At 33.4% G+C, this 288,358-nt stretch overlaps 4 protein-coding genes and 2 long non-coding RNA genes across 8 annotated transcripts; 3 read left to right on the top strand and 3 right to left on the bottom strand.

Moving 5' to 3' along the window:
• The first annotated feature begins 37,577 nt into the window (after window positions 1-37,577).
• Window positions 37,578-42,396, top strand: LOC130893214 (uncharacterized). Its single transcript, XM_057799140.1, has 4 exons — window positions 37,578-38,044; window positions 38,492-38,761; window positions 39,263-39,585; window positions 40,556-42,396. Exons 2-4 carry the CDS (start codon window positions 38,499-38,501, stop codon window positions 40,750-40,752), a joined length of 783 nt encoding a protein of 260 aa, XP_057655123.1. The 5' UTR covers window positions 37,578-38,044; window positions 38,492-38,498; the 3' UTR covers window positions 40,753-42,396.
• A 775-nt stretch (window positions 42,397-43,171) lies between these two features.
• On the bottom strand, window positions 43,172-44,792 carry LOC130893225 (uncharacterized). Of its 2 annotated transcripts, XR_009059166.1 has the most exons (3): window positions 44,693-44,792; window positions 44,373-44,641; window positions 43,172-43,393 (listed from the first exon to the last, which is right to left on the bottom strand). It is a non-coding gene; the product is annotated as an uncharacterized LOC130893225 (long non-coding RNA). The 2 variants fall into 2 exon arrangements; XR_009059165.1 differs by having other exon boundaries at window positions 44,373-44,785.
• Window positions 44,793-47,230: 2,438 nt separating this feature from the next.
• LOC130893213 (uncharacterized) lies at window positions 47,231-60,662 on the bottom strand. The gene is made up of 8 exons (XM_057799139.1): window positions 60,398-60,662; window positions 54,574-54,691; window positions 53,157-53,301; window positions 52,599-52,701; window positions 51,078-51,107; window positions 49,287-49,468; window positions 48,713-48,826; window positions 47,231-47,665 (listed from the first exon to the last, which is right to left on the bottom strand). Exons 1-8 carry the CDS (start codon window positions 60,486-60,488, stop codon window positions 47,381-47,383), a joined length of 1,068 nt encoding a protein of 355 aa, XP_057655122.1. The 5' UTR covers window positions 60,489-60,662; the 3' UTR covers window positions 47,231-47,380.
• A 4,816-nt stretch (window positions 60,663-65,478) lies between these two features.
• On the top strand, window positions 65,479-78,813 carry LOC130893210 (uncharacterized). 2 transcript variants are annotated; one of them, XM_057799137.1, is made up of 9 exons: window positions 65,479-65,673; window positions 69,198-69,379; window positions 71,927-72,171; window positions 72,231-72,472; window positions 72,843-73,176; window positions 73,230-73,484; window positions 74,728-74,933; window positions 75,493-75,688; window positions 75,761-78,813. In XM_057799137.1, exons 1-9 carry the CDS (start codon window positions 65,544-65,546, stop codon window positions 76,056-76,058), a joined length of 2,088 nt encoding a protein of 695 aa, XP_057655120.1. In that variant the 5' UTR covers window positions 65,479-65,543; the 3' UTR covers window positions 76,059-78,813. The 2 variants fall into 2 exon arrangements, with proteins under 2 accessions (XP_057655120.1, XP_057655119.1); XM_057799136.1 differs by having other exon boundaries at window positions 69,198-69,391.
• A 14,178-nt stretch (window positions 78,814-92,991) lies between these two features.
• Window positions 92,992-288,067, top strand: LOC130893204 (cadherin-related tumor suppressor). Its single transcript, XM_057799117.1, has 9 exons — window positions 92,992-98,750; window positions 253,805-254,113; window positions 257,706-257,939; window positions 269,930-270,131; window positions 271,514-271,701; window positions 271,761-272,183; window positions 273,529-274,042; window positions 277,432-282,772; window positions 285,264-288,067. The coding sequence occupies exons 1-9, from the start codon at window positions 93,546-93,548 to the stop codon at window positions 287,821-287,823; spliced, it is 14,976 nt and encodes a 4,991-aa protein (XP_057655100.1). The 5' UTR covers window positions 92,992-93,545; the 3' UTR covers window positions 287,824-288,067.
• Window positions 244,380-245,491, bottom strand: LOC130893227 (uncharacterized). Its single transcript, XR_009059168.1, has 2 exons — window positions 245,020-245,491; window positions 244,380-244,957 (listed from the first exon to the last, which is right to left on the bottom strand). It is a non-coding gene; the product is annotated as an uncharacterized LOC130893227 (long non-coding RNA).
• Window positions 288,068-288,358: the final 291 nt, after the last annotated feature.

Here is a 288,358-nt window from a genome sequence, read left to right as displayed (position 1 = left end):
CTGCATTAAACACCTGATTGCTTTTTCGCCATTTTTGGTGAAACCAATCTCTGGAATCTGAAAATATGCAAAGAGTATGGAAGTTATAGCTCACTTTGAAAACAGACAAATTTACTTTCATCAGAATGTAGACCAAGTGATGTCATTCAAATATCTAGGAGTATGTTCGCTCCTAGATATAGTACAAGTAATAGTAATCTAAAAAATGGAGTGAAGCTCAAACGACAAAGGCGTCATTAATTTTTCAAGAACTACTGAAATTCGAACGCTGAGATCAATAGCGGGACACACTCCAAGATGTGGTGAGATGGGCGAGAAATCAGCGAAGGGAATGGAGAGACCACGTGGACAGAATATCAGATGACAAGTTGGCAAAGATTGTAAAGGAAGAAAAACTGAATACATCCCGACCACCACAAGATCGTATGAACGCTGGTCTTCATCTTCCCAGCTGCAACTAGGCAATCATACAAACACAGGAATAAGTCCTAACGTACGATGAAGAAGTTAAGTACAATATGTACAGGTACGATAATGGCTGTTGTTGGCGGCAGCTAACAACACGTGCTTATTTACATGAGAGTAAAAACTGTCTTTTCAGTTATTAATTAATTGTGAATAAACAATTATTGCACAGAAAAATCAAAATGACAGTTACAGCTACGATTTATACATAAATAAAACTAAAATAAATGACTTAAAACTGTATAGTGAGTCAGACAAGAGACCGGCTGGATGAAAGGTGAGAAGGTAGACACCTGCCGGGGATAAATGAAGATGAAATATCAAATTAAATTAAGAAAAAAACATAGAAGAATTTGAAAATATAAATTCTGAGTAAGAGTTTATCATAATACTGCTATCTTGCACCCTTTTGTGGATCTGTGGATGGAATAAAAAAAATCGCGATGGAAAAAGGGGTGAAGGGTGAAAAATTGAGAGTAATATGATTTTTTTATTATATGGTCATGACAGAATAAAAAATTAAAATTTACAAGTAACAAATGAAAAATAAGGTTTGATCGTAGAAGGGTAAAAATTTTGGGTTGTATGTATTTTCGAATGCTGTATCATAAAAAAATATATACGAAAAATTTTATATATAAAATTAAAAAAAAGGGTGACCCACCCTTAACATTTAGGGATATGAAAAATAGATGTTGACCTACTGAATATGCATATAAAATTTCATATAAATTAGTCAAAACGTTTCGGAGTAGTATGTAACACTAGATTTTTCCCATTTTTCAATGATGCTTCGCTCCTATTGGGCGCAGCATGATGTTATATAGTCTAAAGCCTTTCTCAATAAATGGATTATCTAACACAAAAAGAATTTTTCAATTCGAACCAGTAGCGCCTTTTAAACTAACACACAAACTAACTTCTCAGCTTTATTATATTGGTACGGATAAGAAACAACGCCCTCTATCATTCACGTTGCTAATCAAATTGTTAAAAATTTATATTTTTTGTATAGTTAGACAAAAGCTCTTTTGCATAACATCAAGATTTTAAAAATCGACTGAGCAGGACCGGACTTACAGGTATTTTTTTCATAACAAGGCTCCCACTCTCCCCCACCTCTTATTTGAAAAGATTGTGAAATGAAAAATGTGCAGAATTTGTTGAAGAATTACCACTTAATTGGGTATATTTCAAAAAAATTCGCCTAAAATTGAAAATAATTTCTGGGGGCCAAGATATAGCCGACGGCCTTTTTACTTGCCCATCTGGTATACTTGGACATTCTGTATACATAATATTATAAATTATGTATCCATTTGCATTTTATATTCCGTTTTATTCGATCAGAAGTTGAAATGGCGAATCTATTTTCGCTAAAATAAATCATTCCGTTGTGACACAATATTATCTGCTTTAATGTCGTACCAATGACATCCACGCCGCCAAAATTCTCATCTTAACCTTCGTTTTTTTTTTGTTTTCAAGCTATTCTAATCGGTTACATTCCGATGCAATTATCGAAAACTCGACTAAGTGTTATGGTGATTTTAAATTTTTTATTTCATATTGTTAAAAGTCAACAAAGGAAATAAGATAAGCTAATACGTTTTTAATGGTACTACTCAAGCGTAACCGAACTGGAATTTCTAAGTAATTTTGTTTGTATCTGAATAAAGAATTCCTTGAATCAGTATTTTGTTTATTGTTTTTGATTTATGAATCATTCACATGCTTATTTCATTGTTTAAATATTTGATTAAGTTATATAATATTATGTTGTTATATGAAGAAAGAGCGTAAACCACATTTTTGGAAAAGCAGTGATAAAATTTGACATGACCGTTTTCATTTTTCAAAAATTACAGCAATTGTCGCCTGGAGTTTATAGTTGAGAATTATTTAATGATTAGATTTAATTTTTCAACTTTAGAAATGGTAGACATGATTTGAAGAAGACATAGCAAAAATAGTCTTAACTGAAAAAAATGAAATGAAAGTAGTACTGCTAATAGTCCCAGAGCTGGCTAAAAAAAAACAGCTTGTAAACTAGCGGCCCCAACTTAGTTCATCACCAAACGCCACTTCTTAAGGTCAGCACAGATCGGATATGAAAACGCCAGCCGGTTTTTCCGAACGGAAAATTTATCTGAAAACCCTCATAACGTGCGTGCGCGAAACCTTTTGTAATGTGAGGTCTAAACCTCAAATAAGAGCGGTGTAAAAGCGCGAGAAGTTTTGCAGACCGGAAAACCCGCGTAAGGAGTGATCTAAAGTGCCGGAAAACTTTTCAGAAAAACCTCATAACGTGCGCGCGCGAAACCTTTTGTAACGTGAGGTTTAAACCTCAAATAAGAGCGGTATGGTAGCGCAAGAAGTTATGCAGAATGGAAAACTCGCGTAAGGAGTGATCTAAAGTGCCGGAAAACTTTTCAGAAAAACCTGATAACGTGCGCGCGCGAAACCTTTTGTAACGTGAGGTTTAAACCTCAAATAGGAGCGGTGTAACAGCGCGAGAAGTTTTGCAGACCGGAAAGCCCGCGTAAGGAGTGATCGAAAGTGTCGGAAAACTTTTCAGAAAAACCGCTTAACTTGCGCGCGCGAAACCTTTTGTAATGTGAGGTTTAAACCTCAAATAAGAGAGGTGTAACAGCGCGAGAAGTTTTGCAGGCCGGAAATCCCGCGTAAGAAATGTTCGAAAGTACCGGAAAACTTATCTGAAAAATCTCAAAACTTTTTTATTAGGTGTTTGAAGTCTCAACTAACAGCGGTGTGATAATGCAAGAAGTTTCGCAGGCCGGAAAACCTCTGAATAAAATTGAAGAAAATCGGCGTATATTTGAAATGAAAATTTTTCGTATTCGGCTTAATGGAAAATTATTTTTGATGTCTTCATTAAAAATATCTGTTTAAACCACACAAAATTGAAAAAAATCATCAGGATACGATGAAAACTCGCTGAAATTTAATTATTTTTTATCGCGCGCGTGATTTTATAGAGCAAAAAACAGGCATCTAATTTTTCTTAAAATTATTTTTCTGCGCCGATTATCGATTGATTTTGATAAAATTTTTTCTTTTTACGAGGGTTTTCCGACCTGCAAAACTTCTTGTGCTATTACCCCGCTTTTATTTAAGGTTTAAACCCCACGTTGCAAAAGGTTTCACGCGCGTACGTTATGAGGTTTTTCAGCCAATTTTTCCGTTCAGGAAAAACGTCTGGGATTTTCATATCCGACCTATGCTGACCTTAAGAAGTGGCATTTGGTAATGTACTAAGTTGGGGCCGCCCTTTTACAATCTGAAATGGCGCGCACCTTATCGACCCTGTTTTTTGTAGCCAGTCTAATGATTTTTCCACAACAGCAAGATATTAGTCATGTCACAGTTTGTAGAATCTAAAACAAAAACAAAATATTTCGACTGAAAAGTTCGTGGACTGACACATAGATGGCTCTACTAGTATTTGGTTAGTCATAACCTGCAAAAGATACGTATATAAATTTGACAGCTGTCATACTATTACTCATAGCATTTTAAGTGATGAAAAGCGCATCCAAAGCGTGTAAATACACAAAAGACAGCTGGTAAGGTGATAGCATCAGCATTATAGGATGCGCATGGTATAATATCCAAAAAAAAAGAAGAAACTAAGATGTTGATTAGAGTATTTGAAGGAATAAATCGCGAAGAAGAAGAAAGTGCTTTTCCATCTAAACAAAGCGCCATGACATAAATCGATAGCAAAATTGGGCTTCGAATTGCTCCCTCATCCACCGTATTCTCCAGATCTGACACAACAGATCCAAATTTATCAGGATGTTTAAAGATTTACTACAATTTACTAATTTTCGCTTTTATAACTTTCCAATCCTATCAATTGTTTCCATTCTACCTTTTAACAAAATTTACATACTTATTCTTATCCGTTACCGAAGGGAATTTGTATAAAATCCAAGTAGATTAGTGCCTGTTATAGAAAGTATTTTTTACGATCTCCACCAATCAACACGCTTTTTACTGAAATAGTACCGGTAGCGTTTATTTACGATAACGAAGGCACAAGCTATCAAACACAAACTAGAAGACGAGCACGATAAAGTAGTTGCGGTGTCTTTTGAGTTTTGTCGGCACTGAGACCGACTTGAATAACAATTTCTTACGCAAACAATCATTTTGTGTTTTCAGTGAATATAATACTTCATGAAATTAAAAGATAATAACTAAGTTACCGTTCAGTCAGTCAGAAGAAGTTAATTGTTACGCATTTTATTTGTGGAAGACAATTTTTATCTCTTAATTACCTTTTTATGAATTTAATACTGAAATAGTCACTGTTAATTGTTTTGCTTACCTTCCACTGTTAAAAACGTTTATTTCGATAAAATCTAATAAACTATAACCGAAACAAATACTCAAAATTTGACTTTTAATAAGTAGTACTTCAATGAAAGATATAGTATGAGATCTAAAACGGCTACGGAACGAATATTGTACATAACACGATACAAAATTGACTTTACGCGAATTGCAGGATTGCAGAACTACCTCGTCAATCACCATTTTATTAAAATTTATTAAATATGACACATTTAAATTATACGTCTTACGTCCTTGGATCCAAGCGCCTCTCTTCTTAGCAGGATTTATATTGTAGTGATTTTCTTATTTCCTGATTTATTTAAACTATTTTTCAACCGTGGTGTACATTTTTTCACAATAAACGAGCCGGCGTATTCGCTAAACTTTAGACTTCCAGTATAACCGAACAGGATCGGCTTCACGATCCATGACATGGACGAGTTCGTAACAAAAATAATTTCTATCCATAAAATTCTCTGGTATACATCATTATGTTGTAAATTAGAGGTTGAAATAAAATGTAATCATGAGTTAAAAGCAGAAAGAATTTGTTTTGGTTAGTGAAAGCTAGTACAGCCAATACTGCTTGTATATGGCCATAATAATTGCAACTATACTATGACAAAAGAACTGTAAATATTAAAATGATGTGATGAAATCGTACAAAATGGATACAGTACACGTTAAAGTATTAACCAAGGTATACACTAGAACATGAGACAAAAAAGCTCATAATTCACTTTTATGACAATTAAAACGCGCCGCTCTTCGAGCAAAATATTTTGATAAAGACTAAAGGAAGTCGAAACGTCAAACTTTCATCTATCTTCAAAAAATTATAGAAGAAACTAATTTTAAATCAGTAGAGACCTAAAATCAAGAACGGTTGGCAAAAATTAGAGCCTCAACTGTTTTATTCCCTCTTGCCAATCTCTTGTCGATTTCTTTAGCTCCGTCCCCTTTACTTGTTACCGTCACTCCTAGGTATTCAAACTCTTGTATTCTATCGAACCGGAACTTCTTTTTTTGCTCTGTTGTGATTTTTATTTGGTGAAAAGTCGTTACCCATTTCCATGTACTTGATATTATGTTCGTTGACACGTAGACTTTTCGCTGTCTTTACCAATAATGGAAACATTTTCTGTAGTTCCTGCTTTGTTCTGATTTAGATGGTTGATTCTTCTCCAGATCTCTGGGTTTTCGTTTCCAGTCTTGGTAAGCTATACACCCAGGTATGTGAAATGTGTTACTCTTTCCAGATTATCGTCTCCTATATTGTCTTCAACCATTGGTAGTGATTCGCCCTGGGATCTAACCAACTCCATTTAATACCGAAGTTCCACGTCACAACCCAATGCCTTTCTGCCCTGATGATTTCACTTAAAATGTATCTTGAAAAATAAGTTAATTAATTCTGTGAGATTGTTAAGCTTGAATTTGAACAAAAATAATTGTTATGAAATTTATTTTCACTCAAATTTTTCGTCTAAAAATTAGAATAAATATTTAGTATCATTAAAACTTCCTTAAAACTTTACAACACTTCCTTTATCAAGTATTTAAATGAAGTCGCAAGCATTTGAAAATATTAATAAAGGAAAAGATGAAAAAATAGATTAAGATCATTTAAAAGGACAGAGAATCGATCAGGTTTTGCAAAAGGAGCTGGCTAAAGAGACCGTTGGCGCCAAAACAGGTATGCTAAATTTATTGTGGTGCACACCTGAGTTTGCAAGTGCGTACGATGGGAAATGTACGAGATAGAGATTGCTGCAGGGCAGCATTAGCTCATCTAAACCACAATATATCCTACTAATACACTATAATTAAATGAATCGCAGATCATAACAGAAGCGATAATTGACAAAAAAGAATAACAAGAAACAAGAATTGAAGAAACAAAACATTTAGTTTAGTATCTGAATATATCCTAACAGAAGACCTCACCATACCTAAGGAACCAAAGCGTAGCTTAAGATAAAATAGTGATTCAGGTTATGAGCTTCAAGTACATCGGAATAGAGGACTCTAAAGAAATAAGGTAAAATGAGTACTTAGAGAAAAAACGACTATGGAAGGAGATGTCTTAAAGAAATATCACTCTAAACTCTAGATACAAACTTTAACGCACCTAATTGGTAATAACCTCACTGAAAAATTCAAGGTCCGAAGATTGGTACGAATGGAAAGCCATGACATGAAATTAACTCTTGAAAGAGTACTTTTTCAACATTGATTTGAATTGTTTCAATTTATGTTTATATTTCTCTTTTTATTGAATTTTACTGTTGTATGTATTATCGTATTTATAATAATTTTACAACAGAGAATGATCCAAGTACCTTGACATTACCAGTTATGGAGACGTAGAAGACGAGGACAAGTACCTAGAGCAAATAAGTAAAAACCCAAGACAAGACACGAAGGCACAATATACATCAGAAACAAGACCAGAAACTTCAAAAACGAAACAATTCTTGGAGACCACAGAAATGAAAATTCTAAGGCGGATTTCGGGAAATTATTAGACCAAGAAAGAAGTGAAAATATCAGACGATCATTTCCAATCTCCAAATGGAACACGGAGTAGAGGTCGACCACGAAAGTGGTGGAGAGGTTGAGGAAAGATATCGATAGAAGAAATAAGAAGAAGAAACAAATTATGTCATAATTCGTAAACCTGTAATGTCTGGAATGAAGCATAATTTGTGGACAGTATACCTGAATAATGAGCAAAGAACTGATAAAAGATCTAATTCAGGATAAGCTAAAATGATCAGTAACTTTCCTATTATGATTTGGGTGATGGATGATAACAGAATTGAGACTATTTTTGAGGACAACTGAATGAGATAGAAGCAGAAAAAAACATAAAAAAGCATGAATAGATGATAAAATGAAATAATGATAAGAATGAACCAACAAAGAATGACCAAGAAAATAAATAAAACGAGGAAAAGGCAAAGAGGAAAGTCAAGGAGATAATAGACTGACTTGAAATATTAAATAGGACGAAATGAAAGAAAAACTTTGCAGGAAAGTATTTGCCAAGAACTGAAAAGTATGAAAAATAGAGAGAGAAGTATTTCAGTATATTGCTGGTAATTTTTTTTAATAATTAACATATTGTTGTTTAATTATATAAATTGTAATTTACATTGAGCTGTATTATCATTTATAAATCGCAGTTTTACGAAACCGGCCCTGAAAAAAGTCCATTATGATTCTAGTTGTTGTCGAGGAGTGATATTACGGTACTTCTATCATTACGAGCAAACGGATGCTCACGAACAATGGATAATGAAATCTCATACAGAATAGAGAGAAGAAAGACGATAGAGTTGAATTACCTCGTCTAACCACATCATTTCTCTTACGAAAGTATTTTAAACAAAGCTCAAAAAATTCATAGAAAATTTTTGATAGTCTTGAACTAATAAAGAAATATATCTGTAACGGCGAAATAATCCAATGAAAGGATCGAATTAACATTCAAAAGATATACAATTCGAAAAATTATAATAAAAAATGTTAAGTTCACTTTATTTTTATCATATTCTATATTTAATTTCTTGACATATACGAAGTATGGCTATTAAATAACGAGACTGGTTACGAAAAAGGGGTTTTATTATAAAAATTATTCTACTCCCCTTCAATTTACTCCCATCCCTCACCACACACTTTTCCATACGTTTTTTCCATTGATCGAAGCAGTGCTGGAAGTCTTCTTTGGTGAGGAACTCTTCCGTTTTTTTGCTTTACCGCTTCCATCGACTCAAATCGAGTCCCTTTCAAAGCAGATCTTTTTCTAACCTTCCAAGGAAATCTGAGCAAACCCGTTGACGCAAGAGCTTTTGGTCAGGAGTCAGATTTTTTGACCCCAACTTCGCACAGACTTTTGTCGTGTGGAATTTGTCGTGTAAAATTTTTCTATTCGTTTCTATATTGGCGTTTACAGCATCGGCAATCATCTGGATGCTCATTCGACGATCTGCATGCACAATTTGGTTGATTTTGATCACTGTTTCCGGAGTTGAAACAATCATAGGGCGACCTGGACGCTGGTCATCTTCAGGCACTTACTAAAGCACTTACAACACTCAAAAACACGGGCACGAGATTGAGAATTGTTCCCACAGGCCTCTTGTAACAATTTATAGCACCAAGTCGGAGTTTTTTTCATTTTTTTGAGAAATTTGAGATTGATACGTTACTCCTGGTTTTCGGCACAAGAAAAAAACACGTTCGTTTTAAACCGCTACTGCACAAATACTATAATAGTGACGGAAACGTGGTTTGTGTCGTGCATAGACAAGATATCTAGATACCCAACGCACTACTCGGATGCCCTCTAGGCACGCAGTCTCGTTATTTAATAGCCAGACCTCGTATGTTCATAATTTTGTTAGTGTTGAACAAAATCAAATTTCTCTGTTTTATAAGAGTGTTTCTAGATTCACGCAACAAAATTCAGAAAGTGATGTATCGTATAAACATAAGATGGGTTTTTCTTATGAAAAAAATTTCCGTAGATCCGTAGAACCAATCAAATATATTTTTGATCGCCACCAATTTAGATAACTCACGAAATATACTAAATTCAAAAATTCTATGACTGTGTTGGAAGTTGGAACTAAAGGCTTAGACAGCTTTCGACTTTGTGATACAGAATTTTCTCGGAAATGTAAAATCGGGAAATCACATTGAATTTGTACAAAACTTTTTGCTACAATTGAAAAAATTTGGGGTGCAATTTGAGCATAAAACTTCTACTACTGTCACCAGAATCTGAAACTGAAAAACAAGAGCTGATATTTTTCAAAATAGCATATCCTATGTCGTTAGCATCAGCTGAAATTTCTTCGCCAATAGATGTACTGTAAACTGTGTTATTTAAATCATTATTTAAGTACCAATTGGTCAAAAATTTCATTTTTTAGAACAAATTAGATGAAATGTATTTTTTGATATACTTTAGAAGCTTTATTTTAAGAAAAAAAATGACTTTTTATTCAGGTTTCTCTAATGAGATTCGATCTACCAACAAATGAATTGTAAGCTACGCACACGAACCATTTAACAATCGCAGCTATTTTACATTTAAAACCTTGAGTAACTAGAGTGCGATATGAATGATTATTTCACAAAAAATGATCTTGAAGTTGGTAAAATCTAATCAATAGATTATTTACTGATTAGAATTTGATTATTCAACTAACAGTTTGATGAAGGGGCATTAAAATAAATAGAATATTTAAAATAGAAACAGATAAACGTCTATTTACGTTTTGAGCCAAAAAATGCTACCAAACTTAATTATTTTCAGACCTTATTGGAATTAAATGTTTCGGACGCAATGATTATTCCTATATAATTTTGTGAATAAAGAAATTTTTAACCATGAAACTAAAAATTTTCAAATCAACTGACATATAAAAAACTTTTGTGAATTTTTAAAATTAGTCACCCTTAATTAACCCTCCATAATGATTCAGTCACCTTCTACTTACCATTACTTCATGCCATTAACAGTCTTATACCGTGACTCAAATTTGGTATTTTCAAGTTGAAAGGTAGCAAAGAAATTAATTTGTTTCGAATTTTTGGGCTCTAATCACAAATGGGCAGTCGAGCCAACTGCGTTTTGTGGTGGTGGCATTTAAATTTTTTGGAAAAAAATTTATTTATTTTTTAATCTAATCTTCTTTTAGCTCCATACACTTTCCCAAGCAATGTTCAATAAGTTCGATACTCTTTTTATAATTAGAATCGTCAAGCTCCTCAAAATAGCCGACATCACCTCTTCATTGTTGGAAAATCTTTGACCACCGAGCCATTTCTTCAAGTCTGAGAAAAGAAAATAATCCGAGGGAGCTAAATCTGTCGAATAGGGAGCATTAGGTAGCAATTCAAACTTTAATTAATTAAATTTAGCAATTGCAATAACGGATTTATGAACTGGTGCATTGTCTTGATGAAACAACATTTTCTTTTTATCCAAATGCGGCAGTTTTTTATTGATTTTTTTGTTTCAAACGTTGCAATAATACTCGCCGTTGATAGTTTTTCCTTTTTTAAGGTAATCAATGAAAATTATCCCACGCGCATCTCGAAAATCCGACACCTTGCCTTCTTTGGAACCGGTCCTCCCGTTTCAGTCTATTGTTTTGACTGTTCTTTTGTTTCGAGTGTGAAGTGATAGACCCACGTGTCATCCATGGTTATGGAACATTTCTGTCGTTACCTTATTTGATCGCCCATATCGATGCTGGTCTTCGCAGGACCTCGTTTAAACTCCGCTACCCAATATTTTACTGTTTATAACGAAAGAACAATCTCATCCGGAGTAGAATCTAATTCAGCTCTTATATTATGTAAACAAATTCACTAAAAACGGTTGCTATTGATAGCTGCCAAACAAATACTAAACGTGGCATCTTCTAAATTGAAACGCTGTACAGATTGGGGTATTTTTCAAGCAACCACCGCCATCTCTAGATCAGTCCGGGTATCTCTGGGACCATCCTCGTATAATAACGTAGTAGAAAACGTGTTTTGTTGAAAAATATTATGAAGGACCAATAATACTATTTTTTAATTGAAGCGATAATAAGAAACGCGTATTGTCTATTGTATTAAGTTGTTTTAGCATGTCATAATCCAATTATGCCACTTTTCGATTAATATTTCCATACTGTGAAGTCATTTATAAACAGTAAAAGATTTTAGCTAAATAAATAATCAAGAACGAAAAACGTACATGGCATTAATAACAGCTCTTATAACTTTTTTGATTAATGACACTATGTCTGAGTTGAACTTAAATAGATGATGATATTAGGATGCACATTAAGCCAAGAACTTTAAGGACAGTAATCACTGCTGAAATGTCATTAGCAAAATCATAATTTATTCAGCCTGCTATAAAATGTAATATATTAAAAGTGACGATGTAATTTCATGTGTTTTATACAGGATGTTCAATTTTATTAGAATTTATTAGTACCTATAAAAACTAGTTTAGTAAGAATGGACAAAAATAACATTCAGAATATCCTAAAAATGTGGATTTCTAGAAAGAAACTATTTTATCAATGAAAATTTTATAGAGAACAGGAATTATTGAATTCCTGTCAACTGGGAGCGACAACAAGAACAAAAAAACTTTGTTTTGTTGTTTGTTTGTTTATAAGTGAATCCAAAATCGCGCGACAACATTTTAATTTAAATTTTGGGGTACTAGAAGAGGTCAAATCCTTTTTAACCGTTATCAGGATGCATTTAGGCAGAATCTTCCATTGATTAGCAATGCCAAGTTTTATTTTTCGCGTGGTGTAGTCAGTGTCTCTTGATTATTATTATACATTCCAATATAAATACTGATTTGAAATTTCCAACAAATTTTCGCCATGAAGTGGTAAATCAATCGAAAGAAAAAACAGTGTTATGGGCTGACACTAAATGAAAAATGTTTTCATTGAATGTTCTGCCGAAACATTTGAAAAGCCGACTATTTATTCAACAATTCCATTCGTGATATTCAAATAAAACCAATTCACTGGATCTTCTAGAAGTTTCTCTGGTGGAAGGCACATCTTAGGTGATTGACTTCTTAATAAATTACAGGCTTTTGAGGGATCAGAGGGATGCGCTCCATCTTTACCAGTACAAGTAAAAACTGATGTTCCATTAGTCGCATTTTCAATTTCGTCATTGTTGTCATTTTGAATATCAGATTCTTCGCTTACTACAGATACTTTATCATTCTCTGATTCAGTATTCTCATCGACATCAGATAAATAGTCAATAATTTAGCCAACTAATTGTCATTAAATATCCAACGAAAACACTTAACAAATGTTCAAAATATTCACATAAACACTGTGGACTGTATGACTTACCAGATGATGATAAACGAAAGAACAATTTACAAAAAATGGGGAGAATAAAGTTTTGAACACAGATTCAATTTAAAATCGATTAGTAAGAGACATACCTCGAATTTTTGGGATATAGAGTCTACTAGACTTACCTTGGCAAGATTAGGGGTAAAATTGATAGACATGGTGGTTATTTCCTATTGAGCTACAGTTACTTAAAAACTAGGAACAAAACTAGTTTTGACAGGTTAAAAGAATTCAAAATTACGTATGTTTGGATGCCTTTAAAGGCTATTACTACAGTTTTCGCTTAACTTTTTTATTTTTTTCAACCGAGTTAATATTAGGCACAAATCAAGGAGCATCGGTGATTAATCTTAGAGTTTTTGCTTGAAACCATTCGGTAATTTCTATATTTGATGCAGAGCCCCAGAGTTGCACTGCGTATGACCAGATTGGTTTGAGAATAACTTTGTATATCAAGACCTTGTTTTCAAGAGCTAGCTTGGAATTTCGTCTAATAATCCAGAGTTAATGCAGCTTGAGGCCAAGTTGTTTCCTTTTGGTGAAGATTTTTTTACGTTAGCCTTTGGTCCAAGTGAATTCCGAGGTATTTTACATCTTCCCGTTGTGGTATTTCCTTGCCGTTTAGACTGACGGGTGGGCAATTTCCTCTTATATTTGTGAATGTCCAACATGTATAGTAGGTAAAGAAGAGGACTCAGTCCACTTTCCTGTGGAACTCCAGCTTTAACGGGATGGAACTTGGAGTGTTTGGTGGTCAGTTAAACAGGATTTAAAAATGATGAAGAGGTTAAAAGGAAAGAGCTTCTTAATCTTATACAACAGAGTCCAGGGTGTAAAACTTTGTCCAAAGCCTGGCTCAAATCCAAGAACTCAACAGAGCAATACTTTTTATTATCATTACATTATTTTTTTAGTGACTGGTTGTACCTGTCCAAGATGATTGTTTCTAATTTAGTTTTTAGAATTTTTAAAAGTTTCTTGGCTTATAAGAAGTTACATCTTCGGTTGGTTTACCAGATTTGGGGATTAAGATGATGTGGACCCTTTTCCATTGGATTGGATAATATCCCATCCTCAAAATTGTATTATAACTAGCTGTTATCAACTTTAAAGCACACTGGGGTAGTTCCAGGAGGTCTTTGGCATTTATCAATTCTAGAATTGTTTTTCTGAGATAGCTCACCTTGACTCACAATAAACACCTGTAATAATCCCTGAGATATACTTGCTATATCTAGAATTAGAGATGGAAAACTAATATAAAATGTTGCAGTACAAGCCCCTGAAGAATTCTATAGCTGCGATTCTAAACGATAAATATAAAATAATAAATAATGGAGAGCTTTCTTTACTTTCCTTTCTCAACATTCAACAATACAAGGAATCGAAATTATCAAAGATGGTTCTTAAACTACTTCAAACCCATTTATAATTATATTAATTCCACAACGACCTCTTTGTTTGACATCGTTTTGACCCGTTAATTATATAAAGAGTGTTAAGCTGTTGTATGAATTTACTGGCCCAAAAAGAATTCGCAAAAAACTTGATCCTTTCTTATCACGTTAAAAAAACTAACTAAAAATGAATTTCACTTTGAATAAATGTCAAATGGGGTAACAATACTGATTCAAACATCAAAAACTAGTTGACAATGGACCTAAGGTGAACAATTCGAACAAAAAGGAATAATAGAATGTCAAATAGAGCGTACGACTATTTTCTTGTCCCTACTTATTTTCTTACCCTAGGCTATTAGAGGTAATAATTTCTTGTCTAGTTGTTCGTAGTTAACAAGGGAGAATCGGTCTTTACTTACCTTAAACGGTATAGTGCAAACAAAACAGTGGTGGGTCCGGTCGCTTTCAAATAAGGACAATCCTTTCCAACTCATACCGGATTTATTGTTTTAAACGTCCGTATAGAATTTTTTTATCAAGATAGATGTCGATTCTAATATTTTAAGACAAGCTTGTGAACTATTTTAGCTCGTTATGATATTTATAAGATTTTTACTCACAATTGACAGCATTTGTTATTCAAACTATTCATAAGGAACAATAAGAAAACAGTCGGGATTAATAAAATTAAGTGATTGATAAATATATGTACCGGATGGGCAACTTAGAACGGCCGTCGGCTATAGCTCAGAAGCGGATTATATAACAGCTTAAGGGAAAAAGAATTTTAACAAAAGTGGCCCCGAAAGAATTTTGGTTTCATTAATAGGGGGCGTAATTGATAATATAAGATTAAAAAAGTATTTTATTTTGAAATTTTCACAATTAAGTGGTATCAGTAGATGATAATCGAATTCCTCAACAAAATTAGCGCAATTTCGTTTCAAAAGTCTATCTCTTTAAGTAAGAAGTGGGGGAAAGTGGTAAAAAATGCTTGATATAGATTCTAAACAATTTAATTACAATGTGTTTGCTGGAAGGCGTTGTTTCATATATTTAATATATTGTAATTTTTCATGGTAAATTTAAATAGAAGCGAAAAAGTTTAAGTGAATTAAATTAACATTAAAACAGTGAAAACTGCATGACGATATCTTTTTTCTGTCCCGAAATATCTGTAAAAAAATGTCTAAACGGCGAGAATTTTTCTTTAAACGTTAACTAGGCCGGTTCGCCTAAAAGGTAATTAAAAATTTATTCTGGATGGACAGCTGTTACATTGGCACACCTGCAGTAATTTAAACTTCTCATAATAATCTTATTATTACCGCTAGATGGCGTTATTTAACTGTAAAGCTAATATTATTAATAATGATATCAAATCATTAAACAAACCATGTATCAAATCTAACAATTAACAACTAGATAACTAACTACGAATGGTGTTGCAGGCTGAGGACTCAAAATAAAACTGTTCAAAAAGTTTTCAAAATGCCAACGTTTCGATTTTTGATTTAATCTTCATCCGATTGAGGTACCTCCTAAACATGTGATTCGAACGCATCAATCGCTTCTTCAGATGTAAAAAAATGTCGCAACTTATTTTTGATCTGCGTGAATAAGAAGAAACCATTGGATGTCAAACTTCTTGGTGGGAATGTCAGATTTGACATATTCACATCAGTGTTGTCATATCACAAAACTTAAGTAGCAGCTCCCGTACATAAAATCTTCTTTCAATTATATAATCTCTTGTCGTGGGTCTATTGATGTAAACGAGATATATCTAAGCTAGGTCTGGAGATTTGGGTGGATGAATAAATAAACTTCCACATCCACATCAAGGTATGTTTGATCTAAAAGTTAGTATAGTGGAAATACTTATAATTTCAACTCAATAAATAAGTTAATCAAATCTAGTCGCACTTCAGTTCAAATAGTGTCATAAGTCCAAAAAAAAAACTATCGAGTAGTCTAATTTTTTGAGTTATGACAGTATTTGAGCGTAGATACGAAGTCTCTTTCCTACCGGTATACAAGTTATAGATTGAAAGGATCTAAACTTTAACAAGGATGTCAAAATGACATATAAACATAGATCGATATCAACGGTGTATCAATCGATTCTCTATCGAATGACATTCAAAAATCAAAAAGGTATTTTTTGGACTTACGTGGTGTTAGAACTTAAACGACGATATGTAATCCGGTCAATATAGATAAATAATATAACAAAAATTCCCAGAAAGCCAAATATTGGTGAAGAGCTGGGGTTTACCATTACAATTAAAGTTTTAAAAATCCCCATCGATCTTATGTGTGCTACAAAAGTTATTTGGGGTCAAAGGTTAAAATTTGAGTTTTTTTAGATTTTTTTCGAAAACGGTAAGTTTTATCGAAAAAAACTTCCAACCAAAGTTGTAGATCTTAAAATTCTCTACAAAAATAATCTGGGTAATTTTTTTCTAAGAGTTATCATACCTGAGATATCGCGATTCTAAGTGTCACATTATATATGATATCACAAATTTCCAAGCCATCTGTGAGGTGCGTTTTTTTTTACCGTGGTTTCCCCTGTAGGTCTACTCCACAAACTTTCATGACAATTTGAGGATAATTTAAAGAAGCAATACCCAATAAGCTCTAGATTTTAATCTATTAATGCTATTGATTATTTTGGTTAACTATTGCTTTGATTTCTTTAGATATTTGAATCAGATTCATACTCTACTTCAACAGTAATGTCTTCTTCGATTTCTTCTTCTTCCTAAACCTTTTGCTGGATGTTCACCAATTGTTAAAATGTGGTGGGGTCATTGGTCTCTTCAATAAAATCGCAGGAGTCTTCCTCTATTGTACTCAACTGGACATTTGAGCAAGACTGACTTTGGTATCCACCGGACCTTTTCTACAGCCACATTTGGCACTACAACCTTTTTTGGAATTGAAAAAAATGGTGTTGAGGAGTTTTTCTGAAGCAGTCGATTGCCTACCCATGTTTGAACTTGATACAATACATATTTTTTTAATAAATGTTGTAACAAAGTGCATGATATGTATCAGTGGCTTCTATGTACATATCGTGTCTAATGTGACTCTTAGAACCACGATATCTCAGGAATGGTAACTTTTACGAAAAAAGTCATAAGAACCATTTTTGTAGAGAATTTTAAGATCTACAATTTTGGTCGGAGGTTTTTTTTTGATAAAACTCACCGGTTTACGCAAAAAATCCAAGAAACCTTATATTTGGACTTTTGACTCCGAATAACTTTTGTAGCACACTTAGGATCGAAGGGACTTTTTAAAACTTTATTAATATCATGAATAAATACGATGAATTATTCAACTGGCTAAGACAAAGCTTTCTATTAGAATAAAAGAGTTTTTCGTTCACCATTATTCGAGTTTCGTAAAAAGGATAAATTTACTTTTCATTTAACGGACTATATTATTTTCGAATTAAAATTTAGTTCCCATCGTATATATATACCGGTTGGGGTAATATTCAAACTAGTACTATTAACTCGACCACAAAGCCAATTTCACACGTATCTATTGTGAGCATCTCCGTAAATAAATGTGCGAAAATAAGGGGAATGTAGTAGAAGACTTGTATATCAAGAAATGCGATATCAAAACAACAGTTTATCCGGCGATTTGGCGACAAACTAGGGTGACAAACTTAGTCCCTCTTCGATATATCCCGTGGTCTTTTTCTTTGTGCATATAGGTGTTAAAATTGCACCTGAATCCACTCCAAATAGATTAAGGTGTTTTCTAGAGTAGCTTGTTGTTGTGTTGTAGGTACAACGTTTATAAGACGTTTATTTTCTGTTGGGTGTTTCGAAAGTAGGGGAAACGCGAGTGTTTCAACAAAGACGTATCTCAACTTATCAAAGGTTATACAGGTCGTTTCAAAAAAAGGTATCCCAAGAAAAACTATCATAATTTATAGCTCAGTCCTGCTAAATTTTTAAAAATTTAGAAAAAATAAAAAATGCAAAATTTTCCTTTTAAAAACATAATTGTGAGGTGGATTTCAGTTCAAAGAAACTATCAAAATTTATAACTCAGTCGTGCGAAATTTTTAAAAATTTGGAAAAAATAAAAAAAAATTTTTCTACTAAAAAAAGTGATTTTGGAATAGTTTTTAATACCTCAAGAAAAACTATCAAAATTTATAGCTCAGCCTTTCAAAATATCAAAAAATTTATGAAAAATTAGAAAATACGTAATTTTCCTCTCAAACTCTCAAATACTTAATTTTTAAATTTTAAAAAATGTAGAAAAAATCAAAAAATGCCAAATTCCATATTAAAAAAAGTGATTTTGAAGTAGTTTTTAATTCCTCACGAATAACTATCAATATTTGTAGCTCAGCCTTTCAGAATATTAAAAAATTTATCAAAAATGCGAAATTTTCCACTCAAAAACATAATTTTGGAATGGTTTTCAGTTCCTTAAAGAAACTATCAAAGTTTATAGCTCAGATGTGCGAAATTTAAAAAAAAACTGGAAAAATTCAAGAAATGTGAATTTTTCTACTAAAAAAAGTGATTTTGGAATAGTTTTTGATAACTCAAGAAAAACTATCAAAATTAATAGCCCAGCCTTTTGGAATATTAAAAAATTTATAAAAAAATTCTAAAATTCGTTACAGCTCAGATGTGCGAAATTTCAAAAAATCTAGATAAAATCAAAATATGCCAATTGCTCTACTCAAAAAAGTGATTCTGGAATAGTTTTTAATTCTTCAAGAATTACTATCAAAATTTTTAGTTCAGCCTTTCGGAATATTGAAAAATATATAAAAAATGCCAAATTTTTCTCTCAAAAACATATGGGGGCGGGGTGGTTTCCAGTTCCTCAAAGAAACTATCAAAATTTACAGCTCAGATGTGCGAAATTTCAAAAAATGTAGATAAAATCAAAATATGCCAATTTCTCTACTCAAAAAAAGTTATTTTGGGGTAGTTTTTAATTCTTAAAAAAAAGTATAAATTCCTAACTATCGTGCGAAATTTTAAAAAATTTTGAAAAAATAAAAAAAGTGCTAATTTTTCTACTCAAAAAAGTGATTTTGGAGTAGTTTCCAATTACTCAAGAAAAACTATCAAAATTTATAGCTCAGCCTTTCAGAATATCAAAAAATTTATGAAAAATTAGAAAACACGGAATTTTCCTCTCAAATACTTAATTTTTAAATTTTATCAAATGCAAAAAAAATCAAAAAATGGTAATTTTCCTACTCAAGAAAGTGATTCTGGAGTAGTTTTCAATTCCTCAAGAATTACTATCTAAATTTGTATTTCAACCTTTCGAAATATTGAAAAATTTATAAAAAATGCAAAATTTTTCTCTCAAAAACATATGGGGTGGTTTCCAGTTCCTCAAAGAAACTATCAAAATTTACAGCTCAGATGTGCGAAATTTGAAAAAATTTAGATAAAATCAAAATATGCCAATTTCTCTACTCAAAAAAAGTTATTTTAGGGTAGTTTTTAATTCTTAAAAAAAAGTATAAATACTTAGCTCAGTCGTGCGAAATTTTAAAAAATTTTGAAAAAAAAAAAAAAATAGCTAATTTTTCTGCTCAAAAAAGTGATTATGGAATAGTTTTTAATACCTCAAGAAAAATTATCAGAATTCATAGCTCAGCCTTTCGAAATATTAACAAATTTATGAAAAATTGAAAAATACGGAATTTTCCTCTCCAAAACTTAATTTTTAAATTTTAAAAAATGTAAAAAACTCAAAAAATGCGAATGTTTCTACTCAAAAAAGTGATTTTGGAATAGTTTTTAATACCTCAAGAAAAATTATCAGAATTCATAGCTCAGCCTTTCGAAATATTAACAAATTTATGAAAAATTGAAAAATACGGAATTTTCCTCTCAAAAAAGTTATTTTGGTGCAGTTTTTAATTCTTAAATAAAAGTATTGAAATTCATAGCCAATCAGCTGAATTTCATCTGCTGATGCTTTTCAATAAAAAATATTGCACCTTGCATTGTATTGCATCATGTTCAGTTTGTCAAGCAAACTGTTAAAACGTAATCCAATTCATACCAATTCCAAATGAAAATTATAAAACATAAGTTAAGTTCGAAGGGCTATAGACAATGAATAATGCTTTTTATAATTTTTCCCACAATCTTGAGACACTCGAGACCAAAAACCCCGTAACGACAAGAAATCTTGTCTATCGCGCAAAGAGGCTTGAGAACGTCAATCTTAGATCACTCAAAACACTCGAAATATTTCCGTTACGTTAGTCTCGTGTTTTTTTTTCTGACACTTCTTGTATATATAACAGCAATAAAGATAAGAATTTTGAAATACGAACCACTCTTTACGTGTCTGATTTAATTAGTACCGGTGCTTTTGTTTTTAACTCTTAAGAAAGTACAAAATTTATTTAGAAATTGTTGATAAACAATTTCAGAAATATTTGATTGGTTGGTAAAAACTGTGTAAGAGACTTTTTGATATAATAAAATAAACTAAGAATTGAAGTTATTTTACATTTAATTAAAAATTGATATTCACCCTTTTGCGTTTCTAAATATTTTAGTCACAAAACATTACACATTCTTTTTTTAACCTTGCTTCGTTATTTGTTTTTTAATTTTGAGGTACTTAATTAATCCTAAACCTTTCTACTCTTGCAGTGTTCGTGGACTCAAGCTACGATGTAGTATCACTTCCTCATTATTTTCTATCCATAACTTTCCGCTTTATTCCATTCCATTCAATGTTTTTTTTATCCTAACTCCCTCATTTCATGTTTTTCTTGGTCTTTCCTTTTTGTTCTTGCTTCTTAAACTCTTTTCGCTATTTTCCTTTTCACCATTCTTGTATTATGTCCAAATCATCTTAGCTATTTTACCTTTTATCTCCCTTAGATATTTCACCTCTATGCTCTGTATTTTATTACTTTATCTTTGTGTTGTGGTCCATCTTTCAGTCCTGAAGGAGTGAATATTATTTTACCCATTTGTGTTTTTAATCCTTTGGGTATCTCTTTCTTAGCCAGGAAAGAATTTGGGATACTTCCAAAAAGTCTTCCTACTGCTCTGTTCTCAACTTTTTCTGAATGTTGACGAAAGTTTTCATTCTACATCTACAAGTTTTTGGTAATAATCTGAATGAAGTTTTTTTTCCTACCTGAGAACTTTCCTAACTTTCAAATGAACCAGTCTTTGGTCCCGTTATAAGAGCTGTAGCCTTCCTTTTCAGATTATTTGCTTCAGTTTGCTCCATTGTTTGATTAAGAGTGAATCCTCAATATACGGACACAATTTTGATTTGAATCTAATACCTCACATCTTTTTCAAACTTTAAACACTTAAAATAAATGAATTTTTTATTCCTAATAGTTAAAAGGACTGCAAAAAATTGGTGAAATGATCACAAAAACAGACTTCAAAGACAGGATAAAATTAAACATTTCTAAAAGAAAAGAATGGGATGAAAATCTTTCATAAACGATAATAAAATTGCAATCTACTCAACTAGGATTGATTTGGAAAAAGCTAAACCTCCAAAAGTCATACAGACTAAAAACTGAGTGTAAAATCCTTAGCCTAGAAAACAAAAGCATCAAAATTGACAAAATTGAAAAGTGGTAAGCACGAAACACTTTTGTAAGCCTCTGCTGGATACCTGGACACTATGAAGTGTTGACTAGGTAGAGAACTAATTTGTATGCTGAACATTCCGTAGCAATTAAGAAGGGTTAATGCGAGAAATATTTTTTCTAAGAAGTTGCCTAATGCGACGAACGGATTCAATCAGGAGAGCTGAAGAATGCGTGGGACTCCCATAGCCTATCCACTAAACCGCCATCTTCTGCCGTCTCCGTTCAACTAGGAACTATTGTAATATTACTTCTGGATCGTGGGCCTTTCCGTTGGTGTTGTTTCTTTGTACGTAGCAACCAGTTGCCACCACTCTACTTTGTGTGACATTAGCTGGAGGGTATTATCAGGGTTTATGCTGCCGACAGTCTTCTCTACGTCCTTTCTCAAACCTCTCCAGTGTTTACACACGAAGAACGTGGGTCCGGCATCATCTGAGTCGTGTTCACAACAACACTCAGGTGTTTGTACTTTCTTTATTTTGTGGAGAAGCTGGGTAGTGTAGAAATCCAAATCTTTTCTTAGTCGTCGCGTCCATTAACTCCTGATTTCTCTTCTGTACATCGTTGTTGCCACGTTTGTATTGTTCCAGTGCGTTCGATGGTTGCCGCATCCTGTCGTGCTATATCTGAGACCCCTGCGGTCACCTAGTCACCTGTTCTTGTGTCTTCTCGTAAATTATTGTCAGATAATTCTCCACCACTTGTGTCAAATAGTCTGGGATCCTGAAACGGTCTTTAAGTGCCTCTAGGATATCCGCCCACCTGGCCGAGTTGAAGACGTTTCTTATGTCTAATATTGCTAACATCACGATTGGTCGCTCCGCGTGCCAGTTTCTGTCCAGGTCCAAAAAGGTGTCAAAAGTTTCAAATAAAATTGGTAAGAAATGTTAAATCGTTTCAGAAAAAAAAGTCCTCAAAATCTTCGAGAAAATGGGGACGTTGAAATTGATATAGAGTGGTGGGTATAGAATTTTTAGATTTAAGTTACATTAAATTTGCTCCAGTTAGCTTGGTAGATGTTGAAAGGAACGTTTCGAGTTATAAAAATATATTTTGAGATAAAAGGCAAATTTTCCGGATAGATAACTTGAAAAAACGCCGTGGCATAAATTATAACAAAAGATTTTCTTGAATTTCGTTAGAAAAATATACAAATTCTCTATTTGTAGGTATCTGCGGCTCTCTAAATATACAAAATCTACTTATTTTGAGCATATTTCGTATATAAATCTGCATTCAATAATAATGTACTTGAATATCATAACTCTTAGTAACTATAAATTTGATTCAAAATTTTCAAATAACCTTATAATAATACGTTGATAATAACGACAAATAGATTTCAGTTGGTAAAAATATCCGATTTGACCATTTCCTTTATTAATAATTCATTTAAAACGATTTTTGTATTCATAGGTAAGATCTCCAGATCAAACTAGTTCACAGCGGAAGTAACTAACGGAGTCTTTCATTGTATCGAAACTATTTTAGTTCGTGTGAAGCAAAGGATGCTGGAGATTGTGTTCTCTCGTTAATAACCTTTTAACCTTTGTGTTGACCATTGGTCAGTGTGACATAGAAAGAGTATTTCTCTTTCCTGCAACACTTATTATTATTTTTCTTTTTTATTTATTGTTGAAAAGTAACATTGTTAGAAGGTTAGAAGAATCGTTTGCACCATAATAATTGTCATAGACTGTAAACGCAAGAGGGTGAACCCTACTACACTCGAGTGGTGTCTGTTGTGTGAATATGCCTTTGGATATTGATTTTTGGTAGGTGTTTCCACCGGCCTTGCACTTCTCCAAATAAAAGAATCCCGATATATTGACGTTTTGGGCATCTGCAGGCGAACTTCGTGAGCCACGTCTGCCTGTCGAGAATGTTTTGCAAAAACTGATTTAGGTAAAACAAAGTCAGGTCAGTAACCTTTCTTCTATGCTCTGAGCTGTACAAGTTTCTGGTAAACTCTGGGTCGAATTGCTATCTCCAGCATTAAGTCGAATATCCTCAGGGATACCGAGCTCCAAATGCACGAGCAAGACTCCAAAAATGGCGGATTTGGACTTTTTAGAGGATTAGAAGCTGTTGCGGTTCCAAGTTTTTAAGAATCTGACTTAATTCAATCTGCTTCAATTATGCCAGGACATATTGCTTTCAACCTCAACACCCAACAAGCGAATTTGCGGTGATGATGATATTTTATGTCCAGGCAGAAGCTGAAGTGTCAGACTTCTTTGTAAAAGCAATAATCTGGGTCTTTGCTGCATTGAAATCAATCAAATTGCGTCCCTGGGTAACACCGGCGTAGACATCAAAACTTTCTGTGTGTCCATCGATAGCGACTTGGATAGATCGATCTTTAAGAAAGCTACTAAGATAGTAGATGAGCGAGGACGAGAAAACATACGATCCTTATTTATTTAGAAGATTGGCATACCCAACCCTGTCAAAAGCGTTCGATATGATCAGTGCCATTGCTCTGGATGCCTCTTATTTTCTCTATAACTTCAGTCCATACCTTGGTGACATATGTTAACGAAAGCCGTATTGATGATGTTAGCAGAGTCAAGATATCTCAAGATTCTCTGGTAAACGACTTTCTCCATAACCTTGGTAATGGCTGGAGCTAAAGCAATCGGTAGTTGTTAGGAACTCCCATGTAGGAGCCCCCAGACTTGAACGACAAGGCTTAGCTTGAGCTAACCCGGTCTTGGCAAACTAATAATGGCCCAAGCCTGATTGAAGTCTGGGTAACTTAGCCCAGGCCATTCTATAATCAGCCAAGCCTGCCAGAAGTCTCTGTATCTTTACATAGGCCATCCCATCCCATTACAAGCAACCAGCCTGGCCTACGATTGCAGATCAGTCTTGGGTTTAACCAGGTCTAGGCTTGCAAACTAAGCGAGAAACATTGTTATCATCCCAGAGTCCCACCAAGTCTGGGCCAATAATGGCTTCCAAGCTAGGGCAAGAGTTGTATATACTTGGTCCAAGTCTGGGCGTATACTGAGCCCATCGTAAAATCCTATATGGGCCGTTTTTCCCCTTTTTTCATATGAGATATCTTTTATATGGTTAGCTCAACTGCGCATTTCTCCTATTGAATATTAAATATGTTGCTTATGGAATGAAAAAATAAATTTTTCAAAAAAGTTGAGGAAACATTTGTGTTTTCTTAAACATTGTCTTCTATCGATTATTAACTGTACAATGACATATAAGAAATGAAGTTCTCGAAGAATTCAGTTATAATTTAAAAAAAAAATTACTAAAATCCGCTTTAGAGTTTAAGAGTAAACTTCTATGAAATTATAAAGTATTGAACCAAATGACTTTAATTTATTATACGTACATTTGGTGGGATGGTTTTTTCCCAAGAGTTCGTTCTAGCTCTTCAAACACAATCATTGTGTCACTAGAATAGAAATTATAGAGGGAAAAACATAAAAAAACTAATTGCGACAATAGATAATTACGATTGTTGGATTCGTTGACAGACGTTGAGATTAATATATCAAATTTTTTATCACTTTATTATGAGTTTTGAAAATTTTGAAAAGTATCTAATTGATTAATAAAATTATTCTTTATCTTTTTGGTTTTTTGACTTTGGAATTGGGTTCATTTCGTTCTAGTTTCAAAATTCATTATTTCTCTGCATAATACAGGGTCGTGAAAAATGGACAAAACACCGAATTTGTGGCAGATTTCCTAGTTATTCTCATAATGATTCTGATTTAACTGATGAAGTCTTAACACGTTCAATGCTCTGCAACTTTTACTATTATCCGTTTTCTGAAATAGTTGTCGTAGATTCAGAAAAACTCACATCATATTTCAACGCATGTAATAAAATTTGATATTTATTATTGGGTATTCTTCTTGAATTCATATCGATAGAATTAATCTTAAAATTGTGTGTCGACCGCCATAAAAATTCTATAAAATCCATTTTAATGGTCCATCCCGAGCTGTCTGGAAGATATTCAAAAGACATTCGAGATACATCTCAGACTTGAAAACATTAAAAACATCCGTGTATAATTTATTTTTAATTATAGTTTGGGCGCTATAAAAGGCCTTGCTTGGCTGGTTAACTGTATGAAGTTAAGGGGAACAAACGGGGAGAGGAGACAAATATGAAGAACCCTGAATTAAGGATTAGTTTCAGGTCTCGGCGGCTACCTGTCTTACCCGCACACCTGTTTGAATATGGTCCACGTATTTATTTTCTTGTACACTTTTTTCTTTTTTGATATTTTAGTCTAGGGGCCATAAAATTTCTCATATATAAAAAAAACTGGAAATAAGTATTAAAAAATCTATTTATACTTTACTAGTTTATAGTCTGTGCTGTTAGACTCCCAATCTTTCAGTGTATCTAGTAGTTTTAGTAAAAAATAATGTACTATCATTAATTTTTAAATAGTTTCCTTTAAAATAAAATTTTAAGCTTCACTCTATATATAATTTAAAATCGAAATGTTACAAGGTAACTAACGAAATTGATTAAAAATAACACAAAAAAAATAAACGGTTAAACGCGATGTTTTCAAATTGAACTCAACTTCGTGAAATATTGGAAATAAATATTTAAAACGAAATTTTCATTATAAGTTTTTGTTTGGTTCTACCAATATCAATTGCAGTTATGCGAGTATCAATCAATATTTCATAAATACGCACAGCATTCATACCAAATTAAAAAATGAAAAATAATGTTCACTCCCCGTATGAAATTCGGTAAACTAACTAACTAACTAACCGTCAGTCCACGTGGACTCATCATCTCCACTGTTTACCAATGAAAACATCGAATCGTAATTTCTATTGGCCGAAGCTGTCGGAAGGCGTTTGTACACAATTTCTGCCACAGACAGTTTACTATAAGCAGTAGCTTGGTTTGGTGTGATTCATTTAAACATAGATTTCTTTAAATAAATAGAAATATGACGTTTTGTAGACAATGAAATTGCATAGTTTAGTAAGAATAAAGACAGGTATGAATTCAATGATAAATATTTAGATATACAAGCACAGCAACTTATTTTAAATATATTCGAATGTTTAAATAAGGAAAATATTCAGCTATTTGATAATGCAATCAAAATAAGAATTGCTGCATTAATTAGAGTAAATAAATTTTCAATTTATCGAGTTGTCACGAAAGGGGTTGCTGCTGATCATTCTCAGAACCGAAAAGAATGTAAAGAAAAACTGAAATTAGTTGACAAAGCCACTCAAGATTTTATACAAAGGACAATTTAGGTAAGCTACAAAAGGTAACAGATTATCCAAAATATTGCTGCAAATTTTATCGGTGGTTTTAAACACCAAAAACTGAATAAACGAATGGCTATATCCGAATCGTCAAGGATAGTTGATGGCGACAAGATTATTTGCGTCAGATAAAAAAATATAGAAGTTCTAATACACGAATGAGGTACAAAAGTGGCTCAGTTCACGTCCAGTACCCTGTTTAAACCAAACTCCCTTACATTTTACTCGTCTATTTACGTTTTATAATTTATTATTCAGTTGTAGCAAGTTAACGAGGTATAGAAATGATTTTTTTCCAAGTAAATAATAAGATATACATATTTTTAAAAGTATTTAAAAAAATAAGAAATTTATAAAATGAGGTAGCCTATGGTAGATCAAACAAAATTGTCGACAAGGGTTTTTATATAAGTTTTTATAATCTGCAACTTGTACGTACAAAAATTGAAATATACACAGCAAGGGTGTACCCAAGATCAAAACTAAGGGGGGACAAACCGTGGGTTAAGGTTGTAACATTTTATCACGGAAAAGGTGGATGGAACAGAAATTTTATGAACTACAACTATTTGCTTGTATTTTTCATTCTAGTTACATTTCTTTCGCATTTTCGTTGGGTTTGTAAAAACTTGTTGAAATTTCTCTTTCAATCCAGTCCTGATTTCCCCTAATAATTTTCTATGGACGCCCATCTAGTACAACCCAGACAATGTGTCCTCTTCCATTGTAATTCTCGGCCAGGTCTTTACCCTTCGAAGGATACTAAAAGATCGTTCAACACTAGTGGATAGGAAAGCACTTAAAATGAGGAATGTATTGCTTATTGTATTAGCCTCCTCCAAAACTACGACTACTTCAATATCTTGTAATTTGCCCCCTTCAAAATCTTCCTTTTCCACAGATTATACCACAAATATAATTCTGTAGCGAAATCAACCAACTCACAAAATTCCATGCAACATTTTGATTTTTTCCAAATCTTTTGATTCAATTTTAGCATGTATGAAGGATAAAGATGGGATAAGGATGTCGAAGCGTATTAAAAAAAATTGTTTTCTCTTGTACCATCAACGTTAATTACTATAACTAAAATTGTCTAGAAATTCAAATTTGTATAAATTGGCCCTCGTACTATAAAACTAACTCGAAATTATATAAAACATGATTTATGTGCCGGAGTATACCGAGTTAAGGGACATCCATATATAACCAAAAGATAAATATTGTCAGGTAAAAAGTTGGTAGCTAATGAAAGTGAAAAAAAAACTTCATGTTATCTTTTACAATTACGATGAGTTTACTCAATACATGGAATAATTACCGTGAGATTTTCTACATTACAGTGTTTTTACTTCTACAATTATTTTTATAAATAAAACACAACTGTTCGCACATATTTATTTGTTTTATTGTTTAACACATACTTTGATTATTTCCATAATTTATGAATAGAAAAAACCATTTAAAGAATTACGAGATACACCAATAGTAGTTAACAAATAGGTGTCTAAACTTGCGTGCATAGAAATCGGCCCGTTGTAAAATTTTGACTTTAACTATATATTTTTTTAAATTATCCGTTTTGTATGTAATTAAAAGGAGTGTAGTATTATTATTAGTGATGGAAAGTAATAGCAAAGAAACTTTTAACTGGACACCAGAAGATGTTGTAGAATCGTCAACCGCAGTGACTATGAATCTTCTTCCTGAGAATTCTATGGAATGGTATTTAAAGGAATATAATTCTTTTATGGAATGGAGTACTAAAAAATGCATAAACAGCTTCACAGAAAGAGTTACTTTGAAACTAAATCCAAAATGTGGAAGTCTTCAACACTTTGGTCGACTTATTCAAAACTGAAAAGCCCCCTAACGGTAAATACTCGAAACTTATTGCATATTTGAAAAATAAATCAGTTGGCTATAGACCCAAAAAATCTAAAACATTTACCCGTGAAGAAATTAATAAATTTCTGTTGCAAGCTCCAGACGATCATTATCTCATGCATAAGGTATGACAGCAAAAAATTTTAATGAAAGCTTAGATATTATTTGAAACATCTTTCAGGTTGTTATAAAAGAGTTAACAATAGAGCAACAAAGAATTACTACTTTCTCATCAATGCGAATATAGTCATAGTCTCTTAACCTAACCTAACCTAACCTAACCTCTCCTAACATAACCTAGCCTAACCTAACCTTATCTAACCTAACCTGACCCAACCTTACCTAACCATTCTTAAAAGACTTTTTTTAATTATTTTGAACCTAATACCAAAAATGCACTGATTCTTTGGAAAAACAATTTTTTCTATCAATTTTTGGCAAATCGGCAATTTTTGGCAAATGCACGTGCGCTACTCGCACCCTACCAAAAAAACTGTTCAAATTTCAATAAATAATTTACTAATTACTGTGAAAACTGACAACTAACTCATTATTTTAATTAAATAGTATTTTAAGATTAATAAACATTGAAAAATCTAGTAAATCCATTTTTTGGGTGAATATTCTCGTGAAATTCTTGTCTAATGTTAATTTCAATTGAATCTGTGATATCTACATACATATATGCCAAAAGCTTGACTCAAAATTTTTTCTGGTATTTTTCTCTTATTTTCTAATAAACTCTCAACAAAGCCTTCGACTACACTGTTGGATTCCCATCCTCCGTGTTGCTTTATTTGCAGAATATCAACAGCGTCTGAAACAATGTCCTGTGTATCCTTTAACATTAGGTAGACCCAGGTACTGAGCAATCTTTGCGGGTAATTTTCTAAAGGTATTTATACTTTTTGAGAAGGTCAGCAAGACTTTCTGGAATTATAGTAGAAACGTCGGTTAAGCCTTCCTGCAAACTCCCGCAATACCTATTATTTTGACTTGGGAAACAGATTTATTTAATAATAAATTATAAACATATCATACTTTTGCGAATAAAAATATTTCTTCTTCAGCCTCTTTTATAAATCTACATTTTCCTTCGACAAAATCTCCGATGTTTTGCATGGTATATTGCTGACCGTCTCTTCAGCCAAGTAAAAAACATAATGTACTTCTTGACAGCGCAAGGTGAAGACTTGAAGTAGATTATTTTTCCTGTGTAGCAACCATTCCACACTTTCACTAAAACCGATTAAATCGATGGACATTTGACAAAGAATACACATAGCAGAACACTTAGTTTCTCACCACGAGTCGCCACTGATTTCGATTTAATATAACTACAGAAAAATGGGGTATGCGGAGAGTGAGGTTGGAATTCAGTGGAATCTGCTTTTTTTTTCATTGCTCTTCTTAATTTCCCTATAAATTTTCATGTTGAAATCTTGGTCTGTCAGATGGCCACCATAACTTTTCTTATCAAATCTCCTCTCAGCCAACTATAATTATTGCTATCCAATTATAAATATGGAATTATAAATAATACATTATTAAGTTTTCTCGCTGGATACGAATGATTTAAACTCGGGGCGTCTCATAAATCAGCGTTAATTTTTTTTGTTCTGCCTCTGGATGTTCAGCAAATAAATTACTCGGCAGCTTCTTTTCTTAATTTGTTTTCTTTTTGTAATTGCACGGTAGCCGAAACGTTGGTAATAAATTACTCGGTGACGAGTGTATGCTTAGTTTCTTTTCTTTAAAGGTAAGCTGATGCAACCATCGAAAGATATAAAAACGAAAACCAATTATTCTGTAGAATGTTCAAAACCGAATAATGTACAGACTCATTTATTATAAATATAAACAAAAGTTGGAACAGAAATTTATCATAATGTTTTTCAATACTAATACCTTGAAACAATAGATTTAATTTCTAATATTTCGATTTCACTGTCTTTCAACTTCAACATAAAATACCAGATTTGATTTTATGAAAATTGAGGATTCTTATGGCCCAAATTTATGGCCAAATAAATTTAACTTTAACTAATATCGGGCTGACTGCAAACGTTTGGAATAAGCATTTTGATCGATAAAATTAACTAAAATGTGCCAATCATAACTAATGAACAACTAGACGAAGATGTCAAGAAACTAATGATAAATATACAGGGTATCCCACGACGAATTAAAACTATTTGTATGTGACAAAATACTTATAGTTAAATCATGAAAATTTCTACGTTTCGGAAGTCGACTGTAACTTTGTTATTTTAAATGGAACACCCTGTATATTAATAAATTTTTGAAATCTACGTAAAATTTTAGTATTCTTTTGTCTGAAAACTTATCGAAAAATGCATATTTTTTGACTTATTAATTTGTTTGTAAAAAATTTGACCGTTGCAGACCCTTATAAATAATTTTTTTACGAGGATACCCTCAAAGATATAAAAATGGTTTCTGTTCGGTTGCTTTTAGCAAGATAATATGTATTTGAATCTATGTTGAAAAATTTTTCATTTTATACAGGGTGTGTATAAAAAGTGTTCAAAGTTAAACTAAATAAATATCAAATTTCTTTATTTTTTTGAATAGAACCATCCGGTTTTAACCATTTTAATGCATTCAGGGGTAAAAAATAAGGCAAATTCATGTATACTTTCCTATAACTAAACCTTACCGTAATCCAAAAATTAAATGTTTTCTGTAAGATAAAGAAAACAGCAACCGAACAAAAACCATTTTCGAAAAAAGTGTTTAGACAAAAGTATACTAAAATTTTACGTAGATTTCAAAAATGTATTAATATACAGGGTGTTTCATTTAAAATAACAAAGTTACAGGCGACTTTCGGTAGAACCCAAACGTAGAAATTTTCATGATTTTACTGTAATTATTTTGCCATATACAGACAGTTTCAACTCGTCGTGAGACATCCTGTATAGCAAGTAGCATGGAACAATACCAAACTAATTAAAAGAAAAATGAACAACTACCATGAAGAATCCAGAGAACTAGTTCAAAGGAAAAGGAAAGCCAGAAAAACGTAACCGAAAACCAGAATTGCAGGAAATTAATACCAAACAACATCAAGCAGCTAATAAGAAAAGAAATGAACAAAATCTATGTGAACTAACAGATGTTCACTGACTATTCCCTGTGGAAATGTACGCAAAGATTAAACAGACCAATTCATCAGATGACGCCCTTTCGAATGGATGGATCTTGGGCACGCGATGTACAACAAAAGGCAAATTCATTTCCCTTATACGTTGAGGTGAAAGCCCAGAAAAATAAGAGCTTCCTACACCTAAAAAGGTAATGAATATTATTGAAAATAGCGGGCCATTGTGGAACTCAAAAACTGCTGAAATTATTTGAGAAGTTACTCCATCTCACCGTCAAAATCGAGAAAAAGGAAGAACTATTGAAACAACTATCAAAGGTCATTTATAACAGAGAAAAGACAGAAGATTGTATTCAAGCAGTGAAGAAAAATCCTCGTCTTTGGGATTGTACTATAGAAGACTACTATAGAAGAGAATCGCGAATGGATCAGCGTTGAAAAGACGTTCGTCGACGACTTCAATGACGTATTAAGCTAGGTGACGTGGCTTGCCATCGTAGTGTAACAGGGTCCTTAGAAAAGAAAGCGAATATTGAGAGCTACGATTGATTAAAGCAGGGATTCTTCAAGGCAGTGTTTTGGGATCAACGTAACACCCCTGTTACCAAAAAAACTGACTAAACATTTACCAACAACACTGCAATACTACATGTTGGAGAATCGATTAGAGAGGTGGTCAAGAATCTTCCAAATTCAATAAACAGAATAGATATTTCGACTAGGGAAACTCTACCTATATCAATGTTACCTATAAAAAGATAAAAAATCTCCCATTCAAATATTTAAGACTACATCTGAAACTAAAGCGGCAGGAATGTATCAATTATAAAACAAATAAACTTAAGCTCAAATATACTATGTACATGTACCAGTGGAAATAATTATGTCCGCACACATAAAATACCCAATAAGAAGGTCGACCTGCATCTAAATATAAACAACACAAATTTAGTTCTTTCACGTACCAATGCGTCATTACTGTCAATTGTCAAGATTATTAATCATGTGTCTAAATTTGTGTCTCACTTCTAAGATGTTTTTATCGTGAATTCAGGAAACTGCGAAATCGGAACTGGATGGAAATGGATTACATAAAGTAAAGTAGATATTCTTTGTAGTGAATTTAAATGAACCGCGAAAATAAATTAGTTCTGCCACCCACCATCGATGGCACTGGCATCTAACATCCGCCATTTTGATTCCACTGAATAACAACTAAGTTTGCATTTCTTTTTAGGATAGGTTCTGTAGGTCCGCAATACGGATCTATACCGGTAACTCCATATAAAAACAGTCAAAGAATAAATGAAGAAAATTGCTGAAGGTCACGAAGAACGACTTCATAAGCGCATCAACAACGAACTGGAACTTCTGGTAATCAAGACACAGTCCACAGACTAAAACGCACGCAGAAGATTAAGTTAACTGAGAGGAATATCAGTTAATCGTGAGACAAGGTGCATGGTTTCTCTCAAAAAAAAAAAAAAGAAATTAGCACGGGATTGATTCACTAATCTTTTTGATCTTTTCTAAACGAAATCCCAGAATCGTATAGATCTTGAAGCCGCCCCTGTTTAATACATTCAACAATGTTCTGTTAGACAGAACTATACGAAAGCTGATATTCGCCTACACTGTGTTTGTATATATAAATCTTTATTATCGAATTCAACCTTGTCTTTATTTTCACTACACTGTGCAATTTCATTGTCTTCATTCGCCTATGGTCTAAAGAACGTCATATTTCTATTTATTTAAAGGAATTTATGAATTGAATAAACCTCACCTAGCCACGCCACTGCTTATCGCAGACTTTCTAGCACGAATGTTTCGAAGAAATTGTGTACATACGGCTTCGGCCAATAGAAATGCAGGTTTACGATTCGATTTATTTCATTTGTAAACAGTGGAAATAATAAGTCCACGTGGACTGACGGTTTGTTAGATGTTAACCGAATTTTATAGGTGTAGTAAACATTATTTCTCCTTTCTTAATTTGGTATGAGTGCCTTGTGTATTTATGAAATAATGATTGTTTTTCGAATAACTGTCTTCTGCAATTGATATTGCAACTATATGAAATACAAAGGTACAAAATATTAGATAAAATTATATTGGTATTGCTAAGGTCTTTCAAATAAAAGTATTGAATCACAATTTTCTTCATGATTACAAATTTACTGGAAACGTTCACTATTGATGGCTGCCAAACAAAGAATAAACAACGTGGCGTCTTCAAACTTGAATTATATGCTGTATAGTGGTAATACAGTGGTATTTTCAAGCAACTACCGCCATCTCTAGGTCAGACCAGGTACTTCTGGGACCATCTTCGTATAATTTTCTTGGGTTAAGTTTCTTCTAAACTCTTTAATTGACACTTGTGACTGCCTAATAACTTATTTGGCAAATAACTCGAATTATCCGAAGGTTTAATTCATTAGATGGTGAAGAAATGGAGTTTTTGTTTATTTGGTAAATAGCAAGTAATAGAGACGTTATTGGGAGTTCTAAAAGAGTTGTTTTTTTTTTGTTTAACTTTTTCCAACATTGTTGTTCAAACTGTTTTTGATAAAATTCCAAAAGAGACATTCGGTACAGAATCCAGTCGAATTACAATATTCAATCCCATTAGTAAGATAATTTTTTCATTATTACTAAACTAAAAAGGTACTTTATTATGGTAATTTTATCATTATGCGTTCACGACTGCAATACATAAAATAATATCATCGTATTGCAAATTTTAAACGATTCCGAAACGTATACAAGGTTCAGCTAGTGGGCAACTGTCTTACAATTAAAAAACTAATTATCTTAAAATCATTTTGGGTGGAACGATGAACAAATTCCATATTTTATCACTGCAATAAATTCCAGTGTCATCTGCAAAGCTGCCTTTAGTTAAAATACTTAATACATTATTCTATTTTATGTAAATACCATTTTTTTGTTGACATTGTTGAATTTGTTTCTTTATAATTTATTATAATAAGGACGTCTGGTTTCATAATGATGCCGCGCCTCCTCATTTCGCAAATCCTGTTCGTGCATATCTCGATGCTGTATTTCCAGACAGATGGATAAAGATGAAGGAAACATATAAAATAACCATCGAGATTACAGATTTCAATTCTTATGACTAATTCTTAAGGCCGCTTGACATGATGCAATACAACGTACAATGCAATGCAATACGCAATATTTCTTGATCAAAAGCATGCGCAGATGAAATTCATCTGATTGATTCAATCAATATCGTGACATTATCGGATTTGTACCATTTTTATTGCATGCAAGTTGCAATTTAGTTATTAAGCTCAACAGTCAGCCGACTTTCGTAAAACTTAGCTTCGGTATTTTCATTGTTAAACTAGGTACAAAATATTAGATAAAATTATATTGGTAATTGCTAAGGTCTTTCAAATAAAAGTATTGTATCACAATTTTCTTCATGATTACAAATTTACCTGAAACGTTCACTATGGATGGCTGCCAAAAAACGTGGCGTCTTCAACTTGAAACATGCTGTATAGTGGTGATACAGTGGTATTTTCAAGCAACTACTGCCATCTCTAGGTCAGACCATCTACTTCTGGGACCATCTTCGTATAATTTTTTTGGGTTAAGTTTCTTCTAAACTCTTTAATTGACACTTGTGACTGCCTTATAAGTTATTTGGCAAATAACTCGAATTATCCGAAGGTTTAATTCATTAGATGGTGAAGAAATAGAATTTTTGTTTATTTGGTAAATAGCAACGAATAGGGACGTTATTAGGAATTCTAAAATATTCGAATTTTATGTCTACAATACATAAAATTCCTGACAATCGAAAAGAAATAAAAAAAGATAACCTACAATTATCGCAAATATGAGTAGAAGTGCATGTTTATAATATAGAAATTATACGTCCACAATAACTCCTAAGGAGTTTAAAACCATCTGTCATTTGTTGAGCTATTAAATTCCCTTTTATAGCTCGTAAAAATTTATTATTTACGATACTCCAACCAATATAATAAGCTACAAGCTATAGCCATTCAAATTATGATAATGATATACCCGATAACTTATTATGCGGTTTCCATTTTATAATAATTGTCGTACTTTAATTGCCTCTAGTCTAAAAAACTAAAAATAAAATTAGTAAGCTACATGATCGCTATATAAAAACATTCGAAACGTACTGCTTTATCTAATATTTATTGATATTTTAATATTTCTTTGTATAAAGTTGTTTTAAGATCAAATATTATTCGGATCAGGTTTTTCCTTTATAATCCACTATATTGACTGGTGTTTCGTTTCAAAAACGTGCTGGTGGTTTAAGGTTTCATCTGTAGTTATGATTTGACGCAAAAAATCCAACTGATTTTGCTTAAACCGCGTCAATAAGACCTGACAAATATTAAATAACAAATAAGTGAGCAAACCTGGCACCCAACACTCGTAAGTGCTGGCTCCAATCCCTCAGTCGTCCTCGAGGACACGTCAAGAGACGCCGCGTTAAAAGTTGTTGATGCTGATCGCAGAAACGAAGGAGTTAGACAGTGGTTTAGGAAATCATCCGAAAGTCGAACAAATATCCATCGCTAAAGTTGTCAAATTTAATAGACCAAGCTAGCAAAATGAATCCGGAGATACTTTACACCGTATTTCCTGACTGAAATTGTGATCGCGATCTAGGATAAACAAAACTGTGTGCTTTGTGTCCCAAAAATTGAGCTAAAGCCATCAAATTAAGCGTGATTCTGCTCTATAACAATGCACGGCCGTATAGTATACATCCGCACTCAAAATACGTGATTGGGTAGACGTTTCATTAACAACAAAGAGCCTCAAGACGTATCTGAACTCAATGGCGAAGGTTTACAAACTATATGCAAGTTGAAAGTTGTAATAAACTCGAATGTATTTATGTACCGATAATATAGCTGATTAATTTCCTTTTTAGTTTGTTAGATGTTAATTATTTTGTGTTGCTATACAGCTATTAATAATATAAATTAAAAAGTATATAAATATTATCACTTCTCTCTAATTATTTTCTCTGCTAAAAATAATAAGCAACAAAGTATAATTTATAAGAAAGATAAATATTCATTCCGTTTCTTAATCAGCGCACCGTTTGAGAACGGCTGGTTTGCCTAGCACTAAGATTGGAGAGAACCGAAGAGACATTGCCTTGAACTTAGGGATGGGAGTCAGTGACTTTAGATCATTATAATCATTGCCTACTTCAACCCCGATTGCAAGTACATAGTACGCGAATAAGATGAGAGAATAAAAACTATGTAGATACGTGACTACGTTATCATTTGTTTTCATAGCCTGAAGGCTCGATATTAACTATGACGTTCTTCGTTTCAAGTAATTACGTTTTGAAGTAATAAATATATGGACTTCCATTATTATGTCATTTTATTATGAAAATTATTACAGAAATTACGCGAGGATTTATTCCCTAAAATTACTCATATTATTTTTTTTGTTTCTGTTAAATTAAAGTTTGTTGTACTGCCATCTCTGTGTAAGTACTTGAAGCTATGAGAGGTGGCGTGGATGAAGCTTGTCGACGCCATTTTGAATTTCGAAGGTCGTTTGTCGCTTTAAATATTAAAGCTTACCATAACCAACAAAATAAACGAAATTAGGTCTTTCCTTGTTTTCTTTGTTATAAACAAAGTTTTGTAGTGTTTTAGAGACGGAGTGACATAAACAAATAGACTAATTTAAATACATCAACGTTAATTGTCAATCATAGTGAGAAAAATGATATTTGTGTTCGCAGTTATAAATAATAAAAAAGCGACAAATTCTAATTTTGAGTGCGATTTAAATTACGAGCAATGGATTAGTGTTATTGTGTGTGAAAGTTAATCAGTATCAAAGTAGAAAATATTGAACTACGATTTTGTTGTCAACATTAATCAAGAAACTAATTGTATGCTCCTAACATAAGGTAACTATATGTTATAAATACTTCTTTGTGTCTAGAAATTTCAACAACGTATATTTTCGTAAACTCTTCATTAAAATAATAAAACACTCAAAAAATTGTTTAAAAGAATATATACTTTTACGTATTTAAGAAAAAATCAGTACATGAATAAAAAATTTTCAAACAAGATATTTGATTAAACAACAATTCAAATTTTATTAAGTACAGATCTATTTATACTCAATTTATAGTTTTATTCTGTTTGTATCGTCAGGGTTTTAAGTTTGAATAATATATTGCTCTAATTATATTCTCTGAAGATTTTTAAATATTTAGCTACATACTCAGTTAAGGTATCACTAATTTGTCTTATAAGATACATGTATAGCAATTAATGTTAAGCTTGATTTTTAAATATCTCTGTAGATGTGACTCTACACTAAAATTGTTGATATAAATAATTTTTAGTTAAATTATGGCTTTCTCTGACTGTGAAAAAGAACAAGCAAAGAACTTTGTGGATTTCTATATTGATAAAATTGAAAACCAGAGAAATTACTTCAGGTATTATTTATCTGAAGATGTTATATTGGATTGGTTTGGGCAAACAGTGAAAGGTGAAAAAAATGTCAACGCTTTCTTGAACAAAACTATAACTTCTGTAAATCATATACTTTCTGAGACGGTACCAGCTACAAAAATTGGTTCTAGAGAATCACACGTTATCAAGCCTTTAAAGTGAGTAATTATTCTGTAATTAACAATATTATTAGACTTTATTAGCCAACAGTTGACAATATCAGGAGGAAATTAGTTGTAGCTATATTTTAGTTGAAGTTATTTGAAAATCATATTACTAATTTCAACAGTTTAAATGAAACAATTAAGATAAGATCACCAAAGGTTGACATGTTTAGATTTTTAGATTTCTTTTTTTGAAAATCCCGATTTGTTCGAAAACAATAAGTGATGAGGAATCAAAATAATGAGGAATATGCTTCTAAAAGTCTATTAAAAAAATTATTATACTAATATAGTATTTGGAAGTTAGAAATAAGATGGAGTAGGTTTCCCTAGATCAGTTAAAAAGATTTCTGCAACTCACATAACTCTTATTTATTCAGACTGTCAACTGATGCTTTTATCTTATATTATTTCTTCACAGACTTCGTTATTGTAATTTTTTAAATCATATAACAAAATGTATGTATGTTGTAAATTGGGTTGTATTTGTTGAAGGACCCAAAAATCCATACCACTTGGTCTGCTCAGCCCTCCTAGAACAATTCAACCAAGAACTGAAACTAAAACCCCTAAGAAACAACCGATAGCTTCAACTAGCCATTTTAATAACAATAATAATAGAGAGCTTCGAAGTAAGCATTCCAGAGACCATGGACAAGGTGACGGGTATCATAAAGATACAGAAATTCTTTCATCACCAGTGAAAAAATTGAAAACCCTCGATGTAACAGATGTAGTAGTGGAGAATTTAGAAATGTTAGAAAGTGAATCAGATTCGACACAAAGCAGTCAGAAAATTAAATATGTGGTTTCTGAAGGTTAGTAACAAAATTTTTTTCATGTTGTACTATAGACACAAGTGAGTAAATCTAAAAACTTGTCAATTTAGAATCGTTTATGTAGTGCCCAACTTATTAAAAATCGATTTTTAAATTGTCCCTTAAGTGAAGCTAGAAGCGATTCAATTTAGAATAGATTTCGAATCAGTTGATACACAATTTAGGATCACTGTATGCTTGAGTGTGAACCTATTCAGGATGTTGATTTAGCTTGAACAGGATTTGTGTGACTCGCGACTAGATTGTTACTAAAGATTCCAAATTGAGCGACAGGTGAATGATAATTTTGAAAGTGCGCATGTGATTGGTCCATAAACTGATTCGCAACATAAATTCTATGGTCATAGAGAAACAATCTGCAGTTTTATGTTGTCTATGGTTACTTCATATCAATCAGACAATCTAAGAAAAACAAATGATCTACGTCAAAATAGTAGCCGTGGGGTAAACAATTGTTTCTATCGTTATGTACCCGCTTCTTTTGTTTTTTTCGATACTTCGGTAGTTTTGTGTTGTTTTTTGGTGTTAAAAGGACTTCTGTGGAACTAACATTGCAGACATTGAATATTTTTTAGTCCATATAAACAAATTTGATTGCAGTCGTAGGTTAACTCTACATAAAGATGGTTTTTCATTGTACCTTTCAGCTACCACTGGATTGCAGTCTGAAAAGTATTCACTCATATTTCATAAACTTGAATTTACACACAAAACAGACATAAGTGTTTTAAATTTTGTATATTACTTGAAAACTTGCAGATAGAATAAAAAATATTCAGTTTAAGCTACAATGAAATAGATCTTAACATCATAAAACGAAAAAGCATTACAAAACAACTTTCACGTTCGCATTTTGGATGTAGATTAGCTTGCCTAATAAACTTTTTGCAAATAATGTATTATTAAGTGGAAAAGTATTTGTATTTTGATTTTTTAAAACTTTTTCCAGGTTGTGTTGAATTTCATAAACCGAGTTTGAAAAAATATCAAAGTGAAACGAGGTGGCGTAGGCCTTGTAAGTTAAGTATCGCGTATACGTCTACGAACTGTAACGATTATACTATATATTTAATTATATACGAAGGTAATGTTAAGTGTCGTAGGAATTTAATGAAAGATTTCGAAGCAGCAGAATCCGAACGTTAATGGAAGAATACTGGATATAATCTTATTGTGATTATTCTTTATTAACATTGTTGTTATTATTGTTGTTTTTATTTGTATTTTTATAAATAATACGTGATTTTGAACATTAGAAAAGAGTGTTTGACGAGACATTTTAAAGTAAGCCTAAAAATTTTACAGATTATTTCAATTTTTATATGTAAGGTCTATTCCCTTTTCAGGGGGTAGCCTTTCTAATAAGAAAAGGTGTTTATTTTCTATTTATAGAAAAATTTTTGGTATTAATTAATAATTGACCGATTATCTTCAGTAGTAGTGTTTTTCCAAGAAGAAAATGTATAAAATTTTTATAAATTCAATTTTTAATTCTACCGACACGATTTTATCAAAAAAATTTGATTTATTTTGATATCTTTGGGTCTTATCACAGCCCTTTTTACATATTTAATTGTTAGTGTGACCCTATTTTAATTTTTTTCCACATATCCGATAATACATGTAAGATTTGTTCCCTTTTCATTTTTTTCTGCACCCCTCACAATTTTTTTGAATTATACAATATTTTTTTTCTATTCATTCTGTATTAGTCTAAATTCTGTTGATTTTCATCCCAACAGTTTTGTTTGATTTGCAAATTAATATTGAAAAGATTTTATTTTTATACATTCATACATTTCATGGTATTTACAGTCCATCAATATCTACTGGTATCTCAAAGTGTCTTGTATTTTTAGCTGGCTAAAATTTTTCGAGACATCTCACACATATATCTGTAGGAAAAGGCTTGGTTCAAAATCTTCATACTTACCTTGAGCTATTTATTTTTATTTTGCTTTATATCTTCAATCTAATTGAGATTGAAAGAATTTAAATGTGGGGATATTATTATTTCTGTGGTCCTTAAATTTAATCTAGGTAACCATCCCTGGGAGTATGGCAAACGTAAAAAAAATCAGCACCCCTATGCTTTGAGATATCGAAAGTCGAAACTTCAAGAATGAGTATATTCTTGAGTTTTCAATATTATAAATGGAAGTGTATTGAAAAAATCATTTGTGTTTAAACATGATGATTATTCTTGCCTTGAAGAAACCGAATTTGGAATCTTCATTTTGGTGGATGAAGATACCTAGATGTAGTGAGGGTTAGAATTGAGGTTTTTTCACTAAATTTTTTTCCACATTTTTAAGGGTTGACGAGGCCTCTTTAAATTATAATATTAGTTCTGTAAATCACAATAATAAGCATTGAAATTTTCTTAATTGTTTTGAATTGAGACAACTAAGAATCTTCACAAGGACATATATGAGAAGGGTTGAAAAAATAAGGTGAATTTATCAATAACAAAGTAAAAAGTAAAATTTGAAATCAGTCTCCCTCAAAGTATTGATGTTGATTAGCGATGCACTGATGTCGAAACTCATCCAGGTCTGGAAGCATTTCTGGTAGACTTGTTACTAAGTAGTTTTCATCTGCTCTATTTTGGCATTTTCTGTCCTTGACTGATTCTTTTCAATCACCAGTACCACTTTAAATAGTTTTTAAAGTTATTAAATGATCACCATAAATAAATTTCCACATTTCTTAATCTTCTTTTATATTTTCATTTCGCAACAACAGATACTGCAAAAACTGAATTAGCTGATTAACTGGAATAAAGAGAAACTTTTTGTCTCAAAATGGATATAGCCGATATAAAAATTTATACACCGTATTTTTCAATCCTACTGTATTATATCCTATTTTTTAAAATATGAAAGATTATAATTTTCCCAGAGTTATTTCCCATTTAAAATGCTGCCAAAATTCCTCTTTTGGGACATCCTGTATATAAAGTATATATGCGTGTGACAATAAATTGTAAATTGTGATTTATCGTTGTGCCACACATAAACAGGTACATGAAATTTTAAGTATTGTTTATATTTTTTATAATGTAAAGTTTAATAAAAATATATATATTATTTGTTGTTTAATTTCAAATAATACACTATTTAGATCAACACTCAAAATCACACTCTCCGACGCGTTTTCGATCATCAAGCTTTAATCTTCAGAGACTGAAGGTGAACTTCCAACAATGATACGAAACTAACGATAGTACTATCGATATTTTGAATTATGGATGTTTTGTTATGCTATCGTTTACTATCGACCAGTTAACATTGACTGTCAACCTAATCTAGCATTCTACCTCAACCTAACCTAACAACAGACAAATCAGACGTCAAGACTTTTCTTTGTTGCAATTACAAAATTGCAGGGAAACAAAGGTATCCTGCATAGTCACAAATAATGTGTAGTAGTCACTCACCCCAATTTTTTTATGTGATTCCCTTCAAAATGCCCTACTGATGATATAAATGCATGTTGCAATAAGGCAACCCCGTGCCATATAATTTAAACCGAAATAGGGTACTTGCATCGTTTGAGGAAAAAATTGTTTTGGATAGTGTATATACAACTTTCATTATATTTTTTTTCAATTCTTTGATTAATATTTACAGAGAAAAAAAATATTAAAATTTTTGCAGGTAGTTTTCAGTAAGTACTACTTGTTATGAAAGTACTACTACCTTTAACATCCAGACGGCTAGAGCAAATGAAAATATCAAGATTCAGATTTGGCCATATCCAAAGAAGACATCGAACATATTGTGGACTGTCCATAATTCCATGAAAAGAGAAAAAAGAACAATCTTCAGTGTAGTGAACAAAAATCTAATAACTCTAAATCAGATACAAAAAATAATACAATACCTGAAAGATGATAATAGTAATTTATAGTAGAATTAAGTAAAGTTAAGTACTAATAACACTTAGGGGTTGAAGGACAAATAAAAAGAACGACAGCTTGATTCTATTTAGTGAATGTGACGAAAAATTAGATAAATGTACACCCAACCGATAATAAAATAATAAGAAATAAGTGTCAGGAAGTTCTACAAAATATTTTTAAATTTTTCTTAAAAGCTCAATTCAAAATCCTTCAATTATTTTCACTTAAATCTTTTCTTTTCTGACATTATTTCTTACAAGTGCATTAGTTGCATACAGTATTTTTTCGACGTTCATGAAAAAATAATTTTTTACTGATATTTCTAGAGCTGCAGAGTTGAATTATCCAAATAATTTTAGAAAAGAGTGCATTTTCTAGAAATGACGTAATCCAGTACATAATAAATATGTTTGATAATAAAATAAAATTCGCAATTATTTGAATCAAAATCTCACAGAAAAAGGACTAAATATTTCCCTTATTAGAATGTTTACATCTGTACTATAATGACACACTTTTTCCACTAAAAATAGTTCAATAAAGTTGTGTTTATTGCATGAACACAGAAAAAATACTTTTTAAAAAAAGCAAGTACCCTATTGCAAGGAATTATTTTTCAACCAGACAAATTTTTGTAATATCTATTATTGAAATACAAATGAAAAAGTACTTTTCACGATAAAGTTAATATTTTTAGATATATGAATTTTTAAAGGTTCGAAAAATCTCGTATTTAGGTACGTTTGACCCATGAAAAATATAAAAATAAATCAAAATACAAATAATATTTCTTTTTCCAATTCTTCATGCAATAGTTAATAATATTCTTAATAGAGATTTAAAAAAATTTGATTGTTTATACCTGTTTTTTAATTGTTAATTTCGGGTGCTAACAAGTATAGTTGCTTACTTCTTCTGTGGTATCAGCTACAGAACAATGGAAAAAGCGCTGGAAAAGAGGTAGATAGGAACAAAACCAATTATTGGGACAACCTACAGGGACTGAGACAGGCAAAGACTCTTCTGGAAAACTATAACCAGTGAAGATCCTTTGAATGTACCAACCTGAATAAGAATAATCAACGAATACTAACGAGAGTCATATCGGGGCACTGTCATCTCAACAAACACCTGAAGACATTAGATTTAGCAGGTAATTCGGCGTGCAGATTCTGTTATTACTTATTGGTTAGTGATTTGCGTCAGAAATGAGTTTCTTTTGAATGTATCCTAATGAATTTTGACCTAATTGTTGAAAAATAAACTGTCAGCTGATTGTCTGTACACATTAGAGTAGAAAGAATATGCAATGATCGGTTCACTTCGCTTAGTTTCGGAACTCCTGTAAATAACATTCATCATTATACTAGCTGTCATACAACAGTGTGTATTGAGTTGCCTATATATACTGTTTACACTGGTCGATAAAAAAAATTGTGATAAAAATGTGATAAAATGGACCTATAGAAATACGAAAATATGAAAAAAATAATTGTAACATTTCAGGTTTTTATGTTACATTTATAGAACCATATTTATTGGTAAAATATTTAATATTTAATGCACCAACAGTAATCACCCGTCATGGTCGAATAACATCGTCCTTGAAACCGAATTTTTATTGTTCTAATATCTTGGCGGAACTTTTCACCCTGCTCATCACTGACAGCTCATGGAGGAAATGAATTTTCAATGACATCCGAGCACCAAGAGATTTGTACGCGTCTAGAAGTTCATCAACTAACTGTTGGTAGTATGGATCCATATTGTATCCCAAGAATCCCCTCAATACACTAACAATTGCCCCCCATCTCTAAGTTCCTGCCTGATGAGTTTTTTTGCAAATTTGTCATCGCTCAGCAATTTTCTTATTTGTGGCCCAATAAAACAAGACATCACTCAACTCATCATCCTCTTTATCCTATTTATTTCGCGAAACTTGTAGTGCCTTATGGTGAAACACCTCCCCAGCCTATGATTCCAAAACTTAAATGTGTTTCCACTAAACTCTGATAAACTATAATTCTCTTTTTTATATTCATAAACTCCACATTTTTTTTAAATATATAGAATGTTCTTTAATTTTCTTTTTAAGTAGTCCACATGAGTATTCCATCGAAAAGTACGATCTAACATTACGAGGTCTGGCTATTAAACAACGAGACTGGTTACGAAAAAGGCTTTGATTATAAAAATTATTCTACATTCGAATGCTCCCTTTTAATATACTCCCCTTCCATCGTCACACACCTTTCCATACGTTTTTCCATTGATCGAAGCAGTGCTGGAAGTCTTCTTTGGTGAGGGCCTTTAGGAGCTCTGACGTTTTTTGTTTTACCGCTTCCATCGACTCAAATCGGGTCCCTTTTGAAAGTAGATCTTCTATCCTTCCAAGGAAATCTGAGCAGACCCGTTGACGCAAGAGCTTTTGGTCAGGAGTTAGATTTTTTGGTACCAACTTCGCACAGACTTTTGTCATGTGTAATTCCTCGTGTAAAATTTTTCTAACCGTTTTTTAATCGGCGTTTACAGCCTCGGAAATCACTCGGATGCTCATTCAACGATCTACACACACAATTTGGTTGATTTTGGTCACTGTTTCCGGGAGTTGAAACAGTCACAGGGCGTCCTGGACGCTGGTCAACTTCAGTACCCTCTCGACTCTCACTAAAGTGTTTACACCACTCAAAAACACGTGCACGAGATAGATAATTATCCGCATAGACCTCTTGCAACAATTTGAAGGTTTTTTTTTTAAATTTAACGAAAAATTTGAGATTGTTACGTTGCTCCTGTTTTTAGGGCGCCCTCTAGGCGCGCAGTCTCGCTATTTAATAGCCTGACCCTCTCAAATATTTAATTGTTCAATATTATACTATTTCGATTTTAGCAAGAGATATTTAAACAATATTAACTAATTGGATATAATTTGGTAGGATAAAGAAAATATTAATAGGAGTGTTTGTTGGAGTAGGCCCTGATGTAGGAATTGCTCCTCTGCAGGGCTAGAGTTGTACTGGTCGTGTGGGATTGTGTTTGCTAACTTTTCTGGAAAAGGTAAAGTGGAGTTTAGGATTTTTGGCTAGAAGAAAACGAAAAGAGAGCTTGCAAATAAAAACGGTTCTTCTCGATGCCGTTTTGTTTAGATTTTTTGGAAAATTTTATCCATTTTTTGTTGATTTTTTGAAAAAAAAAGGTTCACCATGTTGCAGGGAGACCGCAGAAAACCTGCAACACCGACGATCGATAAAGAGTGTGTGAGGTGGGGGTCTTATGAATATGGGAGAATTATCAAGGAAGTTGAAGTGGATTTCAGGGAGGTCACCGTACGCTGTTGCTAGCAACCGAAGATGTGGATAAGAGAGCTTCCTTTTGGGTTTTGAGCCGAGGAGCCGCAGCGGAGTTATTTGATTCGATGGTACAAATTATATAGCGGGCTTGAAGGTCATTTAGGCGGCTAGAGAGGGGGGTTATGTCTGTATTGATATAGACAGTGTTGCTGGGGCTGAATCTACTATTTTATTGGCAGTACCTGAGAATGGACTGCTCCTCTTTTGAGGAGATATTCGGGTAAAGTGCTGAAGACGTTTGCTCCGAAATTTCCTTCGAGCGCTTTGATGAGACAGACTCGTTTCCGTACTCTGTTCAGGTTAACAGAGTATCATTTGAGTATATATTAGTAGAGGAGCACAATCTTATGATGAAAAAAAAAACTAGTGATTATTAAAAATAATTTATTTCAATCAAAACCAATAAAGACACAACGTGATAATAACAACTTAACAATTTTATATATTTGGTTTTTTTAGTCACATAATTCATACTAAATACCTTTCAGTACATTTGAAAAACTAGTTTTCGTATGATCCCTTACAACAGTGATACTAATTTTCTTCGTAATTGTGAATTTTCTCTACTATACTCGCGATTTTCCAATTTGACGTTTCTTCTTTGTGGAGCATCTTTACAAATGCATTCATTTTGGTCGTAAATAGATCCTGTAAAACAGTCCGTATATTCTAAACATTTACAAGAACAACTAACAGGATCCCAATATTTCTTTTTACTATCTTCAATACATTTCAATTCTTCGTCAGTATTGGTGCAAGCACATTCGCAGTTCGCTTCAACGTACTTTTGATATGGAAGACAATCCTGAAAATTTGAAAAGAATAAGACCATCGAACTCTTAAGTTCAAAGACATTACATGTTTTATTGATAAATTGTAGGCTTTGGAACATAATTCACACCACCAGCCAATATTGGCTGATCTCTCTCATAATCGAGGCCATCAGCTCCCGTTGACAGTGAACTGTGACATATGACAGAGGCGAAATAGATTAGGCGCCAATTATATTATTTTAATCGTAACATTCACTTTTACTTTCGTATATTAAGTTAATATATATTCAATTTTGGATAAAGTGCAATATCATCATTAAGCTTACCCCTCAGAATCCACAATAATTAGTCCCTCGACTTCTTAGCGCCTTATTGATCGATTCAGCGCCGATCTACAAGACGTCTATTTCATAGCCTACTTGTATGACTTAATCATTATCTCTTCTTCTTTTTAAACTCACTTACAAGACATTGAAAAGATTTTTCGTCGTCTTAAAGTATTCAAGCTTTGCTTAAATCACTCCAAGTTCACTTTCTGCTGAGATTCCGTAAGATATCTGGGTTATATCATCACTCCATAGGGAATCAAGCCGGATTCTGACCTGGTGTCCTCTATTTTGGATAGAGCATCCTCGATAAATGTAAAACAGTTGACTTCTTTTCTCCTAGACTGTTCATGGTTCAGACGCTTCATTGAAAAGTTTTCTAAAATCAGCAAACCTCTTTCAATACTCCTGCAAAAGCTCGAACAGACTTTTCCTTTATCCTTCGCACAGACGCTAGTTCCTATGCGCTCGGAGCTTGTTTACTGCTGAGGGAGTACTCTGAGGAAAGACCCATCGAGTACGCGAGTCGTTTATATTTACCCCAGAAGAACAAAATTACTATACAAGCGAACTCGAGGTTTTAGCGGTTGTATAGACACTAGAAAAATTCCGTGGCTACATTGAGGAATAACCTATAATAGTTCAGGGTGATCACGTTGTTAATCTAACCTAACTTTTCGTCGTCTTTTCATAGTTTGACATGCGATATGTTGTGCTAAATAGAGTTAATATTAATAATATATGATATTTTACCTCTGGTCTAGTTTTGCATTCGCAGCTGCACTGAATGTGTCTTTCTATTGGTATTACTTCTTTCGAGACGTAATTGAACTTCTTATTCATCACTTTCCATTTGAGTTTATATACCTAAAGAAAATATACTTTGAAATAGAAAATAGAGTGTAATAATTAAAGATGAAGAAGAGAGCGAGGTATGGGAACTTGTTCAAATGAAGAGATAGAAAGAACATCGGTGTTCCACTCTCTATTTCTTTCTACTATATTTTGATTCCATTGAAATAACGTCGAAGTTTCTAGTGGTAGGAAGGGTAGAAGAGAAGAATAACAAGTTTTGATTTTATTGGCCAGAAAAGGGAAATAGAGAATGGTAAACCGGTGCTCTTTCTTTTTCGTCTAATAGTACAATTTCCCTCATATCCGCTGTCTCTATCTTTAATATTTTCTCTATGGACAAGATAAATGATGATAATGTAGATATATGTCATATCTGTCATATTCATTCAGCACGTTTTGTATACTATACTTTTTCGACGACCTTAACATTTGTAGAATAAACCAGTTTGTAGTCGAAAAAAATTATACATGCCTCTACCAATATATCTTCCGATTCTATTGCTCGACAAGCTAATTTTTTGTGAGAACAACATCCACTACATCGTTCTATTTTGGTACATTTTGGCATGTAGAACACTGTCGGGTCATCTGAATTTGCTACTTCAATCGTAGTATTTTCAACTGAGCATTTAGCTTTTGCTGGAATTGCTGCACCTGTTAAATAACTTGAGTTAGTTGATTATATATTAAAAAAATAAGGTTATTTATTTGTTTAAAGTAATGTGTTGCATATATTAAAGGCGTTATATGCTTGAAGCATACTTAAGCAAGGAGGATTAATAGAAAAATGAGTTTGCTAACACGAATTCAGGAATAAACTCCATAGATTATTTTCTATTAGTGTAATGGCGAATTGAGGAAGAGAAGTTTGAAAAAACACTTACAGAATAAGAATTAAAGGCGGATTACGAGAGTCTTCAAAGCGGAGCGAGCGCGCAACGATCACGCCGCGCACGTGCAGCGAATTCGTTTCGAATAGTAGCTTGGACGCCATTTTGTACTGATGCGTACAAACGCCAACCCAATAACATAGCATACCTTATAGTAAATACGAGCCTAATATTAAATTTGTGTCTTCATGTCTTAAATCAGTTTGTATCAGATGCAACAATTCATAAAATGTAAGTCTTGACATTTTTTTTTTGGATTATTTTTTATTCGTTTGCAAAACAACACAAAGTAGTCGCTCCCTTCATCCATTCGATTAATTGATAATGGATCCTCCGAAATTCGTCGATGCTTTCGTTTTCGTCGACGAAAACGTTGCATTTCTGCCACGAACCCGCGGTGTGTTCGCGGCGTGTTCGCGACGCACTCGTTGAGTGCCCGATCCGCTTCGCATCCGCTCGCAAATCGCTAGTATGAAAGTAGACTGTGAGATCACTCGATTCATAAAGTAATTTGATTGGTATGTACCTAGTGGTTTTTAAAGTTTCGTCCAGTAATAATTGATGCTTTGTATTTTGTGCTCTCTCTCTCGAGAAGAGAAATAAGGGCCATTTTTCTTTCGGTAAAGTGGATAGTTTGAAATATTTTGATTTCTTTTGGTCAAGACTTGCTTGGTTAAAGTATAATTTCTAATACAATTTTAGTTGTGAAACATTGAGTATTTGAAAATTAAAAACTTAAGCTTCAGCTGAATGAAACTGATGTTGGTATTTTGCTTCAAATTCAATAGATCCCAATATGTCACTCAGACACATCGAAGCGTAAATACGTAAGTAAGAAGACAATCTTACAAGATAGTGAATGTTTGGTGTGCCATATGAACTAGAAATTATTGAAAGAACGTTCAATCAGCAACTTATTTATAAATTCTGCTAGATTTAGTGACGAACTTCCTTCAACTATTCGACAAACTCATTTCTTTAACATGACGACTGAGTAATCAGTTTGGTGAAAGATGATTTGGTAGAATGTTGGCCTGCTAGATCCCCAGACCTTACAATAATAGATTTTTTTGTATGGGAAAGGGTAAAACAGATGAGGAAAAAACAGAGTAGCTTGTCTAGTTGGATCAAGTACTAGGGACCAAGTAAAGGAAGGTTTTGGAGCATTCCGAAATCGTATTGAAAAATGCGCAATATTGACAACTGATTTCGAAATTTGACCTAGATGTTGATTCTAAAGGGATTTTTAGACAAATTTTTTCAACGAAGTTTTTTTTCAACAATCCAATTTATACTTCTGCTGTAAATGTAAAATATGTAAGTTTTTTCTTATCAAGAATCTATTTTATTTTCTAGATTTGTTTGGTACTTACTTCGTTCGCGTTCGTCACCTCCAAATCTAACTGAAAAGAAAATGTGTTTTTAAATTTTCAAAATCAAACATTATAAATAATTCAAATCATTATTGTTTTATCTCGTGAATTAATTTAGTGGCAGAACTTTGGAAAGCTCCCAATAATTTCCACTAGAACGTAAACGGAAAGCCCTGTTTCGAACTCTATAGTCTATAGACAAATAAAGAGCTTGAATAATTGCTTTTAAAATTGAGCAACCTCTGTGTAAATATTTGAAAGACGTTTCCACTTATTGAAAAAATACTATTTTCAGTAGTAATATCCCATTGATAATAGTTCGAAAACATTTTATAACAGATTTCGAAAGCTTTTCGCTTGGAAATAGATCGACGCCATGGGCAGGAAACAAGCTTCAGAATATTGTTATAAAATTTTTGTGCATTTATCAATGTTCGAGGGTTATTTGAATAGAAAATTATAGAGAAAAAACAGAGCAAAAACAATTTATTAACAGATGCAATTAACAAAAGAACAATTAGAAAAGTTAAGTGAAGATCCAGACTGACGAAGATGTATTTTTAATACGCATGCTGTTAATAATATTGAATATGATGTTTGGTATGTTTGATTCTATAATTTCATCAATATTTTCGTCAGTATTGCAAGCAAATCGTCGAAATATTAATATTGGAAACGTCAAAATCAAAATAAATCAACATGTATCCATCCAATAAAGATTGAAAGAAAAACTTTTTGAAACGTTCATATACTAACTTTTTTTTCAAAATATACTGTATGAATATTTAACATTATGGAAATATTTTGTTATTTATGTATAAACTATTATCATTCCTTAGGGTTTCCTCATTCATATTTTATAATATACGAGGTCTGGCTATTAAATAACGAGATTGGTTTCGAAAAAGGGTTTGATTATAAAAATTATTCTACATTTCAATGCTCCCGTTCAATATACTCCCCATCCCTCGCCATACACCTTTCCATACGTTTTTTCCATTGATCGAAGCAGTGCTCTAAGTCTTCTTTGGTGAGGGCCTTTAGGAGCTCTGCCGTTTTTTGCTTTACCGCTTTCAAAGCAGATTTTATCTTTACAAAATAAAGTGGCGCGGTGCCAAATCTGGAGAATACGGCGGTCAAGAGTCAGATTTTTTGGCACCAACTTCGCACAGACTTTTGTCATGTATAATTACTCGTGTAGAATTTTTCTAACCGTTTCTTTATCGGCGTTAACAGCTTCGGCAATCATCCGAATGCTCAATCGACGATGTACATGCACAATTTGTTTGATTTTGGTCACTGTTTCCGGAGTTGAAGTAGTCACAGGGCGACCTGGGCGCTGGTCATGTTCGGTGCTCTCTCGGTCCTCACTAAAGCGCTCGTTATTTAATAGCCAGACCTCGTATTTTATTCGATGACTTTCTAGTGAAAATTCAGATAAGAAAGTATCACTATTTATTTTTTTCTGTTCTATAATATTTGTTATAAGAGCTGTGCTGTTATGCATTTTCAAACACATACCCGAAAAAGAAGGAGTTTGATCATCTTCAAATCCGTCGACATAATTAGCTAGAAACTCATTAATACCGAGGGTATCAATTTGTTTCGCAATTTCCAATGGTATCTAGAAAAAAAATAGTTGTATAAATATATTAACACAAAAATATTGATAGTTTAAATCCATAGGACATATTTGTCGACTTTATTAGTACTAATGTAAAAATGTGAGAAGTGTGGAAAACTTTGAAAGTGTATTTAAAAATTTTTATATTATTTTCACAAATTAGGATCAAATTTAGTAAACTAATATGACGAATGAATCATTAAAATGATATTAATTGTAGCGTAATCAAAGTTGTGGATTTATTTGGTTTGGCCAAGTCTTATTTTAGATAATTGACCGGTTTAGCTCTTCGTGGACACCTTCAGTAGAATATATAATTCTCTCACGAAGTGAAATTTGTCCTGCATAATTAATTTTCACTTAAACACGTAATTTAATAAAAATAAATGTCAAACGTGTAGCACGTAGCATTTTAGTTTCTAACTACATAATAAAATAAAAATTTTATTATATACCTCACTACTATCAGACTCATTGACATTTGGTGCATTTTCATCGAGTAATTCCTGAGGATAGGATACAGTTTTCAAAATATTTGATGATCCTCGTTGATCGATATCGTGGCTACGACTCTGGAGTTGATGTTCTGGTGGTAAATACCTTAAATGGAATTAAAAAACACTTTTAATAAATTTTCATACCAATAACTAATATACTTCACGCGTCTAGATCACGAATATTGAATAACGTTTATATATATGGGTGATTCCGTTCTAACTGTGATATTCAATGTCCTGTATTGTTTTTTTGTACTAGTCATTAATTAATAAACAATTAATAAAAATTTTGTGTTAATTGAATAATTCTTAAGATATTTAAACATTATTTTTATACAATATAACTTGCCACTTAAAGAAAACTTATACTACATCACTTGAATGTCAGTACCGTGTCATGTCCATTCCTAGAATTTACCGATAAATTATTAATTTTTTTTGTCGTAACAAATGATTTAAACTAATTACCTTATAAATTCTAATGTTTATGATCAAACTGAGGAAAATTGATGCACTTGTTGTTTAATATCTTAAGTTACCATGTCAGTACCGTGGATAAATGAGTCAGTACCGTGGAACTCAAAATCCGACATTTGTGTCTTGCTCGTGATACTTTGAAGTTGTAGTAAATTCCTCTTAGAGTTTTATTTTTACAGTAAAATAGATGAATAATATGCATAAAAAAGTTAGAAAAGTTAAATTTTAAAATCTTGAAATTTTGAATACAAAAAATCACAGTTAGAACGGAATCACCCATATCTGTCTATGGTGATAATTAGGACTGTGTTTTAAATGCGGAGAAGAGTCAGTTAAGATTGAGGAACGGTAGAGACATTCTACGTCTCATAAACGGATGAAAATTCTCAAAACTAGAGATTAGGTACGTTAAAAAATTTTATATATTGGGCCGGGTACTTTTGGGACCATCCTCGTATATTAGATTCAGCACTATGCGAACTTTGGACTCTTTCCAAAATTAAAAGAATGTCATTTGCCATGCACGAGTAGGTGGAAGAGTTTATATATATACAGAATGGCACCGTAAGACTTCTATTTTTATATATAAATAACGATTTTTAAGCACAATAATTTAATAAATTGTATAAATATCGTTACAAGGTACACCAGCATAACAAGTAACGGAATCTTTGGACTCGACTTTTATCCACTTTCGTACAACCTTTTTTGTTACGAAAAACTTGTCTGCCGATATTGGTGATCTAAAAAAAGTTGAACAACGAATTTGCTTGAAATTTTGTGTTTCTAATTGTTGAAAATATTGCGGAATTGTTCTGGGGAATCTACTCTATCGCGAGTAATGATTTGAGTAACCCAAAGCATTTAGGAGAGGTCAATAACACTGGACAGTACTCACCATTCATGATTGTGATGAGATGGTTCATAAAATAACGGGTAAACATCTCGTGCTCCTCTTACAGGATGCCTGTAAGGATTGTAGGAATCTGAATCCCTCTCATTAAGCAGGGACTCATCTGAAAAAAACTGAAATGAGAAGTTTCATTTCACAAAGAAATCAAGATACATTTCTTGTATGAATTTATTTTTCAGTAACAATGTTTTGAAAAAAAGGATCTGGATTTTTGTTATTGTGTAATTATTGTATTGAATTAACTTGCAATGTTCATTAATTGTAATGGGATATTCCAAGGGAAAATTTGCAACGACGTCAGTGCTTGTAGATAGTTGATATAATGTATTAAATTATCATTTTAATCAACTATATTTCCAACAAAATTCGATTGAGAATATTAAAAATAGGTTATAAAATGTCATACAGATTTCTCTAAGGTCCTTTTCGATTTATGGAAGTAAACTTTTAAAATCGTTTTTATTTATCAATGTAATCATCTTCATGAACAATACCAGCACTTCCAATGCTTTACTAACTTATCGATGCCGTGCTTGTACAAAGATTTGCCTTTTCCTCAAAATAGACTTCAGTTTCAGCAATTGCTTCTTCATTTGATGTGAATTTATTACCGTCCAGCATTTTTTTGTGACCACCGAAAAGCCAGTAGTCACTGGGGGCCATATCTGAACGATACGGTGGATGAGGAAGCAATTTGTTCAATTTAACCATCGTTGCCATCGATTTGTGAATCGGTACGTTGTCTTGGTGACAAAGAGGTTTTCTCTTCGAATACGAGGTCGTTTTTTGTATACAAACGATCCAACAACTCTATTGATTGACTCTCCCTTTTGGAGGTAGTCTGGAGAAGTAGTTTTTGTGCCTTTGAAGGCTTCGGACGTGGTCCACCAGCTGCAGTCCACTCAGATGATGATCGTTTTCATTCCGGAGTGAAGTGATGGATTCATGTTTCATCAATTGTCACACAGCTGTCACTTTTTTCCGACTAATTGAAATTTGTCTTTTGAAAGTTGGTTCTTCATAAACGTCATATGGATTTGGCAGGGCTATCTTTGTGTCAGTTACAAGACTTATTGAGGATGTAGTATACAGTCTAATTGTTGAGAGTAAAAAAAATAATTAGACGTCATGTTTCTGTAGTATGAACGGATAGTTTCTAGGGGGCTGCGCTTAAGAGGAAGTCGTATGTATAGTTGCCTACGCAATAGATTTAATACGAACTAGTTAATTCCATGACGGCTATTGGAAACATTCGTAGTTTCCTTTTTTACTAATAAAGTGTCCACCAAATTTCCATTAACGGTGTATATTAATCTATATGAAGGAAGTAAGATTGTTGATTTTCAAGTTTTTATTATTGTTTTATCATAATCATAAAATATATTTGAATACGTACAACAAAAAGACAATAAATAATTAGTCAACTTATAATAACATCATGTCAAATATGATAAACACGATTGTTTCACCATGGAAACGAGTAATTTTTCTAGATACGACCAGTAGTTTAACAAAAACCAATGTTTAAATTGCGGTTTGAGGTATTTTTTGGGTAATAATCATTTTCTTTCATTACGTAATCGGTGAATAGAAGTTGATAACGATTCTGGATATTATCAGGAAACAGGAACTGTTTCAACCATACTTTGACCAAATTTTAGTTTCATAATAGTCATTGATGATTTTACAATAAATTGTATCGAAATTTGACCATAAAAATGAAGAGTACCCCAAGTAAATTTCTAAAAGTTAAAAAAACTATTTATATTCATGTTTTGATTAAAAAATATTGTTAAATCTCTAGAATAAAGTAGATTCAAAAGATAAATAGGAAAGAAATGATAAGAAATGAAAGATTTTGAAAATAAATAAATATTAAAAACAATAATCAAAGAAATTTTATCGTAATTAGGTCCAATTTTACAGCTTAGGGTAAAACTGAAGATTAAACTAGAGTTTAAACTATGGTTTAAACTAATATTAAACAAGATTGTTCTACTTATACAGGTCACAGTTGAACAGACATTTTTCTGCCAAATGTCACTGACGCGGAAATATTGTTCGGATATTTGTTTCAAAGTTGAATCGTTCAAGAAAGTGGTGCTTTTAGATAAGCTTGTGAAGACAAACAAATAAATGACGAATAACTTTTTGTTTATTTGTTTTGTTGATAATTTCTTCAACATCATCGTCGAATTCATCAAATATAAACTGTAAATCTTCAATAATTTTGACAAAACCCTTTATAAACATATAAAAATTTTGTTGGATTAGGATCCCTTCGTTTCATGTTGAACTAAAGTTTAAATTTCCCCAAACCGCCGGTGACGTTTAAGCCGTAGTTTGTCGATAAACGCCATATATGAAACGTTAAATCTATAGCGAAACCGACATCCGATTACTTTCTACTTCTTTTCTCAAATATAACAGGAAGTGTGAACTTTTAAAGTTGTTGATGGCGGGATTAGTCAAATACAGATCCGAGAAACTACTACGAAATCTATTCCAGAGAATAAAAATTAGAAAAAACCTACAGGAAGAATCATAAAACGGAGAACTCAAACTACAGGTATGTGAGAACTATCTCGGGATTTAATTCGTGCCTATAATGAAAAGATTATACAAGAGGATACATGAAAACAGGATTTGAGAAAATATACTAAAAAAAAAATAGCGAAGTAGACAACTCCTAGAAAAGAAAAAGGACAAAACCAATTAGCATTTATTGACCTAAATAAGGCTTATTACAGTTTCAAGGAATAGAATATAGGGAGCTATGGTACAAAATGAAGTCAGTATAAAATATGGATACAGCACCACCAACAGTTTTGTAACAACTAAAGAACTCCGATGAGATATTCCACATCACCTGCTGTGTTCAAAAGTTCCATGGAAACATTGAAAAAAAAATGCGAGGGAATGAAAATTTCTGTCAGAAATGAACTTCTATAATAATTAAATTTTGCGGACAACCATGTAGTCATGGCATAGGATGAGGAAGTTCTGGGTTATACAAGGAGAAAGTCAAAGGAGGAGTATGAGAAAGTAGGACTTGAAATAAACAGAATATCTGGCAATGACCGAGAAAAGGGTAAATAATCTAGAAGTAAATGAAAACCGCGAAATTTTAATTTATTATCAAGGACGCAATAACGGAAAAAGGAATCAAAAATAGAATGGGACAGTAACGAATATGCTTTAAACAACTAAACCCGTTTAATGGGATACATAGACGGATGAACATGAGTAAGAGTACTATTGAATTCATCGACCAAAAGGGATTTTTATGGTATGGCAACGTAAAAAGATCGGAAAATACCAAATGAATAAAAAGAAATACGTACCGTGGTCTCATGGCGATTGGGAGGACAGAGAACGTATACATGAGCACACGGCATTGGAATTTTGAAAATTCTCGACGTTTCGGCTCGGCTTTAGAATCATTATCAAGAGGAGGGTGGGTATAGGGTGGTTATTCATTCATTAGTAAGAAGTGATCCGATTTCGTGACCTCAATCTGCTTACATCATGCAACGAATCACTCCTTTTTCTTGGTTATTTCCAAGGCCTCAATCTGCCTACTTGAGATAGTTAGCTCAAGACCAGCAGTTTGTCAAGGAAGCAAATGCTGAAAATGCAATAATTTCATGCATCCAAGTACAAGGAATGGTTTTACCACGGTTTAAAAGAGCTTGTTGAGTGTTGGCTTAAAACCATAGAATAATTGGAATATCAAGGTTGTCTTTTTTATGAGGCACTCTTTATATTATGTTAGAATTCATATAATTTAATTAATTAATTTAATTTAACGGTTAAAAATAAGTTAAAAAGTCACATCGTTGAAACAAAAATAAAGTAAATTATGTATTTAGTTTTATGATTATAAAAAGTTACATTTTTTGCTGCTTTTTTATTAGAAGTGTGGGAAAGAAGTTATTCAATTATTTATATAACTATTAATTTTTATGATAGTATCTTCAAATTAATTTTTTGGGGAGAATACGATTTAACAGCGGATTTGGCTTAATTAGGCCAAAATAAATCGAAAATGAAGAATGAAAATGAAGTTATAATCGAACGTTTGTTCAAAATTCGCTTTGCTGAACAGATGGCGTTCAATACTTCGTTTCAAATGAATATTTTATCACCTCAAATTCAATATGAATCTTGTAATTCAATAAACAAAAGATTTTTTATTTAATTTTTATATTATTTACCCTGATACTTCAAAAATTATATTGAAAAAAACAGATTTTTATAGCAAAATGACCCATTTTTGATAACTTTCATCACTATGTGTTGATTATAATTTAACATACGATAAATACATGAATAATTTGATGTTTTTCATAAAGAATTGTTGGTCGTTTTTCATTATTTATAAAATAAAAAAAAATATGTAATGATAGTTTCAAGATTTAATTAGTAATTTAATGTAAAAATATCCGCTTTCGAGCAAAAAGTACGTTCTGAATGCTTTCAAAAGTTATTTATTTAGGCTAGGTTAGGTTAGGTTAGGTTAGGTTAGATTAGGTTAGGTTATGTTAGGTTATGTTAGGTTAGGTTAGGTTAGGTTAGGTTAGATTAGGTTAGGTTATGTTAGGTTAGGTTAGGTTAGGTTAGGTAGTTTGTTAATGAATAATAAATAAATAAAAAAATTGTGTTTAAATATACATATAAATATACATACATAACGTAGGTGCAGCTGGACCGTATATAAATAGACTAGACCTTTAACAAACTGACTAGACAGTTCATTAAAAGACAAGCTTTTTACACATATAGACTAATATCCTCAGTCCTTTTATATATATTTTTCATAAACATATTTTATATATTAAAAAAATTGATGATTTCCATTCCGAGTCCGTTCAGGCGTTCTACCCAACCGATTTGCTTCATTTTTTTTTTCAATGAAAGGTATTGATGCACAGATCAGCCATCAACCATCGGATTTCATCTAATTTTCACCATTCTCAAGTTATACTCAAATGCGATTTCCCCCTGTACATTAATTATCGGAGTTTTTCACATACACACGTTCTATCCTCAATATCTCAGGTTCTATTCAAGATAGAGACTTCGTTTTGATTTAAGAACACTCGCTGAAACACCTTATTTCTTTTGAGTTTTTGAACACTTAAATCGGTTGAGTTGGAGAGGAGCTAGGCGCGGACATTCAATGCGGAGTTATGGATTTTTGTAGGTTTTTGGCAATTTTTCTACATTCAAAGATCTATATCTCAGGTTCTAATATAGCTACAGAGTTCGTTCTTTTCTATTATAATGATTTCTGATACTTATTTAATGGATTCGATGCGAGTGAAGCCGCAGGTAAAAGCTAGTACAAATATTAAATAAAAATAAATTTTTCCAAATTCAAGTATCGATATCTCGAAAACAAAGCGAGATATCGAAAAATTTTATTCTTCATTTTCGACTTATTTTGGGTCGATTTACAAAATAGGGCGCCACGGAAATCGTATTCTTGCCAGTTTTTTGTATATTTATTGATGGATATTTCCTCTTTTAATAAAATATAGATAAATATAGAAAAATTGTTGAAAATTGTACCTATATTATGTTAGAATATTAGAAAAACTTCTTCCCAATTATCAATTTTTCCCTTAAAAATTAAAACTAAAAATTTGGTACATTAAAATGTTGTTGAAAATTACTATAATAAATAATCTTAACATTGGCATCAAAACAATCCGTCATAGAAACTGCAAATGAAGGTTACATTGATGCTAAACAATATGTTAAATAGTGTTAATATTATTAACTATTATTGATATCAGTAAATTACCTCTTAAATCACCATATTTCTCACAACCCGCATAAACAACTAAAAAACAAAGTCCCGTTGCTACAATTTCGATAAATTTGGTCTTTAACATTTTGGGTCATTTGCAATCAGCGAATATCGCGAGAAACGAGTCGACCTTTTCTTCGGTTTTTACCGTGACCGTCACATAAGAAACTTCGACACCGACTGAGTAAATTTCATTGATATAAGTCACATTAAAACGAGTTAAGGTAATCCCCACACTATCGATAAATTTCATTTAAATGACAATGTAATACTAACCAACACTTCTTTTTCCCACTACTTTTACTTGAAATTACTTGATTGAATAATTAAAATTGTATCTGTTGAATATAAAAAAACAAATATAAACGTTCAAAAAAAAAAAGTATGTCGACTGATTTTTCAAAATAACTGGCCATCAGAACAACGTAGAATGTTCTGAATTCTGAATAGTAAATCAGCATTTTTTTACTCGAAAAAATCACGAAAACCAGAAGACAATACAAGCTCTCACCCATCAGTTCAAACAATAACATAAATACAAAAAAACGCGACAAGAAACATATAGTTTAATTTGATTTCCACAAAAATTTCAGCGAAATGCTAAATTTGATGTATAAGCTCTTACGTTCGCGCTCGCGCGGACGCTCTCGTTCGCGTTACGATCAAATTCGTGCTGGAAACTTTTAAATTTTCCTTTGTTCGTGTGGATTTTATTGGCTGGTCCTATTTGGACCAATCAGAAATGTAATTAAATAAAAAGTCCCATCTATTGACTTATATTCAATATATTTGTCTCTGATTACCAAAAGCTATCCAGCAATGTCTTCCGGGCTCTTCTCACATTGTGTATTTTCCAATACAAATTGCTCCGACATACCAATAATTTTTCAGTTCTGATTAAAGAAATTTGCGACCACAATTAACACCAAAGTATGCAAAAATGGAAAATGGTTGAATTTGTTTCTGTATACCTGTTTTAATTGTCTAGACGCTAGAGCACGAGCCATCTTTCAGCGCGAACTAGGCACGATCCTGAACACGAGCGTGGGTCTATTTGAACGCTACGAGGGTCTCAATGCGGCCGCGAGTGTATAAATTAACTTTTAAATTGAATTTTGCGTCTTATCAGATTTTGTTCGACACAGATCGATAGTACCTAGTTTGTGTTTTATAGGGCATTTTTACATTAATATTGACTATGGAAATTGCCGGAATAATAGCCCTTTAATTTTAATTTCCTTTTATTTTTATTATTTCGGTGCACAATGTTGGCATTCCCAACGAAAATAGAAAGATACAACAATCTTACTGTATAGATACATATTATCTATGATGATTTATAAAATTTTTTGTTGGGATAAAAAATATTAATGATAGCTAGAATTATATAACAATAATGTGTCGTTTATTCCACGAAAAGTTTTTTTTTCTGTTAACTATAAAGTGTATCTGGTGTGATGAAATAATTTACTTCACATTTTTCTAAAACAACGTGATAACTTTTGAGAAATTTGAGAATTTTGAGAAACATTGGGCAAACTCAATTAAATACAAACGGATACAATAAAAATATATTTAGATTTCTATAAGGTGAATCAGCTCGTAACGTGCATCTTAATAATGTGACACTTCTTGGAAAAATAAATAAAAATACGTGACTCAAGGCTGTATGAAGGTGATACAAACACAATGAACTCTCATAATTGATGTAATACCGTTTGATTATAAACAAAAGAATTTTGACTTGTATATTATGAATTATTATTTTCTATAATTGAAATAACTGAAATTTAATCTCTTTTCTAATGACAGACTAATCTGAAATTTTATCAAAATTTTATATATTCATTACCATGACGAATTCCAGAAGGACGATGCTACAAAATAGCTTCAAAAGTTTATAGAGCTTAAATATATCTATGGATTAATAGTCAAAAATTGCATGGAGATAAATTTTCATTTTATCTTTGTAAACGACTTTATGTTGTGAATTTTCATATACATGAATAATTTGATGTTTTTCATAAAGAATTGTCGGTTGTGTTTCATTATTTATAAAATAAAAAAAAATATTTAATGATAGTTTGAAGATTTAATTAATAATTTAATGTAAAAATATCCGCTTTCGAGCAAAAAGTACGTTCTGAATGCTTTCAAAAGTTATTTATTTAAGCTAGGTTAGGTTAGGTTAGGTTAGGTTAGATTAGGTTAGGTTATGTTAGGTTAGGTTAGGTTAGATTAGGTTAGGTTATGTTAGGTTAGGTTAGGTTAGGTAGTTTGTTAATGAATAATAAATAAATAAAAAAATTGTGTTTAAATATCTTAGAAACTCACTAGACAGTTCATTAAAAGACAAGCTTTTTACACATATAGACTAATATCCTCAGTCCTTTTCTATACGGACTAGTGCTTTTATATATATTTTTCATAAACATATCTTATATATTAAAAAAAATGTCAAAATGCTTTATTGAAAGACATTACCTCCCGCTACAAGGTAATAAAATTTCCAAAAAAAATTTAACAAGAAATTGGTTCAAAATGTTAGTTTACGTAACAAGTCCCGAAAGGGGTCTTTTATTGGACGAGTGGGCAAATGTGGTGCACGCCTCCGAGTCCAGTAAAACACCACTTTCGGGACGTATTACGTACAATATTTTTTTTAAAACGGGCATTGTTGTACCATAAACTTCACATTATTCAGTTTACATATATAACAAAAACTCTTTATTAACTAATTTTAACAATTTTTTTAACAATTATTAATTTTTGGTTTACAAATATAAACATTTTATAAAAAAATGTCACATTTTCAGCTAAACGTCAAAATATGAGTTCGGTAAAAGCTTTTACCGGAATATCACAATAATTTTCTGGCTCGGTCCGACAAAATGAGATTTTCTGACCTAAAAATAAACCGGAAAGTACTAATTTCTAGCCGGCTTAAAAAAACAATATAAAAAAATCGCAGCTATGATAAAATATGTGAAAAAACAAATATTATCGACCGGCTTCAAGGTCCATATCGTGGACGAGTTCGTAACAATGAGATAATAATAAATAAAATATATAAAATAAATAAAATAAGTAAAACGATTTTATTGAAATTTAATCATAACGTTTACTTACGCACTAAGAAAATACGTAAACAAGATGGAAATATAAAAAGAAGCATATTCCAAGGTCAAAAGTTCAAGCACCTCTTAATTAAAGTGGAAAATTAAATAGAAATTCATTGAAATAGTAAGTGTTTGAACAAATTGTTAAATCATCCAATAAAACACTTTTTGACAATCAATATACTTGAAAAGCGTAAATAAAATAAAAGGCTATAGTTGGCTAAACTGCTTTTTCATAAACAAAAACCTCATTTGGATTCTATGACTACAATTCCGCAAGTTCCTAGCAAGTTCTTCCCTGAAAAGTTCAATGGGATTGAGATCCGGGCTCTGAGGAGGCCAAACCATGTTTGTTAATACCCCATGTGACTCTTTTTCTCCCAAATATCCTCTCCATAATTTGAAACTATGCTTGGGATCATTGTCCTGTTGGCAAATGATTCAATTTTCAATTGATCGCAAATTCGAATGAACGGCTTTTGTTCTAAAATTTTTGTTCTGTTCCTTTTCCGTTATGTTGTCAATTTTGATCAAATCCTTAGAAAAACAACTCCAAACCATAATTGAGCAACATTATGAGGTTTCATTATTATTAATAGACAATTTTCTTTAATTTCTTATTTCTTAGACTTTTTGATATGTTTATGTTTCTAAATGTTCTTGATTTTTGGTCTCTTCTGTTTCAAAATTAGTTTTTTTAAAAGTCTTTATCAAAATATTTTGATAAATAAAATTGACGCTTCGACTTTTCAAAAATATTTTGAAAACGACTTAAAGAAAAGTCGAAACGTGAATTTTATTTATCTTGAAAAAATTAATTTTGAAACAGAAGAGACCTAGAATCAAGAAGATTTAGAGTTTTACCGCGAGAACAAAATGATGACTCCACATCCAAAAAGATTCCATGGAATGGCATCGGAAAGGATAACCTGTATTAAAAAAAGCAATGAAAGCCAAAAAGTAATGCCTACAATACTGCGAGGGTAGAGGGTATCTTCTTGATTGATTACTCTGACTTACTAAAACAGCTGCATCAAAAAATTATTGACAAAAGGCCCAGCAAAATCAAATGATGTATACGCTTTCTTCATGACGACGCCCCAATCCACACTGCTAAGTTTTCCAAGGTTGCTGTACACGAATGTGGCTTCGCAAAGATTGAACATCCACCGTATAGCTCTGATCTAGTCCCGCCCGATAATTTTTTGTTTGCAATACAGATTTAAGAGTTAAAAGATTTAATTGCGACGATGTGATATAGACTGTGACGAACATTTTGATTCTAAAGAAGCATCATGTTTTTATAGTTGCATAGAAGCTTCAATCTTTAATGTTCTGTTCTGTAAAGTGTGTGGAACAGAAAGTTATCTTCATAATCCATGATTTTGATGTCATTTCCATCAACACTGATATTTCTCACCTTAGGTAAAAAAAATAGTTTTACCATTCAACCTGCTTATCTAAAGATAGTTTACATTTTACACGTTTAAAGATAGTTCAAATAAATTGACTTAGAGCACTAGTTCTGTTGGTGTATGGTGTACTACATAGTTATTAAATCATATTCTTGCACATCCATCTTTCCTTCAGTACCTTTCATTTCTCGTAAAGTACCGAAGTAAAAAAAATAAAAAATCATGTTCTTTCCAATATTTCTAACAATCTCCTTCCAATTGTTTTCCATTTTTTCAAATCGTTTACTTTTAAAAGTTAAACTACCCTGTATATCTATTCAAAAATGACAAATAAACAAATATAACATACTTGTCCATCCGTTATAAAAGGAATAGACAATTATTATACATTATACCCACATATATATGATTGTTGTCATTGTTGGTCATCGACAATAGCAACCAGACAAAATATCAAACATACGCATGCGCATTATCAACTCGTTTGATCAATCACTGAAACAACCGAGAAACAACCATCCGGACCATGAAGAAAATCATCAGAATATGTAAAAACATTACCGGAGTTGGTTTAGGGTGTCCCTTTCGAAGGTCGATCGCATAGGAATGTTGTGGAGATGGCTCGTGATAGGACTAGTTATAGTGTGGGGTAGTGGAGGGCAAGTGATTGATACAAACAATGTTGATTTATCTACGGTGGACGTCAAAAAGTTGTCAACTAGAACTTACGGAACAGGTGTATTTTTTTTATTTTAAACCAAAGTTTTTATCTACACATTGCACACAAGTTAATCACGGAATATATATTTTTTCGTAGCCTCAGAGGGTATAAAACGTTTAATTTTCCTATTAAATAATTGTTGATGTTCTTCTCTTACTGTTTTTTACTGCGGAAGGGGCCCAAACCAAATTATTTGTAAAAATTATAAACAATATCCAAATACAGACAAGCTTTATTTAAAAAAATATATTTAAGATCCTCAAAACTGAATACATTTTGTGGGGAGTGTAATTATTATAAGATGATTTGTAAATAATCTTTTGTTTATTTTCGTTACCAATTTTATTTATATAGAGCCACATATACATCAGTAATTATTTGTTAGATAATTCATTCCAGCAGTAACAACTAGAATAAGTTGTGAATTTGAAGTACCACCCCGTATATTTCGGTCTAAATATACAGGATCTCCTGTATAAGAACCTGTAACATGTCATTCGGCTCGTTGCGTTTTTCTTCAAATACTCATTTCTTCACGTATTGTGGCAGTTGAGTTTTTGGAAGAAATTAATTCTCATTAACATCTACGCTTCATTTTTCCACTGCTCTTCATTTTATCTATCTATCTATCTTTTATATTTATAAATTTACTGTTGTAAAATGTAGACGGATAGAGGACGATTCAGAATAAATACCGAGATTTTATTGAATAGAAAATAGAAGTGACTACTGAGCAACAACACGTGAAACATGGAATGGCAAGTTGCAAACAGACACAAAGCAGAGGCGTATAAAGCTCAAAATATGATGGCTACAGGCTTACTTTAACTATATTAGGCAGTTAAAAGTAGAAGGCAATAGGACTAAATTAACCATAACAAATTTTAGGTTATGTAATTAACCTCCCAGAATGGTTCCATCGTCTTTTACTTACCATTATTTAAGAGTTCTCATATAAAGTACCAAATTTGGTATTTTCAAGTTAAAGGGAAGCAAATATATTAATTTTCGGCTGTACGTTGAGGCTCAGGGATGCAACTTGGTATAGAGGTGAGTTGCCCGGTCTCAAACTGCATATTTTGGGCTTCCTTGTATGCCTCTGCTCTGCTTCTAATGCGGGACACCCTTTAAATAGTTATATTTACAAATTGGGTCTCGAAATTATTTCTAGATCATTATCATCACTGTATTTGATTTTTTTCCTCAATTCTATCCAGGTAAGATAGTCGCCTTTCCCTGCTTCTTCTAGCCCTATTATACCTTTATGTTTCCTCCTATTTCTCAACGTATTAGTAATTTTATGCTTTTTTTTGTCTTTCATCTAAATATTACCTTTTGCATTCAAAAATTCACATATCCAGGTCACATTCATTTTGAAAGTTTGGTCCAGGCCAACCGCATGTCTTTTCTTCTCTCTAAACCTGTGTTTTATGAAAAAAATCGATCTTAGGTGACCCCCTAGAAAGAAATCTAGAAGTTCCTTTTCGACCAATCCATCTGCTAAAAGATCTTTCATTTAGCCACTATCTAGAAGAAAATAAGCAAATGCTGATGCCATATTGGAATATGTGATCAGTGACGAAAATTATTCATTTAGTGTTTTCTTTTGCACAGTTTTTATAAGTTTTTCTTCTAAAATCTCCAGCATTCCATTGGTGTACACGATATACATGCATAAACAAATTTAGAAAACGGGTTGTTTATTGGGTATCAGAGCAAAATTATCAGCAATCAACTAGGCTTCACAATATTATCATCAGGTTTTGTATTGTGCAATAAAAATGGTGTTATTTTCTTTAATAAAACCATCAACATGTTTCCTTGTTATTTCTTCGTCACTGGTTTCTAAATTTATATTGTCATATTCTTATATGTTTAATTTTTGTTATTTCTCACTTATCTAAAGGTTCCAATTTAATTTTTTTTTACCTCAACTCTAACAGAAAAAAACGATTAACTGGGTGTTGTTACAGTTTATACAACGACGATTAAGTTTCTTGTGGTAATTCTCACAAATAATTTTGAAAACGTCAAAATTTTCATTTTGAAATTAAACATTTTCAAACTAAATTTGTTTTAATTGAATATAACTTTAAACTATTCAAACTTAAGTGAAAAAGTTGATGATTTTTTTCTTCGTCTGTCGCTTTTTTAGCCGCGAAATCCAATAGAAGCAAAATCTGGGTTTTATGGGACTATATTTTTTCCACCTACTCTGTATATTTTAAAGTAGTTTCTAAAGCTGAGTGTCTTTCATGGTGTTTAATTTCTTCCACCACACTCACATCATTTTCTCTTTACCTGGTTACAAATATTGACTAATTCATCGATTATGAAGATAATAAGTTTCTATGAAGTTGCTACCTGAGCTTGAAGTTGAGAACATGAAAGCCTGGATGCTCAAGTGCAATGTATTTCCAATTCTCTTGTGTTATGTACAAGATTGGACCCTGGACGCAAATTGCGAGCAAAAACTAGAAGAGTTTGAAAGAAAAACATTGGAAAGAGATTAATGTCTTGGTCTAGGAATTTGTGGAAATGGTTTAACGTCGTAGCATCTGACTTATTCAGCCTCGCAGCTTCCAAAGTCAAAAGAGATGTGAGGAAAATCAACTTTCGGAACAGAGGAATCTATAGTTACTACGGAAATAATAAAATGGAATGGGTATAAAATCTTTGAAGTAGAACCTGTTGGATCTATAGATCTGTAGATGTACGTGTCTTTTTTACATTGGAGGATCCGAGTAGAATATTTTATATATACTAACAAATAAAACAAATAGAATATGATTTGAATAATTACTAAATTATGTTAACAGTCTACAAATAACCGTCAATATCAAATTTCAATTCCAAAGGTAAACGATACCGTTAATGAAGTTAATGAATCGATAAAAAAACAAAAGGAAAGGAATCCAAAGGACATGATGGCATGTTTTAAATGAATCTGAACAAAGATATGCGACAGGGAATTCCTGAATTCGATCATATCCGTACAAGGCACTACGAACTCTATTCAACATGAAATAAACTGAAGAAAATCGATTTAACTTGATTGAATTTTCCTAGCAACTCTACTTTTATTTTAAGTTTCATATTGAAATTAATGCTTCGGTAATTTATTGCATAATTTTTTTCATTAAACGAGTTTTCAATTAGCATTAGCATAATAATTCTCTATCTTTTTTATCAAATATCTTTGATTGAGCTCGTTTGGGAAATTTCAAAATTGGATAACTTTGAAACTAATCGATTTCTGAACGTTTTCGAAGCGTTCTTCTTCACATTTAAGCATATATAAGTGCTCCACTGACCTATTTTTTGGATGAACAAACAAAGTGTGTACTCTTTTGTGTGTTTTTGATGCAATAATTATTTCGCTAGTTATACAAACTCGCAATGTTTTTCATTAACAATTTATCTGTGCATCGAATACTTTTTGTTAGATACACAGTTTTCTTCTCCAGCATTTTTTATAAACCAAGGTCAATAATTATCCAATTATTTAAACAATAAGTATTTCTAAAATATTTTTTCAGATCTTCTATTGTTAGAAAATACGTATAGGGACCAAAGTACGTATAAATTCGAAGATTTCTTTTGGACTGGCTCCGGCGATGGTCCCGAGGACGAATCAAATTGGGATTTTGAAGAAAATCAATCGACGATTTACAAGACAAAAACTGTTGTCACAACCGTGTTCATTGAATCATCAAATTCGGTAAATAATGAGGTTAGGTCGGAAAATAACTATACTGCCGATGAAAAGTTTGTGCCCACCCTATAGTTTGCGTGAAACATAACAAATGAAAACAATATGATCGATTTTGATACTGATATTTTAAAGAATATAAATAAGACAGTGGGATTGTGGCAAAATTAAACACCAAAGTGTACTAACTATAATATATTTCCGAACTTTCGAATACTTATGTATTTATCGTCTAGGATTGAAATTATGGTCAAATTTAATGAAAAAATATATATAAAAGTAAAACAATAATAAATATTTCGTTGTTTCTTTTAAAACAAATGAAATTCATCCATTTCACAAAGCAATATTCAAATTGATGCTTGATGCTTAAATTATGAATGACATTGAATTTCAATAAGTTAGATTGTTATTAATGGCGTTAAATTTCTTTTATACAATAAATATATTAGCCAGTACTAGCAAGTTTTAACTTGTCGCATTCACCGACAAAATATAAACATGTGCTCGATTGTAAGACATCGTTTTGACCTTCGAAATTTGTTAAAATGTATTATTTTGAAATTTAATGAATGTATTATGAGAGAGGGGGCAAAAACTTTTGACCGATAGTGTATATGGAAGAACTATATAGAAAAAAAATAAAAATGCTTATATGTTTTTGATATTTGAAAATCAATCGACTATTATGAATAATTTTAATTGAATTATTCAGGGTACACTGACAATCACACAAACACACGCGTTGTTAGTACAAAAATACCAATAAAAATGATTTATATGCCGAAAAGTCCAAGGTACTTTGAAAATAAGAAAAGTAAATAATAGATTGTGTTTCTTCTCTTTGACAATGTTGATTATATTGTAAACCTTAGACGGAAACACTAGAAATGAAGAATTCAAACAAAATATATATTTAAACAAATAAATAGTCTTCGGAAATAGTACGTAGTTTTAACTCTTTAACGCACAAAATTGTGAAACAACTTATTCAAAATTTTATCTAAACTTTCTGAAATAATAAACCAAAATATACTGTCAAATTAATTGACTACTTAATCGCTACTATATTATATCAAATTGTCAACGTATGTCTTGATAGTTTTGCCATAATTAACGGCATAGCAACGAACAAAGTTAATAACTAAATGGAGGGACCCGTAATTACCTGTGAGCATCTCTAATTAGGTCTAAGAAGACTTGAATATCTAATCGTATTTCTCTAAAAATTCTCCGTCTTAATTGTTTCCTTACTTTCGGCTTGTCGATCTCCATCATGAACTTGGCTACATAAAATTAATCAAAAATCTTAAATTGGACAGGCTTTTGGTATATTCAATTTTGAGTTGTCCTTTCATAATGGCAGGACGCTAAGTCCGGCCAAAACATTATCCCATTCCAACTTGATGGTAACGTACAAAATCAAATAATTTAATGAAGCAGTTGTTGATATTCCTTTCAGAATTTGCCTCTGTTACTTTGGATATCCCTTTTGACGAAATTTTTATTGTGCGTATAAAAAACATCGTTTCCTTTTTGCTTTCCAATTTGGCAATGACTCTTAGAATATATTCAGATTTCCGTCGTTTTCGGTATTTTTGACCATTTCTCGCTAAATCCCCCGATACCTACTCTTTCAAGCACTAATTTTTTAACGAAAATCCCGACTCTGTCTTCCTGATCTTTCTAGGATAAAAGTTTTCCTTCTTCACATTCGGCTTCTGCGTGAAATATTTTGGTTCTAAAAAAAGTGAACTATGTCATGTTTAGAGATCTGTCCAACTGAATTATAAATGCTTTTTCTTATTTCTAACTAATATATATATATAGAACAGCACAGCAAGCCTGAAAGGCCTATGGCTTGAAGTCTCTTTAATACTTTACTACAACTCCTTTTGTTCACGGCTGCATTGCAGTCTTCCTTACATGCTTCTAGCCGTTTTCAACGTGGACGCCTTCTTCTTCTTTATGCACCTTCTCAACTTGTGTAGGCTTTTTTCCCCCACATATATGTCCCAACCAACGTAGTCATTTTGCACTTACTGAAAGTGTAACCGATCTGGGTGACCCAGCATTCGCTACCATATAACACCATAGGTTGCATAACTGCCCAAAGCTTCGCTACCCTTTGAGATATCTTTGGATCTTAATAAGTTTGCCCCTTGTCAATCTTTTGTCGATTTCGCTAATTTCGTCTCCTGGACCTCTTAACGTCACTCCCAGATATTCAAACTCCTGTATTCTATCGAACCGGAACTCCTTGTTTTGCTTTGTTACGATTTTTAATCGGATGCAGCTTAAAAATTTGGTTTTTCAAATAGTAAAAACATTTTTTGTAGTTTCTGTTTTGTTCTGGTTATGAGTACTAAGTCAGTAGAAAATCAAACAACTCTGTTTCAAGCCTTTGTTGGTTTCGAATTTTACGGATAAGCTTCCTTGTATGGTTACAAAGTTTTCGGCATTTCTAGCATTTTAATGTTAACCGATGTCACGACAACAACCTATTTTTAAACTCAAAAATTATGTGGGATATACATTATATTAAAATAATTTTAGAGTTCCAAAACAAACACCACAAAATGTTCAATTGATTGTACCACATCTTCACGTGTACCTGAAAGTGAAATAAAGCCTACTCCAACATATACAAATTATAGCGACATTGATAGCAGCGAAGAAGATTTTTTCGATGCCGATAGACAATTCTGGTTATTAACAGTATTAAAAAGTGATGGAAAAGACCCTGTGATTGTAGAGCTCAAAAATAGCTTAGCTAAACTATACAAAACCGCCTTTCAAAGGTTAGTTATGTCTTTTAATCCATCTAGAATATAAAAAACAAGAATATTTCGTACTGTAGACAGCAAGAGAAGCACTTAGGCATAAGAAACGGAAGAGCTAAACGTCAAACAAATGGAAAATTGGTTAATGTTTATATTCATCAAGTGAATAGAACTGATTTGAATACAATAGAGGTTCTTTACCATGTGTCTCTGGATGGTAAACCTGTGTCTGCTGTTATAGCCGCTAACGATATGCATTTGTTAACAGACGAAGAGGTTAGGAAGGAATTGGGTTATCCATTTCTAATCAAAGCAGAGCGTACGTAGCATTCATTCTATTTTTATAGGTTGTATACGTTTACAAAGTACTACTAATGTTTTATAATTTGTGTTAAGCCAATTTCTTCAAACTACAAATTGCAGTAGACCCGGCTCCATAAAAAAATGCTCTTTAACTTCCTTTACGTCATTCAAAAAACTAGAATACAACAATAGGGGCTCTATTCTACTGTTGTATCCTAGTTCTCAAAAGATTTCCTCGAAAGTAGCTATGTTATGATAGGCTCGACGTCCTAGTGATTATCACGAAAAGCACCTTAACCCCAACTAAAGCTGATGGTTAAACTTTATTTTACTTTGTTCTTTGATCTCCATAAATTATGAAAAATATAAATTAAGAGCTATTTCAGCGTATCTTAAGCCCAGTGAGCCACAAGGTCTTTCCGGCGCCAAAAACACTTGGATGGTAATTGGAATCTCGATAGCGGTTTTTCTGGTGTTCCTCTTGACATTAGCTTTTATTTTGGGCTGCTCGAAGAAAAAGAAGAGAGTAGGTACACCGACTAGTATTGGAGTGGAAAATAGACAGCATATTTTCGAAAGAGGAGTTAGCCGTGATAATAAAGGATTCGTTGGAGATGTGAAGAAACAATCGCCTACTTATATCAGATACAGCAACGATACTACAAGAAATGTGACGACCGGAAGCAGACCAGGAAGTTCAATCAGTTCCGTTTCAACAAGGTAATCAATAAAATGTACCATGATTAATGATCAGAATGAAAGTATTTTTGTAGTTCGGGAAGTTTGGATATTTCTCCTTTAATGGCCATTAAAAAACAGCGTCGAACTCCGCCGAAAAAACCACCAAGACCGAAAGCTGCTCTTAACAGAACTGCACCAATGGGTATCAGAAAATTTCCTATGGAAGTTTTCGATTCCGATAGTAGTAGAAAAGATTCACCGGATACCGATTTCGGAGGAAATTTCGAACCAGGTGTAGTCAGTCCAAAATCATATTTATCCATGCCGTCAGTAAAATCTTTTCCGAGGTAAACAGTGAAGTAACACTCAAAACTATCTTATTAGAATATAATATTACTATCAAATACAATTTGTTGAAAAACTCGTTAGTTGAGTGAGAGCAAATAATATATATAACAAGGAGAGTGCAATAATAAGCGGTATTATTTGAAAAAAAAATCTTTCCATTACAACCAATATATATGTCCCATTGGCTCTGTTCGAAACAGTTCTTGTGATCATCTTTAGAAACGTCCGCTCCTTCATCGTTGTTTCTTGGCCTCTTCATTGCTGTGGAATTAGAGTCCCATTGGCTCTGTTTGAAACAGTTCTTGTGATCATCTTTAGAAACAACTGCTGCTTAATTGCTTTTTTTTTCGACCCCATCAATATTGTGGAATTAGAGTGCTTTCATGCCTTTTTTCGATGCGTGAAAATGGAAAGATATCACACAATACTAGGTGAAGCAAATTAACTACGAGGAGCAGCCTAGTAAACCAAAAACTGTTGAACGGAGACGAATGCTTTTGTAGGGGAATTATCAAGGAGAAACAACCAGTCCCTTGTTTGCCATAAATCGAGTATTTTTTAAATAACACGATTGCATAATCACTTCCAAATAAATGGTTAGATTGTAACTTTGCCCTGGGGGAGCAAACTCTTCAAGCAATGCGCCTTTAGCATAAAAAATTGGATTAGTTTTAAGTTGTTATCTCGAAACACGACATGTTCCAACTGAATATTCCCTTGGATTGTCAGTCAGAGCCCGAGAAAGCAACTATTTTCATTCCAATTCTTTGGACGGAACTCCATGATAATCCACCACTTACTGATAGCTGCTAAATTTTTTCGATTCTGACTGTTAATTCTCGTCATCTATCCCATTGCCATTTTCAAATCATACACTCAAGTTTGACCCATAGAGTCATCTTTTTGCAGCTTCAAATTGGTCACTTAAATTTTGGAATAATAAAAAACGGAACAAAAACAAAGCAGCCTAAAAAATCACTGTAGACCAGCCCCACTCTGGACAATGATCATTATTGGGTAATATATCAATTTAAAAAGTATCTTTTAACATGGTTCATCATCTTAAATTGATATTTAATGGATACCAAGTCTTTGTAAAGATTCTGGAGATTTTAAATGTTTGCTTCTTTTTACTATTAAAGAACGTCGTCCTGGCAATTCTGTCATTTGTCTTTTTGTAATACCAGCCAGCTGAAAGCCGTTTTTTAATTTTTGTACAATTAAAAATATTCTATATTTCAGAGGTAGTATCCCGGAACCTCTCAATAAAGTTTTGGAACCAGTCAGTATACATCATTTAGATATACCTGATGACGATTTTAAAGATCAGGACGACGAAATTTATAAAAAATTCGGTTTGACGAGACATGGAAGTCTCGGAGCCGTTGAAGACCCCGGTGTTATTGGACCTATTGTTTGGACCATGCACAAAGAAAAAATGAATCACGGTAAGTTGTTTTCATAAGTTTGGTGGTTATCTGGTATGATTATTTCCTTTATTCTCCTTTATTTCTTTTCAAAAAATCGTTGACACATTTTCTAACATATCTTTCTAGATCTCTTTTCACTTTATTTCATCTACCAGTTACCATGTTTCTCTTCTATTTATATTGTAATAATTGGAAGACAGTTGAATGGGGGGGGGGTCGTACAAGTTCATGCCGCTTGCTTAGTTTAGCACTTCGTAAGGCGGCAGTCATGAAGGACTCAAATCATTTAGCAGCCTGTCTCAGTCACTACTATGCTCAGCAGTGATTTCGTCTCTTAACCTAGACCATTTTGATCGGTCTTGGACATCTTGGATCCTTGTCAAATCGTCCGTAGATGGTCGTCCTCTGTTTCTGTAGGCGTCATCCCTGGGACGCCATTCTGTGCAGTTCTTTGCTTTGGATTTTATCTCCTAATGTCAGTTCTAACATGGACCTCCATTCGAATCTGATATACCAGATATTAGTGAAATGTTTTTGAATATTTTACATGTCGCGTATTTTTCTCTCTCAAATTTAGGTGTAAGTGTGGACGAAGGAATAAACGATATTAACACTTCCACTAACTTAACTAAAATGAGGAAGAGATTTCACGACCTCCTCGACGATACTTTCAGTTTATTCGGCAGTAGAAGAACAAGTCCAGTTGAACAGAAGAGATTTGACGTTACCTCTAGAGCTACCACGGAGATAAAGAGTCGTTCGGCAGTTGATAGGTAAAATTTTTTTTAACAGTGTGCAGATGTAAATATAGAACATGAAAGTACAAGAAATTTATTGGTTTTTAGATCAACAGATGATTTGAAAGCGCCTCCTCCTAAACCGCGCCCTAGAACGACCGATCCTAGGAAAGTTGATCAGCCTCCAACGGGCCCTAAAGGAGCTTGGTCTAGTACAGCGCCATCTCCTTTAGTCAGACCATTAAGTGCTGGAATAATTAATCCATATCCAAGGGTTAACGTTGATCATGTATTAGCAGAAGGGAAATTCAGTCCCAACGATCCCGCATTATCTCTAATAGCAACTCTCAAATCAGAAATAGAGAGAATTTCTCTTCCTGGTAGTACCACTGATTTAAATCGATGAGAATACCATGAGAATATTTCATCATTAACTTGATTCGACGTTTCTTGCTATCTACTATGTGTACGAGGGCGGTTTGATGGAAGAGTGACTTTTAAATATGGCTACTTTTGAAACCTTCAGGATAATGTTCACATAACTTTTTCTCGGTTTCTTTTATTGGTTTTTGCGAAAGAAAAGAAACAATCGTCTTCGTATTTCATAAATATGTAAATATTGGGGGGCATTGGTCATCAGAAACATAGTCATTTTTCTATTAAATTGTTTCCATTTCTGGAAAAGTTGTGGAAAATAATGACCTTTGAAATATTACTTTGGAAACAAAATACAGTGTTTAGATATATGATTTACCTGTCCAGATTTTTATTATTCACATAGGTTTTTGCATAGTGAAGAGAAAATCTAAAATCTTATTAATAATATGAATAAAAAATATATTATGATAGTTTCGAAATATCTTTGTCAAAACCAATCGCCCGTCACTGACTCGGTATATTAGGTGGGCTGAATATTTCACAAGTTTACACAAATATGGTACTATTGGAAGTGAAACTATGTTATTTTCAGTTAGTCTTAACCTTCGAAAGGCATAAGCATAATTTTGACAGTTGTCGTACTAATACTTTGTGAGTTATACCATTTTGAGTGAAGCAACTTTTATCACTTTGAAAAAAAGGAATTTCGTATGCTAATGAAACATTGCTTTTTGACAAACAAAACTATTAAAGCCAAGGATTGGTTTTACTCGGACTTTCTTTCGGGATAATCAACCGTTGAGAAGTGGTTTGATTAGTTTAAACCAGGCGAAATGAGAACCAAAGACGAAGCATGCAGAGAACGTCACCGACTACCGAGACCTTAAAGATGTCGCCAAAGGAACTTGTTGGACATATAATGAGTGATTATTTGGGTATGCAAAAGTAGGTGCAGCGCGAACTCACAATCACATCAATTAGGTTTCGAATTGCATCCACCTCTTCTCCAGATATGGTCTCTAGCGACTTTTCCTTATAAAATCTCAAGAGAACACTCACTGGCGCCGATGAAGATGTTTTACCCGAAATTGAAGCATATTTTGAGGGTGGAGACAAATCATACTACTAAGTCTATCAAAATAAAAGATTTTTTCTATGTCCATCTGTTATTTACTCTACAATATTACTTCTACAAGTCATTTTTTGATCTAAAATTGAGTTTTTTCGAAGTAGACGTATTCAGGAACATCGGGAATGTGCGAAATAAAACTTCCAGAATAGTTACGCGGTCTAAAAGTATAGAAAAATTAAGAACAGTGGTTTTTCAGTCTTTGAACGACTATGAATTATTTGTGGGAATTGAATATTCATCTAAACAAATTAACAAAGTTGTAAAAACTTATATTACGTGAAAAAATTTCTATGAACCCTTCTAACAGCGATATTGGAGCCTGAAAGACCTTCCTGAGTAATCTATACATTTTTTGGTGTGCAATATATGGAATTGGTAGATATTATCATTCCTTGCTTTTTTAAAGAGAACAAATAGGTAATTATAGTCAATACAAAGGATATATGAGTTGAATAGGATAACGAAGAAAGTCAATTCTCTTACAATTTATATGAAGTTAATTTGCCAGTTTAAAAATACAAGAAGTTTATACTTCTTGTACAAAATATCTTAACTGGCGCAGTCACTGAAATATTTTACCAAACGTGAGTCTAGCTCCTTGAGGACAAGCTATACCATTCAGGGGAAAGAATCGTATCAAACTGTGACAAGAGACACAACCTTTTAATTGAACAAAGTACCACAAGATTTAAAATTAGTACCGATAATATTATACCAATAAAACTTAGAGCAGTAAATAGTCTGATATTTTCTAAATTTAAATGGGGGTTCACTGGGGCAGGACAATTGACAATTCATATAACAGCCCATTAAACTACAAGCAATAGATCTTCAATCATCAAACACTTAAGTTAAATAAAAACATCGAACATTTCACTCTTACTTTGGAATATTCTCGAATTTCTATTATTCCTAAAATGAACTATAATACAGTTTAAAATGAAGAAAATGAAAGAAGAAAGCTTTTGACGATGTCGTACACTGATTATTTTATGGTAATATTGTCAAAAATCATGTACTTCACATCTATATAAAATTTAATTATGTTCTTTATTGTTAGGAATCACATATATGAGATTTTCTGTTTTCCATCTTATGATACTTCTTAAAGTCGCCACCGTTCTAAAAATAATTAGATCTGATTTTAAATTGAAGTTAAATAATGAAGGTAAAGTATCCCGAACCTATCATAAATTCAGATTATATCAATAGAATTTCAACGCAAGAATATGAAACGCTGGCTTCGGACAAATTCATCTTAAGGGGGCCTTCAATTTAACTCCTATAGATTTCTATCTGTGGGTTTTTCTCGAATCTAAAATACTTGGATTTGAGACACTAGTTCTTTGCATTCCCAATAATTGTCCTATAATAATCGATACAATTTGTTGTAAAACTAATTAAAAGCTAAAAATAATTAACTGTTTTTTATAAAAAACCATATGAAATTTTCACTCTATTGTAGTTGTTAAAATAATAAAAAATTGTTTTTATATCATTTTTAATCATAATTTTTATATTGTACACATATTTACATTATTTTATATTATCTGATAAGTTTTGATTGTTTTTTTACGATTTAATTTAAAGTTGAGAACAAAAAAATAATGCTATCAACATTATTGTTGTTTAAAATAAACATTTCTTTAAATATAATTTTTTTTTGTAGATTTAATGTACAATACCTTCTCTTTTCCTTATAATTCTTCAAGTGTTGGATGAGGCTTGAGATTACTGCCACTATCTTCATCGATTCCTCCAAAGTTTATCCCCAGCTCATTTAACTGGTCTATCCACATCTTCTTAGCTCTTCTTCTTCGTTTCTTATCTTATTTTTCTCGGTGAAAGAATTCGGTATTTTTTTTTAATTAGCCATACCCCTTTTTGTACTTTTTCAATATCTTACTTGCTTTTTCCCGCTATTCTTAGTTATGTCGTTTCCGTGTTTCTCCTTCTCCTAATCGTCCAATTTTCTACTTTCTTCCACAATTATATTTATATTTTCGTGTCTCAGTGTTGTTTTATCGTTTTATCTTTTTCATCTAATGCAAATCCACCAAAGGATATTTGCGATAACATTTTCCATTACGTTGTGCATCAATAAATGTATATCAGTCCACAGCTTAATTTGCAGTCAGGACATTTTCTTCCATCCTAATCCTCTCCGACGTTCAATTAACCGTTTTCCTTTTTTTAATTGTTTTATTCATATATGTATTTGATTTCTTGATCCTATCAATTAGTCCTCTTTTGTCAAATCATTGAATACTCTAGTTGCTTCATGGACTTCGAAAATCCTCTTTGGTTGACGTTAGTTTGACCTCTTTTGTCAAATCATTGAATACTCTAGTTGCTTCATGGACTTCGAAAACCCTCTTTGGTTGACGTTAGTTTGACCTCTTTTGTCAAATCATTGAATACTCTAGTTGCTTCATGGACTTCGAAAACCCTCTTTGGTTGACGTTAGTTTGACCTCTTTTGTTAAATCATTGAATACTCTAGTTGCTTCATGGACTTCGAAAATCCTCTTTGGTTGACGTTAGTTTGACCTCTTTTGTCAAATCATTGAATACTCTAGTTGCTTCATGGACTTCGAAAACACTCTTTGGTTGACGTTAGTTTGACCTCTTTTGTCAAATCATTGAATACTCTAGTTGCTTCATGGACTTCGAAAATCCTCTTTGGTTGACGTTAGTTTGATCTCTTTTGTCAAATTATTGAATACTCTAGTTTTTTCATGGACTTCGAAAACACTCTTTGGTTGACGTTAGTTTGACCTCTTTTGTCAAATCATTGAATACTCTAGTTGATTCATGGACTTCGAAAATCCTCTTTGGTTATGGTTAGTTTGACCTCTTTTGTCAAATCATTGAATACTCTAGTTGCTTCATGGACTTCGAAAATCCTCTTTGGTTGACGTTAGTTTGACCTCTTTTGTCAAATCATTGAATACTCTAGTTGCTTCATGGAGTTCGAAAATCCTCTTTGGTTGACGTTAGTCCTAATAGATTGTTTGCCACTTTTCTTTCGCTGGGGACAGAGGAGAATAGCAATCCATGCAGCTTTATGGTCCGACTACCTACCCAATAAATCTGCAGGAGCTCGGGATATTATTTTCTTGATATTGGAAAACATAATTTATTTTTTCCCTCCTCTTCCCAAAACTTCTGGGGCTTCTTCCTACCACCATGGTCTAGACCAGTTGGATACAATAAGCCTAAAACTACTTTCATTTCTATTTTAGATGTTGGCATAGCGTATCTGTCTCTGTAGCTGGTTGCAATTTTACGTGTATACGAATTTGTATATTGTTCTGAGATCTAACCAAGAGTCAATTGGAGTTACTGCATTCTTGGCTTCTCTGGATATTGTGGAGTGGAACCAATTTTGCCCAATTTTGTGCCTGAAATATTTTAATCACGAGTCACTAGATGGCGCTGATACTTGGCTTCTATAACGGTGAACAACAATACAATCTGTAAGGACGTTTGATGTTGTTTAGTTGTTTTTTTATATATTTATAATTGAAATAATCTTTTTTAAAATTACGGAATATATTGAAGTCAGAAGCAGACCAATAAAAGGAGGTGAGGCGGTTTTGAAAGCGAGATTTATAGTATTATGTGGCCTAGAAGGATTCAAAAACCATTAAAAGTTTGTGTCTATAGACGTAAATTTTAACTTCTAAACCTCATGAGATAACAATTAATCTGAAAGGCTTCTTTTTGTATTCATGTAGATGTCAGCAACTGCAGTTCAATTCTGTTGATATCCAAACGAAATAATCTGCCGCCGCTCTCTGGTGGTCAGGGTATCTACTATATAATTCAGGATATACTGAAATCATACTTATGAATGTGAATTTGTTCGAAGGAGAAGTTCCACGTGTATTACATAGATGTCTATAGGTGTACGTCGTTATATATGCATATTTTTTTGAATATATAATTTTGATTTATAGAGAAATATTATATATAAATATAAATTATCAATAATTGTAACCGTAAAATTCAACCTTTAACTTTGCAAGTCTGGACTTAGCTAATCTAGAAAAGATTTGCGTGTGTGTCGCTATCTGGTGAGTATTTGAAGAACCACGCTGAAATTAGTAGAGCAGTGAATCAAAAAGTATTCCAAGCATTACATAGATGGCTGTAGGTGTATGTCGTTTTCTATAAAATAATGTTTTTAAACATAAAATTAGATATTATAATCTTGTTTGATCTAAATATGTTTCATATACAGATACAAACAATCAATATGCATACATTTCCCAAAATTTGATTATCAACTTTACGTCGGGACTAAACATGGCTGATCTAGTATAGTTTTGATGTTTCGCTATCTGCCGTGTGACGTGGAGTGGAGCGTAGAACAAAATTTTAATTATAGCAGTGAATGAAAAAGTAGGGCTGTAGGGATTTCATGCTTTATATAAAATTATTTCTTTGATTCCAAATACACGCAGCCTTTTTAAGCCCATAGTATGGAAGGGATCCCCTTCCACTTTTACCTGTTTTTTGCTTTCGTTTTCCAGTTCTGAATTCCTCTATCTCTCTTGGAACCAAAATGAAGCTAAATCGTATGTCTATTTTGTTCCAATAATAGCGGTAGAGATCGATCCTGAAAATTTTGTCTCATCAGACACTAACCTACGTATTTCTTTACTTGTCAGAAGTTCCGAAACTTTTTTTCGTTGTAAACCACTTTCAAAAAACTTATTACTTATTATAATTGATATATTTCCATCATAGTACCAACGCGTCAAAAAAATCAGATTTAACTATGAGAATTCTACTACACTCCTATTATAGAGCTTCCCGCGGACCCTTGGGGTGCACCTGGAATTACTGGACTACTTGAAGGTAAAGAGACGTCGTTAATTGACTCTGTACTCACAATATAACGAATAAATTTTCGTCTATCTCGTTGTTTAGTTAATATTATATAAGATGATGGTCCCAGAAGTACCTAGCCCAACAAAGAAAATACAAAAATAATGGAAAAAAAAATATATTCATTTTTTAACCAAATCTCTTTTTAGCCTCATACACTTTTCCTAGCGAATTAGCTTATAGTCACATTAATAATGAATAATTGAAGACGATACTTTAATGGGGTTGAAGTGGAATCTATAAAAATGACACAGAGAGACTAAACACAGACTAATTTATAGCAACGATAACTTAACGAGGTTAGAGTTCATAATAACAAATAAGTAATTGATGATGATGCGCCGCTGTGAACAGGGTTGTTTTGGATTACTTAACTTGCTAGTGTTCCTCATAAGAATAATGCTACAATTCATTAAATTAATGTGTTTAAAAATCGATACTCACATATACAAATAGAAATCGTGGTGCCATTTTGTCGAAGAGAATAAAAAGAGGAGATTTCTTCACAATACTCTTGCACCTACTCGTGCTTGGCGAATGACGTTTTTTTAATTTTGGAAAGAGTCGCATAGTGCTAAATCTAGTGTACGAGGATGGTCACTGAGCCATAAACAATCTGGGGGGCTAAATGTGGAGAATAGGGTGCATGAGGTAGCAATTCAAGCTTTAATTCGATAATTTTGGCTAATGAAATACGGATGAGGGAGCTGGTGCATTGTCTTGATGAAACAATACTTTCTTCTCAGCCAAATGCGGTCATTTTTGCTTGATTTCTTCGCTCAAACATTGCAATGAGTTCGCATAATACTTGCCGTTGATAGTTTTTCCTTTTTTAAGATAGTCAATGAAAATTATCCCATGCGTATCATAAAAAACCGACGCTATGCGTCTGCTTGTTTGCAGATGGTATGGTCTTTGCCTTCTCGTTTTTACTTTTCAGTAAATTATTTTAATTGTCTTTCTGTTTCGGGTGATGAAAGCCGCAAAAATCGGCTTTATTCTTATGACATTGACACAACGCGGCACCCATCTTGCGCACAGCTGTCTCATGTCCAAATTTTCAGTTAATATGCGATGTACCGCACGTTTTTAACTGCCTACTATGTTTGTTAACTCGCGCACTTTCAATCGACGATCATCCAGTGAATTTTCTTCAACATTTCTGGAGCTATGTATAACCTTATTTGGTCGACCACTGCCATGCTGCTAACCAATATCTAGTTGATATTTTATATTGGCTGGGCTAATGCCTTTCAAATGAAAGTATTGCATCACATAACGATGACCAATTTTTTTCATGTTTACAAATTCACTGTAAACCCTGTACCAAACAACGTGGCGTATTCAAACTTGAAATATATGCTGTATACTTTCTAATATAGTGTTTTTTTTTCAAGCAACTACCGCCATCTCTGAGTCTGGCCAGGTACATTTGGAACCATCTACCTACATTTTATACTCTTGCTAGTTTTGATTCCAAATTGCAATTTTAGATATCTGATCACTTTAAATCCAGTGAAATGAATGGTAGAGAGAAGGAGAAGTATCTCAAATGGGAAAAAACTTGAAAAAGTATCCAAATTTTTTGTGATAAATAACAGTTAGAAAGCTTCCATTATAGAGTTGATGTATACAAAGGGTACGGTGTGAATGCAGCAATTGTGGATGAAGTATACCAATTTGAAAAACTTAATTTTATAGTTTATTATTGGAAATTTCAAGAACGAACACTGTTTAAAAGTATGAAAAGTTATATAGGGCGTGAATAATATTTGGCGCTTCCTTTGAAATTTACCCTGATGCTAATGATGCATTCTTATTTAACATATTTCGACAAATACTTTTTCATACACACATAGATCACTCTCCTCCTCTCTACCCTTCATAAAACGTTAGAAGATATTCAGTATTTATTCGGAATGTGTGTGTGTGTGAAAGCTAATAACAATTTTTCTCAGTGTACATTTGTAATTTTGTTTTTTATTGAAAATAAAATAGCAGTAACGGATTTATAAATACTCTTAGTTCTAACACTAATTTATATAAATATTAACCAGTATTTGTACCCGTTTTTTTTTGGACGCATCATTTTGTCTTCAGATTTTAATCGTTCATACACACACCTGTAAATGTTATCAAAAATCCGCCTATGTTTATGTCCGAACAGGTATACCTGCCTTTCACGAAATATTATTCAGAGTTTTTTTTATACGCGCAGGCCGGTCAAGGTAGATTTTATAAAGTGACAGCTTTGACTAGGAAACAAACGTCGCCATTTGTTCAGACCCTTACGAATTGACCGGAATTGTTCTGTGCAACACCACAGATAATCATCATACAGAGTGGGATTGAAAATATTTGCATATATTTAAGATGAAAAGGTGAAGGTCGAATTATTTATTATGTAAAACTCGACTACATTGTTATTTATACTTCTATTTTCATTTTAATTGGGATGTGCTTCGACAGAAGTTAAAAACTGAAAAATAACAAAATTTTGAAAATTAAAAAATCACAATCTTCCCTTTCCCCTCTTCCTCGTTCCTATCTTTCTATCCATTCTTCGCTTCCTATCTCTCCGTGTCCTTTTTCACGTCGTTTCCTCTCCCTTCTTCCATCTTTCTCGTTTCTTCCTTTTCTCCCTTCTCCCTTCCCGATTTTCTCTCTTTCATTTTCTTATTTTCTCCCCTCCTCTCTCTATCCCACTCTTTTATCAATGACAATTTGAAATTCATGAAATTTCAAAACTAAAATCTCCTTCCCACTGTTCCTATCTCCAATCCACGCCCTTTTTTGCTCTTCCTCTCACCGTACTTCTTTCTCCCTTCTCTTCCTTTTTTTTCTCTCGTCTCTCCCGTTTCTTTCTTGCCCGTCTCTTTCTTTTCCTCGTTTTTTTGTTGTCCTTATTTTTTCTTCTCTCTCTGCCACTCTTCTATCAATGACATTTTGAAATTTGACACATTTAAAACTAAAATCTTTCTCTCCTATCCCCTATTTCCTTCTCTAACCCTGGTTCTTCTTTCTGCTCTTCACCTTGCACCCTTCTTCGTATCGTTTCTTTCCTTTTGTTCTCTTTTTCCTTTCCTCAGTTTCTTTCCTCCTCTTTCTTGGGACAAAGATAATTATTGTTTACGTTTTTATTTATTCAAATTTTATTTACATTCCAATTGGTTTATGCTTATGTTCCTTACGCGTATTTAACAATAAACTATGTGCCTCCATTATTCTTTTTTACAATGAAATTTGTGTCTCACGTGTGGATTTGATGAATGGAATAGTGACTTCATCATCGAAAAATAAATCTGAGTTCTAAGACAAACATTTTCGCCTTGCAACTTCGTCACCAAAACATTTCATGATATGCATTTTAATATTTTATTATGAAAATGATTTGCTCGAGGAAAAAATTTTGTACCTAGCATATGCGGAAAGTGCGTTTATTTTCCTTAATAGTAATTAGTTTCTGATTATTAATGTTTGTGTATACTGTATTCTGTTGTACTTAAGTTGTACTTAAGCTTGCTGTTGTTTCAAAATGATTTTTCCACTGCAAAAGTTGTTCCATCAACGTCATGTTCAATAAGACAAATAGCTGCTAATCAAACTACGTCCAAGCAAGGATACAAAGGATGTGACTATTAAAAATGAGACCGGCTAAATTGTATAATAATATAATTGCTAGTCTAGAAATGATAATCTCCGGAAATTCTATATTCGGTATTTTAGCAACGATGGTTAGTACTGAATACACTGTCTCTGAAGACGATAACTTGGTTATCGAAACGCGCGTCAGACAGTGTGTGTTGGTGTAGTGGTATTCATATTAATATCGCCAACGGTTTCATAAATTCCACCTTAACTATGGTTAGTCTAACATCGACAGTATATACGAGAAGTTTCCGTCTTAACAAAGAAACAAGATTTCTTATTCTACAATCATTTTTCAACGTCTTATTCTTTCTTTCATAATTGGTCTATGGCCTATTCCTTCTTCAACATCTTTCTTTAATCTGGCTCTAGATTGTCACTTCTCTTTCGTGGTCGACCTCTACACCGTGTTCCAATTAAAAGTTTATCCCTTGCTATTTTTACCAGTCTATAATCGTTTGATGTTTTCCTTCCGTTGTCGGTCTAGTGGTGTTTTTCTCGAGAACCGTTTGAGAATTATCTTTTCTGCGGAGTTATTTCGTTGTAAACGTCATTGTATATCTGTTCGTTGGTTTGTAGTAAAGTTTTTTGTCTTAGGCGTTTGTTTCAGTATACTACGTCTGAAGACATCTGGCTACTTATGCTTTTAGTTCGACTTCTTCGACTCCATAACTGATTATGTCAATCCCAAGGTACTTGAAATTCATTCCAGTTCTAATTTGCGGCTTTGTTGCTTATGGTTTTTTCACTCTAAATATACTGTTTTCCTGTAATAATCTTTGAAGATCACCTTCATTTTCGGCACATATCATGATATTATCGTCATGATAAGGACTTTGATTTCCCTGTCACTCGATTCGTATCCGTTGCTTAGCCGCATCTTTTGCGTGAGTACCTTTGTCTAATACTGCGGTTGGTTGGTTTGGGTTTTATTTTTCCACCATTGCAAAGAAATGCTGGTTGGTTGTATTGTCTGGATTTATACTAAGGATTTATCAACAAGATGTCGTAGTATAGACACTACATCTATGGTGGATCTTCCTAATCTGACTCCTTGCTGCTCGTGTTCTAGTGTTGTTTTTTTTTTATACGAGTTTCATTATTATTTCCATCGGATTTCCCTTTTAGTTAACCGGTTCTTATTCATCTTCTCCTTCATTCCCTTTTCAACTTAGTCTCCTTTTAAGTTTATACACTTTATCGATACTCCAAACATTTTCTTAAAACCCTGATCAGACGCATAATTCAAGGAAATAACAAACAATGTTTTTTTAGAAATCTGAAACGGTAGGTACCGAAAAATGTATGTACAACAATCAACGTTGATAATCCAGTCGAATTATTAATAATAAATTCATGTTATACAAATTTTGTTAATCAAAATATATATAAGTACGTCTCTGGACGAAAGGTTCGTTCTTTTTGAGATTCAACAACTCCTTCGTGATTAAATTTCTATGGAAACCAATTAAAATTCATGTATCTAAATGATGAGCCATTCAAAACAAAAATCTAACTTATTCTTCAATCGTTACTCGTGGATTTTAATTTTCGTGCGGCTATTGTTATATAGGAAGAGTTTATTTCTGTTTCCGAGATGCAGATAGAATGTACAGAGCGTTCAAAGTGAAATGAACAGTCCAAATATCTTTAGTTATGTTCAGATTTGGAAAAACTGTTTATCCTTGCTTGAGCTCAATTTCATTCTAGTTTTAATATTTATCTATGGAATCCTGGTGCTTTTTTTATGTATTGTACCCAAATCCAACTTTTTTGGTGTAATTCAGCTGCACTGTCTCATTCACTGCTGCTAAAATTTTTTGTTTCTTGGTTTATTTTAGTTTTTATCCGTTTCATATTTAATTATTTGGATTTCTATTTCTTGCTTCGTTAATCACTAATTCTTCATGCGGGTTTTGACCACTTTCTGATTCCCGGTTACCGTATGGCACTAGACTATTGGATTTTTTTTAACTGACTGTCAAAATCACGACTTCTAAATTGCTTTCTTTGCTAGTAGACTGAATGCTTTCTTTCTTTCTCCGTCAAAGTCAAAAACTTTCCATTACAAGCATCTAGAAATTTTTTGTAGTACTCAATGAGGGTTTTATCTGTTTGGTGTTGATGGTCTCATACAACTGATTGACAAACATCTGATTTGGTTTCTTCCGTTAATACGTTGTTGATTTTCGTATGAAATCGTTAAAGAGTTAAAACCGAAAACATCTTGAGGAACTTATAAAGATTTATTATACATCGAAAGTTCATCAAGTTTTGTGATATTTCTTTTAAAGGGTGTAGTTCTTGTAGTTATCAGTTAAAATATTTGGACGGTTTTGAATTAAATTGAGTGCAAGTATGTGAAAGTTGATTGTTTCGAACCTCACTTTGATGCAAACATGCCAACGAAATATGAAAGAAAGGGAAATACCAGAAGAGGTAACTAGACACTAGAACAGTTATCTGAGGATATTCCTGCAGTTAACAACGAAGATATGAGTTTCAGCGAAGCAGGTCGCCATTTTGGTATTACAGAGGGCACAATTCACCGGAAGACCTTCACAGTAGTAGCTTGCGACCTTCTTCAACATTAGGAATTCAGAATGAGTTTAAAATAGTGGTTCATATAAAAACATGGGTTTCCACCAACGCAATTCTCGTTGGTTAGATTGTTTCTGGATAGGAGTTTCTGCTGGACGGTCGTTAGGTATGACGAAACAGAATGGTTCTTCTTTCTTCTCAATTTTGGAACGTCCATTGATTGAAAAAGACTTATTGAACAAGGCTGGGCACGTTTTTAATATCGACGAAACGAGTTGCAATCAAATAACCACATCGAACATGTTGTGGTCATCAAAGACTCAAAAAATATCGCGTCAGTTACTTCATCAAGATTTCGCTTATCGTGTGTTGTATCGCAGAGGATTCTTCATTCCGCTGACGTGCATTTCAAAAGGGAAAAATAGAAAAGCCGAATACGAAGATAAAATATACAGGATCTACAGTGTACATGTCGGAAAAATCTGTATATGTTAATAAAGAAATCTTCAAGCGGATTAAAAAAATTGTGCCTGGAAAACCCGCAGGAAAAGTCCTTTTACTTTTGGATGGACATTCATCTCATTGTAGTAACGTGGAAATGCCAGAATATGCGTCTGAAAATCAAATTATGTTATCCTGTTTACCGAGCCACACCACTTAATTCTTGCAGCTATTAGACAGATGTTTCTTCAAGGAATTCTATGATGAAGCCTGAACTAGGAATTACCAGGTAACAATTCGGACATTTACTGGCTACTGGTTGGATCCCTTAGTCATTTCTGACTATTCCTATCTAACAGAAGAAAAATCACAACAGCTTTTGATACGTGCACAAATCTCTGCAAAGACTGCAATTGATTTTAATACTAGAGAACGGTCGATAACGCCTCAGCCAAGTTGTTTCTAAGCACCCGTTTCACCTCTACAAGATCCCACCCTAGGAAAAATGGATCAAATATCTCCAGTGCCGGTGACATCTTCAAGAAAACGCAATAAGCGGCTTCCTGCTGTTTTAACAGACCCTGAAAATATTTCAATGAAGATAGAAGATAAAAAGCAATTGATAGTTACGAGCTAATAATTTGCTAACACCTATGAATTATAATATGGAACTTATCTTTATGTTAACTGTTAAACATTTTATTTTCAGTTTCTATCCATTCTTGTAGTAAAAACACCTTATTTGCAATTAAAATATGAAGTTTCTTTTTAAAAACGAATTTAAATTTTTCAAATATTTATCTGGCGCAGTCAGTAGGATTCTCGAAATCAAGAAAATACTGTAAATTCGCTTTCGGGACTTTGATGTTTCAACGTTTTATGGCGAATCTAAAGAACTTACCGTTTGTGAACTATTCCTTGGAAAAACTGAAGCTGAGAATAACATCTTCAACAGAAAACATAAAGATACAATTATAAGTAAGGTGTCATATTGATTTTAAAACTTAACTAACACTTCCATTTCTCATTAAAGGTAGTAAATCAATGAGGCTGGTCAATATTGCATTTCAATTATTCCAGTTATTTCTAATAACCTGTATATTTCATACTAACGTAATAAAATGTGCCCCAACTGTCCTCGATTTATCCAAACTTATAAAAATTCCTTACTAACAAGTTTATAGTAGAAATAATTGAAAAAAATGACAAAAAGTCTTTTTAATAATCATTATCACTAACACATAATTACTTTAATCGATATTTGCGATTTAGCAACAACAGGAAAGGTGGTTAATGTTTTGGGTAAAATCCAAGTTTCTATTGATAGAAGCGGTTTAAGCAACTAAATCTTCAATGGGGCTTAAGTCGATTTGGCTTGAACGCGTCGATGTGGTTGTACAGAATGCTCAAACATTCTATTTTTGAGGTTTTTTGTTTATAAACTGCTCTGGAAATGTGTGGGTTATCAAATAACTACAAATTGGCTTCATTCAAATGTTTTTTTTGGTTCAATTTTTGTATTCATGTGGCTGTACATTATACATTACAATAATTAGCATTTTGTTAATATTATTTTGAGGTTGAGGGCGAAGTCAGATCTCGTAAACACTTTTTAGAATTTCTTGAATGAGCTCCTTGATTTCTCTATCCGGCACTTGATTTCTACGTCTGATGACCGGTCTTTACATAACTCATCTAGTTTTCTGGTGATTACTAGGAATGTTTCTGATCCGAAAGATCGTTCGACGAAAGCACAAGAAAATTTGATCTGCCGAAGAAAGATCTAGAGATGGACAAACATATTTTACATAATTATTATCATTACAACAAAACGAAAAACCATCAGCAACATCTAAGATTTTCCAAAATGAGCTAGTGTTCAATATTATATAAAATATTGCATAAAACATATTATATTTTCTAAGAATGAATGCATTTTTGATATTAGGTTCAAAATAATTAAAAAATTGCGTATTTTCCACAAAAAAGCATTCTAATTTAAGAATGGTTAGGTTAGGTTAGCTTAGTTTAGGTTAGGTTAGGTTAGGTTAGGTTAGGTTGGGTTCTAAGGCCTAATATTACCACGAATGCGGCACGAATCAGTCTTACTGAAGTTGATGTGAAAAATCAATTAGATATCTTTCGATTATATGTAAACCCCAAACATCAGTGCAGTTATTTAATTATTTGGCATACCTTTTACGAAATGATTTCAATAATATTATTTATAGACATGAAATTAATTGTGTAAGAAATATAAGTTATAATATTTCTGTGATACACCTACGATCATAGAGAGATTAATGATGGATTCGAATAGAAACTCTATTGGTAAATTGTTGGAGGCCGAAGTGTCCTATATTATCATTAAAATTATGGAAATGCTTTATACACGAAACGTATCTTATTTTTAAACATAATCTCCTTGATATTTCCGAAACTTAATCTAATGATATTTCAATTCATTCACACTAATTTATCAACTTCTTTTAGGTATCAGAGGAGGACTCCAGTTGTTTTTGAAATCCATCATTTCCCCTTTTCGTGCTAATCTTTTCATTGAAATTTCTCTTATATTATCTTCGGTATTTGGTCTCTCACTTTACCTTAATTTCCTAAGATCCTATCACGAAATTTTCCCAAATCGGTGGATAGGCAAGCGCAGATCGATAGAATGCCAGCTCTATCTCCTGATCTAACGCCATTAGACTTTTTTTTGTGGGGATATTATTGAATACAAATGTAAATCATTATCATAATATTATTTATTTTTCTTTACTTTGTTAACAAATAACCAGTATTACTTATTAGGTCATGATATACATATACATGTATCCCAAAAATTAATAATACACAAGGGGTTGCAAATAAAATAAGAAAGTTGATATTGGCCACAGTATAACTTTTTGCCTGTAAAAAAATTAGGATATAGATTTGTCCAAGCGTTTTTCCCAACACGCCTTCATTTATACAGGGTGTTTCGGGACTTGATGCACAAAATACGGGGGTGATTAGATGACGTGAAAATAATGCTATTCATCCCCGTATTTTGTGCTTCAAGTCCCGTATAATAACGAATTTATGTTCCACATCGTATATTTAATAATTATTTAGGTTGCATACGCCCGATTAACTTGAAATTTTAGTATGTTGTGGAGAAAATTATGCTGATTAATTTAATGTATATGTAGGGCGCGGAAATTATTCTTTCACATAATTTTTCGAGGTTGAAATTTTATATAGGTTAGATTAGGTTATGTTTAGGTTAGGTTAAGTTAGGTTAGGTTAGGTTAGGTTAGGTTAGGCTTATACTCAAAATATTGAGCGAGATATTCGTGATAACATACCTCGTTATGGAAAAACTAGATTTAATTATCGTCAGTATTTTGGGGAATTTCTATTTAAAAGACATTATTCATAGTCAAATAAAATTTAATCATTTATTGAAGAAATATTACGAATGCATCCAATAGAAATTGATTATTTGTACGTGTAAATGAATGATTATTGTTAGATATTGATTTGTGTCATTACATTAGTCGTAACTAATTATAATTAATGTTGGCGAGGATTGGGGGTGGGTAGGGGGGGTGTTAAGAGGTAGTCCAAATGTTCAATAGACCCCTCCCCCCGCCCCTAATCCTCTTTAAAATCAAGAATTTGCAAAATACCAACTATCCAGGACAGGTTACATTTTACAATGTTCAAACCTTAAAAACTATGTGAAGGAATGTTTTCCGCGCCCAATATATACATAAATGCATCTAAATGTTCTTGATTTTAGGTCTTAGACTTAAAGAAAAGTCTTTCAGCGTAACAAACCGTATACAAAAATTTCAAGAAAATCGGGTGCATGCAACCTAAACTAAATAATTACCGAAAATAATATTTAACAATTTATTTTTATGAGGTTTTTTATACAAGTCGATGTTTAATAGAAATTTTCTTTGTGGATGTAAATAGTTGTATAAGAAAATAAATTTCGGCCGTTTATTAGTAATCAAAAACAAAACAATAATTTATCATGAAAATGGGTCCGAACATTAATTTAGTTCTGTACGCATATGCATTAGATACCTCATGAGAACACGAAGATGAAAAAGAAATAGGCACCTACAATAGATTTACGACTCGAACCTGGCCCGTCTGACACTCTCATAAATATTGTTTATGTTTTAAGTTGAACGTCTGAGTTACCTGTACAGGTGATATGGCAACGCCGACAGGTTACTATTGGATCTTATTACTCCTCCCCTGGTAAACTCGAGAGAATCGAGAATCTGTTTCTTCAGTTCTTCAGTTCGAGATATAAACGCGTACGGGTTGGAATTGGTACCGCGAACGTTTTGGAAAGTATATAAATGATATAAAAATGTACACATGTGAGGTCATAAACCGCGACGTGATTGTCAAATCGTCTTTACACCGGTTCCTACATAGTGATAGATAATACCTTTCATTGTCACCGATTGTGAGAAAATTAATTTCAATAAACTTGTGCGTGGAATATAAATACAAAAAAAAGTTGTTACAATTATTTATCAATCGATAATAGTGTCAGTGCTAAGTGTGAGAAAAATCATTTTGTTTTCGATTGGAAGTTTTCAAAGTGGCCCGTCTGTAAACGGCCATATTGCATACCACACCGACAAAGACGGCGGTTATTCGGTTATGCGAGGGCAAGAGAGAAACGCGACTTCTCCAGAGGCTGAACGACTTGTTGTGGTGCGGGGAGCGGATCTGTGGAATGTTAGAGTTCTTCATCTAACACACGTGTATTAACGAAATGTTATAAATATTTCGTATCAATTATCGTAAGATGCAGTAGTGGGATAATTTCGGAAATTGAAAAAAAATAATGTGGGAAACTTTGTTAATTTTTTGCGCGGTTTCTACGGCGGGTGCGCGCACTCCCGGACCGGGACCGGGAAGAACGGTTTATAAAGAACCTTTTTACGGGTATTCGACGCAAATGCAATCTCGCGCCGTGGATACGCGAGTAACTTTAGAAATATTAGAAGAACAACCTAAAGGAACCGTAGTCGGAAAGATTCCCATCAAACCCGGATTTACTTATAGATTCAACGAACCACCTAAAGAATTTATTCTCGATGCTAATACGGGAGAGATTAAAACAAACGCCGTTATCGATAGGGAGAATATGAAAAATGATAGAATCGATTTGGTGATTTTATCTAGTCAGCCGACGTATCCTATAGAAGTTAGAATCGTTGTTCTGGATATAAACGACAATTCTCCGGAATTTCCTGAATCTAGTATCGAGGTATCGTTTTCGGAAAGCGCAGCAGCTGGTACACGTCTTTTATTATATTCCGCATTTGATAAAGACGCCGGAATAAACGGCATTACTAACGATTATTCAATAATAGCTGGTAATAAAGATGAGAAATTCAAGTTAATTCTAACACCGAATCCAACAGGTGAAACGTCATATTTACATTTGGAAACTACTGGAAAATTAGACAGGGAAACGCAAGGTTTTTACGTATTGAATATATCAGTTAAAGACGGCGGAAAATCACCTAGATACGGTTATTTACAAGTGAATGTAACGATATTAGACGTTAACGATAATCCTCCTATATTCGATCACAGCGATTATATAGTTTCTTTGAATGAAAGCGTTCCACCTGGTACGTCTGTATTACAAGTAATGGCTACCGATAACGATATGGGTGATAATGCGAAAATAACATATTACCTAGCCGATTCCGAACATCAATTTTCAGTAGATCCGGAAACCGGAGAAATATCCACAACGGAAAATTTAGAATGTCCCCAACAGAATTGCAACAATCCTTCTAAACCGGGAGGAGCTTGTCCGAAAAGTTGTGTGTTTACAGTATTCGCAAGAGATCACGGAACTCCCAGACAAAACGGTAGAACTTACGTAACCGTTAATTTAGTTGATGCTAACGATCACGATCCGGTGATAAAATTTAGATATTTTCCTTCGACTTCCAGTTTCGCTACGGTCGACGAAAACGCTGTTAATGGAACTGTAGTAGCAGCAGTTTCGGTTGTCGATCAAGACGAAGGCCTAAACGGAGAAACTACGGTAATGATATTATCAGGTAACGAAATGAATCATTTTAGATTAGATTATACCCCTAGTTTTGATATAGTTAGAGTAAACGGCGTTTTAGATCGAGAAGATATATCAAAATATAACATAACCGTCGTGGCGACCGATAAAGGTACTCCACCGCGTACGGCGACGGCTTTTTTGATAATTCACGTAAACGATGTAAACGATCATGAGCCTGTGTTCGAGAAAAGCGAATATTCCGCCATTCTCAGCGAATTAGCACCTCCCGGTACTTACGTAGCTGGTATAACAGCTACCGACGAAGATACAGGAGTCAACGCTCAAATATATTACGCTTTCGTTTCCGGTAATGAAAATCAATGGTTTACTATCAATACAGATTCGGGATTGATAACGACACGCGCTACATTAGATAGAGAAATTCAAGGTACAGTCGAATTGAATATATCGGCAAGAGATGGTGGACCGAATCCGAAATGGGCGCATACTCAATTGAAAATAACAATTTTAGACGAAAACGACGAGGCTCCCGAATTTTCGCAATCTCGTATCAACGTTAGTTTATCAGAAAGCGTACCACCCGGTACTCTCGTTGCGATGTTAACCGCTTCGGATCACGATCAAGGTACAAACGGCAGCGTAGCGTACACCTTACATCCAGCTGTTTTTCAAAGATACCAAGACACTTTCTCTCTTGATTCCCTTACCGGTCAACTTGTTACTAAAACCGATTTAGATAGAGAAAAAATTAGTTTTTACGAAATCAACGTTATAGCCAAAGACCAAGGTATACCTTCACAATCTTCGACGGCTACTGTTTATTTATCTATTTTAGATATTAACGATAATAATCCGGAATTTTATCCGCAAAAATATTTATTAACAATTTCCGAAGATACGAAAATCGGTAGTTCCTTATTAAAAGTTACCGCTACCGATAAAGACGAAGGAGAAAATGCGATGGTAACTTTTAAGCTTGAAAACGGCGGTGAAGGTATATTCACAGTCGATGAATGGACCGGCGTTATATCTATAAAAGAAAATTTCAAATTAGCCTCGAAACCTATATATCGCTTAAAAATTTCAGCGATCGATCAAGGCGATAAAAAAGCTACAGAAGATGCCATTGTGGAAGTTATAAAAGACGCTTATTTAGAAGAATTACATTTCGAAAATTACGCTGGATATGATTTTCAAATTACGGAAGATTCAAGCGGCGATAAAATTTTCGTAAAAAGAGACGTAGGTATCGTACACGTCAGAAATAACGATGTCAAATACTACATTTTTCAAGGAGATCCAAATCGCAATTTCCAAATTAACGAAAATACAGGAAAAATATCAACAGCTAAAAACATCGATAGAGAACAACAAATGTCTTATAGCTTAACAATTGTAGCTAAAACGGGGCTAGCATATGGTAAAACTACCGCAAATATTATAGTGCAAGATTTAAACGACAACAAACCCGTATTTTTACGCGACAAAGAAGAAATAAAGTTACCAGAAAACGCCGCTGTAGGTCAAGAAGTTTATCTAGCACGGGCGCGAGATTCGGACGCCGGAATCAACAGCAAAATAACTTACACTTTAAGCAACAACGAACACGATCAATTCCGAATATCCGAAACAACGGGAGTAATTTATTTGAAACGACCAATAAGATCCGAACCGGGAAGTGTTTTGAACATAGAAGTAACCGCAACTGACGGCGGAGACGAACCTTTATCGTCGAAACATTCCGTTATGATAACAATAGAAGACGTTAATGATCATACACCTATTTTCGATCATACGTCTTATGAAACTTCTTTATTAGAATCAACTCCTGTTAACGATCGATTTTTCGCTTTGGCAGCTACCGACGCCGATTTAGGATCGAACGGTAAAATAACTTATTTTATATCGGAAGGAAATAACGAAGATAAATTCGGAGTGTTTCCCGATGGATATTTGTACGTTAAAAAATCTCTAGATCGCGAAGATAAAGATTATTATTCGTTAACGGTTACGGCGCGAGATTCGGGAAATCCCTCAAGATCTTCCTTCGTTCCTGTTGTTATACATGTCATCGACGAAAACGATAACAGTCCGCAATTTACTAATCAAACGTTTATATTTAATATAAGAGAAAACGAACCGCCGGATTCTTTTGTGGGGAAATTAACAGCTACGGATAAAGATATAGGAAGAAACGCCGAATTAATATTTTCTTTATCGATGTCCCAAAGCGATTTCGCCGTAGATCCTAAAAACGGTTTCATTAGAACCTTACATATATTCGATAGAGAAGAATTAGTAATGAATACCGGCCAAAATGTTATCACTTTAGAAGCTTCTGTAGCCGATAACGGTATTATTAAATTACGAGATAAAGTTAAAGTTTATATCCACGTTTTAGACGTCAACGATAATCCGCCGAAATTTCTACGAACTCCTTATAAAGTACAAATATCCGAAGGGTCTACAACCGGCGCTCAAGTGACTAGATTATATACTACTGACGCCGATGAAGGATTAAACGGCGACGTATTTTATAAAATAATCGGCGGAAATGACGACGGACATTTCGAAATCGACGAATCCACCGGACAAATAACTCTACTTCGTCCTTTAGATAGAGAAACTACTTCTAAATACGTTTTAAAAGTGATAGCGCACGACGCCGGACTAATGAAACAACTTACTTCCACGACAACCGTGTCTATCGACGTTTTAGACGAAAACGATAACGCTCCCGAATTTACCCAAAGCGAATCGAGGATATCGGTAAACGAAATGACACTAGTAAACACCGAACTTATAAAATTCAAAGCTACCGACGCGGATCTAGGCGTTAACAGCGAAATTGTTTATTCTATAACGGCAGGTAATAGAAAAGATACCTTCCATATCGACGCTACGACCGGAGTCTTGTATTTACATAAACCGTTAGATTTCGAAGAATTGACTGCCTATCAACTTAACGTTACAGCATCCGATAATGGCAATCCGAGATTATCTACTAATATTTTGTTCGTTATTGCCGTAGAAGATTCCAACGATAATCCTCCGTCGTTTCCCAGTACGGCTATAGTTAGACAGATTCGTGAAGGTATCCCGATTCACACCCCCATAGTAACTGTCACCGCCGACGATCCGGATTCCGGATTAAACGGTAAAGTTTCGTATTCGATTTCGTATCAAGATCCGGATGATAATAGACGACATTTCGGTATAAATCCTCTTACGGGGGTTATTCATACTTTACTACCTATCGATAGGGAGACTATAGATACGTTCCGATTAACTGTCGTCGCTACCGATCAAGCTATTCCCGATTCTTCAAGACTTTCCGCCGATAAATTAGTTACGGTTATCGTGGAAGATGTTAACGATAACGCGCCGATTTTCGTATCGATGAATGCTGCCATTTTACCGAAAATAAATAATTTCAACGGAGGTGATGTATTGATAACGAACGTTTTCGCTCGAGATTTGGACTCGGCTACGAACGGTTTGGTTACTTACGAATTAGCTAGCGGTAACAGCGATTTATTTAAATTAGATCAAAGTACTGGAGCGTTGAAACTTCGACGTTCAATATACAATCCCGAACCGACTTATAGATTATCGGTAAAAGCGACAGACGAAGCCGTACAAAACGAAAGAAAATCCACCGAAGCTTATTTGACTATAATCGCAACTAACGATATAAAGAACGGTCCCGAATTCGAGAGTGATCTATTTACGGGTAGTGTGTACGAAAACGAACCGACGGGGACGAGTATCTTGACCGTTTGGGCTAAATATCATAGTAGTGAAGTTGAATATTATGTAACGAACGTGACTGGTGCGGGCGTACAAGTAGACAGACTCTTTGATATCGATACTAAATTAGGTGTTTTATCGACTGCTACCGAATTGGATAGAGAAATGGGAGTGGATACTTACGAAATTGAAGTTTACGCTATTGTAAATGGAGCCGAACAACTAGGAACTTCTAAAACAAAGGTTTGTACAAGAAATTTATTAAGCTTCAGCTTCTTATTTCTTTTTTATTATCTATGTTTTTGAAAATTAGTTTCTATATGTAAAAATGCGACAATATTCAGGAGGTGATTGCTCAAAGGAAATTATGATGGGTCTTTCCTATAAAAGCCCAACTCTTTCCGACATATCACCCTTAAAAGGTGGTGATTTTACATGGAGAGTAATCCACGTGGGCTACTTTCATGTATTATGGCTAAAGGTGGTGTGCATGTATGTATAGATTTGGGGTTTCGTATATACTACGAAAAAAATTACTAGTTATATAGGATTAAGGTCTCAAACTTTGATTTTTTAACAATTTTTAATATAAAAACTAGAGATACTTCTTATAAATCCAATTTAGAATCGGAATGAGTGGATCGAGTATTTTTCATTACTAATATTGTCCATATTTTCTCTTCTCTTCAATCGTACGATTAACTCCAAAAAATTTCAATTCAAAAGAATTATTTTTTCTAGAAACTTCTCTCTTTATCTGTGGGCATACCAGTTCAATCGAGTTTTTTACTCGATGTGGTGGAGGTGGAGTTCGAGATCAACGATTTTTACAAAAAAAATTGATTATGACTTTGATAAAACAGTTTCTACGTAACATTATTCAACGCATTGTCTACCAAACTTTTCGTTTCATCGACCACTTTCATACCACTGCAGCTACATTACTACCAATTTCCAAATTTCTAAAAACAGTGTAGTTCTATACAGAGTCAGTTTTATGTATGGAACGCCTCAATTATCTCGTATTTCGGTTAGGATATAAATTATTAAAGATTTTCCACGTTTCTTGTTGACTTCTACGCCTATCACCATATTCCAATTCGTTCTTTTTCAGATATAAACGATCCATTGGGACTTTCAATAAACTTCTAAAATAATAATTCATTGAAACGTCAAATTTGTTATTGTAGCAGTCATAGCCACCTAAATTTATTATTTTACTTTCGGCGGAGATAACGATAAGCGAAAAATATACAGAGTGATCTATTTGAAATAACAAAGTTCATTATTTTTCCGAAACAAGGAAAGATCTGACAACAATGTAAATACCACTGTAATACCGGCTGTTTCCGAGATAATTGAGGCGTTCCATACATAAAACTCACTCTGTATACGGACACTTACGTTGTGGTTGAGCTTCAACGACGAATTAACAGCTTTTGAAAATAAAAAGTTTAGAATGGATTGTTTGATAGGGTTAATTATTTGAACTCAACATTGGTATTTATATTGGTGAAGAACTACACAAGTTCATGTGAGATTTCAAGCACTCACACCACGAGTTTTTTTAATTTTCTCGTCTGAAAAATCGTTGCGAACGGGATGACGGCCCGCGCGGCAACGTCAACTCTTGACGCGTTGTACTGGATATAGAATAAGCAAGTTTTTACACGTAACAGTCGCTGAGAGTCTTGAAATATTATCTGTTTATATTGAGCGAAGCCAACATTTTAGTTCGAAATCCAATAAATTTTCAGGGACCCCCGCTTACGATTGTGAACCCCCATTTTTTGTCACGCCCCACGTAGAATCTCCCGTGGATTCCTGGTGATACATCTGGACCACTTTCGAGGTCACGGATTCAATGTATTTCAGAGCGTTATCTTAAGTAGTTGTTACTTACTCAGGGTTCATTACCCGATGTTTATTATAGTCTGATCTAAACATAAATGAGCTTATGCGCGAACATCTTCATAAACTCAACATTTATTCTTTCCAAATAAATCGGGAATATAAATATTAAGATCAACGTGTAGTGACTCGGAGTTTAAGACCACAAAGGCTCGAACATAATATACAATTATGTCATTATGAATGTGGTAGTGATCGAGATTTTTAATGAGGGGATTATTGTTGGAAACCAGGCATTATTATAATCAACTTTGAAAAATAATTGATTGTTTACGGTTTGTTGAGTTTATGATTATATACAGGGTATGTGAGTAATAGATTTAAAACTTTTCACACTAAGTTTATGGGATTTTGATGGAGGCTAATAAATTACAAAAACATGAACGCCATTTCAGCAAAACAACATTTTTTATTAAATAATATGTAGTTTATTTATATGGAAATCGAGTATATGTGAACAGCCATTTTATAAATGGAGTGTTGTGAATGAAAAAGTTTATGACGAATTATTTTTTTTTTGTAAAAATTACGTTAAAAGTGACATTTTTAATTCAAGCTGACATAATCAACAAAAATAAGAAATACAAGAATAACAAGTGTGTAAATTACCCTTTTTTCGACGAATGTGGATATTATCGACAATTACATAAGTCGAAAGAAGGTTTTTATCTACGAATTACACACAATATTTTTTCTACAAGGTGTTCAAAAAGAGTATCGGGTATTTGTTTTCGCGCCACATTCGAAACGGAGCGACGAAAGGGAGCGGGGAGGGGTTCGTGGCGTCCGCCATTTTGTGGAGTCTTAGTCAAGATGGAACAGTACTCGGGGACGTATCGCGCATTTTGCGTACGAGCGTATTATCGTAACGGTGATTCAATAGTGACTTCCCAAAGTCTATATCGCGTGGAATATCGTACACGCCACGTGACCATAGCATTAGGAAATGGATCAGGATGTTCGAAAATACAAGTGCGACAGTTAAAATTCAAAACTCTGTACGCCCTTGTTCAGTTCACGATGAAGAAACAATTGAAGAAGTTGAGGCGTCGGTTCGTCGAAATCCATCTTTATCCATCCGAAACCGAAGACAAGCGTTAAACATAAAAAAATCGTCGTTACATTTGATTTTAAAGGAAGATTTGCATTTAGAAGCCTATAAAATTGAATTGGTTCAAGAATTGAAGGATACGGACTATGCTAATCAACTGAATTTTGCGAACGAAATGATGCAGCGATTTAACATCATAATTTTCACATGAATGATCATGTTAATAAGCAGAATTGTCGGTACTGGGCAGTCGAGAATCCGAGACGAAAGCATGAACGACCCCTGCACAGCCCAAAGGTCGTTGTTTGGGCCGCTATGTCTGCTAAAGGAATTATTGGTCCTTATTTTCATGAAGATCAACGAGGCCGAGCAATCAATGTGAATAGTGACCGTTACTGCGATATGTTGCGAAATTTTTTGGTCCCAGAGCTGCAGGAGTTTGCAGGTTTGAACTCAAGAACGTGGTTCCAGCAAGATAGGGCCACTTGCTACACCTCGAATGACTCGATGGAAGTTGTGAATGAATTATTCCCTAATAAAATCATTTCGCGAAGGGGTAATATCAACTGGCCTCCCAGAAGCCCCGACCTTAGCCCGCTTGACTATTTTGTATGGGGATACCTTACAAGTAAGGTTTATCAAAATAATCCAACGAACCTAAGCCAATTGAAGGAAAACATCAGATCAGAAATGGCAGCAATATCAAGAGCTTTGTGTCGACGTGTTATCGCCAATCTTCGTTCCCGTTTAGAAGAGTGCCAGCAACGTAAGGGTCATCATTTGGATAACATCATCTTTACCAAATAACTTTCCAATTCATATGGTATCAAAAAACAATAAAAGTTTTTATTTCAAGATGTTGCAGCTGCTGATACAACAGGAAACTCATTACACAGATAGGAAACAGGAAGAATGCTGCCGGCAATTTTATAATTTCCAATGGAGTCCTCACTGCACTCCTTATGGACTGTTGAGGATCATCCCCAGCGTCGTTTGATCGTCGTCAGATTCGCATTTAAAGACGCCGACAATCATTGAAAGCAGTGACATATAAAGAACTCTGAATCGGATAATTTTAAAAACCTAGTATGGCAATGTCGGATTCATCATACTAAACGTGTTTATTCCAATTGAATAGTGTATTTATTGTTAACGTACTTTACAAAAAATGATAGGTAATGCAGCATATTTGAAGTAACTACTGACGTAGATTGAGGGATTCAAAAACTGGAAAAAAATGCATAAAAAAGGCTGAGGGGTATTTGTCAAACGGGTTAAACATCCTATTACAAAGATTATGCTAATTTATAGGGTGGATTTAAGAGAGATATTAAGAAAAAAGAACCAAAGACACGAGTATGTCTGGAAATAAAATATTTTCCTTAAAAACTGTGTTTCTCTTAAAATTACATGATCCAAACTAGTACGATTGTTTAAGTATATTTGGGTGATTCCGTTCTAACTGTGATATTCAATGTCCTGTATTGTTTTTTTGTACTAGTCATTAATTAATAATCAATTAATAAAAATTTTGTGTTAATTGAATAATTCTTAAGATATTTAAACATTATTTTTATACAATATAACTTGCCACTTAAAGAAAACTTATACTACATCACTTGAATGTCAGTACCGTGTCATGTCCATTCCTAGAATTTACCGATAAATTATTAATTTTTTTTGTCGTAACAAATGATTTAAACTAATTACCTTATAAATTCTAATGTTTATGATCAAACTGAGGAAAATTGATGCACTTGTTGTTTAATATCTTAAGTTACCATGTCAGTACCGTGGATAAATGAGTCAGTACCGTGGAACTCAAAATCCGACATTTGTGTCTTGCTCGTGATACTTTGAAGTTGTAGTAAATTCCTCTTAGAGTTTTATTTTTACAGTAAAATAGATGAATAATATGCATAAAAAAGTTAGAAAAGTTAAATTTTAAAATCTTGAAATTTTGAATACAAAAAATCACAGTTAGAACGGAATCACCCATTTGCAGTTTTTTCTTTTATTCCTTCCAAACTTTCAGAAAATCTTGTATTTACAAATCTATTCTAGAGAACAATTGAATCGGTTTTTTTAAACGGGTGTAAGTCTTTTTTTGTTCGATCTTTTGTTTTGGTGGTTTTGTAGTCTAATAATTTTGTTAATATTGCGATTTTATCACGAGTGGAAATGGGCAAAATAAGCATTTTGCTCTTTTCTTAATGGAAACCTAAAATCAGTTCCAAGCCAATACATTGAGCTTCGTCTTTTCAGGCCAAGCGATTATAAGGTTCTGCTTATACCTGACAGATTCAGGTCGTTTCCAGAAGGTAACATTTTCCTGTTCGCGGCCACGAATTTCCTCCCGTGTGACAGGGATTTCGGAATAATATCTAAGGCTTTGAAGAAACATTTTTGATGTTCATGAAATAACTGACATAATTTTGCAAAACTCATCACGGTTAAATAAGTTCACTGTTCATGAGGTTACATCGTCTGACATAGTTTTAGATTTCAAGATATGGCAAAATTGGTTTAACAAAAATCGTGTGTATCACAAGAAACAAAAGGAAAAAATACACAAGAAGGATAAAATGTACTTTCATATTACTTCTTTAACTTCGTTTATATATCTAAGTTAAAAGGATGTGTTAAAGCCTACCTTACAATAAATGATATTATTCATCACAATTTTTTACTGGCTGAAACAAAAGCAGATATTCTTTCCCCACCTTAGGTTAAGGCTTACCAAGTCAAGTGCCAATAAAAACTACAAAGATGGAAGATATTAAAAAAACTGAGAGCCTACCTTCCAGATGAGCATCGGGGATTTTTCGAAGAAAGTTGTGACTGGCCAACTGATGACAGATCTCAAGAGATTACCATCGAGGCTGAAGAAACCAACGATGACCCATAACAAAGAAATAACTCATTTAAGTAATTTTACTATGTTTTTAGTAAACTGTAAACATTTTTACTTGGAATTTAATGGTTTTTTTACCTCCTTGCAACTTAATTTTTTTTAAAAGGGCCGAAGTTTCATATTTTTAAAGCTATATATAACTAAATTATGGATAAATATACGAGTGTAAAATTTTTAATCCTGTTGTAAATTGAATTTCTTTACATGTTGACATTTTTTGAAAAATATTTTATGTGAAATATTTTGATTTAAACAGTTTTTTTAGTTTTACTTTCTTGGACTTACGCCCGTTTAAAAAAACCGATTCAATTACAGCAATTGTTTTTTTTTGTTATTGTTGTAAAGTTAATAATACGTTTTGTTATATCAACACATGGCTAAAATAACTATTCATATAGGCATCGTGTGAATTTGATATACAATTCATGTCCAAGCGAACAACTTGAAATTATAAATTTTCATATATTGACCTGGAGTGTTTCCAGAACTTATAGTCACGAGTTTCGAATAGCTATACTCGATGTTTTCTTGGAAATACGACAATTGACGAGCCTTAACAAGCCGAAACAGATGTCCGACGTTGACCCGGAAAAGATAAATTTTCAACAAATAACAGTCTTTATCTAAATTTGATTTTACGCCCCCACGTACACCCATGAAATAATTTAACCACTTAAATAAGTTCATGAATTTACGCTTCAGTTTACTATACATTTATACGGAGTGAAACTACAATTGAGTGTAGATAAAAAAAGATACAGGTTGTCTCTGATACATTTGTTTTTTACCTTGTTAGTTTGTGAGATGCAGGGTGCTTTTATTGTATATATTCTCAGGGCATATAAAGAGACATTTATAGGCTATAGCCTTTGTAAAAACAGTATTTAGTCAAGTTGTAATAGTCCAGTGAAGTAGTTACATACGAAAAAAATATTTTACGGTATCTATTTGGGAATAATTTTTAAAATTATCAAGGAACTAAGCGATACTATTATTAGGTTCGAATACGTTGATAAAAACTGCAGGATAATATTTAGGGAAGTTTTTGAATTACACTTTGTACGAGCTCAAAAAAAATACATAAATTGAAATGACAACTAAGGTAGCCATTCTAAAATCTTTCGATCTTTATCCAATCAATCCAACCCATATTTTTACATAAAGTAATCGATATCTCAACGAGGGCTGCTACTTAAGTTTTGAACGCATCAACCTCTTCTTCAGGTGTATAAAAACGTTGACATCGTAATTTATTTTTGATCTACGGAAATGAAAAGAAATAATTAGATGCTAAACGAAGACTGTACGGCGGATAACTAACATAAATTTGATGTTTTGACCGTTCAAAAATGTATTTGTTTGAACTGATGTCTAAGAGCTCATGTTGTCCTATTGGTTTCCCTGATTTTTTCGAACAATTTTGGCAAACAAATGCTGGTGTACCATTCAGAATTGACAGTTCTACGTTGCTTTAATGGAACGGTGTCACAATTTCTGTCTAGGGAGTATCTCTTGTTATCTGAAAACGGGAAAAAGTCGCTGGAGTCATATCTGCAGAATAAGGGTATAAGTTGTCTTCTAAGAGTTTGGTTTTTTGGATACCGTGACTTTTTGAAATTATCTATCTAACTATATCCCACTGACTGCGCCAATTAAAATATTTGGTTTACGCAATATATTTTTAGAAACAACGATTATAGCGGTTGTACAATTTTTCGATACCCTTATTCTTATTAGGTTTTTTCTTCAGCCTCAATGTAGGCTTCATCGGAGTATCTTTGAATCTGACCATCTTGAATAGATCTCTCATATACCCAAATAATCATTCACGATCTATACAACACCTTACATCCTTAGGGTACCTTAATCAGCTTCATTTTACTGTTGTCCGAAATTATTTTGTTAACATATATGATCTTTTCGTCGGTATGATTTTCTTTGAGGCGTCCACTGCGTGCATCGTCCTCGGTGCTCATTTTGCATCGTTTAATCTTGGAAAAAACTTCTCAACGGCTGATTTACCTGTGGCAAAGTCTGAATAATTTTTAGCGATGTTCATAAACTAATAGCTCGATAGCAGTCAAATGTATACACGTGTCTTTTGAAGGTTAGAACTAACTGTAAATCAAATGCATTCAATACTACGAGGGCCGTTTTTTTTCCAACCTTCTATCGCTCTGTGCAGAAACTACGCTGGCAGAAGAAAGTGGACATGCGCTGTAGGCGACTACGAAGCTTTCGTACTACACACTTCGCCACTGTTGACATTCAGGCGTCAGTCGGCGTCGTGCTACAGCCACGTAAACATGTCCACAATTGTTTTATCCTCCCGCCAAGTGTGAATTGCGAAGTGTGATTCGTTTTCTACAGGATGAAGGCGATAGTGCTGCAGAAATCCATCGGAGAATGAGTCGTGTGTATGATGAAAGCTTGAGTGATGGTGTTGTGCGTGGCTGGTGTCGAAAGTTTAAAGGATGTGCATGATGAAGGACGCAAATCGTTCGTTTTAGATAACCTGGTTCAATGAGTTTCAGGGTCTGTTTTGGACTCTATTATTATTGAAGGCTTAGGCTATATTGGCGGCAACTTTCTTGAAGAGAGTATTGAACAGCTTTTCCTCCACAGATGCGACAAATATCTCAATCCCTTCGGTGATTATGTACAAAAGTAACCGTAAGTTGATAAAAAACGACCCTCGTAGAAGCGCCATTTATGTGTCAGCCGACTTAATAGTTTTTCTATTATTTTATAACGAACCAGCACACGATTTCTCTATTTATATTGATTTCTGGTGAGTCTAAATATGTTTACATTTGCTAAGAAAAAAAAAAATTGAATTTATGCGTGACTTTATGGCACCGTGTATATTTTATAGGAACCTATAAAGTTAGAGATCATTTATCGACTTTAATTTCTACTTTCAGTTTCGTATCGAACTTGTCTTGTGCAACATAATATGATAATGGTGTTACGTTTCTCCAATAAACGTCCTTTTTTGTCTTGTAGTTTGCTGTTTTGATAAAGATAAATAAATGATTTGCCGGCTATACTTATTTATGTTTAATTGCGACAGCCTGGCGTTTGTTCACTTATTTTTTCCTTTTTATTACACGCCATATTAATGATTACGTGGACGAAAGGATTTTCTTAATATGGTATTTTTTTTCTACATTCAACTTATTTAATAATTAAAACATATTATAATATTTTCTAATTGTAAAGCTTTGTTGAATATAAATACAAAAGAATCATAAATATTTATGATCAACACAATCTCACGCTTTATTCCATTCACATAAGCATGAAAATCAGTAACAGAGCTGCAATCTAATACGTAAAGATGTCACATGACGTTTGTCTGACTTATTTTTCAAATTTTATTATTCCACTATTTTAAAAAAGCATCACCTTTTTTGAAATAGTTTATCCTCGATTATTAGGTCTTCATTTTTATATATAACAAGTTTAAAATCATGCTTTCAATATAAACACGTGAAAATTGAATGAAATATAGTTCACAATAGTTGTTGAGTACAAAAATACAATCAGAAACAATAAATCTAAATTGTACATATTCCTAGTAGGCAAGAGGAAAATTGATTAATGAAATAGAAATACTATTTTTTGTGTCAAAACATTACCAACTGTATTTTCAATATCAAATATTTCTAAAACCTAATTCTATTGAATAAAATTTATTAAAATCGTTTGCACTTTTTGGGTCTCTGACGTTTACGCTTACACTCCCAAGCGAGCCTTTGGATGTGAAGCTGCTGCTCTTCAGGTTCCATAAACAAATATTATTGATTTTATAAAAAAAAATTTTTTAAATCGTTCTGAATCTATTAACGAGGACTCGGCATCGATTACATCTCTCAACTTCTCCCCTGTAACATACTTTAAGGATTGCTTCATACGTTCATCTGAAGAACTGTTTTGAAAAACAAACCAGAAATCTTGAAGATAAAAACTTTTCCATCATCCGCTAAAACAGTACAAGATAGACCAGCTAAAATGTCTTCAAATGTCATATATTTGCAGATGCAGAATATATTCAACTTTCTTATGCCTTAACATTTAACACTACCGATGAGTGATGCGACATGAAACATACTGCACAAGCCGCTCTTTTTTGTCAGATATGTCTTCCCCAGAGCACAAAAGAAAAAATTCTAGGATTGTTACCACTCTCGGGACAAACTAGAGAAGGTATAGCGAATGCCTTGCAAAAATACCTTGAAGACAATGTATGGAGTATGACAGGAAAAAATAAAAGGACAAAAATGATTCTTCAGAGCAAAATAAACCACTTCATATTACACCAAGAAGCGCTTTGTTGAGGTTATGAATTTGGTAATCAAAATTGTTAGTAGCATCTTGTCAAAAGTACTCTACTATCACCAGTTTAAATAATTGCTAAAATAAATGGAGAATCAATATTCCGAGCTTCTTCTTCATAATAAAGTGAGATGGCTTTCTAAATGTGTTGATACGTAGAAAGGCGCTAATCATTCTGAATTAGAGAGCGAAATTAAATGAACTAAATACAAAATTACAAGGAATGGGAATCCCAGTCTATGTTTTGATAGAAGATTTGGTTTGTTTCGAAGAAAAATTAATAATGGCCTCTAGAATACAAAAAATATATGGAATTCGTTATTGAAATTTATACTTTTTTAACTATTCTAAATAGATATAGCATTATTAACTTTTTTAGTTAAATTAAAGGATCAAATTTGCTCAGACCAAGTACATATGAGTGATTAGTGCCATCCAATATTTTACAAAAAAGATTCCTTTATAGAGGGTTTGTTTTGGTTACAGAGTTACTTTTGTTCATGCTTCGAGAGGCATCAATAAGTAAGCAGACTGATAATTTTTATATAGAACAAGCTGACCCGTACTACCTCAATCGATAAATAAAAGACTTTTGTATGGAATAAACTTGAAACAAACAAATAAAAAAAATAGTTTTAGTATTATTTTCGATTAATTACACATGTTGCTGTTTGCTTACAAAACATAGTTTTCCTGAATAACTGGCTGTTTATATGGTTCCAATTTGATATTGACAGATACACACAGTTATGATATTGTCTAAGTATGCGTTCACATTGGCGACGCTCAAGCAGTGAGCGACGCACGATGCCGTTTTTGCGGTGTCATCACGTGCGTTGTCCTGTTCAAATTGGTTAAGCGTTCCATCCCATAATTTTGCTATCCTTTTCCTGTCTTTGTAGGAACGGTGTCTATCAATCCAAAGGGCTGGCTTGGATTCAATTTCCGATATTAACGATCAATAATTTCATTTTGAGACGTCATTTTATTAAAACTAGAACGCATATATTGGTTGCACTTCGACTCCATACTGAATAAAAATATAAACATGAGCGCACCACAAACGCGATGCCGCTCAAAAAAACGAAGCTCGAGCAGCTCGATGCGTTTCATCGCGCGACGTTGAGCGGTGGTATTTTGCAATGTGAACACATTCATTAAAGTCTATAGTCAGAAAGATTTTTTAACATCGTTGGAGCGGCATCGCTCGACGCTCAACGCTTGAGCGTTGCCAATGTGAACGCACACTAACACGCTATGTATATTTCTTTATGCGCGAAACGGGGAAGCTCCAAGTTGATTCCGCTCATTTCCAACGACTGGCCTTGCGATTTATTTATGGTCGACGCAAGGAGCAGGCATACCGGATATTGTAAACGTTTAAAATCGAATGGTAAATCCGTTGGAATTATCGATAGAACAAGACAGCCTTTTCTTAGTGCTTTCCTTTTATGACTGTTGCCTCGATGACATCATTCACAGCGAGTCTTATTGGGATAGTTGACCGCGTCATCCTGGTTAATAACGGTGTCGACTGATTTGAAGGAAACTAACTGTCCCGGAGGAAAATTCGGAAAGGTCGCACAGAGATCCTCGGCATCTTTCTTTTTCGCCGCCAATAATGAGAAAGTTCTCGCGCACGTAGAGGTAATCGTGACTCACAAAGGGTCTGAGGTATAGAAGATGGATCGACATATTAGTTGTTTGTTAAATGTCGAATATTATGTATGTAGTTGCGTTCAGAATTTAATTTGTGACAAAATATCAAGGAAAATCAAAATGGTTGTGTTTGTTACAAATCTTCTCTGGAATTCCACAAACAATTCAAGACCAAATCGGTACAGCCGTACTCGAATTTTAGCGGGACTCAAATGATTTTTGCATATATAGATGCGCGATTTAATTGTAAGTATAATAGTACACGGATTGATTTCTTGAACAGTAATTCTATTTGTACTATAACCAGATTCAATGTATTTTATAATTCAGAATCATGAATAAATTTTTTAATAATGAATTTAATTTATTAAACTGTTATATTGAAAAAAAAAATAATTAGAAATTCAATCGAACTTAACGAAATTCCAGTGACATTTGAGTTATGAATTAAACTCTTTGGGTAGGTACATTAAACTGTTTTTATTCCACCAATTTGTAGTAGTTTGTATTTTAAACATCGTTTGTTAGCGAAATATTCGCAATTTCGTAAACTTGTTTGCGGCTTCATTTGCATATGAACTTGCTGAAGTGGAGCTTGGTAATTGTATAGGTTGAAACGAGTAGTGGTAGTTGTGAGCTAGAAACGAAGAATTGCCATTTCAATAACAGAATAGTGAATGCTCGCCAATTGTAATTTATACCATAAATTTATTCAAAAAGTGTTTTCATATAAAATTATAATTAGTTTACGGATAATTTAATATTAACGACTGGAACAAGGACAAAATTATGAAAAAATTTACGGAAATATTGGAAAAATAAGCAATAAAACTCTATTTTTATGTAGAAGACAGTAATAAAACATAATTTCTGATGCAAAACTTAATACGGTAATTTCCAATTTTATTATAGAATAATCTAAATATTTTCAAAAATTTTTATAAACCATTAGCTGTACAGAACAATAGAAAAAGTTTATTTTCAATCTATTTATCAATAGAGGTTAGAAATTTTAATCCCTTACCAACAAATTTTATTAAAAATACAATTGTAGGTTTTTCTGGTGGTTGATTTGAGGTTGTTGGTGGCGGAGGTTGTTACTATATTCCATTTCTCTTCAGAGCTAAGCATAGCCTCTATCAAGGCCTCAAATATGTTGCCTTGATCCAGCGTGGCTTTCAATTCATGTCGATATATCTTAAATCTTGGCATTCCGGGGACTTCCCGTACTTCTATTTGTACAAGTATGTCCGAAAGCATGCATACACAAATAGCAACTGCGTCAGGTAATGGTTAAACCACCGTGGTTGAGCAGCGGATTAAGCGGTAGGTCCAGATTCCTTACTCATCAATTTTGATAAGGTTTGCATCCCCATTGTTGTTTTTTTGTTCCATTCCTCGGTTAGCTGTTCAATAGACATTGCTGCAATTACCTCGGCTGTCTCTTTACGTATATTGATGTTAACTTCTTGCATGTTTTCTTGATTTTTAGGGCAATGTCATATGTAATGACCGAGGTAACGACCGTCTGTAGAAGTGCTGTCCTGTGTTTCTTAAGTTCTCCTTTATTGGGCATCAGTTTTGGCAAAGTCGCTCTTACCGCTGATGCTTTAGAAGCAATATTCTCTGCTCAAGGTGAGCGTCAATTGTGTGTCTTCCAAAGCGTGATCATCAGGAGTTTAATCCTGCTAGTTATCAGAACCGCTTCAGTTTTGTGTTATATTAGCTCCTGGTTATAGTACTCCTGATATCACCTAAAAGAGGTTTTGCAGATCTTTCAAATGTTTGCTTTTAATGACAAGAACGAAGTCATCGGTAAATGCTGCAGATGTAAAGGACCCTTTGCTTTATTATTCGATATTTCACCGGAATATATGAATTAAGATTTGGGTCTAGTGACTACAGTCATAATCATGGTCATCATTCGTGTGTGAGAATGTACGTGGTACTGATTACAAAATACTTTATCGTCATATATGCGGTATAATAAAAAAGGAAGAAATTTTTGAAAAAACACAACTAAAGAGATTATAAAAAGGACTACGACAAATTATAGTAGACCTTTCATGAACCAAATTATTGATGATGGAATAGCAAGAATCATTAACATTATATTTGTGGTGATTTGGATATAATTAATTTTTATGAATGTTAATTCATAATTTATTTTTTATATTTTCCCTTGCAACGACACCCGGATTAAGAGAACATAGATTTCTTCACCTAATTTACTTAGTTTTTCTAAACGAATCATTTATAAACAGAAACGAGGCAAAATGAAGAAAAGAGAATAGTTTTTTTCCCAGTGAAAGAGATTTAGATTAAGCCCTCTTTTAGCCAAATAATTAGCTTTTTCATTTCCCTGTATACTCCTTTATTTGCATTGACCTCGAGATTAAGAAACCATAGTTTTCTTTACTTTGTCCAGTTCGTATTTCTAAACGATTCACTTATAAACTAAAAACGAGGTAACGTTAAGAAAAGAATGTAAAAAAAAATGAAATTATACCGATCTCTTGGAACATGGTAGACAAAATTGCAGGGGCGTAGTTTTAGAAAAACATGTAATTTCTTTCAAATACCTAACCACTCCTTGTACAGAACGCACCTCTCAGTGTCTATACCAGTGCGGTTGGTATCATGTTGCAGGCCTAACCCAGAATGACACTACTACATATGTAGACTACTCCAAGTATAACATAATAAATAATAATCCTTTATATATATATATATGACTGTTAAGATCAGTGGCGTCAGGATAAGCGATGTTTATTGGACGTTCCAAGGTGAAACAATAATTTGATCTTGTAATTAATTGTTCTAATCTAACGATTCGAGTAAAACCCCACAGTAATCTAATTTTTCATGCAGATTATGCATGGTCATACAGTGGAATTCGCTGTATTTTTTGCGTTCCCTTTATAAAGAAAAACTAAAACAATATGAAATTAATGATAGATAAAAGGAGAAGTTTAAAAAAAATAATGCTTCTGAAACGAGTGATGTTAAACAGTGGAGGGTGTAAATAATTGAAGCCTGAAAACTGGGAAAAAGCAAGTAGGTAAATAATACATTTGAAAAAGAAGAAAAAAAATGGAAGCTGGACAATAATACCGATGAAATGATGCACTCCGGTGTCTCCGGGAGACTGGTAGCTTCGATAGGAGAGCCGGGAGTGGACGACTAAGTGCAACAACGGCAGTAGACACGTGTAAGTGCAGACGCAATGCGGCGGAGACTCTGAGAGCATGAAATCATACCAAGGCGACACGCGACAGGGCCCCAGCTTCTGGAAAGGCGATTATTTGCCGATCAGTATTCTCATTAGACTCTGGAGCAATGTTATATTCACGAATAAGTCTCGATTTGGTCTATACCACTAAGACGAACGAGACAGAGTGTGGAGACGACCAGGGGAGCGATTTCCTCAAGCACCATTCGTAAATCACGACCTTTTAAAAGGAGATCATTTATGGTTTGGGGTGGAATCAATTTCCACGCCCGGACTGAACTGATTTTCATAAATAATGAAGCTCTGACTGCTCGGAAGTCATCGAGGAAGTTCTCTTAAAGGCTGTCGTCACGTTTGCTCCATTTATTGGCGTGCAATTCATTTTAATGCAGGAGCATAGAGCATTTGTGGGATAATTTAGGGAGGCGTGCTAGACGTCGTCTTCCTCCAACTAGTGATTCAAATCAGCTCCAAACTACTCTTCGAGAATAATGGAATGCTATGTCGGTGGAGTGTGTCCAGGATTTAATTACTTCGATCCCTGATAGGGTTAGAACCCTTCGCAGCTAATACAATTACATAAATTGTTTGTTAACCTAATATTAAAAATAACGTTTTTTTAAAATTTATTTTGTAAATAATCAATAGAAATTATTCACTTTTGGTGGATTTTGTGTTTAAATAACCTATAAATTAACCAATCTTAACAAGCTAATTCATAGCTTGTTAAGATAAAAAAATATATTGTTGAAACGCTTCTACCGGAAGATGACACCTACCCAGAGCTGGAAATATGGACGCAAGTCAAGATTGAAGCTGTAAGTAGCTAGAAATGTTTCTTTCAAACTGATGTGCATCAGCTAAAATAATAAAAATTACTAGATTGAAATTGAATGAAATGACAATTGAAAAGAGTTAAAACAATCACTCTCAAGTAGAGATTATTGAAAAAGAACACGTTATTGATGAAGAACCAGGATTAATAATAAATGTTGGATAATGATTCAATGAAAGTGAATCAGAACTGTCTGATAAAACCACCGCTGCTACCATTTAAAAATTTCTAGCCCTATCGAAACTGGTTATGTTTTAGGAACGTTACGATAATAATGATAGTTTAGCCTACCAATTTCTTGTTAGAGCCACCTATTTTGCAACCGGTACTCTTATAAAGGACGAACTTTCTTGTTTGTAAAAGTTAACATTCCAAAACTTGTGATTTGAGAGGACATCCTGTAAATTTAAATGTTTTATATATTTTTTCTTTGCGACAATGTTACACAGTAGGTTCGGTACTGCATTGCGTTGTACATCGAAGTCATTTGTCATCGCCGAATGAAAACCGCACGTATAAATCTGTCACATAATTTACTTATATGCCAAAACAACATGGCGCATAAAAAAAATTAACTTAAGTTATAGCTTATTATGGTCACGTTGAGTTTACAGTCGGAGAGGTACATCTAATCGTTCAAGGTTGAAAAGATTTTAGATATTTTAGTTTTATAAAGTCAGCTGCACTGATTATAAGATTTGTAGGAAGAAGCTATCGGTTCAAAAGTATAGAAATGAATAATATGGTAATCGTACTTTATAGACAAACCTAATATCAATAGATGTTTAACTAGACAACAAAAAGTTAGTTTTCATTAGACTATTGCTAGTTGTTTCCTAAACGGATGAATAAATATGTCCAGAAAGATACTATAGAAAATAAGATGGAATTTTCGCTACCAGAATCCTAGAAGTAATGAATAAACAAATCTGTTGAGTAAATTTAGCTGGTTTTTTAACGTGGTCTTTCCGCGATAGGTCCAATACTCATAAAAAATAGAGAACTACTGTAAATTAATGAAAACTTGCTTTATAAAAAAGTGGCGACTAGTTAAATAACCCAATTCACAACTTTTTAAAATTTATTTATTAACATAAATTATAAATAAATAAAGTGGCTTCAATAATCTGACTAAGTACTGTACTTGTTGGATGTCAAGACTTTTAAGAACACACTATGCGTATATATGTTCTCTTAAATACTAATTATATTGTATACAAAAGCTATAATTAATTTATGGTTGTTAGAGTCACATTAATACAAAAATAAGGGACATATAGAAGCGCTTAAGTAAGACGTTGGTTCCCATCAGGGGACGGTGAGTTAACAATAAATTTTATACAATAGTAACTAACAATTCTTCATAGTCATATTAATATAAGACAAAAATTAGATAATTCGATACTTTAATGGAGTAAAAAATACATTTTCATATATGGTTGTCAACAGGAGTAGTGAGATAATTAATTATACTAACGGCCGTTTTCATAACAAACTTTTACACTACTTTAAGTTTTAAAGCAAACTTTAAATAAAAATCGATTTCATAACAGTCTTTATAACTTCAAGTCGACTTTAAGTTGAAGTGGACACAATCGCGACTTTAACCTCAAAATTTAAGACAGTTTTCAGTTCGTTGTGTCAGTATTGTGGATAAATTCTCTTGAGATGGAAATAGATACCAAGTCATCAGCTTTTGAGGATAGCAGCAACGAGAACGACAGTGATGAGGAAACATTCATCATTAGGAGATTTTGATAATTGGTCACATGAAGAATTTTACCAAAGATTCATATAAGACAACAAATTGAGAGTTTGTGTACTCAGTAAGTTCAGTTTCAATAATTGTCATCTATACGTATTAATGTTATTCATTATAGTTTTGTAGATGTGGTGCTATTAGATCCTAAACACTGCTTACACTTCGATTCTACGTAACAGGAAACATGCTTGTAAGTGATGCAGATTTCATGGGTATCTCAACAGCTTCTGAAGATAATATGAAGATAATAACGCCCCAGAAAATAATGAACAAAGCAATGTCCAAACAAATGATAATAATAGTGGTCAACAGTACAGAGCTTTATTTTAATCTATAAAAAAATGTATATTGTTATGTATATATTTCTACTCAATAATAACCCTGTTTACTTTTTATATTTTATTATTTAACTATTTTTGTACATTAATAATAGGATTTATTTTTTCTTCAGTAGCTGTAATTCTGCTGCATGAATTTTGTTTCTTCCGTCGTTGATCGTTTTCAAAAGCTTCATCATTTCTATGGGCTTCAGTCTGCCTAAGGTCATAATTTTCTAAACATTTCAGTTTAGCTGCTAAATATTCTTCTTTTGCTTTATAAAGCGTTGCCTGTTTTTTTTTGCAGCCGGTGAAAGCTTGCCTATCACCGATAGTTTTCGGTTCTTTCTTGTTGCAAGCATTTTGGGAGTGTAAGATGACCAATCAGTCATTTCTTCGCTTTCGTGCATTTGGCTTTGCTCACTAATTTGCCCAACAGTTGATATAATATCCACCTCCACAACTAAAAGTTAAAAATTTTTCTAATAAAGCCCAAACAAGTATTCGTATTGATACTACGATTTTAACTAGATATGTTATAACTGATGTACCAGGTTGCTCATCCATATCCAAACAAAATGTGTAAAGATAAAACTCGAGTGATTTTTATTGACTCGAGTCACTCTGAATATAAAACTCCAGTGACCAAAATTTTAAACCGAATTAAACAATATTAATTTTATATAGAAAATGTGAAATATAGAAATTCATTTTCGCATTAATGTAAAAGAGTAAAAGCTACTCAAAAAAATCTAAACAAAATGTAAAATAAATAAAATTTTTCTTCAAACTAAACCCTTCATACATAATCAAGAAACTTCTTATATCAAACATCAGTCAAATTGAAAGTTCTAATCCAATTTAATTTATTCTAACAAAGGAACTTTCATGAGATCTAAATATGAACAGTTTTATTATGTTTTTACACAATTTAGGTAAGAATAAACATTCTTTAAAATTAACTTAAATGAGATAACAAATTTAACTGAAATTACTGTAACAACTACTTAAAAAAATGATTTGATCAAGTTTTTCCCTTCCAAACGGTTTCTTCTTTGATTACATATCAGCGCAGCCTTAGAAAAATTTCGTTCTGAAGTTACACAAGTCACTGGGATGCATAAATATTTCATAGGTAACTTATACAGCATTGTCATAATCAGTTTCTTTTTATCCCAATGAGCAATACTATTCTTCGTCAATGTACTGTTTCACCATGACAATAGCCTATGCTAATGATGTTTGATTTGTAGTACGTTCCGAAAGTTTTGCATCAAAATGTTCCCATAAATCATTAATGTCCTTATTTTCTGGTTGCGATTTGCTTGACGATGAAGACTCCGATTCAGTTCTGATATTATCTGAATTTATGGATATAGAGGTAGATTCGATTTTATCAATAACGGATTCCATAGCTCTATCAGCATTAGATTCTACGCCACAATCAATTTTCTTGAATCTCGGATCTCGAAGTAGGTGGATTTAGCAGCAGTTTTGTTCGATTCTAAAATACCAAACAATCTAATAAAGATTTTTTAAGTTCTTGACCAGTGCTGCTTGAATCCAATCAAAGGAATCACTGAAGACAATGTTGGATATTTCTCTCCGGATAAGGCTGCAGTAAGATTTTCAAGAGGTATTAAAAGATCTACGCATTCTTGAACCACTTCCCATTCAAAGTTTTGTAAATTATTTGATGAACCAGTTTTAGCAAAGCAGTTTTAATTTTGAACATTTTATCTAGTATTAAATATGTAGAATTCCAGCGCGTTGGGACATCTTGCTTTAATTTGATACATTCCATATCAATTGTAAGTTGCATTTCCATAAGTTTGTTTATTTATAATTTCCATAAATTCAGGGTAAGCTTCCTTACAGTCACTGATCGCCAAGTTCAAAATGTGAGCTATACAGTAGTGGTTCCTCTTACTTAAATATATTGCGAAAAAAGTTTTGAATTATAAATGAAATGTATTTTAACAGTTAGGTGTGCTTTGTTACTGTCAGAAGTCCATAAATCTGTTGTAGCAGCCATATATTCAACTAAATGTAGAATATCTACAATTACAGTGCGTGCAGCATGATAAGCATCAGAAAGAATTTTCTCTTAAAGATTTCCTGCTGGGTAAAACATAGTCAGGATTCATTTCATGGCAAAAATTAATAAAGCCTTTATTTTCCTCTATTTGTAGAGGTTGCAAGTCTTGACAAATCATTTTAGTAAGAGCTAAAGAAATTCTTTTTTCTTTTTGTTTAGTAAGTGAAGCATTTGGCTTTGCAAGGTGTAATTGCTGATAACGCCGTGTCTTTAAAATAGAATAGAGAAATCAAGTTGTTTGTGAAACTTATAAATAACGGTTTTTCGTTCTAAATTTTCGTCAAAAAATGACCAAACAAATGCTTTTTTTTACACTTTTACTCATTTTAACCATTTACAAATAACACAAAGTTTAAATATTGAACAGTAACAACTTGAATTTCTCACTCGGCTCGGTATAAACCACTCGAGTGGTACGAGTCAACTCGATTCACTCGAAACTCGAGTTGTCAAAAATTTAACTCGAGTGCGAGTGATATAAAAACTATTCGAGTCACTCGGGTGAGAAGCAACTCGAATCCCTTCGCTAATTGTACTCCGTGCTGCAAAATTGATTTAATCATCAATTTTTTTTAATGAAACCAATCTGAAAGTGTTATATAGCTAAAAGTAAATGTCATAAGCGAAATTCAAAACAAAGTATTAATAAAAAAAAATATTAGAAAAAGTATTACTATTTAAACTAACTTTATTACTTGATATTCTTAGTTTTACCCGAAAATTGTTACAAAATTTTATATTTTACTGGCAGTAACTTACTGAAATTCAACTCTGCAAAAATTGATCCAGACAGACTGAAATACAATTATCGTATTGTTTATAATAAACTTTATAAATTAATTTACACATAACCTAACCTAAACTTTTTTTGTTACACATTGTCATCATTTTTTCCACCCTTCATGCGGATGACTACTTTATATATACTTTATAAACTGAGGAATACATTTTTTCTTTCATTTTAATGTCAAGCTGACGAAGAACTGTTTCCAATTCAATAAAGAAACTTTACTCAATATTGCTAGTAGTTCTGTTTGTTAATTTTTCCATAGAATGATGTTCTGTTTCAGGACTATACTACACACAGAAAAAGGAACAAAATTTGTAATCCATCTCACCTTAAGACGCATTAATATGTTTGGATACTCTCCCCAAATCTTTTTGATGAACAGAAAGGGGTGCGTTCAAAGTAACAAATCTAAGGAGAGGATCGAAATTGTCTATATCTGTTTCACCCTTTGTTTGTCAATATCAATTCAATGGTGGAGTTGGTATTGATAAACCTTCAATCCGAGAAAGAGATTGGTGTGCACACATTATATTAGGATGTTAAATTTAAAGGTTTTCATGAATAGGAATCGTAGGATTAATAAATGGCGTGGAGCTTATTTTGCGATTTGAATATAAAATGTGCACAAATTTTCAAAGCGCTGAAAATTTGCTGCTTTTTATATGATCTTTACAAAGAATTGTTTTATTCTGAGAAGCCGGAATTAACTAGATAAAGTGTTGTATTATATAAAATTAAAATTAGATGGGACTTTTTTACTTACAACTATTTAAATAAAAAATTTAAGAATAACAATTTGGTTTTTGTTAGCGAACTACTGTAGACCTGTGTCACAAATTACTGAATAAGTTAATGGTTTTGAAAAAGTAGTGGAACAATATTCAGGGCATGTTAGAATGTCTCCAACAAGATAATAAAAAGATGTTTGAAATCAGGAATCAACAGAAATACTAAAAAGTCTATAGGAATGAGCACTAAGACATTTAGCGTCCAGCAGTAGCAATAAAAAATTTGATCGCGTTATATTAATCGAACAACTACAGTCCTACATAAGCGTGTATATACAGCAGGATATTTTACCTTGCCCTTTATACCTATTAACACAAAATTAGGTATAACCCAGCTGTCAATTCATTGTATTGTGCCTTTCACCTATTTCCAAAGCTTAAATCGGCCTCAAAGAAGACCAGATTAGCAAATACATAACTGGTTATAGAAAATTGGGTATTTATTTTAACTTTGGGGTTGATTGGGAAGGGTGGAAGGGCACTGGAAGAGTATACAGGTGACGGTGATTTAGCAACTGCTTAACGTTTGTATCGAGCGAAGTGTCCTTGAAATCTACTCGCCCCCGTTCAGTCCGCGATCAAGAAACAATCGAAGGGAGAGCGTAAATTTGTCGAAATCCATTAGAAATCGAAGCTGAGCAATTGTCAATACTGAGGAGAGAAGAATCCGAGACAAAATTTTCTATAATCACACTAGAATTTACAATAGATTGCACACTGCACCTTATAAGCTGCAACTGAACTAAACTGTAAGGAATATTTAACTTGCACCCTCTTACTATATGGAAAAATATTTCAGTGAAATTTCTCGGGAAGAGATTCTTGGAATTGGAATAATTATATCATCACTCCTGATGGGAACCATTCAAGATCTGTTTACCATAAATTAAGTTATAAAATATTTCTCTTATTTCATGATCCATTTAACTAATTTCTGTCTAATATTACTGTGACTGTGAAGGAGTATTGTAGACTGACCGTTCTCAATGTCTTCATAAGCGTTTCCACATGTGCCTTAGACACTTGAAGTTCCATTAACATACCAAATTACTTATTTTCTTAATGTGACGTGACGACCATAAATATAATCAATTTTAACCGTTCTATAGAATAGAATCAGTATTTAAGAGAGAATAAACTGGCATACAGGGCCAGATCTAATAGTAACATCTATCAATCCATCCCAAATATAATAAATAGTTTTTCCAAAGTTGTGAATTGAGTTATTTTACTGAATAAAACAAAATATCTAAATTGGCGAATATGTACTTACAGATCTTAGGATACGTCTATGTAATCTTTAATACACAGGGTTTTTGGCCACTCCAAACCTTTTTCTATTGTTCTGTACAGCTTAGGGTTATTAAAAAGAAAACAATAAAATTCCGAAAATTTATATTAGCTTAGGTACATTTATGAAAATTTTCGTAAATATTTTATTACCCTCTCGTACATAAAATAGACTATAAACGATGAATTGATGTCGTGGCTGACTACCTAAGACAGAAAGAAACAAGAAAATAAAATGATAATATATAACAAAAAATGACCATAAAAGTGACAGGTTGTGAGAAAATCAACTTTTATTTTGTTCTGTATCAAGTATAAACTATTTATAAAAACATTTTCAACTAAAATTATAATAAAAAAAAAAATGTTTTTCCTCTTGGGCAACCCATCCGTGTATTCAATTCAACTGTACTTTGATTGACAGCAGGTAATTTGCACTTCAGATTTTTTTTAAACGAATACCAATCTTATAAAAAGGACTGCACTAAACTTTGAAAAACGAAAGGGTCGGTCAGGTAGGTAGCTCGAAGATTCCATAAAATAAAATATGCTTTCAGTTGAAGGTCAAGACATGTTAATTCGTTTCGAAACCTTCCTAATACCCATAGTTTTGTCGATGGGGAAAATAATACACTACAAGTCAGAAAAATATAGCATCGCATCAGAATTTTCATTTTTTCTGTCCAATAATATTAAGTATATATTAGAAAAATAACTATTAATTAATTTACTTTCGTATTGAATCAAAAATATCAGAGAGACTAGGCTTTATGAAAATTCTGTGGTCCCTTTGCATACCGAATGAGATTTTATTACTCTATACCTCTCTGAAATAAACTATAGGCTTCATGAAAAACGACAGAGCATAGCTACCCACACACCTAGTCCAGCCTTCCTTCCAAGATGCATCCCTTGAAGAACGATTCATTCCATTCCCTCATCTCGGGCTTTCAATCTTCTCTGCTGTCCACTTCACTTTAATAGAAGTTTTCGGCTGGTTTTTCTCGGCTTTGGTTGTTTTTTTGCACCCAACAGAAGCGGAAAATTTTAAGCCTACTAAAGAAGACCTTAAAGAGTGGATTTAATTCCTAAAGCAGGATATCTGAAAAGCGGTCAGTTGTTTTTTCCGGCCTTGAGTGACTGGAGTTGTCTTGTCTGATATATCCTGTTAGCTCCTTCAATTTATTGCTAAGGTGAGCCATCGGCTCTCCTGGCGATTTCCTCCATGATTTCTGCTATCGTCTTTTGGTATATCGGTATATTTTGCAGGACTTTCGAATGAGAATAACGACGAACCTCCTGATGAGACTGAACTTAATCTTCAGCTCCACCTGGACCCTATCAGGCTCGGATTGGCAGGATATTCTGGGAATCGGTTTGACATATTTCTTTGTTCTCTTGTTCTATTTGTCTCTAATGTTAGGCATTGTTCTTTTAACCTAGGGTGCCTGGCGTAATCTTGTCTTATGTAGTCTGTTAGCTTCTCCAATTGAACTTTGGGGTGACCCCTCAGCTCTGTTGGCGATTTCCTTCATGATTCATGATTCTATTTTCTTTTGGTATATCGGTGAATCTGTAGAGTTATTTTGCTAGACTTGCTTGTGTCGCTGATGGGGTTGAGCTTGATGTTCGGTTCTAGCTTGGACTGTCTTTCGATGAATCCTGTTAGTCTTATTCACTTGAATGTCAGTCAGTGATCATTTCTAAGTAGCTACGCTTTAACCGAATTTTGAATTGTGCTCATTCTTTTACGAACCGTAATAAATTAGATCTGGAATTAAAGCTTCTACAATCATGAAGGCTCACCAGGGAGTCGCCATAGTATGTATCTAACAGTTGCAAGCGAATAAACTTTTCAAGGATTTTTCCCTGTTTGGGGAAAGAGAATGTTTTTCTTATTGTTTCATTGTGATTTATTCCTTTAATTTTTCCAATAATTATTTTTCCTCTTTCTACTTTCTATAAGATATGTCATCAACTAGTTTATAGTACATCTGTTGCCGAAGAAATTTTAGCTGTTGTTGACTAAAATGATACGCTATTTTCGAAAATATAATCAGAAGATCATGCGTCCATTTGTTTGAACTGTTGTTGCATTTGGCTCTTCTTGAAAGACTTTTTTTGAAGTACCGTAATTGAATGTCTTCAGCATTTCTTCGCATCTATCGACACGAGCTTTTTTTGAGCGATTGTCAAATTATGCGCTATCCAACGCACACAAAATTTTTGCCAGCAAAATTCTCATGCAATATTGAATGTATGCAAATGGAACGAATGTCGAAGTATGTCTTTAACTCAAGATATATCATATGACGATCTTGCAATATCAGTTTACTCACAGCATAGATGTTTTCTGGTACATCAGATGATTTCACGAAATTTATCATGTAGTAAAGTGTGTAAAGTTGAAACATACTGGTTCGAGATGGTACTTCAACAACAATCGATTGGCACACGGCTGTTGATTTAATCCACGTCGAAATTTATAGAAAATCATCGCTTAAAATGATTTAATTCCTTTTTTTGACTAAGATTAATGTTTAAATATTTGTAAACAACTCAAATAGCACTTGTATGACAACACGTTCTGAGTACGTTCACCATTAAGAATGTCAAACTTTATGATGACAATGTCTGATTTGACATATTCACATCAGTGTTGCCATATCTCAAAACTTAAAAGGCAGTCCCTGTATTTCATAAAAGAAATTTTGTAAAGTAGTGTGATCTCCTCGTTTTTTGGCACTAGAAAATCGAAATATCATCCAATTTTTTTTGAAAATCTTCGTTTCAATAACGGATTTATGAAAAAAAGTATGGGAATGAAAAAAATGAAAACTTGGTTAGGTTAGGTTAGGGAGGTGTGCAAATAATTCAGAACCAATTCTCTTTAACAGTCAACCATTTTTTTAATGGTGAAAATTTTGAATTTTTCAAAGTTAACTTTTAATATTGTACACTTGATACTTAATAAAAAAAGGTACAAACGATTATATGTGAGAAAAGGTCAATTTTAAGAGAAATTGCTATTATTTCTAATTGTAAAAACATTTTTGTATAATTTTTTTTCAATTTGTTTTTGTTTTTTTTGTGTAGATTATGAAAAAAAATAGAACAAGTTTATTTGATTATTTGGAAAAAAAATATCAACAATTATAAGTGAATAAGTCCATTTTCTTGAATATTTAAAGCCCTGAAACCAATATAAGTTTTCATTTTTTTCATTCCCATAATTTTTTTCGTAGATCTGTCGTAAGAAAGAAGGTTTTTCGATTTTCTAGAGGCAGAACACAAGGGGAAAATATAAAATTACCATAAAAAAAGATGATTAATAAGAAAAGAAGAAAAATGACTGCTGACAACGACTGATTACATAATCCTTAAAAATAATTTTGAAAAAGCAAATTACTAAATAAAACTAGAAAAAAACGTACGTATCTTACTTTTTACATCGACACTAATCTAAACTAGCATAATTTATTATTTTAAATAATTTAACATAGAAAATAAATTTAGAAACGCAAAAAGCCGACAACGTTGTATTAACAATTTTTAAGGCCATTGGCTTCCACAGAACATTTCCATTCTCAACAACGCCAGCATTCTCTTCGATTGTAGAGATGGGCTTAACGAATCTTTTCACTATTTCGAATATTTCATTGGCTATTAGAGATCCGTTAGTTTTCTGTCATTCTAGATACGACATGAATATGTCTTTGTCTTTATATCATCGTTACGTTGAAGGAATGATTGAACTAAATTAAAAACCGGTGTGTGTTTCATGTGATGTTAACGAATTACAAGGAACGTGACCAAGACCTTATTTGTCTCTATGGGAGCTAATTGATAATTTCAAAAAATCTCTTTACAATAATTGTATTTAGATTATGGGCCGTCGATTTATATTGATTTGCGGGCTGGGCGAGGGGGGATAGCGAGGGAAGGTTGCGGAGCCCCCTCGTTTTATTGATTAGAACACAACGTTTGAGGTTATGTTGATTGTAAATCATTACTGATCACGTATCGAGGAGTTCTTCGTGACCCCAACCCCCGAAAAGAGCCACGAGACCCCACCCTTAAAGAAAACCTTTCTTTACATAATTTAAAACTGAGATTATATCGGGTGTAAAATAATATTGATTACTTAGTACTTATAGATTGTTAATCAGGTTGAGGTTCTAAATAAAATACAAAATAATAATAGCTCAACCCAACTTCTTTGTGTCAAATTTTCGGGCTAAACAATGTTTTAAAAAAAGACCAGTTAGACAAATTTGTGAAATAAAAATTTAAATATGAGACTGAATGGGAGTATGACATCGCAACCTTAGTAGAATTCTTGAGAAAATTTCTTTTACAAGTAATTCGATTCCTAAATGATTCCTCCTCCTCCTAACCTCATGAACTATTTGCCATAAAACTATGAGCATTCAAATCGACGGTCCATAATCTAAAGTTTACTATCTTATCCTTTTGTGGGACAACGAAAACCACCAAAAATTGCTAGAAACTATCTCAAGAAATGTTTTAAAGAGCCAATGTAGAACACCAAAGGTTCTTACTTAAGAAGACAGTAGTAGTACCCAATGAAAGAGCTTTACAACGTCTAGTATTGAAAATAGTGGTCAAGAATACATTCTAATGATGTGTAGCTGAAGTACTAAAGCCTCAAATCTTACTCAAAAAAGCTGCAAATGATAATGCTTACTGGAATAGCTGGATAACGTCCATTATAAGAGATTGGAGGATGTATATCTTTAATATCGTCAAGTATATTTACATTACCATGAGAGGAAGTCTTTCTAAAATCTACGGCATTGTGGGTGTTTTCCGGAAGAGACTGGTTATGTTTTCATTTTTATAAAACAAAAGTTTGTTGAGTAGAATTAGTAAAATTGTTTATAAATTTAACTATTTCGTCTTGAGGATTTTCGTTTTAAATATTCTCGGTTTAAAAAATAGTGTATAATAAAATTTATACCACCTCTATAGAATTGGAAAAATAACTTAGACAGTTGGCGGTTTCGCGCTTCATAACAACTAGGTAGATTCCTTGCCGATATCTGTATCAACCGATAGTGGACAGCAAAAGCGCATTAGCCCGCATTCTTGGATAAACGCGAGTATGGGATGGTAATAATAAATATATATCAACGTTGATCAAAGGGAAAGTTTGTATATACAGTGTATATAGAGGCATAACATTACTACAAGAGTATCTTAGAAAACAGACTGAAGAAAGTAACAGACAACCAATTAGTGAGAAAAAATATCAAATGTATGTATGAAACAATGAGTAATTAAGTGGGGAGAAATAACGAGTCAACAAAGAACTTTATACCGAAACCAGAACAAGAATTAAAACTAAGGTAGGACTCTCTGAAGAAGTTCAAATTAATACTGATGTTCGGCGGGGAGACAGTCTTAGCCCAATTCTATTCAACATCATATAATGTATCAAATTATCGAGGAAGTCAACAAAGTCAATGCAGGATACAGAATGGGTAACCGCTCCCTAAAGATATTGTTTTATGCAGACGATGGTATTGCCGTAGCAGAAAATGAAGAAGACTTACAACGTCTACTATATAAGACGAAAATTTCTCCAGAAAAATTTAATATGAGCATCTCAGTCAACAAGACACAATCAATGGTAGCAGGTATCAACATTCAATTACCCGGTAGTGAATATATCTAGTGAAAGAAACCTGACAGAGGAGGCACGAACAAAAACGGTGAAAGCATCAAAAGTCCGCGGCTGTTTGAGAGATATAGTGTGGAGAAACAAAGCGATGAGCTCACAGAGCAAGACCAGAATTTATAAAACGTGTGTGAGACTACAGAAACCAGAGTCGAGTCATCAACAACAAAAAGAATAATGAGAACCACAGAGAAGAAAATACTGCGAACCATCAAGGGAGTGACCCTCAGGGACCGAAGGCATAAGAGAAGAATTGGGCGTACAGGATGTGGTGAAATGGGTCAGAGCACGATAAAGATTCTTTAGAAAGAATGCCAGAAGACAGATGGGCAAAGTGGGGTAAAGCTCAGAGACCGAACACACGCAGACCTACAGGCCACTAGAGAGGTGGTACGAGAGCTGGAGTTCAGCTTCTCAGGAAGATCCAAGAAGAGGGCCAAACGTACAGGATTGAACAGGATTCAGAAATATGGATATAGTATGAAACTTTGAATGGGTTTTTGCCGAATTGTTCGTCCAGAATGAAGAGAACTAATCAATTCCGAAGTAGACAATAAAATTAAATATCATGAATATCAATATGGAGAAGACAAAAATAATGGTATCGAGAAGAAGACCTCAAACTAAAAATAGATGACATACTGTTAGAAGAGCAGTAGTGAACGAAAGAATAAGAGCGATAATTGCACTTTATTCTGCGAAGAAAAGAAAAAACTACAAACTGACCTCAAAAGTAAAATTCAAGCAGCAGAAATGAAGTCATGGGTGTCTGTCGTCATTAAGGCATAATCATCTATTTAGTCACCTTGATACATAAGTAAATATAACGAAATTAAATTAAATTAAAACTGAGGATACTGTACCAGGTAGAACCTTCTGGATTATCTTCCATCATATCAATTGGTTTTGAGTATTGGTGTTTTATTACGTGTCTTTAATCCACTCCTATTGTGCAAATATCATAAGGTCAGACAGACTTTTTCCGTAGACCTTTGACGTCTCACAGAAATAACAAAAACAGTCAAACGACAGTTCTAATACCTGTTTTTTTTAATCTACCGTTAAATATTATTTTTATTTAACGTAATCAAAATTTTTATGTTTATTCTTGAATATACATTAATGTGTATAAATAATTAAACTTTAAATTTATTCTAAATTCTAAGATTAATAAAAACAAGAAATATGTTTTAAGATGCTATAAAAACGACTATGAATTATACAAATATATCTAAGCAAGCGTCGTTTAAAACTTTAGATACATAATTCTATAATAAAAAGTTATTGGTAACATTCTTTGGAAATTCCTATAATATACATAAATATAATAACAATTAACACACTTTCCGAAAGGAAATACCATTTTTTATTATCAATAAAAATCAAAAGTATAACGATTAGAAAGAGTACTTCCTAAACGATTTCTCATAAGAAAGTAGAAACTTAACTGACACAGGAATTTAGGTAGCAAAAATTTATTCAAAATTCAAAATTAAACAACACTTCAACTTTTATTGGGAAGGGGATAGAAACTTAACACCTAAAAATGCAATGCCTTTGAATTTCTTATTTTTTTGGGTGTTTGTTTGCCACAGTCCCACAACAATAACGATTATATATCACCTATCAATCACTCAAGTGTACTTTTTTATTGTATATTCTAAGCTTTCGAATAACTACGTATTCATCATCAGGGACTGAAATTGTGGTCGAAATATAATGTAGAAATATAAACATTCTATATATATATACGGTGTCCACTTAAGTCCGCATCATATGAGAAACTTTCTTATTTTTAATATTAGGCAAAAAACATGTTCTTCAAAGAAACTTCTGCATGATTTAAAAACTAAAATACAACCAACAGATTTTAAAATTTCACTCTAAAGCAAAGTATTTTCATTTTTTATAACATCGTAAATTTATTTAAAATTGTAAACTATGTTTATATATACAGGGTGTCCCACGAAGAGTTAAAACTATCTGTATATGGCAAAATACTTATAGTTAAATCATGAAAACTTCTACGTTTGGGTTCTCGGATACGATGTTTTCAACTAAAATATTTTCAAAAATAGCCGACTTCCGGTTCTACCGGAAAAATGCATATTTTTTGAGTTTTTTGAGAAAAATTTGACCGTTGCAGACTCTTATAAATTATTTTCTTACTAGGATACCCTTAAAGATATGAAAATGGTTTCTGTTCGGTTGCTTTAAGCAAAGTCAGACGTATTTGAATCTATGTTGAAAAATTTTTCATTTCATACAGGGTGTGTATAAAAAGTGTTCAAAATTAAACTTCATAAATATCAAATTTCTTCATTTTTTTAAATAGAACCACCCGCTTTTTATTATTTTAATGCATTCAGGAGTAAAAAATAAGGCAAATTCAAGTATACTTTCCTATACCTAAATCTTACCGTTATCGGTAAGATTTAGGTTTAGGTTAGATTCTGTAAATTTTTAGAGATGCAGGTGTGGTCTCGTTAAGTTGGAAAACCAAAAGGTTATCAAATTTTTGATAACAAATCAGTTTATTTTAGTTATTATATGCTATTGAGTGGAATTAATATTTTTTATCATACCTCGTATGAGAAATTTGAAAATTTGTTGTAATTTAGTTTTTAAGCAATGCAGAACTTTTTATGCATAGTAACTTTTTTTCGTAATATTAATAATAAAAAAGTTTTCCACATGGTGCGAATTTAAGTGGACACATTGTATATATGAAACTAGTGAAAAATTGGAAATTACTAACATTAATTAAACGAGAATTGCGATATAATACATTTTTTATCACATTCTGTATTAATTTGTTTTTAAAAACAACCTCCAGAAAGACGTATTGCGATCTATGAGTCGGACGGGATCAGATCGGTGCTATACGGTGGGTGTGAAACCACATTCGTGTATAATGGCCTTGGAAAGCTGAGTAGTGTGGACTGACTTTTCGATAATTTTTGATGCAACTGCTTTGGTAAGTCAGAGTGATATACTGCGTTCACAGTTGTGTTTGATTTCTTAAATTCGAACAAAAATATCCCCTTGAAGTCTCGAAATATTGTAGCCATCACTTTTCTTGCGCTTTTCGTCACCTTTGCCTTGCTTCGCATGAGTTCTTCTTTCCGATGCCTCTCCATGGAACCTCTTTTGGATTTCGGATCATAATAAAAGACCATCAACCGTTACAATCGATCTGATTACATTGTAGCCTCTATATATATATATATATATATATATATATATATATTCCCGCGTAAGTTATCTACTTGAGTAGTTACTATTTTATGTCAGAACTATTGGAACATACGTTAGCACAACACACATTCTTGAATTCACCAAAAAACCCAAGTGATTAATCCTTAAAGTCAAGCTTATAATCGCTTATCTGGGTGATTCCATTATAACTGTGATATTCAATGTCCTGTATTGTTTTTTTGTACTAGTCATTAATTAATAATCAATTAATAAAAATTTTGTGTTAATTGAATAATTCTTAAGATATTTAAACATTATTTTTATACAATATAACTTGCCACTTAAAGAAAACTTATACTACATCACTTGAATGTCAGTACCGTGTCATGTCCATTCCTAGAATTTACCGATAAATTATTAATTTTTTTTGTCGTAACAAATGATTTAAACTAATTACCTTATAAATTCTAATGTTTATGATCAAACTGAGGAAAATTGATGCACTTGTTGTTTAATATCTTAAGTTACCATGTCAGTACCGTGTCATGTCCATTCCTAGAATTTACCGATAAATTATTAATTTTTTTTGTCGTAACAAATGATTTAAACTAATTACCTTATAAATTCTAATGTTTATGATCAAACTGAGGAAAATTGATGCACTTGTTGTTTAATATCTCAAGTTACCATGTCAGTACCGTGGTTAAATGAGTCAGTACCGTGGAACTCAAAATCCGACATTTGTGTCTTGCTCGTGATACTTTGAAGTTGTAGTAAATTCCTCTTAGAGTTTTATCTTTACAGTAAAATAGATGAATAATATGCATAAAAAAGTTAGAAAAGTTAAATTTTAAAATCTTGAAATTTTGAATACAAAAAATCACAGTTAGAACGGAATCACCCATCTATACGCTCTAAGTATAAAGATTAGTCTTTTCTATTGGCTAGATGATTTTTGTAGGCTCAATGCACTTGTTTTGATACAGATCGATTTCGATTTTAATAAGTAGAGTATTCAAATATTAAAATTTGAAATAGTTGACTTGTAATTTAACTCGAATGACTATTGAAATTTATACTGGTAGGTATTCCACATATAATTTATAAAATAACCCATTGCGTGTTCGTTTCTTCATCTCTTCCCAATTATTCTTCCGTATACCAACGTAATTTCTTTCTTTCTTTCTTATGTAAATATAGATTTATTTATTTAATTTTCGGGTAATATACGAAACGTTTTAAAACCTTTAATTAATTCCCTCTTCACCTGCGTTTAATTGTCCAATTCATTCGTCTCTTAATTTAAAAATAAACCGATTTGTATAAGTTATGTATAAAATGAAATTATTCATACTAATTCATGTCATGATTGAGAAACAGTTTTTGGAGATGTATATTTGAATTCTTATTTCGTATATATTTGAATTTTTAACGAGCTTATGATAATTGGAAATCCGACAACTCTAAACATGCTTATTTCTTCATAATTTTCAACTAAAACTCGATAAAGTGGTGATGAAACTATTCTTATTGTAAAAGTATGATAGAGAAACGAAATATTCAACCATTAAAATGTTTTTACTATCGAACAATAGGTGGCGATACTGATTTGTGCCACCCATTTACAGGGTGTCCCACGACGAGTTAGAACTATCTGTATATGGCAAAATTCTTAGAGTAAAATCGTGAAAATTTCTACGTTTGGGTATTCGGATACGATGTTTTTAACTAAAAGTCGACTGTAACTTTGTTATTTTGAATGGAACACACTGTAAATTAATACATTTTTGAAATCAACGTGAAATTTTAGTAAACTTTTGTCTAAAAACTTTTTTAGAAAAATATATACTTTTTGAGTTATTAATTTTTTTGTAAAAAATTTGACCGTTGCAGACTTTTTTAAATTATTTTTTTACCAGGATACCCTTAAAGATATGAAAATAGTTTCTATTCGATTACCTTTAGCAAAGTGAGACGTATTTGAATCTATGTTGGAAAATTTTTTATTTTATACAGGGTGTGTATAAAAAGTATTCAAATTTTAATTTCATAAATATCAAATTTCTTAATTTTTTCAAATTGAACCACCCAGTTTTTTCTATTTTAATGCATTCAGGAGTAAAAAATAAGGCAAATTCATGTATACTTTCCTATACTTAAACCTTACCCTTATCCAGATATTAAATGTTTTCTGTAAATGTTTAGAGATGCAGGTGTGATCTAAATTTTATTTATTCGTTATTAAATTGAGAACCAGTCATTTTAACGATTTCCGAAAGTATCAACAACTGACTAATGACAGTTAAATAAGTGTCATTTTTTACAAAGCCTAATAAAAATATTTATAAAAAATTAAAACTTGTTAAAAAATACACCTGCATCTCTAAACATTTACAGAAAACATTTGATAACTGGATAACGGTGAGGTTTGGGTGTAGGAAAGTATACATGAATTTGCCTTATTTTTTACCTCTAATGCATTAAAATAGAAAAAACCGGGTGGTTCTATTTTAAAAAATAGAGAAATTTAATATTTATGAAGTTAAACTTTGGACACTTTTTATACACACCCTGTATAGAATGAAAACATTTCCAGCATAGACTCAAATACGTCTGACCTTGCTAAAACCAACCGAATACAACCCATTATCATACCTTTAAAAGTATCCTCGAAAAAAAATAATTTATAAGAGTCTGGAACGGTCAAATTTTGTACAAAAAAATTAATAACTCAAAAATTATGCATTTTTCGAAAAAGGTTTTTAGATAATAGAATACTAAAATTTCACGTAGTTTTCAAAAATGTATTAATATACAGCGTGTTCTATTTAAAATAATAAAATTACAGTCGACTTTCGGTAGAACCGGCCGACATATCGAATTTCTGCCATCTGGAGCCGACTACCTGAAAAATACAGAGATTAGCGTCATACCCTAGCAAGTTACATTCCAGATTTATCTCTTTTTGTGAAAAGTGAATTATAACTATAATAGTTGAACATATCTTAATAGAATATCAGAAATATTTTAAAAAAATAATCGATTCAATCTAGTGTTTCGTCTCTAATAACCTTCTATGGTTGAGGCGACTTCTTTTTAAATATAAAATTTTTTTCTTCATTATTTCTAAAAGACAATTACCGCTCATTAACACGATTAAATTAACAAAATCTCAAAAAATAACTCATCAACTTTCAGACGGAACGACTTAAAAAGGTAACAAAATAACACTGAATAAATCATCTGTTCATGTCGCGTATCATGTTAACATATGAACATTTTTACACATGAGCACCCTATAGAACTTCAGAGGATTCACTTTATTTTTTCTTTACTTTCTCTCTCTCAATATGCGAATTTTATATCAAATAGAGTCGCAAGTACCAAAGGAATTATAAACAATTATGATAATAAAAATTGAAATAAACTACCATTTCCACACAACAACACAAGCAAAACGAAATAATTTACTAGAAATTAGAGAAGATTATCGAATTCTGAATAACTTTTACATTCTGAATATTATTTTATTTTTAAAGATACAAGCAATTTCTGAAAATATTGAACAAGTAGGTTAGGTTGGTAAAGGTAACCTAGTTCATAGGTTCCCTCGGAGGCCATGGGTCCTTTGTTTTACCTTTCATTTCCCACAATTTTAAAACTTAATTAGCTACCCCTTTTTTTCTTTTTATGGCTTATTTTGTAAAATATCAAACCCAATAATGTCCAATTCTGCTATTTTTTCGAGACAATCTTCTGTTTTTTGTGTAGTCCATAGGATTAAAGTCGTATGAATCGAGGCGGTCAATGAATCGTCTCTACTCCAATCTCTAAAAATCCATCAATTTGGAAAATAGTTAATCAATTTCATATCTCGAATAAGTGATTGATTGAATATCCAGGTAGAATGTGAAAACCAATAAATCAGTTACCCAAAGCTGCTGCACAAACATGGGAGACTCTTTTGAGATGTGGATTCTAATTACACCAATACAGTTCATTGTTGAACATACCTTCTTGAGAGAAGCTCTCCAAGTTTCCTAAGGTTAATAACATGTAGGTATATTCAACATCTGAGTACATTTTGATTAATAATATCTAATTTTACAAATAGAAAAAATACACAAAAACAGTAAAATCACTTTTTAAGTCCGAATTAAACGCGTGTAACTTAGTCCAGTAACACCTACACCACGATGGTTTTAGTGTACTAAAGTCGACAAAAACAGAACTATAAGGTATTCAGATGACGAAGAAAAGTCGACGAAAACAGGTAATAAAACTACGCGAATTTTTCTACAGGATATCAGAAATCTAAGCCATTTATCAAATTATATCGTAAATATTAATCATCTCTGAACTTCGAATTGCCAGAATCTGACTTTATACGGTAGACATCATCATGATCTCGACCAGCTACATATTGACAAACAAGCTTCAAACGAAGACTTGTGGAAACCTCTATCCCGAGACCTTCATGTTGATTATCGTTGTTATCAACACTAACAACTACAAGAAATATGTTGTTGAGGGTCAGAAAACTCAATCCGACAAAGTCTAAACTAATACTGTCTACCTGCACCGGTATAATCAACATAATTCATTAGAAACTGACAGACACGTTCTACAAGTACCAGCCGCATGCAATTGACAATTTTAGACTCTACTGCAATAGGTCTATTATCATCGATAGACAGGATACGGATTACAGACCTGACATGGGCGGATGTAATTTGGGCGCTAAAGGATTAATGTACTTTTTACAACATGTAAACTAGGCGCCAAGACCGAAGGGTCATTTTAATCCTATGTGTATTTTGGGCGCTAACCGACTGAAGTAGATAATTTATGAAATATGGTTATTTATTAAATCACCGACATTTATAATAAGATATATTTTTGTATTTTTAGATTTTTATATAAGAGAAATGACCTATTATCACTTAAGGTCTGAAAAAATTTACCGTTAGAGGGGGCTACTTTGCACTTTTTTTAAATGAAAAATCTGCCCTCAATAAAGTTTCCTCACAACATTTTTGTAACACTCTACAGAATAAAGTCAATTTTATATTTCTTTATATTTTTATTTAGTACTTAAGTACATATTACATATAAAATAAGAAATTTACATAACCTAACCTAACCTAACCTAACCTACTCAAAAATCTATCAACTTGCAACATGCACTTCTTAGCGCCGAAAATACATGTCGGATTATCTACCCTTCTTGGTCAGACAGGTAAAGAAGGATGGTTAGCGCCTAAATTACATCCGCCGCCTGACATCGTTGTGGTTGATAGAAGAATTAATTTAGTTTTTCTCGTCTACGTGCATTGATCACCTCAAATTTTTCAAATAAAAATATTCCCAAAGCGATACACAGTATCCAATTTCACGAAGAGGACCTTTTTGATGTAAAATTGATGTTGAAATTGGGAATTTTGATTAATATATCTGTCTTTGAAAGTCAGATATAAAAATAAATTCATGGGATGTAAAAAATCTGTGTACATTTTCATTTTTCAAAGCCCTTTATGTTGAATACCAATGGCATCACGAAAAATTCTTATTAAACTAACCAGAATTATTTTTTCGATTTTCTTCCTATCTTAATGACAGGGCGATCTTTTTTCAAACACCCCATATAATCAAGTTGATAAGTAAACTTGTAATAATAAATCAATAAAAAAAAAACAAACAGTTGATTATTGTAACATAAAAATTATCCAAATAAAAAAAACATTCAAATTATGAGGGTTGACTACAGGGTTGTTTAACACGATTTAAAAACATAATATCGTCTGTAGCAAAAACGAAATCTTTTTGATTTGGACATCGTATACAAATAAAAAATAAAAAAAGAAACTAAACTACACAGCAAACATCGGGAATTTGATGATGTATTAAAACCGATATTCTTTTGTATTTCTGAAAACACATCAGTCACTTACATATTATACTGTTTTTCATTAAAGTATTTTACTGTTGAACAAAAGATGAAGTATACAAAATTCCGATTTCAGCATCAAAATGCAAACATATGTATTAAACTTGATTAAGTTCTCAGTGCTCACACAGAGGGCGCTCACTGCTCAGTGCACCGCAGCCGCAAACAAATCTTATTGAGTTCCCGAACGAATCTGTCAATGTCAATGTCAATATTCAAGACTGTCACTGACAGACATACGAATGTGTGCCTTCTCGGAACATAACCTTTTTTCGCGTGGAACTTGTTTGTGTTTTACAACTTTAATAAAATTAAATAAGATATACGTGAAACATAAAACGACACATAGGAACTCGTTGTCTTTCTTTATTACCAGCAATTGCTACAATTTTACTTAATTGGACACCAATTTGTGATAAGAAAATAATGTAGTTTATACGTGCCTTGTCATATATTAAATATTTTCAATAAAACGATAATAAAATGTAACTTACTAGATATTTATAAGCTCCTCATTTATTTTAATTTCAGCTATAATTGCGGTGAGGCGTATGAAGTTTTTAAAAGATTGTAAATTAGTAATACTGCCTTAATATACTTTATATCTCGTAAAAAAAGTTGGCAACCCTAAACTAGCCATCCATAGGAATAACCTATATATAAAGTTTTTGTAAGCGAACGAACCGGATTAATTCTAGGTATTTTATCAAGATCCTCGTCTATTTTCTACTCTTGTTCGATAATATCTTCGCTGAAGTCGTTTACGAATCCGACAGGCCAGAGATACCTGCCATTTGTTTGACTTGCTCGTCCGTAACTAGTATGATTTGTAAAAATTGATATAAAGAACTGGTTTTTCAAAAAAAATTTAAATAAAAAACTTATTATGTAACTAAATAATTAAAGAAACACCGCCTTTTTATATCGATAGTATATACTTTCAAAAATTATAAGTAATTTTGTTGTTCAAATCGGCATAAACGCTCCTGGAACGTTTTTTTACTAGAAACAAAATATTATAAGTCAGTGATAATCGTAAATTTTGTTTTTGAACTACTGAATAGACATTCCATTTGACCTTAAAATTAGGAAAATCAAAAGTTTTCTTCACTTTTACAAATCAATCCTTCAGATAGTTAACTGTCTTTATGCCATCGTCAAAGTTAAGTGATTCAACGGACAACAAAATCTTGAGGGTGCATTTAAAGATACAGATGTCATCATTGTTCTAGCTAAAGTACCAAGAAAGCTTTCCAATACAAATTCAGGTATGGTAAAAGCTTTAGTTGAATCCTACCAAAGTACTTCTAAAGTACTTATCGGTAATCATTACGAATTCTGTCAATTCAGCCCTATTTCTTGTGAGGTACTGGTAAACTAGATCCTAAGCGTGTATTTTGTATATGTACTCAGGATATCGTCCGTAATAATACATTCATCGATGAAGCCAAAGGACTTAACTCCAAAGATGTTAATGTTCCAGTTATTGGAGGTAACGTGCTACTCCATTGGTACCATTTCCTTCTGATTAACTTTGAACATTAGGATCCAAGAAACTGGTACCGAAGTAATAAAAGCTAAAGTCAATGGTAGATGCTGGTGCCCGTAGCGTAAATTTCCTCCTCAGAGGTTTTAAACAACAAACAAACTTAATTGATGCTTCTTGTGTTATACCTTATTTCTCATCTCTTCATTTTTGGGTAAAATTGTCTTAAAAAGAACTCAAAAAGACACGTTATAAACTTTATGTATTGGACGATTATCTCAAATTTTTAAAATATCAATTTTAATAATACTAAGAAGAAAAGTAACTATCGAAAAGTCTTCTGCGGCTATTGGATTAATCGAAGCGGGTTCAATACAGACGGATCTTAAAAATCAACTAAACGTGTTCAACGGTGTCATTTTGAGGATGTTTAGTCGGTTCCAGAATGTAAGAAATTATTAATTAACGTTATTTGGGACTAACGGCTTATAGAAATTTTCATAACACCTGCAGCATCCTGGGAAGAAAGCATTTAAAGATAGATACGCAGAATGTAAATACTCGATACGGAGCTTCTTTTCTAAAGACACAAATCGCAAGAAAATCTTTGAACATATAAAAAGTAAGCTCCAAGGCACATCTTAATGCCGTTCTAATCTTATTCTTCTTCTGCTAGTGGTACAAGCAACAATAAACGTGAAAAGTTGCAGAATTAGGTACGTGTTAAATTCATTCTTTACTGAAAATTCGAACCTCAGTTCGAATGACCAAACTAGTCACGTGCATGAAACTTTTTTCCTTTTCTAAGCATCAAACTTCATAGAAGTAATCCTGCAATCTCTTTCCTAGTAGTATAGCCGATAAAAAAACAACTGAATATGTCGGAATAATTAAAAAATAATGCATTTGAGGCAGGTATTTGCAAAAGATAAATCTTGGTTTACATATGAACGCAGAATTTGAACTGATGAAAGTTTTGTACTTGGTGATTCGCTTGAATTTGTGTCAAGTATTACTACGAAGAAATGAATTCAAATGGTTTTAAAGGGTATTGCTACCAAATGGAGGATTTAATTACTATTAATTCCGGTGAAAAGTATGATAAAAACCGTCATAGAAGACTGGTTGGTGAATAGGAAATTTCTACTAAAAGTAATACGTTGAAGAAAAAACTTCTAGCTTTGATTAGGCAATATAAATTTAAAAAAATACTCTATTGAGGAATGTAGTATCACTGTTCTTCGTTCGTAACCATATATCACAGCGAATTGTCGTCCGGCTTATTTGGACACTAATAAAAGAATACAAAGTGGTCAAGTAAAAATACCATGAAACTATACAGAGTGAGTTTTATGTATGAAACGCCTCAATTATCTCGGAAACTGCTTGTAAGAATTTTATGAATTTTAGTGTATAAGGATCTCGTGATACCGCTGGTATTATGATGGTATTAACATTGTTGTCAGATCTTTCCTTTTTCCAGAAAAATAATAAACTTTGTTTTCAAATATATCACATCAAATTTATAAAAATCGTACACGCCGTTTCCGAGATAATTGAGGCGTTCCATACATAAAACTTACTCTGTATAAACAGGTATATTCAAGTACACAATTATTTTGATATAGAATCATTGCTTGTCGTGGCAATGTTATTACTTCCTGTTACGTAATTTACTTCTTTTTTCATAGTCTGGCAACGGTGTTTAAACAGATGGTGACCCAATCAAAAATTTTAAGATAAACGTTCTCCTTTTACGTTTTATGTTTCAAGGTGAGAAGGTGGACAGGTAAAAATGTGATATTTTCTAAAATAAATATATTGTTTCATAAACTAGAATGGAAACTTCACCAAATTGTACCATTAAACATCAACATCACAAAGAGGAATCACTTTCATCATCAACTGAAATTATACTGATAAAAAAATGTTTCAGATAGTACAGTTGACACGGGAGGCTCAAAGATAATGAAATTGTTAACAACCTGGTCAAAATTAAAGCCACTCAACCACTGACAAGAGCAGAATATGTAGGGGGAAACTCACGCGGATCGAATCTGTTGTTTGAGTTATATGGATACAGACAGGTTAAGACCCTGCACAGTGTAAACCTGCGGCAACTTTTTTCAAAACCTAATAAAAATTGGGCTCTTACTATCTCTCTTAAGCATAGCATGCCTTTTGTTGTTAATTTTCTTCCTGAATATTGCTCTTTAAACCTTGAAGAGTCTTGTTAGTGAAACAGAACGCAACCAAATTAGTTTCTACAACTATGCAATATCTTTCATGGTTGCAGAAAGTGGTTCCGAAGTGGTACCGTTGGTGAAATATCTAGAAACTGAAAAAACATCAATCAGAAAAATCGTCGTTGCAATTTGAATTTGAGTTTAAAATAAAAGGTTTATGTCTACAGTTGAAAATTACATAATTCTGTTGAAATCCTGCAGGATGGGTTCAAATATGTTTAATTTAGAAAAACTGGTTGGAATAGAAAATGGAAATTCAATAATGCAAAACTGCAAAACAAATATGGGAAAATTTACAAAGGGATTAACCAGAAGAGCAGGTCTATTTAAAGATCTGATAAATACTACAGGTCCTAGTATGGTTCACATAGACATGGGGATGATCATCAGAGGAAGAATCAGAAGATTGGGATGGTCATCGCAAATCCCACCTGATTGAGATGAGACATTTATGCGTATGCCGCTAAAGCGCATTTTTCTCAAAGTACCAGAGAACAATAATTCAATTTGAGGAAGCTGCAGATCATATTGTGACTTTAGGGCTTTATTGCGTTCCCGGGAAAGATATTCAGAAGAACCTTATACGTGCTCCTTTTAGAGCTGCACTCACGTTCTGCACAATCGTCTTCTCGTATGGGTAGAATTGTAGGTTTTAATGAAATATTCTTTTCATAGAACCATCGGTAATTAATTTCAAATGGCATAATCATGTCTGCGCGCAGAACGCCGTGGTGATTGCAAAATTGAAGCTCTTACTAACTTAATGTTCTTTGCTGGGCTGAAGGATTCTATTTCTTGATTTTCCGGTCTAGAAGAAGAACCAAGATTGCTAAAGTAATACGATTCTCGAAGATGTCCTAGATTGGGATCACAGAATAGTAAATGTACGTTCCTCACAGTTCCAATGTATGATATCGACTAAACTATGTCTGAATGACAATTTTAACAATTCTTTCGAACCGGACCACTAGGAAGTCATGCTTCGTATCCTTAACATATTCTGTAACTGTCGAGGTTTTATTAACAAAAAAATCCTACAGTTTGACCAAGTTGAAGAATTATTCTTCAAACTTTGAGACGCCTAAAGTATCCATGACCAAGTCGATGATTTCCAAGGGGACCACGAACATTATCAAGGCAATCAATAATAGTAGTAACCGATGAAAAGTTCGACGTCCAGTTAAGTATGTCAATGGTGTGACATCATACTCGCTTTATGACGTGGGTCGATTTTTATATTGTGAGATTTATAAGAATAAGGAGGAGATCATGTAAAATATGAGTCAAAGCGTGAAATAATTTTAAATTATAGTTCACGTTATAAAATGATCAATAAAACCATCACCATGAATATTAATGAACGTTTTTATGTAACAACAAAATAAACAATGAACAACTATTAATTATATTTACATTAATTCATAATATTATCTTTATCGACTGAACTAATAGTCATTGAAGTGATTTTTTTTTGTCTCTCTTAAGAGTTGGATTTCGTGTAGGCCTCGCCAAGTCTAAGGAAAAGAAGGAGGAGGAAACGCCGCGTACCTAGTGGAAAATCTAGTTTCGTAGAACACGTTAAGATGCGATAACTTGAATTTAAATTACTTTTAATTGATTAGTTTATCTATTTAATTATTATAGGTAAATGCGGCAGTCGTTTTTGTAACGTTTTAATGCATTCTCGAGATTTATGGGATTATCCTGTATGTTTACACCGATAAATCAACTCCCATGTTAAATACTGACGTATGATTACGGGATTTTCGTCACTTTCATTATACATTCCTTTCCTTTATCCGTTGCAATGTATCTATATAGATTGTTAAGTCGTAGAAGTATGTGAATAACGTAGTTGAATTGATTGATAATATGCTGTATGTAGCGAAATTGATGCTTAACAAAAACAAAAGTGGAATGTTCAACCTTTAACATAAAACTTCTTGAGGTCTCCCAAAAATTGAGCTGGATAAATCACTAAAATTAAGACTAAGAAGTAAATTTATGGGATATAGATAAAAAATTATACGCAACTAGTGGACCCGACATAAGTTGTCCTGTAGACACATCTTAAATTTAAAAATTCCAAATTTTATCGATAAGCTTCAGCTATCAGGACCGTTTTTACAATATATTACATCATTACATATATGGGTATCACAATTCGACCAACCGACAGCGTATGAGTATTCGTATACTATGAGAGAAGTTAAATGTAGAGGCTGTATGAATAAAAAAATAAACTTGCTTTAATTAAAGTTGGAATTTAAAATATTTTATAACATGTGTATTTCTTATATTGTATAAGTTTTATTTTGAATCCTCAACACGCAACACCATTCAAAATCACATACTAGGAAGGACAATAATCTCAACAATGACATTGTATAAAAACTTAATTTATTGTAATGTCATTGGAAATAGAATATTTTTGTTTGATCCTTGAAGGGGGTGAACAAATAAATTTCAACTCTAGAAGAATCAATATATAATTGAACGGGTTTTCTAAATCTAAGTCACAAATCTTCATTGTTTGACTGTAACATGTGACTTATTAATAGTCATAACAAAATTTTCTGGAGAAGACGATGGTCGATAAATTGTTAAGGAAATGTGGAATGCTTTAACCACCTAAAACCTCTTGAGGTCGCCCAAAAATTGAACTGGATAAATTAATGAGACTAAAATGTGAAGTAGATATATAACATTACTCAATAAGACATGTGACTGACACACAAATGGCGGACAAATTGTCAAATCCATGTGACGTTTATGAAGTACCAACTTTAGATTGTTAAATTTAAACATGGTCGTACAGACACCGATGATTGTGAATGTTCTGACGTCCAATTGCCCACAAATTGGTTACATCTAATCGTAAATTAAAATTGCGTGTGATAGCTGAGGCCGTAAAGATATTAAAAGGCAGTGTTTTTACAATTATGCATAAACATTGAACCATGAGAATGCTTTTTTTAAAGTGGGTGTCGCGTTTACTCACAGTCGATCAAAAATAACAATTCAGAACAGTGTTTGGTCATGTTTACACGTAATAAATCCGATTATTTGCGTCGATATGTAATAATGGATGAAACATGGATCCATCACTTCACTCCGGAATCAAAACGATCATCATCTGAGTGGACTGAGCCATGTCTGAAGCGTCCAAAGGCAGGAGAGTCAGCTGGGAAGTTGATGACTATCTTCAAAAGGAAGAGACAATCAATAGCGAATACTACATAGAGAAGAACGGTTTCATATGTCGAAAAACAATCATTGTTTCACCAAGACAATGCACCGATTCACAAGTCGTTGGCAACGATGGTTAAATTCAACGAATTACACTTCGAATTGCTTTCTCATCCACCGTATAGTCCAGATCTTGCTCCAGGAGCTACTGGCTATTCGCTTATTTCAAAAAATTTTTTTAAGCTAGTCACACGATTAACATTAATTGATATATTAGGTGAACGATTATATACAATTTGGCAGATCGATATTTAGGAAAACAATGAAACAGATGCCATACCAGAAAATTTATCTTAATTGAAAAGTTTTTTAGACAAGATTTTAATTATAAAGCAGGAGAAGCCAGAAAACAAAACAGACAAGAGTTTTTCGCCATATAAAAAAAAGAGATTCGTTGGATTTACTTTGGGTTGGATGAAGACATTCATTGGATTTGGCCCTGATATAGGAATTGCTCCTCTGCGAGGCTGGGGTTCTCTAGGTACTCTAGGCCGAAAAAAGAAAAATAACAAAAGATCAAACGTGATTTGAAGAAAACAGTAAAAAAAAACGAAGTTACAACCTTCCAGGTTTGGCATATATGTGTTTTTTTTTTTTGTTATACTTTTTGTGTTTTTCTTGTTCATCATTTAATAGTACAGCTGCATTCCCTTACTAAAAGTCAAAGATTAATGATCGTAGAGCTTAAAATTCAGGTATTGTTTCTGGTAAACTACTGAGTTTTTTTTTTCCAAGACCTACAATAGATTAATTAAAAATTGTTCAGTTTCACTTTTGTCTAATGTAAATTTACATCAAATTTCGAATGTACCAGGGCCACAAAACAATAAAATATTGACACATCAGGTTACCTTGTGACAACAAAACATCGAAAACATATTATTGTTAAATATAGAATAAATAATTATGATTCCCATGAATATTTGACTTCATTTGACAGCGCTTTTCCATTGAAGAAATGTTGAAATGGAAACTCTCGCCTTGTTTGTCCCTCACAGTACCCAAATTTTCCTGAAAGAAACTCAAATGAGCGTTCAGTTGTTATTTATGGTTATTTATGGTTTCCTAGCAAATTGTGAAGTGTTTTGGTCATGTAACAATTCAGGGTTGACTCCTCACCATATAAACAGCGGAAATTTCTCACTGGGTAAAAGATCTGAGAAAAGTGGAATGTTTCGTAGCATCCGTAGAAATAATTTCCATCTACAAATCTCACCATTCTTCAGTATAATATATTCTAATAATAATTTCAAGTTTTAATTATGTAGGATAAAATAAATCGAATAGATTTCCATTTCCAGGCTATACCGTCCGATTAAATGTTGAATTTAAGCGTTTAATAACGAACCGAATATAAAAAGAAGACGGGGCAGAAGAATACGAAGAAAATATTCCAAAAGAGAAAGGAGTATAAAAATACGTGATATTGAACTTCTTATTATCGTAGGGTATACCTTTTCAATACAATACCAAAAAGGTTATAATATGTCGAATGACTTGCTCATTCTTGTTCACAGAGGTGTGCTACCGTGAACCGTTGAAAAGGATATTTAACCGAGGAAAAATTATATTTACATTCAATTGAGAAAAAGTATGAACAGCTTTTACTTACTTCCTTGGTTAAGAAATAATTAAATGAATGGTAGTTAGTTGTAACTAGAAAAAAATTTCAATAAATATTTGATATATTTTTTGGAAAAGTTAATACCAATTGGAAAAATAGTACTTGTAATTAAAAACTCATCATTTCAAAATTATATGATATAAAAAGTTGTTTGAATTAATATAGTCAGCTTCAAAATAATTTACAAAGATACAGAAACGTGTATTACAAATTTTTGATGAACTTTTGAAAACAAGACTCAGTTTTGAGTGAAAATTTACAAGTTCTTCAAGAAAAATTAGATCTATAAACCTCAATAGGCGAAAACCTCATATAAATAATTCATTTTATATAAAATTGTTACGAAATTTGTGCATTCAAGTTTACACGACATCAATGCCATAATTCCATCAAAATATCTGATTATCATGATTAAATTCACCAGGATTTATAAATATCTTTTTATATCCTTTGCACGAAACTAATAGAAATAGAGCCAGCAATTCCAAACTTACAAAATCGACATGCAACCATCAACACAACTTTTCATATTAAAAACGTGTTTAAAATAGCACATTAAGCTAAAAAGTCAAAAATAAAAACTCGCTTATAGAGTTAGTTATACTTAGAAGTAAAAAATAAATTGTAGTTTGAAAAAACTAAAAAACAAGTGTTCATACTTAGAAGGAACAAAATTGCGATGTCAACGTTTTACTTCACGTGAAGAAGCGGTTGATGCGTTCAAATTAAAAACAATAAAATTATATCTAATAATAAATATTTGTTTTCATTTACCTATCTCAAAACTTAAGTTGCAACCTTAGTGCTAGAATTTTTAAGAATCGTGCACTTGCCACTGGCAACCTTGTTTGTTTATATAATAATTACCAAATTCTGAGAATCCTGATTTGTGTACAATCTATCGCACCGATAGCAGTTGGAATAAAGTATCTTTCGGACCACAACCGTTAGGCTTCAATAACATTTTTCGACACGACAACAAAATCGAATCCAAAACTGCATCAGTAGTTTGGTTAAAACCGAATTTTTCACGTAAAGAATTTCGAAAACTTGGATTCGAGAAATGTTGCAAAAAAACTTTTATTCATAGCTGATAATGCAGCCTCTCACTAGTATATCTTCGCGATCAAATCGATATAACATTCTGTAATCATCATCTTAGCAATTGTAACGTAAATTTTATTATTTTTCTTTTACGAACATTCATACATTCAGCCATAATCTACTCACATGCAACAGTAGAGCTGAAAATTGCCTGATTCGAGCAAATGGTGCAGAGTACGACCCACCGAAAAGATTTGCAAGCAATTTCCACATTAGAAAACGCAATTTATTGACTTATTCTTGGCATTTTCAGCAAATGTAAGCAATTATAATATTCAAGAAAATGCTTCTACTAATAATCTCTAGAATTTTCAGCAAAATTGCTTTAGACACAAGCACAAATTTATATTCATGGGCTGCCAAGTATTGACTTTGATTTAAAGAAAAAGTAATTGTTCGATTTTTATTCATCGGAGTCAATTAGTATTGTAGAGAATTATGAAGAATTTCATACATTAACTTGAATTTTTTATAGTCATATAATTTTTAACCGTTCTATTTACATAACATTTTATCTTTTGTTTTTAAAAATTGTATTGAAAGAAAGTATATTTTCTTAAGTGGAATAAACCTCCCTTTCACTTTTTTAAAACTCTGTGTGTTCCCTATTATCATATAAGGAAACTTTCGCGATATGAGTATTGTATAAACCATGTCGAAACAATGATCAATTCTTATATTCGAAAACGTAATTAAGACGACAAAAATGGACGGTATACTCTGAAAAAATGTATGTCATTGACTGTTGTAGAGAAAGTCCTCGAAGAAAAATTGCCTATTCAATTGTAATGTTCAGTTAATTGCTTCGAAAAATTTCATACCTCCTACGTAAGACAGGCTACTGTAGTTGATTCAGAAAGTATTTGGAGTAATAATTCTTTATCACAATAATTAGAACAAATTTTTTTAAATCCCTTCGTAACATATTGTGCAGCATTCTTATCAATTTTACTATCTCAATTCTTAATGGTAACATGGCAAAAGTAAAACTGTGAATTGTGGAAAACATCTACAACGTGTTTTTTAATATATTTTACTGAACTGAATACCTTTACTTTCAATATTTCCTATATTATTCAAAGCAAGCAAATCTTGATTTACAGCTTCTTTATTCACCGTTATTATTCAATGACTTACCATGGTAAATCCATCACAATGAAAGCATCATCATCCAACCTATTAGATAATTTTTGAACCAATCTTCGCCTTAATGCCATTATGGTAATGGCCACGATACGAGTAGCAACACCATCTTCTGATCATATGTATAGAATAATAATAATAATTTACGGTAAGGATTAAGGTTTCCTGTTATGGAAGTTATAATAGCTTTGTCTACTCATAATGAGTAAAAAATTATATACACAGTATCCTTAAGGCTTTCAAATATATCTTCCCTCCAATTAGTCAGTTGTAACCATTTTCATTAACCACCCAAAAGTCCCCATACATAATATATACTACGTCAAAATAATCCTCTAACAAAATTCCAGAATTCATAATACAGTTTGCAAATGATTTCAAGTTGAACTTCATACGAGATTCTTCGGTCATTATGAATGAAGGTCATAAATCGTCGAAACCTGGACTCATGCGAGTCGCTCATCCACCTCTATTAACGACAATAACATTGCAAAAGAAAATGGTGCACAAAAATCGTCGTGTTGGTATCCGAAAGATAGCAGAGGCTTTTAACCTCTCTTATTGATCGCTTCAACATATTTGGTTAATGTTTTGGGTACGAAACGCGTCAATGTTAGACTAGTACCAAAAGAACTGAATATTTTGCAAAAACAGCGTCGTGTAGAGGTCGCTGAACGTCAAACGCTTCATTACGTCGGTTTAAGAATATGACGTGGAAGTCTGGTGAAGTTCAAGATGATGCTCATCGTTTTCTTCGATTACCATAATGTAGTTCACCATGAATTCGTTCCAGAGGAGCAAACGGTCAATCAAGAATACTTCTTATCGACTATGAACATTCTATTTTCTTGCTTATATGTAGTTTCGTTAAGTAGCCATACCAATTTCCGGTTTCTCGTGCTACAATTACCACTCATTATCATTCACGTTTTGAAAAACAAAATCAATAACTTCTCACGTCGATGTTAGACTAGTACCAAAAGAACTGAATATTTTGCAAAAACAGCGTCGTGTAGAGGTCACTGAACGTCAAACGCTTCATTACGTGGGTTTAAGAATATGACGTGGAAGTCTGGTGAAGTTCAAGATGATGCTCATCGTTTTCTTCGATTACCATAATGTAGTTCACCATGAATTCGTTCCAGAGGAGCAAACGGTCAATCAAGAATACTTCTTATCGACTATGAACATTCTATTTTCTTGCTTATATGTGGGTTTTGTTTCCAATTTCTTGAGTTACACCTACACCAATTATTATCCACATTTTGAAAAAATTTTCATTAACTTTTGTTGAAACTTTCTTTAGTCAAATTTTTTAAAATGCTATCAACTAGCATCGTTTTTTTCTCCTTAAATATCAGTGGTAAAAGCCCAAAGACATTGATGATTGTTCGAAAAATTGCTTATAAGCAAGAAGCTTGAGAAAGTTGTTATAAAAGTTTTTTGAGCATTTATGAATGTTTCAGGATTATTGACCAAGAACAATTAGAAAAGTTAAGGGGACATTTCTTTATTCTTCTTAGTTAAATGATGGTTATGATGGTTCTTATAACATACATAAATATAATTTAATCGATATACACGGTATATTATGATTTCATATGATATTGTTCACAATTATTGACGTCCAAATTGAAAATTCACCTATTACAACTATCACGTATCTGCCACCATTCATCTTCAGATTAGATGCCATTAAAAACATGTTGAATCGACGCAACCTCATAATAAACCTGATAAAGTTACGTTCATTTACTTTTTCAAATGGCCTACACAAAACTTTTTCGATGGATTTAAAACCTGCAGAGTTGGACTGGACAAGTTCACCTTAACGAAAAACCGGTTTACGTTTCGACAATAAAACAAAATGTTAATGTTTCTAACGACTTAAAATATGTTAAAAAGAAATTGTACTCAGAAATGTATAGAGTGAGTCATCACAAAATCATATACAGTACGAAATACGACGAAAATCTCAGTATGAATGACGATTTGAACATACAAACTTACCAATACAATGAAATGAAGAAAAAGTGTTAGATTCAACATTGAAAATAATTTTCCAACAATCATTGGGTAAAAGGAATTTCTCTTTAAATATTGTTGTTTTTTCCTATTCATTAACATTCGAAAGCTTGAAATAGGACTATATCAATATTTAATACTTTGTGAAAAAGAAACCAAATGGAAATGTAAAAATTTCTGACATTGACAAGAACTTTGAAGCTATCACAAAATGTGTATGCCACGAGTTGAGTACTACCGATTAGTTGAAACGTTTTAAATCTTAGAAAGTTTGATTTCGAAAGTGGAAAGGAAGTTCATTGCTGCTACTGAAGTAAACGAACAGAGAAAAGTTTAAATTTTCGTTTCTAAGTTTGCTCAGTGATAGTAGACGAAACCAGCCTATATTGTATGAGATTTCCAACTAAAATTCCATAGAAAGAGATGTTAGCTCCTAGTTTTAAGGTATGTATGTAAATTTAGCATCACTGCAATTGTATGCCTTGATGCCGAATCAGGTTCACCTGCAATCCACTGTCTAGACTGTTTTCCAGTTTTAGGAGTGTAGTTGTGGATCTAGGTTTTATCTACAGTTATGAATCGACGCAAAAATCGACTCATTTGGTTTAAGCCGCCACCAAAAAGTCCGGAAAATGTTTATTCGAATGTATTTCTGGTACAAACTGAGAAAACGCGCAGCTACTTGACTCATACATTTCATTTACCGATGGAATCTTTTATCTCTCAGCCCTGTATAGGCCATAACTTGGGCCAAGAATACACAACTCTGGCCCTAGCTTGAAGCCGTTATTCGCAAAGACTTGGTGGGACTCTGGAATGATAACAATGTCTCTCGCTTGGTTTGCAAGCCTGGACCAGGCCTGGTTGTCTAGATAAATCCAAGACTGGTCTGCAGCCATGGGCCAGCCTGGTTGCTTGTAAAAATAAATTTTCAATATATTGTTGATAAAATTATAGATTTACGACAAATTTTTATTTATACACTCTACTTATTAATGTACTTAAAATATTAGTTAGCGTCAAAGAATTGTTAGTTAAAGTTATTTGTATGCCAAAGACTGAAAGTGCTACTTTGTTGGACGAGTCCAACAAGGATGGCTGAGGTCGCTTTACTCAGAGTTGAGCCAGGCTTGGGTGAATATAGGATGGCCTAGGTAAGGTTACATAGACCTCAACCAGGTTTGGGCCATTATTGGTTTGTCAAGGCCGGGTTTGCCAGCGTTAGCCCAAGCTAAGCCTCGGCGTTCAAGTCTGGGGGCTCCTACATGGGTATTGCCTTTCAAAAATAAATATGACAGCGCGATACTCATAAGATTTCCAACGAAGTTTGTTCCATAAATTCAAAGTTTCGTTATCGATAATATCACAAAAGTTTGGTTGTTTGTCTGGATCATCTTCTATTTTTCCCAACAAACGATAGTGTGTGAAAACCCAGGTTCTTAGGATAATTTCTTTTTGTAGACTAAACAAGCACAATCTGAAATTGCCACTTTGCCAAATTGCTCTTTTTTTATAAGAATAATACTACAGACCTAACGCAATTTATGCAAAATATTAGGAGAAAAAAAGGTAGCAAAATTAATGGCTACGTGTTATCAACATCAGAATGGTCACATCATCTTTTCGGAATCATTCTAAGGAATAAACAAAATACCCGATATTTTTTAAACATCTTGTATTAATCGTTAATTATGTAACATAATTAAGGATTGACTTTTGTATAAATTTTCTCGGTATCAAATGCGCCTATTTAAAAAATCAAGCATGTTAACTCAACCATATCCAAAAATTAAACTCTTTCGCCATCAAAGTTAGAAATACAGACATTAGGAATCCCGCTGAGTTCAAACCCGCTCGGCGGTCAATAGAAGAGAGATAAAAAAAAATAACTATTCATGGTCATTGGCGTCTCGAACCATCCGAACATTATTCATCTGTTTATCCGGTCGAAAAGTCGTGGGATGGATGGCTCAAGAAATAACTAAAAGTATGATAGTGTACAGTGAGTCTTTAGACAAACACGTTGAATCGTGAAATAATGAACAAATTTAACCATACTTGGGGATGGAAACCATGTTAACAGGGAGAAGTTATTAACATTTACAAACAAAAAGATAACGCGTGTTTAACTACCCTGAGAGTTTTTTCCTTCTTGACTGCGCTATTGAACGAGATTGGTTGTGAAAAAGGTGATGAATAACCTCATTGAGGCAACAATCATAAAGGGGAAAATACAAAGGAAGGGATGTCTTGATCTCGCGTATACCGATGATTCCAACGGACTAACCATTCGATTTTAAACGTTTACAATTTCCGGTACGTCTGGCCTTTGCGTTGACCATAAATAAATCGCAAGGCGTGTCGTTCCAAGTTTGCGGAACCAACTTGGAGTCATCTTTGTTTATTTACGCACCACAAAACAAAACAAGAAATATAGTTTATCAGAAAACTATAAATTGATTAACAGACTGTATCATAGCTGTGTGTGCCGGTCAATATCAAATTAAAACCTTATAAATAGCCCAGTATTTCAGGAAAACTCTGTTTTGTAAGCAAACAGCATCTTGTGTAATTAATCGAATAATCGAAAATAATATCAAAACTTCATCATACCGAGCATTTTTTTAATTTGTTTTGATAAAAAAAAGGATTCCTTTTGTTTGTTTTGTTTTTTTTTTATATAAAAGTTTATGTTTTTTATTTATCATTTGAGGCAATACGAAGTCTGGGGGTTCAGCTAGTGGGTTATATTTTTCTTAAGATTTTGATGTTATTAAGGTTTTTGTCAAATTTTGATTGTTGAAATTTTTGGAAATCAGTTATTAGGTGATTAGCAGTGATTTGTGTTTTACATAATTCGCATTTTGGGGGATCACTTTCAGTAATTCAATAACTGTGGGTTATCCTAGTGTGGCCTATTAGTAATCTAGTTAATTCAACTTGGAGTGATCTTTTGCTGATTGACTACGACCAGGGTTACACATCGCGTAGTTTCGATTTCAATGTTTGCCACTCGTTTGCACTACCGTTTGCACGTTTTACTAATCTCTGCTTGTCGATCGTTGTAGTCAGCTTCTTCGTTTTCTCCTAGACCAGTATGAGAAGGAACCCAAAGAATTTCCACACAATTATTCATTCGTTCTAACTGCGATAATTCGACTTTAATTTGGAATGCTATTGGGTATTTTTTGTTTTTAAGTGAATGAGTACTTACAGAATAGCGTATTGCTACTTAAATTTGGAGATATGGCAACATTGATATGAATATGCCAAATCTGACATCGCCGTCATGAAGTTTGACGTTTTTAATAGAGAACGCATTCAGAACGTGTTGTTATACGAGTGCGAATTGAGTTGTTTACAGATATTTGGAATATTCATCTTCGCAAAAAATGGATTTAAATCGCGAAAATTTTCTTTAACTGGCTTCGACTTTTGGTGATGAAGCACCATCTCGAGTCAGCGTGTTTCACTGATTTGCCGAATTCAATCGTGGCCGCACTTCGCTACAGGATGAATTTCGTGAACGTCGTTCAAAATCGGTTGTTGTGCCAGAAAACATCGATGCTATGCATAAACCGATATTTCAAGATCGTCATGTGACATACCGTGAGATTCAAGCATACTTTGGAATTAGTTCAAATCGCGCACATTCAATATTGCATGAATATTTAGCTGTCAAAAAGATTTGCTCGCGTTGGATACCGCATAATTTGACAAATTGCTCAAAACAAACTCGTGTCGTTTGGTGCAAAGAAATACTGACAAAATTCAATAGCGATGCTTCAAAAGATCGTGATAGCCGACGAATCATCGATCTATGCGTATGAATCCGAAACTAAACAACAATCAAATGTATGGGTCTTCCAAGACGAGACTAATCCAACAAAAGACGTGTATCTATGATTCAGATTCAGAGAAGCGACGGGTTGAAACGTGTCTGAAAATTGTTGTGGCAGTCCACGAGTCAACAGGCAAGAGTCTTGATTGTACTCTTGTCTGCGTTTGCTTTGATCAATTTTTTCACTATTTTTTATAAACGGGATATCATTCCAATGGAAGGGTTGCCTGACTTATCATTGCTACTTTTTTTTCTCGTATTCAGATCCCCAGGTCACCGTGACTACTAATGACTTAACAATATCAACATCTACTAGTTTAGAGTCAACTTATGGAAATAGAAAAGAAACGGAACGCGCATAAGTGAGCTTTTTGGGTACGTGCAAGTGAAGCCTGGTGTGCCGTAAGTAGTAGATATCAGCGCTGCCCTACTACCAATGAAATGTTACATGATAAGACGTTTTATTCATTATTTTACTATAACTAAAATGCAGTGAAACTGAACAATGAACTAGACTACTAAGCTGTGTTATATCTTACCATAAGTTAACCATACTTCAGGCTTTTCTCTACCCTTCAAGGGCTTGTTCCCTCTTCTCATGGTTTCATGAAGTAACCTCTAAAGAATAGAGGTGTCTTTAATACTGCTTGATTGTTTGAGGAAATAGCAATAGAACGATACGTTTTTCATTTATATAATCATAGTGAATGACCGTAATTTTCATATATGACTTACTCGGTATATAGGATTTGTTTTTCTGATATTTGGCTGCCCATTTCTCTCCAAATTACAAAAAAGTCTTATATTTAATTTGTATTAGTGAAATAACTTCTTTAAAATGTCTTGAACACGATTTCGAAGTACACAAAATACAAATTAAGAGTGTGGAGATAAAAAATCTGTACATTTTTAGACAGATTTGCTAGTAGGCGTTGACTGTGAATATTATTGTTTGTCGTAATTTGTCAGCTGTCAAATGTCAATAAAAATCAATAAACAACGTCAGTTTCAAGTATGGATAATCTTAAAAAAACGAGTTACGTAAAATAATTACTAAGTTTTATGAAAAAAATGAAGATATCTGTCGGCATGTTGAGACAGGTATTTCGATTGAAAGAAAATCAAAAAATGCCAATAAAGAAAAGAGAGGCTTTGGTTAAAACGGCTCACGGAAAACTAGGAGTCAGTTTGCGAAAAATGGGCATATAATTCAAAATCGATAAAAAATATGTAAGCGACATTCTAAAGAAGCATAATATAGTCCAAAAATCAAGGAAATAGACACCCAAATATTCTGAGAAGCAAAAAATGGAACAAAAATGAAAACTTCGAAATGTCAGTGACAACATAATTTACTTTGACAGGTGTACCAACTCGAAAGAGTTCGTTCTTCAGCAAAATAGGAAAAATGAGTGCGTTAGATCCAGATTAATGCAGTTCATAGAGAAAAAATACACCGAAGGAAATTTTTGTGGTTTAGCCAGATATGACAACTGCTCGTTATGCCAAGGACGTTGGTGTAGTAAAGTACAAATAATTAAATGAATAAAATGTCGCATTGGACAAACCCGACAGGCATTCTTGAGGTTTCGAAGAGTGCTTACTTGTCCCGATTTTGATCTTAACCTACGTCGTGAAGTGCTACGTTTGGTTGGTGCTTCTCTACGGCATGGAAGGCTGGACATTGATTACGATTAACAAGTTTGAGGCTTTCGAGATGTGGCTGCATCTCTTGGACGGCTAGATGCATCGGCATACAACGTGAATTATTTGAATTAATCAAGAAGAGACAAACAGCGTCCGTAGGGCACATTATGCGAAAAAACAAATATCAATTTTTGCATCTACTGATCGAAGGTAAAATTGAAGGAATAAGGGGAATCGGACGGGCATCAGGACTGCACGATTTTTAATCCTTAATACACATCGCAAGAAATAGAGAAGCGATGAGAAATGTTATCACGAACATCCTTTAGTAGATATGCATTGAAAGAAGAAGATTTAATGAAAACAAACAGTTTATACGGATTTTTTGTCTCCATAACCACATTCATATTTGGACGTTAATTGAAAGGAATTGAAAGGAGGGTAAATGCAACAACATTAACATTTATTTGAAACGACTAAACAACGTTGCAGATTGGTATCGCAGTAACTATAAGGAGCGGTCAAATAAAATTTACCATCTGTTGTTATTTATAGTTTCGATATTGTCAAAAATAAGCCCCTGGGTTGAGTTTCAGTGGCTCTAATCTCCAATGAAAAAATAAAATCGACCAACCATTGTTTTTTGTTTTAATTCGAACATTTGTTATATAATTATATGGTATTTAAAACGGTATTTTTGTGTTGATATAATTGCCTACCATGTGACCGAAACGAGGTTTTTAAGAATAGTCAATAAATCAACATGTTCCCCGTAAACATTTAAAGAAAATTATAATGTAAATGCGATCAAATTAGTAAGGTAGTAAAATTAATTTATACTTTGGTGGAATAAAATCTGAAAGTTTGTCTGATTTAGATGATATCTTTCGAGAGATTATGATTTATTTTGAAAAGTTAATTACTTATTCACATAACACCAAGCTGTTCTAAAAAAAACTCACTTTTTGTGATTTGTATCTGTCGCTATTTATTAATTATTTATTAGCCGTGAAAAATATTTTTTCTCTCATATTTATGCACCTTGATTATACGGTATTGGAAAATGTTTTGCCGAACATAGGAATATCAATGTGAATTGCCCAACCGACTAATAATTCCAATCTACCAATGAAACACCCAAAAACAAAAGAATTAATGTTATATGTGATGGTTGTGGCGCTGTTTACATAGGGCAGACATATCAGTATTTAGAAAATAGCCTAAAGGATCATCAATATGATGAAAAAATGAAACTGTTCTAACGAATCAAGAAATAACAAAATTATAAAGATACAAAAATTCTTGAAACTGAATCAAATATACGGAAATTAGAATTTTTCACGTACCTAGAAAGCTATCAATGATAAAAAGTCCTAAATAATATAAGTAAAATTTGATGTTCTATTTTATATATTTGATAGATGAATGCTATTGATTAATATAAACACGCAAAATGTCAGTTTCATATTGTGATGAGCACTGAAAGGAGTCGAAACGTCAATATTATATGCTTTCATACAAAATTTTAGTTGAGAGAGACCTAAAATCAAGATAATTTATCAACAAAACTATATAAAAGAGGTCCATAACCTCGCGATAAATAATTGTAATATATTCAACTGGTCCAAAGAGGACGAAACCTCTATCCACATTTTCTCGACGTGTGAAATACGAAATCTTCAGAAACTACCCCTGGGTGCTTATGAAATGTATGAAATAAAAGACGAAGATCTCTGGCAATTAAAACAATCCCACATTCTAGACTTTTTAAAAGGAGTGGGATTGATGGATCAGATGTAAACACTGGGTCCTCTAGTATCGCTGAAAGAAACTGGGATGCAATATATCCTTTGGGTCGCAGTGAATACGAGACTCCAAATCTATATACACATAACTGGTCCACTACATTCTTATTCCATTCTATAGATTAGTACAGTAAAAGTAAGGTATTGGGCAAGGATTGCCAACCGTACTATATAATATATTCACTCCGTGAGTGGGGCGGTCAGTGAAGAGAAACATAGTTTTTTCAGTCCTAATCGAAAATTTGTCAAATTATAATTTACCTAATATTTTGAAGTAAAAACAAAATCAGCTATGTTGGTATAAATGAATTGATTTATAAATAATTTATTATAGTCGCTACCTGAGGTTCATCAATGTCACCCAATGTCCACGCATTTACAGGATGTGATTAAAAAACCTGCATTTTTTAGAAATGACAATAAGCTCCATTTTCGATTGAGTGAAACTGATGGCTTTCATTGCTTCTTTGTGAGGACAACATACGTTTGAATTGGAAGACTTGAGTGATTATTGTGAATCAATCGTAATAGTGAATTTCGAGTATTTTTGCATTTTGTAAGTGATTTTTCGAAGAACTTTCATAAAGTCTTAGAATAATATAATGTTCTGTTAAAATCGCATAAAATCACACTAATAAATCAAAGAATATCTTTTGAGGACGAACAACAAGGTTTTAGAAGTGGAAGATCATGTACAGACGCAGTATTTGTAACTAGACAGATCATAGAGAAAGCTCTAGAATATAATCGACCGGCGTTCATTTGCTCAATTGACTTGACAAAAGCCTTTGACAGAGTTAGATTAAAAGACGTGGTTCACCGTTTATACAATAGGCAAATACCGTTAGACATCATCAAAACAATAGAAGACATATATAAGGACAACAAAATACAGGCTAGAATGGACGGAAAACTTACAGAGGAAATAAACATAGGCACGGGTATAACACAGGGAGATTCCTTAAGCCTCCTACTTTTCAATCTCATACTGAATGAAATAATAAAGGCAGTAAAAAAGAAGACCTACGAGGATTGGTCCACAAGTTTAACATAGTAGCAAAGAAGCTGAACATGGTAATTTCATCCCAAAAAACAAAAGCAAGGAACCGATTAGATGTAAGATAGAAATTGACGGTACCAGCATTGAACAGATTATGGAAACTAACTATCACACTATCAAGCTATGGAGATGCTGAATCAGAAGTAAAAAAACAAATACAGAAAGCTAATAGAGCAGCAGGATGCCTCAATAATACAATATGGAGAAAGAAACATATTAGAACCAAGAACCAATAATGACATGCACAGCAGAAACGCGGCCGGACACGTCCAAAACACAAAAAATGCTGGAAACAGCTGAGATGGGAAAACTGAGGAGAATCACGGGGAACATACTGAGAGATCGAGCTTAGCGACTACATTAGAACTACATTATTGAACAAATAAAAAAGAACGGAACAACCATATAAGTAGAATGACAAGATAGGGTAGTAAAGATTGCAAGAGACAAATCGCTGGCTGGGAGGGGAAGTATCGGTCGACTCCGGAAAAGATAATATAACTTAAAAGCAGGCAGAATTGCCTATAAAAAAGATAGAAGGAGAAGAAGAAGAAGAAGAAGAAAATGACATGTAAAAACTAAAACTGATCTCAAATGTGCCACGAAACGTCAATTTATACACGAAATACACATATTATAGAATTTTATAATGAAAGTCGTTTAAATACTAGCAATTTTTCCCAAATCTTCGACAAAAATTAGAAACGTTTTACAAGATGGCTACTGAATAAAAACAATAGAAAAGAATTTCATTTATCAAATCACTTTTATTTGCTTCATTTTTGAAAATATATTTAAAGTTCTAATTTCGCGTTATTAATAAATTATAACCTGTTTATATGACTATTTAAAACCGATTTATTAAAATTTTTTACATCTACTTCTGAAGATATCACTAATTTTTGTTTATGAAATAAAAATTTGAAAATTCATAACTAGTGTGTGTGAGTTTATTGGTACTTTAGAAATACTGAAAAGTAAAATTATCAATAAATTTTTGCAAAAAATGCCAATTTGATCATTTTGAATGCAGAATTTGGTCAAAATTCACAAAATTTCTTGTTTCTTCACTAGTGGAATGATTTTATTTTTAAACAGGACCGTCATCAGCCAAATTGATTCATATTGATTTAATCTTTAGGTTGTAGAAATTTTTAGTTAGAAACTAATATGTGTCTTACATTTTTATAACATAACTCAGAAAGTTGATGAAATTTATATTATTAATCGTTATTTTTTTTTATATATTTTTTATTTATATATTGAGATTTGTATTAATTTTTTGAACAGTGAATGTGAATCGTCTGAAATATATTAAAAATAAATAATTTCAATACATATTGTCTTGTTTTTTTTTCCCGATAATTTATCGATTTTGCCCTAAAAAAAAGTACGTAAAACTTCTCGGTAGCTGGACGTCTGCCTCCTTGGCAAAAGCATATTGTATAGATGATGAATAGTATCCAAAGAAATTAAAATATTTGATGAAATTATGGAATCAACTGTTCAAGAAATATCTAACGTTTCTGATAAGCAACACCATGGAACATCATCAGGAATTTATGTTTGAAGTAATTGTTTAAACTTTTATATCAATCATTTTTCCGCTGAATGAAATTGTTTTATGAAAGTAATATATCCTATTTGTTTTGTTAAGTATTTTAGCGATTAAAAAAGTTTAGCATTCACGAGTATACATCAATAAAGGTGCAGAAATGTCAATTTTTTTTGACAGTTGTACAAAAAAGCATATAATATTTAATTCTGCAACGATTCCCTTACAAGTTATAAAATTTAAAAGAATTTTTTGTTATTTATTGATCGGTGAAAGCAATTATTCAAAATTTCAATTCGAAATAAGAGGCCCCTTTTTAAGACTGCGAGATAATATTAGAAATTTTGAATTAACGAGGAAAATTGAGCAGTGAAATAGACAATCTTTACTCAGATTCTCCCTTTATCTGTGTCCATACCGAAATTCCACGATTTTCTGCAATTCCATCAAATTCATCTTTTTCTTTCTTTTTTCTCTATGAAGAATATGGTTCTTTTCTTAATGAACTACGATGGAACTTATATTCTCCGAATTTAGCCAATTCTGTAAATATTTCTTCAACCTCTTGGTTGTGGGCAAATTTTCTAGTTCAGTTATGAGTTATGACAAGGATTTTCTTTACTATCGAAAATTCTTTTCTAAAGAAGAATGCATGTAATCCTTTGAAACCTTTCTTTCAAATGATTTTCTATTTGAAATATTAGTTTTCTTGGAGCTTTACGTGCTGTTTGAAACTCTCCGCATTCCATTTTTTTAATAAACCGTAGATTTTCCTGTACCAAGCCATCAAGTCATCAACACTTTTAGATAAAAGTTTGTATTTTCCATAATCAAATTAATATTCAGGATGCAACTAAACTAAACTGTCTACAAAAAACAATTTTGAACTCTTGGAACTATATGGAAAAACATAAAATCGTATATTTGTCGAGAATAGATTCTTGGAATTAAAATAAAACAAAACTTTTATTAGCAAATAGATACTGAACACATTGTTTATACTACCAATAAACCACTGACTTTGTCTAACGCGCGTTTCGATAACCAAGCTATCGTCTTCAGAGACTGAAGGTGAACTATCTGACGCTCGTTTCGATAACCAAGTTATCGTCTTCAGAGACTGAAGGTAGATACTTGGTTATTGAATCGAGCTTCAGATAGTCTAATTTTGATTGCTGGTGTGGTGGTGGTGTAAAAAGTGCGTTCAGTATGAATATAACCAACGGTTCCAGAAATTCCAACTTAGCAAATAGGTATTTTTGATACGGCTATCTAATCTTCATTATACAGGGATTTCCAGCAGTCCAAACCTTTTTCTGTTGTTTTGTACAGTTTATAGTTATGAAAAACTATATTTAGATTATTTTGTAACAATATTTAAAATGACCGTACCGTAAGTTTTCGATTGGTAATACGAGTAAGGCTCTATTACTCCCTCGTACATAAAAATAGATTATAATATACTAATTTTGAAATTTCATAGACGAACTATTTCCCTGTCAGATGAGTTCTACACCGACTGGATATTTTCACTCGAAAAAAAAGTCTGAATAACACAATCGAACAAAGAAAAAATATTTACTATGAGATATCTAGTTTCTTGAGGCAAGCGGTAGTCTACCTGCCAAAGAGAAAAGCAGGTATAATTCAAGCCCTAAGACCGAGTGTTTCGAAGAAGGGCATAAAATAAAAGCTAAAATACCATACTTCAGTATGAGATGTCAGATTAGAAGACAAATGGATCAGAGGTAGAAATCTTTGTATGATATCAAAGGAGTGGCATTCTTATATAACTAGGAACTGAATATTTTTCTTAAGAAATATTATTTATCAGTATAAAAGTATTTTTAAAATGTTGAGAGCTTGTAGATTTTCATGTAACAATAACAATTAATTAATAATATATATTTAATATAGAAACACTATCTACAAAACGTACAATTTGATGATTAAGAAAAAAGCACGAGGGAAGTTGCATCAGAATAGGGTAAGGGGTAGTAGAGACCCTTACGTATTATCTGTTAGCTAGTTATTTGGATTTTTCACAAATTACAAATTTTTCCTGACATTTATAGACAATTGATTGTCTTGAAAAGATGAAGCTACACTACATTATGCAAAATAAAGACCAGATCCTCTACTTCTATGGATCTATTTCGGCTGGCTGAAGTAAATCAACTTCTATTGATAATTCAAAATACTGAATAATGTAAGACATCAATTGAATTACCACAAACATATTTGTCATGAAAAGAACAATTTGATGAATTGGTTCTATGGCATCTTTAACTAGATCTAAAGTACTAATAGAATCAAGACAGGAAATGGCAAAAAAATCAAGCATATCAACCTTTTATAACAATTAAAACTACCCCAATTTCCTCGCAGAATAGAAAGAGCTACAGTCGATAGAGGAAGTACATATTCATGGCTAGCTAATGGACAGGTCAAATGAGAAACAGAATCTCTTATAATTGAATAACAGGATTAGTTCTTGCAAACAAAAAAAATTCTCAAGCTTGGAAATCGTACCACAAATAAAATCTAACCTCAATATTCAAACCGACCTTCAACAGCCGTAAGATTATGACAATCGTTTGTTGGGACCGAAAAGTTGTGCTGCTTGTAAAACTTTGCTACAGCTAATCATAACAAACAAAGTGGCAAGCTGACTTCTGGAATTGTTATGATCCACGACAATGCCCGACAACTCCTTCAGCAAGTTCAATGGGACATATACTAAAACCCACCATATAGTCTCGACCTAGTACCGTGTGATTTGCACCTTTTCTTTGAACTGAAGCAGTGGCGACATGTTATAATATGTTTCAGGTATCTGTAAATAACCAACTCAAATAGCACTCGCATGAGAACATGTTGCCATATCTCGAAACATAAGTGGCAATCCTCGTATCCTTTAGTCAAAATTTGAAACGTTGGTAGCTAGTTCTAGATCTAAATACGTTTTTTCTATTAGTTTGTTATCAGTACTGTGACTTTAAGTAAATGAATGAATGCAATAAATGAACTCTAAGCTAGAAATAATTCTATTGAGAGCATGAAATTGTAAATTCAGTTATTACTTACTATAAATTAAGATGTTGACGTCTAAATAATAAAAAAAAGATTTCTTCATAACGAAAAACTATCAACAAATTGCTTCATTAATTGTTTTGTGGTTATCTGGTTATTTTTGTTACAGGTGAGTGAAGCAGATTTTTTCTAGAAGACCTCTTGGTAAGGTATATATTATTCAAGATATATTGTTTATTATAATTATTAATAGAGGTTATTCTAATAGAATATTAACTGCTATTTCTGGTTACAATAACTATCAAATATGATTTAGTAATCCAGTGAAATGAGGATTCAAATTATCATTTAAGGCAAACCTTTCAATATAATTCAAATGATTCAATGTTAAAAAATGTTCCAATATTCGAAGATCCTGTTTGATAGGCACACAGTTTCGGCTCCGTATGCAATTCCTGTTTTGTATATCCTCATCCCCAGCTCAGGAAATTTGCTTACCTCCGACACTTATTTGCTTCCATTATTAGTTAATTATCACACCCAAATATTTGAAATCTTTCACGCTTTGTAAATGGTATCCTTCCAGAATGATCTCCCTCTAATTTTTTATCTTTATCTTAGATACCAACAAGCAGGTACTTTGTTTTTTGAACAGTCACCTTCAGATTCATTCCACCAGCCGTTTCCATCAACTAGTTCTTCACCTGCTCTAAGCATTTCCTATTGATACCATCAAAAGCCTTTTTAAAGTCATCACATGCAGGTTCGATCCTTTTATACTGCTTGTGGCAACATATGTACTGCACTTTTTGTCGGTCTGCCGGCTCTGAAACCTTGCTGGGGCATATTGTTCTTTTCCAATATTTCCTTGATAATGTCGTATATCTAAACTTTCTTCTCCATTCTTTATTAAATCATATGTAATGTCATCTAGTCTTGGTCCTCTCCTATTTCTTAGCCGCCCAATTACTTCAAGTTGTTTTTGATATGATGGTGCCTCTTTTTCAGTATCTTCACTCACACTGGTCACTCGTTTCTCTGAAAGCGCCTCCAAAGTGTATTTCCCATTGATTTCTTACTATTCTCGATAACGCTCTCTTGAGTGTATTTTTTGCTCTGATGTAGTAGGAAAGTTCTCTGTCGTCTTTGCTGCTGTTCTCCATCTATCCACTGTCTCTCCTTTCTTTTGCGGCATTTTAATTCTTCTTTCTTTTGTCGTAAGCTATGGCAGCTATGCCTGTTGTTTCCCTTTTCTCATTGCGGTGTTCGCTGCATTTATTACTGCCTCTTTCATATTTCTCCAGACGTATAAGACCTCGTATCGTTTACAATATGTTTCCATTTCCTCGATATGAGTATGTGGTCGAATTTATATCCATTTGTTAATCCCGGCCTCAGTTATGTTATCTTAAGTCGTTTCAGGTGTTTCTGCAATATTGCCCAATCTGATGCCATTATTGTTTGTAGATACGTGGATCGTCTCCTTGTCCGTTTTTCTCGTTTATTTGCTATTTTCTTTTGGGCGTTGGAGTATCCCAATATCACTATTATATTGTTCTGGGCCAAAGCGTAGAGGTAAACATTATAAAAAATATTAAAAGGGGCGAATTGTATCTTGAAATGTCAACTAAAGTTTCAAACTTCTACATTTAATATAAATATGTATTTATCACTAAAATTTCTTTTTAAAATGTTTCCTTGTAGCATATATACAATTCTAAAATCGCATTCACTTATAGAACACTTTCTGTTGTTTCTTTGTACCTTTCACAGTAAAAGTAAAGTTAGACAAGTTGTAAATTTTTTAATAAGAAGATTTCACATATTATAATACTGTCTCAAATGTCAAATTAATGAAATTTATTCATAATAAAAATATTTCTTTTTTCTATAAATATTCAACTACAATCAAAGCGATTATGTATACTTGGAAAGATCCGGTATTTAATTTCTAATAAGTAGCTTTTGATTAGTTATCATTTTGATTTACTCATAGTTTACCCAACCGCATAACACGTTTTTCATATTTACAAAGATTCCTCTCGCTTTCTTCATTCTCGATCCAATTTCAATTACGCAATCGTTTTGTTTCGAAGATTGTGTTCTTGATAATGTATATTCTACTTTCCCCGCTAATTTTTTAAGTACATAAACACTTCTTTTGTTCAAAGAATAATGTATTCGATTCATATAATTTAACATTATATTAAGAAAAACGACTTATAAAAATAGATTACGATAGGATTTTTATGTCATAAGTAGTAGGGGATACCCACCATATTGGAAATCATTTGTCATTTCCGTCAATTGTCAACTGTCATGTGTTCTATGTCGTCTATAGTTTCTTGCATCTGCCAACTGTTCTATGATGTTTTTGGTCATGTCCGCTGTATATCAACTGTCTTGTGTGCTGTTTTGTCTATGATCGCACCTGTCATGTGTGTACCTCAAAAACCAAATCAAAATTATGTCACGTGATTGCAGATACACTCACAAACAAAGAAACAATTAAGTCAAGTGATATTATAGTATATCCAATCTTCAAATATCTTTGTACGTGTCCATTGTTTATTAACTAAACTAGAATTAGAGATCTAAGATTTTTTTAGTATGAAATATTAAAATTTCATAAATCTCGATACCAGTTTTGAAGTTTGGTAACGTTGTTCAAATGTGGCATTATATTCGTATTAATAGTCCATTGAAATATTAATACCACAGAACAATTTCAGAGATTTTTTTCATTTAATGTATCCTAAAAATCCATTAAAGGGTTTTTAGGATACAACCCCTTAAACATTAGTCAGCCTCTTGAAACAAATATTGGAAAAGGCTTTTTTACTCGACAATTGGAAATTTTGTTGTAGAAAATTACTTTGACGATTGGGGGCAATTCACTTATATCAAATTGTATCACTGAGAAGTTTAGCGCTTCAAAGTGGGGCCCTAAATTTCAATTAAAAATTTAGTAACTGTAGAGATGGACATAACCTTAAAACTTCACAAAAGTTCTTTTTCGGTCAGTTGATTCAAAAAAAAATATTTTCTTACCAGGAATATTTTAATTCCAGAACTTTCTTCACTCTTTTCTTAAAACATTGCAAGAAAAACATAGAGGTATAGAGGTAAATTGCCCGTAATCGTTGGCTTCTGCTCTATATTTTTTGACGCGAACTTTCCTTTCCTATGTCACTCCATGAAATCTCATCTGGGTATCGGATCATAGTTTAATTACCCATTACAATTGAATGGATTACATGTACAGGTTTTGTACTGCCCTGAGAATTGGAGGCACTCACCATGTACGATCCTTAGAACACTTGCTTTGGAAATGCCGGTCTGTGTGACAATTTCTTGTGGTTTTAGGCGCCGGTCATCCCGCACGAGGGGCATCTTCTAACGATTTTCAAAACAACGTGAAACTCAATGTGAGTCAGTTTTCAAAACAATTTGACCGAGTGGTCTTTCGAGATCTCCTATAACAATATGTATGAAAGCAACAGTTGTGTAAAGCCTGTTGAATCGTGCATCATTTTCATTATTTTTGTCAATTGTGATTCAATCCAGAAAACTCATTGCTTTTCTTTGGTTCATTACGGAATAAAAAATTTTAGCAAGGCCACGAAAAGCAACAAATCAATGACTACTTTTAAACACTTTAATTTGATCTGATATAGCGCCATTCCATGTAATTTTAATCTATTTCTAGTCGGTATTTCATCATAACAAGTTATAATCTCATAGATACTATTTTAGTTTGTAATGCAAATGTTAATGAGCTTCTTATGTAATAATAGTTCGAGTTGTATATATGCAAATATAAAATACAGATCAGTAGGTAGGCGTCAGTTAATAGATAATAAAATATGCATTCCAATACCATAGGTAAATCACATATTAATATACAAGGTGGTAATTTGAAAACCACCCTCTATATTATGACCCTTTCACAAAATTCAAATATATACAAAGACGTATCACAAGAACAGATTGTAGACTTGTCTTCAACTAAATTTCCTCGACCAAATAACGGAGGCGGAATTAGTTATTAACTTTGGTGACACTAATTTTATTGATGAGTACTTGGAATCGCTACTTAACAGCAGAGTTACTAAAATATGGATAAGTTTTACTAAAATGCTTAATAATCTATTGGATAATTTGTGAATTGAAGGATACCAAATGAATCGTATAATATCCCTATTCGCCTTATACATACATACAAAATGGAGTTATAATGGATTGTGAAAATGTACAGAGCACGAAAGGGAAAAATTGAAAAACAAGGTTAGAGATCAAGCAAAGGGCAGATGTGTGAAGGAGGCTAAGGCTCTCCATGGACTGTAGAGCCGAGGATTAACTGAGGATAATCGCAGTGTTTTTGATGGAGTAGCAAAAGTAGAAATTTGAGAAACCATTAATACACACTTCTTCAGATCATTCCGATGTGTAGTAGTACGCCAAGATAGAATATCCCACGGAGCTGTAATGAAAAATATTTTTCAGTGAACGTTTCGATCGATCCTCTTGATACTGGTAAGCTCTACTTGAATTCGCTTCAAGAAATAAAAGGCTAGTAACATGATTGAGCTCCATTACTTTCTTCCAGATAGTTAGTATGTAAATGATAGATTTTATGGTAGATCCATTGGTCGAATAAGAGGTCACTTCAATCGCCCAACTTAATTTGTATAACAGCCATTGAATGCCGACATCACCTCTTCATTATTGGAAAATCTTTGACCACCCAGCTATTTTTTCAAGCCTGGTAATAGAAAACAATCTGAGGGAGCTAAGTCTCGAGAATAGGATAGATGAGGTAGCAATTCAAACTTTAATTCATTAATTTTGGCCAATGCAATAACGGATGTGTGAGCTGGTGTATTGTATTAGTCTTCTTAGCCAAATGCGTCCGTTTTTATTTGATTTCTTCGCTCAAACGTTGGAATTTTTCTTGACAGTTTTTCCTTTTTCAAGATAGTCAATGAAAATTATCCCACGCGCATTCCAACACCATGACCTTGTCTGCAGATGGAACAGTCTTTCCTTCGTTGAAGCAGATGAATGTAGAAAGTGATACGTTTTCGAATGAACATCCTGTGTATGTTTACGTTGTTTAGTAATTACGAACATAACGTACAAAAAGTAGCGTTGGTCTCATACTGTGATTTTAATCGTTCGCCATCGACTTGAGAATTATTGGATTATTGAGGATTATAAAATAACTTAGAAAGAAAACAATTTATTAGCCAATAAAATCATTAAGATAAACATTCTAATGACTGGAGGAATGTTTCTATAATTACGTACACGTCAAATGACATTGTAACCGAAAAATATGATTATCCTTTGTTTTTATTCGCTATAAAAGTGTCAATAGGTACATATGTACATACAGGGTGGCAATGAATTTTCACGTATTTATAAAGCTTTATGTAATATAAAGAAGGTGGGTGAAGTATCTTTTTTAACTTTTTAACCTTCTTTATCAACATTTTTAATGCTGTACCGATAAAAATCATTTAGATTTTGAGTGGAATATCTCAAGATGTCATTTTTGCCTCTAAAGAAATGATGTTCCAACTTTGAAACCTCAATGTACGATCTTTTGAGCAAATGTTTAACTCCAATCCTTCTTCTTTGTGTTTTTTTGGTCAGTGACCTTTCTTTACTAGTAGTACTAGTCTACAAATCAGTTAACTAGCTGCTATTGCATAAAAACCAGATGAAAATATAAAAACGAAAAGTTTTTAACTTCAAAACTGTCATACTTACTGTAGATAATGCACAAAGAGTAAATTTTGTTCAAGGTTATTTATTGTTACAAAAAACAGTATCAATAAACACGTGGTAGACGGAGTCGAATATTTTCCTAATCTTTATTGTTTTTCACTTAAAAGTAAAAGTGTTAACTCTAAAAATAAATCACTTTTATGATTTTCCTTTAGTTTCTTATTTATCTCTTATGAGGTACATTGATCAGCCAATTTAACGACTCTTCGTCACAGCTCTTGGATGTCATTGTATTTTTCTTTGGACAGAGGAATCAGATCTTCAGTAATAGAGAAATAAGCGAATTCAAATGAAACATGGCAGATCTTTAAAAAGCACTTTCTCACATCAAGTTCATTAGTTCTTGCTAGATATACGTTTTTTCTGTTCCTAGATGTTTTATCTCACTTAAGAGATTTGCTATTTTATTTTCTTACGCTTGAGCATTGTTAGACTCCAAGGTTTTCAAGGCAACAGCAGTTTTGTCACAAATAGAGTTGGTGTCCGATCTTTGGTAACCAAAACAAAACCAATAATTCGTTAAAAACTAGAAAATCCTGGCCAAATTAATTACCTAACCTACGGTTTCACAAATGTCACTATTAAATTCACTTTATACGTATAAAACGTGGATCTGTTCCATAATCGAATATAGTACAAAAGTCTACAGCACCTTATCCGACTATCTCATTAAAAAACTCAAGTCCTGCAAGCAGTCATCCTCGGTTGACGCCAGTACAATTGCTGATTCACCTCCAGTAATATCGTTTATGCCAATATTGACATTCCGAGCCGTCTAAATGGCGTCCAAGCCCGTTGTGTGATTCGTAGTATCGAATCTAGCAATTCAATTGCCAAATATACTTTTCTCGCACTCTGTATCACCACCTCTTACCTCAAAGCACAAGAGAAAACTCCCTTATCCGCCGCTTCTGCTGCTAGCGAAAGCATTACGAAGAACTCCCCGAAAATTATCTCAATTTCCTTGATAATTTCCCCATTTTCATCAGGTGGAACGCTACTACATATCCCACTTCGCCGATCGTTAGTGTTGCAGGTGAATCCGTTTACCATTCTAATGGCCGACGATAGGGAATGATGCAGCTGCAGCTGTACCCGCTCACCCAACTTCTCCTAGATTGTGAAAAACCAAAAAAGAACAAAAACGAAATCAAAAAGAATCGATAACAAAAGAAAAGCAGAAGAAGTAACGAAAAATATATGTCCCCATATTTAACAAGAACCGTTTTTTTGTGTTCGGCGTATATTTCTTTCTTCTTCAATCCGTTTAAATTGTTCGTTTTTCTCTTCTACTTCCTTAACCATAATTTCCTACCCTGCAGAGGAGTAATTAGGGCCTTACTATAAAATCCATCTCGAAAATAAAAAATTTCCTCAACTCACCCAAAAATAACCAACGAACCCCTGTTTTTCTTTCTCTTTCTGGCTCTCTTAAATCTCTAAATTCACTGGTAAATTCGGAAAAGGATTTTTTTCTTAAGAGACCCCACAGGAAATAGTTTAAAGGATTCATGTTAGGTGATCGCGAGGGCCATTCGAAAAAACCACGCCTTCCAATCCATCTTCTGAGAAACACATGCCTCAACACCCACGCATATTGTTGTGGGGCACCATCTTGTAGCCAATTTTTAATGATGAAGTTTTTTTGAAATGTAATGATGAAAATACTTACTTGGATTTAGAAATATCCGAGCCAACTCAGTTATAATACTATTTTTCAATAAATAGATATAAATACGCTGGACCATTTAAGTTAACCTCAATGAAAAAGGGACCAATTATTTTGTCGCCTATTATTCCAGCCCATACATTCAGTTTTTTGGGATATTGGATGTGGGATTCACGCATTTAACGAGGATTGTTACGTGACAAGCATCTACAATTATTCCAATTTATGTTTCCATTAATACAAAAAGTGGCTTCATCGCAAAACATCACATTTTTTAAAAATTTTTATCGTTTTGATTGTAATATTTTTCCATTATCTGCAAGCTTTTCATGTCTATCATAATCGTCATCTGAAAACTCTTGAACCAACGTTACTTTGTATGGATGGAATTTAATACCACGTAAAATTTTTTTTACGGATATTTGCGAAATATCAAGTTCCCTGAATATTTGTCTAGTACTCAAGAGTGTATCGTCTTCTAACAGGACACAAACATCTAAAGATTTGTTTTCAGTTGATGCAGTTTTACTGCGTCCTGTCTGAAGGTGAATATCAGGAAACGGAAAATGGTAATGCTAAGGTTAGATTAGGTTAAGTTAGGTTATGTTATGCTGTATGAATAATTTATTCACATTGATAAATATGAACAAAAATATAAGAAATTGAAGATTTTGATGACGAAAATAACAAATTTCTATTATTCATTGGGTATAAAACATAGTATAGTATCCCACACGCGAGTAATAGCTTTTATTGCACCGCGTACCTTAATTTTTATTAATTCGTCATTACTCCCAATACTAAATCGTTGCATAATAAACTTTATTTTAAATAAACATAGAAGAAAATTCTTGTTACGACTATGACATCATCTAATAAAGCAGTTTTATACTCCCCGAACTGATATCCCACGGATACAGAACTCGATGAAATACATTCTTCTTTTATTTTTTTAAGTTTTCTAACACCCCGTCGAGATCCAAATGCTCATCATTAATTTGGTAGCATTTTAAAGAATTTCCCAAAGCCTGTGCTTAGATGTTTATGATGTTCATTTGCATTAATATCACATTAAAATAATTTTAACTATCCGGACATCATGTGGTTGATGATTATTTTTACCCCACGTTGTATGATGAATTAGGATTGAGTTTTGCATTTGTACAAAGTGCTAATATGAATAAAAACAACTCTCATGTTACATCTTACAATTTTAAGCTAAAATCTTAAATTAACTATGAGGAATTCGAAAAAAACTACCGTAACAAAATTATCTACAAAAAAGTATATCAGTTATCAGGAAAACTCAGCACAGCCTTTACTTTTGCGAGGAAAAATTCCTGTGTCGAATTACAAAGTGGCTGACCAACTTCTCGAAAAAAAAGGTGTTCTAATAAATTTTTCCAATTTTTCCCTAGTAGCACAAATAGCACAAACCTAGCACAAATCAACCATTATTTTTTTTCGAAATTCGAAAAGGGTTGGGGTAACTTCTTTTTGAATTATTTATCAGCTCGTAGAACTTTTAATATTGAAAAAAATTGTTTCGCAGCACAAGTAGCACAAACCTAGCACAGTTTAGCACAATTTTTATTTTTTTGAATTTCGAAAAAGGCTAGGCTAACTGTACCCACATGGTATTTGTCCTAACCTAATAATTTTCACCTTAAACTGGGTTTATACATTCAAAAAAATTTTGTATCGCGAATAATTCCGAAGCTACGAGGAATTCGAAGAAACGTGCCGGGGTAAAAACTGTAACACACAATGAGTACCCACATTTTTGTGAAAATGAAGCTATTAAAAAGTCTGTGAATATTAAAATAATAATAAACCGAGAACGAGGTTAGTGTTCATGATCGTGCTTTTTTAAAGTTAGTTCATTTTAAACCAAGAACCACGATCGACAAATATCTTGTTGGATTTGTTTGATTATATGGCGAGTGATGAAATATATTCATTGGAACTTCAAGTGGTTATGTGGCCAATATACCTTTTCATCTCGCAAGATTTTGGAAAATTTCCCTACTCGAAAATTTGCTATCTTCTCCGAATAGAATATAGAGATCTTAACCATCATGATGCATTTTGATTTTTTGAAAACGAAGTAGATTTCCAAAATTTAGAGCAGTTTCCATGTGCTTCTGGAACCTAAATTGGCTTGAATTGATGGAGATTTACTCAGAAATAGTGACTCCAACGAAAAAATGACTGGAGATCTTTTTTATAGAAAATTTCATGCTCCACATTTTTTGTTCAGGTCATTTTTTTCGAATTCCTCTTAGTTTTCGATTTAGTCACGTTCCAAAATTTCGAAAACCCATGCCCGTAATTTTGTTAAGAGTTGCTGGGCTTATTCAGTAACCGAAAACATCTGAGAATCTAGATTTAATTTCGGGTTTGATCCTAATTTACCTGTACTATACAGGGTGTTTCAAAACTTTCGCATGCGAGTTATATCACTGCATTAAGCGAAAAAAGACAATCACATGTTTATAACGCATAGATTAATCGCAAATTAACAATAAGGTTTAGCCAATCAGAGCTTGTGGAACGTTTAAGTTCCTCCCTATCGAGCTGTTGAGAGAGAGCCATAAAAGTATTTAGCTGCTGCCGCATTTTTGAACTTTGCGTTATAGACATTTGATTGTTTGGTGATTGTTAATCGATTTTTTTCGCTTAATGCAGTGATATAACTCGCATGCTAACGTTTTGAAACACTCGATATATACTCATTAATATAAAAATAATATGGAGAGTGTTTATAAACTTTTCGAAAGCGAAAACACTAAATTTTTCGCGCGTTTACTAGAAAATTCCGGTTTATATTTGAACCACCCTCGTATTTTTGACCTATCATTTTCGGTTGATTTAAATAAATTGAATAGATGGACTCATTAATTTGACATAAAATATAATGAGTTCAAAATTACATTGTGTGTAGACGTCGATAACCGAATTCGAATGTATAAACACAAGCTGAATTTGAACCGTTAACATAACCTAAGAGTTATAAATTATCCATTGTTTTAAGGAACCGGAATTTGGCATTTGTCAAGTTTCAGAAAAATCCAGTCGGCCTTGCGGAGGCCGCGAGCCTCAATGCAAATGTTTTCGATGGTATTACAAAATTAAAATTTGTTTTGTTTATTCTCTATATATTGTATTCTATTTTTCATTGCTTCGATGTCTTTTTATTTTTAAATTCATTTTTTCACTTACATTACGAAGACTGTTCAACCGCAAATTTTATACATAATTGTATATTACAATGAATTTATTAGAACGACAAAAGTAAAATATTTACGTTTATCTTTTGTATAATCATTTTCATATTTCCCTATGGTATAACTCACATTATTAGAAAATACTATGAGAAAAATGCAAAAATCAATCATATTTATAGATACGAGGGTTGTTAGAGAAGTTTCCGAAGTAACAAAAGAAGAATGAAACAGTATATGAAAAAGTACTTTTCTGTTTCCTCCAATGCGATCATTTTTTGGCAATTTGCTCTTTCATGATTATTTTACATTTTTGGATAAAGTCAATGATTGCAATCTCATGATTAGCCCCCCAAAAACGGTGATCACACCATCTTTGCTTCTTCGAAACTATGTACAATCCAATCTCGATTGTTTTTCGGTTCAGAAGAGTGTTGTGGTGGATTCGAGTTATAAATCAACGCGACAATTTTGATTAAAGCACGTTAATGAAGCCTGGAAAATTCGTTTTTGGTCAAAATTAAGCAAACGCGGCATCCAAAGCGCCTATAAATCACGCATGCATAATTATAACTCCTCTTTCATTTCAGTAGGCATATTAATTATCAAAAACAAATATTTAATGACAGTTCGATACAAAATTTTTCACAAAGATCTCTTATACGATTATTATTTGAATGAGAATCTCTTAACTGCGTAAATTTATTTAAATCTCATTTCGATATTGACATCTTCACTCGTTTCCTGTTCAAAACAGATCAAAGTCATGTATAAGTCTAAATTTTTTCCATATTCTTCAAGAAATTCCAACTTGAAAGTCGTGTAACTGGATTATTATTTTAGGAATCCATATAAGGTACATAATCTCAAAAAAATGTTTTGTCGACCTAAGTCATTCATCCAGAAGATTCTCGAAATCTAAATCGGACATATATCCCAACTTCACAATATATTTTCACTCAACGACGCATATTTCACCCCCTGGAAACTATGCAAACCCGTTAATCTTAACTAGACACACTAGTTACACATTGCTGCGACTTCTCCGGAACCTTTTCGTGCGCGTTATCTTGGAGAAGAATCGCACTTTGCGCTGGAATCCCATTTCGGGTGATAAGCGGGTACGACGTATGTTTTTGGAAGGTAAGAGTACTGTGCAGTACAGTCCAGAGGACTTGGTAGTTTTCTCTTTGGCTGTGCGCCAAAGTGAAGATTTGTGTGAAAAAAACCGCCCCATTCCACCTCGTATTGCATCAGCAAGGGACAACGAACTTCCAACATGCATGCATTTTTGCTTGTTCGATACTTTGGGAACCAATCGCTCCGTTATTTTGCCAAATTGAAGATGTTCTTGGATGATAGACTCAACACTAGCAACATTAATGTCGAGTTCAGACTAATTGTTTCGAACATTCATCCTACGATCTTCCAAAATGAGTTGTTCTACGCGGTAATTGTTGACTGGTGCCAAGTGGTTCATTCTCGATGGTTTCGCGGTCATCTTTGGCCCATTTATATGCAACAGACCCACTCAGGTACTCAGTATAGAATTGATTTCGTAAACGCCATAGAATTTCTATGTTTTCTATGACGTTTACTCATGGCCTTAGTACAGGCGACAAAAACTACGCAAACCGTTAGTAGGAGACCCTGTACTGGAAAGTCTGGACACGAGCTATAACGCGTCTGTGTCTGTGTCCTTTTCTATCTTCTCCTTTCAAGAACTTAAGGCCCTTGAGCTTGCGCGCGGCGTCGATGTCTTCTGTCATGTGGTTTCGCAGATGTAAACAGACTTGAATTTGCTTGTGTTGTATTTGGATGCATTGTGTATTTCGAAGTGTTTCGAAACGTAAAAGTGTTAAAAATACTTTCATGCAGTTATCCAAATTACAAATATAATACCAATGATAGAAGAAAATTGTATATGGCATACTTAAACATTGTCATTTCACTCGTCTCTTTTCATAATGTCATTATTTATGTCCATAAATGTTATTTCTTCCATAAAATGACTATAATTTGAATATATGCCCCAACATATTTGCTCCGATAGTGAATAACATTGTTCGATCATTTAAACAGACCACTGTTTCGCGCGCTTCTCTTATTGGAGCCGCCATTAATTTCTTAGCTCGAGGCCAACCAATCGTAACTACAAAACATACGTGCGCGCCATCTACAGCGTTTGTCTTGATCATATTTGAACCGCCCTCGAATAAATCTACTTTTTTTGAAATTTTTTGTTGAAATATATCTTTCAAAACTGCTTAAAATCTATTGATTTTGGAAAAGAAGCCCTAATCTTCCACTAAGTATCTTTTTAAGGTGATATGTTAGTTAATTTTAGTGGTTTTCTCCGTTAATGTACGATAAACACCGACAACTTGTTGTAGTGATAATTAAAATTTTATTATCGTATTTATACCATCAATTATTCCAAAGGAACCTCCCTCGTTTAATTAGATATATAAATACGATGTTAAACGCTATTTCATAAAACAAACCTGTTACCGATTTAGTTAAAAAAGTCTTTAAAGAAAAATATGACGTCTCAATAAAAAAGGAAGGTAGAAATGTTGGAAAAGAGAGAAAAAAAACGATAACGAATCGACAAGTTCCAGATAGCGATCTTTAACATCTATTTTCCCGCAGATCGTAACTTATTTGCGAGGTATAAGAATAAATGACATTTATATTATTAAAGTATTTTACGTCTCGCTGCGGAATTCTGAGGATAATTTGTATAAAATTAAAGTTAAATAGATATATCTTGATCTTTTTATTATTATTGAATTAAATAAATAGAAACGGGAGGGTTGAATAATTTGCCCTGAATTTTTTCAATGTAATTGTCATCATAAAATCAACTTTTCTCTTATTGAAATAGAATTTATAAGTTAGAAGTAAGGCGCTTAAAATTGTTAGGAAAATACTTCTTGGGAAATGTTAGTATATGCAAGCTGACACACAGATGGCGCTGCCACTGACAAATCTATATGACGTTTATGAAGTACCAACTTTCAAAAGACTATGTGTCAAATTTCTTGACATTTCGATTAGTCAGAAAGAAGTGACTGCCATTTAAGTGAAGCTACTTTTTTTATTATCAAGATAATTTCGTGTGTTATCATTGCTTCTTAATGAAAAAAATACTTTACAAGCTCAGCAATGAATTCAAAAGTGTTATCTGGACTTTCCTCTATCGCAAAAAACCATTTATTATTGATCTGCTGAATTTAAACGTGGTCTGTTCGTCCAATTGAGGTAGATACCCCAGAAAACATCCAAAAAGTTCACAATTTGGTTAAATCTAATCGAAACTTAAAATTGCGTGGGGTAGTTGAGGCCGTAAAGATGTCAAAAGGCAGTGTTTTTACTATTATGCATAAACATTCAACCACGAGAATGCTTTTTTCAAAGTGGACGTTTACTCGTAGTCGATCAAAAATAACGTGTTGATGTTCAGAACAATATGTGATAATGGATGAAACATGCATCCAGCATTTCACTCTGGAATCAAAGTAATCATCATCTAAGGGGACTGTAGCTGGTGAACCTCGCTCTAAGCGTCCAACAACACGACAGTCAGCTGTCTTCAGTCTTCAGTATTTTGGGATGCGCATGGAATATTGTTCATTTCCAAAAGGAAAAGATAATCAATAGCGAATACTACATAGTTGTTGTTGGATTGTTTGAATGAAAAAAAGGTCTGTTTCACCAAGACAATGCACCGAGGCCACCGAGTCGATTGCAACGATGGTTAAATTGAACGAATTACACTTCAAATTGTTTCTTCATCCACTGTATAGTCCAGTTCTGGACCCCAGTGACTACCGGCTAGTCGCTGATCTCAAAAAAATGCTAGCCGGTAAGAAATTCGGCGCAAAGACAAATTCTTCTACAAGCACGGTATCGAAAAGTTAGAGAAGCGTTGGAATGATTGTATTGCTCTCGAAGGAGATTATATTGATGAACAAATCGAGTTTTGACAAAAAAATGTGTTTTTCTTAGTTAGTCACACGACTTATTGAGTGATGTATTGTAATGGTACGATATCTCTCCAGCTTTGCGAGGGACTTTACATTTAAAGCTCAGTTCTCATCTGCTAATACCTCTAGCTTATTAACCAATACTCTATTCTTATTATTTATTCTTCTGTTGTAGTACATGTCATTTTCTTTTCATTTTATGATTTCAGAATTCATAAAATAATCACGTCACTGGTTGGTATTTGTCTTGAATTTTTACATTTAATTATTCTGGAGCCAATTTTTTCAGAACATCCGCTTCAAGAGTGCTTTTCTCCTGGGCTTTTGTTGAAATTCAATCTACTTATTAAAATAATTATAAGTAATATCCATGAATAGTACACATTATAAAAGTATCAAGTATACAAAGACTTTTACTTCTCGACATATCCTTTCTCTTCAAACAGAGAAGATAAATCGTACGAATGAAATTAGAATATTTCTCCTTTTTGATTGATAATGTTGTACTTTCAAATTTCATTATTGCCAATTAAAAGAAAGCAATAGAGGAAATTAATCAAATGAGCTTTCGGGTTTATAAGAAATTGAGCAATATCAATAGTGAAAAGTGAACGTGCTGTTTTACAAGAAAGGAATTCCCATCACCAGGGGGGTTAGGCATATTTTAAATAATTTTGTTGGGGGCATAAGTTATAAAACTATAATAAAAGTTCTTATTTCTTCTTAAAAATTGTGAACGTCGATTATATATTATAAATCAATAAAGATATGTTCGGCTGCGTGGAATCCATAGAATATCTTCTATCTACAAGACCAATTTGTTAGGGTGGAGACTATACATCTATGTTCTATTATTGGAACCCTCAAAATGATGTAGTAGCAGAGTTAAAACAAGACCGTACGACCTGTGAAGACCAGCATCGCAGTGGTCGACCAAGTGGGGTGCTGACTTCAGGAATGTTGAAGAACATCCACAAACTGCTACTGGATGACCGTCGACTGAAAGTAGCAGACAGTAGGCATTTCAAAAAGTGCAGTACATCGTACATTAACTGAAAATTTAGACATGAGTAGGCTGTACGCAAAATGGGTGCCTTGTTTGTTCACATTGAAACAAAAATAGCGTCGTGAAGATGTTGCCATCGAGTGTTTGACAATGTTTCACAGAAATTACCATGGAGTTAACGTGGATCCATCATATCCACACATCCGGAACAAAAGAACAATCAATATATGGAAGTGAAAAGGGAGAAAAGACTCCAAAGAAGGCAAAAACTATTCCATTTGCAGGCAAGATCATGACGTCGGTTTTTTGGGATGCTCATGGTATAATTTTCATTGATTATCTTTAAAAAGGAAAAACTATTAACGGCGAATATTATGCGAACATATTACAACGTTTGTGCGAATAAATCAAGCAACAACAACTGCATTTGGCTGAGAAGAAAGTGTTGTTTGCACCAGCTCACACATCCGTTATTGCATTGGTCAAAATTAACGAATTAAAGTTTGAATTGCTACCTAATGCTCCCTATTCTCAAGATTTAGCTCCCTCGGATTATTTTCTGTTCTCTGACTTGAAAAAATGGCTCGGTGGTCAAAGATTTTCCAACAATGAAGAGGTGATGTCGGCTATTTTGAGGAGCTTGACGATTCTTATTATAAAAAAGGTATAGAACTTATTGAAAGACGAAAGAGGCCTTCTAGGCCTTCACGGGGAGAGGTTAAGACAATGCGTTAGAATGAGTTTCAATGCGCTGAGCGAACTTCTGAAGTTGCTTGTTTAACAGACTTATTTCGAAGGTCATAAGCAATAACATTATTGGGTACCTACTACTATGTAGTATTTAAGAGAATATTGAGTACTTTTTTCTAAAATCTTTCTAGAATTTCTATATTTGGATGCAGTGCCCCTTCAGTTGAATAATACCATAATTCCTGATAGGTTTCAGTGTGATTTTGTTGCTTGTTAGTTGTAATCTTCAACATATGAACAAGTACATTTTACTGAGTAAGTACAACTGATTTGTATTAGTTAGTATATCTAGGTAAATTGCCGGTTCAGATAAATTCCAAGATATTTTGCATTTTTTTCGCTCTAGAAGACACCCGTTGAACATCAGATTTGGACAGGTCCCTCTCCGTTTTTAGTCACAAGGCAATTGCGTCCAATTTTTTCTCCAATATTTGAAAAGCAATGGCTGAGTTCTGATGAGATGTTAGCTCAGCAGTGTCACCCGTATATGTTGCGGTAGTTACGTTGTATATAAGATAGAGTATCGGGCCAAGTTCACTCATAAAACGCGTGACATTATCGGATGTGAAGTTGTGATGTGGTCTTGAAAGTGTCTGTCTCGCAGGTAGGATCTTAGGATTGAAAAAATGTTGTGCGGAAGACTCTATACAAAATTAGGAACTATGGTTTTTTTCACAAAAGTACGAGTTGAAATCATTATCCAAATCGTCACTTTGAAGAATGTTGAGATATTTAGTGTTTCAGAGAATTCTTCACTCCAAAATCTGCAATTTTGTTTATTTTCCTATTCATTTAAGTAAAAGTGGGTTAATCCGAGAAAATAATGTTGCTAAAACGCTCAAATTTCTTATCTGGGAAGTTTCTCCTTCAAAATAATAAATAAAATTCATGTTATGGTTAAAATTCACGAATTGCACTTCGAATTAGTTGACTACCAATTGTATTCAACAGTCTCGCTCCTAAAGACTTTTTCCTTATTCCTAAACTTAAAGTTCAATTTGCAGGAGGGATATTTTCAACAGACGAGGATTACTCAATGCCTTATTTGGGGAGAATTTATCATTGTTAGTCCGAAATTTTTCAAACAACCTTCGTATCATTTAAATCATAATTTAAAAGAACAAAACCACAAACCAAGCTTTCAACATAATCAAAAGTATATCTAAAATATACTTTGACGTGAAGTTTTTAATTCTGAACATTCTCTACCCACCCTCAATCATTACTAAGGTTTTTTTTTGCGAAATTGAAAATTTGGTTAAGTACTTAAAATATTTTATCACTTACAAGCTCGCAGTTATTTTAGTATTATTAATAAGCCTTCTTCAAATCAGGAATCAAATTGTTCATTTGCTGGAAAAAACCTTATTTTCATTATGTTCTTAAATCATATTACCTTGACTCTTTACTGTATATAGTATAATTACTTTACGCGGTTCACATGTTGCATTTGAACTCTTTATGTTTACAATTTATACATCAATAATCAAAATATCCACTTCGAAATGTTTAGGTAAAATAAGAATGGGTTAAAGACATTTCGAAATATTTCGACCACGACGGGGGGTAGACTGTTTTAACTGATATTTATTCGGGATATAAATTTATCTGAATTACATCAGAAAATCTTGTATCGTGATCGAAACCGATTCGATTTCGAAATTAAATTCTTTTGGTGGTATTCTTTTTTCATGCAAGATTGATCATTAAATTTAATTAAATACTTGATTATTATTAATGGAAAATGTCCTACAAATTATATTTATCTATAATTTTGTTTTTTACAAATGTTAGACTACAGTTCCTTTCAACGAGGGCTGCCACTTAAGATATGGCAACACTGATATGAAATGTCAAATCTGACATCGCCATCATAAAAATTGACATTTTTTATGGTGAACGTATTCAGAAAGTGTTGTCAGACTAACTGAGTTGTTTACAGATACTTGAAACATTCATCTTGCTGAAAAAATGAAAATTTTCGTCAGATGATTTTCTATGACTTTCGACTTGCATTAAACCAAATCGCTTCGACTTTTTGACTCTTTTTGACGCTCAGAAAAAACCTCGTGTCGATTGGTGCAAAGATGTGACGAAGACATCTATAAGATTATGACAAACGGCGAATCATGAACGATCCAAATCCAACAAAAGTTCTTTGCGCACAAAGCCTGTTTTTTGGGAATAACTGGACATGTCGCCCCCGTCCCATTAGAGCAAAGTAGAACGGTCAATTCTGAACGGTACACGAGCATTGGTTTGCTAGAAAGGTTAATAAAATAATAAAAAATAAGAATACGCATCAATTTCTACCACGACAACACGAGCTCTCACATATCAGTTCAAACAAAAACGTTTTTGAACAGTCAAAACATCGAATTAATGGGTCAGCCGCCGTACAGTCCTTGTTTGGATCAATAAATTACGAGGTGAACGTTTTTCTGCACCTGAAGAAGCGGATGATGCGTTAAAATCACATGTTTTGAATATAAAATTTTCGTTGTACTACAAAAGCTCTAATCAGTTTTCATTTTATTTATTTCAAAGATAGGAACACCTTTTTTTAAACACCCTGTATATTAGTGTTAAAAGTTGTATGAGGATTAAATAAAAGAACTTCTGTTAAAATTCCTAAATAAAAAATATTGTATAGATAAACATTAAAAAAACATAAACATAAAGAAATCTTCTTTTAGGCACTTAACAATTTAATTACACAGTCATTCTCACATGTAACTTTATGACCAATGCCATTTATTCTTATCAGTAGTACAGACTTGTCAATAAAATACAAATTAAAAGACGTACGATACATTTAAAATGTATAATTATTAACAATCTTAAAGATTTCATTGTATGTCGGAAAGAAAATGGGTAGTTTTGAAAATAAATTCTGACGCGCGTTTCCGTCTTCAGAGACTGGAGGTAAACAGTGTGTTCAGTATTAATATCACCAACGGTTCCAGAAACTCCAATTCAATAATTTTAATAGAAATCAGTGGATCTTTAACTAATAAATATAGAAATTATTCTCGTTTGATGTACTTTAATCAATTTTTGTATTAATTATTCAATTCATTACTTGGACTTCTATGATAAATCAGAAAATAAGGATTTTGTGCTTTTTTATTTGTTGTATTAATCAGTTTCACTCATGATGATTTCTAATAGTATTATTTTAAACAACAACGACGAAATCGGGTTACCTTGTTTTAATCCTCTATCTTCGTTTCTCCATTTGGTCGTGTTTCGTGCTCCTTCATCCCATTTTCCTTTACCAAACCTTTTTATATCTGCCTTCGACTCTTCTATCCATTTTCTCTTTTATCTTTTATGTTCTCAATCTGTTCCTCTATTGATTATTAGCTATTCTATACTTAATCATTGGTTGTTAGTATTCCTTTATTTGTTACTTTGCCCAATCTGAATAAATTCCTTCAAACATTTTACTCATTATTCTTTCCTCCTATACAACAGTTTATTTGCTTTCCCTATCGATAATATCCATAGTTTAGAGCAGTTCAACAAATAACTATTCCATAAACTCTGTTTTTTCCTTTTCCAATTCTTTTTTCCACCTCTTGATTTTCACATCGTTATTAGTATTGTTTACTCACAGATATTCAAATTGGGTTATCCGTTTGAAACTTCTCCACTTGTCCACTATGATTGATCAGTCGTTTGTTGGTCTTAGTGAACTCCTTTCCATTACCATATGTTTCGTTTTCTGTTCATTTATACGCTTCTATCCATTTTTTTTGTTTTGTTCTCGTTTTTATCTTTTCCAGATTTTCATAACTTTTTCGCTATTATTATATTATTCATTTATATGCAGGCCGTATTCTCTTAGGCTCTTACTTCAAACCTAACTAGGATCTTGTGCATTTCTATTTGTTGTATTAATGACTTTTTTAGATGACGCCATCTGAAAGTTGTTAGTTCTGTATTCATTTACATACCGAAAGTTACGTTTTGAGTGTTCCGTGTAGTGAAAGTGACAGTTGACAGTTCAGTTCTGCAAAACACTTTCGGGACGCTCTGGAGTAGACAACTTCAGCTTCCTTAAATGTGACTTTAGCCACTTCAATGTTGACAGTTGACAGTTTCACTTCGATGATTTTGCATAACCTTAAATTTTTAATTTTCTGAAATTATTTGTTTTATCCGAGGTTTTGTTTGAAGTAATGAATAAAAATGAATGATGATGAAGAAGAAAACATCAGCGATGAAGAGTTACTCGAATCTACACTTCTTGATCTCACAGAAGTACTGTTTCTCTGTTGCAAGTACCCAAAAAACTCCCTGAAAGTTTAGGCCCTTAATATCAATAGTCCTCGACCTAGGGGTATGAAGATTTTTAAATTTCTAAAGCTCAATGGCTTTTCATGGCATCATTTCGACCATGGACGGTTTTTTTTCGGAATTGAATGCTCAACAAAAGTATGAGTGTGAACAGTTGATCTAAGGATTTGGTGGAGAAAGTTGTGAGGTTAATGGAAAAAGGATTTTACATAAATCTCTGTTGTAAAGTAATAAACACACTCGCGTAAACATCCCCACTCGTGTGTTAGATGGCATATGGGCTATTTTAAGATAATGAACTAACATTTTGATTTTAAATTAACATATTAGTCTTGTACGTTACTGAATTGAGAATAAGAAAAAGAAAATCGAAAAATGTTTGCCACCCCGAAGCGGAATTTTTTGATCGCAATTACTCATAATTGAAGAGTTACTCCTCTACCTGTTACAGACACCTGCCCGAAGTATATAAGAGGAGCTCAGTTATTTGTAATATCGGCTATAAAATTTCTTATGACAACTTGAATTCCCCTAAGCTTGGGAAATTCATCAATGTCGCTAAACGTTTCATAAAAACATGTCTCAGAATTTGGTGTACATAGCTTTTCATTCAATTTTTCTTTATCAATTTATATTATGTACGATGTTGTATTCGTTTTGATTCTCTTTTAATTAGATTTCGTTGATTGGTTCCTCTTACAAACCTTTTATTAAAATTATATCACTTTAATAGCCCCAAAAAGCCTTCTCCGATTGAAAGATAATAACATCCAAAAAAATCTCAACAAATACCTGAAGATGCTAGACCTAGCAGATAATGCGGAGTGCAGGTTTTATTGCACAGAGGACGAAGTTTGAAACACTCAGGAACTTCAGAGCACTGCACCTGAGAGCGCATGAAATAGAAGACGAAGATCTCTGGCAATTAAAGCCATCCTACATACTAAAAGAAGTGGGATTGATGGAAATACTGGGCTCTCCAGTATCGCAGCAAGAAAGGGGACACAATAGGTCGCAGTGTATACGAGATCCCAAATCCATACATCCTACAGAAAATGACAGAACAAGATATAATGAAATGAAAGAATTGACTAGCTCTCAAACAAAATTTTCTGTAAACAAATGGATATGTTGTTACAACAATAAATAGTTTTAAACCACAATTCGCTTCTAGAGATCCTGATGATGATGAGATGTTGCTCGTTTGTTGTGAAGATAAGAACTGATAGATGAAAAATGCAGGAAATGGGTAAAATAAGAGGAGAAAGAATAAAAGATTTATTAGCTCAGAATATGACCACTAAAACTGCTTGAATGGAAACGATAAAAAACCATTTCTACAAGGGAAGAATGTAATGAAAAATTCATCCAAGAGGAAAAAGAAATCTCTATTACATAGTTGAGTATGTAACAAAAAATAGAACAAGGACCTCTGCGTATACAAAGGAACTAAACATCCAGAAGTCTTACACAATTGAAACTCTGTATAATATCCTTTAAACGGAAATAGAAAAGGATACCTGACTATTGAGAAAAAGAGAAATATAGCAATCTACACAGATTGCTAAAGAACCTTAAAGACAAATCATCAACATCAACAATTTCCAAATGAATAATGAGCTGACGCGAGGCAATATCCTGGATTCGTGACACTAGACTGAGTATCTGAACTCAACCAAGTGGAAGAGAATTCCGAAGCAGATAGCAAAAAGAGGAACGATGGAAAAGAATCTAAAAATCATAACCAAACTGCTGAATACATGATCAAATAGACGTGATTGTTCTGTATCCAGACTGATTTAACCAAGGGTTTATAAAGGTAAAAGGATTCATGAAAGAATCAATTCAGAAGACCATAGATGTGATCAATAGGTTGGTACAGTTGCTGGGAGACGCTAGAGTAGATTGCATTGAAGAAATAACAAAATTACAATATAAGAAAGTGGAATTAAGGGTTGAAAAAGCTAAAGATAAGCTATAAAATGTAAAAATAGGGGAGGGGGATTAAATAGTTAACTAAATTTCAAAATTATCAAAAAGAAAGTGTGAAATAATAAGCAGTAGACATCCGACTAAAACACCACCAATCTATATAGAGGTTGACTAAGCTATTGTATGTTATTAAGACAAAAATCACTGTAAATCACAAATTTAATCTTCAAATATTAATATTTCCATTAACAACGTTCAGTGGTCCGTGCATGTGTATATGCAAGAATCATCGAAGCTATATTATGAAACGTAGATTAATTATTATATAGAAGGTGCAATTGCCACCTCCCACAATAATTTGTATTGCAAGGAAACAAAAAATAAACGCGGGTACGGGATACTATCGATCGTCGAAGAAATGATTTTGCGGGGTGTGGGCGGGGACGACACTGCTTAGGTTATTTTATAAATCTGACACCTGTAATCTGTTAATTAATTTTTATTATTTAAACATCCCAACCGTACTGCCAACGAGATTATATCTATAGAATGGTGCAGAGTGCACATTCACTCAATAATTTTACGCAGACAGGTAGATCAGTGATGGTTTTTTTATGGAATGTGTTCCGGAACTAATAAGAAAAATTCGGGCTCGTCTGAAATTCTCATTTCCGAAATAGGTGCGCTTAGATTGTTGTTTATCTTGGAATACCCAGGAACGGACTAATAGTTGTAGTCAATCAAATATTTTTCAAAAAGTTGTTAAGAGTACCAAGCTGCAGTTTATTTAATTAAAAAAAAGACTTTAATACGTTGGTTTTACGAGGACTGCTACTTAAGTTTTGAGATACGGCAACACTGATATGAAAATGTTAAATCCGATAATGCTATCATGAAAATTGACATTTTTAATGGTGTTTCGCTGCTTTTCCTGTTGTACCAAAAAACTGATATTAGAAGATTGTTTTGTAACATACCGTGAGATTGAGGCATACTTGAGCATTAGTTTCACTCGCATACATTCAACATTGCATGAACATCTGGCTATCAAAAAGATTTGTGCGCGTTGAATTTTTAAATAATTTGACAATCCCTCCAAAAAAGCTAGTGCCCATTGGTGCAAAGACGACTATAACATCGTGACAGCCAACGAATCATCGATCTATGCATCTGAAACCGAAGCTAAACAACAATTGACGGTATGGGTTTTTCAAGAAGGGCCAAAATCCAACAAACTTTGAGCACGAACCACTTGAAAGCAAAAGATCAAAAAGCACGGAGAAAACAGGAAAAACCGTAACCCTTCAGCAAACAACCATATGCCGCACGGTAATCTGGCTTAGAAGTTAATAAAAAAAAATATAATTTATACTCAGAAAAATATTTGATTTACAAGATTTTGTGATTAAAATATCGGAATAATAATTTTCAATATTTTGAGCTCCGGTCCTGGAAACAATCTTCCAACACGTTAAATTTATTGTAACTAGTCTTTATTATGATATACATCGAATTCAGGGCAATTTTCGTATTAGCCGCAGTCTGGCAATTTCTCATTCATCATATGATGACTTTCGATAACCAAAAGAATTTTTCTTTGTCGTTCAAGGTAATTAGTCTTTCGTACAGGGCTGGTTTATTAGCAATGAAAGTTTTAAAATCAATTTCTTCTATAACTTCCATATATCCATTAAACTATTGGTTTCTTTCAAAGTTTCTGTACCGTGTTGATTCGAAATTGGACCCAATTCAACTCTTGATGACTAGCCTGGAAAAAAAATAATATAAAATTTGAATACCTGTGCTTGAGATATGAATCAGCCAATATAACCGTCAAAGAAGTTATGTGAAGCGTAGATATTATCGAAATCACGAATTGAGAACTTGACAACTTATTTTAAATGCAAGAGTGATGAAAAAGAAGTGGAATGGAACGAATCTTCAGGTAAACTAAATAAAAGAAAAAAGTTTTATAATTACTATTAACTTAATCAGAGTGATAAGTCGAATTTCACAAGTAGATATAGAAAATTTCGAAAGAAAATAGTTTATAGCAGACATCGAGTGTTCTTTTGTCCTGAATAAGAAACTTCGATTGGTTTGACCTATGTACAAACGTAAACAAAACAATTAAATGAAAACGTTCACCATTTATGGCTGTCAAACAAGTACTAAACAACGTGGCGTCTTCATACTTGAAACACATGCTGTGTAGATTGTATATTTTCTAATATAGTGGTTTTTGTCAAGCAACTACTTAATGGGTACATTTAGTTCTTTTGGGTCAGCTCTAAACCGGCTTTTGCAACTTTCCGCTAATTTCGAAAAGTTTGGTACTTTGAGATCTCTAATGTAGTTGAGGATATACCAAGAAATCGCCCACTAAACCCCAGAACTTTATTCCATTTTACCATAAAGGCTTTATGTACAAGCACATTGATAAAGACTTAAAATTAGTGGGAACGTGGCAATGAAACACCAAAGTGTATCAACTTTAATATCTTTTCCGTGTTTTCTTATGTATTCAGTGTCTGAGAAATTATTATATAAGATATTCGGTGGTTTTGAATTGTATTAATTCTTATGAAAAGTTTTAAATTCATAGGATTCAAAATTCGATATTCAAATTGATAGAAATATTGACTAATTGAAATATTATATACATAATTGTATTTCAACTACTACCTACAGATGAAATAATTAATTATACAATTAGTACATAGATTTTTTAATCAAAAAGTGACGGACTGTAAAATTATATACAAATTTCAACAGAAATTTTTGAAAATTCGACATTGAAATAAATAGACATCTGAGAATTTCTTTCAAACATCAAGTCACGTACGTATACATACATTTTACATAGAAATAATTAGCATTCGTAACAGCAAACAAGCTTTTTATAACCTCGTACAAGGCCGCCAATACTCAAAAAACTAACTGTCTCTTATGCTACGTTTACACGCTTGCCGAGGCTTCGTAAACGTTCACAAGCTCTACAAACTTACCAAAAATATAATAACCTGTGACGAAACTTGGTTTTAACCTATGATCTTGAATCAAAAAGCCAATCTATTTATTGGAAAAATCCAACCAAGAAATGGGAAAATGAACAAGTGAAAATTCAAAGCAATAAAGATTGTTTCTTTTCCGATATTCATGGAATTATATACCTTCACTGAGTTCCTGAAGCTGAAACTGTTGACCAACATTATCAACTTCACGTTCTTATTCTGTGAACGAATTAGAAAAACACAACCCGAATTGTGTCATAGTTTCTTCATCAAGACAATGCGTCAACTCATTCCGCACAGTCAGTCAAAGTGTTTCTAGCCAAATACAGCGTCCTAGTGATAGACCACCCACCTTATTCGCCGGATCTTGCACCGTGCAACTTCTAACTCTTTCCTAAGGTCAAATCTGCATTGTAAGGAACAAGATTTGAGTGTGTCGAAGCTGTAAAAGGTAAAGCGACGCGCGTCCTGGAGGAGCTGTCAGAAAACGACTTCCTGCACTGTTTAAAACAATGGAAGATTTGCATGGATATATGTAGAGATAGAGGAGGGGTATATATTTCTCGTCTCGTCTCAGTCTCGTTATTTAGTAACCACACTTCGTTATTTATTAATCCCTTGTTTGAATATTAACTTTTTTCTGTGTTTATAGGCATTTTCAAATAAACTATAATTCATTTTCTAGTTTTCCTTTCCTCTCTCTATCTTTCTTCTCAATAAATCCTCCTTCAATTATTTTTTTCCGAAATCCCAGTAATTAGTGTGGTCTTTCTACCTTGCTCTCTCTTTCTGGAAGGATATTTCATTCAATGGTTCTTTGTGTTCTTAATTCGCTAGGTAAGTTTATTGTGAGAGTAGTGCATGTCTAGTTTTCTCAAACTAACAATGAAGCAACAGCAATTTGTTATTATTAAACAATAAATTACTAGATTGACATAAAAACGTTTGAGTTAATTAAGAAATAAATAAAAGGAAATCAATTAGAATGAAACATTCTTTTATCAAATGACATTTGTTGGAGCGCAACCTTAGAATTATCTGCCTACGTGAAATATTTGAAAAAGAAGGTGTTCGGTATGTTTAAAATGTTTAGCGAAAACAAAAAAAAAACTGTCGTTTGTTGTCTAGGAATGCGTTATAAATTATTCATGTATCAACATTTATTTCAAGTTAAGTTTCTGAAACTTTTGCTTCACAAATTACTATCTGTAGTAGAATAATGTACTACAGGGCTGCTTTCTTTAAAATATAAATACTTATATATAAAATTTCGATTTATATTTCAAATTTGACATCATTGTATCTCAATTAATCTATACAAGAACAAAATAAGTTTGTTTTTAACACGTTGACTGTCAACTACAAAATAAATCATAATTAACCTCCCCGAAGAAATAATTCAACTAAGGAAAAGAACTTTTCTAAAAAAAGCCTCCATTTTCTATACCTTTCAGTGATAATTTTGTATTCAAATTAGTTTTTTCAATGATATAATGTGATTAAATAAAATTTCCTTGTCATTCAACGTGTTAAACTGTTTTTTCAATTTACTGTTTGAAAATACAAGGGTTTCGACACAAATACAAACAAATATTCATAATTGTATAAGTCTTTTCCAAAGTATTTTCCATTAAGATCAAAACACGTTTGCATTTGAACCGATTGTCCATTTCGATTGAGGTACCTCCAGAATCGCTTCTTCAGGTCTAGAAAAACACAATTTATTTTTATTTTGTGGGAATAAGAAATCATTGGTTGCCAAATAAGGACTATACGGCGGATGACCCAAAACTTCGATGTTTTGACTGTTCAAAAACGTTTCTGTTTGAACTGATGTGTGAGAGCTCGCATTTTTGTGGTGTATATTGTTCGTCTACGATTGGTTTTCTTGATATTTTCGAAAGCTTCTGGCAAACAAATGCTAGTATACTATTCGGAATTGACCGTTTTACTTTGCTCTAATGAAACGGTAGCATCAAGTCCAGTTATTCCAAAGAACAGGCTACATTTTTGTTGGATTTGGCTCGTCTTGAAAGTCCCATACAGTCGATTGTAGTTTGGTTTTGGGTTCATATACATAGATCCATGATTCGTCGCCTATCACGATCTTTTGAAGCACTGCAATTGAATTTTTTCTGCATTTCTTTGCACCAAACGAAATCAGCTTTTTTGCGGTATACAACGCATAAAAATCTTTTGACAGCCAAATATTCATGCAATATCGAATGTATGCGAATGGAACTAATGCCCAAATATACTTATGTAGGTCATCTACCACAAAATACTTTCATACTGGAAGAGCTGAGTTTGTGGATGGTTTAATATATTGAAATTAATATGTGTCACTCTCTAGAGATGTAGAGGTGGTAATGACCACTTACTTCGTGGTGTAATTTCCCTAATGTATATTTTCAACAAACAGAAAAAATAGTATAAAACACTTGGGACAGAAGGTTATTCCAGCATTCGTCAGGTCCTTCAGGTCCTGGTTAGGTTGGGATGGTTTTTCTTTCACTGGCGCAAATTTTGTTTTTTATTTTCATGAAGATTTGATCTTTTTTAATAAGTTTGAGTCATTTACAATCGTATTCAAAGTGTCACCACAAATATTTTTGGAGAATATATTAAAAAATAAATAGTTTTTTTTTTATTTATGTTAAGCTAAGGATTCATGGACCGTTTATGTAAAGTATAGTAATCTAATGTGGCTATTACTGATTCGAATGAATTTATATTACTATAACAAATGTACAAGCTTCTTTCGTTATATCTAATAATAGAATACCATTACTCGTACTTCACGAAAATGTAAAAGATTTGACACTTTACCCATTGAAAAATCACCACTTAACGTCTGTACATAGTGAGAAATTCGCTCTCCGCAATAATTACATTTCAGTGTCAATCAAAGAAGTTTGCGCAGTCATTGAATAAGAACCAGTTTTTTTTTTATTTTCAACATTTTATTTCTTAATTCTTCATACAAAGTCTTTTTTTATTAACAGAAAACTTGTCGAGTCCGTAAAAAAATACTAAGATGTAGACCTACGTCAATGCTACACGGTTATTATTGTTTGTACGAGGGCCGTTCTCTTTTCAACCTCCGATCGCTCCGTGCAGACGCTACGCGGGCTGAAGAAAGCGACGACTGCGAAGCTCCGCCATTATTGATGTGACTTGCAAAGTGTAATTTGTTTTCTAAAGGCTGTAGTGCTGCAGAAATCCATCGGAGATTGAGTCGTGTGTATGGCGAAAACTTCAAGAAGTGTTGTGCGCGAATGCTATCGAAAGCTTAAATATGGCCGTAAAGATGTGCATGATGAAGGGGGCCAAGGACGCAAATCTGTCGTTTCAGATGACCTGGTTCAACTAGTTGACAGAATGGTTAAAGAAAACCGCTGATTCTTAACTTAAAGGAAGAACTCAATGGACTAGAAGTCCCCAATACATACGGAAAATTTTGTATTTAGAGGTTATCGTAGACTTAACATCCACAGCTAAATACTCTTCCTTAAAAAGTGGTATTCGGTTTCAGTTAAAGTATGTACACTACCGGAAAAAGGAAAAAGTTTTTTCCCACCTCATGATCTAGTCAAAAATTTCAAATTATTGCACTTTAAGAAAATTCTATTTCTTACTGTCAAGCAAAGGTTAAAAGGGTGTCTTACAAACCAAAAATAATAGTGTCCGTTATTTTTGTACTTCCTACTGTTGCACGCTAGTTGCTTCCCGCAGTCAACCGTACCTTTAAAGGACTATACTAGTTGCGTCCTGTTTGAAAATGGTTAACCAGAATTGTATATTTACATATCGATAATCCTAGGAAGTACAATCAGTTTGTAAGTATTTAGTACCAAATTTCTTGGCAGGAAGGAATTACTTCTTCGATGTTTATGATTGTAGTTTAGTCCCAATTGGCACCATGAAATGCAAGAACGTACTGTGATTTATACTTTTTAGATCAATACATCTTTTTGTGAAATTTGTATACGAATTGTTTTCGTTTTCGCAAACTCAGACTTGTGAGTTTTAAACTGGATAAAACCAAAGAACTTTTGGTTGAAACTCGTGCATGTAAATTCAATATTCAGTGCTAAACTAATGGCAAAATCGTTTGAATACCAGTAAATATCCATCGAGAAGCAAATAATCAACAAGAAATTTTGATCGCTTTAAGGGATTAATTCAATTCCTCTTCTATAAAAGAATTATAGTTCTCATATTAATTTACGTTATCCATAGCGTCGACAGAAGCAATTTCTTGTTCGTTTCCTTGAATGTACGCCTCTGCAAGCATAAATTGAGATTCGACCAATAATTTGAGGCACATCTATTGAATTTATCTATATTTCAAATCGATTATTAGACAATCGACCATTTAAAAAAGCTGCATATCAACGAGGTTTCGTGAAAAGCCTCAGGTTATTAATGTAAAATATTCTACAAACCTTCAATTATTTGTTAAGTCATAGTAGAGTTGTCTAAAGCGGTTCAATAAACAAGATTATCTCAAAATTAATTCTCAAAATTCCAAGAGATTTTTCTTTCAGTTTACAAAAATCGAAACGGTTCACAACTTTAACTTGGTAATATTGTTTCATTTGACAATTAATTTACCAGTTGATAATTTATTTTAGTAGTTTCCGTAGACTATAATTTGGTTAATATGTTATAATCCTTTCTACCCTGGTAGACCGGAGGGTAAATGCGGTCAGCTGAAGGGTTATTTTATTTGTCTATGTTTTCTTTTAGCTTTAAAAGTTATTTATTCCTCTTAAATGACTATCTACTGTTAGCTTATTAGTTTTGAAACTTAATACAAAATCCGCGGTAAATCTTTGATAACTGCTCAATAATAAATATTAAAAATTTAGTTTATATTATACAATTAAATAAATATCATGGAAGAATTAACGCACAAAAAGTAATAAAAATAAAAAAAATCAATTAAATTTGAAATTTCCACCAAAAAATCGAACTTGACGTTTGGAAACCGTGATCTAAATCTCGTTCTGGGTTAGGTTCTTCAATCAGATAGGTGATTAACCTGAACTCGGGTTATAGTTTTCGAAAATTCCTTCTGTTTGTTTTGTAATTTACTTAAACCAGAGCAACGCTTGTAGATTGTTCATTTCTTTAACCAAACTTTATCATCTATGCTTCTGAATTATAACTATACTCTAATTAGTATTTTCAATAATTAATATGAATTTTTTTGAACGAATTTTCAGTTCAAGATCAATTTAAGTAGCTCTAATTTTTTATAGAGGATAAAAATTTCTAAACGACAAAAGTGCTACGATCATTTGATTTACATTTCTGTTTGTATTAACTTATGTATTGTTAACACTAAATAACTAAAACTGGGTTCTTCCAATATCAATTGCAGAAGACAGTTATGCGAGCAACATCTAACAAACTGTCAGTCCACATGGACTCATCATCTCCACTGTTTACCAATAAAAACATCGAATCGTGAACATAAATGCATTTCTATTGGCCTATCGGAAGGCTTACAATTTCTTTGAAATATTCCTGTTAGACAGTATGCGATAAGCAGTGACGTGGATTTATTTAATTAATAAATTTCTTTAAATAAATAGAAATATGGGCGTTCTTCAGACCATGGGTGAATGATGGCGACAAAAAAAGGGCTCAATTCACGCCTGGTACCCTGTTTAAACCAAACTCTCTTGCAGGCGGGTACATTTTACTCGTCTATTTACGTTCTATAATTGAATATTCAGTTGTAGCAAGTTAACGAGGTATAATAATGATTTTTTTTCTAATTTCCAAGTAGGACTACAATTAAGTGCATCTGTTGGATCAAAAAAAATTGTTGGCAAGGGTTTTTATAATCTGCAATTGATATTGGAAGAACTATAGGAATTTTCGTTTGACTTTGTCATACAATAGACCTGCATTCTGGTGAATGGCTTTATTGGTTATAAATCATGGAACTTCCAGTATCATTTTTATGGTTTTGGACACAAATCTCAATATTTCAATATTTGAATTGACAGCTGTTTCTCATAATTCTAGTCCATAGGTTCATATTTTAAGATGGTTTTGTAATTGAATATTTTATTTTCAAATAAAAATTTCGATTTTTCTTTGCCGTTGTCTTCGTTGTATTTTAATCAGGCTATTTTGCATGATTTCGGAAGTAATTAAAGGTTTTTCATCAGGTGCAAGGATGGCTGTTGTAATATTTGTGTTTGGTTGGCCGCAAATATTATAAATAGTGTGGAGACTAATATGTTTGCTTGGGGTACTACAGCGTGTATTGGTTAAACACTTGTTAACTCATTGTCGAATTTTACTTGAAAGAATTTTAATTTGTTTTAGTTTCCATGAGAGGTCTTTATGGCCCAGACTTTGTCAAAAGCCTAGCTGATGTCCATGATTTGCTCCACAACTCAAGCAGCACTTGTCGAATTTTTGAGTGTTGATGTTTGAATCCGGATTGGTCTAATTATATTAGTTTCCTGTATTAGTTTGTTAAGTATCAACATCTAAAAAACCTTGGAGACTAATAGGCTTTCAGGCTAATTTCCAAGTTTTAAACTCGTTGTTATTTGCGATAATTTCCAGCTTGATGAGAAGTGGCATATTTTCATTGTAGAATTAAATATATACGGTAGAATTGGAAACCTTTTTCTGGAAGCTACCGAAGGATTTTTCCTGTTATATGTTCAATTTTAAATTTGATATTACAAAGTTTATTTTCAAATGTTGAATACTCGTAGAACTAGTATGAGGTAGCTTCTGAACAACGTTGTATATTCTTGTAAGATTTTTTCTGGCAGTTTCAGCTGATAAGACTGGGCTGATCAGGTACTTCTTCTACATCAAGTGCTTCTTCATCTTGTAGTGGATAGTCATTAGGCTTAAGCACATCTTTTCAAGTATGTTGTAAAAGCTTTTGCTTTCTCTAAAAAACTGTTACCCCACTTTCTTGTTTGTGTTCTTAAGGTTGGTTTTGGACAGTTTGACCTTAATAAGACGTACTTCTATAATGAGTATTGATATATGGAAACTGTTCATAATGCTTTTGAGTTAATTAATTCTTATTGACCATGAAATAACAGTCTCTTTCTTCTGGTCTCCAACGCACAGTGGAACCACTGGAAATTAAACTGCAAATCGCCAAAAAAACCTGCAATAATCTTTCTGAAATCCTAGTTCACTTTTACAATAATCTGAAGACTTCAACAATCTGCTCCTAAATTTTTGAGTAGGAGAGAAGATGTGCCAATAGGAAGACTCCGCATCAACCACACAAAACTCACTCACGGTTATTTGATGTCGTCAGAGGCGTCTTCCGAAGCTGTCACGTTTCTGTGACTGTTACGCACATCCTTTCGGATTACAGATAAAACTTTACCGTTTACCATCAGTTTAATCTAAAACACTAAACTTCCCGACAGAAATCAAGAAAGTCCTTGAGTTCCTTAAAGTTACAAAACTGTTTCACAAAATACGAAGGCCGTTTTTTTTTCATAGTTGAACCAGGTCAATTGAAACGATAGAATTGCGTCCTTGAAACCCTGCATCATTCACATTATTACGGCCATCTTTAAATTTCGACACCATTCACGCCCAACACCATCATGAAGTTTTCCCCATACACACGATCCATTCTCCGATGGATTTCTGCAGCATTATGGTCTTCAGACTGTAGAAAACGAATCACACTTAGCGGGAGCTAATAGTGAATATGTTTACGTGGCTGTAGCACAACGCCGATTGACGCCTGAATGTCAACAATGGATGGATGTAGACGCAGTCGCCTACAGTGAATGCCCGCTTCCTACTGCCCGCGTAGCGTCTGCACGGAGCGATCGGAGGTTGAAAAAAGAACGGTCCTCGTATAATTAATATAATTTATGGATTGTAAAAGATTTTCATATTTTTGTATGTCATGATTGTGAAGGGTACTGATAGCATTCGAATCCATCTTTTTAAAATTACTTTTGTAGCTAGTTCAGGACTATTAAAACGTCATTGTCTTGACAGTATTGAAGTTGAATATTAGACATAAACGTGCTAATGGAAAAAACTAATATTTCTTAAACAAAAAAGTCGTCTTGTCAGATGCAGTTCATTGTTATTTAGCACCTTTTTAATATAATCTACAGCATGTATTATACGACCACAAATATATGACGTGATTATTATTTATGTCAACATAGGGGTAGAAAGCAAATAAAGAGAGTTTTTATACACGAAAATAAATTTCGAATGGAATTTTGTCACGAAGGACATTAAATATTTGATTTGGATTATTAGGGTTAGCTTAAAATAAAAAAAAACGAACGGAAAAGTTTTTTTGGCGCTTTTTTTGAAAGTTTTACTTTGTAAAATATTTGATTAGTTCTGAAAAATATAATTACTTTTATTGTCACAACCGCAGATCGCTTCTTTGAAACAAAATCGTTTGTTGATAAATTTTTTCATAGAAAATATCGATATAAAAAATATTTCTGGGTCACAAAACCCCATAAGATATAAGTTGAAAACACTATTTCATATTACCATTGTTCGTGGAAAGCTAGGTTAAGTTACTTATAAACAATTAAGACAAAATACAGAGCCGCAGAGGCGTAGGAAGAAAACAAATTCCTTTTTTGAAAAAATCAAGAAGCATTGATTAATTTTATAGAATGGCTGAAAACAAGTATGATACTTTTTAGTTTATCTTGACAAAATTTATTGTTTAGGAGATAAGTAGATTTTCAGATCGTTGTACATGACAAGGAAAACCGTTCGCCATAAAGAGACATTCTGAAGAAAATTATCATAAATTGTTATTATCTATTGAAAATACTCACAGGAGGTATTAAAACGAAACCTAAGAACTATATAAGAATACAACGAATGATATAAAAATAAGACACAGATATATGCAGATGATTTGGTACTGAACGTTAACGATAGAAAAAACGATAAACAAAAACTTGAGAGCTTAATATAATGTAAGCTTCAAGAACATCAACACAAATATGAAGACTATATCTAAATTATAAGTAACGACAAAAAAATTTCTCAAATCAACTTTTTTTACAAATAAGACTGGTACTGCAGCTCAGGATTTGGTCCTGTCTGGACGTAAAATATCACCATCACCGCAAATTCGTTTATTGGGTGTTGAGGTTAGAAGTAATATGTCACGTGGCCAAGACAGTTTCACAAGAACTTGAAACCGAAGAGCTTTATAACCTGCAACTGATTCTAATCCTACCAAGGCCCAGATTCGTCCATATTTGGAGCTGGGCTTCCAAGCATACCCTGAAGATGCTCCACTTAATACAGAAGAGAGCAGTTGATTCAAAATTGACCAGAAACTTTGACAGCGTAGAGTACAAAAGAAAGATAACTGACCTGACTCTGTTTTACAGTCACCAGAAAATGGTCTTCCGAGCAGTCCAACATAATCCTGCCTCAAGCAGATTTTTCAAGACCTACTCAATAGGGAGACGTTGCTCATGAACACCGAGGTCGCTTGCTGAAGCCCAGAACTTTAATTTATTGAGACTCATTTCTTTGGAGAAGTGCAAACCTGTGGTATCAGCCACCAAGACACGTTTTTCCCGAGCACCACAACCTACAGAAGCTCAAGATCAATATCCACAGGCATCTGCACCCTCTCGAATTATTGAGTGTAAAAGGGTGCTTGCTTTTTAATTAAAAAAAGCGAAGCTGGATTAGCTTTAAATACCGAGGATCAAAAATAGAACATGAAAATGTCAAGGATGAAATGAGGACGAGAACATTTGTAGCAGGAAGCTTCTTTTGAAGTATCAAAATAAACAAAAAATGTTTCTCTTCTTTAATTGTGATTATTTCAAATGAAAACCAAGATGGATGTCGAAGAAGATGGATTTTGATTCGTATGGGAGTCTACTTCGTTTATTTCATTTCTGCTTCTCTATTTCTTTGGTTTAAAATTTGAAATTCTAATATGACACACTTCGTATGGTCGGATTGAACTGAAATTTTTCTTACACATGCCTCTGCTACCTAACAATATTCAATACTTTCTAAAAGTTAATTTGACGTAGAAATTATTTAATTAAATTAATACAGAATTTTAAATGCCGAAAGATATGGCACACCAGAATATCACAAAACTTAGTTCTGCAAAGTAGACGTAGCAAAAATGAGAAAATTAATTGAAATTTTGAAATGTTTGTGTGATTTAGTGAAGTAAATTGGTAATAAAAATTACTAAATTATAATTATAGTAGTGAAGATCATATTTGCAATCGAATTGTGGCTGTACAAAACATTGAAGGTTTTGTAAACGTGGTTTTCAAAAAAAAATTTTCTTGTGCAGATACGTCTCGGAAAGGTTGAAAGAAAAATAATAAAAGACCTAATTCGTTGTGCTTTGTATTGCGTTCTATGAATACATTTTGTTCAGCAAGCAATTGTCAACTTATTCTCGCCATACCAAATAAATTCCAATTAGAACGACTTTTATGACTTTCTGCGATGAAAAATGAATATTGGATCATTGTAATATGACCTACGCTTTAAACAAATTCCTATTTGTGAATAATTATCATACTTAGAGTTTGTCACAAATATATATGTGAATTTTAAGCAAATGATGCTTCTTAAACTTGATATTACAAAGTTTATTTTCAAATGTTGAATAGAGCGAATATAAGGTGACATCCGAACAAAGTTTACATTTTATTTCATACAAATATAGTCTACAGGACGAGTGAGCTGTCTGGATATTTTCTTCATTGATCAACTTGGGAAACTGTCTATCCTTAAAAAATGATGGAATGAGTCTGAAGTTTCTCATCACAAGAAATCTTACATTTAAGATCACACAAGGCATTATAGTACGGTCAAATTAGACCAAAAAATAAGAGTAAAGCTACATAAATTCCAATCAAGTTTAAAATACAATTGAAAATAAAAAATTTCAATGTTCCCCATTATTTCCGTGTATGGAAAAAATTTTACTCAAGGTCAAAGGTCAAAAAATGAGTTTTTCGCGATTATCAAAAAAACGGTAAACTTTATAATGAAAATACCTCAGACAAAAATTGTAGATAATAAAATTATCTACAAAAAACGTATTAATACTTTTTCCCTACGAGCCACAGTTTCTGAGATATAACGATTCAAAAAGTTGTAAAAGTTATAATGATTCAAATTTACTGTCGTATTTAATGGTTATAATGATTGCACCAAAGCTTCAGAACTTTAGCACCATCTTCGTCAATTGATAATTCATTTGATGAACTTATGACACTTCCAACCAGTCTACAGAAATACTCAAAGTATCGGTTCATTTCAATGTTGTAACAACAACTTTTTGAATCGTTATATCTCAGAAACAGTAGCTTGTAGGAAAAAAGTATTTTGACGTTTTTTGTAAATAATTCTATGATCTACAATTTTTGTCTGAGGTATTTTTATAAAAAAACTCACCGTTTCGCTGAAAATTTTGCTGAAAACTAATTTTTTTGACCTTTTTGACCTTTGACCTTGAATAAAAATTTTTTTTCATATACGGAAATGATAGGGAACATTCAAATTTTATGTTCAATTGTATTTTAAACAATTTTACTGATTTTCAGCTTGATGGGAATTTATGAATGTCTAAATTGACCGGATTATTAGGGAATTTCTCAAAAATGACATTTCTTTTATAAAACTCTAGTCAATAAAGTTACATAGCAGTCGTTTATAGTTGAAATGTGAGAATAGCTTCTTAGTATTCCCCACTAGCACTATGTACTACACCTACAGTTATTTGGTTTCTGTTTTTTCTAATTCTTATTATAAAAATAAGTGTGTTACATTTTATGGGATAATGTTTACGTCCAGTACAACGCAGAACAACTTTTTGTTTAATAGGTTTTTTTGTAGTTAACTGCATTTGCATGAGAAAGAAGATGAAGCATGAATAAACGTATCTTCAGAATTCGTAATTTTATTGAGTTGATTACTTGTGATTTTTTCCTTTTTTCTAGACTAGAGTATCGCCAAAATATATTTTAGGATACCAGAAAACACTCAAATACCTATTGGAGGAAGTGCCTTCAACACCATGTGGTTTCTCAAAGAAAATAATGAAACTAATTACTTCACAATACAAAATAACATTATAACAGAAAATTTGAACTTAAAACTAATTCAAAACGAAATCATGGAAAGAAAAACTAATAGTCATGAGAATGGGAGCTTACGAGAACAAGAAAATAAAACCGAGTAGAAGCTGGACAAAAGAAATAGAAATGGCAGAGGTAAAACTACGAATAGGATTGAAGACATAGGATAGGAAAGAATTGAAAGGCAATTACTTAACTACAACAAGCTTTACATGTCGTCTTCTCATTGGTGACCACGTTTTTAAATGCGTCTCTGTTCGTCGCAACACAAAACAATTCTTCGACGCTGAGATTTGTCCATTCTTTTAAGTTACGGAGCCAGGATTTCTTCTTCCTGCCGATCCATTTCTTTCCCTCTACTCTGCCCTGCATTATGTTCTGTAGCATTAGGTATTTGTCGTTGCGTAAGATGTGTCCTATGTAAGATGTTTTTCTTATCTCAATAATTGTTAACAGCTTTCTTTTGCGACTATTACGTCTTAGTACTTCGTCGTTGGCGATTCTGTCAGTCCAGGATATCTTCAGGATGCCTCTATAGAGCCAAATCTCGAATGCTTCAAGTTTTTTGATCATTTGAACTTTCAAGGTCCAAGCTTCCACTCCGTACAGCAGCACTGACCACACATAACATTCCATGAATTCTATTCTGACGTGGAAGTTTGGATTTCTGTTTGCAAACATCGAGGAGCACTTGACAAATTTCTTTCGAGCCATTTCAATTCTGACCTTGATTTCTTCGTCTGGATCCATTTGAGCGTTTATCATAGAACCCATACTTCTATTTTTACACCCTTTCTATTTGATTTGGTTTTTACTTATAACCACGAATTTAGTTTTTTCAACATTTGTGAATCCTACATTTTCACAATCTCGGTTGTTCCTGAAATACAAAATATAATACAATACAAACTGAGAATATAGATTAATAGTTGTGGAGAAAGAACTCAGCCTTGGAGAACTCCCTTTTGAATTTCGATTTCGTCTGTCTCCGTGTCCTCAACACGCACTACTACCGTTGTTATATTCTCTATAAGTTTACCGCGTTGGACTTTATTAAAGGCCTTCTAGAAATCAATTAAACAGACATATACATTTCGTTGTATGTTGTACTGTGATAGCGAATAATGCTTAAGCTCTAAGCTACTTAATTTTCTTGAACATATAATTTTCATTTAGTATTAGTTAACTGTAATAACATAATTTCTTATTCATTCTAAAGACTCAATCCAAAATATGCGTTTTCATCTGATTTCGCCTCTTCTTTCATTTGAATATGCTTTCCACGAAGCAATTTTTTAAGTTTTGAAATAGAAAGTAATCGGAAGCAGTACGATCAAGTGGATATAGAGCATAAATAAAAAAATTTTAACGCAGATCGACTAAAGTTTCCCCAAGAATAGCTGAAGATTGAACAGGTGTACTTTCAGGTTGATATTAACGTAACTTTTCCTCTGTTTTATGTTTAAGTATACATTTATAATCTATAAGCGGTTCTACCCGTAAAATGTAAGTCATTCGATTGCCAAAGTCGCCGCTTATGTCTTCCTCAACTTTTTGCCTGCGATTGTTTTTCCTCCCATCTTGTTGGTGGTCTTCCCCTGAGCATTTTCTCGTATCTTCTCGACTTTCAAACTTCTTATTCTTTCATCCTCAATCCATCTAAAGTGGATCATTATAGTTTTGTGGTTTCAATTTCTTCTTCTATCACTTTAATTTATTGCCCCTTGGATCCCGTGAAAATTCATTATTTCGTCAAACCGTCCTCGTATAATGACAGTTATTTAAAAATTTAAAAACAATTCTGTGCAATGATCGTTTCGAGAAGTAGGTCGATGATTAGTTGAAAACGTTTCCATAGACTTCACGTTTTCTCGTGATGGTATTGTCTTAATAGTGTCATCTCGAAAATTTCTCTTAGCTACACCGAATATATAAGACATAAGAAACGATATAGTTTTTAGTGAAGTCGCTAAATATATCGAAATGTAACAGAAAAATATAAATCATATCAAATGTACAACTAATTACATTAACAATAGAAGTGACGAAACAGAAGACTAAAAATTTATTCTATGGAATTCGTACACGGATTGTTTGGTGGTCACTTTAATGAAGTTATATAAAATAGGTATAACCCGAAGTAAATATTCCTTCTTATGACATTTGATGGGAATAATATTATAACTAACATTTTCTAAAGCCACTTTTATATAAAGTTCAAGTGAGTGTCTACGGTTGGACTAACAGCTCCTGTAATTTTTTTCAACATATTGAGCCAATGATTGTTTCAATTATCCATAATAACTGTTATAGAAGTACGGAGGACTTTTGCGTTATATTTCTTTTGCTCTAAACTAGAAATAAAAAAAACTTGAATGAAAAATTAATAATAAATAAACTATGCAATATAAATAATAAACAATATGCAGGTTATAATGTAAAAAGCATGCAAAAGATGGTAAACTCTTTTACATTCGAATAAATCGAGTAGTGCCTGCCGTGTGTAGGTGGCTGTGGATATTGATACGCTGTAGTACTAGGAAACGTCGTGCCCTGGTAGCTGACACCACAGGATTGCAAAGAAATGAGTGTCGATAAATTTAAATTCTGGACGTTTACAGGCTAACTCTGGGATCATGAGCCACGTCTGCCTGTCGAGTATGTGTCCAAATCGCACACCAGATAAGAAATGTATTAACAAGTTTTGCTATTTCTTTATATTTTTAGGCGTTCTTCAATATTTTCCGTATCAAAACCATAATTTCCTTTAAATTCCGATACTAAAAATTCTTGGTTTTCCACTTTTTGAAAGCCGAGATCCAATTGTGCTAGCAATATTCCAAAGAAAAATGAATCTGGGCTTTGTAGAGGATTAAAAGCTGTTGCGGGTATATAGCTTTTTGATCTTAAAGACAGTACCAAGTTTTTGTGAAGCTGCTTTGGCTAAAACGACCCCGTGACTATGCCAGGACATATTACTTCCAACCTCAACACCCAACAAGCGAATTTGCAGTGATGGTGATATTTTATGTCCATCAGGACCAAATCCTGTAATGTGTTTTTTCTTTGTAAAAATAGCATTTGAATTCCGATACTAAAAATTCTTGGTTTTCCACTTTTTGAAAGCCGAGATCCAATTGTGCTAGCAATATTCCAAAGATGGACGAATCTGGGCTTTGTAGAGGATTAAAGCTGTTGAAGAGTATATAGCTTTTTGGTCTTAAAGAGAGCACCAAGTTTTTGTGAAGCTGCTTTGGCTAAAACGACCCCGTGACTATGCCAGGACATATTACTTCCAACCTCAACACCCAACAAGCGAATTTGCAGTGATGGTGATATTTTATGTCCATCAGGACCAAATCCTGTAATGTGTTTCTTCTTTGTAAAAATAGCAGCCTGATATTTTGCTGCATTCAACTCAATCTGATTGCTTCCACACCATTCCAGAATGTTTTCAATATTAATGATTGTGCTGATCTTATTCTGCCTACGAAATGTGGTAGTAAACGAGTCTATAAGCTATAGATCGAGTTTGTAGTATGTCGAATAGATCGTTGATGTACTGGAGAAAGAGAGTCGGTAACAAATCGCATCCCTGGGGAACCTCAGCGTTGACCTCAAACCTTAATGAGGTGTGTCCATCGACCTGGATGGATTGATCTTTGAGAAAGCTATACTAAGCGAGCTGATAAGTGAGGACGACAAACCGTATGATCTTAATTTATTTAGAAGGTTGTCGTGGCACACCCTGTCAAAAGCCTTCGATATGTCAAGTAAGATTGCTCTGGATTCCCTTGAATTATCTATAGTTTCAGTATAGACGTTAGTGGCATTGTTCAGGAAGTCCCCGGGGAATAGATTGAAGCCGAGCAATTTTCTAATTTGCAGGGAAAGGCTTCTCTTATATTAAGGAGAGAAGAGTTTGAATAGCGGGCTTAGTTCAGTATAAACGCACAGTTTTAATTTGTAGAAAATGAAGAATAATTTTATAATACCCGATCACTTAAAGGTTTTCCCAGTGATAATATTTTGAGACATAAGGTCCTAGGTCACCATGTGTTCAACTATATCCGCCCAATTCTAATGACTAATGATTTATTTTGAATATATTTTGATTCTGATTGATTTCACTAATCTATTCTTCTAGGTTATAGAATAAAATATACGTTTGTTCATCGTTTTCCTAATTAATTTTTTCACCAAATTCATTGTTATTACTGTGAGATGATATTCAGTATTTAGAACTCATAAATAGTTCAATCTATACATATTTCAACCCTTTATTGGTGTAAAGAGCGAACCGCAATTCTCATGTGGTCTTCTTCAGAAAACTCTACCCACTTTTCTGATCAATAATTGTTAGTAACACGGCTAATTTATTTTTGTGTGGCTTCAACTGCTCCACTTTCTGTCCTCCTCGTTTTACTTTGAATTTTTGATACTTGATTTCAATAATTACTTCTTTACTTTTATTTTTCTTTATACTTCATGCTTTAATTCCACTTGGACTTGCATTTTTTTCCTAAGAATTAACTATTGCAACCAGTTTCCAATATTTTTTTGTTCACTCACCAACAATTTATTCAGCTCTATACACTTCATTATTGTATAACTAATTCATATATTAAATACACTATCCACTAACCACTAATTTAGTTCCAGTGCCGAAGTAGTAGAGTTGTGTCGTATTATACCAGAAATAGTCAGAGTTCGTTGAAATTTGAACATTCTACAGTGATCTATTAAACAGCGACAATTTAGAAAGTTTATAATAATATAAATTTAATCTATTAACATCACAACGTCAACTTATTTTGATATAATCATCATACAACTAAGAAAAGTTCTCAAAAGTGTAAATCAATATCATTAAAAACCCACTTGATAAAAATTATTGTAGTCGCTTTACAGATTTAGTTAAAATATCGAAGGTTTTTCAATTTCCCGTTATTTCAAATATCAAAGTAATTAGAAATTGAAACATACGACTAATGGCGTTGTTTCTATAACAACAAATTCAGTTACAGCTTGCTCTTTAATTAAAATAAGTAAATTATACCGTTGTATTCCATATTTTATGTCAATTTTAATAGCATTTAAAGTAAATGTTGTGCATTCTTCAATAAATCTTTAACAAAGTGAAAAAAATAAAGCTTTTAATAAATCCTAACAGAACCTACAATCCAACGAGAGATTTTTTGCATAACAGTATTATAGAATTTATGAGAAGAAACGTGCTGAAAATGTGAAAGTAATCTATACTAAACTAAGATAAGTTGTTTCGCTAGAATAAAATAAATTATACGAATTATATATACTATAAATTACGTCTAGAATACTTTGGTATAAAAAAGACAACCAGGATAACAACCAGGAAGAAAATCTTCAGCATCACTGAAAAAGTAGCTGATCTGAGGAAGAAACTCCTAGAAGAAACCGGAATACTGCGAGAAGAACAGTTCAAATACAGAAAGCAATCTTCTTGGATGTCAATAAAACCTTCGACAGTGTCTGATACTGAAATCTGATTCGTGATAAGATTCCACATCAAGCTTAATAGAACCAGATACGAAAATAATGTATGGAGACAGGATTAGGTACCAGAAGTTGCTTTGGTACAACATCTACACAGCAGACATCCATATGACGACCCTCTACATAGACAAAAATAGTGTAGTCACTAGGAACGTCCAACGTAGCTCGAAAACTTTAGGCTACCATGGATAGAATTGATGATTGATGTACAACGTCGAAACTCTGTATCAAAAAAATAAGAATAAGATATCAGGATACAATGTAGACATTGTAGGAGAACAAATCACTTAGATAAAATATCTGAGAGTCATCCTGGACCAAGTACTGATATTACAAAACAATGTTGTCTATCTTGTGGACAAAATTGTGGACGGCTGGTAGGAAAACGATCCAAGCTGCAATTGAAGAACAAGTTGCGTCTCGTCAGGGATATATTTATTCTCAATATGCTAAATACATGTAAAGCCTGGAAGTTTACTATCAGGATTCATCGAAGTCTAGACAAATATCGGTTTGGAATATCCAACTGAGAAGGAAAGTTCTTTGCGGATACAATTTGGAAAGGGAGATTTTGGACTAGATTAGTGTACTGGAAAAATAGTTTGAAGCCAGTCGTATTTTGATAATGTGAATTTGTAGATCTCGTAAAAAAGAACGATTGTTGTTCGGTTTGACTAGATATTTAATAATTTTAAATTTGTTTTAATAATGGATGGTACTAATCTGATATAAAGGGTTTTCCAATAAGAGGTGATATTTTGAACAGCCCGCTATTTCGGTAAATGTCACTTTTGAAGCTGTCATTTTTTAACATTTGACAAGTAGAAAGAAACTACGCCATTAATGAAAATGGAACGATACACGCTTCAACAACGCATTGAAATTATTAAAATTCACTATAAAAATGGTGAAAGTTTGGCAGAGACGGTTTGTAAAACTAAAACATTTTTGGGTCGACGTGAAGCACCTTCTCGGACCGTAATACAGAAATTGGTGGAAAAATTTGAGCTGTTGAGACAAGTTAGTGATGTGAAGAATAAAACCCGTGCACGTTGCTCAAGAACAACTGAGAATATTGCTGCTATAGCCCAAAGTGTTGAAGAAAACCCAGGTTTGTCCATTCCTCGTCGTTCTTTGGAATTAGCCATTCCACAAACGTCATTACACCGTATTTTGCATAGAGACTTGGGTCTTAAGGCCTATAAAGTTCAGTTAACACAAGAACTCAAGCCGGCCGATCATCAACAACGTCGTGTCTTTGCTGATTGGGTCCTTGAAATGCATGAAAATGATCCGGAATTTCATCGAAAAATCATCTTAACTGATGAGGCGCATTTCCACCTTGGTGGTTACGTCAATAAACAAAATTGTCGAATCTGGGACTCGGAAAACTCAAGAGTTATTGTTGAAAATCCTCTCCATCCTCAACGCGTGACTGTTTGGTGCGGTTTATGGTCATTGGACCTTATTTTTTCGAAAATGAGGCTGGAGCAACAGTTACGGTGAATGGATTGCGCTATCGAGAGATGATTAATGCTTTTTTATGGCCGGAATTGGATGGTATTGATTTGGATAACGTTTACTTTCAACAAGACGGCGCTACGTGCCACACAAGCAACGAAACCATCGATCTTTTACGGGAAAAATTTCCGGACCGTGTTATCTCTCGAAGAGGTGATCACAATTGGCCACCGAGATCTTGTGATTTAACACCATGCGACTTTTTCCTTTGAGGGCACGTGAAAGATAAGGTCTACGCCAACAGTCCAGCATCGATTTAAGACCTCAAAGACGGAATATAAAAGACGGCTATAAGGCAGCCGCTTTGCAATTTGGTTACGGAAAATTTGATGAAAAGGATATGGTCCTGTAAGCGCAGTGGTGCCGGCCATTTGATTGATGTTGTGTTCCATTATTAACGGCATACCTTCCTCTTTATAATGAAATAAACATCCGATCATTTATCTCAAAAAATGGCATTTTTCTTTGAATATCAAAAAAACACCTCTTATTGGAAAACCCGCTATTATAACAACAAATGAATATTCAACCTTCGTTGATAGTCACATAATCTTCATCAATATCCACTGAACACACTATTTACTGCTATCTATACACATAATATCGTTATCGTCAGAAAACGAAGGTGTAAGCGCCTGATCTATATTATGCATACGGAACCAATGTATCAAAATAGTCTACCGGTTAATTGAAAATTTCACAACAATGACTCCGTTTTGTTTTATTTTTACCCTCACGACAACGGCAGCTGTCAAGAGAAAGTCGATATAACTGCGTGGGAGGTTTTATCGAGTTTTGTAATATAAACACACAGGGTAAATATTCTACCGGATTAAATTGTTACGTAAATATCGCAATTATAAATTCATTATCAAGATAAAATACACTACACTACACTAAAATAATTTCGTAATATTGTCTGTAGATAATAATTAGAACAGAAAACAGTGTGCAAGAACTATGAACGCCTCTGTAGGACAAAATAATGTTAATAATTTTGACACATGGCACTATTGAAAAAATTTCAACAGAAATATTGGATTGGGTTACCCGGATGCTGCTTTCTTCAACAATGAGAGGTTTAGGCAACTGTATTTTTGGAACGGAATGGGATACTCCTCGCCAATTTCATGCAGCCTGAGACGAAAAAAATGAAGGGTGTAGTACTTTTTCGTGATAACGATGGACTCCAAATCACTTGTTGAGAAGATTTGGAAAAAATTGGGTGCCCTATACAGCCCAGACGCAGCCTCTAGCGATCTCCACCTCTCAAGCTAACGGAACACTGTTTAGAAGCGACGAAGTTCGAGCAGAGGTCACCCGCTTCTCAACGAATTGGCGAGAAACTTCTTCGACTTAGGACGAAGCACCGTCTTCGAAACTGTATCAACTAAAACAGAGATAATGATGAAAAATAGACAACAGTGTAAGCTTTTCAACAATATATATAAATTTGTAAAAAATATAAGAACATTACATTTGGTATTGCGACGTATGTTTCTTAAAAAACTTGATAAGAATATTTTTTATAATTATGAAGTGGATAAAATACTTCTCTTGAGCACCCGATGCCATTTTGAAACTTGAAATTCCACTTCAAAGGTATTCTACTATGCCTAAAGCAATTGACTACATATATACTAATTGAAGTCCATTTTTTGACCAAAACTTCCTTATGGATGCTATTCATCCAGCGGAAAATCTCTTTAATGAGTAAATACCACACCAAGACCAGGTTAGTCTTGGTCTTGATATTGCAGTGTAATAAATGGTATGAATCTTGGTCTTAACAGATCTAGTCTTGGTTTTGGTCTTTTATCAAGATTCTTGCAAGTCTTAGCCCTTTATAGTAAATTTTTTTATTGGAAGTAATTTTTCGAAGTAAAAATGATTTTAAGATGAGTGATTAAGTGCTGTTATCATTATATGAAATTAGATTTCCAGAAATCTAAACAGATGCAAATAAAGTTATAGTTTTCTAGATCCCAAACACCTACAATCCAATCATTTGATTTCACGTTTTTCACAAACGTATACAGGAAATTCTTCTATAATTAGACTAGAAAATTTCGACCGCAGAGTCTTTTATGCTCGGTCTTGGTCTCGCAGACCTAAAGCTGCTTATCCTATAAGACCAAGACCAATCTCACTCGACATTAGTTGTCTCCAGGGTTAAGTGCTTCGCGCAATCCTTTTAGTCACATAGCATAGAAGTGATTCCTTTCCATTCTTTCTATTTTTTGCTTCCATTCTCCAATCCTGAACTCCTCTCTCTCTTAGGTCTTACATCACCTCTGCATACCATATTTTCCTTGATCTTTCTTGTTCCTCTTTGTTCTATATCCATAATTTTTTTTGTTGCTCTAAAATCTGGCTTTTTTTGGAACTTGCTTAGTTCTGCTTCTCCAAATAGATTCCTTACTTCATTATTTGTTCTCCTCAGCCATAAATCTCTCTCCTTTTTACCGCCTAGTATCCTTCTAAGTATTTTTCTGTATTTTTATTTCCCATATATCTAACTTATCTTCTCCTGTTTAGCTTTGCTCCGTAGCTCACTGTTGGCCTTATTATTGTTTTGCCTTTCTGGAGATTTTTTGGGATCTTATTTTCGCATACAGCGCTCCCAACAGCTTACTTTCCCTCGTCATCCTTCCTTCCAGATTTTCTCCCTTGTTATCCTTGATAACCAACTCAACCGTTCGTGGTTTTAGCGACAAACTTCTCACTGCATCATCATGAACTCCGATTTATCTTCGTTGACTCGTAGATTCACTGTCTTTGCCATTTCTATGAAGGTTCTGCAGGTTTCCTTAAGCTCCTTTGCAGATGTTGAAAGGATTACTACATCTGTCTCCAGGATTATTGAGGGAAAAATAAATTTAAGAATGAAATTTTGCTATGAAAGGAAGTAATTACTTCGCCACGATAATTAATTAACAAAATAGGAAAAACTACCGAAATATTACAACCTTACTTAATTAACATGTGTTTATGCTAAGTACTATCAGTATCTGAAAATTCTTTTTCTTTTTCTCGAGATACTAACAGATTATTTAAATGAATTATCGAATATATTAAATAAAATGGAAACCTCTCCTTGTCTTTTAGCCCACAGCTGCGTTTGAATTCCAGGAACACATCGGTATCTTATTAAAATATGTATATATGCCTATAGTAAGTACACTGCTTCATATCAACCTATGAAATCATTTAATTTATGTAAATTATTTAATGATACGGTAGGTTTTTTTCTTAATAGCGACTTGTTGGCCAAATATTTTGCTTCAAAAATCTTCCGAATCGTTCTCTAAACTTCTCTATAACAATAATAATTAGTAGTTGATATCATCTTTAACATAAAGCATATCGGAGTCGACAAGAATCTAATTACTTTAATAGAAGAATATTGTATGTAATATTAAGCCCGCGGGCCGTAAAAATATAGGAACAAACGACTTATAACACCATAGAAAAAAATAAAATAAGACACAATATCATAGAGTGAGTTTCAAACGCCAGTGGCAAAGGTTGGTACGTTACTGAATTACATTGGAAACCTTGTCGAGATAATCAAAGAGGCGAGTTCAAATATTAGAGGATGAGAATGGAAAACGTCCTTCACCCAACTGTTGAATAGAACAAAATACAGAGTACGCCACAGAAAATAATCTACACTGACATTTGACAGTAGAGTTTGACAGTTTTACAATACACACATCTGTCATCTGTCAACTCACTTCACGAACCTTTTATTTTCAAACAAGGTAAATACCTAGGGTTGCTAAGGGTACTTTAGAATAGACTATAGTACTTTATTTCGTGTAAGAAGACTTTATAATCTCTTGTACTAATAGAGAACGCTATCCAAAATATGGTTCACTATATACTTTCTGTTCCTACTACTTCAGTAGATAGAAATGAAAATTCAAATAAAATGCGATTCTAACCTATATAAATCCGCGAGACAAAGTCTATGGTACTTACAAGCAAGCTTTTTAAAGTCAGAAGAGGTTCTCTAATATTATTTTGTATAAAATGACCTTGTTTTGTATTGTTTCATAGATAAAAAACGATACATTTCTAACAAAAACACTTTCACTCACAAATAAATAAGAAAATTATTAATAAGTAATAAACAATTTCCAAAATTGGAATGAAAGCACTGTTTTTTTTGAAATTCATAGGTAGTTCCAATTAGATGGTTTCAAATAAGTGATTCAATAATAGAAATATTCGGGAAGAATTGATCTATCCGACATATTTCTTCCAGGAAAGCAAACCTTGTATAAACAAGATCAGAAAGACTGATGAAAAATTAAATTATTTTCTATAGGGTCAACTTAATGTCACTTGTCGGGATAACCTAAAAAATAAAACCATAGAACTGGGTACACACTGGGCACACACTGGGTACACACTGGGCACACAAATCAGCGCAGACCAGAACAGAATAAATGAAATAAAAGGACAAGCAAACTAAGCCAGTCGAATATCAGGCGCACTCCGGGACATTATCTGGAATAATACTAGTATGAACAAAAGGGCAAAAGTTGAAATATTCAAAACCTGCGTTAGATCCATATTGACAAATGCTATAGAAACAAGAGAGGACAACAAAAGAACTAAAAACATCATTCGAACAACAAAAATGAAAATACTCAGAAGCATATGCGGATACATACTAAGAGACAGAAAGAGAAACACGAATGTGAGTTGGAAGACATAGTCAGATAGGGACGTAAACGTAGAAGAGCTTAGAACAAACACGTGGACAGGATGACCAGAGAAAGATTAGCAAAGATCACACGGACAGTAAACCAGGGACACACGACGACATTTAGGAAGACCTCCAAAAAGATGTCAAACATCTCAAGGATGACAAGTTGGAAGCTACAGGCCTAAGGCCTAAAATACGTTGAAGAAGAAGAAGAAGTCAGGATAACCTCATACTAAATATTCTTTTTTCCAGTAAGGTGCACCTGATAAATTTCTTGCATAGACATGATCAGGAAAACCTGATGAAAAGTTAATTTATTTTGAAGAAGGTTATCCTGATTATCCTAGTGTGAAGCTGATATGAAACAGTCTTTATTTTGGTGAGGTCATCTTTAGAGATTCCTTGTATGGACATGATAATGAAAAATGATTTCTTTGAAATAGGGTTATCCTGATTATCCTATTATGAACCTCGCTGTGATAACCTGTTAAGGAATAGTCTCTATTTTGATAAGGTAATCCTGAGAGATTCCATGGACATGATCAGGAAGGCCTGGAGGAGAATTAATTTATTCTCAATAAGTCCAAGATAATGTGATTTCAGTGTGAACGTCTTCAGGATAACCTGATACGAAATATGGTCATGGTCAGTAAAACCGGATGAAAAATAAAGTTATTTAAAATGAAGGTAATAACTGAATCGTCAAGGATCGTTCGAAGGCGCCAAGATTATTTGCGTCAGATAAAAAACTACCCAAGTTCTAATAGATACATAAATTATCTAGATGAAACATGGTTTGGTAGTCTTGACGATCTCCTGAACTGAGTAAAGAGGTTGTAGAACGGGTAAAGAAAGTTCTAGCAGCAGACCGCCAAGAGCTTTGGAAAAACTATGTTTAACATACTATCAAAGAAGAAGATGAGTATGTGGTATCACTTTTTTTACAATCCATCATAAATCAATCAAAAAGGGTTCAGTTCATATCTGTTACCCTGTTTAAACCAAACTCCCTTGCAGACAGATACATGTTACTCGTCTATTTACGATTTATTTTTTAATATTAAGTTGTAGCAAGTTAGTTTTACATATTTTTAAAAGTATTTATAAAAATAATCAATCAAAATTGTCGGCAAGGGTTTTTATAATCTGCAATTGATATTGGAAGAACTGTACTATCTACTGTTCAAATTTCAAGCGAATCGATGCATCTTGATAGTAATCTGAGGTAAAAACCTTAGTTCACTGGACTACACGCTAAGTATTCGATATTATTAGATAATTAATCCATCATTCATCACAATTCTTTAGAGAAAGGAGCAAGAACTTACTTAGTGTAAGTTCGAAATATAGTATAGAATTGTTCCTTATCTCACATACTGATGTTCGTCAAAAAAACTAGATTATTTTTCACAATACAAAAAAAATTGAATAAATTAACATCTAAAGTACCTATACTAAATGATTAAGCATTTCATATTGATATATCTAGTTTATTTGCTGTTATCGGTCTATTATATCAACGTACCCTTGCGCAATTGCCTAACAGTTATACTTGCGCAATCTTGAACAAAGATTGCTACCGGCGAAACCATGATTCAGTCTTCGTATCGAGACAACATTAATTTCCACTCGCTCATTTTTTTTTTTTTTAGTTATAGAATTAGTAAATGAAAGTTTGTTTCAAGTTATTTTGTTTTAATAACCTCGTTTGAATAAGTAACACGAAGTGTTTTACTCGATCCTTGCTGTTCTACGTAATTTGAACCAGAGTAGAGTAAGAATGTTGAAGTTTTGTGGAAATGGAATGAACAGTGTTCCAAAAATGTGGATATTTTGGACAGGTATTCTAGAAAAACATATCTTTGGGTGCATTTTTTAACACGTTGAGCCCCAACCAGAATTGATAAACTTTTCTCTGGGCTCAAAAATTTTTTTTTGTGTTTGCACACTCCATATGCGGTGTAGATCCATTGGAAAATAAAGAAAAAATTTATTTGAAAGTGCGAAAACGTTATGTTTTTTGGGTACGGTTCATAGGCCCGAAGTAAAGTTTCTAACTAAAGTTTTGTTGATACTTTCTACAAAACATGCTGATAAGACAGTAAGCATTGACAGAGGATCAGGAGTGGTTGTAAAGCCTCAAACCGTGGTCGACTAGGCAAATCTCCCATACATCTATCTGAACTGGCAAGTTACAACACTTTTTTGAGAAGGACGTTGATGTGGTGTAGGAAAATTGCTATTGAGCTGTTATTTGGTACAGCAATGGTAAATACCTTTATAACAGAATAACAAAAAAATATAGCAATTACTGATTTTTAAATCAGTGTAGCAAAGAAGTTACCGAAGAAAGAAACTATGGATACCGCTGATCAAGACGCCAAAACCAAAAAATCCCATTACTTACTGAATAAAGAAGGTCTAAGTCAAAAGATGAGAAGAGATGGTGTATGGTACAGTGAAAAAATTCATTGTAAAATTCAAAGTAAGAAAAGTGGTTACTTATTGCAGTATTTGTTTTGGAAAACCACATTATTATAATTATAGTTTTGCGAAAAAGATAAATACTTGATTCAGATTGCAACAACAATTTTTTAATGCTATTTTTATATTGTAATATGATATTCGTCATGTTTTTCATACTCTTAAAAACAAAATTAATAAAAATAAGTACAGGTAATGTGAAGCCTAGCACAAGTTACAAAATGTAATCAAATATTATTTGAATTATGTCGAAAAAAACAAAAATATGAAAACTAAGACAACATCAAATGAACCAAGTTTAAGGTTATGTTCCAAGGACCCAGGACGGTCCAAATTACTGTAAAATATATTTAAATACGGTCCCTTGAGCCGTGAAGGAGGTTTGGAATAAAATATGTCGTGCGGTCTACAGGATCGTTCAGAGTTGTAGGGAGAATTCAGTTGCTGGCCTATGGACCGCACCAGGGCTCAACGTGTTAAATACCAATGACTTCTATCCGGAGATTTAACATATCATCGACATTTCAGTTGAGAAATAACATTTCTATAAAATCTTACTCCTCCACAAGATTGCGGAGCAATATTTGCATAAAGAATATCTTGGTGAAGGGATTAAACACCGAGGTTCATCGGAATGAATAATTTGTACAGTAAATTGCAAACTTCCACATTTTTTCTTTAGGGGTATGTTTAATCAGAGGTTTACACAACTAAGCACACGACAAAATTTATATTTGTGTATCTTTAATTATCCAATTTGAAAAATAATGTTTAACTAATACTGGAAAGAAAGGTGACAAGATCTGCTTTGACCAAGGTAATAAAAAACAAACAGGTATCAATACATAAACAAAAAGTAGATTGAAGATTAGGATATAGAACGGCGGACTAGATTTTTACCTTAAAAACAATACAAAGCACTAACCAAAACCAAAATTTAGAACTACATCTACTGTTTATAGATTATTTGCAGACTTCCGCTATGAAAGACAAAGGACAAAGTTATACGAAGCTTTAGATGTTATAAGAGTCACAAGAAAAGTAATAAAAATGATAAAATTGACTTTGGATAAAACTAAAATGGATAGTAGTCAAAGACAAAGAGGACTAAAGGGGGGGGACTACTTATCCACTTCACTTTTTAATCTCACATTGATTACTGTAAAGGAATTTACTTCTAAAAGCTACAATTTTAGCCCATGCAAACGATCTCGAAGTAAATAAACATAAAACTAGGAAACGAATCTACGAAGATTCGATCTATGGAAATGCAATGACAAAGGGGAGGAAACAGACCTTTCACGACGAAAAACGAGTAATATCAATTATCTAGGAGTGATAATAACAAAGAGGAAGTAGCTAGAAAATCGGATAGCTTTAGGTCGACTGTACAGTATTGGTGTGAGTTCTTGGTATACTTAGCTGAGTGCTAAAACAATTGGAAATGGACAACGATCACGAAAACATAAAAACGAATGCTGATCTGACTAATATTACACAAAAAGTTAGAGCCCGAAGAGTCATGTGGCTGATGCAAGTGTACAGAATGGATGTAAACACAATTGCTAAGAGAACACAAGAGGAAAAGAAAGAATGAGAAGAGGCAGGCGTAGGAGATGTAAAATCAGATTTGAAAAGAGTGGTAATAGAGAAACAGAGGATAGAAACGGGTGGAAATGTATAATAAATAGAGTAGAGGAAGAGAAATTCGAATTATTTCGTTTGAAATTTATATTTTGTAAATTTTTAATTTTAATTAAAACGTACCTGAAATTATAATGAGTTTGTTTCATTATTACAGTAGCGAACAAATTATTAAATATTATAATGCCGAGGTATACAACTCTCAACGATATATTTATAGACGAAGGAATATTTTTATCATATAATCGCCGTTTTAATATTAAATTTACTCTATGAGAGTTAGCTATGCTCGTACTTTATAGCCTTAAGTTAATAAACAATGTCCATTATTGGAAAGTGACCTCGATATAAATCTTTAAGTCTCCGAGCATAAAATAACGATATTTTTGAAATAATTGGGAAACTTTGTGAGACAAGATCGCAGCCTCACCTTTTGTATACACTGAAAAACCTAAATTCGATATACTTTCTCGTAATATCAGAGGAAAAAGACAAAATATTGGGCTGGCCACAGAGTAATTTAGGTTTTGTAGTATAACATAAAACACTTCTTTTTAACAAAGAATAGTTTTCAATCAATTATATATTTTCCATTGTGCCCAATGACCTTTTGCAATCTTTCTGTCAGCTACATGACTCCACCGTCATAAAATTTCTGGTCCTTATCAGTAAAAAACTGAACCAGGTGCGGTTGAAGGTGATTGTCGTTTGTGGAAATTTGACCATTCAAAGAATTTTGCAAACGAAATAAATAGTAATCAGATGGTACGAGATCAGGGCTGTATAAGGAATGTGGCATCACTTCCCAGCCAAGCTATAATAGTTTCCCGCGGGTTGCCAAAGATGTGTTAGGCCTTGCATTATCCGATTCGACAATTCTAGCCGTTTTTATTTGATTGCTTCATCCAGCTTCATTAATTGTTGATGGTAAACATCAGAATTGATCGTTTGGTTTCTTGGAAGCACTACAAAAACCACAACAATTTTGTAAGCCCACCAAATTAACAGCATGAGCTTTTTTTGTAGTTTTTCATCTTTCGATGTGGTTTGTGCTGGTTCATCGTGTTTGCTACATGATCTTTTCGAACTATGTTACTGTACAGGATCTATTTTTCATTAACAGTAATGATTTTTTTTTAAATCAAATATCAAGCTTCTTGACTAACCCAAGACATTTTCAATTGTTGTGTACGATACATGTAGCCTCTTCGAACAGTTATAAGACGATCCTCTTCAATAATGACTTTGATTTTGTCATCATCAACATCAGTAGGCTGCTCATCTTTGAGAGAAAAATCTCCAGAACGGAATTTTTCATACTAATTGTGACACGTGCACAATGTTAAGCATTCGGCATCATAAACTTTACACATTTCTTTGTGAGTTGCAGCAGTAAAATATGCCGAAAATGTTCGTTTCTGCATTGCATTTGAAATTGACGCACAAAGTTACGTCAATGTGACCAATATCACGTGACAAACTGCGAAGTACAACACTTACATAAGTTATTTAAAAAATGAAGCGACGCTCTCTATCAGTAAAAATCCAAAGTATTTAATTGCCAATTTTATATTTAATATGGTTGAAAGTTTTACCTACAAATATTGATTATTCTTACTGTTGTTTCTATAATAAAATCGATAATTAGTTTCCAGCAAAACTGAACTATAATGTCACAAATAGGAATTTTAATTTTAACACGTTGACTACCAACAACAAAATAACTTATAATTTACCTCCAGGTGGAAATTCGTTTTATACAAATTAACCAACAACTAAAACTGTTTGAAATAAACCTACATTCTCTATACCTACACTAGTGATAACTTTGTATTCAAATTAGTATTTTTAATGATTTGTAATTAAATAAAACTGTGAAAATTACTTTGACATTCAACGTGTTAAGGATTTTCAATCAATGCAAAAAATACTATGAAAATTTGATGAATTATACAATAAGTACAAGTCATACTCAATATTGTCTTTCTTATCGATGCTAAAAATTGTACTGAATAATTACCAATAGCAAATGTGGTATAGTTCTTCTAATATCAATTGCAGAAAACAGTTACGCGAGGATCAATCAATATTTCATAAATACGCACGACACTCATACCAAATTAACAAATGAAAAATAATGTTAACTCCCCGTATAACATCTAACAAACCATCAGTCCACCTGGACTCATCATCTACATTGTTTACCAATGAAAACATCGAATCGTAAACATCAATGAATTGATGGCGTTTGTACACAATTTCTGCCACAGACAGTTTACTATAAGCAGTAGCTTGGTTTGGTGTGATTCATTTAAACATAGATTTTCCATTTATTGAATACAGAGAACTATTTAGCATAATGTTCAATCAATAGTTTGTACTTAATACCAGTCATATACTCGAACCGTGTTTAACAAGATAGATCAGCAGATCTTCTTTTCTTCCAGTGATTTTTCTATAGCATCGGTTATCCTTTGTACTTGGTCTATAATGAAGTGGTTTACCCTGAAGCCAAATTGTTGTGGAGATAAAAGTTTTTTTCCTTCAAGTACCTACAGGTCTTAATTTTTCAGTCAGATTTTTTCTGTACAATGGGCGGTTTTCTTGATTTGGAAATCGTTATGACTTCAGCTACTTTCTACAACATAAATACTGCATAAATAATATGCGTTAATTTAATCAAAACTTTATTTGGTAAGTTTTTTAGTATTTTACGGTGAAGTCAAAACTAAAAGCTTTCTCGAGTTGGTGCTTCATCACCAAAAGTCAAAGGAAGTTGATCGGCATATTCCTGTTAGTTTCATCCAAGTCGAAAGTCATCGCACGGGTAAGATCCATGTTTTGAACATTAAAAATGTCAAACTTTTGACAATTGAAAATGTCATGATGGAAATGTCAGATTTGACATATTCAAATCTGTGTTGCCATATCTCAAAACTTAACTTGAGTTACTTATTGTGAATAAACAGTTAATCTTCTGATTAATATTATTCTGATTTGGATTTGTTAGAGATATTTTCATACTCCCTCATTCATGTAAAACACTGACACTATTGTAAATTTTCTATCAAATTATCTTTCGACTTTCGTTCTTTTTGTTATTGAATATATTCAAAAATAAAAACAAACACACTACTCGAAACCAAACACTTTATATCATTAAATGTCACTTCCCTTTTTATTGTTCAGTATAAATAAGGTGTTCGATTCAGATTTATGTGGGCTATCACAGATTCAAATCTCTGATTTGCCATTGAAGTGTTTAAACTTTCTATATATATTTAACAATTAATTTTATGTACGAGCCTGGACGAGCTAGTAATTGTATTCAAATGTAATTTACATCTTCTACGAATGCGAACCGACTTCAGGATCGGAATCAGGACCAACGCATAAATCAAACAACAGGAAATAATTCAATTAAAATAAAAAAAATAAAAAAATGTTGTACGACGTATTCTACGTACCCTTCTCATATTCTATCTCTTATTAGTTTAGACGTTGTTGTATAGAAACGTGTTTATGAAACGAATATAAATACCAACAGCGAAAGACAAAAAATGAAATAACCGGAAGTTGAATGAAAACGATGTCCATGGGCGTTTTATTCAGGGTTCTTTAAACATGAAACTCCGCCTCTTTTACACTCCTTATGCAATAAACACAAAACTAGTCATTAAATATTTGATCATGTGATTTTAAAGAAATTTGATTCGGTGCTATTGTCGATTTACGTTTCTTCCATGTGAATTTTTGAAGTTAAAACCCTATAAAAAAATTATTTATTGTTAAATTTTCTAATTAATTTTTAAAACAGTTATTAACAGTATGAATATCAAGATAGGAATTTGTTTCAACGACAAAAAAAATTTGTAAGTATGTGAAATATTTATAAAAATTCTCTTTTTCGTGTAGGTTCCAAAAATTTTTTATACTTTATAATTGAATTTATGTTTTTTTTATATTTCATAGTTTGTTAACGCAGTTTTATTTTTTTATCGTATTGATGACCTTTTAGTCTATTTTCTAAATACTGAGATGTCTGCCCTATGTAGACAGCGTTACAATTAGTAGAAGGCACTTGATATATAATATTACTTCTTTTATTTTTTGATGTTTTAGATTTCAATTTAGTGAAATATTCAAATAATGTATTATGACTTATACTAATATCATATTTATTAAAATAATTCGATTGTTTTTGGAAAAGTCTTGTGCAATGTTTCATTTCTGTTTTGTTCCTTAATTGATTTTAGTATCTGTTCATCCTTTTCTTGAATATCTTTTCTATCATTTTTCCTGGATCATTATTTTCATTAATTGTAGTTTTTGCTTTTTGAACAGCTTAGCATCTGGAAGTGCGCGAGCTAGCAGACATAGACATTTCTGAAATTGCAGTACATCGATTATTAACTGAAAATTTAGACATGAGAAAGCTGTACGCTAGATGAACAAGGATAGTATCCAGTGTTTGGCAATGTTTCACATAACCATGGATGGAACGTTGGTCCATATGCAGGCAAGTAAATGGTTTTTTGAGATGCGCGTGAGATAATTTCCATTGATTTTCTTGAAATAGAAAAAACTATTACGCGAACTTATTCCAACGTTTAAACGAAGAAATCAAGCAAAAACGGACGCATTTGGCTCAGAAGAAAGTGTTGTTTCATCAAGACAATGCACCAGCTGACACATCCGTTATTGCAAGTTAATGAATTTCAGTTTCAACTGCTATCGTATGCACTTTGTTTACTAGATTAACGCCCTCAGATTGTTTTCTATTCCTAGACTTGGTGGTCAAAGATTTTCCAACAATGATGTCGGCTATTTTGAGAAGCTTGACTGATTCTTATTATAAAAAGAGTGTCGAACTTATTGAACACTGCTGGGAAAAGTGTATGGAGACTACGTTGAAAAATAAATTTCCGTGTTTTCTTTATTGGGCCAGGAAATTCTGGGACCATCCTCGTAGATCATAGTGGTAGATTCACGTCCTAGCTCGTCTAAACTATTCTAAATCTTTTCTCGCTAGTCGACGATGACGACGAGATGGAAGAATATGCTACCACTGATGTAGATTTTGATATAATAAATATTTTTTTTTGTATCTGTACACGTTTTTTTTTTATATAACTATTTATTTCATACCTGGTATCATAACACAATCATTTGAGAAACAATACATCTCCAACAACGTTTATATTTTTTTGAAATATCAAAATAAAGATAATAAAATTTTATATCAGTAGAATTAGTAACATATATGATGTCGATTATGTTTTTTTTTTGATTTCCCTAAGTTTACTTCTATAGATTTCTTATATGGCCGATTGAAATATAGATAAATATAATTGCCGGCCACACAAACCATTAAAATAAAAAAAATATGAGTTATTAATACTTTTCGACCTATTTGGCAACCCTGTCGAAGTTAAAGATGAACCATTGATTAATTTATTAAACAAGAGAACAGCGAAGAAGCTCATCAACGGTCATTGTGCAATAAGAAAAACAAAAATGACCATCAGACAATGTTTAACATAAATACAATGTATGCTTCTGTCGAATAAATTAAAAGGAACGAATCAGGTCCACAGCGCCGAAAACGACAGAAAAACAAATTCCGATTGGTAAGTCGAAAAAAACCCATTGTCGATGGAATAAATTCAAAATGGCCAACACTGACGTCATCTAGCCTGCGAAGCAAGAAGATGTGGAGTAATTTGTGTGTTTTTTTGTTCCTCTGGTATGTCTGCTAGGAATATTCATATTTGCAATTTGATATTATTAAATTCATGAGATGTATCGTTGATTCTTTTGTTTTTATTCTCAAATTTCTTTCATGTGAATAGGACAAGCAACACGAAAAATCTAAAATCGCATTAATAACATCCCTAGGTATCTGCGTAAATGTAAACAGCTTAGAAACCGTTATAGTCATAACAAAAATCATAAAAATTAACAGCAATATCTATTACTGTCATATTAGGGACAAACGACTATTTTTTTAATTATTTGAAAATTTAGAAAGTCGATGAACTGATTATTCAAAAGGGAATATGTTGAAAATACATTCTTCTTCCTATAAAAACTTTCCTCTGAATAAAAGGGTTCATCGTATGTAATTGAATTCCAATATTAACTTTCGATTAAAGTTTGCTAACTAGGTAATGGATGCCACAATCCCACAAGACAATCGTCATGAAACTTTTGTACAACTGCCATTAAAAGTGACTGCCGACACTGTAAGAAATTATTGTTTACGTGGAAGCGTGTCCATAATGATGATGAGGTCCATCTTTTTCATTTCTCTTGTAAGTGTGCTGAGAAAAGAGTTTTATTGAAGTATTCGACTCTATTTTTCAATTTACACTAGGCCAGGAAATTGCAATGGCGTTCCGTTGGGCCGATTTATATATATAGGAGTTCAGTATCCATGCTGTTCAACATCCATATCAATTATTCCACTATCGACAAACATATTAAGCAGTCACGAACCAAAGACAAATGTTGGATAAGAATGCGATTGAAATGTGAAATAACAGCGTCTCTTTTATTAATTGTAATTTGTTGTTGGTACTCACAACAACTTTGTGATTATTTGAATATTAAAATGCATTTGGAAAACCACTTGACGATCACGGAATATAACAACATTAGGTATAAAACAACGGAGAATCTACAATTTTTAGCACTTTCAATATTGGAATTGGTTGCTAATCCCCACAGTGGGATATCGTAGGTTAAAATAGTTTTGCTGATTGCTTTTATTCATATATATAATTGAGATTTTCTATATATAAAACAGTTCCAAACTCCCAATTGCTTACGCTTTGTAAAGATGTATTTCCTCCAGGTTAAGCGCTTATCTAAGTGCAGTGCATTCCTAGATATTTTGATTATTTCCAGTGATTTCTCTACATTTGCCTTTACGATTACTGAAATTTACCTGAACCGATTTCAATTCATTAGCTTCAATTCGCCATTTTTTAACATTAATAAGTTGAGTGTATTGGATGCTACAACAGTATCTTTGTTTGATAGTAATATGGCGTTGTCTTCTGCAAATTCTTTTTTGCTAGATCATTCGTGAGGAGGAAAAAGTAGTGGCCCCAGAAAGTAACTTCTTAGAAAACAACGGATTTTATTTTGAAGAGTGGTGTTTGTTCATCAAGGTATATAACCAAAAACTAGCGATTCTTAAGATAGAAGCTAGGGATTTGATAATAGTTAATATGAAAAGATTTTCTGATGTCTAGGAACAATGCAACACAATCTTATATTTTATAAATTTCTTTTTTTAGTTGCACGATCAATTTGTTGCTGCGTGCTTACGTCAAAATCTAAATTGATGATTTGGTAGTAAACTTTTTGCGTCAATGATTGGTTGTGGTAGAAATGAAGTAGGTTTGGCGAATTAGTAAGTTGGGGTTTTGAAATTTCTCGACTTTTTGGCTTCCAGCAAACAAATGAGGATAAGGGTGGTTTTATACTGTCTACTCCAATCAAAAAATCTCCCGTTAGATGAAGGAGGATCAAAATGAAATAGAAGACAATTGAAATAGAAGATATTGACACTATTACTGCCGATTTGAAGCATATTTTATCTAATTTTGTATTTAAATTCTTATCTTTTTCTTTCGCAGCTTCTACAGGGTGTCCCACGACGAGATAAAACTATCTATACATGGCAAAATACTTATGGTAGAATCATGAAAATTTTCACGTTTGGGTTTTCGGATATGATCTTTTTAACTAAAATATTTTCGAAGATTGCCGGGTCTACCGAAAATCGACTGTAACTTTGTTATTTTCAAATGAAATACCTGTATATTAATACATTTTTGAAATCTACGTAAAATTTTAGTATACTTTGGCCTAAAAACTTTTTCAGAAAAATGCATACTTTTTGAGTTATTAATATTTTTGTACAAAATTTGACCGTTGCATACCCTTATAAATTATTTTTTTACGAGAATACCGTTAAAAATATGAAAATGGTTTCTATTCGATTGCCTTTACCAAAGTTAGACGTATTTGAATATATGTTAAAAATTTTTTCATACTATACAGGGTGTGTATAAAAAGTGTTCTCGTATCCGAGAACCCAACCTTAGAAAGTTTCATCATTTTATTATAAGTATTTTGCCATATACAGATAGTTTTAACTCTTCGTGGGACACCCTGTATATACTACGAAGATTTCTCTTTCTGGTACATTGATGACTGAATTGTAGCATGCAAATTTTCAGTATTTACCAACTAGCAACCTCTGGATATCTAGTTAGGTGACAATGACTATGATTTATGACCCCTATGTCCTTCTGCAGAAAACTTGCTTACTACTAGAATTATGAATTTAATTCATTTCGACGATTCTAAAAAAAGTTGTAAAACATGCACAAAACAACAATAGAAATAATAATTTATTTAACGGCATGTGGTAGTAACCAATAACTTTTGTTATCACTGGTTCTAACAATAAAATCTATTAAGGAGTTTTCATTCCATCATTAACTGACAAAAATATTATTTTGTATCAAACTTATAATGTCAAATCGAATGGAAATAATGATTGTGCTGGTTGAATGCCAATTCATTGAATATCCGACTGCGAGTAATTGAAAGTAATATCAGTTCCAGAGCATTCAGCGAGATTTGTGAGAAATTTCTATGAAATAATAATTATCATCCGCGGCAAAATAATTTCAATCATTCCTAAATCGAAATTGAGTTTTTTCATTCGTCGGAGGTCTACAGTTAACATGCAGGGAGGTCTCGAAGTAAGAGATAAAGGACTATTCATAATATCCACCAGGTGCAAAATTTATCTAATTGCAGCATAGATATTGAAAAAAGTTGTCGAATAATTTCAAATTTCAACAGTACTTGTTTTGACCTAATAACTGATTATGTGAAAAAAAGATTAATGTCAATGCCTCGAACGTCTTGGCAACATGCTAGTATGATATAAAAATATCTTCTAGCGTTAGTCAACATCTTAGGCACGACTGATCTAATCGCAAACGTGATTCGTCTTTTTGTACACTTTGACATATCACCACAAAAAGAAGTTTTATGGTGTCAGATCAGCAGAACTTGCTGGTCATTCTATCTATCCGCGCTTGGTTCATGTACTGCCGGACATTGATTTGGTAATGAGACGGTGTTCCATCTTGCTGAAACCATATTTATACGCAGAAAATTATGAGTTTGCTGGATCAGAATATTAGTTTATTAAAGTTAGCACAACATTCATTTGGAGCAGTTCAACTTGCCATCAATAAATATGGTTTCCAACAATTCCTGTCCAAAGATTAACGTTTTTAGAATCAATCACACTAAATTTGGTGAGTAGGTTGGATGGTGCAGAAGTTCGTAGCCTCATTAGACTAATTTAGTCGTGGAGATGATAAAGGTGTGATCTAGAGAGTTATTTTACAGCTTTTTTCTTCAATTCTGCATAGAATTGACCCAATAATTCGGCATAGTATATCTGCTTGGTCTGTCAGTACCAGTGAATCCATATATTATCGACTGTTACGAAAACTTCTTCGGATATTACTTAAGCGGCATCAAACACTGGTCTGAAATAATCTCATCTTCTCATGCCCAAAATTTTATGCAGAATATGACGCTAGAAATATTTTGAAACGCCTACTGTCTGTAATAGTCGTTTTCTTAAGGGGCTTATGAAAAACCTACTTCCAAAACTTATCGAAATATTTTTTTGCGGTTGTTATATAAGGAGAAGAGAGCAAAATCGAAAATGTCTTTGATTTCGCTGCGCCGTTACGAAAACGGATGGAACAACCTGGATCAGTACTCATTTACATTCAATAGTTTCTACTAAACCATTTGATTCAAATAAATAATTGGATATAACAATTTAAGCTTGATCTATAAAAGTATTCTTTGTACTTTACATAAAATGTCGTCAATATTTCGAAACCGGAACCCCTTTCGCTTCTATAGGTGGTTATCTAGGGGTGAAACTTCTATAAAAATAAGAGGATGGGAATTGAACAATCAATCACGTAAACCAATTTATCAAAATGAAAATCAATGAGGATTTTTTATGGTATCTATGTATAAATGTATAAAAATAATAAACACAATTAATTTTCTCATAATTTAACACTGGAATCATAGATAAAAAAAAGTAATAAATTTCATATTTAATTTATGATTTAATAATTAGGTTAAGTGAATTAATCTGTCACCTTTTGACGATCTATAAAAAATTCTCGTCGTTTTTCTTCAAATGTATCTTGGAACTTGAAAGATATTCCGATTTTTTTTGTGTCGATCTCTTAACCATCTAACTGGAACTCGAAGAAATTAATTTATTTTCATCTTTCTTCGTCGTGTTCTTCAATACGCACATATTTCAACGCCATCAGCCCGTATTTCCAAGTGTTGTCAGCTATGAGATATGAAGGCTAGTTTGGAATGTCACTGGTAATTGTCAATTACCGGCACAGAGATTGCAAAATAATGTACGGCGAGCATAGTTATAATTCAAGTTCAAACGTAGTTAAAATTGATTCTGTGATCTGGTGCTAATTTCAAATAAATATATTTTTTGTTCTTTTATTCTGTATCTAGTTTTATGAAAATAATAGATACGCCACCAAAACCAAAAGGAAAAAGGAAAGGAATCATCCCGAATAACAAATAAGAAGTAGATATAATGACATGGTTGAATAACGAAATTGGAAAAACCTAATGAAAAAATTATTTAAGAAACCAGAGAACATGCACTCGAGCTGTTTTATAATGAATCAAGATGTTAGACTGTAAAAGGAGTTATGAGCCCACTACTATTTAACATACTAATGGATGACGTGATGAAGTAAGCAACTGCACCACAATAATTATTCATAGAATATGTAAAATTTTTGACTTTAAACATAACAGGCCGATTGGCAATAACATTACAACCAAAAGAGAGTTTTTGAGTGGATCAGTCTCAGTCAATTTGAGTTTATTTATAAAATTAATCGTTTTCCTTTCTTGGTAACGTTAAAGCTCTTTCTTGTATATATCTTTTTCCATTTCTTGTACCTAGTTTGTCTAGGTCTTCTTCATGTCTTTGTTCCACTAGAATTTAATTGTAGCATTAAATATGTGATGGTTTACTTACATCATATCAAAACGTAGCCTTCCCATCTAGCTTTTTATTTTTTTTATCATTTTTAATACAGTTTTTGTTTGCCAAATACTTTCCTGAACTATGTGCTTTCTTTTATAGATTTACAAATGTTCTCATAAACGATCTCTTCAGTTTTTGTCTGAGGTATCTACTCGAATATTTTCTCATTTAATCTTATGAGGTTTATAATGTTTCGCAACCACAAATGTGATTTCTTCATCTGCATAACCAAAATATTAGAAGTGTCAGTGTAAAGTTTGACGTAAAAAAAGTAAACCAGAGTTACGCAATTGGAGTATCGATCAATGTCCTTCGTATGCAACCGTGAAAAATTGGACTGCAAGCTTCAAAAGAGGTGAATTTTCCATTGAAGATGATGACCGATCGAGAAGGCCAGTTTCTGTCTCAGACCTAGAAAATATCGATGCAGTTCATGGGATGATTTTATCAGACCGTCGAATTGAGCTAAAACGGAAGCACTGAATATTTCAAACAAACGCGTTCATCATACACATTTGCACATGAGAAAAATTGCTGCAAAATGGATCCCCAAATGTTTGAATGTTGACCAAAAGCGTGCAAGGATAGAATCATCGCGTTCGATCTGTGCTCGATTTGAAAACGATGTAGACTTCTTAAACCGAATCGCTAATATAGATGAGACTTGGGTACATCTCTACGATTCAGAAATAAAGCAACAATCGATGGAAAGGCGGCACTCTGGTTTTCCAAGACCTAAGAAGTTTCGTATCCAAAAATCTGCTAGAAAAGTTCTTGCTTCAGTTTTTTGGGATTGCCATGGAGTAATCATGATTGATTTTTTGGATAAGGGTAGAACAATAACTGGAGATCACTATTCGACATTACTGACCATTCTACGGGAAAAAAATAAAGAGAAAATAACGTCCTTGCACACAAATCTCATGTTGCCATGCAAATAATTCGTTTTTAGGGTTTGAATTACTAGAACACCCCCCTTATTCACCAGATTTGGCTCCGCCCGACTATCGTCTCTTTCCTCAACTGAAAAAAAGTTTGCTGAGCAAAAAGAAACATTTTTTTTAAATGTCTAGAGACGTTGCAGGTTCGCTGTGATTAATGTATCCAATTAAGAGAATATGTTGAAAAATAAGATATTTTGACATTGAAATTTTGTTTGGTTCTATAGTAGGCTAAGAATTTTTCAAAATATCCTCGTACCTTTATGCACTAAATTGCTATAACCAATTTGAAATTTGAAATATGCTTGTTTTATTGAGACAAAGAATTTATATTTTCGCATTTTAAATCCGTAGCTCAAGCTCTTCCCATTGTAGCTCTTAGGTATATGAAACTGTTAACTTACATTTCATCTAACTACCAGAAATTGTGTTTTCGTAATTTTTGTATATCATATAGCTTGTTCAGGATATATGCCACTCCTAATATTTCGAGTAGATCTGATTCAATTTTCATAAATAATACGTTGGGAGTTATAAAATGCCGTGCTAAACTGAAAAATAAGCCACCATCATAGATGGAGCTGCGGTACAAGACGATAAATAATCTACTATCCGGTCGCATTGTTACCAACATAACAAATAGTACCCTTGACCTTCACAACCTGTCTGAGCATCTAAAGAACCCGTCCGAACTAACCACGATACCACAACAATGGTACCGCCAATAGTACTGATCGGTATATTATTTTATCACCGTAAGTAGTTTATGGATTTCGTGTGGTGGACGTTCCGTGGAATTTTCAAATAACTAAAACGAAATATTCCTGTTCGTTAGATAATGAATTAAATTGATCACAAGTTTATCGATAAATACATTATATCTTTTAAATTTATAAGATTTCAAAATTAAATTTGTTCGGTTTATGATGGGAAATGTAACCACTTCTCTGTCTATATACCTCGACAGATATTGTATAGTTCGTTTCAAGATATCTCGTATTAACTTCAGAGATTACAAAAACCCCTAATAGGTAGTTAGCAGGGGCTTAGCTATCGCCGTGGCAGTCTTATCGAAGATACAGGGTCCTAGTTTTCAATACGGAAGTAAATAAAGATTATAAAGCACGAAATTTACAAATATTTAGGGGCTGAAAGGAGGGAGGATTTTAAGTTGATATTAGGAGTAAACTTCTTTTTTTCACAAAATACCAAACATAGAAAGAAAAAACATCTTTAAAATCCTTCAATGAAGGATTTTATTTCCAACTGCTTACAACTAAAACATTTGGAAGGGTCTTTCTAAATTTACTCTTCATTAAGGTTTCTCTGCACTTAAGTTGAAGGTCTTTTAACAAATTTTGATACAGGGTGTTATTCAACTACTGTGGTAGAGGGATATGTTGATGATTACGAAAAGAATAAGTCAGATAATGTATAATAAACAATAAGTACAAGTAATACAAAAAACATTGAACTTGCATGATTCACTTACTTGATGAATTAATAATAACATCAAAAATTGAGAGATCAACGTCTCCATATTTATAGAATAAGTGTGGTCAGGACCGGATTAAGATTGATAAGGACCGGTGTTAAAATAATGGAAGGAATTCGTAAACCCGGAAAAATTAAACAAAATATGATGGGGCCCTCTTGGACCTGGAGGCCGAGGCTATATCCCCCCAAGCCCCTAGCTTAATCCGGTCTTGAGTGTAAAGAAGAGAGAAGAGAATTCAAAAATGTTGAAAAAAAATATTTATTTTTTTAGGTAAATACACTTTTCTCGGCGGCGATGTTCAATAAGCTCGATAATCTTTTTATAATAAGCATTATTCATTAATTTTGGCCAATGGAATAACGGATATGTGAGCTAGTGAATTGTCTTCATAAAACAACTTTTTCTTCTTAGCCAAATGGGTGCGATTTTGCTTGAGTTATTCGCTCAAATGTTGCAATAAGTTCGCGTGATAATCGCCATTGATAGTTTCTCCTTTTTCAAGATAGTAAATGCAAATTATACCACTGGCATCCCAAAAAGTCGTCGCCATGACCTACCTGCACATGGAACGGTCTTTGCCTTCTTTGGAGCCGGTTTTCCCTTTTGAGTCCATTGTTTTGATGGTTGTTTTGTTTCGGATGTGTAGTGATGGACCCACGTTTCATTGTTATCAAACATTGCCACTCGATGGAAACATCTTCTCGACGCCGTTTTTGTTCTATTAAGAGCAAACGCGACACCCTTCGTGTGCACAGCCTTCTCATGTGTAAAGTTTCAGTTAATAAGCAACGTACCGTACTTTTTACAATGCCTACTGTATCTGATAGCTCGCGCACTTTCAGTCGACGATAATTCAGTACCACTTTGTGACTTTGTGGCTTTTCATATAAAAGTATTGTATCACATATCGATGAACAATTTTTTCCATGTTTACAAAACCCAAAAACGTTCACTATTGATGACTGCCAAACAAATATTAAACAACGTGGCGTCTTAAAACGCAACTACTACAACTTCAAGCAACTACTGCCCTCTCTAGATCAGGCCAGGTACTTCTGTGATCATCCTCGCAATTTGAAGTATCTTTGCTTGGAATGAGCCTTCTCTTCATATCCATATCCAAGGTGTCTACGTCATAGGATTCATTTTTTTCCATGAATATACAATTCGTAACTACCTTATCATCATCATGAATTACTATGAAGTTTTCAAAAGTTGATTCGTACCTGTTTTAAACAATATAAACTTATCACATGTTCCAGTAGATTATCCTCAATCATTTTCCTCTAAAACAACTTTTGCTCTATCGATTGCGGCGAATTTCGTCTCGAAATTATATTATGAAACAAACAGGTATTGGAAAAATATGTATAAATTCAATTTACGCGGCCATTTGAATTTTCAGAATTGGCTTTCTTGGGAACATTTTTTCTATATTTCTATGTGACATTAAGTCTCTTTATAAACTTGACTTTTAATCGTTCTACATTTTTTATTGACAGTCCAGTACGTTTTTATAATAAATAATATTAATTGTTAAGACATCCAGCATTTAGTTCGTATCTTGCACCGTCAGATTACTATTTATTCAGATTCGTGGCTAAATTCTTGCGTGGGAAAAAATCCAAAACCCGTGCGACATTTAAGCTCAAAGAATAGTTTTACTAAGAATTTGTTGAATGTTGAGTTGAGGCTAATTTTTCTACCTTAATCTTCCGAACTATATTGTACAGGATGTATCACAACTACTTCAGTACACACAACGTTTGCGAACATTTTCAAAACTTTTCGAAGAAGTGGTCAAGTAATACTCCTGATTTTTTCTTAAATATTGTTTCTCAAAGCTGTAAAATTTCGTGGATTTCTCGTAGACCACGCTCTTAAGATAACCCCACAAGAACAAATCAGGTGGAGTCAAGTTATGGCTCCGAGGTGGCCATTCAATATCACCTCTTCTTGAAATCACCTTTAGTGGTTGTCGGTACCATGTAAGCCGGTTATAATGCTCACAGTGTTGTAGTTGAGGCCCGAAAGTTATAGTCACTGTTATCTTCATAAAAGTAGGGCCGATGATAATGCATCTCGCCGACATAGCGAACCATATGGTGACTTTTGGGCTATGCAACGAGCGTTTATGTAAGGTCCGTGGATTATTTTCTCTCCAAAAACGACAATTTTAGCGATTTAAGTATCCATTCAAATGAAAATGCGCCTCATTGCTGAAGAAGATGTTGATGAAATTGTTAAATCTCTCTAACATATCATTTTCATCTCATTTTCAAGTAGAGCTTGCACAATCTGAATTTTATAGACCTTTAGGTCGCCTTATGCGGTGAATTGTCGCTCTCGATAATCCCAGTTGAGACTGACGCTGTGTCGAAGTTACTGACTGTTTCCAGGCGTTCTTGATGTCCTTGGACGGCCGCGATGAATTTCGACAATAGTGTTTCCAGTAATATTGATGCTTGAAGGTTAAGAAACGCGATAGTAAACGACCACCGCACCGACTCTCCGCCTCGCCTTGTTTGCTTTTCACTTTTGAAGTAGTTGTATCGTTTTAATTTTATTTTATTTTCATTCGGTTCCAGCCACAAAACTTGTGTGTAAATCTGTATCTAAAAACGCCAGCGATTAATGTAATTATTTCGAACTCAATATAAATAAAGTTTCTTCATATAAACTTTATGTACAACCATATTAATAGAAAAACAAAACAATTATACGTGTCTATATTGGAAATTATTGTGTTTTATGATTACCTTTTCCGGATAGCTGTTACAGCTGCCAACGTCTAAAAATAATTGACAATCAACTTTTCTTACATTACATCGGTTAATGTTAATTAAAAATATTTCTGAAATGGGTATTTTTTAACGTGTTTTACACTGATACAAATGAAACTTTTAATGGTGTTTGCAATAAAAATTTTTTACAACCGGCTATTTATTACATAAGCCCTTAAAATTTATAATTTCTCTCAATAAAATTATTAATTTGATGTTCTATAAATATGACCGGAATATAACTAATAGTTCTATGATTTTTCGGGAATTTTTGTTTTCCTCTACCAGTGATTCGGATTTAAAAACGTGAAAATAGAGTTAAAGCTCCTAAAATTATGAGACATAACTTATTCGATTCGAAAATCACCTCTAGCTAAATGTTTTTCAATGATTTGTTTGTAAAACTATTATTATTCAAGAAATTTTATAAAAATATTCTTAAAGAGCAAAAAATTTTCTATAAGAAAGTCCGAACACCCAGAAATCTATATGCGTTATTTATAATTTTAATTTGAAAAATGAGTTCCACGCGACTGTTTCGATAAGGACGTGACAGCTAAAGATATTGCATAATAAAAAAAGAAATTATAGCATATAATATAAATATAATAATTTGAAAAAATTATGGTGTTATTTACACAAATAAAAGAATAAATTCTTGCTGAAGAAAAAATAATACAATTGTTAATACACAAATATTTCCCTAATATTTCATAAAAAAAACGAATGACAAGACTTTCCCGTTTTATACTAACTTTTTCCTCCAATAAACCTTATACGACGAAAATTAATTCCAGAGGGAAAACCTCCTTGGCAGAAATCTTCACATTAATTCCTTGATTACTAAACTATAGAGTGGGCTCTGTAAGGATTAATTGAGATTTGTGCTCTTTAAATCGGACTTTGACCGATCTCTTAGTCTGCCCGACATACTTTGTTTAGGACTCATAAAGATAAACGAACTAGGTTAAATGCAAATGAAATTTTAATACATATGTACATACGTACTTTATTTTACGTTTTAAGATACGTTTATTGAAGGTTTTTTTATTTTTCTGTACCTGTAGAATTTGTGCAAAGCAGAATCGTTAATTGTTCTTTGCTGTGTTTCCCTCCACGACATTTTTCATATTTATATGCTGATGTTTTGCCAGGAGAACATTCGAAAAATAGTCCCATTTCGTCAGCTTTAAAAGAAGTCTTATCCATTCAATAAACTCTTCAATTGACTTTTTCATTCTGTGCAAACTTCGTTTTTTAATACGATAAAACTGGACTTTAATGTCTTTTCTTTTCAAATCACTTTTCACAGCTTCGATCGCTTTTAACTTCTCAGCATATGTTAGTGTTTCCAGATTCGTGTTCAGGGAACTTTTTTCGTTTGTACATTCATTCAAAATCGCTCCTTAATGGATGATTGAAGTTATAAAGGTCGTCGTCGTGACAACTTTGAGTTACTGAGGTGCGAAACCCAAATTATTCGTTTATAAGTTATAGACGGTTTGTATTTCAAATAAAAGAGGTTTTGGGCACCGAGGGGAAGGGAATACAACATTTTATGAATTTATAGAGGTTATTACTTAATTAATTAATTGTTTTAATGTATAGTTGGATTCATAAACCAATTTAAAACCTACTCTATTAGAAATTCATTTCAATCCCTATATATAAACGCGATTGAAAGGTACTAGAACAAATTTTTCTTGTTTTTCTTTCCAATTATGGTAAAAGGTGGTACAACATATAGATTTCTAAAACCTATGACGGTTAATTAACACGTTGAGGCCCGGTGGGGTCCATAGGTTCGCAAATCATCTTTCCCTACAACCCAGAACGGTTCTTTGGCCCTAAGGACTGTATTTAAATGTGTTTTGCAATTTGATTACAGCGTCCTGGGTCCTTGAAACATTACGGTTGGTCTATTTGATTTTTTTTCACGATCTTCAACCCCATTGTAAAACAAAAAAGCCGAACGCATCTATATGTGCATCTATAAAGTTCATAGAAATAGAAAATAATGGACAGTTACCATTTTTAGATACTTTAATGATTAAGTAGAGAACTAGGCTAGAATTTGATGTACTGAGAAAAAACACCGCTACGTGAAGATACATCCCGACTGATTCTTTCCAATTTATCCAACATAAAAGGGCCAGTCTCCATTTACCGGTACATCGTTTAATTTACTTTCCACTGAACATCGAAATAAATAATAAGAAAAAGATTTTTATAAAACGCGCGTCAGACAGGGTCATTGTAACTGTTGGTATAAATGCTTACTTAAAAACTATCAAAAATTGGACTATAATATTTAATGCTTCGTGAAGCCTTTTTTATATCCATAGACGACAACATCACGTGATAAAAAGTGATTAGATTTTATTATTTTGTCCATTACTATCTTTTATAGCAACCGAATAATGAAATTTAAAAAAATGGAGATGGAACAAATTTTTTTAGTTCAGAGTCTCCGTATCATAGTGTCTAAGTCCTCTTTCCTCCATTTTTCATCACCAAATATCTAAAGACTAATTTTTTTCCAATTTTAGAAATATATTATAACTTATACATATGATTATGATACAGAAAACAGAAAAATTGATAACTGCTGACATCTTCATGTTTTGAAACTGCAAACTTTCCAGATAACCCTCGTAGAACTAATTTTAGTGTGTTTTTAAAAATGTGAGTATGAAACTGATGTTTTCACTGTTTAAAATTCCAATAAAAGAAATTTTTATAGGCGCAAACGTATTATACTTGCCAAACGCGTTTAAAATTATATATGTTGAATAATACAATTTTAGGCATTATGCAAAGAAGCGAAAATAATGAAAAAAAAATTCGTCAAAGATGGCGAATCTGTAACGCCTCAATCGATAGATCACGGTTGATTCCAGCGCATACTTTGGTTTTGATAGAAAGATTATAGCTGAACATAACCCTAGGCAATAATTGTGGGATGCTGCATTGCAACCATGAAATGGTAATAACCCACAGTCGACCAATATGAACTTGTACCACGTTACGGTGAACGACGTATCAACTCGAGATACTGGCGGACCATTCAAATTAGACATGCTATGTCATGTAGACAGTTAAGACCGCGGGCTTCGCAAATATTTTTAAAGTTTTCTCAAAAATAAAACAGCGGAAAACAGTTTAGGTGTATGCGGTATTATTGAAGGTTACTTTTTTATATTCAGATGCGAATAACCTGGTTATTAGCAATATTTTACACTTTTAACAACTACGAATGGTATCGGCCCAAAGTCACGTAATTTGACATTTGTTTATTGTAACTTATGTCGCAATAGTTTTGGCACAAAAAAGCGGTACACAGAATGAACATAAACAAGACGCGATGTAGACGTTCGTAAATGTCAAAAATACACCCCGAATTTAATCTGCACAGAATGAACGCAAAGTTGGGTCGCTAGTAAACATAACCTCAAAAAATTTTATATTTAAAAGGTTTTTAAACGATTATTGACGATTTGGAGTTATTTATAATGTATTATATACTTAGTTACTGTGTGAAATTGACATTTGACACGGCGTTGGTGGGTGAGACCCCTCAATTTGAATAGGAATATCTACAGTTGCTTTACTACAACAAATCTTAAAATGGAACATACACCAATGAATTTGAGTTTATGTTTATAAATGTTTTTGATTTTAGGTCCTTTCTGTTTCAAAATTAGTTTTTTTAATAATGTTTAAAATATAAACAAAATTTGATGTTTCGACTTTTCTTTATCAAATTAAAAAGTCAAATTTTGTCTATCATTAGAAAGTTATTAAAAAAACTAATTTTGAAACAGAAGAGACCTAAAATCAAGAACATTTAGAAACATAAACATATCAAAAGGTTTCAAAAGAGACTTAACGAAACATCAATGAGTACACAATACATTTTGAGTGTCAATTAGCTTTAACTTTGTCTTCGAAGCAAAAATGCCGTTGGTTCTAGCAAATAACTTCAGATATTTATCTTAGGGAGTTAGTCACTAGTTCTTGTCATGGAGTTTTCAAATGGGAAAATCCACTGTTAGTCAATAAAATATTACTGTTACATAGTTATTTATATAGAACATAAAAACATTGCTCTGCATTTACTTTGCTTAAATACTGAAATACCTCTACCTTGGCTTGGTGGATCTTCAATATGTGAAATCAACAATGCAACTGTTTGCTCAAACTTGTATAAAGGCTTTATTCATTCCTTGCAATGCTTTATTTTTTATTTGATATGTGTATGGCGTTCGGATTGTTGGCGTTGGACTGTTTGCGAAGACTTTTTCATCAAATTTCTTTCTGAATCAGCGAAAGAAATCGCCGAAATTTCGTCGTCACACTTCGCAGAAGGCTGTGTGTAAAAATAGTTTATTATGATATAATATTGACAATCAAAATGCATTTTTTTAACCGTACTATAACCGAATCTCAAGAAGGAACACCTTTCCCAGCGATGTTAAATAAGTTAGAAACCCTTCTTATAATAAGAATGGTCAAGCTTCTGAAAATATTTGACCACCGAGCCGTTTTTTTAACGTCTGCGATCAGAAAATAATCCAATGGGGCTAAATCTGGCGAATAGGATGCATGAGGTAGCAATTCAAAGTTTATTTCATTAATTTTGGTCATTGCAATAACAGATGTGTAAGTTGATGCATTGTCTTGATGATATAACACTTTCTTTTTAGCCACATGTAGCCGTTTTCGCTTGATTTCTTCACTCAAACATCGCATAATACTTGCTGTTGATAGATTTTCCTTTTTGAAGATAGTCAACGAAAATAAACCCACGTGCATCCCAAAAAACCAACGCTATGCGTCTGCTGCCTGCATATTGCCTTCTTTGGAGTGGGTTCTCCCTTTTCAGTCCATTGTTTTGATTGTACTTTTGTTTCGGATGGTTATGCAACGGCGCAAAATTTCGGCTTTCTGTGAACCGTAGACCAACACTCGACAATCATCCACAATCGCTTTGTGGATATTCTTCAACATTTCTGGAGTCGACACCTCATTTGGTAGACCACTGCGATGCTGGTCTTCGCAGATCATTTAAACTCTGCTACCCATTATTTTACTGTTAATAACAAAGGAGCTGTCTCACCTAGAGTAGAATCTAGTTCAGCTTTTATATTGGCTAGGGCAAGGCCTTTCAAATTCACTGAAAACCATCGTTATTGATAGCTGCCAAACAAATACTAAAGAACGTGGCGTCTTCAAACTTGAAACATTTGCTGTAGAGATACATTAGTATTTTTCGAGCAACTACCGCCATCTCTAGGACAGGTCAGGTACTTCTGATAACATCCTCGTACAAATCCTGATGGTATTTTGGTAGAAATCGAATAAGATAAGCTTGTTGACACGGGTGTGGTTATTATTTCGATAAGTAGTAGAAAATTTAGAAAGTAAAAGAGTTATCGACCGTACCCCGTAAACATTTACCGGAACGCACAGGATAAAGCGGTTAAATAGTTTTTTTTAACTTCTTTAAAGGATGCCGACTTATTATTTAGCATATACATTTGTACATATGTACTTGTCGAAGGTAGTAATTTCTTTAAAAAATTCAAGGTCATTATAATGCAAGATATCAACTATTAAAATCTGAAATAATTGATGATAAAGTCGCGTTTAATTCTATCGCCTACATAAATATCGTCCTAAAGCCTTAAGGTACCTTCTTGTATATAATTACGTCCTTGCATGTAATAATTTCATAAAATTCATCTCGTAAATAAAAACTTGAGCTCATCTGCCCGATTTAATTTTACATGAATTTTTGTCAAGGCATAATTACTATTCCCATTTAAATATTTTAAGAAAAAAATAATACTATTCTTCACAAAACAAGGCAGACACTCCATCTATCAATTTTTATTTTATTGCCATTAGTACTGCGAAAATATCAGCACTTATCAATTCTCACTAGAATCTCAGCAATTGTGGACGTTTACTTTCCATTTCTCTGTTTCTTTTATAGTAAAAACTTAAGTAAGTCTGCTCACTAAAAAACAATATGAAGAAAAAACATCAACGACAATGTTGGAGATCTTCGACAAACGTCTAACTTGATATAGAAACGTCTTCTAACGTTACTCAAACGTCTCTAGACGTAACTGATCTAATCGCAAGCACGATACGTATTTAATAGTCATCTAAGTTAAGAGGCTGAGTTTTATTTACAATACTTTTAACATATCCCCATAAAAAAAGTCTCAAGACGTCAGATCAGGGGATTGTACTGGCCATTCTATCGATCAGAGCCTTCCTATCTACCGATTTGGAAAAATTTTGATCAAGTTCATAAAACTCCACGGTCTAAAAGTTAGTAAATTGAATAGCACCAGACAACCAATCAAAGTTAAGGCCGAACAGACGTTATCAGCATTCAAGAATATGGTAAACGTGTTACAAAGGACAACAATAAATGCATAATCGACATCTTGTGATTCGTATCAAAATCTGATCAAATATTTTCTACGGGAACTGATCGACCTTTCGCCGTACAATCTAGGCTTGTGATTTTTATTTATTCCGAAGAGATTTTCAGAACGCCACAGATAACGTGGTTGTCGTGATTGGTGGAAGACGTTTGCGCCTTAGACGTTATGATGTTAAAACGAATTTGTACAAGGTTTGTCCATAAAATAGATTCCCAACGAATCTTCACTTTTGTCTTTAGGCTTGAGTCGTAGAAGACTGCCACCGAGATAACTTAAAACCTCAGGTTGAGAAATGCGTGTTACACGTTGCCGTTTGTTGTCATCCGTCAGTATTTTCGGCATAAACCTTGGCATATCCTAATTGCTCTCTCAAAATGTTATGAATGCTGACATCAGAGATCATCTCGATCTTTCAGCATTGCTTCTTTTACTTTTGGAATCACTTCGTCCGAAAACTACGGCAGGCCATAACGTTATTCGTCATGGACGTCTATACGTCCGTCTTTGAATTATCTGCACCATTTGTCCACCGGAGGAACGTGTTCTGCACACAAAAACGGATCACATAGCGTAATTCGCACCTAGCGTGAAAATAAAATAGAAGATCAATCTTTTACGGTCACCAAGATGAGAATAAACGTTGCAGACAACTTTAATTTATAGACAACCCTCGTATCTATGTATACAACTAGATTTCATGAGTGAATACAATTTAGTTGCCGAATAACCCTCGTATTTATATTTTACAGTTTCTTATATTTTAATGTAATTCACTTGAATGTTTCTATTTGTAGTTTAGATAGTCTCCTTAAATATTTAATTAGTAATTGCGTACCTTACAAGTTATAATAAGACTGTACAAACACACACGCGTGCTCCGAAACGAAGGCGTATGGTGTTTTTATTATTATACTACATCAAGTAAAAGTTTATTATAATCACAAACAATTTTCTTAGTTGAATATTAGCATAGAAACAATGTGGCAGTACGGCGTGTATCACCCACTAGTTCATTATCTTGGTGGGTGCCTATCCGTATACCTAAGATTGATAGTAAATCAGACTGACTGCTTTTATTACCTAGTTAAAATGCCAAGAATTCATACACGAAGGTATGGATTTTTCATTTTTTCATCGACAAATACATTTACATACAATCATCGATACATTAAGTCGAAAAAAATGTTTATTTGATACGAAATAACCTACCTAGAATGTATTTATTCATATCTTCATGAGATCTTCGACAGAAATTACTCATTAAATTCCGATATGTTAACACAGCTACCTTATTGGCCAGATCTATCACTCTGTGATTTCTTCCTCATCGTATTTTGAACCGATCGAGTATGAACATGTACATTGTAAACGGCTAATAACATACAAATAGATCAGGTAGAAAAATTAATGTATTAACTGGGAACAACAATATTGAGCAATAAAAGGGATGCTAAAATGAAAAATAATCATTTGCAGCTTTCCTCTTGAGCTATGTATGAGAATGGCAAGATGATACGTCTTTCCTGTTCTCTTATACGGTAACTGCACGCGAAGAAGAAGAGAAAAAAGACATTTTATTCTCATATTGCAGCTCAATTTTTTATCAAAGATATCTTGTTGTTTTTCGTTTACAATTTTGAGAAAATATTCAACGCCAAACTTCCATCATTTCGAAACAAAAAGGAGATTTTGGAAGCTATTAAAATAAAGACTAAAATTTAGTGGCCGTCACGAGGGAAAACAGCAAAATTATTGATGCATTTCGACCATTTTTTATAAAAACTATCATGTGAATATATTAAAAAAAGGAGTTTCATTACTTTCCGGAAAAATTATTTGGTTATTTATAATCAGTGATTTTTAAGAGGTATAGAATTTGATTTTGGAAAAACCACAAAAGATTTGAAAAAATTAAAGAAGTCTTTATTTAAATCGATAGAACGATAAATATAATTCAATGTTTGAAGATGATTTATAATGCAAATGTTGCCCGTGGCTCGCTTTAGATAGTCCATGCGCAAGGTTCAATTTTGACATACTCTCTTCAACATATCGGCCGGTATTTTACGAATAAATGCTTCAATATTGGCTTCCAGTGTGTCAATCGTTGCTGGTTTATCCCTATAGACATTAGCCTTAACATGGATCCACAAGAAATAGTCAAATCACACGATCTAGGAGGCCAATTGACGGGCCCCAAACGTGAGATGAACTCCGTTCACCGAAGGCGGCTCTCAATTTGGTCATTGGCACCGTATTGTTGGAATCACATGTCAGGCATGTCCCATTCTTCCATTTTGGTCAAAAAAAAATCGTCTATCAACACACGGTAGCGCTCGCCATTCACAGTAACATTCCGGCCATCATCGCTTTTGAAGATGATGCCACCGGCCCATAATCTACACCAAATAGTGATTTTTTAGGATGAATTGATAGCTCTTACGATGCTTCTGGTTGGTCTTCCCTCCCGATGCGGCAATTTTCTTGTTGACCTATCCATTCAACCAGAAATGAGCTTCGTCACTGAACACAATTTTTCGATAAAAAAGTGGATTTTCCTCCAACTTTGCCCACGCCCATTCACCAAATGTTAGACGTTGGGGAAGATCGTTTGGCTTCAATTCTTGCATCTTATAAGGTTTTATAAGGTTTTACTCCCAAATCCTTTCGCAAAATTTTTCACGTAGTGGAGTAACAGAGACACAATTGCTGCGAACGTCGGCGAATCGACATTTCACGGTCATCAGTAACACTGGCGCATACAAACGCAATATTTTCTACGGTCCTCACTGTACGTTTGCGTGTTAGTGGTTTAATGTCCAATAGTGTAAATTGGGTCCGAAATTTAGTTACAAGCTTCGGAATAATTGCCTTAGTAGGCCGATCAAACTGCCCATAAATTGGAAGAAGTGCGAGAACCGAGCATGAATTTTGATAGTAAAATTCAATAATTTGCAAGCTTTGGTCGTTCGTAAGTCGATTCATGATTAAATTACAGACCAAACTGAACAAGTTTTGGCAAGACACAAGAAACGATTCACGTCAAAAACAGTGTTGCCAAAAAGATACCACTCGTAATGTAATACAGACAAATTAGGCGATTTTGGGCTAGAACCTTTGCGCTTCCGATTTTCTGGATTTTCAGATGTTATCGGTTATTGAATAAGCCTAGCAACTCTTAACAAAATTATGGGCACTGATTTTCAAAATTTTGTGACTTGAAATTCAAAAAAATTTTTAAACGCGAATAACTCGAAAACTACGAAAAATTCGAAAGAAAGTACTCAAACAAAAAATGTACAGCACAAAATTCTCTACAAATTTGTCTTTAAGAATTTCTTCCTAACCTCAAAATTTTTATTATAAAATGGGTTTGAACGCTCAAAAAATATTTTGAATGGCGAATAACTAGAAAACTACGTAGAATTCGAAAAAAGTGCCGGAGCCAAAACTGTAAAGCACAAAATGAGTACCCACATTTTTGTAAAAGAGAAACTATTAAGAAGTCTATGAATATTAAAATAATAATTAACCAAGAACAAAGATAATGTTCATATTCGCGTTTTTTGAAAGTTAGTTAATTTGAAACCGAGTAGTAGTTCATGTGTGTGATATACATGGAAATATGGATAATAAAATGAACGACAAATCTCTCGTTGGATTTACTGGTTTATATGGCGAGTGATGAAATATATCCATTGGAACTTCAAGTGCTTATGTGACGAAAATACCTCTTCATCTCGCGAGATTTTCCCAAGGCGAAAATTATGCTAGCTTACCTGATTAGAAAATAGAGATCTTAACCATCATGATACATATTAATTTTTTTGAAACGAAGTAGCTTTCTAAAAGTTGGAGCAGTTTCCATGTCCGCCTGAAATGTAAATTGGCACTGGCGGGAATTCCTAAGCGGATTCTCCGGCATTTGGCGTCGAGGCAGATTTACTCAGAAATAGTGACTCCAACGAAAAAATGACTAGAGACCTTGTTTGTAGAAAATTTTATGCTCCACATTTTTTATTCAGGTAATTTTTCTCGAATTCCTTTTAGTTTTCGAGTTATTCGCGTTCCAAAATTTCGAAAACCCGTGCCCGTAATTTTGTTGTTGCTAGGCTTATTCAGTAACCGAAAACCTCTGAGAATCTAAAAAATCAGAAGCGCCCAATTTAATTTCGGCCGCTAACGGTCACGGCACGATAATGAGAAATAAAAGCTACTGTAGAAGATTCCAATCAAAGACGTTTAGAGCTGCGACAACTCCTGAATAAACAGCTGGAAACATGTATTAGTCCGAAAGGAAATTATTTTGAAGAGGAATAATTTTATAATGTAATTAATCTCATTACTTGATTATTAAACATCAATTCTGATCTATTAAAGTGCATCAACAATATATTATTGCATATATTTACAATTTATACAATATAATTATATTGGCAGGGAGCGAAGTATATAATCCGGACAACTGAATCGATCACAGCGCACGATGTGGTCAAATTATCGTTAAATCATGCTATTAAAATTAATATACACATGATTCATAATGATTATTTTTTTTCCTGGATACAAAAATACAGACGGAAATTTTGTATCCACAGTTATTGTGGCACTCCTGATTCTAATCAAGCTTATCAATCATTCATTCCTCTAATAATTATTATTTTTAGATCTAATTTCCACAAATCCAAGCCGTTCACATAATCAGCACCTTTTCCAATCAATTTGCTATAACAAATTGGCGACGAAGGTAAAGCAAAACCGAGTAAACACTCATTTCATGTGTCTTGTGCAAGTTTTCAAATCACGCGCTTTTGTCTCAGCGTCATGTCATTAATAAGTCATTAACCAAACCGGTTTTCCTCAATCTATTGTTCGTCCGACTACCACAATGTATGAAAAACATTTTTTCGATTGTATGAGCTCTCTCAATAGTCTTATGGTTGTCACACAAACTCAAGATTCAATTTACTCGTTTGAAAACGTTCATGCATTCAATGAACCATTTTCGTGTTAATTTCAGCGTTTTAAGAACTATTTAGAAGTTAAAAATGTCACTGATCCAACGAAACAAGTCCAGTTACTTGATACCTCAGTTAGATCGACCTATTTCAACAACCTTTCGGCGTTTTTGAGGCATTATGAGCCAATCAATAATCAGATATATGCAAACTGGGTTGAAAATTACAGAAAAAAACTTTCGTCGAAGCTGAATGTTGTTGTCTCACTTTTTGTCAGCTTATTAGACCGAAAAGCAAAACATTGCTGAGTTGGTTGCTGACCTCCGAAACAAACAGCTCGACTGCAACTTTTTGGCGTTTGCAGGTGCAAAGCTGAAATGTCTGAAGGAGTGTGACCTTTTGCCTTGAGAGACCGTGTCGAAAGGGATGTAAATTCACTGTAAAAAAGTCCAAGCTACCTCAGAGACTATATCCAAAGGAGATATTTCGTTCAACATCCATATTAGAGGGGGGAAATCTGTTGTATCTGCTGTGATTGTGGTATTCCTGATTCTAATAAAGCCAATCAAGCAATAATTAATTCTGTCACTGTCATAAAAAGAAAAAGAACTTCGGAATAGTATATTACGTAACAAGAGTTACAAATCGTGTAACGTACTATACATTTTCTACACCCAATCATTTTCTTCCATTAAATAAAAAACATCGCAATTATTTAAATTTTATTATAATAGTTGTTAATAACAATTGAACAATTATTGTAAATCGATTGTGGCTTATTATTTAATGGCGATGAACGGTTATTTATAATTGTAGTACTGCTCGGTACATCAGAAGACGAAGATTGATAATTGGTAACTGCCTCCGATATTTTTAAGAGATTGATTCACATAGCCTTCCGCTACTGTAGAAGATTGCCAGCTACCAAGTCGTTTTAATGATAGCATATCACCTCCTGGATCAACTAACATAGTGGCTGAGCATCTCCTGAAACAATGGCCAGTATATTGCTTTGGTTCCGACAGCTCAAGATATTCAGCAATTTTACGTGGTATATTACCGATTGTATTTACCCCCACAACCTGTTTTATGCATTTTCCATTTTCCATTTCAGTAGGACACAAATTCATGTATTTAATATAAAACGTTTCTGGTACTACCAATGAATGGCTCATTTTAATTTTAGAATATGGAATATCAATTATCAAGGATTTTCCAGTGTCATGAATTTTATATTTTCAAGTTCTTGTCACCGGCAAGCCCCGCTTAATACAATAATGAGGATAACCTGAAAACAAAAAACAAAAACTCATTTTTATGTAATGATAATTATACATTTTAATTGCTTACCTTTGACAATAAATGTTTATCGTCTGGGGCAACTTTCAGAAACTTATTAATTTGTTCTGTAGAAAGATTTTTAACTTCTAAAACCATCCGATTTCCGCTTCAGTAGGGCGATTAGTTTTGGATAATTTGCCATGTTAATGTTATTATTAATGTTTAGTGTAGTTCTTAGCATCGAATAAATGGCCCATAGAGAAGATCGCTTCATAGTTTTTGATATTTCTTTAAAATACGCCAGTAAAACATTCTCCGAAACGTTATGCTTGTGTCCCAATCCATAAATTTTTGATGGGTAATTTCGTTACCTTTCTATGGTAACAGCGATAACAAATTATGTGTGGCAGCTCGAACTTTTTCTAAAATCTCCGCTGGAGTTCCCATAATTTCATCATTTTCACAACTACCAAACATATTCGTAAATAAAGTTGAAAAAAGTTCGGATACAATCAGATTTTGTACAAGAAATTGACAATATAAATGACATGACATTTATGATGTCATGACATAATGTGCTGCCTACATTTAGGGGCATATCTCTTTCAATCCTAAATATATTTCGCTAATGCTAAAAGTTTTTTTATTAACTAAATTTGTGCGAATAGACCAAATAAAGTCTCACGTAAATAAAAATTTGATTGTAATTTAATTAAACCAAGAAGTTCAAGTTTTCTTCTCAAAACGCACGTGTATCTCATTACGTGCATGTCATTGTCAAATGTCATTTACAAGGAATGTTGACAGTGCGATTTTTAACGTTTACAGACATGGGTGTAGAAAAAGTCTTTTATATGGCGTTGTTTCATTGAACAACACCTAAGATTTCGACGCACGTTCCCCACGGTGGTCATAAGTGGAACTACAGTTACATCATTGTGCCTTTTTGTATGAAAATAAACAGATTCTTTGTAGAGATTCTGTATCCTGTTTCTCAAAATTGAAACCTTGTTTGTCTATTCACTAAATAGTCTAAAACTTTCAACAATTAATTAAATTTGTTCAAGTAGCGTTGTTTAATGAACGCTTAATGAATAAATTCGGCAACAGCGTTTCGCGATGGGTTACAAAGTGACGAAAACAAGCGTACACTCTTAGTTAATACTCTCGGCCCTCATTAGTATTCTCTGTGAATTAATCCAAAAACAGAATTGCAAAAGGAACCGACCAAAGTGAAGAGAAATAACAAACAAGGTTCGAAACAGGACCGTATGACGATTTTTCCAACTACTAAAATTTAACTATTAAACTAATTTATTTATATCATAGTTGAATGAGTCTGTCAAATAATATTACCAGAGATTGTCTGTAAAGTTTTCAAATTAACAAAAACATTTTTCTCATAACCATTTTTATTTTGTAGACGTTTAAGTATGCAACATGAAATCTAATGAAAATCTCTCTGATGCAAGTGAAATTTTAAATCTAGGAACCATGAAAAAGTAGCAGTTCTTAATCACCTCTTTATAAAAAAGAAAAAGCTCGAAGTTAAGGCTTTATTAAATACAATTTGAGCTTTAAGAAGTCCTGAATTTGCATTTACATTTAATAATTTAATTTATTTGGGTTTCTTTACAATGAATTTTGACTGAAACCGAAGTTATTGGCTTTCAAAATGTATTTAACAATAACAATGTAAAATTCATTCATACAATTCATTGGTTCAGAACAGTACAGGAATTATTTCCTTCAGAATGCGCGCCGCTTTATCTTTCACAGCTTTAACAGACCGAAAGCTCGTTTCTTTTAATGCAGATTTGACCTCAGGAAAGAGATTTGGCAAATAAGCAGGGTGGTCTAACACTGGTATGTTATATATGCTAGAAACCTCTCAGCGGGCAGTGTGGAATGAGGTACCAGTTTTGTAAACACTTTGCCGCATATATCCTTACTTACACTCTGACTTATCCAACGGTCAAATCTAACAAAATTACCGACTTTTACGATATCTATCATCCGACCCGGACGTGATTCATCTTCAACAGCTTCTCAACCATCTTTAAAGCGCTCAAACCATTCGAAAGCACGTGGACGCGAGAAATATTTTTTGCCATACACAAGTTTCAGTTGTAGTTTTTCTAAGTTTCATGTGAAATTTCATAACAATCCGTTGCTGTATTTTCATGGCAAAACAAAAAAACAGCCCCTACATACACGAAGGCCACGACTATACTGGTTTGTCTACAGACACGGTAGACATCGCATTCGAAAGAATAGATATCAGGCTAAACAGCTGACGTACTTTTTCTATAGCAGCTCTAGTCTCATTATTTAATAGCCACACCTCGTATATAATATCTATAATTTACTCTGCAACAATTACTATCTCTTTAGCAAAAGTTCACACGTTTCTTGAGTAAAAATGTCTGTTTTTGGGAACCTAACCACTTCGAAGTGCACTTCGTGAGAATAGGATAGGAGGTCACCCATGTATGAGAAGGTATATTGGGAAAGCACTTTTTTTTTCTTCGAATGCGTTTTTTCAATTTTTCCCTTTCACTTAACAAAAAATTATTTTTTGATAGTCGATGAACACAATCCCATGACTATTCCAAAAATCGTCTTCGACTCGGAGCTGGTATGACCTTTGCAATCAATTTCTCGAGTTTTTTGTTTCAGGATCATAACGACTAGGAGCTGGTATGACCTTTGCAATCCACTTCTTGAGTTTTTTGTTTCTGGAGCATAACGGTGATTTAATTTGCTTAATTCATGTTTATAAAACTTGAAAAATGTTTATACATTTGGTCCAAATTAAGTTGATCCGGCATCCAAAGCGCTGATAGCTTGCGCAAACATAATTCTTCATTGGGTATTTGACATATGCGTTCTGTTCACATGTTAATGGCCTCTTCCATCTCTCTAACCTCAATCCGACGGTCGTCCAGTACTATTCGGTGCTATCGATGGTTGTCGCATTTTTTGGCCGCCCCGAACGCTTTTCGTTAGTCAAGATGATACCTTTTAGAAAATTAGAGCAGTTTTTCAAAATTTTGGTAATATTCTGGACGTTTTTTGGGAACTAGAGCAATTTCTCACTATTTGAAAAAATACGAGCATTTCAACGTAAATCACATGTCGTTTTTAATTAATTCTGAAATCGAACGATAAACGAACTCGATTATGCCCTCTCCGTCATCTCTCTGATTTTCTCGAAGAGGAAGAAGCCACCGCGAACGTTTCGTCTGTTAGTTGAGATGCATTCCGTTCGTCGGACTCATTTCTGCCGCTAAACGACGTCATCGGCTACTGCAAATATTTCAAAATCGTCGGAAAAAGTTTTCATCCAAACGGACGAGACTCATAAACATCCAAAGGAGAATGTCTTAGAGATCAGGACCGGCTGTTTCATAAAAATTTACGATTTAATACCCAAACAAAGATTATTAATTTTAAATCCTTACTCGGATTTACCATCAATCAATTTTCTATCTGGTAAAGGAAAAAGGAGTGGTACAGTTTTTCAACTTTTCTATGTCATACAGTCGTTTTTAAATATTTGATAACACCTGTGGTACATTGATTAAAATAAAAATATAAAAAAATTTCAGTAGAAAAAAACATAAAAAAACGTGTGAATGAAGAACATTCTTCTTCTTCTTCTTCTCTGAAACTCTTTATGCCTATCTTTCAATGTCAGTATTGGGATTTTAGTTTTAGTCCTCTCATCCATTGTTTCCACTCTTTCCGATTCTTTGCTACTCCATTAATCTTATGTATCGTTTCTTGTCTTCCCCCCCCCCCTGTTTTGATTTTTCCTATCGCTTCTTCCACTTCCTCTGTTCTTCATCTTCGAATTCTTCTTCTCTTGTCAAGTTTTTACCTCTGCGGCTGAATTTTCTTTCAAAAATACATTTCATGTCTCTAATATGTCTTCCGTGCTAACTTTAAATTCGATCTTAACTTTGTTTCTTATGGTTTTTTATGCCTTCTTACTTTCTTCGCTCCTATTATCATTATAATTCTTCCACGTTGCCTTTTTCCGCTTAACCACTTTCCTTATTTCTTCTATCCTCAATCTGGTTTTGTGGTCCTTTCTTTTATCGTCATTCTCCCCCGAATTTCCTCTACGTCTCCATGCGTTATTTCTTTGAATAACTTCCATGCTTCTTCTAGCGTAACCTCTTGTTCTAGTTCACCGAATTTTCCATCCATCGCTTCTCAATACTTCTCAAAAGTCAAAAGTCAAAAGTACCATGATTGTTTTACTTGTATTTTGAAAAAATTTATAATTGAGTTATTTTCGAAGTCATCGTTACTTAAAGAATACAATTTAAACTTTAACTGCATTGCGTATCGAATATGATACATAGCATTTATAATACTAGTGACATCTGTTAGCTTGTGTAAGAATTTCATTGTGTTGTATGGCTGAGACAACATGTATTAGAAGATAATATGAAATTCTACTCCCCCTAGACCAGGGATGGGGAAAGTACGGCCCGCGGGCCATCTCCGGCCCGCAAAGCGTTGAAATCCGGCCCGCGACCAGCAACTATTTCTGAACACCAGCAAATTGGAGTTTTATAAGTTCTTATCTAGGACACAATACCCAAATATAGTTGCCCACGCCCAGAAAATAATGTCTATGTTTGGTACAAGCTATTTGCGCGGACAAGCGTTTTCAATAATGAAACTAAGAAAAAATTGTCTTCGTAATAGGCTTTCGGATGACCTCCTTTTTCCATTGTTAACAATTCAGCGTCATAAATGGAACCGACTTATGATGAAGTAATGCAGAAACAAAAACAGTTCCATATGTCACCTTCTACTTCGCAGCTAACTTGAGTTCGATTAATTGCAATTGAAAATGTTACTTTTTAATATAATAGTGTTTCAGAAAAATTAAAGTAATACTTTTATTTTAGTAAATAATGTAATGCTACAACTTGGCCCGCTATATATTTCGTTAACAAAAATTGGCACGCGAAGAAAAAAGTTTTCCCATCCTTGCCCAGACCAACTGATGGATTTGAGCATTGGCCACAATTTGAAGAAAAAAGAAATAGATGCGAATCTGGTAGCTGTAAAGCATTGAAAAATGTCATCTGCAGGAAATGTAGACTGAACTGTTTCTTGAGTTCCATCGTGAAAACTAAGAGATTATTTCGCAGTGTTATTTGAAACATAAACAAATTTTGATTAGTACTTTGTTGAGCTTCAGTCCCATATTTATTTGCCCTCGAAGCATAATGTATCACATTTGATAAATTTTTTTTTATTTTAATTATAACAAAAATGTAATCAGAATTTTTTAAACAATTTTCCCTGTTTATATAGGGTCAGATCAGCTACCCTAAATTTTCCAAAATTCATGCAGTTAACGGTTAATACCACATATAATTAAACGTGACTTCTGTACCTCAACAATTAACAAGCATTTTTTCAGTAGAAAGGTTTTGAGTATTTCAAAAATTATCGACGCACAAAAAAAACGAATCGAAATATTTGCGGCTCATTATGTCCGTAGCATTTTTGATCAAATTTTTTTTGCTGAAAATAGTCAAGAACGGTTCAATTTCGAAGAACGATTTGCCGTATGAAGAACAGAAGACACTATGGAATTTCGACTATTCGCGAGAACCTTTTAATCATTGGAATGACATATCTTATTAAGTACTGCATGATTGTTATTCCATGTAATACATAATATGGGCGTAGTCAAAAGTGCGAACCAAACTGTAAGATTTAAATAGATAAAATATTCTAATAAGTAGATTTTTAATAGCTTTAAGTAATATGAAAGTTATCGCTCAAAACTTCATCCGCGGTTGCTACATTATCTTCTTATAGATAAATATTACAAGCTGACAAAACAAATACACCATTGTCATTGTTTAAAGCACTTCTAATAGCGAATTTGTGGAAATTCCACACAATTGGAGAGCAGCCCTCCTCAATAACGTACTGATCAGTTTCTTCTGCACACTAAAGTTCGCTGACCATCAACATAGGGAAAGACAAGAGACAAGTAGATCCGTTATACACAACCCTCTTATATTCTTCTTCTTTTATCTTTTCTATAGGCAATTCTGCCTGTTTCTTTCTTTTGTTGTGTTTTCAAATTATATTATCGCTCCATTTTTGCAATCTTCACTATCCTATCATCTGTCATTCTACTTATATGGTTGTTCCGTTCTTTTTTTTCTGTTCAATAACCACTCGTTAATCATTCCACATTACATATTGTTCTAATGTAGTCGCTATGCTCGATCTCTCAGTGTTGTTCCCCGTGATTCTCCTCAGTTTTCCCATCTCAGCTGTTTCCAGCATTCTTTGCGTTTTGGACGTGTCCGGCCGCGTTTCTGCCGTGAATGTCATTATTGGTTCTTGGTTCTAATATGTTTGTTTCTCCATATTGTATTATTGAGGCATCCTGCTGCTCTATTGGCTTTCTGTATTTGTTTTTTACTTCTGATTCAGCATCTTCATAGCTTGATAGTGTGATAGTTAGTTTCCATAATCTGTTCAATTCTGGTACCTCAATTTCTATCTTACATCTAATCGGTTCTTTGCTTTTATTTTTTGGGATGAAATTACCATGTTCAGCTCCTTTGCTACTATGTTAAACTTGTGGACCAATCCTTGTAGGTTTTCTTCACTTTCTGCTATGAGGATAGCATCAACTGCATAGCAGAGAATTTTTATTTCTCTATTTCCCATCTTATAACCTCTCCTCCTTTTTATTGCCTTTATTATTCCATCCATTATGAGATTAAAAAGTGGGGGGCTTAAGGTATCTCCCTGCCTTATACCCGTGCCTATGTTTATTTCCTCTGTAAGTTGTCCGTCCATTCTAGCCTGTATTTTGTTGTCCTTATATATGTCTTCGTTTGTTTTGATGATGTCTAACGATATTTGCCTATTGTATAAAAGGTGAACCACGTCTTTTAATCTAACTCTGCCAAAGGCTTTTGTCAAGTCAATTGAGCAAATGAACGTCGATTATATTCTAGAGCTTTCTCTATGATCTGTCTAGTTACAAATACTGCGTCTGTACATGATCTCCCACTTCTAAAACCTTGTTGTTCGTCCTCAAAAGATATTCTTTGATTTATTAGTTTGTTAAAATGTTGTCATTTTTAGAGTAGAGTTTAAAAGATTGATTCCTCTATAGTTTTCCCGTTCTTTTCTGTCACAGGTGAATTAATATACTTGTTTTCCATTCTTCAGGTACTTTTTTGTATTTTAATATTTTGTTAATGGACAGTGCCAACTGCTCGGTCATTGCAAAAGTTAGTTCATTTGCTATTCCATCACTGCCCGTAGCCTTTCGGTTTTTTAGTTTTCTCTGAGTTCCTCCACTTCCTTTGTATTCATTCTGGTATCTTCATCAGTTGTGATTTCTGGAGTTTCCGGTTCTTCTGTTGTGAGTTGATTTTGTGAGAACAATATTTTTAGGTAGTCTATCCAGGTTTTTATTCCTATACGTTTTACTTCTACTATCTCTTTCATTTCTTGCCTCTGTCCTCTTATAAATCTCCACATTTCCTTTTGTAATCCGTAGAACTCCTGTTCTAGATCTTTTGAGAAGCGTTACCAGTGGTTATTTTTAGTCATTCTGACGAGCCTATGCGTCTCTTTAAGAATCCTCTTATAGTTCTCATATGAGGGTGGTGTTTTGTGTGTCATATGTTCCAGGTACGCTTTTTTCTTTTCTTTACATTTTTCTTTCATTTTGTCCACTGTTTTCTCACCGAGATATTCCTTTGCAGCTTTTAGAATGTTAGTTTTTATTTTAGCCAGCTTTTCTCTATTTCATCATCATCCGTGCTCTAGATTGCTTCCTTAAGTCTTCTTTCACATAGGTACTTTGTTGAATCATGGCTATCAACTCGTATTTATGTGATGTATTGTGATGGTTTGTTCTTATTGTATATTGATTTTACCATTCTTATTTTTTCCATGATTAATTTGTGGTCACTCCCTACTTCTGCCGAAGTTACTGCTCTTACATCCAAGATTTTGGACGGGTGTATTTCTCTATTAGTTAGTATATAATCGATCATGGATCTATCTTCTGTTTACAAAGGTATATTTGTACTGGTGGGAAAAATGAATTATTTATGCGTAATTCATTTGTATTGCATCGATCTATTAGAAGATTCCCATTTTCGTTCCTGACATCTTCGTTGAATCGTTGTTTTATTCCTGGGATGATGTCATTTCCAATTCGAGCATTGAAGTCACTCAAAATAATCGTGCACCCGTTTGACGGCATATCATTTATTGTTGTCTGTAGGTCTTCGAAAAATCTCTCTCTGATGCTTTCTTCTCTATTATTTTCTGGCGCTTATTTTCGTATGATATTGACTAACTCTTCTCCTAATCTCATTCTGTTTGCAACAATTCTCTCTGATACGTATTTGCACTCTTCAATCTGGGTAGTTAATCTTTTCTGAACTAATATGGCGACCTCTTCCTTGGTTCTTGTTTTCTTTGGTACGCCACTATATATCATTATGTAGTTATCTAACATAGTTTGACCCTTGTCTACCTTTGCCAGCTTCAACTCTTCAGACCAAGTATTTTGCAAATGCCAGTAGAGGTGTTGCGATATGATCAATCCTCTATGCCATCTGGTACTACATAGTTTCTTGAACTTTTGAGAGTGTTAAAACTCATGGTACATACAAAAACTGCAACAATAACTTTTGTAATCAATTTTTGTACACCTTCGAACTCAAAACATAATATTTAACAATTCAAACATGGACATTTAATACATTCAAATTGAATATTTATTGCGTTGGTTATAACAAATGAGATACTACTTATAATCTTTTTGTTTCAGGTGAAAGTGACTGTAATGGACAAAAATGACAGTCCGCCGTCGTTCAAGCACATTCCTTTGCACTTTTCCGTATCGGAGGATCTCAGCCCTGGTCAACCGATAGCGACAATAAAAGCTGAAGATCCAGATACTATCGGAGTATTGGAATACAATCTTCTAACTGGCGATGATGGTAAATTTTCCTTGGACAAATCTAGCGGTGTTTTACGATTGATCGATTCCCTTGACAGAGAAACTAAGCAGATGTATAAACTGATGGTGAGATGCAGTGACGGTAACCAATTTACTGATACCATCGTGAACGTTGAGGTATGTACTTATTATATGAAAATTTTCAACCACAATCGATTACACATTTACGTAAAGATGAAAATATTCTTCTTGTCTTATTTTTATGCTTTTTGGGGGCTTTGTTGCCGCTTTATTTTGTCCTATTTTTTGTAACTAATCTTTGCCTAGTCATCATTTTTTGATTCATTACTAATCACCCACTAGTTTTCTCAAATCTACCATTCCAATCATTTCAATTTCATTTTCGTGCTTTCTCCAAGTTATTTAATTCTCTATTGCTTATTTTATTACATAAATATATTCAGTATAGTTTATTAATGGTAACGTGACAGTTTTTTTATCATTCTTAACACAGGTATTGAAAATTAATCTTCATAATAAATATCTAGTTCGACGTAAGTTGAAAATTTTTCGTTTTCATCTTACTATTGAGCATAATCGAATAGTAGCATCGACAATTACAGTTCAATGCTCTTATGGTTGTTAGCCTGAAATCTGCTAGATCTGCATCTCTATGATAAACTGCACTTGGTTATTTTAGTGCAGGTGGTTACTGAAAAATTAACTAGTTAAAGATTTTTAAACGTTGTAAATATGTATTTAAAGTAACTATTGAATTTATTCTAATAAATTGGAGGAAGCTTATTTTCCGATTTATATAATTAGTTTATAACAATTTCTCAAATGTATATTTTAATTCGTAGAGGTATGTCGGACGTGAAAGTTTAAAATATTTATTATATATCCTTCTTCAAATCCTTCTCACAACTTTTTATTTTGAAGCATAAAAACGTGATAATTGAGGAAATGGGTTATCGACAAATTAGAGTGAATAATAAAAACAATTATTTAGGAAAAAAACATTGCATGATCTCGACAAAATAATGAACCCAAATCTTCTACAGAATGTGTAAAATTAATATGATTCAGTTAACTAATGGTTTTTATTTTGTTGTATTTAGATCCTGCTACAAATTTTTTCACATTCTTTGATTACTCTATATGCAAATATCATACGAGGGTTGCTATAATTGGATAAGGCTTTATTGGTTTTCAAAAGATTCTCTATTAAGATCAATATACATTTACATGCGTTTGAATCAATTCCATTTCGATTGGGGTACCCCCAAAACATGTGATTTGAACGCATCGACAGCATCTTCTGGTGTAGAAAAACTTTTACCTCGCAATTTATTATTAATCTGCGGTAATAAGTGAAATCACAAGGACTGTACGGCGGATGGCCCATCAATTTGAATTTTTAACTGTTTCTATTTGAACAGATCTACGGAAGCTCGTATCGTCGTGGTAGAGAATGATCCGTCTTGGTTTCCCTTTTCGAATACTTCTGGAAAACAAATAATGGTGTACCATTTAGAATTGACCATTCTACGTTGCTCTAATAAAACGGTGGCGACATGTCAAGTCATTCCCAAAAAACAGACGTCCATTTGCTTCGAAGTGCTTCGCGTGCGAACAATTTTTGTTGGATTGTCTTGAAAGACCGCGATTGATTTTTTTCAGCATTTATTGCACCAATCGACACGAGTTTTTGTCAAAGTATGCCTCAATCTCACGGTATGCCGTATGCACTCGTATAATAAAACGATTTGAGTACGTTCACCATTAAAAATGTCAAAGTCAATGTCACATTTGACATACTCTCATCGGTGTTGTCATATCTCAATAATTAAGTAGCAATACTCGTATAATTTAATATGGTCAAGTAATGACAGTTTTGTCAATTCAATAATATACAATTCGATGAATAGTTATTTTCATAATAATTTATTTTCGCATAAAATTGAGGCGGTTTCTATCGCATCATAAACATGGCTATTTTATCAACAACGTCAGTCTGAGTTTAAGCTATGCTTACATCCTGATCACGGCGACATGAACACACAAGTTTCGGACGTCGTTGGGACGATCAGGGGAATAATTTGTCCAATGTACTCTCTGTGAATCACGATCTTTCGTAAGAAGTTCAATTATGGTTTCAAGTGACATTAATTTCCACGCCCGAATGATTTACTTTGAAAATAAGGCTCTGACTGCTCGGAGATACATTAAAATAGTTTTACTAGTGGCCGTGATCCCATTTTTTGGTGATCAATTCATTTGAATGAAGGATAATGCCCGTCCACATACCACCAGGATTGTCATCGAGTATTTGAAGCAAGTGGGAATCACAGCTCTGTACTGACCTACCCGATCTTCTCATATGGATCCCATAGAGAAATCGTGAGATAATTTAGGCATGTTAAACATCATCCTCTTCCTCCTATTGACTTAAATCAGCTCTTCGTGAAGAATGGGATGCTATGTCTACGGAGTAAGTCAAATATTCAATTTTATCGATGTCTGACAGGGTTAGAGCCCTCCAACAGAGCAGAGGGAGAAATATCCGCTAATAGAACGATATAACTTGGCGGAAAACCTAATAAAGTTTTTATAAATATATATTTAACAAAGTTATAAAACCAAATTTGAGTGTCCGGTTTTTTGCTGCTGAGTACTAGGTATATCAACTAAATAATTATATACTTTGAGGTGCAACGAAATGTATGGCACACCACCACGCAACTTTATACAAGTGTGAAAAGAAAATGGTTTATTATATAAACATAAAACGACAAATAATGCAGTTCTACCGACATCTATATAGAAAATATAAACTATAACATAAATAAGGAGATATAGGTTAGGTATTATTCGATATAACAACCGTACTAATAGCAGAATTTCTGTTATAATAGTCGGTCTACGCCTCGTTCGTATTTGCGGGTTGAGTGGTGTCCAAAACAAGTTCCGCATTTCTTCAAAATATCTTATCAATCTCTCTTTGTTCTTCTTGCGCTTTTAATTAACGATCTATTGACTTATGATGTCGTCGCGATTAGATTTTCGATTAAGAGTAGGTTTCTAGAAAATAATTATTGACATTGTCTCCGTAGGTAGTAGCTGTTTTGATGGCGGTTTCCAGATGTCTCTGTCTCTCATACACTACTAGGATTGGCAAAAAGAAACATTTTTTTGTTATTATATTAAATACAAATGCATTTTTCTAACTGAACTCTACCTATTTACTTCTAAGCATCGATATAAGAAGTTGGAAGATGACTGCTTTTGGTACCTCATTCTAAATAACTTCCACTAAAGTGCATCACAGTCTGTTTGCCTGTCCTCCACATCGTATTCCATATTTGAAAGATTGTCAAAAGCCTTCGATATGTTCAATGCGATTGCTCTGGGTTCCCAAATTTCTCTATAGTTTCAGGCAAAACGTTATTGACATAGACTAGAAGGTACCAGATTGATCTATGTTTATGGAATTGAGGGTCGCTGATGATGTTAACAGACTCAAGATATTTCTAGATTTGTTGCTAGGAGATAGGAGATTGATATCTCGAGCAGTAATTAGCTTAGGACCAGAATTATTGTAGTTTATAAAACAAAATCATCAATAAATTTTGTAATAATGCAAAGGGGGTCTTAATTAACGCAAAATTCAGTTTGATATGCATAGGCAACTAATATACAAGTCCCCAATTATAATACGAATTTTCATCACTTTATATGTATATATAAAAAGTTTTTTTTCTTTCAGGTTACAGACACGAACGACAATCCACCTGTTTTTCTGGAAAGCGCTTACTCATTCGACATACCAGAAAATGCTCCTAGAGGCTCCAGAGTGGGTCAGATTAAAGCAACAGATCCAGATTTAGGAATAAATGCCCAGTTGACGTATTCCGTTATTAGCGATTGGGCCAACGACGTATTTTCTCTAAATCCTCAATCTGGAGTTTTCACTTTAACTTCAAAATTGGATTACGAAGAGGTAAAGCATTGTTTTATTTATTAAATTAATTTTCGTCACAGATATAACATAACATTACAGTTTAGCCCGAAATAAACAGTACTGAAACTGAAACATAGATGTCTCTAATACGCGCGCAGTCATACACAAGTTAACTAGTATAGAAGTGTTAAGTAAACCTTAATGAGTAGTCCATGAGTAAACTATGAGGCCAAAAGAATTAGTGAGTGGAGATGTCTAACGATATTAAGAGGATAATTCCCAGTTAGACGACAGTTGATGGGGGCCCTGCACAGTGGCAAAGATTAAGGAGAGCCTGGCTATCTGATGATGACGTATTTAAAGAAGTTTTTGATTCTCTATTCATCCAAATAAGATTTACTCGACTTATGATTATTAATAATAAGAAACTGATGATAGACGAGACTGTATATTGATAGACGAGGCCTTAGACAGCATTTCCCGAAGAAAATCTTAATCTTAATGATCCTAATAAAAGCAAAAGAACCAAATTCTCAAATTTGTGTACTGTCATCAGTCCTTGACGAATATGCAAAATTTGAATCTATTATTTGTTTGAAATAGGTGAAAATCGAGTAAAAGGATTCCGTTACATTAGCAGGGATTCATGAAATTATAATATTGGAATATTTGCTTATTCTGCAAAACTTCATCTTATAGTGAAGACCTAGCGGTTAATCCTAACAGAAAAAATTGAAGCCTGGGATTCATGGGTCAATAAAAATCATCCTCAAGCTCAAAATGTATCTCTCTGGAATACAGATGGTTTGAAGATAGTATAAAAAGCTGGATTAGACATTTTTTGACCAAAATGAGCTCTCTATATCACTAGAAAACTCACTCAATATTTTGCAGGTAGAGTTCGTAGCAATAAACAAACGTGCTTAGGTGTATTAAGATAGAATGTACATTTACATTCTCTTCGATTGACAAGCTTAAAAAAGGCTCTGAAGGCTATTGAGTGCATGTCCAAGCTAGCCTGAGAGTCCATACAAACTCTAAAAGTACTAGGTAACAAAAATATAGTAAGATTAATATGGCTACCAAGCCACAAGAGGGTATAGGATGACAGAATAATAAGGAAGCAGACTGCCAAATTGTCAAAAAAGAGGCAACGACTCCATATTTTGGACCAGAGTTCTATTGGAGCCTTATAAGATGTGTCACTTCAATAATAAACTGAACAGATAGCTAAAGAATTGAATGGAATCTAAGTTAATCCAAAAGATTCATATCCATATCAGTTGGGAAGTGTAAAGAATTCTCCAGAAAGGGCATTAAACTAGTGGTGTCCTGCCTATTTCATTAAAAGACTCAAAAACCTCAATGAAATAATGCTAATAGCTTGGAAATCAAAACAATGAAAAATATGTTTCGAATGTATTCTCGAAAATTGACAATTTTTTTTGTGCTTAAAAAATTGCTAGTTCTATGTTTGGACGTAATTTATTATGCAAAGTATTATGTATATTACGTATCTTTCGTGCATGTGAAATCGACTGAATAGGAATGTACTTTTTATACTGAAAAATATGTTTACACATTTTTATGTCCAATACCATACTTAGAGTTTATTAGATACGTTTTGTAAAGTTGTTGATATATATATGAATATTTTCTATAATATTTCCCGCTCCTCGACTTTCAAAAGGCATATGACATTTGATTTCTGTCAAAATCTGAACAAACTCATCATTTTGTTTGTATTTGACAGGAAGTTACCTCGTGTCAATTAAAAAATGTAAAATTCGTATGGTTAACACTATTTTTACAAAAAAAAACATCACTCAAACAAAAACTAATTTATATTATGGGAATCCATCACTATCAATTTCAATAGTGACTAAGTGATTTTCTAAATTTGTTATTTTTTCACCCACCCTCGTATCATCAATTATTGTTAATTAAAGTAGCAAAGTTTTGGGACAGAACCTTGCAATTTTTTAGCTGTGTAAATTTACTTGACATTTGTTGTCATGTTTACCAACATTAAGTTATCAGGTAAGTATTAAGTATTTACAAAAAAATTCTCATTGTACCATAATTATTAACACTTTCAGTCCTACTATCTTTCAATTTGACAATAATAGGATCTTTCTAAATTTTAGTTAACTGATGTGGCATTAAGTACAGTTTTACTTCAACTGAACTCGAACGCAGGCAAATGAAAGTGTATCTATCCTTTTTCATTCCACAGAAGTGTACGTGTACCTTTAGACAATATTTCGTCAAATTAATTTGAAATCATTTGTAATAAGAATATTACCATATAATATTAATCAAAAATGAATTAGTATTCGATTGGAACAAAAGTGTGAATATTAACGTTACGCTACTGATTGAAATATTATTTTTGTTCATTTAAAAAATAGTATTATTCCCGTGGCCTTCTGCGAGACAGAATATATCATGAACAACTTGGTATGCTGACATTGAAAAAAAAATAAAAGACGAAACCATTGTCAACTTCAACTCGTGCTTATATTGTACTCAAAACTATGGCGAATCGTTGAAAATATCAATTGACTTATGGACGCTGGATGTTTTCCTTTATAAACAAGACCACCTAAGATTGAATGTCGTTTGTCGTTACACCGAGGTCATTTTGAGGCGATTTTAAGCGAAATATCATCAACAAACTTGATCGTCTTCAAAATTATAACAACTTTATTCTTTTATACAATTCTGTATCGATTAGAGGAGAAATTGTTTCAAAATTTCCGTCTATAGATATAAATATAGCGGGACTAAACTAAAGTTTGTTGACATTTTGTGACGCCATTGTACTTTGAAAGTTACTTCGGTAACTATTTGTGAGGATTTTCACGAAAAATGTACCAGCTGTCATTAATTATTCGTTTCTTCAGACAATAACGCGATTTTATTTTAGAAGGTAGGAATGAGAAGTATCTTGTATGGGAGGAAAGTTGAAAGAGTGCCCAGCTGTATACGATAAATAATACAATGTGAAAGAATCAGTATAATTTTAAATCGTACCAAAAAAGTTCGATATATTCATTATTAGCCCTAGAGGTTTATGCTCAATGGGATTAGCGTCTCTTAGAACGTGTCTCGCATGTGGAATTGTTATCTGGTAACCAATTCTGCATACTGTACACTTGTAATGACAGAAGGCACGTTCCAATCAACTTGTAAACGTACAAATACCCCTATACTTGCAAGAGATGTATGGCCATTACTCGAAACATATTTGAGATAAATAAAAGCTACAAGACTATAACTTGGATACTAAATTCACCCACTCTAGCGAGTTGCAGAGCATTTAAATATTTCCAATAACTTTTCAATAAATTTTTTTAAACTCTGATGGTATATTGATTCAAAGTATTACAGATATATTCTGCAGCATCATTCGCTTTTATTCTCAACTAGAATTTGAAGAGGTAAGGAATTCAATTCGCTCTTCATTTGTAATATAGAGCAACCTAAGAAATCAGCTGATCTACGTCAGAATAGCGGCCGTGGGTAAACCATCGATTTTTTCATTAATTTAATTTTAGACTCTATTTGTCACACACCTACGGTAAGCGTAAATCTGCATAGTCGAAAAATATCCAATAAATCCACATTTCCACAATATTTGTTAAGAAGGCCTGAATATAATGAGATTTAAAAATAACTTAACAAAGCAAGCAGAAGCTAACGGCAAAATCATTTGCTTACCCCACGGCGGTCATATTGAAAGGAGCATCACTTCATTTTGACAGTTTTGACAGGTTGTTCATTATGCTTCACATTTTTTGTATACACCACGCGTTTGTAGGTTATGTTGATAAAGCAAACGGAATGAATGAAATACTAATGACATTAATTTTATTTTACGACATTAACTATTTAACTTTCGGTTATAAATTCACCAATTTATTATTATTTAAATTCCTCTTTTTCATTTTCAAGATCATCACTTCAATATTTTATGTATTCAATTATTCTATGGATATACATCATCAAGTTTTTTTTCCTTTCTCGAAATAAACGAGTTTGTTATATCTTTTAAATAAAAAAAACATAGTATGGTACAACAAACATTCTGGTAGGTTTAAAAGTTAACGATAAATATTTATGTGTACGTACTAAAATTTTCTAGAGAAGTAAAGAATGTGCCGACTACAAACACTAATCAAATGTCTAATGATAGGAATAAACTTACATATTACGGACTCTTTAATGACCTGTTTTGTAAAATAAAGGTGTAAATTCTATGAAATATAATTTATAATCTTCAATAAAATATGCGTCCTGCGAGGTATATAACCAGTGACGTCGATTTTTTATTATAAATTTATAATAATAGAGTGTGTTAAGAGTCGTTCATTCACAACGAGTTTTCTCATTTTGAACACCTTTGAACAAACTAGAATGGTGAGCAGGTAGAAACATTCGTAAATCTATTCACTCTTATTAATAACGTGGTGAATTTATATACACGCAGCATCTTACTTACGTAATTGATTTATACACTAACTCTATATACACTAAAATCTCCACTAAATTATCCACACTTTACTATTCACTAAACTACGCAATAATTTATATGAGTTATTTGATTTCACCGTTCGGTTTACTTTTTACTATTCTCATAAAATTATTTACTGACTATGGCTGCTAAACTATCGCTTATTTATATTCAAAGGCTTTCTTCCAAGAAATTGTCTCCATAAAAACATGTTATAGAAACAATATTAAGGAAATGTCGCCGTAGAAGTAACCGGCGCATTCACCAAACTATAATTTAGAAGATTCTATTGACATAATAGAACAGGACCTGCTTCACGGTCAATATCAGTAGTCGAATTCGTAACAATAATATATAGAAATTGGGTTTTATTACTCTATCGCACATAGAAATAGACTAACAGATACAGAAACAGAAGAAAGGCATCGAAATAGTTAAAAATAGTTGAAAAGGAGAAGGTATTTCTACTAATAAAGGAATTGCCGCCGTAGAAATAACCGGCGCATTCACCAAAATATAATATAGAAGATTCTGTTGACAAAATAAAACAGGACCTGCTTCGCGGTCCATATCAGTAGTCAATAATATATGGAAATTGGGTTTTATTACTCTATCGCATATAGAAATAAACTAACAGATTCAGAAACAGAAAAAAGGCATCGAAATAGTTAAAAATAGTTGAAAAGGAGAAGGTATTTCTACTAATAAAGGAATTGCCTTCGTAGAAGTAACCGGCGCATTCACCAAAATATAATATAGAAGATTCTGTTGACAAAATAGAACAGGACCTGCTTCACGGTCCATATCAGTAGTCAATAATATATGGAAATTGGGTTTTATTACTCTATCGCATATAGAAATAGACTAACAGATTCAGAAACAGAAGAAAGGCATCGAAATAGTTAAAAATAGTTGAAAAGGAGAAGGTATTTCTACTAATAAAGGAATTGCCTTCGTAGAAGTAACCGGCGCATTCACCAAAATATAATATAGAAGATTCTGTTGACAAAATAGAACAGGACCTGCTTCACGGTCCATATCAGTAGTCAATAATATATGGAAATTGGGTTTTATTACTCTATCGCATATAGAAATAAACTAACAGATTCAGAAACAGAAAAAAGGCATCGAAATAGTAAAAATAGTTGAAAAAGAGAAGGTATTTCTACTAATAAAGGAATTGCCGCCGTAGAAGTAACCGGCGCATTCACCAAAATATACTCTAGAAGATCCTGTTGACAAAATAGAACAGGACCTGCTTCACGGTCCATATCAGTAGTCAATAATATATGGAAATTGGGTTTTATTACTCTATCGCATATAGAAATAGACTAACAGATTCAGAAACAGAAGAAAAGCATCGAAATAGTTAAAAATAGTTGAAAAGGAGAAGGTATTTCTACTAATAAAGGAATTGCCGCCGTAGAAGTAACCGGCGCATTCACCAAACGATAATCTAGAATATTTTATTGGCATAATAGAACAGGACCGGCTTCACGGTTCATGTCAGTAGTAACAATAAAATATAAAAACTGGGTTTTATTACTTTCTCGAACAAAGAATTAGACTATAATAGATGAAGAATCAGAAGAAAAGCATCGAAATAAATAAAAATAGTTGAAAAAGAGAAGGTATTTCTACAAAAAAAAAGTCTTGTGCAGTCACGTCTCCATCCGGTCGCATAAAAATAACTTTTGGAGACGCAGGAGAACATAAATCGTAGGCGAAATCTATTTTCTAATATCCTTATATAAAGAGGTCGGTCTTTCTTGTTAATGAAAAAGTGACAATTAAGAAATAAGAAAGAATAAGAACTGGAGAGTCGTTTAATCGAGTACGAAAACGCGAAAGCGCCTGTGTGGAATATCAATTGAATTCTTTACCACACACGGGGAGTAGATGTATAGAAGTCTTAAAAATTGCCGAATGTAATTCCATATGCCATTATTATAACTAATTGGACCGTCTTACTATTTAAAATACACCCGGAATTAATTTACAAATATTATTAATATTAACTGTACTTTCTACTTATTATTATGATAAAAGTCCCTCCAATAAATATCTTTCCTCGATATTTCATTATACGAGGTGAATATTAACTCGAAAGTTTTGTAACTGGACACGAATTTGAACAAAAATTTTTTAGGAAAATCTTTGAAAACGGTTCTATCGCAGTTGGAATCCGAAATATTCTTTGCTGCTAAACAGACATTCTGATATCCATTCTTCTTCTTAGCCCGCATGTAGAACAGTTATTAAACAAAAGTTTCGTCTAAAATTTTTCTGTACCATCAATTCATCTTTGACTGGATGTGTCATGGATGTCATACCAAGTCTCAAAGATATAAACATTCTATTTCCTTCGTGATAACTTGCCTTTTGTATATTCTTTTGAATAAAACCCCGAAACTTCTTAGAGTATACCAAAAAGATGTAGAGGAACAATTAATTTCACCATCAGTTTCTTGGAACAGTTTCCGTGAAAGCGGCGAATTGAGTTTTCTTGAAAGAAATCATTGCAGAAAGTATTGTTTTAAAACAATGTACCAGCTCATATATCCGTTATTGCAATGGCCAAAACTAAAGAATTAAATTTTGAATTGCTACTTCATACACCTTATTCGCCAGATTTAGCCCCCTCTGTTCCAAGAGAGGGTATCGATCTTATTGAACATCACTGGGAAAAGCTATGGGGCTAAACAGAGATTACGTTGAGAAATAAATTTATGTTTTTCCATAATTTTTGTGTTTTCTTTGTTGGGCCAAGTACTTCTGGGACTATCCTCGTAGTAAGTAATTCCAAAGGGAGACATTGTTTTTAACAAAATCACAATACTGAATGTGATTCCAAAGAACATAAAAAATATTGTATAAAAAGTTGGGTAGTTGCATTCGAAATTTAGAAATTCGGGTTGCTAGATATTACAAAAAGGAATGTCATAAGTAATCACGAGCTTTAAAGTTACAGGGGCTTTAAGACATTATTTTCTATATATTTCTAAAACAAATATTATTATTTTTATTATATATTATTATAAAAGTCTTCTTCTTTTTGATATCCTATCGTATCGTATTTTCTAGAAAAAAGTAGATCAACGTTAATGCGTCAACAAACGACAACCAGGCCGGACCGGCTTTTATTTTAGGGACGACATTTCAAGCTACACTTTCTAGTTTTTGTCATCAAAACTCTTGTAACTAGCGGTGGTTCTGAACAACTCACAACACGTTCGCTCCAAGTTTCGGCCCAATCAGTATACATTGATACTGAATGTGATATTCTTTCACGTTTCATCAACATAAATATCTACTGTATTTTAAATAGGTAATAAACAACGATAAAAACGATATTTAAATTGAAGGCATTATAGTTTACAAAAAAACCGATATAATCTATATATTTTATATATAAAAATGATCTGCTGGACCAATTTGGCTAATTTTGGTCTTGAATTATTTGTGGAAGTCCAGAGAAGGTTTGGAAGGTGAATACATATGAAAATGTTCGGAATTAAATGAAAAAAAAAACAATTTTGTTTTTCCTAACCAACTAATATCTATCCATCCTCTATGTCGATCTATACCTCTGGCAAAGAATGCATCCTTTTATCCTTGTAAGTGACGATTACAGTCGCAGTGGACACCTCGATCGGATTCATCACATTAACCACAGATTTCTGTAGCATCACAGGCTCAAAAGAGGAGCTTATTCAGCGTGTTTTCACAGATATAGCGCAACAGTTCAATAACCATAATTGGCTGGGTGAAGGAGCAATGCCTATTGGCGGCGAAAAATAAAGATGTCGAGGATCTCAACACGACTATTCAGAACTTCCTTCCGGGTCAGTTGGTTTCCTTCAAATCAGTCGACACCGTTATGAAACAGTCAACAATCTCAATGAGTTTTTGATTAAATTCGCTGGATTTGCCTGGATTACCACCTCACAATTTTCAGTTAAAAGTATGATCAGTTGTCATCATTAATTAGCCTTGAAATTGCAATAGAACAGGACTGGCTGTGAAAAAGGTGATGGAACAATCATAAAGGGAAAATACAAAGGAGAGGATCGATGATTCTAACGGATTTACCATTCGATTTTAAACGTTTACAATTTCCGGTACGTCGGGCCTTTGCGATAACCATAAATAAATCGCAAGGTCAGTCGTTGGGAGTTTGCGAAATCAACTTGGAGTTTCCCTGTTTCGCGCAATTATACGTCGCGTGTTCGGGCGTCAGAAAACCGTCATCTTTATTTATTTACGCGCCACAAAACAAAATAATAAATTTAGTTTATCAGAAAGTTTTAAATTGATAAACAGGCTGTATTATAACTGTGTATGTCTGTCAATATCAAATTAAAACCTTATAAATACCCAAAGTTTCAAGAAAACTTTGTAATTGAGCAACATCGTATGTAATTAATCGAAAATAATAATAAAATTTCATACATACCGAGTTTTTTTTATGTTTTAATAACAAACGGATTCATTTTGTTTATTTTTCAATTTTATTTTATGCAAACATTTATTTATAGATTGAGGTAGTACGAAGTCTGCCGGATCAGCCAGTTAACAATATATACTTTTTTTAATATTATTGCAAATTTACAATCTACTCAAAAAAAAATACTGAGTAAGTATGGTTTCTTGCTAAATGACTTGGGGCGGGCGTCATCCACTGATCGGTCTCCGTAGATCATTCTACGAGGTCTTCTGGCCAGCAACTTTTCAATCTTCTCTGTTCCATTGGATCAGTGTAAAGTTTGGATATTAGTGGATTTTGGTGGATTCGTTGCGGTTTTTGTTTCTTATCGCTGATGTTTGAATCACTTTATTGATGGTTGGAATACCGAGGTCTGCATGTAATGTGTGGTTGCTTATAAACCATGGAGCATTAGCTATTCGTCTTCTTCTTGTTCTTCCTTGTATTAGGCGAGTCGCCTGTTTTATCTTCGACATCCTTGCCTCCTATCCCAACCTCAAGGTTGTAGCTCTACCTTTTTCTGGGTCGGCTAGTACTCCTTTGGCCCAATGGGGATTTATTGCCCGCTATCGGAAAATAGCCCAGGATTTTGGTCGAGTTAAATTTTTCGAGATTTTCATATGGTGTATGTTGCAGTGAATTTGTTTTGAAATGAAACACCTCAGAAAAGTGGTATCATACATTGTACCAAATTTGCTATTTTAAAGTTAAAGAGTTTTGTGCACTACTTTGAGGCCTATAACTCTCCTCAGAGACGTAACTTGGTATGGAAGTTAATAGTCATATTTTGGACTCCTCTAATCGTCATATATTGGACTCTATAGGTCTGTGTCGTTTCTTATGAGTTACACCATGTATAAATACATCGGAATTCCAGTTTAAAGATTAATCATTAATCAGGTATGCAATTCGCCTCTTCTAATTTTACATAAAGTTATCAACCAAGCAAGTATGTTGACCTTAATTTAATATCTGTCGCGCCATTCATTTATGCTGCGGGCAAACATCAAAAACTAGTTGAAATATCAAGTTGGAACATAAGTAAATCGATCGATTATCTGGTTAGATATTAAGAATAACGTGTAACTGCAATTAATAAAAGAAAAAACTGGTCGATTTTGCAAATGGCGCGATCGAAGCGGAGCTGTATGGTTTTCTAAAAAGGTTAAAAACCTGTTTAACGCGTTTAAAAGCATTTAAAATGATTTGTCGTATACTGATTTTTTCAAATAATTACAAAAACCAGTGGAAATAAACGATTCTCAATATATTGACACTGCCTATCCGTAGGTGACAATGCGTACAAAAACTCGTCAACGAATCTATCTGTATTCTATAAATATTACGGAACGCGAACGATTGAGTTAATGTTCTTTTTGAATTTATGTTTATTTTCTTGATATTACCTTTTTCAGAATAATCTTGCTATGTTCTAAAGGACGAATGTCAAGTGGGTATGAAATATGTGGATTATTATATAAATAAAACTATAAAAGACGGAGCGGAGTGGTTTTTTTCTTCTTCTAATTATTATTTATGTACAAAAAAAACTTGATTTGATGAGAAGTAACTTGTTAGTTTAGCACAGAAATTACCAATGTGCGGAATAAAATAGTAAAAAAGTTTTACTATTAAATATACTTAATTTCGAATAAATGTTAAAGCTGGCCACACTACATTTTTAAATAATCTTAATTAGTACTCTAAGACTCCAGTTGAGTCCCTCCCATCACAAGAGTAAATAGGCGTACATACAATTTGCCCTAGAAATATGAATTCGTCAACATGTACGCAAAAAGTGAAAAATAAAGTCTGTAGATACATATAACTTGATAATTCATGGCAGAAACATGAAATGTGATATGAAAATTAAATCGTTGAATATCCACTCTATTCAACTGATTTGGGCAGGTGTGATTTTTGCTTATTCTCTAATCAGAAACTTTTACTTGCTCGAGGAGCATCCATGACTCAGGAAAAATTGCTGGAAGAATTTAGTCCTTTATCTTATTTTACATTATACACTAACAGGCTCTAATTGAAGGACATTTGGGCATTATCAACTTTCTTGGGGAAGTTGATAATGCTTACCATGATTTAACTTATTCTTAACTTTGATGTTTGATTATATGTAAAGTATGGTTCACACGAAAAGGTCTTAAAATTATTTAACAATTAAAAAACGAATCTCTTAACAAAAATCAATAATTGGTTATTATCAAGTTGTTCAAAATAACTGTATGTTACATTTGAACTACTGACAATTTCAAGTATATAACGGTGAAGGATTAGAAGCAAGGATAAAGAAGAAAAAAAAAGGATGGTCAGCGGTTTCTTGATATTCGTAATGCTAAAGACATTTTTATGACTGTATCTGAAATCTCAGACAATTTGTTTAATGGAAATTGGCCTTCTTTTGACTACTTTGAAACATTATCTGCACAAAGCACCGTTATATTTTGAAATATTTCGTCTCAAAATCTGTTTTGATATAGTTAAAGTGCCTTCTGAACTTGAACTTGACGTCATCGGGTCAAGAATTACCGATTCATTGAAGTCACAGAGTCTAGATTGCTCCTTCGGGAAAATAATTTGAAAAACGGGCTTAAGACATATTTTTAGATCCACGTATTGACCTTAAAATGAATATTGGAAAATCCAAATTCGACCTCAATTGGACTGATATTTCAAATGACAAATATACGTAAACTTCTCAGCACAAGTTCTTATTTTTCGTTAGAATACTGAGAGATGACATGACTTTATCTCGTATCTTCATACCCTACCTAAATTTCCATGGAATATTTTTGGGCTACAAGGGATGAATCACTATAAAATCAGTCCCTTGTCCCAAAAAAGTAGCACCGCACTAAAATAGATAAATAAGTTCACCAATTGTACGAAAGCATCCTACTTCAAGCTTCTAAGTTAAAAATGATTAGTTTAAACATCGTTTTCCTTGTATCTAAAAATATTTAGCTCCACCTATGTATCTAATATAACCTAATAAATTGAATACCATTACAGGTTCAGCATTACATACTGGTAGTTCAAGCACAAGACGCCGGGCATCCTGCTTTATCCAGCACTTTGACAGTATATTGCAATGTGTTGGATCTCAACGATAACGCTCCTCTTTTTGATCCGATGTCGTATAGCATCGAAGTTTTTGAAAACGTTACCGTTGACACTAATATACTTACTGTTAGCGCAACAGATGCTGATTCTTGTAAGTACTAAAATGTTGAATTATTACTTTCTAATGCCCACTGAATTTCCACTTTCTCCCATTACTAATTTTAATACTTTACGAAACTTTATTATTAATTTAATTAGAATATGCCACTGTACATGAACAAGTAGTTGCTTACATAATCATTTTATTAAAAAACAGGAATCTGGATATTTAAAAAATGTGGTCCCGCTGCTCTTTCTCTCGGTGCGTGTATGTTTTTTAGTATTCTCAATTTTCTGAATAAATAATTCTTTAGCATCACAGTTGTGACAATAAAAGTGATTATAATGACAAAATTATACTGATATAATGAATTATCTTAGATTGGTACAGGTAACCTCGATCTAACCATCTTCTTTCCCTTTGTAGCTTAATTATTTTCAACCACCAAGCAAGATTTTCACTTTTTATTTCTATTTCTGCTATTTCTTCGATTCAATCTACTCTTTCATCTCCTAGTATTTGATGTAGTTTTTCTTTTAACATGGCACCGGAAGAGTAGATGCTCAATCGTTTCTTTTTCTCCGTTACACTCTGTATAATTGTCTCCCCCCAGTCTTGTGCCAATCATACAACGTCCACTGATCATGTTTTAACCATTTCATCCATAGTTTTTTTTTGAGTTCCCTTTCTTTAAGAGGACCTAACGATGTATCATTTTGATTTTGATATTTTTGAAGTTGTCTGTGTGAATTGTGATTTCTGCTTCATTAACCACTTCTCCTTAACAGTCTGTCATTTTTCGTAAATTCCCACTTGAATGATATTACATCCATTTTTCAGTCTGTACAACTTTGAAATTACCTCGGCTCCTGTTACACTTTTTATTCCATTCTCCTTTTGTAGAAATGTTTATTTTCATTCTTTCCTTATAGTTTTATTCTTTCTATTTCACTCATTTCCTGCAGAATATGTCAACAATCTAAAATCTTTTTCAAATTTAACATATTTTTCACGATGTAAAATTTGATATTGACTTCAAACTACCAAAGACTGATGCCTTTGGAAAAACTAACGTCATTAGGCAAACTATAAGGTTTTTCCAAGTATCTGCACCTCGCGCGTATTAGTGGTGTGCAGTTTTTTCTTTCTCCATGTATCAGCGGCATTCCGAATCTTCCGTGATACCTTTAGCATGGATATTGTCCTAGATGGCCAAGTAGGGTTGAAAAATCAGTCACCAATCGATTTTTGCGCCAGATTAACTAGAGCAGTTGATTGGAAAGACATCTGTGCAGATTTAGTTTGCCCCAAGCAGGTGTTTCCGTTTCCGTAGAGACTGTCTTGATATCAGATTTCTCAATGATGTGTAGCTATACACCATGAAGAGGTTCTGGGTCTGCCCATATTTTTTCCAACAATATTTATTGTTTCAGCGAAAAATAAGGAAATTGTCTATACAATTACATCTGGAAATGAAAAAGAAGACTTCGGGATTCTACAGAACGGTTCGATTGTTACCAAAAATCAATTAGATCGTGAAACGCAGGCGACTTATAACTTGGTTGTAACCGCAACTGATCAAGCTTTAATACAAGAAAATAGATTGTCATCTACGGTACAAGTAAGTGTACAAATACACAAGCTATCATTGTTTTAACTAATATCTGAAATATTTTTTAGGTAACGGTCATTTTGAAAGACGTAAACGACATGTCACCCGAATTCATCACACCCAACGAGACCACAGTCGTCGAAAACGTTCCCATCAATACCGTAGTCATGGTAATCAAAGCAATAGATAAGGACGAAGGAAGAAACGGATATATAGAATATTCCCTATCCAACGATCCTCTCACCTACGGTTTATTTTCTTTAGGACCGGTTGATGGTTTGCTACGAGTCAGCGGGAAAATTGATAGAGAAACTACGAATAACTATACTTTATTAGTAACAGCCAAAGATAGAGGAGATCCACCCAAGGTTACGAATATGAAGCTTTTTATTAAAATATTGGATGAGAATGACAACAGTCCAGTTTTCGATCCGAAGCAGTACAGCGCCTCAATATCTGAAAACGCCTCAATCGGCGCTAGCGTTTTACAGGTTAGCCATATTATCATTGCAATCTTTTTCTATGTTTATCAGACCTATGATTCATAGATTACCGAGAGACATAACCATCCATCTCCCTAGAAACTATCTCGCGAGTAGATTTTCCAGAAATGTGATGGCTACAGCTTTCGTTACACCAAGAATGGGTTCTGGACCCATTAGAGGTTTTGCTTGAATATCAATCGCATGTTTGTGTGACCGGCACCGTACAAACCTAGAGCATAACACAGTTTTCATACCCCAGCTTTGTTTTGTTATCCATTTAGGTAGAATTATTCAGAAAAAATAATCGTCACGTCTGGTTTAAAAAATTCATTAACTCAATCAACTGAAATACATAATTTTGGTATTATCACTAAAAAAATTAATTCATCACAAAATCCTTTGGGCCAAGAGCGTGATGTTCAGAGGATTTGTAATTCAATATTCGTCGAGGCATTAGCCAGGAAAGTAGTTGTTTCCTCTTTTGAAGATTGGCGACATACATTTCGAACTATTGAATTTCGAAATTATTTCAGAGTTGAATATTAGAACTTGTCTTCAATAAAACGAATGTACTTGAAAGATCCAACACAATTACACTGTTTGCATGTAGTGCAAGTATCATTTTATTAAAAATATTTGGCATTATGTTTGATACATACCGTAGATTGTTTCGCATATTGGATTTAACCTATCAGGTTTGATTTTTGACAAATGTCCTGAAACATACATTGTCACACTTTGCTTTGCAATTTTGTAGGGTGTAGTCTGATAAGGATTTTTCAAAAACATTGTTTCTCTTCTGGACATTCATCCGTTACAAAGTTAAAATCACTTTTCGAGCATTTCCGTCTCTTTTCAACTGTTTGGTCTCTTTCTGAGCTAGGCTCTAGTAGTACGTTTACCGAATCTGCAAATCGATTTGTTGATAGTTGATACTGAATCCACGGTTGTTACATACTTTATTATTAACAAAACTTTTATTTGATAATAATTTGACCTTTCACCTCACAACTAACTACTGACTGTGAACCGGAAATCCTACTAAAAGCGCCTACCTGATGATTATTCGATTTCATTTAGGAATTCTAATGGATTATTTTTTGTATAATGTTGTTCATCTTTACTTTTAAATTATTCACTGATTCTTAAAATTAAATATCGTGATGCGGACCTGGCCAAGTTGTTTGCTAGTCAGTATACCAGAAGTGGGGCATTATACCCTAAACAACACGAACCAAATTAGAACCCTACATTATGTTTTCGCAAATTTATTATAAAAACCGTTTAAAGCGTTTTCTTTGTATCATATTATCATTATTAATTATTAATATTGTCATTTTTATTTCTAAAGGTATCAGCAACAGATGTAGACGACAACCTCAACGGCCGCGTCAGATATTCAATAAACTCAGGTGACGACAACCGCGATTTTACTATAGCCGAAGATACCGGAGTAGTAAGGGTAGCGAAGAATCTCAATTACGAACGAAAATCACGCTACGAATTAATAGTAAAAGCGGAGGACTGCGCCGGTGATATCAGCGGAGCTGCAGTTAGATCCGACACTGCTAAAATATCGATTTCCGTTTCGGATATCAACGACAATCCCCCAACTTTTTTAGATTCCCCTTATCTAGCTTACGTAATGGAAAATACGGTTCCTCCAAATGGAGGTTATGTTATTACCGTTCAAGCTTATGATGCCGATACGCCTCCATTCAATAATTTAGTCAAATATTTCATCAAAGAAGGAGATACAGATATATTTAGAATCAACGCTACCACCGGTCAGATATCATTGTTGCGAGCTTTGGATAGAGAAATTCAAGACGAATATATCTTGAGCTTGGTGGCTATGGATACCGGTAAGTTAATATTTGTATGTTTAGGTTCATTCCAGTCGATAGTAGGAATGTCTTCAACGATTTATGGAACCTTTTACATTTATAGGTTATATATCTGATCGATTATTCGATATCTTAGAGTCAGTTGTTGAGGGGCCTTGGTAAAGACGACTGTGAAGTAAGGAAGACTTCTGTTGTTATCCATAACAAGCCAGTAGTGTATTAGAGCAGTTAAAAACACTGATTTGTGTATATTATTCCTTCCTTGTTGGACACATAAACTCACTCATCCAGCATGAGAATCAAGTTGAAGAAGCGTTATCGCTTCAAGTCGCTTAGGAAGGTTGTAGCTATTTGAGGCTTTTGATTTGAACATCCAAGGTGGTATCTGTACTTTAGAAGCATGGAAAGAAGTAAAAACTGGAAATTATATCCGGTGATTAGATTTAAGAAGTAAATAATGATATGCAAAAACTTCTTAAAGAATTGTAAATTATAGAGGTGAAGCTAGGAAGTAGCCAAGTAAACTAACCTGAAGGATTTCACACACAAACGCTAAGAAAGTTTTTTGTATTACTCTTAAACAAAAATCAATGCAACACCTTTGGACTAACTATAGTCCAGTGAACAACGGTTTTTACCTCAGATTTCCATAAAGACGCAACGATTTTAACAATAGATGGTAAATACCTTGAAAAGCAAAGTTCAACCCCAACTAGGGGGTGGTAATTTTTTTGTTAAAACCGTAGAAATCGATAGAAAAAGCAAGCTAAGTACAAATCGCTCATGTGGTTTTTTAGAAAAATCAATACTTTTTGACTTATTCGTGATTGAAATTTAAAATTTATTTTTACAAAAAAAACATATTTTTTAGCAAACAAATCGAAACTTTGTAGCTTTTTAACATTTAACAAATATTTTTTTTTGGCTATAAGCCTAATATAAACCGATCTATGATTTATTAAACACTTATTTAGTGAACCGAAGATTTTAAAAAATTGAAAATGGAATATTTGGAAAACGGTCAATTTTACGAAAAAAATGTATTGAATCTTTTTTAAAGAATTCTAAAAAGCATTCAAATGAGACTTTATGACACTTTATAACACATAAAATGAGGAAGTTATGACGAAAATTAGAAATCCCTTCATTTCATTTTGGAATTTATATATAACAAAAAATACAGTACATTATATTAAATACATGAAAATATTCTTTTCAAACCACAATCTTCGCAATTATTGAAGATTTAAATTTCTTATCTATATGAGGGGTAGTTTAAGGGATGAAAGATGAACATATGCAAAATAATCATTTACAATAATTAAGTACTACAAAAAATATCAATTTAACATGATATTTTAATTCTATACATAAGATCATAAATGTTTTTTAAGCAATTTTTTTGCAATAAGGGATGATTTGAAAGGGTGAAAAATTTTTGATAAAGTAATATTTCTGTTGAATACAACGAAAAGAATACTTTCAATCTAAATTAAGTATGATAAAGTACTATAATTGTTTTCTTTTCAATTTATCCTAAGAGGAGTAGGAATTTAAGGGTTGTTATACATTGATGAAGGGTTGAAAAACATAAATAGTATCCTACAACATCATGCGATCTTTATTTTGATCCTACAAATGTTTTTTTAACTTTCTAAATGCATTAACTTTTATTTTATAGAATTTTGGCAATAAAAGGTAGTTTTCACCCCTTACAATACTTTGCACATATTGACATAGGGTAGCTTTTGAAGTGAAGGGTAAATAGAACTTGATTTCAAAATTTCCAGCAAATCCTCGCGTCTTTATGGAATTCTGAGGTGATACTATATTTTTACCGTTATTCACTGGACTATAAATTGAGGAATATATTGGAGCTAAAATATAATTCGCTAAACAATCAATGATTTACTATTGATAAAAGACAATTAGAAGTAGAAGAAAAAACAACTAATAGATCATATCATGCAAATAAGATACTAAAAAGCAAAATAATTACTAAGAAGTTTGCCAAATAAGTATTTACAGAACCATGATAAAACTGATACTTATGAACGACGTAGAAATATCGACAATAGCCGAAAAAGAAAAAGAGGAATTAAGAATACGGGAAAGAAAGATAACAAGAACATATTACCCCCACCAAAATTGATGACAATGAATACATACAGTGCGTGAATGATGAAACGAAAAAGGAATTTCAAAGCGAAACGAATTAAAAAGAAAAAAATTACTAGAGCATTTGTGGCGAACGGGCAAAGACACAGTAGCCTTGTCAACAGGGCCGGATCAAGATTTATAAGGCCCGGGGCTAAAATAATGACGGGGCCCCCTTAAGGAATTCGGAAACTCGAAAAAATTCACAAAATAATATCAATACGTTAAATTTGTTGCATCAACACATCAAAAAATACAGAATGATTTCCAAATGATGGGGCACTCTTGGACCTGGGGCCCGGGGCTATAGCCCCCCAAGCCCCTAGCTTAATCCGGCCCTGCTTGTCAATACTACAGTGGCCTTCGGGAGGTCCAGAGCAAGCAATGGAAGGAAAAGAACAGAACAGCAGCGCTTAGAAAATGATTAAATAGAATAAAAAGGATATAAAAAATACAATGCTGCTATACACGGCCTGTATTGGGGTTATTTTTTTTGGTATTGGTTTCTTTTGGAGGATCTCTCTTAGAGTAAATGTCTGCCATCTACCGCGAGAGGCATCGGGATATTTAAAAGGATAATAAAACAAAATTGCTCACTGAAACAAGGCGGTATTTGAAGAGTGATAGTAGGCGGGTACAGATGCAGCTTTAGCTAGTGAATCGGTTCTTTAGATTACAGGCAAACCGCGGTTAACATGTAGAAAGGTTTAAGGTTCACCTAATAACGAGGAAGGCTGGGAAATTTCCAGGAAGGCTTCGGTAAGCCGTTGTTAGTAGCCTAAGGATGGGAGAGGGAAGTTTCCTTTTGGAGTTTGAAGAAAGTGACCGACTAGTTGTCCAGGGGTTGAAAAGGGTATTTTGAGTTATGGTATTACCTGATTCGATAGTACGAATCTCATATCGGGCTCGCAGATAATTTAAATGGCTCTAAACTGAAGATATGTCAATGGTAAATCGGTATTGGCAATACCTGATGATTATTGACAGCTAGCAAGAAAATTTTTATTAAAAAGCTAGTTAAGTAGGGTCCGAACCTTTCTCTAAGTACTGGGCTGACAAATTATGTGTATGAACAAGGGGGTGTAAAGCCAAATATATTATGTGAGTTTTTACCCTTTATTCATTTTTGATTTATCACTTTCTTATTGTATCCATGGTTTAGGATTAGGTAAGTTCCAGTATAAATATGAGATAAGGTTTTTACAGTATAAACAAAGAATGCAGTTTTAAAAATATTTCTCACGTTTCAGGATCACCACCTCTAACTGGAACAGGAACAGTACGAGTTGTAGTACAAGATGTTAACGACCACAGTCCGGAGTTCAAAAGACAATCCTACCAAGCAATTATCAAAGAAAATATGCCACCGCTAACTTGGGTTCTATCTCCAATAGCTACGGACAAAGATATCGGTTTAAATGGAAAAATTCGTTATAGTCTTTTGGGGGATAAAGTCGAAAGATTTAAAGTGGATTATAACACTGGAGTGATAACAACGGCCGTTTCTTTGGATAGAGAAGAAATTAGCTCGTACTTTTTGACTTTAATGGCACAAGATTGTTCTACGACGGAACCCCGAGCTTCAGCAGTCAATTTAACTATAAATATAGCCGATGAAAACGATAATTCGCCAGCTTTCGATTTAAGTAAATACGAAATATACATTTCGGATCAAACTAAAGCCGGAGAGTTCGTTTTCGGCGCAAGAGCAACCGACGAAGATTCTGGTATGAATTCAAAAATCGTTTACCGATTAATGGGTGAACACGCAAGAAATTTCACCATAAACGAAAATACGGGAGTGATAAAAGCAATTTATGATCTACAAAGATCGTCTACCAGCACTTTCAATCTCGAAATAGAAGCCGCGGATAGCGGTAAATACCCGAGAAGAACAAGTACGGAATTACGAGTTCATCTAAAACCTGGTCATTTTTTTCCGAAATTCGCAACACCGACAAAAACGAAATTCGTATTAGCCGAAAACGTAGAAGAAGGCAAAATTATAGCCAGAGTGAAAGCGACTTCACCAAAGAAAGGTCCGGCTGCTACTATTAGATACTCTACTGCCGGTGGGAATATAGGAGACGCTTTAAAAATCGATAAAAATAGCGGCGAAATTCAAATAACAGGACAAGGATTAGATTACGAAGTTTCTTCAGTTTACGAAGTTTGGATAGAAGCACAAGATTCAGATACTCCACCTCTTAGAAGCGTCCTGCAACTAACAATAAACGTAACGGACACTAACGACAATCCTCCGATAATGAGTACTTTATTATATAACGCTTCCGTTCTCGAAGAAGAAATTCCTCCGCTTCTGGTCGTTAAAGTTTCCGCTACCGACGCCGATTCTGGAGAAAACGGTAAAGTCAAATACAAACTTCTTGACGATTTCGAAGGAGCTTTCGAAATAGACGCCGAAACCGGAGAGATTTATACCAACAGTCTCTTAGATCGGGAGGATATATCGAATTATGAATTGGTGGTAGAAGCCGCCGATCAAGGTTCACCACAACTTTCAAGTACAGCCACCGTTCTCGTTACCGTCTTGGATAAAAACGACAATCCTCCGAGATTCACCAGATTATTCAGTGTCAACGTAACCGAAAACGCTGAAATCGGTTCGTTCGTTATTAGAGTAACCAGTTCCGATCAAGATATAGGAGAAAATACGAACGCTACTTACATTTTCACCGAGAATCCTGGAGAAAAATTCAAAATAGATCCGATAAGCGGTAACGTTACGGTAGCAGGATACTTAGATAGAGAACAACAGGACGAATATATATTAAAAGTAGCCGCAGTTGAATTAGCTTGGACAGCAGAAACTCCTATTACCATTACGATTCAAGATCAAAACGATAATGCACCAGAATTCGAACAATCTTTTTACAGTTTCAATTTTCCCGAATTACAAAGACCAATCGTTTTCGTAGGACAAGTTATGGCTACTGACAGAGATAAACAAGGTCCTAATTCAGTTATAAGTTATTCGTTACAACAACCTTCCGATTTATTCACCGTAGATCCAGCTTCGGGAGAAATTTTTAGCAAAAGGAGCCTCAGATATAAATACACCCCTCTGGAATCTTCGCCGGAAAACACTTACTCTCTAACAATATTAGCTACAGATAACGGTAAACCCCCGATGTCTTCGGAATGTTTGGTAACAATAAATGTCATAGACGCCAACAACAACGCACCAAGTTTCGAACAACAAGAATATCTCACACCGGTACCTAAAGATGCGATCGAAGGTCAAGAAGTATTGAAAGTTGTTGCAAAAGATGATCTCGATGTTGGGGTTAACGCCGATATAGAATATAGTATCTTAGGTGGTAACGGTTCCAATATTTTCGCAATCGATAAGATTACCGGTTGGATCAGATTAAAAGAAAAAGTATCCACCGTAGGTACCGTATATATCTTGAGGATCCGCGCGATCGATAAAGGAATACCACCACAACAAACCGAAACGACAGTAACTTTAATAATTACCGGTGAAAATAGATACAGTCCCGTATTTACGGCGCTCAGTTACCAAGTAATCGTACCTGAAAACGAACCCTTAGGATCCACTATTTTAATAGTCAGTGCTTCCGATAGAGATCAAGGTCCTAACGGTATGGTCAGATACAAAATATCAGCAGGTAACGAACGTAAAGAATTCACCGTCGATACCGTGACAGGAGCTGTAACGATCCTTCAACCACTCGATTACGATAATATACAAGAATATCGATTGAATATAACGGCGGAAGATTTAGGTTTTAAACCGCGACGTACTACTGCGATGTTGACGATTACCCTTACGGATATCAACGACAACGCGCCGAAATTCGACGAAACCGTCTACGAAGCTTATTTATCGGAAAATTTACCGGCCGGAAGTTTTGTTTATAAAGTCGTCGCTATAGATATCGATTCTCCTAAAAACGCCATCATAGAATATTCGATATCAGACGATACCGACGAGGAAGTTTTTCTAATAAATAAAACAACAGGAGTTATAACTTCCAAAATAACATTCGACTATGAAGAAAAAGATCAGTATATATTAAATATAATTGCCGCTAATCCGGATTCTTCGATGTACGGTACAACCATCGTTAAAGTACACATCACAGGTGTAAATGAATTTTTCCCTAGATTTATACAACCCGTATTTCATTTCGACGTATCCGAATCAACAGAAGTTGGAACAAGAGTCGGTACCGTTCAAGCCACAGACCAAGATAGCGGAGAAGAGGGTAAAGTTTATTATCTCTTGATAGGATCTAGTAACGATAAAGGATTTAGCATAAACGCAGAAACCGGTACGATAAGAGTATCAAGAAATCTCGATAGGGAAACTCAGAGTCGTATAGTATTAACAGTAATGGCTAAAAATGCAGGAGGTATACGTGGTAACGACACCGACGAAGCTCAAGTAATAATAACCGTACAAGATGGTAACGATCCGCCGGAATTTTTACAAAACCTATACGAAACCGAAGTATCCGAAGGAGTTAGCATCGGTACTAAACTAATATCAGTTAAAGCAATAGATAAAGACGTCAGATTACAAAACAATCAATTCAGTTATTCAATACTCGATGGAAATATCGATCAAGTATTCAAAATCGATCCACAAAACGGAGAAATACACACTTCCAAACGATTAGATAGAGAAACTATTGGAACGTACTCGGTAATCGTCGGTGCAATAGATACCGGAATACCACCTCAAACTGGTACGACTACGGTAAAAATCCACGTAACCGATATCAATGATAATGGTCCGGTGTTCGAACCAGCTCCTGTAGGTTATATATTAGAAAATAAACCTCCCAATACTAAAATTATGGTACTATCCGCCAAAGATCCAGATTTACCTCCCAACGGCGCACCGTTTACGTACCAACTAATCGGTGGAAAACACAAAGATTACGTTCGTATCGATAAACATTCCGGAACAGTAGTATCTACGAAGATAATAGACAGAGAATTAATTCCGGAATTGAATATCGTAGTCGAAGTCGAAGATAACGGTATACCGAAATTGAAATCGCAACACGTCGTTAGGATACAAGTACAAGACGAAAACGACAGTCCTTCCAGTTCTAGATCTGTACACGTGATGGTGTACGTGTTTAATAATTCGTTTCCTACGGGCAAGATTGCCGATGTTCATCCGAACGATCACGATTTAATAGGCGATTATAAATGTCGTATCGTACAACCGTCTCAATCGAGTGTATTAACCATTCCGTCGGGTTGTAATTTGTATACGTCAAAAATCACTCAAAATTTAGTTTATTCCTTATCCGTTTCCGGTAATGACGGAAGACATTCGGATGTTATATCAACGGTCAGTGTGGAATTTATATCGTTCTCTAATAAAACCGTTGATAATTCTATTACTCTATTTATCACAAACATTACAGCAGAAACTTTTTTAACTCAATATTACCGAGGACTTTTAGACGTATTAAAAAGTATTTTGAATTATGAAGATACTCTCATCTTATACAGCTTACATCAAAATAATGACGGTTTAGAAATAACGATGGCAGTTAGAAACGGCGATAATTACAAAACCAAACATGAGTTGATAGAAAAAATTCAGAATAAACGAGAAACCGTAGCAAATTTGTTCCAAATTAGAGACGTCGTAGTAGGATATTCACCATGCGATGAAAATACTTGCGAAAACGGCGGTATTTGTTTAGAATCTTTAGAAGTAAAAAAGACTACGGTGATATCCGACAGTCAAAATTTAATTTTAACCTCGCCGTTGGTAATCCATGAATATAAATGTCAATGCGCTAGCGGTTTCGCCGGCAACAACTGTAACAAAAGACAAGATCCTTGCGTACCTAATCCTTGTAAACAAGGTGGAGTTTGTAGACGACAAGGTTCTAATTTCCACTGCGTTTGTCCGCCAGGAAAAGACGGACGTCACTGCGAGTCCCAAAAAGATTTCGCTTGTTTCGAGAATCCTTGTCAAAATGGTGGAACTTGTAGAGAAACGCCCGACAGATCATCTTTCTTCTGCCTATGTAGATCCGGTTACAAGGGTAATCAATGCGAAATTCTAGCAGATTTTTGTAGACCTAATCCGTGTTTACACGACGGTCTCTGTATTAGTCTAAAACCGGGTTATAAATGCAATTGCGTCGACGGTAGATACGGTAGGCATTGCGAAAAAACAACTTTTGGTTTCGAAGAATTGTCTTATATGAGTTTCCCTTCGTTAAATACCGCTACTAATGATATATCTTTCATATTTTCTACCACGAAACCGAACGCTTTGCTCGTTTACAACTACGGTTTACAGACGGGCGGTAGAAGTGATTTCGTCGCTTTGGAATTGATACAAGGTAAAGCGGTTTTCTCGTCGGGAGGCGCAAGGACGGCCATAACGTTGGTTAGCGTCGAAGGACAAACTAGTAATTTAGCCGATGGTAATTGGTATAAGATAACAGCGACGAGAAACGGTAAAGTCGTTTCTTTAAATATTGGAAGCTGTACAGACAACGGAGACGTATGTGAAGATTGTAAACCTGGTGACGAAACTTGCTACGCCGATGGTATTGGTCCCAGTGGGTAAGTACAAATTTTATTCACTCTAAAAAGAAAACAACGACCTAAACTAGATAGTAAATTATATTGAATTCTTGGAAACTGTTGATGATACTTTTTTGTTGATTTGCGTAAAAATTTTGATGATAGTACTAATACGACTTATTATAAAACACATAACATAACAAATAAACAAAATTTTAAAGTTAGGGTAGAGAAAAAAGTCACTGGAGACCAGATCTTGTGTATACGGTCAATGTTGAAAGAATTCGAGATGCAATTTATGAATTTAGCCATTGCGATCATCGAATTGTGAGAAGGGCTTGGTTCTTAGGGAAAAGTGCGGTCATTTTTTTGCAAATTTCTCCCTTTTTTCGTATTAACAGTGTTATGGTGGATTCAGCATTCATCTAGAATTATGAATCGGTTGAAAAATTCGTTAATATGGTCTGGGAAATGTTCATCCGAACGCGCTTTTGGTTCAATAAGAACAAACGCAGCACCCAACACGTGGATCTCTTACGCGATCGTCAATGGTCGCCATTTAGCGGACGTAGCGCTACCGCTACCTACCGGTAGCGATCGGCAACGTGTTGAGCGTTCGCTGTCAAGTTTCTTCTGTTTTCTGTCAAGTTTTTGACAGGTGTATTTTTAACATAGTTTCTTTTTTTAGAATGACTCCACTTTTATATGTATTTAAAAATGTATATTACGATTCATAATTAAATTATAATGAATAATTTATGCAGTTCGAATTCATCTTCTTTCATCTTCATAAACGAGTTCAATCATTTTTCTTCATCTTAATAGATTGATGACAACACACAATTGATTTAACAAACGTCTGATCTGGCTCTGTCTCAGTTTTTGTTGATGTTTCTTACGTGTCAGTTCCGCTACTACTACCTAGCACAAAATCAAAGCGTACGAACCGGAACGTGTTGAGTTTCTAACGTATATCCTAAGAACGATTCTTTTAACTCTCTAACTTTAATCAGTCGATTGTCCAATACCATTTGTTGAACTATTTAGATGATATCGCAGGTTGCCCAAACATTTAGGTTTGTAAATAATGACGCCGAGTCTCTGTAGACGTATTATCTTTCGAAAACAAATATTGAATGACTCGATACTCAATTTTTTCTATTCCTCGAAGCTGTTCAAAGAGTATTTGAAAGGGAGAATTTACTAAAAGTAACGATTTGGTCGTCACAATCGCCCCAACTCAACCCTATTCAGTTGTTGTGGGACAAATTGGACAGGGAAGTCAGGATGCAATGTCCTATTTCCACTTCACAAAATGGAAATGTTGTTCTAGCAACAGAAATGAAAATATGAATGAAAATTTATGCGGATACACACTAAGAGACAGAAAGAGAAACACAGACATAAGACACGAATGTGATGTGGAAGACATAGTCAGATGGGGACGTAAACGTAGAAGAGCTTGGAACAAACACCTGAACAGGATGACCGGAGAAAGATTAGCAAAGATCGCACGAGACGGTAAACCTTTAGGAAGACCTCCAAAAAGATAGATGGATTCAGAAATGGAATGTTCTTCAAAATGAATGGAACCAAATAGACAATGTTTCTTCTTTTCAGTGCCGTCTTCTACTTAATTTTAATTTCGAAATATATGGCCTAGGTAGGACGCTTTTCTTTTCTTAATAGCTACAAGCAATCCTAAATCTTTAGCCATTCTTGTTAGTACCTCCGTATTGGTTACTCTATCAGTCCAAGGTATTCTTAAAATGCGTCTATACAGCCACATTTCAAAAGCTTCTAATTTTTCGTTGTTTGAGGGCCAGGATTGTCCTGGGTGGATCAATTCCAATCATTGCAACGTATCTCTCAGAATTAACGGTAACGGCATTTTCAACCTCATCCTCAAAAAAATCCGAACCGATGATTCCATTTGCCGATATTGCCACTTTTTGAGCATGAAGAGGTGTTTCATGAAACAAATGAGGCTTCTCCTCCGCCCAGTACCTGAAATTTTGTTTCTTTACAAAACCGGAGAGGGAAAAGTTATTAATTTAGTCATCATTTTCTTCCAACCTGGCAAGCATAACCTCACAAAATCGAAGTCGCTGTTGATAATCACCCGGGTGAAGAGATTTAACAATTTTATACGGGTGATATCGAAGATCTTGATGGAGTATCCTTCTCACCGATCTCTCACTTATTCGAAGGCGTGTGGCGTGACGGACGGTCGATCGACGTGGACTTCTCAACACTGCTTGTCGAATACGATATTTTCAGGGGTTCGAATCGTTCTGGCACTACCACCTCTTTTTCTAGACGCCAATCCAGTTTGCTCGAGGTCCGTCCAACGCTTCATTGTAGAATAAATGGCTCTCGGGTCCTGGCAGGCCTGTGACTGTCTTCTCTATCACTTCATCACGCGCTGCAAGCCCCATCCTACATCTTCCCGTTTCATTGCCGAATCCTGTACATTGTAACAAAGAATGATTGTACTGGTTTTATATTTATTTTTTTAATATTGTTGCAGGACTTTAAATTTCAATAACCAACCGCTGCTCATAGGAGGATTGATTAGTGCAGATCCTGTACTGGAAAGGCCCGGACAAATCCACACGGACGACTTCGTCGGATGCGTCCATAGCGTATCGATTGACGGCCGTCAATTGAACTTGAGTCATCCACTATCTTCCGAAGGAATCGTCAATAGATGTAGTCATCGCGCATCGTGCCACAACAATCCTTGTTTTGGTTTTGGTACCTGCGTGGAGCATTGGAATACCGTCAGTTGTGATTGCGGTTCAAACATAATAGCCCCCAACTGTCAATCCGCCTTGCAATCGATAAGCGTAAGCGAAGGAGGCTTCGTGGAATTCTCCATATCGAAAAAACATAAAAGGATGCAGCTTCTGGATGATTTTTATAGAGGAACGACGCTTTGGAATCGGAAAACTAGATCTCCCGTAGATTTAGTAGGCGATAATTTAAATCAAGTCGGAAAAACTATCAGTGTACTTTTCCGAACGGTTAAAAAAGACGGACTCATATTTTACGCTACGAGTAACAAGCACTATACTTCGGTGGAATTGATTAACGGGCAAATAGTGTATATCAGTAGACTTTCGACTGTGATTAACATGACGGATTCTCATATCGTTAATGACGGTATGTGGCACAACCTAACGTTACATTCGTACGACCGAAGTATAAGAATTAAATTGGATAATGAAAAATTCGGCGACGAATTAGAAGCTTCCGGCGTACACGACTTCCTAGATCCCTATTTGACGTATCTTTCCATCGGTGGTGTCGCCAAAGAATACTACTACGTTAACGACGTTGTTCTAAATTATTTCGAAGGTTGTTTCGCAAATTTCACCGTAAACAATGAAATGCAACCGTTAAACGGTTCGGGAAGTATATTTTCGGAAGTTCGTTATCACGGAAGGGTCGTTAGAGATTGTAAAGGCCCCATCGGTGTAGGAACAGCCGCAGCTCCGGATCCTCTCAGTATAGGAATAACTTTGGTGATTGTTTTCTTCGTGGTATTACTCGTAGCTATATTAGTATCTTTCGTAGCGTTCCGTTTAAGAAAACAATACAAAGAAAAAGGAAATACTTCGAACAGTCCGACTGGAATACAAACAAAACAAAACGGAAACGGAGGTATGATGGGACCGAACGGAATTAACGTAACCAACGATAACGTTCTAAGTAGAGTAATGCACGGTAATGAAAATTCGATGTCGTATCATACCGACGGCGACGTTATACGAGGTATCGGAGGACATTCGTTAGTAGGACCAGAATTATTATCGAAAAAATATAAGGAACGTGATATTCTTCAAGGGGATTTACCTAGACCTCAACGACCCGATATAATAGAACGAGAAGTTATAAATAAAGGACCACCTATAAGAGACGAGCATCATCCTCCGATGCCTCCCGCGTCGAATCATAGTCATGACCACGTCGCTACCGATTTAAATTCCGAAATGCCGGAACATTACGACTTGGAAAACGCCAGTTCCATCGCTCCTTCGGATATTGATATAGTGTACCATTACAAAGGTTACCGAGAGGCAGGTGGGGTTAGAAAATATAAAGCTACACCACCGCCGCTTACCGGATACCATCACAAACATCAAACAGGTCCAGGGCAAAATCAACATAGACATTCCCCTCATCATCCAACGGGTTTTCCTCCGAGAGCCCCTCCCGTTACTAGTCCAAATTCCCGTCCGCACCAAAGTACCCCCTTGGCCAGGCTGAGTCCGAGCAGCGAAATGAGTGCTCAACAACCAAGGATATTAACGCTGCACGATATCAGCGGTAAACCTTTACAAAGCGCTTTATTAGCAACTACCTCCAGTTCGGGTGGAGTAGGTAAAGACGTTTTACATAGTAATAGTGAAAGAAGTTTGAACAGTCCCGTAATGTCACAATTGAGCGGACAAAGTTCTAATGGTAGAAAAGTAACAGCACCCCCACCAGTTACCTCGTCGCCTCCAGGAATGGGGCTAACCGCCGAAGAAATAGAAAGACTGAAATCTCGCCCTCGCACCTCTAGTTTAGTATCCACGCTCGATGCGGTTTCGAGTTCTAGCGAAGCACCTCGCGGGGGCGGAAATAATCACCATTTGCGCCATTCGCCAGTGCCAGAAACGCACCACAGTAGTACCACTACCGACGAAAGTGGTCACGATAGTTTCACGTGTTCGGAAATCGAATACGACAACGCCAGTTTGAGCGGAGAAAAGTACAAACCTAGTGAATCAAAATCGAGTTCGGGTAACAAAAGTAATATACCACCACCGTGTTACGACGGATTCGATTCATCTTACAGAGGTTCTATGAGTACTTTAGTAGCTTCTGACGATGAATTGGGGGGGCCTATGTATAGGACTGATACGGGATCGCCCCCGACGACGGCATTAGGTTGGGATTATTTTCTCAATTGGGGACCGAATTTTGAAAGTTTTGCTGGCGTTTTTAAAGACATTGCGGAATTGCCGGATACTGTAAATAGTCGAGTGCCATCAGCGTTACGATTGACGAACGCTCCTAAACCATCCGAAGAGTACGTGTAAATAAATAAATTACGTATGAGTGCAATTTATTACAAATATAAAAGTGTAAACAATTTGTGAACCTTGTATCAAGGGATGATGATATTGTAATTTTCTTGCCATACTTTTTTGTATTATTTTTTTTTTATTGTTGTAAATTGTTTATTTTCATTTGAGATACCTGTGTAAATATTTCAATACTAAAGTCATCCGTTTAGAAAATATGAAACGTTTTATTTAAAGAATAAAAACTAACTGAAAACAATGTGTCTTTTTATTTTTATAAATTATTTCTGCCGAAATTTTCAAATTGTAATTAGTATTTATAAATACATAAGACTTGATATAGTTTTTATAATAAATTAAATTTTGCATATGATTTATCGACTAGAAAAAATTTATGCAAGAAAACCTGGCAACAACGCGGCAACAAAACATAAGGACTATCGTCGACCAAAGAGAATTTTTTAATTCGCTTGCTTGAAAATATTTGATGAACTGCCACTCCCTGATTCTCCCAAAATAAGGAAAGTCTCTAATGACAAAAGACACTCTC

Source organism: Diorhabda carinulata, chromosome 4 (genome assembly GCF_026250575.1).
Source record: "Diorhabda carinulata isolate Delta chromosome 4, icDioCari1.1, whole genome shotgun sequence".
NCBI lineage: Eukaryota > Metazoa > Arthropoda > Insecta > Coleoptera > Chrysomelidae > Diorhabda > Diorhabda carinulata.
Note: the sequence above shows the minus strand (reverse complement) of the source record. Positions and strands in the feature narration are given on the sequence as shown.

What these genes read in the sequence shown, in the direction of transcription:
- LOC130893214 (XM_057799140.1), top strand. Translation starts at nt 38,499, where the DNA reads ATGGCTTTCTCTGACTGTGAAAAAGAACAAGCAAAGAACTTTGTGGAT. An exon ending in CACGTTATCAAGCCTTTAAA is followed by an intron (nt 38,762 to 39,262) that starts GTGAGTAATTAT and finishes TATTTGTTGAAG; the next exon opens with GACCCAAAAATCCATACCAC. An exon ending in TAAATATGTGGTTTCTGAAG is followed by an intron (nt 39,586 to 40,555) that starts GTTAGTAACAAA and finishes AACTTTTTCCAG; the next exon opens with GTTGTGTTGAATTTCATAAA.
- LOC130893213 (XM_057799139.1), bottom strand. Translation starts at nt 60,488, where the DNA reads ATGTTAAAGACCAAATTTATCGAAATTGTAGCAACGGGACTTTGTTTT. An exon ending in TCAAACTCCTTCTTTTTCGG is followed by an intron (nt 51,108 to 52,598) that starts GTATGTGTTTGA and finishes TTTTCTTTTCAG; the next exon opens with TTAGATTTGGAGGTGACGAA. An exon ending in CGGAAGATATATTGGTAGAG is followed by an intron (nt 48,827 to 49,286) that starts GCATGTATAATT and finishes TATTTTCTTTAG; the next exon opens with GTATATAAACTCAAATGGAA.
- LOC130893210 (XM_057799136.1), top strand. Translation starts at nt 65,544, where the DNA reads ATGTTGTGGAGATGGCTCGTGATAGGACTAGTTATAGTGTGGGGTAGT. An exon ending in ATCAGTTCCGTTTCAACAAG is followed by an intron (nt 73,177 to 73,229) that starts GTAATCAATAAA and finishes GTATTTTTGTAG; the next exon opens with TTCGGGAAGTTTGGATATTT. An exon ending in TCAGTAAAATCTTTTCCGAG is followed by an intron (nt 73,485 to 74,727) that starts GTAAACAGTGAA and finishes TCTATATTTCAG; the next exon opens with AGGTAGTATCCCGGAACCTC.
- LOC130893204 (XM_057799117.1), top strand. Translation starts at nt 93,546, where the DNA reads ATGTGGGAAACTTTGTTAATTTTTTGCGCGGTTTCTACGGCGGGTGCG. An exon ending in ATACCATCGTGAACGTTGAG is followed by an intron (nt 254,114 to 257,705) that starts GTATGTACTTAT and finishes TTTTTCTTTCAG; the next exon opens with GTTACAGACACGAACGACAA. An exon ending in GATGGTATTGGTCCCAGTGG is followed by an intron (nt 282,773 to 285,263) that starts GTAAGTACAAAT and finishes ATATTGTTGCAG; the next exon opens with GACTTTAAATTTCAATAACC.